Here is a 288,358-nt window from a genome sequence, read left to right as displayed (position 1 = left end):
GCAGAAGGGAAATAAAAGAGCTTGTGTGTTTCAGCTTTAAAAAAACATTGAAAACATACCATCCCAATTTTAAGAGTGCCAATAATAATACAAGTTAGCTATGGATGAAGACAACCACAAGAGACATGAAGTTGCTGATGAGACTCAGCAGTGTGAAAGTCGTTACTTTTCTTTTAGTGCCAGCGCACTATATCATAACTGGGCATTCCAAGAAATAGGGAAGGAGGAGAGAACCATAGAACTCACCACATCTCCCAGGACTGGTGGAAGCAACACTGGTGGCTTATGGCTTTTTGATAAACACTTCTCTCTTTGACTTTCACATTTCTTGTCCAGTTCTGCTCTCCATTGTACAAATGCAAATGTGGATTGGCTCCATTGAAGTATTTATTTGTGTGCCTGTTTTATTTATTTTGTATTCCCATACAGTCTATGAGCTTAAGTAATGGACCCTATTATGCCTGACGTAAAACATAGAGCAAAAAGATAATCCTTCTCCCAAGGAGATCATCAGGGATTGATCTAGCAAAGCACTTCAGTACATGCTTAATTTTAAGCATGTGGGTAATCCCATTTATTTCAGGGGAACTACTGATTTTAAAATGAAGGCCTCATCTACACTTACCTACACCGCCGATCTACTTTAGCAATGCAACTAGCATAGGTGAAGTTAACATGCTTGTTGTGGAGTCTTGCTTACAATAAGGGTGATGGGGACTGCTCTTCCATTGACACTGGCTACTCTTCTTGCCTTGATAGTACCAGCATCGATGGGAGTGCTCTTGGAGATAGATTTATCATGTCCTACAGCTGACATGATAAATCGACAGCCAGTGGATCGATTGCTGCAGTGTCGATCCGCAAAGCTTACACAAAGGCTAAGCACACACTTAAGTGTTTTGCTAGATCAAGGCCATAATTAGGATTTAGACCAGTAAAGCAAAATTTGGCCATTTGTCTTTATATTTAGAACCACGTTATCCTTTAAAGATACATATTCCAGATGGGGGTTTTCAAAAGAATTTATGGGAGTTAGACATCCAGGTCCTACTGCACTGTAAATCCCAGCCACCGTAGCTTTTACTTACTACAGTTACATACTTATCTCCATGACAGAGTATTCTTATTCTTATTTTATTGTTGCAATTAAAGGAACAAAGAAACTCAGCATTATGTGTGTAAATTACATTTTGCCACTGCCTTTTAACCAAACACAGAGGGGTGTAATTCTGACGTCATTGACCCTAGTTTTATAAAAAGGTCAATAGATACATTAACTTCAGTAAAGTTACTCCTGCTTTCATCATAAAAATAACCATCTTGCCTTCAGTGGAATTAACCCATGTTTACACAAACAGAAGAATCAGTCTGTCCACCAGAGATTCCTTTCTTTTACTTTTATTCACTTTATTTTATTAACCAGTCTTTTGCAATACTTACAATTAAAAAAATCCAGGCAACTTACAAAGTAAGAATTTATATGTCATGGTAGTTTGACATGTCATACTCCAACAGAATGAATCTGGAGAGTTATTATCTAGATTGCAATTATCTTTTTTTGATGTTTGAAGACTTACTTTTTGGATCTCAGGCATGCTGATTTTTTTCCTCTAGGGACTGAACAAAAAAAGAAAGAAAATTATTGCCATGAAAAAACAGAATCACCTGCTGTAGTCATCTGAATTCAGTAGGAACTCCCAGGTGCCCTTTCCAACAGATGTCTCTGAAATCTGTAAGAAAAGGGGGTTTCAAAGGATATAATAACAGAAGGTATGAGCACAAAGAAAAGGGAAATTTAGCACTGGAGTTAGAGGCTTTGTCTGCACTTAAAATTTTTTGCTGCTTTAATTATGCTGGCCCAGCTAAAATGACAAAGCCCTCTACTCTAGACACAGTTGTACTGATAAACTACACTTACATAAACAGTCTTATTCTGCTTGAAATGAACCCGTATTAGGGCTTTCCTGGCATAAGACCATTGGCAAACTCCTCCTCCCCAACTTTAACCTTAGTAATAGGTCAAACTATATGATTATAACAGAAGTATGCTAGCATCAAAAAGTAATTTAATTCAATATGGCACGAAAGCTTTAAAATGGTTTAATTACAAGTTGTAAATAATAAACCACAAGTTGCTAAGTTTGAATGCAGATGCCTTACATAAGTGCCATTGGGAGCAGAGAAGACAATATTAAGATGTCTGAATCCAATTTCTCATTTGGTTTTTGCCTCACTTAGACTTTGCAGCAAAATGGAGGAAAGGAATCAGCATGTGATGAAATCTCCTTGGAAATGTGAATGCACCTCTTTCTCTTTCTGTATTTACTTATAGATCAACACACTCCTGAACAACTATATACAGCTGAGAGTAAAAAATAAAGGAACCTCAGAAAAGTTTTACGTCCTCCAAACTGCAAATGTCAAAAAGCAATAGGAAGCAGTTTATTTTTTCCTGTAGAAATATATAAATGTTTCCATAAAAATATTTTTCTGAAAAAGATTCACTGGTTGTTGGCAATTTTTGTGAACTGCATATATAAAAATTACATTTATAAGATATATTTGCTGCAGGTACTGATGAATGTCTTTAATAAGTTAAACTGGCACAATGTTTTCATTCCTAGGCAAAGGAAAATAATACACACATTAAAAAGTGCTGGATTTTTATTATTTTTATTTTCCGTGTGGGATGGATAAAGTAACAATATATTTTAGGCAGTGATGGACCCTATCCTCAAAGCTAATATGTGGATCTACACATTTCCAAAATTTAGCAGGGTGGTTCTGGGCTAAATCCTACAAATTGATCTATTTGGAAAACTCCAGAGGGACTCTGAGTGGGTTGAATCATTTGCATGATCTAGCTCTTGGTTTGTATGCAGGATTTTGGTTTAGGCCAACTACCAGTTTTAAACAGTGTTAATGAATGTGTGCATGTCTGGGGAGGGAGGATACACATTTTTTTTCTGAAGGTGGGTTTCTCACACAGATGCCTTCCCTTCCCAGTTGAGAGCTAAAATGTGCCACTGGAATTTAGTGTATGTCCTGGGGAAATGAATGCATTGGCTTCTTTCTACCTCATATTTCTTTTTGTTTACCTAACAAACAATAAGCTAAGTAGGTCACTGTAGGTACTCCAGAAAAAAGAGTGAAGTATCGATAAGATGAGATTAATTTTTACAAAAAATGTTTATATCAAGTGCATACGCATTGCCTCTTGGCCATTATGGAAATAGTCAGGGGTTAATTGGTAGCTGTGAATAGCAGCACCTGCAAACAGCTCAGGGCTTGTTTCTGTGGTCTGGCAACATTTTTACTGTATGTTTTAAATAAAGGCTTACTCACTGAGACAGAAATAACTGGCAATGGATGATTGATGATTGCCCATCACGCAATGGCTGACGTCTACCATTCACCGAGTCCATTGACAACCTCCCTTCCAGATTTCATTAACAGGGAGCATGACATCAAGGGACAAGACAGATATGGATGCCAACTCAGTTGAGTTCAGGCAATACTGAGTGTATATTAAATAAGGAAAATAGATTACTATGTGGTACAATCTGTCTTCTGTGGTGCATTTTAGAGATCCTCTTTGTTTGTGTAGCAGGGGAGGGGACCACCCCGTCCTCTGCACCCCCATTTGCTCAGTCCCTCACTGTCCGTTCACGGCTCATGCTATCCATCCTCCGTTCGCCGGTCGCTCCGCCGGCCTCTCCTGGGGCTCCCGGGCTCCGCCGCAACCTGCTTCGGGTTCGTCCGGGTTGGGCACCGGTCACCGCACGGCTCCGTCCGTCCCTTCTCCTTTGTCCGCTGCTGGCCGCGGCTTCGCTTTGGTGGGCTGGGGCCTGCCAAGGCATCCCTCCTCCAAGCGTCTCGCCACCACCTGTGGGGTTCAAGAGCACAGGCAGTCCCCGCTCTCTCCCCCCCTCCTGGCTTCCGCGTTCGCCCTTTTGGGCGTCCTGAGTGTCGTCCCGCCCTCCTCCGCCCCTCCCATCCGAGCCTGCCTGCTGGGTCCTAGTGCCCGCCTGCCTGGCCACCCGGCCGTCTACGGCTGCGCAGGCGGTTGGCACGGGGCTGTCCGCGGCGCTCGTGGCGCCCCCGCTCTGAGCGGCCCCCGGAAGGCGGCCGGGTTTGGCTGGGACCCAGCTCTCCCCCGTGGTCCCCCGGGCACTTGTTCTGGCCGCTTCCAGCCCTACCTCCCTGCCGCGCCCGCCCACCAGCCGGACTGCGAGCAGGGATCGGCTTCCCCGTCCCCCAGCCCTTCCTCCCTGCCGGCACCCGCCGGCCCGCCGGGTTGAGTGCGGGGATCGGCTTCCCCGTCACACTCCTCCCCCCTTTTGTTCCTCTCATCTTCTCCCTCTCCTCCTAGCTCACTGCACCGTGACAGAAAGTCCGCCCGGCCTTATGTACCACCCTAAACTTGTATTGTTGTAGGAACAAGTACCACCTCATAATGCGGGGTTTGCCTCCCGCATATTGTGCATCCACTTCAGGGGTGCATGGTCCGTGACCAGCAGAAACGGGTTCCCCCATAGGTAATAGCGCAGGGCTTCCACCGCCCACCGGACAGCCAGCGCCTCTTTTTCGATCATCGAGTAGGCTCATTCCCGGGGCAGCAGCTTGCGACTCATATACAGAATGGGTCGTTCCCCCTCCGCATATTCTTGGGCCAACACTGCGCCCAGGCCTACGTTCGAGGCGTCTGTCTGCACTATGAATGTTCTTGTAAAGTCCGGTTGCGCCAGGAGCAGTGCTTGCGTGAGGTGTTGTTTTAACCGCTGAAAGGCGCTTTCACACTGTGCCGTCCAGTCCACTCGCTGGGGGTAGCTGTTCTTTGTTACCTCTGTCAGTGGTTCGGCCACCGTGGAAAAGTGGGGTATGAACCGCCGGTAGTAGCCTGCGACTCCTAGGAATTGATGCACCTGTTTTTTTGTCCGTGGGGTCTGGAAGTCCCGTACCTCTGTGACTTTATCTACTTGTGGTTTCAGTCCGCCCCGTCCCACGACGTACCCCAGGTAGGTGACCTCTGTCTTACCAAAGACGCACTTACTGGGGTTCGCGGTCAGCCGGGCTGCTTTCAGCACCCCCAGTACTGAATGTATTGGTTGCCTTTAGCTGACTTGTCCAGCAGTCCTACCAGATCCAGCGCCACCCGCTCGAAGGGGACATCCACCACTGGCAGGGGGATTAGTGGGGCTTTCGGCACTCTTCCCTCCCCCCCCCCCACCTTCTGGCAGTCCGGGCAGGACTCACAAAAGTCCTTGGCCTCCTTGTAGACCCTGGGCCAATAAAAACGCTGTAAAATTCTCTGTAGGGTCTTTTCCACCCCCAGGTGGCCTGCCCATGGTCTGGCGTGGGCCAGATCTAACACCCGCCACCGGAACCGTGCTGGCACCAACAGCTCGTGTGTCTCCCCCAGCTCCCCTGGGCGGGCTGCAATCCGATACAACCGGTCGGTTCTTACCTCGAACTGTGGGCCCGCCAGGGTCGTCTGCCCATCTTCAGGGTCTCGGTTGGCTTGTTCCCATGCACGGCTCAGAAAGGGGTCCTCGCCCTGTTCACGTACGAAGTCCGGCTCGTCCCCCACTGGACTCTCGCTTTCTGGTTTGCGCGGGATCTGGGCTGCTTGGGCCTCCATGGGCTTCCGGCTGGTCCCTTGGGTCTGGCCCGCTGTGGGGGTCACCGGTCCGCCGTCTCGCCACCACCGTGCCATCAGGGCCCTAAAGCCCGGCCAATCCCATCCCAGGATCACTGGGTACGCTAATTTCGGGGCCACCGCCACGCGACGCTGGGCTTGCCGTGGCCCCTCCCGGATGCTCACTACCTGCGTAGGGTAGCGTCTCACCTCCCCGTGGATGCACTGCACGGCTATCGGTGGTCCCTGGGCCCCTTTTGGCACCACCAGCTCCCTCCTGACTAGGGTCTGATTACACCCACTGTCCACCAACGCCCAGGCTGTCCGCCCATCCACTCTTACCTGCACCGTCATCCGTGGCAGGCCGCAGCATGGCGGTGGGCTTGGGGAGGTTCGGGCTCGGCCATAGGAGCAGTCCATAAAGGGGCAGTCTCTGCGGAAGTGCCCCTCTTGTCCGCACTCAAAGCAGGCGCCGCGTTTTCCGGGTTCGGCTGCCCGGGCGGGGGCCTCCGCTAGCGGCCCGCTGCTGGCATCCTCGGGGGCTTGGCATTGGTGTTTGGGCCGCCCTCTCTCCCCAGCGCCCCCAGGGAATGGGGGGTGCGGACCACGTCCCCTGTCTGCGCGTCGGTCTCGTCCTACCGGTAGCCGTTGGGGCTCGCCCTGGCATTTTAGCGACTTTCGGGCCACTTTCCTCGCCTTCTGCTGACATGTAGTTTTCCAGGATCGCGATGGCCTCCCCCAGCGTTGTGGGTTGGTGTCACCGTACCCACACCCGGCTGTCTGGCAGCAGGATCTGTAGGAACTGATCTAGCACAACCATGTCCACCACCTGCATTGCGGTTTTGTGCTCCGGGTCAAGCCAGCGGGTGGCGGCTTCCCTCAGCCGCTGCACCACAGCCCTCGGCCGTTCACCTGGCTGGTAGCGCTCGGCCCTGAACCTCTGCCTATGGGCCTCTGGGGTGATGCCGGCTTGGTCCAGAATAGCCTCCTTGACTTTCCTATAGTGCAATGCATCTCTCGTGGACAGACCCCTGTACACCCACTGTGCTGGCCCCGTCAAGTAGGGTGCCAGCAGGGTCGCCCAATGTTCTTCGGGCCATCAGGCAGTGGTGGCGACCCTCTCGAAGGTCACTAAAAAGGCCTCCGGGTCGTTCCCCGCTGTCATTTTTACCAATCTCAGGGGTAGGGCTAAGGCCGAGCCTCCCGTTCCTTCCCCGGGGCCCCCGGCTGGCCCCCCCCCCATACTTTTGTTGGTGCTCCACTAATTCCCGTACCAGTTGCTGCTGGTCAGTCAACTGCTGGAGCAGTTGGGTCTGCTGCTGTTGCTGTTGCTGCTGGTTCTCCGCCAGCCACTCCAGCAACTTACCTATCTCCATTTCCCCGTACCGGGTGTCTACCCTCACCCGCAGTAATAAAAGGTTTTTTTTGTTTTTTTTTGTAGGGTTCACCACCCCACTCCCTTTTCTACACCCACATTCTCCACCAGTGTAAGAGAGGAGGGGACCGCCCCGTCCTCTGCACCCCCACTTGCTCAGTCCCTCACTGTCCATTCACGGCTCACGCTAGCCGTCCTCCATTCGCCGGTCGCTCCGCCGGCCTCTCCTAGGGCTCCCGGGCTCCGCTGCAACCTGCTTCGGGCTCGTCTGGGTTGGGCACCGGTCGCCGCATGGCTCCGTCCATTGCTTCTGCTTTGTCTACTGCTGGCCGCGGCTTCGCTTTGGTGGGCTGAGGCCTGCCAAGCCGTCCCTCCTCCAAGCGTCTCACCGCCGCCTGTGGGGTTCGAGAGCACAGGCAGTCCCCGCTCTCTCCCCCCCTCCTGGCTTCCGCGTTCGCCCTTTTGGGCGTCCTGGGTGTCATCCCACCCTCCTCTGCCCCTCCCGTCCGAGCCTGCCTGCTGGGTCCTAGTGCCCGCCTGCCTGGCATCCCGGCCGTCTACGGCTGCGCAGGCGGTTGGCACGGGGCTGTCCGCAGCGCTCGTGGTGCCCCCGCTCTGAGCGGCCCCCGGAAGGCGGCCGGGTTTGGCTGGGACCCGGCTCTCCTCCGCGGCCCCCCGGGTGCTTGTTCTGGCCGCTTCCGGCCCTTCCTCCCTGCCGGCACCTGCCCACCAGCCGGGCTGCGAGCGGGGATCGGCTTCCCCGTCCCCCAGCCCTTCCCCCCTGCCGGCATCCGCCGGCCCGCCGGGTTGAGTGCGGGGATCGGCTTCCCCGTCCCCCGTCCCTTCCTCCCCGCTGGCACCCGCCAGCCCGCCGGGTTGAGTGCGGGGATCGGCTTCCCCGTCACAGTTTACATCAGATTATTTTTTACAGTTCAATTTAGCCTGCACATTCTGAAACCAGATATTAATTTTTCAATAGTATTTACATTGCTTTTTGTGTTTTTACAATATTCTTATGTCCATGAAGTATTGATACAAGATTTTGGCACCCCACATAGTTCCCTTTCTACTTAAGGAAAAAAGGTGTAAATAAAGCCATGATTTCACAAATATCCTTGTCTGATAAGCACAAATGACTGAACCTCGGATACACCATCAATCCATATCCATCAATCTATAATGGCATATCCATCAATCCATAATGGCCAAATAGGTGGGACAAACAAAGGACATTCTGATATAAATAAGGGTCCAATCACACATTCCGTATTCTCACAAAATTCTCAGTGATCTTTATGCGACAGGGGACTCTGTCCTGCAAACCCTTACTCTTAAAAAGAAAGTCCTTGATTTCAGTACGGAGTATTCCTCACAAAGATTTTGTAAGAATGGGCCCAGGGTTATCCGAATCCAGATTTCAAACACCTCCAAGTTTGAGGATGCTCAGATCCAAGATTATAATTCAGGCTACCACTGATGTAGGAGCCACTTGTAAGATTCAGATCTAGATTCCTGCTTGTATATGTTCAGCTCTAGGTTTTAGCTTTGGGTACCATTTTTGTATTTATAAAGCCTTCAGTATTGGAGCAGTAAAATATGCTTTTCCTGAGCCAGATTTTTATACACTTATATTGAGCAGCACTTCATTGAGAAGTCGAAATTAAATCAGTGAGGCTGTTTGTGAAGTTAAGATACTACTCAATATGAGAAAGTTACCAGAATGTGGTCCTAACAGAAGATAGAAACAGTTTACCAAATAATAAACCATCATGACTTTTCATGAAAGTGATTCAGAGCATTTTTCTTAACCAATCTACACAACTGATTTATGTAGTTCACCTGAAAAATAAAAGTGAAGCGTGTTCTCCTAATTTTTCTTATTCTAGAAGATTTCACAATAAACACCTGCTTTTGTTTTTCACATTCAGAGTGCAGTTCTTTGTTATACTCTCAGAATGGCCTGCGTTTGGACAGATGCTTGTCCTGTATGGAGAAAGAGACACAGTTAACGTCAAGCGTAGCTGGTGTAAATCTGATCGCATCCTACAGTTCCTGGAATTTTGTGTCATTTTGTATTCTGCCACAAGAATTTACCATTCTGTGAAACAGATATCAGGCCAGATTGTCAGCTGGAATAAAATAATTTTGCATCGCTTCCTTGAAGTCAATATAGTTATGCCAATTCATATTGGCAATTAAGAATTTGGCCTGCTTTTATTTTGTTTATTTTTTTTAAGTCTGCATAAGGAGTTCTTTGCACATTCTCTATAGTCAAAAGACAGGTACATGCAGTGGAAATTGGCACTGGTACAGTTCCTTAGCAGGTGCAGGAGACAATTAATTTCCAAACAGACATTCATAAGTATTGCAAAAATAGCTCTGTCCTATCTCAAACGCTCTGGGCCAATTCACTGCTTGTGTACTCCCACTGATTTATTTAACCCATTACATATAACTTTCCATACCTGTTCAACATCTCCTGAGATTTTTTATTGGAAGAGTCCAGTAGGTTTCTGTTCTGTTTTAAAAAAAAAACTGATTTAAGGTGGCTTATAGTGATACCTATAATTGTTTGTGTTCCAGAGGAACATTTCCAGCTGATTATAAAGGTGTATTCCTTCAAAGCACATGGATAACCTTAAGCATTGAATTTGAAATGACAGCAGGCTATATTCAAGATGCTATATCAAACAGTGAGAAACATAAGATTGAATAGAGAGCCCAGGAGAAAAGAGAAATTTTATTTTGGGTCTATTGATTTGAAGCATGTGTTGGAGTCCATCTCAATTCAGCAAAGTATTTATGCATGTATTTTAAACTTTGTTAAATCAGGGCCTTAAAAAAAATTAATCTGCACTTCTACAGTCTGGAAATGGCAAAGTAAAGCCTGTTAGGGCAATCTTAACTATGCCTCTTGTATGTATATTATATGATCACATCCTTTTTTCTGCAGGACACTTTTGCTGACTGGCCACAGAAGAAAAGTTGGCTGTCAAGTGAATAGAGTGTGACATACTTCTGCTCATTTACAGCAGGATGTGTCAAGAAGGAGGATAGTGTTCAGTAGGGTGTAGTGATGGAAGCAAGCTGCTGGAAGAATAATTCTCTAATAAGGGTACATCTACACTTGCTCCCTAGTTCGAGCTAGGGATGCAAATGTAGGCAACTGAAATTGCTAATGAAGCGGGGATTTAAATATCCCGCACTTCATTAGCATGATCCCACCGGCGCATTACTCTGCTCAACAGTTGATTCGAACCAGGAAGTGTGCACCAGGATGCGTTAGTTCGAACCAAACCCCTTGGTTCAAAATAACGTTACTCTTCATTTTTTGAGGGAGCAAGTGTAGACATACCCTTATCGTTGGGGCTCTGGACCTGATGTCCAGATTTGCTCAATGAGACTTAGGTGCCTAAGTAATTTAGAATCTTTTGAAAATCTGTCCCTTGGTACCTCAGTTTCACATCCATTAAATTGTGACAATAATACTTCCCAAGGAAGGATAAATGCATTAATGTTTGTTGGGTATGTAAATACTACATTGATGGGTGGTAAATACTCTGTAAAGAAAAAATGAATTCCTTATTTACAATTGGTTTGGATGATGGGTAATAAACGAGGCATAAGGACACACACTGAATGAAATGAATATAGTGAATCTTGAAGAACTATCTGCTTTGTTCACTGAGCGTCTTAAATCTAATGCATTCCTTCCACTAAACATGCCAAGGACCCAACACAAGAGATGCTTAAGCATGTGATTAAGTGTTTAAGTCCATATGGATTAAGCAGGAGGTCTTGGCTAAAAAAAGTAACTGTTCACATAATAAAAGAATGGATTGTAAATCATATATGTAAGAAGCCTGAGTAAAGGTTATATAGGGAACCTTAACTTTAATTTAACTGGCTGTTTCATTTGCAACCTCAATATTCTTTTCACATGGTGGGGGTAGGGGTTGGCATGTATATTACACAATGTGTTTTAATATTACATAACAGAATACCTTATTTTGAGAGAAAAGCATGCAAAATTTCCACCAGAGTCATTGGGAGATTTAGATACTCACAACTTTTGAAATTCCAGCCAGAAGTTCCTTCTTCATGTTTTCATTTCAGAACTTTATCAACTGTGACTGAAAATAGCGTAACATGTATGTAGTATAAATGGCACTGTAAATCATTGCAAAAATGTGGTAATAGAATTGGCTAAAGTATTACTTGTCATCTGGGATATAGGGCCTCTTATTTCAATCAGAGAGAGTGTTAGGTCCAACTGGCAATTAAATTTGTTTTTACCACCATCTTTTTTTAAAAATAATGATGCATCAAAAATATAACATAAAACATCATGTAATCCCAGGTAAACCCTCGGAAATAAAAATGTGGTTTGGATCTGATCCTGGTTCTTGTATATAACATTTGATCCGTATCGGTTGCACTTGGACAGAAGCACACAGAAGAGTAAGTGTTCTCAGTTGTGCCCTTAGCAGATCTTCACTTATAATTTATAAAGATTATGTTCTCATGCACGATGGCTCAGTGTTGCCTGATAATTGCTACCCTTATGCCACTCTACCAAAATATTTGCCTTTCATATTCTTTTGTCACCATGGCTGAATTCTCCTAGGGTATGTCTACACTTGCACCCTAGTTCGAACTAGGGATGCAAATGTAGGCATTTGAAATAGTCAATGAAGCGGGGATTTAAATATCCCGCTCTTCATTAGCATGATCTCAGCAGTACATTCCCCTTGGTTCGAACTAACATGTCCCGGTGCACTTTCACTTTCGAAACAGCTGTTGATTGGAGTAAAGCACCGGCGAGATCATGCAAACAAAGCGCGGAATATTTAAATCCCCGCTTCATTGCCTATTTCGAATGCCTACATTTGCATCCTTAGTTTGAACTAGAGTGCAAATGTAGACATACCCATACTGGTTAACACTCTTCTTGCTTGGTATTTAATTGTGACTTTGAAATAAGGCAAAAACCACAATGGTTCTTTCTTAGATACCAGTCAATAACAAGGATATTTCAGCAATTTCCTAGAAATATTCTAATGAGTTACTCAGGACACACTTTCTTTATTTAGGATTGCATTCCTATTGTTGAGCACAGGATTGATCCCACAGAGTTTAGTCCACTGGTCCATAGAACTAAATATTCTGATACTTCAGAGGAATTTGAAAGAATCTTATAATGCTAATATAACAAGGCTCGTGGTTCTCAGTATCTCATCTATGGGCCACTGTACACCACAGAGCAATCACTGGTGGTCTGGAGAAGGCAGCTAGTCACATAGTGCTAGCTTTGTTTTCATCTCCTAAACGACATAACAGATAGCTAAAACACATCAACACTTTCCTTAGGTTACTTTTCCACATAAACAATTGCTATAGTTCTCACAGCCCACAAATGGGAGGTAAAGTGATCTGTATAATTGTGAACATAAGAAAAGACATCCATAAATTGTGCATCCCTCTATGAAATGGTGGTGCACACACTATGAAAAGTTCAAGTGCCTCTGATCTAGCCTGTTGTGCAACCTAGTGTAATGGAGAGTTATAGTTGGGGAGGATTTTCTTCCTGAGCCCTGAGATTGATAAATTTAGACTGTGAATCATGACATTTGATTAAACCTAGTCTTGCTTGGATAACACTTAGTTCAGGCGGATTACGTTTTCTGTTCTTCCTCACTGAAGGCAAACATCAGAGTAACAAAATGTATCTCTAAGATAAACAAGGAGATAATCCTTTCAGACACATTTTGCAAAGACACAAGAAACTAAATGCTCCATTTGTATCATTTTCCAATCAGTCTGAACTGGGTCAGTGAAAAACCTGGTAGTTGACTTCCAACCAGGAATTCCCATCTTATAGTAAAGTGGAATAATTGTGGGTTTTTAAAAGTTTTCCCTATCATCAGGGAAACAGGAAGTACTATAGACACCAGATTGTAACAGTATCTTGTGTCTGATGTATGCCAGTACCTGATACATCAGAGATTTGGAAAAACATTCCACAGTAGAAAATTTTGGAATGTACTGCTGAGATCTGTTTTTTCCCCTAATCTCTGTCACTCAGGGTATGTCCACACAGCAGGGCAAAAGTCAAATTAAGCTACGCAACTTCAGCTATGTCAATTATGTAGCTGAAGTCAAAATAGCTTAATTTGGTTTTTGGCGCTGTCTACACAAGCAGGAAGTCAAAGGAAGAACATTCTTCCTCCATCTTCCCTTACTCCTTGTGAAATGAGGAGTAGCCATGGGTTGGAGTAAGAAGTCCTCCAGCTCAAGATTATTTCGAATTAAAGGCTTGTAGTGTAGACACTCATTATGTTATTTCAGAATAACATCAGTTATTCCAAAATAACTCTGCTATGTAGACGTACTCTGAGTGGTTGGCTTATTTCCAGTAGCATGAGTATTTATAGTGCATCTTCAAACAAACAAGACAGCCAACCAACCAACCAATATCCACTCTGGTGCAACTGGTGTAACTGTGGATATTGATCATGATGTTTTAGAGCTCCATCAGTTTCTTTGTCATCCTCTGATATTTTTGAGGAAGGATAAAAAAAAAAGCATTTTTCTCCATTGTCTTCTGATATATAATCATACATGGCCTTTATTTTCAAAGCACCATAGAAATTGTAACTAATCATTCTTTAGAAACTCCTATGAGGCAGAGGAGTAAGTTCTAGTACAGTTGAACCTTTATAGTCCAGTCCTCTGATCCGGCAGAATCTGTGCTCCAGCATGATTTTAGTTAGCCAGTTGTCCACTTATTTTGGGTGTGGCCAAGTTTCTGTCATAGTGCTTTAATAGTTTTATCTTAGTTCACCAATCCAGACCATTGCACACTGTACAAACACCAGAAATTAAAGTGCATTCCAAAGGAGTTCCTGATGCATAGGTTTTTGATGTGAACAAGTCTTGTATATCAACAGCTGCATTGGCTCCCACATTTGGAAAAGTTGGAAATTACCACTGGAGGCATAATTCATGACTTTTTAAAGCTATTTAGCATGACCCAGATAGGTGCATTCATACTCAGCCTATCAAGTGAATTGCCGATACCCATGAGCTTTGGAATTGCTTGTACACCAGAGTTTAAACATCAATAAAGAGTTCATTCTAATAATTTGTAACTGGTTGCAAGCAAAATAATTTGATTATTTTTATTAGGAGGGGGGCTGGAATAATGTAAAAAGCATCAAAACTTTAAAGACAACATAAAATATATTTTGATCTCTTCTCCAAATCAAGATATTGGGGGAGCATCTCTAATGCACAGCTGCAGCAGGAATCTTTTACCCATACTGATTCTGCTTTAGTTAAGGCAGAGGTAGGGAATCTTTTTTGGGTCAGGGGCTGTTAACCCACAGAAAAATCAGTTGGGAGCCGCACACAAGTGAGAAGCCACAAACCAAAAACCTCTCACTGATGTAGCCCCTAGCTGAGAAGAAAGACACTTCCCACATTCCCCTTGCACACCAGAACCTCGGGGGGTGGGAGGGGAGGCAGCCTAGTAGATTTTGTGCTTCCAGACATTTGATGAGGTAGCAGGGGGGTTGAAGTGACAGCACAGGCTACCCAATGCTGGGATGGGCCCTGAGCCTCAGGGGTTGCATCCAGGCAAGAAGGGGGCCACATCTGGCCATCTGGCCTGAAGTTCCCCACCCCTGAGTTAAGGATTTCACACCATTGCTGTTAGATCCCACTATTTTTCCCAGAGGTTCATAAGTCAACCTTAGATTGCTCTAGGCCAGCGGTGAGCAAGATTCGGCCTGGAGGCCGGATCTAACCTGCCAACCCTTTCAATCCATCCCTCACCCCACCCCACTGGACCCACAGTCAGGAAGCAGCCCCAGGGCTCAGAGCAACAGACTGCTCCATCTGCTTCTCTGTGATAGAGGTAGGGTGAACTTTCATGCACTGGAAACTCCCTCCTTCACCCAAACTCCCAGACCCTATTCCCTCTCTTGTACCCCATTCCTTATCCCAACCCCCATCCCAGACCCCACTCCTCCTTCTTAGAAAAGTGTGGCCCTTGACTACTTACAAAATCTTGGAGTGACCCCCATCAAAAATTATTGCCCACCCCTACTCTAGTCTTACTCATGGTTTCAGCTTGGGAGCAAGCATTTCTTTTACAAGTTGCTTTTTCTTTTGTTTTCTTTTGAAATTCTATGGTTGGTTGGTTGTTTTTGGTTTAATGTAGAGAGGGGAGAGCATCGCGCAGCGGCCCCTAGTGGCCGGGCCGCCTCACTGCAAGGAAAGAATTGCCCAAAAGCAAGCTATTCCACTGCATTGGAAAGATAGAAAATATGGCAAAAGACCGCCTTGGCTTAATGATGAGATCTTGCATGATCTAAAAATAAAAAATGGAAAGTAGGACAAATTACAAAGGATGAATATAGGCAAACAACACAGAAATGCAGGGGCAAGATTAGAAAGGCAAAGGCAAAAAATGAGCTCAAACTAGCTATGGGAATAAAGGGAAACAAGAAGACTTTTTATAAATACATTAGAAGCAAGAGGAAGATCAAGGACAGGGTAGGCCCACTGGTCAGTGAGGAGGAAGAAACAGTAACAGGAAAATTGGAAACGGCAGAGATGCTTAATGACTTCTTTGTTTCGGTCTTCACCAAGAAGTCTGAAGGAATGCTAGTGGGAAGTGGGAAGGTTTAGAAGATAAAATAAAAAAAAGAGCAAGTTAAAAATCACCTAGAAAAGTTAAATGTCTGCAAGTCACCAGGGCCTGATGAAATGCATCCTAGAATACTCAAGGAACTGATAGAGGAGGTATCTGAGCCTCTAGCTATCATCTTTGGAAAATCATGGGAGACAGGAGAGATTCCAGAAGACTGGAATAGAGCAAATATAGTGCCCATTTATAAAAAGGGAAATAAGAACAACCCAGGAAACTACAGACCAGTTAGTTTAACTTCTGTGCCAGGGAAGATAATGGAGCAAGTAATTAAGGAAATCATCTGTAAATACTTGGAAGGCGTCAAGGTGATAGGGAACACCCAGCATGGATTTGTAAAGAATAAATCATGTCAAACCAATCTGACAGCTTTCTTTGATAGGATAATGAGTCTTGTGGATAAGGGAGAAGTTGTAGATGTGGTATACTTAGACTTTAGTAAAGCGTTTGATACAGTCTCGCATGATACTCTTATCAATAAACTAGGCAAACACAACTTAGATGGGGCTACTATAAGGTGGGTGCATAACTGGCTGGATAACCATACTCAGAGAGTAGTTATTAATGGTTCACAATCCTGCTGGAAAGGTATAACTAGCAGGGGTTTGTTTTGGGACCGACTCTGTTCCATATCTTCATTAACGATTTAGATATTGGCATAGAAATTACGCTTATTAAGTTTGCAGATGATACCAAGCTGGGAGGGATTGTGACTGCTCTGCAGGATAGGGTCATAATTCAAAATGATCTGGACAAATTGGAGAAATGGTCTGAGGTAAACAGGATGAAGTTTAATAAAGACAAATGCAAAGTGCTTCACTTAGGAAGGAACAATCAGTTTCACACATACAGAATGGGAAGCAACTGTCTAGAAAGGAGTACGGCAGAAAGGGATCTAGGGGTTATAGTGGACCACAAGTTGAATATGAGTCAGCAGTGTGATGCTGTTGCAAAGAAAGCAAACATGATTCTGGGATACATTAACAGGTGTGTTGTGAGCAAGACACGAGAAGTCATTCTTCCGCTCTACTCTGCACTGGTTAGGCCTCAGTTGGAGTACTGTGTTCAGTTCTGGGCACCGCATTTAAAGAAAGATGAGGAGAAATTGGAGAGGGTCCAGAGAAGAGCAACGAGAATGATTAAAGTTCTAGAGAACATGACCTATGAGGGAAGACTGAAGGAATTGGGTTTGTTTAGTTTAGAAAAGAGAAGATTGAGGGGGGACATGATAGCAGTTTTCAGGTATCTAAAAGGGTGTCATAAGGAGGAGGGAGAAAACTTGTTCATCTTGGCCTCTGAGGATAGAACAAGAAGCAATGGGCTTAAACTGCAGCAAGGGAGGTTTAGGTTGGACATCAGGAAAAAGTCCCTAGCTGTCAGGGTAGTCAAACACTGGAATAAATTGCCCAGGGAGGTTGTGGAATCTCCATCTCTGGAGATATTTAAGAGTTGGTTAGATAAATGTCTATCAGAGGTGGTCTAGACAGTATTTGGTTCTGCCATGAGGGCAGGGGACTGGACTCGATTACCTCTCGAGGTCCCTTCCAGTCCTAGTATTCTATAATTCTATGTATGTAAAATAGTTTGTGATGCTTTATGCACTTTGTTACAGTAACTCAAAAGCAGCTTTAATCCTGAATACTGAAATTTGGCAAGTGATCAGGCGAGATGGCCCTCTAATTGCTTTTGAGTGTCTCTTCAAAACTAAAAATGCCATTTAAAATGGCTTAGATATTTCAATTTGAGAAGTGGCTACTGAACAGGCATGATAACGACACCGTTTTTTTAATGTATGCATGTAGTGCACATGTACCACATAATGTGAGCCCTGAAATCTCTAACTCCAGCTTTTGTGGACCAAAATCCACTCTAATATGATTGCACTAAAATCATCACAGTCATCATAAGAGAGACAATGGCTTTTGAAGACTCTTTTCATAGCTAAATTACACTTATTTTAAAAAATTGACTATGAGTCTATTCTCAGTGATGTCATTGACAAAATTCTCTGGATTTCAACTGTAGTTCTCTCTATGTCTACACAGCAGTTGCTAATAAAAGAGGAAGCATTTGTTTGGTTTGGGCAATAACAACAAGAAAGAAAAAAAAAAAGCTAATTCACCATTATAGTGCCCAAGGCATGAGTTTCCTCTCATCAGAAGCTACTGCATCTCAGAAAAAATGGTTCTTCGAAATACAAAGGCACATTTCACACTGACACAGAAAACAAAAGGCATAAAACCCCAGTTTCATAGCTGCATAAAACCCATTTTTGTATTTTAGCTGGTTAATTTATAACCCATTCATAACCATCGTAGAAACGGTTCAAACAGTTTTTAGTAGCAAGTGTAGTACAATTGAGACAGAGTTTCATTAGCAAAAACAAACAAAAAAAAAGATGCATCAGGCATGCAGAGTTGTAGGAATGAGATTGTTATTAAACATGTGGGCTGTGTCTACACTGGCATGAATTTCCGGAAATGCTTAAAACAGAATAGTTTTCGTTATAAGTATTTCCGGAAAAGGAGCATCTACATTGGCAGGCTGCTTTTCCGGAAAAGCCTTTTTTCCGGAATAGCGTCCATGGCCAATGTAGACGCGCTTTTTTAGAAAAGAGCACCGAGCGTCATTTTCGCAATCGGGGCTTTTTTCCAGAAAAGACTACTGGGCTGTCTACACTGGCCCTTTTCCAGAACAGTGTTCCGGAATAAGGACTTATGCCCAAGCAGGAGCAGAATAGTTTTTCCGGAATAGCGGCTGATTTTGTACAGTAGAGCATCGTTGCTTTTCCGGAAATTCAAGGGCCAGTGTAGACAGCTCGCAGCTTATTCCGGAAAAGCGGCTGATTTTCCAGAATAAGTGGCCCAGTGTAGACACAGCCGTGGAGTCTCTGGAGTTTGCATGTTAGCAGGCTGACTCCCCCTGGCATTCCCGACTTGATGGCATCACACTAAACTAGGTCCCCCTGAAACATGACCCTATTTTTCCAGTTTTGCTCATCATGCTACAATCAGAATAATCCAACTGGGATCCCAGAGGTATCTGCCCACTGCAATTTTTTGTCATGATGTTCTGCTTTAGAATTCCTTCTTCATCCCATGGATTAAGTAACAGTAATCTGGCCAAAAGGATTATCAGACTACAGTACTTTTATTAATCTGTCTTTCTTGGTTTCCTGGAGAACACATATTTAGTTGTCAATTCCTATGCACCCAAAGACACCCTCTGTTAGACACAGATCATTCCAATAATACGAATGCTTGGGAAAATGAGGCCTCTCCACTTCCATATGGCAAAACAAAGTTGTGCTATTGAACCACCAACTTGAATGGTGTTCCTAGCCTCTGTTTGTCAGAGGCTGGAAATGGATGACAGAGGAGGGATCACTTGATGATTACCTGTTCTGTTCACTCCATCTGGGGCATCAGGCATTGGTCACTGTTGGAAGATAGGATGCTGGGCTGGATGGACCTTTGGTCTGACCCGGTAGGGCCGTTCTTATGACCCAAAGATGGAGGTAGGCCCCAAAAATCATGAGATTGGTTTATACAGCATAAGATTTTTTATTTTTTTTTAAAGAAAGAACACTTTAAAAAAAATTGCCATCTGGTTCTTGAACCTTTTCAAGTACCCTAAGGCCATATTTTCATGCTTTTTTCTCTGCAACCCTGAGGGCCAGAAATTGGTGGATTTTTTTAATGAAAGCTGAGATTCTCTCATATTCCCATGACTCCAGTGCCTAGGGCTTTATGAAAAGCAACAATTGTCACAAGTATCTCAATAAAATAACGAGAGGCAACAACACGGCAAGTAATAAGTATCAACTTGCTTCATGAAGGTTACCTTTTAATCCCCATTCTGAAATGATCACCATTATTTTTTTCCAAATCGTAGTAACAGTTCAGAGGGAAGAAGTTTAAACAAGTGGGTGTCTCCTTGCCCTTCTCTTTCCATTGTTAATATATACTTTAATGCTAGCGTAGTCAAAGATGTACCTCTTCGATTTATCCACCTTGCCTGAACTGATCCACCACAGTTCTTAGTGGTTTCTAAAGTGTGGCACTAAGTTACTGTGTGCTGTTATGGATCTTTCCTTGGCAGGTAATCCTCAACTTCACTTATCCAGATGGAGTTAATTTGGCTGAACTATGTTGACCTGGGTTAAATGTAAATGGTACAAATGCAGCTTTCCTTGGCAACAAAGTAGTTCTATGTTAAGATTTCCAAAATCTCTCTCCCAAGCATGCCTTATAAGGCATGTGTTCTTTCTAGTGGGATTCCTATGGTCATTAATCTACTACTTCTTTCAACAATAAAAAGAAATATGCAATGAGATTACCAGAATGGATGGCCTGGTGCAGACTAGAGAACACTGCTTTTTAATAGGGGATTTACATTTGACATCAGTTAAACGTCTCATGCCATCATGTTTCAGCTCTGTTATGTGGATTCTGGACCTTGCTTCCTACTTGGATGCCAATGTACTTTACTGATTTAAGTCATCTCTCAACTCATTCATCAGAACTGAAATTTCATACATGATCTTAGGGTTTCTTTGCTTCATCCAGGCTCTGGGGGTCCTGCAGCGGAAAATTCCATGCAGATGTAGGTGCAGCTATGTAAGCCAGCCATGGCTCACAATATTCTGTTGATAAGACTGCTGTCAGCTGATGCAGTAGAAGCAACATACAAGGTCAACAGGTAAGAGGTGTGGACATGTGGAAGATACATTGAGTTGGCATCCCGTGTATGGCTTTCTTTAGAGCCCAGCAAAAATTAAAACCTCTGGTACGACTCATTTGCGCCTGCTGGTAACAATACAGCCTCCTGCTCTCCTTGAATCAGCAGAGATACATTGATCTCTCTCTCCTCTGGGTGTATTTTAAAGCAGTCTTCCCCATTCTCAGCTCTCTCTTCCCCAGAGCAGATGGACTGGACTATGTCCTCACTTTGCTGCTGTGAAATAGAATGAACTCCAATGAAGTCAGATGAGATGCACTGGTGCAAAAAACCTGTTGTGAGATGAGGACAGGCCTAATTAATTTGGAGACAATGGCCTCTTTCTCAATGAATGACTAAATCTTTTTATCCATAACTCATGTCTAATTAAAGGACTAATAAGAAATAATAAAGTAAATCCAATTGCAAAGTGAGTAACCCTAGTCCAGCAGCCTTAATTCAGGACCTGCTTCTGTGAAGTACTAAGCTTCCTCTAAGCTCTGCATTAAAGTTGATGGGAACTGCATGCGCTTTACCCGTCACATGATCCAGGTCTTAATCTTTAGGCAAAACTCCCATTTTCCACCCCCAGATAAGGATTTGAGGATTGGATCCAATGTTTCTCTGACTCTACAAGATAATCACAGATAAAGTATGTTACATATGGTCCCTGATGTACTTACGTCTGAAGAAATTACTCTGGAATTAAAAAGTGTTTTAAAAATAATAAGCCCTACCCTGGTAACAAGTTTGAGACCTATAATGAGATCATGCATTCATTTTCTTCTGCAAAGTAGCTTCCTCATATTGTTGATCAAACCTGTGATTAAAGCAACATTAGCTAACTACCAAGTGTTTGTGACACAAACGAAGGTCAGCAATTGAGTCGAGTTGCTTATGTTCTTGTAATCCTTTGGATTTGTTAAGTGCTTAATAACACCAAATGATACTTGTTTGATGAGTGCATGCACTCTTATTTATCTGATCCTATCTTGCATTAACTGATCACTAGATACCACTGCCTATTTATATAATGTCAGCACCTAGAGAGTTTCATTGTGCTATGGATTGTACAAAGAGAGTAAAAGACACCTTACCCTCTACCCCTAATTGCTGATAGTCTGAATAGACAAAATAGACAAAGGGTGGGGGAAATGAGCATAATGGAGGATATAACATTATATCTGTTGGCCACAATCTGCATTACCTTGAAAGGCTAGATCATCTCCTCCCATTATTTTGTAGTAATTCTTTATTTACTATTTGTGTTACGTTAGTGCCTATTGGCTCAATGAACAGCAGGGTCCCATGTGCTAGGTGTTGTGTATATAAAGAATCACAGGCTATGTCTGCACAGCAGCATTATTTCGGAATAACTGATGTTATTCTGAAATAATATAGTCCGGGTCTGCACAGCATGAAGTTATTTTGACATAATGTCAAAATAATTTCGAGCTCGAGGACTTCTTACTCTGACTCCCATAATCCTCATTTTATGAGGAGTAAGGGAAGCCAGAGGAAGAGTGCTCTTTCTCGGACTTCCTGGTGTGTAGACAGCGCCAAAAACTGTAATAAGCTATTTTGACTTGAGCTATGTTAATTGCATAGCTTAAGTGGCATAGCTTATTTCAGCTTTAGCCCTGCTTTGTAGACATGCCCCTAGATATGCCCTGCCCCAGAGACTTTGCAATCTAAATAGAGAGGACAGGCCAAAGGGATGCAGAAACATAAGATGTGAAGTGACTTGACCAAAATCTCATAGCAGGCCAGTGGCAGAACTTGGGAACAGAACCAAACTCTCAGGTGAGTGTTCTCTTCATAAGACCATACTGCTTTTAATTGTTGCTGCTTTGCACTGGTACACACAATGTGCTGACCATATTTCTAAGGCTTTGTCTACATTACAGCTTTTTCTGGAAGAAGCAATGTAAATGAAATGCTGATTATCATTTTGATGTGCTTCATCTGCATAATCTATTCTGAACCAGTTTTGCACAAGGGGTTTTTGCTGAAAAACAAGCAGTGTGGCCATGGCCGCTTTGCACAAAAAAACCTTTTTTGTGCAAGATTCTTATGTCTCCCAGGTTTTTTGCACAAAATGGCCATGGCCACACTGCTTGTTTTTCAGCAAAAACCCCTTGCGCAAAAACGGCTCAGAATAGATTATGCAAATGAAGCACGACAAAATGCTAATCAGCGCTTCATTTGCATTGCCTCTTCTGGCAAAAGCCGTACTGTAGACATAGCCTAACATACTGGCCAGGTGTGTCTCTACCTTCAGAAGCTCACACTTGTCTAAGGGCAGATGGGCAGATGGGCAGATGGAGATCTGAGAAGCTGAACAACAAAAAAAGAAATGACAAAAAGGATTTTCTATTCCACACAACAGAATTCACTCTAGCATACGAGGTTTGTAAGAGAGTCTTGAAAGAGAAGAGGGTAGGCTATTGAATTAAGGGAGGTCAAATCATGCAGGGTGGCTAGAAGCAAATCATCTAATACTTTGGCCAAAATCTCTTCATAGAGAGGTGAGCTGAGACACAACAGCAGAACTCCACTTACCCTCCACACCACAGCACCACTGTATGCAAACTCAACACCTTCTGGGTGCCCTGATTTATGGCTTCTCCAGATTAGGAGGGATTTCTCTATGCCTTTTGTAATGGCTTTTTGCAGAAAGTGACCCATTTCCCTTTGAGCTTTACTCATTGATGTCGATGGGATAGTAAATAAACAGTGAATAAAGAATTCAAGCTAAGGCCAATTTTGGCTACGGGAGGAGTGACAAAATGCAACTGAAAATCAATATTAATAGTGAGCTGAGTCTTCTGCTTTTCTACCAAACTTTGTCTGATTTTTGGGTCATCCCCTCAACTTCCAGCCCCTTTACTTGTTTCAAGCCATTGCTTATGTCCTGTCTGACACCTAAGCCAATTTTTGGTGCCAACATTAGACATCCTAAAGGGACCTGATTTTCTGAAAGTGCTTACACTAGCTCACTGAAAATGGGAACCTTTTAAGGTGTCTCAAGTCAGGCTTGTGAACTTCTGCGGCCCCAACTGGAAGCTTCACAGTGTGAGGTTTGTTGTCTTTGCTACTTGTCTGTAGAGTGCCTACCATCATGGGCTCTGATCCTAAGAGCTCCCACAATACAAATAATGATAATGATGCTGAGCTCTCTTTCCCTAGTGTTGATTCACACTTGTCTGTCACACATACTATAGTGTACTACCAGAGCTTACAACTTACTGAGTTTGTGCAGGAGGGGGGATATTCTTGCTGGCTCTGCATCTGCCCTCAGTTGCAGTAATCTGGTTGTCTTGTTGGGATAAACCAACTGGTTTACCTTTTGTCCACTCCATATATTCCCTCAGAACCAGATGGTAGAACAGTGTCCTTCTGCTTATTGTTTAAACAGCGCATGGTCAGTCAGCCCTTCTAGCCTGTTGAGCTATTTCTTGACATGTGGGGCCTGATTCTGTGAGACAGTAAAGGACTTTGCTGTCTACTGTATTGAGGGTACTTGGTACATCCTGAGATGCTCTCCGCTGTGCAGTATTCGGCCCAGAAATGCTCCAGTGACTGTTGACGTCAATAGCAACATGCCCATTGTACACAGTGGAGTGGGGCTGGGTTACTGAAGTATTCAGGTTATAATTATTATTGGCTAAATAACCTTTTCCAAACCTCGGCCCCTTTAATTGCTGAAGGCTATAATATGCACAACATACCATGACCTGTTCCTGAATTTATACTGAATGGCTCTGCCCTGAAGCATTCAGAGGCAGCTCTTCGTATGTATCCAGACATGGGACTGTGTTTATGATACTAAATAGTTGCTTCCATTTTATACTCAGCTCATGAATAATTTGGGAAGACTGAGATTTTCTCCTACGTTGGGGGACTTAATTATTTGGCTTCCTTGTGTACCTTTGGCTGGGATGTGTAATTTATGGTTTCACACAGGTTTTGGATATGATAGCGTCTTTTGCCTCTTTCTTAGAACATTTATTCTCTCTCCCCGTTATTATTTATCTCTGCAATGTAAAGCTATATTATTTAATGCTATCAGCTATAAAGTGTTTGGGGATGCCATTTGTACGAAAGATGCCATGCAAAATTAAATTGTATTGCATTACGACTAATTTCTTAGCACATACAGTGCATACCATTTCCACAATCATTAGCACAGTCCTCCAGCCAACAGCAATCTGTTGTTTATTTTTTCAGGATATCAGGCCCTACATTTTTTGAAACCTAGAAAAAGAAGTACTTTTTCTGCTGAAAGGATTGATCTTTACTGTCTTAACAAAGCTATAAGGAAGCAGATAAACCTTTTGCTCAAGTAGCAACAGTGACCTCTAGTGTGTCATTTTAATTTCTTCCATTACATCTGGATCCATTGTTTCTTTAACCTCTAGGGCATTATTTAAGAACAATTTTCTGGATATATTTGGGCTAATTTTCTTATTGATTCTATCAGAAAGTGATTCTTGAGTGATCTTCTTTTATCTTCATAATCTATGGTAAAGTAAGTTTGTCTCCATTAATGACTGTAATTATCATATATAAACTTGTCATTTAAATGAATAATGATTCCCCCCACCAAAATATGTAGCTTTATTTGATCTAGCTTTAATGGAAGAGGAATTGAAATCTGGCTAAATACTTCATTTAGCTTCCAGCAGTAAAAAACATGAGCTCAGACAAATGCTTGGGAGAATATCTGTCAGATATGACCATTGACTCTTCTCTTAAACATACTGCCCTATACCTTGCCCAGATTGTGTTTCAGGCTAGGAATGTTGCAGGAGCACTGCACACAACTGTTAAATCAGGGCTTCCATCATTAAGCTTGTGTTAGCACTTGCAATCTAAGCTGCTATTTTCTGGAGTTTAAAACTCATCTAGGGGATCCGTTATACATTACAACTTCTTCTATATGGTCCCAGCCTAGCAAGAGGTCATTTTAGAAGGGAGAAGGAGGTCCTGGGTTTGGGAGATGGAGGTTAACTTTTGTATGGGTATACTGTAAAAAAATGTAAAATCAAATAATTTTTAAACTTTTAGAAATGCAAATAAAAGATCTGTTCGTGTCAGCTGTTATTTCCACTGCACTTCTGTATGTTAAAACTACTTCTTTCTCTCTCTCTCTCCCCCTCTCCCCCCCTCCCCCAACGTTGCCCTCAGTCCATTGTGTGATTTAGGCTCTGAAACTGAAACAAATAAAAAGTCAAATTATTTATTAAGTTGACTGTTACTAATACACACTCATTAAAAAACAAATGACAGTGTTCAGGAAGAAAATAAAGTAGGCTAAATTTTAAAAAGAATAGTGTGTAGAAAACATGCTTATGCTAGCAAGCAACTGTTCAGTTACCTGTTGTGGTAGTGGGAGATCATACCTGAACACACAGTTACATGTCTGTGACATGGCCACCAATGCTGGAAAATATGACCCATTGTGTTAGCCAGTCCATTCTCATTCTCAGGCCCCAATTCAGACAAGATCATAAGCACACATGGGACTTACTACTTATGTGCTTTAAAATTAGGAATTTTTCTTGAATTGGGGCCCTAGCGCTTTGTTCGATCTTGTATTAAATGTTTCAAGCCCTGGAGCACCTCTCATTTCCTTATTATGCATATTATATAGACCTGACAAAGGGTTACAATATAACTTGATACGGTGCAAAGAACAGTTTCTCTGTTCTACTGTGTCATCAATATCTGTTTTAAAGACATACCATTAGAAATTGGAGCTCCATTCTTCAGCCATACAAGTTATTTTTCTCCTTATGATGATCTGGCTTGGGGCTGGTGGGTGCCTTAATTTACAATTCTCTGGTTCGCCTCAGCATATGAAAGAAACTTAGTGTCGTTCAGGGCATGAGTTGAGGGGAATCCTTGCTCCCCTTATCCAAATATTTAAAGAAATAAAGAAGGCTGATAAATCTGTCAAATGGACAGAATGGAAAGCAATTAATAAACAGGTTCCCTTTGTGTCCAGATTTCATTGTCTTGAGACAGGACACCTATATTTCTAGTTATCTGAGAGTATATTTAGACATGGGGTGGGGCCAAGTTTGAAAAGCAGTAATGCTCACAGAACAATGACGTGCTCGTGTATATTAAACAATGGATGTCAGACAAAGGGTTTGGCCCTACAGTCCTTGCACACCCAGAGTTCCCAGTGAAGCAAACTGGACCTCCGGGGAGAGTCCTACACAATGTACTGTAGTCCTTGATTAACATGAGCACTGTACTGTACCTTCAAGACACAATCCCACATTGGTGGCAGTAGTGAAGTAGAAGTAGTGGAGATGTGTGTTTGAAGCAGACACAGTGACTCTTGGAGCTCTGGGAAGCACAGGTAGAACATGGTTGCGTTCATGCCTGACTAGCTTTGCTGGCTGGTTTAGGGCAGTGAGCTGGGGGACAGAGCCACTAGTGCTACCAGCTGCACAGGGCCCAAGGACTTTCCTGGTTGGTGTGCCTGTCCAGTGGACAGAAGCACAAGAGGGGATAGGTTCAGTGAGTAAACTGCTGGCTCCTTGAAGTCAACCAGATCACTTCAGCAGGGCTAGGATTTCACCCCTTGTGCCTTTTCCCTCCCACTTCCTACCCTAGATACTGATGCAGGCGCCTGTCATGCTATAGAGGCACGAGGACACTTTCTTGCAACCTGGGAGCTTTGCGACTCATTTGAGTCCACGCTCACCCGGGTTGCAGAATCAAGGCTTATTTTACCACCCAATTTTATGTTTTCTGAGTCCTGCCTCTTAAATGAAATAAGACCCCATTGTGCAGGAACGGCAGCCCATTCAACAAATGTCAGTTTGCCCTAATAGCCAGGCACCAATCTTGTTGTTCTTTCTTACCCAGTCTGTAAACAGCATAAATTAGTAATCGAAAAGATACAGCCTCCTGAATCTTTGATGACGCTGTGAGAGGAATGTGCAGGCCAAAGGCTCTAATAGGCACACACATTTGTCAAGCTTTCCTTTGTTGAAGCAGAAGACTGAAAAGGCCCTCCCATCACCTGCTCTTTGTGAGGTAATTATACTCTTAGCAAGCTGGCTGTCTCGGGGCCTTACTTCAGGGCACTTTCTGTACAAGGCCACTGAGCTGCATCAATTACCTAAGTAATCCCTTTTACTATTTGGCGTTCAAATATCCATTCAAATTAGCTCGTGTTGGCTCTTCTTTTTAACTCCCTTCTCAGCGATTGTGTGTGCGTGTGTGTGTCTGTGTATGTAGAACTGATTGTGCTCCTAGTTACAACAGGACAAATGAGGCGTAACGCTACTGAAGTCAATGGAATCATACTTCGGTGAGACCCGGCATGAGAGCAGAATGAGGCCCAGAGAGGAGCCTGCATCTGCTTCTGAACAGTGGTATGGGTAGTGAGGTGGCCATCAGGTTTAACTGGGTTGCTCAGAGTATTATGGGCTGGCAGCATGTGCCATACCCCATCTACTGGGTGGGCGATTTCCCCGCTCTGCTTAAAGCCCCACATTCCCAGCCTGCAGTACTGTGAGCATGGCGTGATCCAGGCTGTCCCTTTCCAAAAGTGTGCAAGAGGGAGAAGGTGGCACAAGGAAGCTTCCCATCCCTTCTCCCTCTTCACAGTGGCCCTGGAGGAGCCCAGTCCTTGCTCCAGCAGTATGAGTCTCTCTCCAGGGCATGGTGGTGGCCCTTTTTGCAACGCCCAGCAAAGAGGAGGGAGCCCCCCACGGTGGTCTGTAAAGTATCGACTGAAGCTGCGCTAGTCCATGCTTTCCCAGAGTCTCAGAAGAACAGAGCTTGTTGCTGCCACTGCTAGGGCACTGCAACCCCTCAATTTCTATGAAGAATTGTGCCGTAGGAGCCCAACCTCTCCTGCAGGGGTGCTGGAATAATTTGCATAGTGGTGGGGGGGAATGAGAAACATTGAGTCAAACTGTAAACAGGGTGTATGATTGAAACCACTTCAAGCCAAGGGGTTCGGCAGCAGCTCTTGCACCTCTAGGGCCAGTCCCTCTGCTTTTCTGATATGCTAAAGAGATATTAACAAGCATGGATTTTAACAAGCAGCAATAAACTGAAGGGTAAAATACATCCAGGTACAGATATTCACAGGGTACATCTACACTACAGGACAAAGTCGAATTGCGATAGGCAATTTCAGGTACGTTAATTGTGTAGCTGAAGTTTAAGTACCATAACTTGACTTTTGGCACTGTCCACACTGCAGAAAGTTGAAGGGAGAACACTCTCCCTTTGACTTCCCTTACTCCTCGCGGAAGCAGGACTCCTGGCATCGACAGGAGTGTCCCTCTCCATTCGAATTAGCTGTTTTCGAACCCTGGAAGATCGACAGTGGCAGCTTCAATCTTCCTCAGTAGTGTAGACATACCCATAGAGTGCTGTGTCCATAGCACAGCAAAGATTAAAAAAACAACAGCTCGGGGCTGCCATCTTCCCTGGCGCTGAGTAATATTTCCTTCTCTGAAGCAGTGCCATGCATTGCAGCAGATCTGTGCTCAAGACAGGATCAGGCCCATTATCAGGGGCTATTTGTTTATTTTGAGACTCAGTGAGCAATGAGAGTCTCTGGGAAGAGTAAGCCTAGCAACACACCCAGCCAGAAGGGAAATCAGCTTCTCTCAGGCAAGTGAGTCGGCGGAGAGGCCAATGCAAAGGACAGATCATTCAAAATGTGATGAGCTATTATTTTTGTCATCGTTGGCATCTATTTCATTAAGGGCTGCGCCCTGTGCCCGAGGAGCAACCCACGCATGGCCAAAGCTGCACCCTTTCCCCAGGGAGCTCACAATCTAAGGTGACAACAACACAGGATTATGACCAGCAACACATTCAAGCACACAAGTGCTTTGTTGATTGTGGATCTACAATGGGGAAAAACAAGAGCAACGGTATGTGGCATTTTCCAATGCAGGTGCCTTAAATTAGCTCCTTAAAATCCATAGTAGAGCACCTAACATGGCTGACTTAGCAAAGATGTGGAACACACACAACTCAGAGCCAGTGATGTCGGGGGAACTGCCAGCACTTAGCACATTTGAAAATAAGGCCAATCTTACTATGATCACAAGCGAGTGGACTATAACAACCCATCAAGACCATAAATACAGATTTGGGTGACTAACTTTACAGCTCAAATTTGAAAACATTTTGGATTTGTCTACACTTGCGGCTTCTTGCGCGAGTAATATGCAAATGAGGATAAGCGTGGAATATCACCAAGCCTCATTTGCATACCTAATGAGCCACCATTTTTTTCAGAAGAAGCTCTTGCGCAAGAAGGAGCGTCTATGCTGCCCCTTCTTGCGCAAGAAAAACCCTCTTGCGCGATGCCACTACACCTATTACTTTTCAGGAAGAACGGCATTGCGCAAGAGGGTTTTTCTTGCACAAGAAGGGGCAATGTAGATGCTCCTTCTTGCGCAAGAGCCTCTTCTGAAAAAAATGGTGGCTCATTAGGTATGCAGTGAGGCTTGGCAATATTCCACGCTTAGCCTCATTTGCATATTACTCGCCCAAGAAGCCACGAGTGTAGACATAGCCTTTGTGACCTGCCAGTGGGTGGAAGGAAGAATACAATGACCCTGCCGTGATGCATGTGATTTAAAAGATAGATACAAAGAAAGTAAGTGGAATGAGGGACAGAAGACTTGGGTTTTAATGCTAGTTCTGACATGGACTTGGCATGTGACCATGGACAAACCTCAAGCCTGCATGTCCCAGTGTCTCCATCTACAACAAGGACCTTGATATTTATCTTCATAACTACAGCGTGTTTGTGAAGTACCACTTATTGCAAGGTGTTCAGTGGTAGGGGTGGCACTAGAATTTAGGTGTTCTTCATACTACTCTGGGGATCAGTTCAGTAGAGCCTCTGGGTCTTATAAAGCACCCTCCACCTGCACTTATGGAGAACGATGGACAATATGACACTGGCAGATGGCCAATGGAAGTAGGAGCTGTGGTTCCAGAACTCAGGATTCTCAATGGGTTACTTTCTGCAGATTAGCTCCTCCCTGTGGCTACCATGAGGGGGTAGCAGGGATTCTGCAGGATACATCTTCTGCTGCACCCAGCATAGCTGCCATCCACTAGCATGGGATTTGAGCAGGAGGCCTTGCACATGGGCAGCATGCTGCACTTTGCTCCTGCTCTAACTGTTTACACTGTGAATACGGGGTGTGGGCTGGCCCTTTCTCCTAGCCTTTCCTTCAGCATTACCTTGTGGTCCTGCCTGTTGCAGGATTCAGTCCTATAAATGAAGCAATTCTACAGGACTTAGATCCCTCTCCTCCAAAAATGACAATCTGATACATGAATACAAAATCAGATTCAGCCTGTATGACACTCCTATAAAATACTACAGCATCTTACTGAACTGGCCTAAAACACTGCGGTGCTGTGATATTTTGGCAGTCTTTCTGCAGTAGTGTTCAGGGGGATGCAGAGCTATCTGCATGGATAGCTACTCTTTCACCCATAGAATGCATCATGTGCCAGTAGCCTTCTCAGGAGTGATTTGGGATGCCAATGGATCCCCTCAGATCCATTACACAATTTAAGTCCAAAGAAATTTCAGGCTTCTTGCTGCCTCGATATTTTGTCCACATTTTAAAATTCTGTCTGGGTGTTCATTAAACATCCAAGTGCACAGTGCGTCAGAGACGAGAGGGACGTGTTCTGAAGTTTTCACAGTTCTACTATCATGTTCCATTATATTCAGATACGTAGCTCAAGTGGAAAGACATCACAGAGAGGAAGACTGAGACAAGAGAAGGGACAAGAGAGTCTTACAGTTAAGGTATTGTCCTGGGGGACTCAGGAGATTTGGGAATCAGTTTCTGACATCACTGACTATCCATGTGACCTCGAGCAAGTGATTTAGGGCCAGACTCTGATACTATTATCCTTTAGTAGTCCCATTGATTTCAGGACCAGTCCCATTGATTTCAATAGGACTGCTCATGCAATAAGGTGCTACTCAGTGTGAATTTTCCTTCTGGGTTCCATATGAAGTATTAGCATAATGATTCTATAACTGCTACATGCCATTTTACAATTGGAAACAGTTTAATTTAGTGGGTCTTTTCCATCTCTTACTTCAAAGATTCAAGGCAATATGTTATCCAGAAATTATTATAGGCCACAAAAGGGCAACTATGTAGAGTTGTATTTATTTACTGATAATTCAGAGCACCATGTAGCATTAATGAACCCATAAAAGACTTACTGACTTTGTTTGTAGCATTTTATTTTCTGAAAGACTGACAGCAGTGAGCCATTTATATTATCTTCTCATGACGGTTCCCTTAGCATTGTCTTTTAAGTAGGTATTTTCTTCAAACAAAGAAGAAAGTGTTTCTTTTAAAAGGGAAAATGATCTATTACTGGACCCAAAGTCTCCTGCTAATAGACAAATGTGAAATTGATGCGTTCAAACCTTAATTGCATTACCTTTTACTTCCTTTTCCAATGGTACAGTTTGCTTCAGCTAGGCTGCTTGCATTACTTTACGTTAGTTAAGTGTGATTTTTGAGAGAGCCTGACTTCAGTCACTTTCCAAGTAAGAAGTAATGGTATTGGCTGCAAAGGTATCAATATTTCATCAGGTCTTTGTTCAGCACTGGTTTTAGCTTTTCTTAATGGTGCACTTTGCCAGGCAGCTTTTTCATACATCATTAAACAGAGCGATAGCACTTGTGCCCTGTTTCTGATTTACCGTAGATAGTAATGTTTAAGATCACATTAAATACCACACATGCTCTCAGCTATCCGAGCAACATCATAGTAATGAACAGTCAATAGTCTTGCTAAATTAGCACCCTTTGGAGCTCTCATTACTGAATCAAGTAAGTATCCTTGGTTCTCCAGTGACAACAATTCTAATGTAAGATAATGCATTTAGTATCTAATCTAAAGGTAGGGATTTTTTTCTTCTATTGACTTCCAAAAGGAAGTTAAGTAGGAATGATATAAAATTGGTTTAACAAATCTAGCAACTACTCTTGCCAAGTGCTGAGTATTTTTTGAGAGGTGCTTTCTCTGATTTTGCTCCCCAAAGTCCTACCCTGTTCCTCAAAAACAAGAAGTAGGACTGAGTGGACTTGTAGGCTCTGACGTTTTACATTGTTTTGTGTCTGAGTTCAGTTATATAACAACAAAAATCTAAGTTTGTAAGTTGTGTTTTCACAATAAAGAGAATGAACGACAGTACTTGTATGAGCTGAATTCAAAAATACTATTTATGTTTATCATTTTTACAGTGCAAATATTTGTTATAAAAATAATACAAAGTGAGAACTGTACAATCTGTATTTTGTGTTGTTATTGAAATAAATATATTTGAAAATGTAGAAAAAATCCAAAATATTTAATAAATTTCCACTGGTATTCTATTACTTAATGGTCAATTAAAACCGCAATTATCTGCGTTTAATTAATTTATTCACAATTAAGTTTTTTAATTAATTTCATGAGTTAATGGTGATTAAATTGACAGACCTGGTCTTAACTGTTACCAGGTGCCCGGTCAGCCATTTCTTGAGACTAAACATGCCCAGCTTTTTACATATCGATTAGGCTTTGTAAACCTTTTATAATTTTTGCTGCTCTCCTTTAGACTCCAATTTGTCTACAGCTTTCTTAAAGTGTCAAAACTGGACATAGGCCTCATCAATGCTGAGCAGAATGAAACAACTACCTTTTCTGTAAAACACTCCTATATAATTCCTTGCAAAATGATATTTGCTTTTTTCACAATTTATTTTGAAACCTAGGGAAAAGTATTTTTTTGTGTTCATTGAAAAACCAATTTTTTTGTATATGGCAATTGAAAACTAAAAAACTTTCAGTTTTAGAACTGAAAGATGATGGTCTCTGGTTGCTGAAACTGAAAAAAAAAATGATGTTTTCATTTTTTGATGAACACCCATGACATTTCTATATGGCAAAAAGTTTTTTTTAATTTTCATTGGAATTTTTTTTTTTTTGAAAAATAAATCATTTCTTAGTCTGCTCTCTGGTCTTCTTAGTCTGCTCTCTGGTTTGCAGGGTTCATCTAGATTGTCCAGATGATGTAAATCACCAAATACTGACCATAACCTCCAGGACAGGTTATTTCTTAGCAGTTACTTCACTACCCATCAAGTAGATAATTAACAGGCTGGTTCTGATGCTTTCTGAGACCCAACCTACACTGAGAATTTTCCCTCTAAATCTAGAGCAGTACTATAGGGAGATGAGGATCAGTAGGAAAAAGGTGATGGATATTGCTACACAATGGAGCATAAATCTAATGCACATTCCATCAAAAACGCTGTTGGGAAAATATTTTTTGAAAGATGGGTGCCAAGAAAATACAGCCACAAACAGCCAAGTGCTGCTGTAGGCTCTTATTCAAAGCCCACTGATGCCAGTAGACAAGACCGTGTTTGAAAACAACACACTTTGGAAAAGCTCATGGATAGGAAATAGATTCCATACATATCAAACATACTTTTTTCCTTCCCTTTAATTTATTTAGTTATTCAGTTCTGACTCCATATTTTCCCCTTTATGAATGTTATCTAGATAATTATAATGATGGTAATTGATCAAGAATTGTGTTTTAATGAAGTTAATTATGTTTTTGTTTTTTAATGGTTGTGCCTGGTTTGAGTTTGGGTTTGTTTTTTTAGTAACAGAATTTTTTAGCTGACTTCTTAGGCCCAAATCCTGCAAGCACTAAACATACCTATATAACTACTCTCGTGAGCTTCAGGGGGGTAGCCGAGTTAGTCTGTAACTGGGAACACTTAAAAAACAATAAATATTCTTGCAGCACCATAGACACTAACAAAACGCGTAGATGGTAAAAGCTCATGATACCATCTACATGTTTTGTTAGTCTCTAGGGTGCTGCAGAACTATTTGTTATTTTTTAAGTTTACTCCCATGAGTGACCCTATTGAATACAGTTGCCTTATTCTTGTTAGTAAAATTACGCATGGACAGCTAGTCTTAGCATGTTTGTGGCCATGGCTAGTAATGACTGTATTTACAGTGATAATTTATATAGGGTGTAAATGACTGAATGCAATTGGCACTAATGACTGAGTGGCACTATATTTCCTTTGGTTTCTAGCTTTAGAATACATTCCGGGAGTTTTGTTTTGAGATTTTTTGTTTTTTGAATTCTATCTGCTGATGATTTAGTAGGTAGGGCATAAGTCTCGATTCTGGGAGTTTCCAGGTTCAATTCCTTGCTCCACCTTGGACTTCTAGGGTGACCCTGACAAGCACACAGCTTCTCTGAACCTCAGTTCCCTTGGGACAATAGTACTTCTCTAACTTGCAGAGTGCTGTGAGGGTAAATACCATTAAGATTGTGGTGCGCTTGAGATGTACTGGTCAGAAGTACTGTATAAGAGCCAGGCATTATGATTTTTAATTTATTAAAATATTATTGACTCTTTACCTCCCAATAATTTAAAATAATCATTTGTGTGAAACTCACCCTGTGCAGAAAGCCATCCTCAATTAAGTAGGTGCATATGGTGCATAGGTTATGTGCTGGCCTTTTGCTGAGGGGTGAATTTCACTCTTGCAGAGTGCCACTAGCCTTTTATAACATGCAGAATGGAAGATACCATTAGTGGTGAAGGTCACTGGTTATTCACCTTTCCAGATGGTAGGACGGCTAGCACAGACTGAACTGTCTGGAAAATGTGTTTGTTCTGTTTACCCAGTATGTGTTAACAAAGACATTTCTTGTTATATTTCCTGAAGAATCACTATTTTTTTTTGTGGCTATTTGGGAATCTCTTCTAACTTTCAGAAAGGTTTGTCTCTAGCATACATAATGCTGGTTCTGAAATCACTGCATTTTCATGAGTATGGAATTGTCCTAGAAAACTTAAAATTTTGCTTAGTCTTCCTTGAACAAGAAGGGGCTAATTTCCTTCATCCTCACCCATAAATTCATAATTTGTTGTTCATTTTGCAGTTCTGTGAAGAGAGTTTATCAACTATTGCCAATTGTAAGGGCATTTCAGATGGGCCAATCAAGGACTTTTGATTTTAACATGGGGATAGATTTTAAATGGGGTTCAGGGTGTGGCTTTGAGGATTAACCTTTGCTATGCTAGAGTTTAGTTTGACTCGTAAGAGTTATTCTTACAAGACTTTGACCCCAAAATGGTGGAAATTTTGTGAGATTAGCCCTGCCATGAAACTTTCGGACGTCTTTAATGGTGGAATCCTCCCAAGACATATGCTGGCATGTAAGGTGGCATCAAAATTGGATCCAGAAGAGAGGCTGATTATGGTGTGGATACCCCCTGGAACCACAAATTGTATGTGCAGGTGTGGAGCTAGGGATTCAAATTCCACAGATCACCTCGAGATATTGAATTGGGGGATATGCTTCAGCCCCACCTCTAGCTGTGAAATATTAATATTTCATTCTAGATTGCTATATACCAACTAGCCAGTTAGCCCGTCATAAGATTTTCAGGTCTCTCCTCCACATCAGTCTTCTCTCCTGAGCCTCCAGTCTCTCGCTCCATCTCTCTCTCCCTCTCTTTCTCTCTCCCCTCCTCCTACTGCCTCCCCCCCATTTCTCTCAGCTCTCCTCCCCCACCTGCCTCTCACTCGGGGGACCGCAAAACCCAAATGGTTGCTTGCACCACTTGCTCCCATGCGGCGGCCTGGCTGAGCGGCGCAGAAGTCAGCTGAGCAACATGGTGGGAGGTGAAGGGGGGAGGCGCGGTGACATTCACGGCCAAGGGGCGGGGCCTGGAGCTGCTGTCACGCTGCACTTGCCTGATCCAACAGGGTATACTGATGTTTATGTGAAGGGTTACACCAAGCTCCTACTGAGCCAATATGGGGAGGCAGCCTTTCTTGACCCATAGCCCTCTGCCACATAACACTGACTGTGTTGTAAAACTTCATATAAAAATGTACAATGGTGAGGATGGAGGCTGTGTTATCCCAATGCAAGAACAAATCAAACAATCCTTTAGCTTCGCAAATACACGTTTATTTCTCATGTTCTGAAACCTCCACAGCAGCCAAGTATTTTTATGGAACTTTCCAAAACAATATTCTTCAGTTTTGCTAGACTAGGCCAGAATCTCTGGTCCAGCCAAGCTGTGCTTAGTACAACATTGGGGCATCAGGGCAAAATTTGGCTCGTTCTGTGCCAGCCAGTCTCCTAGTGCAGGTTAGAACAACCTGCTCTGAATAGTGCTGGCTGTCGATGGCTTCCCGAGGGCTATTCTGGCAGCTGAATATAGGAGACCCCTCCTCTGTAGATGTGCTTCCTGGCTGCTGGAAAGGAACGGCACAAGAGACACTATATGATTATATAGCAACTGATTTGTTTTGTCTGCTGAAAGTTTGCATCCTTCCTTCCTACTCAGATCAATGTCATAACAGAGACCACGTCTAGCAACGAAAATGAAAAAAATGGTTCGCTGTGCTTTAAAAACAGCCTGATGGGATTAACACTAACAACCCCATAATTTCATACTCTCCGCATCATTGCCAAAAAAAATATAAGAGCATCAAGTTCAGCAGCATCTTCTGGGTGAAAAGGAGAGGGGATAAATGAAAGCGGTAATAATTTCACTCATCTGAATCATTCCATAGGCTTAATTTTCAGTAGTCCACATCTCAAGCCATCCAGTGCCAGATTTATGCGCAAACTATGCAAAATGCAGTTTAGGGCCTCAGATTACGAGGGGCCTCTAAATTTAAAAAAAAAAAAGGTTTTTAGTTGCATCCTCACCTATGATCAGGTAGATAGGCATGTATATATGTATATATAGCTTCCTTTCTGGTAGAATAATTAATGTTTGGTAATGCTATGGGGCCTCTTAAACTTGACATATCTTAGGGCTTCAGCATGTCTTAATCCAGCCCTGAATCCATCCTATGGAAAGTAACAGGCAAGCAGCATGTTCTGCAGGTCAGGAGCTCACTTATAGCTGTGAGCAGCTGTTGTATAAATGTTTGATTTTTGCGCTCTAAGCATTCACTTTCAAGCACTGATAAAACCAACCACTGTCATTGTCAAAGACTAATCAAAATGGGAAAAGGGCTCCCAAAATGTGCCTATGGGCCTTTGCTCAAGAAACCAGACTTTTCTAGTTAGATTTCCACTTTCTGTTAGTTTTGATCGGGTCAGAAATAATGTTAGAACAGTGTTCTTTTTCATGGTACCTAATTCATCTTGGCTGCAATATCACTAGCTTCAGTGGTACTACCCAGGGATGAATTCAGTTCACGGTATTTTGTTACCCTTCTGGACACAATATCAAAATGTACAGAGGTACAAGAAGATTTTAAAAAATTAACCATATGGTTCCTCAGAGGGAAAAATGCAGCAGATTTTATTCTTCTGACGATTTGGCCAAGAACTCACTTCATTTTTCCATTTCCATTTTAAAGAAAATGGGACAACTCCATCTCTCTTGTAACACCATGGAAGTTAATGGAATTGCATCACGGATGATTTTGACCCAATGACTTTTTATTAAAAAAAGAAAAACTGTTATGTAAACTTTAGACAAGGTACAATGGTCATCCTGGCATTACTCTATTTCTGTGCTGCTGCTACAGCACTCCAATCAAGTATAAGAACCGGTGTAAGATAGTGCTGCAGCAGGCCCATCATATACAGGACCTTCATTTAATCGGGTAATCAGATCAATCAGGATGCTTCCCAAGGAACCAAATTAAGCCTAATGACATTGAGTTGCAAGGACTGCTGCTTAATTGGGATGGTAATTCTGCTAACAGTAATTGGGATGCTTGCAGCTGATTGAATGGTACTGAACTAGGTGTAGCTAATCTTTGCAATTCTTAGAGATTTGTCTCCCTCAAAGATCCCTGTCAACAATGGTTCACCAAAGAAAAACTTCTTTAATAGCCCTCACAGGCTCTTTCAGACATTATCATAGAATTTTAGTGATATAGGGCTGGAAGGGACCTCAAGAGGTCAACTAGATCACTACCCTGCATTAAGGCAGGATCTAGACCATACTTGACAAGTGTTTGTCTAACTCGTTCGTAAAAACTTCCAGTGATGGAGATTCCACAACTTCTCCATGTAATCTACTCCAGGGTTTAGCTATCCTTATAATTTGAAAGTTTTTCCTAACCAAAATCTCCCTTCTCCAGATTAAGTTCATTACTTCTTGTTCTTCCTCCAGTGAAGAACAATTCATCACTGTTTTCTTTATAACAGCCCTTAACCGTTTTCAGTTTCCCTCTTAGTCTTCTTTTTTCAAGACTAAACATACCTATCCCATTGTGTTATCCTTTTCTCAGGTCAAGGATTTCCAAAGCTTTCATTGTTTTTCGTTGCTCACCTTTGGACTTCCTCCAGTTTATCCAGTTTATTCTTTGAGGCTGTGTCTACATTGGCGTGATCTTGTGCCAAAGCAGCCGCTTTCGTGCAAAAACATGCTGCCTGTCTACACTGGCGCGGAGTTCTTGTGCAAGAACACTGACGTTCCAATGTGTGAAATCAGTGCTTCTTGCGCAAGAACTATGATGGTCCCACTCAGGAATAAGCCCTCTTGCACAACTGTTCTTGCACAAGAGGCCAGTGTAGACAGACAACATGAATTTCTTGCGCAAGAAAGCCCGATGGCTAAAATGGCCATTGAAGCTTTCTTGCACAAGAGAGCGTCTACACAGGCACGGATGCTCTTGCACAAAAGCACATCTCTTGCGCAAAGGCACATGCCAGTGTAGATGCTCTCTTGCACAAATACTTTAATGCAAGAACTCTTGCATTAAAGAGTATTTGCGCAAGATCATGCCAATGTAGACGTAGCCAAAGTGCTGTGCCTAATCTTGGGCATGGTATTCCAGCTGTGCAACACTATTGTTAATATAACCAGAATAATAGTAGTCTTTTTTTTGTACCTGCGTCACATTGTTGTCTTATATTCAATTTGTGACCCACTATAACCCCAGGAACCTCACCGGGAGTACTACTATCTAGCTAGTTATATTTGTGAATTCGATTTTTCCTCCTAAAGTCACTTATTACTGAATTTCATCTTCTTGATTTCAGACCAATTCATAAAGGTTGCTTTCAATTCTAATCCCCTTCGGTGTCATCTGCAAATGTTATGAGCTTACCTTCCAGTCCATTATCCAGCTCATTAATGAAAATATTGAATAGTATCAGATCCAGGTTAGATCCCTGTAGGACTTCCACTAGCTTTGACTTCCCAGAGTGACAGTGACTCAGGGTATGTCTACACTACCCCGCTAGTTCGAACTAGCGGGGTAATGTATGCATACCAAACTTGCTAATGAAGCCCGGGATTTGAATTTCCCGGGCTTCATTAGCATAAAGCCAGCGCCGCCATTTTTAAAAGCCGGCTAGTGCGAACCCCGTGCCGCGCGGCTACACGTGGCACGGGCTAGATAGTTCGAACTAGCTAGCCATTCCGAACTATCTGTACACCTCATTCCACGAGGCGTACAGATAGTTCGGAATAGCTAGCTAGTTCGAACTATCTAGCCCATGCCACGTGTAGCAGCGCGCACGGGGTTCGCACTAGCCGGCTTTTAAAAATGGCGGTGCCGGCTTTATGCTAATGAAGCCCGGAAAATTCAAATCCCGGGCTTCATTAGCAAGTTCGATATGCATACATTACCCCGCTAGTTCGAACTAGCGGGGTAGTGTAGACATACCCTCATTGATCACTACTCTTTGAGTACAGTCTTTCACCTAGTTTCATCTAGAGTTGTTGGAATTTAAAGTTTCAAGGTTCCTTTCATTGGATTCCACAAATTCAACCAGGTTTGGAGCTCATGTTGGCAAAATAAAGGAGACCGATGGCATGTTCATGGGTGGTGGGTATAGGAGGACAGGATGTGATGCACCTCCCTGTGGAGGCACATTGCTGATGAAAGGGTGCCCAGGCCCGACCCGTGCTCCACTCTGCAGCCTTGCCCTGCATCCCATTTTCCTCAGGACCCCTCCTTCTACTGTACTGATGCTGGACTCCGGAGCAACTCAGGTAAGCCGTGCTACAATGGGGCAGGCATAGGGCTTCAGTCCCATCTTTTGGGGGTCTAAACTGGCATAATTAATCACTCAGCTTTCTCTACACTGCCAGCTTGTGCCAGCAGACAGTATGCAAATGAAGCGCTGATTAGCATTTTGTCACACTTCATTTGCATAACCTATTCAAGCCGTTTTTGCGCGAGGAGTTTTTGCGCAAAAACAAACAATGTGGACATTTCCCTTTTTGCGCAAACCCTCCTTTTTTTTCGCAAGATCCTTGTCCCTCTCTGGGATAAGGAACCCCTTGAGCAAAAACGGCTCAAATAGATTATGCAAATGAAGCATGATAAAATGCTAATCAGTGCTTCATTTGCATACTCTCTGCCTACTAAAGCCGGCAGTGTAGACATAGCCTCACTAACAAAAACAAAGGTAACTCAGTTTGTGTAACAAACACAACAAATATAGAAAAACACATCACTCAAATATTATATGCAAATGAAAATATGTAAAGAATTACTAGTTGTTTAAAAAAAATAACAGCCTATCACTTGTATAACATTTTTACAGGCTGCTCCCCTTCTTCTAAGGGCATATTATCTATCATGTTTCATCCACTGCTAATTGCGTTAATATTATTTTGAATTTGTTTAATGGGAATATGTTTTTAAATAAAAAAAGTTTGTTACATTACAAGCACAAGCACAAATTGCCTTTATATTGCTTTGAAATAGTTATATAAAGTGTGAGCCACTCAAGATGTATTCATGAGGAGTCAAAAGAGTGATAATGTAACCCTGTAGCTAAAATGTAGCTCTATGCAATGTAATATGCCTCAGTGTACCTTACCAGCCATCCTTTCTGACTTGCAGAAAGGAACAGCCTAGTGCTGTTGGTTAAAGTGCACCAGACAGAATTTTGTGTCTGAAGCTGATTCCGTGGCAGAAATAGATTCTTACGGGTTTTAAGTTTAAAATTAGTATTGTGAAATAAGTAAAAGGGTATGATGATTGTTTTCCGGGTCCCAACCTGCCAAGACTGGAGCATCAGTCCAGACTGATAGAGCCCTGTTCTTCCCTATCTGTGATGAATCTGGTTGGTCACCAGAGAAATCTGAACCATGGACTGGTAAATATAACATCAATTGGTGAAACAGAGGGGCTGTGTCTACATTAGCATCCCTTTCTGGAAAAGGGATGCTAATGAGACACTTTGGAATAGCAAAATCCACGGGGGATTTAAATATCCCCCGCAGTATTTGCATTAACATGGTTGCCGCTTTTTTCCGGCTTGGGGATAAGCCGGAGAAAAGCGGCAGTCTAGACGTGATTCTCCGGAAAATAAACCCTTTTCCGGAGGATCTTTTATTCCTACTTGAAAGAGAGAGAGAGAGAGTGTGTGTGTGTGTGTGTGTGTGTGTGTGTGTGTGTGTGTGTGTGTAAGCATATGCTAGCTGCTTTACTATTGTATTCTCAGTAAATGAGGAGTACTGCCTTTTTCCCTAAAAAAATCACATGCACTTCTTACAAGAATAAGAACAATTCAGGCACAAATGCTCCCCGCTTCTAGGGAGTAACTAACGTTCACATGTTGAATTTCTTGGGACTACTTGCCTTGTCCTTTACATGGGTGTGTGGGTGGAGAGTGCACTTCTTGTGCAAGCTAGTTAGCGGTCCCTCTGGTCAAGGAAGGTACCTTCCCATACTCACCCTACTTCCCCTGGAGGTGCCTGAGACCCTGCTTGAGATAAGGAGGGACTATGAGAAAAATGTGATGGTGGTATTGCCCTAGCAGTGTTAACCATCCATGCACAGCATTTTTTGTATCACCTCTGCTCAGAACACAGAAACAGGACGAGATGTGCAAAAGAGCATTGCAGGTTCCAGATAAATCCTAGAAAAGACCCTATAACAATTCATCACAGCGAGCAATCACATTTTTTAAAAATTGACTTCTTGTGAATAATGGAACATGTTGCCTATACATCAGAATCTGCATTGTGCATAAGCTTTTGAAAGTTTTTCATTTGCCATGAAAATGTCTTGAAAATACTGAAAGCTTGACTTTTTTTTTAAGTTTGACACCCTTTTCCCCCTCTCTCTCCATTTTTATATTTCCTTACTTTTTTTTCCATTTTGCTATGGGGAAACATGGAGGGAATGGGGAAGAAAGGGAAAGGGAGATCCAAACAATAATTGTAAAAATGTAAAGTAATATATTTTGGGTTTCAATTTTGAAAAATTAAAATGGTAGTTTTGTGAAAACCAAAAATTGTTTGTATTTGTTTTTGGGGGATTATTTAAAAATCCTAACCCCTTTAAAAATAAATGTTGTTCTGAAACTTCTTTTTTGGGGGTGGAGAGAGGAGAGACAAATTTTGGTCAAAAATAAATTTAGAAGGAAAATCTTCAGTCAGCACCAGTAATGTTACACACTCCACTTAATGAAGAATTGTTTTTATCGGGGAAGTTACTTAACTGGAATGTGTCCAGGAATGCATTTAACCAGGTGATACTGAATGGCAATGTCTGCTTCTTTATTTTGATATTAGCAAAAATGTTACTTATTGGGGAGGCATTCAGCTGTAGTTAAGAGGTACTTAATGATGTGGATATCGCTGGTGATGGAGTTGGAGTCTAGGGCCTGGCATATTTTCACACCAAATTTGCCTGCTAAAGATGATTTACAGATGAAATACAGTTAATAACACTATTCTTATATTTTGATTCCATATGAAATTGAATTTTATTTTGAATTAGTTTAAATTGTTAAGTATTTGCAATAGCCTCTTCCCTTGGGGTCTAATAGGCAAAGGACTTCAGTACATATTTAACGTTAAGCACACGAGTAGTCACATTCAAATCAGTGGAACTCCTCATATGTTTAACACTAAGAAGGTGCTTACATGCTTTGCAGACTCAGGTCTTCAGATGGGCCAACAGATGAATCACAGGAGCATCTGATTGAGAGGAATTTATTTGGCATTACATTGCCCTCAACATGTATATTCTTACTTTATTTTAGAGTAAAGAACGATCAGCACATGTTGTTCCAATCATGATGTGGATCCATATATTTCCGGAACATGGGATTTTTTATTATGGGGATTTGGATCCATCAATAGTTTTGAATTCAAACAAATGAAAGTAGCATAGATTCCAATTCAGAAATAACAAAAGCAGCCTCCAGATGGTAAAATGGATGTCATTTGTGCTTCTGAAGGAAACTGCAACCAGAAGCAAACACAATCCCCAAAACACCCTTCATTTTCACAGCTGCGATCTCCTCTCTCCTCCTAACACGACATTTGCTCCACATTTGCCCTTTTTTTTTTGGTTGGTGCATGGAGTTGTGTGTGTTACCTGGTTATCATGGTAACCACAACCACTGCACCTAGTGAATGAAATTCTTTTAGTACATTAATCATATTTGACAGTTGTTTCATTGTTAGTTAAATGTGAACAACCCATATGCATTTAAGCAAAATGGATTTATACAGGCTATTAAGTGCACCTGGATACTTTGACTTACTGTGGGTTTTTTCCTATTGTGCACTATGTACATCATGAATCAGTGTATACCATCCCCACATTTATTTTGTTTGCAGATATTCTGACCTTTACCTTATGCATAACACCATATGCTATGAAGGATAGACTGGAATTACCTCATACCAAGTTTAACCTGTTTATTCCAGATGCATTGCCCCAGTGTGTTATAAGCTTTGCTAGATGCATGAAGAATGTATGTACGTGAGGGGAAGGAGAAATTTTGTCATGGAGTCTACCATCAGGAAAGAAATACCTCATCGTAGAAATGTCCTTGATATGCCGATTGAAATGGTGGTTACAAATGGTAAAACCATAATGGGTAGACTCTAAAATGCTGCAGGATGTAGTAGGTTTTCTATTTTAGGCCTGGCACAGAGCTACACATGGCCAGACCTCTGCCCTTGTGAAACACTCCATTGATTTCAATCTGCCCACAGGATACTCCTTACAGACCTCCTGCAATGAGCAGGCTTGGTCTGTGTCTAAAGCTACAGATGTGGTTCTTCATAGTCCCAATTGTCATCCCCCAACCCACTGCTAGTCCCACTGTGCTGCAGCGAGATGTGACGACAGAATTGCAATAATAACTGCTCCCCACAAATTCCTGTGATCCAGCGAGACATACCCAAACAGCATCACTGCAACAGTGTTTGCTATGCCATGCAACCGGCCATGTGAAATGACCTAGCCAGCTCTCTCGGTCTCTTTCCCCTTAAGCTTGCTGCTGTTTTGCATTATGTAAGGTGGATGCAGCCTTGCACAGCAGTTGCTGGCGAGCGCAACAAGATGATCCCCCTATTACCTGTTACAAAATACGATAAATAAATTCTAATAAATATATGTTCAAATCAAAACCATTTTGAGCTGCTTAACTGAGTGCATATCTAGTCCTTTATACACATATTTGTACAAAGTGTTGCCTGTAATTTTAAAGATGCTTGCCTTAGGGAGGTTTCGTTTTTCCATTGAAGTCCCCTTGATTTACTGTACGCAATATGTTACAGCTTCCTTATTTGCTCCTTTGGGACAGTTACTGACAGTAAATCTCTATTAAAATATTCTTCCATATGGTTGCATGAAAATTTTATTGCAGTGAGCCCGAGGCTGAAGGTCACAGCTGAGTAGCTGCAGTTAAGTATTGCAGTCTATGGACTCTGAGGTACATCTGTTCAGGGAGCTGGAGTAAAATTAGAATTTTACTGTCAATAGCAGTTCTCCAAAACTAGTTCCATTTGTTTACTGTTGCAGGCCCGTACCAAGGCAATACCGTCTATATATGTGTCACTGGGTATTGTGGCTACATGATTTAGTTCTTAAAATCTAATCCAGAAATTACAGAATCTGGAGGTCACTGGAGAGAGTCCCTAATGTATATTTCATTTACGATACATGAAAATTTAATTTTCTCTCACATGATTTGACTCTATTGCTTGCTTACATGGTTTTTGGCATTGACTTCATTGTTCATCGAAATGTTTTCCGGGCAGTATATCATACAAACCTTTGGTATCATTTATAAAGTATTATTTTTAATCAACTAGTTGAACGTGAATAGCCAGAAACGTTATAGCACCATATTATTACCTACATAACTGTGTTGGAAATAATAAAAGGCCATGCCAGCTGATGGTGTGTTTGGATGTTTTTATTCTGCTGGGCAGTAAGCCACTCTCGTGTTGTAAAAACAAGTACTTCTGTGGCACCTTAGAGGCTAACGAAAATATATATAGTATCATGAGCTTTCATGGGCAAAACCCACTTCTTCAGATGAACTTGAGTGATGTAGTGCCCACTACTTCTACACTGTGGAGAGATGTTTGAAAGCAGGTTCCACTGTGGGGGACCAGAGAATCAGGGTGTTATATTGTTGCACTTAGTAACTGGCACTGGGGTCAGCCAAATGTTAATCTACAGCTAGTATTTGCTTGAAATAAAAAAGAAAACATCCAGGCATCTTTCTAAACCCATCTTGTTAGCAACATGGCATCCATCAGAATGGCTCCAAGCCAGGCCAGGGCAGCGTAATTAGGAATTTCTAAAAGAGAAATCAAACCTAAAATGTGCATCTGTGATTTTAACCTACATTAACAACATTTTTTTTAAAGGTCGCAACATCCACTTTGAGGGCCTGGTGGAGTCTTGCCAGCTGAGAGAACGGAGAAGGTCAGAAGCCAACTGAGCTTTTGCAATTCTAAAGCAAGTTATAGAGCTGCAGTAAATTGGAGAACAATCAACACAGCGTCAGTCCCTTAAAGTCCTGTAGGCAGGTGATGCGGGGAATTGCACTGCCTGTGGGACTCTTGGGGCATGTCTATACTTTCGGAATAAGCTATTCTGGAAGAAATACTTTGAACTAGCTTATTTCAAAATAGCGCGTCTACACAGCAAATGCCAGATGAAATAGCGCTGAGCTATTTCGAAATAGAGCGTCCATACTCACTAGACGCTGAATCACATTTAATGCCACCTGGAAGCACTTCAGCCAGGGCATCAGGAGAGCACTCTCTTCTTGGAGCTACTGCTGGAGGCTAGGTGAGCCTCGAGCTTAAAGGGACTTCCCTGTACAGTCGTGTCTCAGGTTCTTCTCCTTTGCCTACCTCTTCTCCTTTGCCTGCTGTGGCTGCCCTTGTGGACATCTCAGCTCTCTAGACATGGAGCTGAATCTGCCCCCCAGCAGTTGATGGCTCTTATATGTCTTAGTGCACCTCCTGCTGCATTTTCTGTAGGCTGCCTTCCAGGCCCTGCAGGAACAGAACTCCCAGCTCATTGTGGGGCAATTCCTCTCCGCTATCTGGGTGCTGTTCATGCAGCTCGACTCCACCCACCCACATTGTGCACTGCTGCTTCTGGCAATTGGACACCAGCTCAACTGATGAGACCAGAGATTGTCCTGGAGTGATGGGATGACCAGGAGTGGCTCCAGAATTTCTGCATGTGGAAGGATGCCTTTCTGGAGTTGTGTGAGTGGCTTTCCCTGCCCTCAGGTGACAGGACAACCAGATGAGAGCTGCCATCCCTCTCTAGAAACTGGTCACCATTGCCATCTGGACATTCTCCATGCCAGACAGCTGCTACCGCTCTGTGGGGAACCAGTTCAGCGTGGGGAGATTGACCATTTGGGCCAGGGTCATGCAGGAATGCTGCTCTTGTGCTGTTGTCCCAGGAGGATGGTGAACTGAACTGCTGGAGTGGGGTTCACTAGGCAAGGAGGGGCAGTGGTTGTGGTGGTGGTAGAAGCCTCCTCCCTGGGAGCTTTTTCAGTTCCGCCTTCACAAAGTCCTGCAGAAGGCAGGGGTAAGTCAGGGTTGCTTCTGGTGGGAAGAGAGGGTTGGGGAGAGGGCATCTCCCAACGGCCATGGCAACTCTGTGATTCCCTGTTTGCTTGTCTCCTTCTGCAGGTGAGGGCCATTAACAACATCCTGCTGCACAGAGTCATAAACCTGGGCAACATAGACCCCATCCTTGCCAACTTTGCCACCATCGATTCCCCCAACTGCAGGGGGGTTATTGATGGCATCCCCATCCCCATCCAGGCCCTCAATCACCAGGCATCTGAGTACATTAACCGGAAGGAGTACTTTTTGATGGTCCTGAAGGCCCTTGTCGATCACCATGGCCAGTTTATCAACATCTACATTGGGTTGTTGGAGAAGGCGCACGACACACGTGCCTTTCAAAACTCCAGGCTGTTCTGGATGATGCACACCGGCACGTTTTCCCCCGACTGCACCATCAGGGTTGGGGATGTAGACATGCTGGTCTGTCTTGTAGGGGATGTAGTCTACCGTCTGCTGCCCTAGCTTATGAAGTTCTACAATGGACACCTTGACCCGACCAAGGAACATTTTAATGCCAGGCTCAGCAAGGCCTGTATTGTTGGCTTTGAGCATCTCAAGGGGAGATTCTGTCGTCTCCTCACCCAGCTGGACCTCAGTGAGCAAAATGTTCCCCAAGTGGTGGCAGAATGCTGTGTCCTCCTCAACCTTTTTGAAATCAAGGGGGAGATATTCCTGCCGAGGGGTCGGGGAAGGGGCAGGGGCCAACGGAATCGACAGGTCCTTTGAGCATCCATGGATGGCTGCTATCCAGAAAGCCCATCAGGGAGCTACACTAATCTGGGAGGCCCTGAGGGAGAATTTCAGACAAGGACCCCAGAGACACTCTCCCTGGGCCTCCCCACAAGGGGCCTGTGCAATGTCCCTCTTTGCCTTTCCTTCCACACCCCTCCCTTCCCCTGCCTTCCCTTTGCCCCTCCCCCCTCCCTCTCTACTCCCCTGCAGAGACAATAAACTTCACTTTTGTTTGGAAACAATCAACTCTCTTTTCTTATTGGGGTAAATGTAACTGGGGAGGGACTGGGGAAAGAACCTGGGGGAGAAGGGGGAAGAGGGATGTGGAAGGGGGAGGAGGAGGAGAGAAGAGAGGCTCAGGGCTGGGGCTGGGGCTGGGAGTGTTGCCTGCATCAGGCAGTGCCACCCCCTCACATGTAGGGCCCTTGGCAGCCATGGGGGGGAGGATTGGGTAGAAGCTGGAGGGGAAGGAGCCGGCACGGGAGAGGCCACAATACGGTCGATGACCATATGGAAGGCCATGCAGATGGATCGGCCCTGCTACAGCAGCTCCTGCCAGGTGTCACGGCACAGCTGGAGGTCCTCCTCCAGTCTCTGGTCCTGCCAGAACATGGAGCAGTGCAGGGCTCACAGAGCAGCGAGATGATCCCTCAGGGGGTCCTCATGAACTCTCCAGCACAGGAGGACCACATGGGGCTGGGAGGATGGCACAGGAGAAGGTGACCGCTCCCCTCTTGCAGCTGGTCCAGCTGTGGAGAACAAAGAGAAGGGCAGTCATCCCGGGAGACACCGTGCATGAAGCCAACCCTCATCTCTGAGCCAAGACCAATAGGCCTCTGGTCAGACAAAAGCAAGGTGCTACGAGCAAGGCTACCCGAGGCCTAGACAGTGGGCCCTTTCTGGCAGGGGCACAGATGTCCAAGGGGGGAGCCTCACTACCTCTATGTCCCAGGGACAAGCAGGCATAGGAAGATGCCAGCCAGACCGAGAGCTCTCAGGTGGAAGGCAGTTACGGGAGGGGGTGGGGAAGAGCTTCCATCTGTGCTGCTCACATGCTGGGTCCAGCAGTGGCAGCATCCCACAGGAAGAGGACTTGTATCCCTGGCCAGAGGAGGAGAGGGGGGCAGGGTGTTGGGGGGAGGTGTGAGCAGCAGATGCTCCTACACCTTGCTGTGCTGTCTCCAGAGGTGGATGATGAGTGTGGGCATGCCCGTGTGCGGCACTCCTGAGTATGTGTGTGTGTCCATGTCCCCAGCCTCCTTCTAGTGGTGGTTTGTGGTGGGAGGGTGACCCGCTTTGGTGTCAGGAGTGAGGCAGGCCTCTCCAGACACGTTGTGAGCCAGAGTCCAAGAGTCCTCTGTTGCTGACTCCTGGGACTGTGTGCCCTGGACAGGTGCTCCTCATGCACCCACAGGCTGCTGCATGATTCCCAGGCTGAGAAGGTCAAGCAAGGAACATGCAGCTGCCCCTCACTGCCCGCCCACCCGTGTGTGTCTAGGGAAAGTAATGGCACTCACCTGAGGGGCCTTCCCCGGTTTTGGAGGATGCCCAGGAGACATCCTGGGAGTGAGGTACCGGCTGCAGGGTGAATCTAATGTCCTGGCTGGCAGGGAGTTGGTACTGGCTTGGTGCAGCTCCTCTGCCGCCTCACTGGCTCTGCCCCCCCAGGAAGGTGATGATGGGCATCACCAGCCCTGAGTCCACAATGAGGGGGGGAAGGGACTGACCTGCCCCACAGGATTTGGTGAAGCTGGGCATAACATGGGCAGGCCTGTGGTGCCACCCTGGAGTGGGAGCTGTGCTCCCTGGCCTTGGCATAGGCCTACCTGAGTTCTTTAACTTTCATGCGCACCTGCTCCTGAGTGCTCATGTGGCACTTGGTGGCCAGGCTATCGGCCATCTGGCCATGGATGTCCACATTCCAGTGTCTGATGTGGAGATCCAGGGGGGTTGCCTCCTCTCCCCAGACCTCAATGAGGTTCAGGATCTCCGCACCAGATCACGAAGGCGCATGCCTCTTCTGTCTTCAGGCAGGCTCCTGGGAGCTGCCTGAGGCTGTGCTGGCTGCTGTGAGGGGCTCGACTGGAGCAGTGGGCTTGGCGATAGCAACAGGGAAGGCTGTGCAGGCTCCTGCTGTGTGGCATGATGCAAGCAGGACCTGCTTTGTGCCACAAGCCCTTCCCTTCTGCCTGCTGCTTTAAGGGCTACTGGGGAAGGAAAGCTATAGAGTTCTGAAGAGTGTGGACAAAGCAGCCAGCAGGGCACCTGTGAGATTTCCTGGAGGCCCCTTATTTTGAAATAACTACAGCTGCTCTGTGTGCACATGCACTGTTCTGAAATAGCTATTTCAGAATAGGCATTATTCCTCGTAGAATGAGGTTAACAGAATTTGGAATAAGGGTACGTCTAAACTACATGCCTCAGTCGACGGAGGCATGTAGATTAGACAGATCGGCAGAGGGAAATGAAGCCACAATTAAAATAATCGCGGCTTCATTTAAATTGAAATGGCTGCCCCGCTCTGCCGATCAGCTGTTTGTCGGCAGATCGGGGCAGTCTGGACGCGCCGATCCGTTGACGGAGGCATGTAGTCTAGACACACCCTAAGATGCCAATTATTTCGAAATAGCGGGATTGCTGTGTAGATGCTTGCGTAGTTATTTTGGAATAACATCCGTTATTCTGGAATAACGCTTCCTTGTAGATGTGCCCTTGTTGTCCTTCTTGGACAGAGTTATGATTTTGGAGTGCAGCCACTTAGACAAGGGGATAACTTTGGCTGGAGGAAGAAAGGGTGGAGAGAATATAATTACTTTGTCCTTCCCACCATGCAAGTTGCATAAACCTTTCAATTAGTGTTTTTAAATATTTTTCTGGGTACTCGGACATGATGTCCTTTTAGGATCATTCTGTTATCCGTGGCTATATTAATGTTATTTCTTGTTCCATTTCAAATTATTTAATAGCTCTTTCATATTGCATTTATCATCTCAGATTTTAGAATGGGGCATGTGTGCTAAAATACTAGATAGTCACAACATGATATTTTTGTTGCAAGGATCACACAGTTATCTTGTGAGTAATGATGGCCATACCTTGTATGTAATATCTCTTGTTAGCTAAATGTATGTACACTGATCTGTTTATATACAGTGCATGAATTTTGCAGTGCATAGTATATATGGGAAACTTTTTATGTGCTGGGATTTGGATTTTCAGATAGGCTAGTATGGTATACAGGCAGTTCCCGGGTTACGTACAAGATAGGGACTGTAGGTTTGTTCTTAAGTTGAATCTGTATGTAAGTCGGAACTGGCGTCCAGATTCAGCCGCTGCTGAAACTAATCAGTTTCAACAGCGGCTGAATCTGGATGCCAGTTCTGACTTACATACAGATTCAACTTAAGAATCCCAGGCATCCCCAAGTCAGCTGCTGCTGAAACTGATCAGCGGCTGATTCCAGGAAGCCCCAGGCAGGGGCTTCCTGTAGTCAGCCACTGGTCAGTTTCAGCAGCAGCTGACTTGGGGACACCTGGGGCAGAGCAGCTGGGGTGCTGCTGGGTTGGTCCAGTAACGCCGCCGCTCCTCGGCGCTACTGGACCAACCCAGCAGCACCCCAGCTGCTCTGCCCCAGGTGTCCTGATTCAGCCGTTGCTGAAACTGATCAGCAGTGGCTGAATCAGGACTCCTGGGGCAGAGCAGCTGGGGTGCTGCCGGGTTGGTCCAGTAGCACCAAGAAGCGGTGCTGCGGGACCAACCGGCAGCGCCCCACCTGCTCTACCACAGGCCTGGGGCTTTGCTCCACATCTCCCTGGTCTGCTGGGGGGGGGCACTAGCTGCGCCCCCTCCCAGCAGACCAGGGACACGGGGAGCAAAGCCGCAGCAGCGGGGTGCCGCGCCTCTGAGGCTTTGCTGTGACAAAGCCTCAGAGGCGCAGGACCCCTCCGCCTCCCCGGCTTTGCTCCAGGTGTCCCTGGTCTGCTGGAGACAGTCCCCAGCAGACCAGAGGCACCGGGAGCAAAGCGGCAGCGGCGGCGGAGTCCCGCGCCTCCCCGGCTTTGCCAGAGCAAAGCCTCAAAGGCGCGGGACCCCTCAGCCTCCCCGGCTTTGCTCCGGGTGTCTCTGGTCTGCTGGAGACGGTCCCCAGCAGACCAGGGGCACCCGGAGCAGCTTTTCTTACCCCGGAGGTCGAGGTGGCGGGACCGCTGCGCTCTGGGCGGTCCCATTGCCTGCGAGCTCCGGGGCGAGAAAGCCCCGTTCGTAAGTGCGGATCCGACGTAAGTCGGATGCACGTAACTCAGGGACTGCCTGTACTTAAGAAGTGTGGCCAAAAAGATCATTGAACAGCAAAGCAATAGTCAAACCATGCATCGCTTATGAGAACACAATGATCTGGAAGCTAAGGAATGAGAATATTGTGTTTCCCCTCTATTTTTGGCAGTTGTGTTTTAAGGTACAAAGAGCTATTTGTCTTAGTCTACATCTACACTGGCAGCTTCTTGAGCAAGAACTCTTTTGCGGAAGAGTTCTTGTGCAAAAACTCTTCCAGAAGAGAGCGTCTACACTGGCATGTGCTTTTGCGCAAGAGATGTGCTTTTGCACAAGAGCATCCATGCCAGTTTAGACGCTCTCTTGCACAAGAAATCTCTGATGGCCATTTTAACCATAGGGCTTTCTTGCACAAGAAATTCATGTTGCCTGTCTACACTGGCCTCTTGCACAAGAACAGTTGCTCAAAAGGGCTTATCCCTGAGCGGGAGCGTCAGAGTTCTGGTGCAAGAAGCCCTGATTTCATACATTAGAATGTCAGTTTACTTGCCCAAGAACACACGGACAGTGTAGACATGCAGCAAGTTTTTGCGCAAGAGCTGCCGCTTTTGCGCAAGATCGCGCCAGTGTAGACACAGGTATGTGTGTGATCAAACAATGCAAGATGCTTGTAGTGCTTGTGATCATTGTCTGATAATACGTGGCAGAACTTGTCATATTGACAAAAATAGAAGGGGACTTATTAAGTAATTGCTCAAGTACAGACAACCTCTGCTATATCAATTAACTTCTGCATTATGCACATTAAACAATGTAGCACAGTATTTTGCACTGAAGGCTGCCACCCTGGTTTTATGTGTTAAGTGTTAATACTAATTGGATGTGTTTTTGTCCCTACTTAAGCCTTAATTAGTTCAGTTGTGTCTTACTTTTCAAAGCAGGGTGAATATAAACTTTCCATAATATTTTACCAAAATAGATTTGCTCTATGTAGACATTAAATGAATTCCCCACCGCTCTCTCCCACATTTTGACAAGCTGATAAAAATGATATTAGGTGATTAAATGTAGAAATAAAGAAGAAGGCAGACATAATGATAAATTGTAATGAAGCTAAACAGCTGGCAGACTCCTTGGTGAATTTGCCACCTGATGACTTGTGCTAAGATCCAGGCAATGCCTCCAGCTTGCCAGTCAGCTGGTAGCCACTGGTATACACACTGAACATTACCTCCCCATCATTAATTGGCTTGATGAAAACTAGTTTTGTTGCCATAAGGACAGAAAACATCTTTTCTCTGTGTGTGTGTGTGAGAGAGAAAAACATCCTGTTTTTTTAGACATAATATAATGCAAGATTAGACCTGCTGAATTAACACTGGCTTAGCTGTAGAGGAGAACTGGTTTACAAACATATTCTGGACTTAAAAGCCACAAAGGCTTGTGCTTTGATTTAACCCTGGGAGCATGGTTAGATTTTGACACAGCAATCAGTTTTGGAAGGAAAGTGCTCTGCTTTTTTAACATCAACACAAGGTAATGAAGCACTGGATTTTAAATCCTCTATATTGGGTAAGGAAGGGATCCTATGACTCAAAACTTCCTGTCCTCCCGCCTCCCCACACATTTTGTTATGAAGAAAATGTGACAGTTAAGCAATTATTTCTTCCCAGCTGTCCTTACATTTGAGAAACATTTACATTTGCTGTTTTATGGGCAATAACAGCAAGGCCAGGTCCATTTTGACACTGATCGGACAGGGCTAAGGACACCTCACCGTATCAATATCAGGATACTCATCAACTTCAGAGAGAGACACCCCCACCCCCAACATCCCTGCTTAAGACCTCGTTTCTGCACAAATGTATTTATATGCTTAACATTAAGCACTTGAATGATCTCCTTGACTTATCTTGTGTTTAATTAAATACGTGATGGATCCGAGCCAAATGCAGGTGACTTTTCTGTTCTTCTCATGCTATTAAAACATGGGGATTATGCACCACAGAAGTGTATGTTCATGCTGCCCATGGCAGCCATGATATGATGAGCTTCCTAATGAATATTGCCATGGTTTTACAAGATAAGACCACTGGTGGGGTTCTGCTGTGGCATAATATATTTCATAACTACTTACCAGATGACAGCAACCCCTCTTCCCTGCTAATGTGTGAATGTACCTCTAGTGTATGGTGTACAAACTACAAAACAACTTGACTATTCAGGGAAGTTTTTAAAAATGGTGTAGTACAAAAGTTAATCTAATTTATCTATCTATCTGTCACCACATATAAATATTCACATAATTATAGCCATATAAACGAGGAAAGATTTGCTCTTAAAGTGACGCTTTCAGAGTTTGGCCTTTTTAACATTTTTGTTAATTTCTTTCAGCTATTCTTTTGGCTAAAATTGCTGTTTTCTGTCTTTAAAAAAATAAGTGTGTTTTGGTTGAGAACAGCACGATTTTTCCTTTCACTTTAATTTTTGCCACACTAAGAAACATGTGCTGTCAGCAGAAGGTGTAGTACCTGAAACAACTTTTAACTTAACAGTAGAAATCAGGCACTAATAACCCTAGACCCCAGTTTCCTTCTTGCAGTTCTTATCAGATGCAGAAACCCCACTGAACGATTCTTACAAAATGTCGTTTGCCATTGTGACAACAAGTTGGGAGAGCTTTGAGATGCATATCGTATGTAAAAAGAATTACTATTATACAAAAGTAGCCATAGGCTCCATCGCTATACTGAAGATGAAGGAAGCTACATTCTCCCTCCTGAAATTGACTTAAGCCTTGGTGGTCTGGCAAATAGCTAATTGAGCCTTTGGTAGGACAGAGTGTGAGCAGTAAAGAGATCCTTGCTCTTGTGTTCCAAAGAAAAGTTTGAGATGATAACAGAATGAAATGATAGAAACTCTCTCACCAAGTAAAATGAAACAAACCAAAGACCAAACAGCAACAAGACCAGCAGGGTCTGATAGCATATTTCCTTTTCAAGCTTCTGCAGAATCGGGTCATGACAGGCAAATTAGTGTAGATATAACATAATTATTGTACTCATTACCATTGCAATGGAAGGGCTAGAGGCACTCTAAGGCCATGTCGACACTAGGAAACTATTTCAAAATTACTAAAATCGACTTAACTCCCAATTTAACAAAATCGAAATAGCGTATCCCCACTATGGGGAAGCCTCAAAATAAGTTAGAATTAGTTGGAACTACCACCTCCACATTGAACAGAGCCTGCCTCAGACATAGAGCCCCCAGAAGCACTCTGAGCAGGGCACCGGAAGGGTGGATACTGCCTTTGGCTGCTTGGTCCAGCAAGCTGCAATGCGTGCATACAGGGGCTCCTCTCTACTGCTGCACCTCATGAGCCACTCCTCCACTCTCTCTCCCCTTGCCGGACACAAAAGGGATGCAGTGGGCACATGCCTTCTTGTGCTCTGGTTGCCCTTGTGGGTGCCACAGCGCTAACAGCATGGAGCCAGAGCTGCTTCAAAGCAGTGCCTCATGGCGTGGTACTTCCAAACTGTCCGCATGTTGCTCCAGCAGGACGAGGACAAGGCCCAGCAGGACAAACCCCAGCGTGGATCACAGGCCCTGCTCACCCAGGTCCTGGTGCTCCTGCTGCTGTGCATGCCCCTCAATCCCCTGGACACCGCGGAATGCCGTTTCTGGTGGCAGGAGATGAGCTGAGACTGGTGGGACCACCTCGTTCTGCAGGGATAAGTTGATTAGCAGTGGCTGCAGAACTTCTGCATGCACAAGGGCCCCTTCCCTAGAACTCTGTGAGTGGCTTGCCACTGCCCTCAGGCTATAGGACACCCACATGAGACCTGGCATCCCCATGCAGAAGGATGTGGCCATCGCTCTGTGAAAGCTCGCCATGCCGGACAGATCCCGCTCAGCTGGGAACTAGTTCAGCGTGGGGAAATCCACAGTTGGGGCTGTGATTGTGCACGTAGCCAAGGCCATCAGCCACATCCTGCTATGGAGGGTCATCACACTGAGTAAAGCGGACACCATCCTCACCGGCTTTGCTGCCATGGGCTTCTGCAACTGAGGGGGAGGGGACTTAGCCAGCACACGCATCCCCATCCTGGCACCTGACCACTGTTCAGCCATTTGAAGAGGGGAGGTCAGGAGTCTCCTCATCCACCTGGATCTCAGTGAGCTTAACATCCACTTTGTGGTGGCACCTGTTGTGTGCTCCATAACCTATGTGAAAGTGAGGGGGAAGCATTTCTGCCATGGTGTGGGGCTGAAGCGGAATGTCTGGTGAGGAAACTTGAGCATCTGGACACCAGTGTCATACAGAGAGCACATCAAGGGGCTGTGCTCATCAGAGAGGGCTTAAGTTTCATGCAAGGCTAGTTCTGAGTCTCCTGCCTGTGCCTCTCTGCAAGGGGCCCATGAATTCCCTGTGTGTGCCTTTCATCCCCCACCCTTCCTTTCCCCTCTCCTCTTCTCTCCTCTCATCCACTTCCTCCTCTTCCCTGCAGAGAAAACAATAAAGCCATCTTTTGTGAAAAAACAGGACTCTTTACTGGGGGTCATACAACAGGGAAGGGAATGGGGAAAGAACCTGGAATGAGGAGGGGTCCTCAGGAATGGGGCTGGGAGTGGAGCCTGCCTCTGAATGGTCTAGAGGCTTTGGCTGCCCTAAAGGACCCAGTGCTCCACGTTCTGGGGCCTCTGCAGCTCCTGGGGAGCCTTAGAAGGGAAGACATGGTGGGGAGCAGGGAGGTGACTGGTGGCCCACTCCATGCACAATGCCATGTGCTCCATCACCAAGGTGAGGGTGGAGAACATGGGGTTGTGCAGGCACACTTGGTGGTCCTAGGCAGCCTTCCTCTGCTCCCAGTCAGCCCAGTGCTCCTCCTGGTCAGCAGCCTGCTCCTTAAGTCCCCAGGCCGTCTGCTCCCACATGAGCTCCTCCTGGGTGCGTTTCTACTGTGGATTTCATGAAGTTGGGTAGATGGCATGGGAGGTGGGGGATGCACCAAGCTCGCAGCTGGCCCAGCCGTGAAGAAAAGTTACAAAGGCAGTCATCACAGGAGACATTGTGGGGAAGCCTAGCCCTAATCTCTGAGCTGCCACCGAAGGTCTCAGTTCAGATGATGGTGAAGTGCTTCGAGCAAGGCCATTTGTTGCATAGACAGTGGGCACTTTCCAGCAGGGGCATAGATGCCTCAGGGGAGCACTGTAACACCCATGGCCCAGGCACAAACAGGGATGGGAAGGTGCCCACCAGGCCACCTATGGGCAGGAGGGGGGGAAAGAGGCAGCTTGGTTTCCTTCTGGGGCACGCGTACACCTTGTCTGGCACTGGTGGCATCCCGCAGAGAGAGAACTTCTATCTCTGTCTGCTGGAAGTGAGGGGAAGGTTGGGGGAGGTGTGTGTGAGTAGCAGACACTGCTTGCCAGTTGTTAATGGCTTCCCCATCTCTTCCTCCCCCAGGCAGGTTCCCATGCATGAGATCAGTCTCCTCTGCATCACCACGCTTGACTGGGAGCGGATGCTGCCCAAGTGCAGGCATGACCCCGTGCCAGGTGCAGCACTGCTGTGTGGTTCCATGACCCCAGATTCCTTAGTGGTGGCTTGTCTTGGGAAGGTGTCCTACTGTGAAGGCCAGTGTAAGGCAGGCCTCTCCAGGAACCTTGTGAGAAGGACTGAGGGGTTCCTGTGTGAGAGTGACATGGAGCTGAGTGCTCTGGATGGGCGCTCCATGTGCACCCATGTGTGGATAAGGAAAATTATAGAACTCACATGAAGTGCCCTTGCCGGGTGCCTCAGAAGCCTGGGAGACATCCTGGGACAGGGGGGACCAGCACCAGAGTAACAGGCTGGCAGCAATCCAGCCATAGTAGTCAGCGTTCCTCATTCTGGTGCAAAAATCCTGGAGGTTCATCTCCTCCCCACACACCTTGATGAGGCCCAGGCTCTCTGCACCACTCCAGGCTGGAGCTCTCCTGAATCCGACACACAAAATTCCACCAGATGAGGGAAGCCCATCATTTATTTGCTCCTTTGTGCATAGCTCCTACTGACGCTTTAAAAAGCTTTTGTTTTTTAATGGTTAAAAAGATATTTGTGCCTTGCCTGTAGAAACATCAGACTTCGTGGTGGTCGGTTCACAATGAAATATCTGTTTCAGTTTGATTTACTGCTCTCAGTTTATGGTGTCTCAAGGTGTCAGAGTTTCCTGGTTTGGATTTTGTTGAGGGTTTTACAGTTCCTTTTTGTTGTATTGCAGCAGTCAGCTTTATATTTGTTATCTCTACTCCACGACTATATATTTTAAATGATTGGGAGTTGTAATGTTCAAAAGGTTGTTATTTATAACAATGCCTGTACGCATAGATGTCTTTCCAGTAGAAAATATTGAGGCGCAGACACACAGATTCAATTGCAGAGAAATCTTTGAAGTGATTTGTCTGAGGAATGAGTGGGTCCTTCTAGCCACTTCAGAGCTTTTGATCAGAAAGTAGTTATGTTTAATTAATAAACAAAAGCCACAAAACCATGTAGGTTTCAAAATGCAACCCCTCCTTCTAACCCATCAGCACACATGCCTGTGTTCTAGACATAGTAGTTTCATTGCAGGCAATAGGAGAAGAGTAATCTTTTAGTTCCAGCAGTTGTGACTCATGCTTTAAGCACTAGGGGCTGTGTCTAGACTGGCAAGTTTTTCCGCAAATTTGCCAGCTGTCTACACTGGCGGCTTGAATTTCTGCAAGAACACTGACTTCATACTGTCTGAAATCAGTGCTTCTTGCGGAAATGCTATGCTGCTCCCGTTCGGGCAAAAGCCCTTTTGCGCAAGAGGGCCAGTGTAGACAACCCGATATTGTTTTGCGCTAAAAAGCCCCAAATGGCGAAAATGGCGATCAGGGCTTTCTTGCGCAAAACCGCGTCTAGATTGACACGGACACTTTTCTGCAAAAAGTGTTTTTGTGGAAAAGTGTCCGTGCCAATCTAGACGCTCTTTTCCGCAAATGCTTTTAACGGAAAACTTTTCTGTTAAAAGTATTTGCGGAAAATCATGCCAGTCTAGATGTAGCCTAGAAGTCCCAGGTTGAGTCCCTACTGATGATGATCCACTCGGAGGTGCTATAGATCATGAACTTAAATGCCTTCCCAGATCAGGGGCTAGGATCCTCACTCAGCTATCTGAAGCTCTGCTCTACTTCAAGATATGCTGGGCAAGTCACTTCACCTACTATGCATTAGTTTTCCATCTGTGAAAGAGGGATAATGATTTTAAGCCACCTTTGAATCCTTGTATATTGATGGATTAGACGTAAGATTTTCAAAGGAGCCCAAGGGAGTTAGGTGTTTAGTTCTATGGCAGTGCTGGGAACAGCAGCTGAGCCAACATTCTGATCTCCGCAATTCCAGTTCATTTCCCCAGACCACATTTGACTGGGAACTATTCCCCACTGATAGATTGGGAGTGGGTGGTGGGATCTAAAAGGAAAATTAATTCATTAGCCCAATTGGTGCAAAAGGAAGTGATTCTGGCCTGCTCTTTTGGCCCAGGAACTGAGCCCTGATATGGTTGATATGTGGCCACATAGTCCATAAATAGGGTTGTCAACTCTTCCAACTAGATGTTATTGCTGTAAATGGCATTCGGCCTGTCCAATTAGGAAAGTGGGCAACTCTATCCATAAAGGTGGTGGAAAATAACTGTGAAAATAAGCCACAAGAGGTGTTTCACCAGAAGCAGGTCTCCTAACCAATAGTGGGCTAGAAAATAGGTAGGAGTAAGTCCTCCCTGGCAAAATTCGTGTTGAAAACTGCAGTCTAAAAGTACTTAAATACCTTGAAAATGCTAAGTATTCTCATTATTTCCTTTATAAATATAAGCCTTTGATGGCATGCTGTAACAATTTGTTTAGGGGCTCAGAGCCTTTGAACCAAATTAATTCCTGTATATAGTGGAAAGGTCTTAAAGCCTGGGAAAATGCAGCAGCATCCCCCTATTAGGTGCATCAGTAATGGAAAATAAAATCCATATAGAAGAGGGCCCTGTTGAGAAAAACAAAAAATTCAAGGAACCAACCAACCATTTTATTGGAGACAGTTTCATCAGCAACACAGCTTATCCAACGTTGGCTGGCCAGCCATAAGAATTTTTCCACACGGTTCTATTCTTCTGGCAGTTCCCATGACTAAGGACTTGACCCAAATCCCATCAAAGGAAGATTCCTAGTGACTTCAGTGGGCTCTGGATCAAATCCTAAGGATCCAGTCCAGCAAGGTGCCTGTTGCTATGGGCTACTCACCCTCCTCTCCTGTCAACGGAAGCTGAGGGTACTCAGCTTCTTATAGGACTGGGCTGGTAAAGAAGGGCTGGTTATTAATAGGAGTATGAAGAGCAAGAGAACTGCGTGTAAAATTCTTAGCGTGGCTTGGCAAACTTGGGAACTCATCATATATACAGTAGCCCAGTGTCTGAGAGTCTGTAACGCCAAAAAGCTGGCTGTTCCCTCTGGGGGGCGCTGTTACCCGAAATGCTGGCTATTCCCTCTGGGTGGCACTGTTGCCTGAAATGCTGGCTGTTCCCTCTGGGCGGCGCTGTTGCCTGAGCCACGTTCTTCGCCTCCCACCTTGGCGCTCGGTTGACTTCTGCGCCACTCAGCCAGGCTGCCATGGGAGAGCAAGCAGCGCAAGTGGCCGTTTGGGTGCCGCGGTCCCCACACAGCACTCCGATGGTGTCAGAGGAGAGCGGCGAGAGAGTGAGAGGCAGGAGGGGGAGAAGAGAAAGAGAGACGGAGAGATAGGCAGAAGGCGGAGGAGAGCTGAGAGAGAGAGAAGGAGGCAGTAGGAGGAGGAAAGAGAGAGAAAGAGATGGAGCGAGAGACCAGAGGCTCAGGAGAGAAGACTGACATGGAGGAGAGACCTGAAAATCCCATCTTATGACGGCTTAACTGGCTAGTGTTACATATAGTAAGCAAATGTTCTAAATCTCCAGAGACATGTAGATTAGATGTGTTATGAGTATCAAACAGGGCCAGGGGCTTGCCCAGCAGGCCAGAGACAGAGCGAGGAAGAGAACCTTGGTCTGCAAACTGCTAGGCCTGTGGTCAGAACAGCCTCTTGCAAGACAGAATTCTAAAAACTTTGCTGCCATTGCCCATTTCCAGCCACATTGCAAATGGATGCTGGAACAACACAAAAGAAGTGGTTTGGCTTTTTTTTCTTTAACACAAGGATGCTTTTAATACCTGCATCTTTTCTTTGTTGAGCCAACAGCCATTTTCCTGGTTGAGATTTTAGCTAGAGAGAAATTCAGAATCATAATGAAGTATCAGCCCTAACTATAAATGACTTTTTTTCTCAGTTGCAGTCAAAGCATTACCATTATTTTAGCTGTATTTCAATGTCCTCTTTTTCTTAATGGTGCAAGAAGTTCTTTAAAGAAAGAATGTACCATGTGAAATGCATGGCCATGTCTATGTAACGCTGACGGGTGGAACAGAATGAGGGACCTCAGTGCAGGAGCCTCCATAGCTTGAGCTAAAGCTGAAGCTGAAGAGCAAATTCATTCTCTCATTGTCTGTAAGTGGTCAAAGAACCACAACATGGGACAGTGAACCACACCCAAAATGTGTGTGGGGTTACATCTACACAACACAGCTTTTAGCAACATGGCTGTGTCGACATAGCCGTGTCACTAAAAGTCAGACAATGTAAACACTGTTTGTCAGCATTTTTTGCTGACTGAAAGTGCCCACCCCCCTATGCGCAGCAGTTTGTTTTGTTGGCAGGAGCACACTCCCAAGCAGCACTGTTTACATTAGAACTTGCTGTGGCAAAGCTTTTGTCATTAGGGGGAATGAAGGATTTAAGCACCTGTGAATGACATAAGCTTTGTCGCTCCATTGCCAGTGTAGCCAAAACCTATGGCACCAGATTGGCTATACAGAACGTGCTGTGGTTCATCTGGAAAACTGGTATTTAGGAACACACAGAATCATGGATTATTTTAATATATACTTAGGAATTTGTAAACTTGTGGATTATTGACTTTGGTGACTGAATCATATCCATAAATACACTGATGGCCTTTGGTCCAAATCTATGCTGAAAACAGGCTACAAGAATGCCTTTGAGCGATTCCATCTATCACGCGCAGTAAATCTTACTGAGCTCACATATCATTGACACAATGGACTATGATAGCTCCTTTGGAGTGCTTACAGTCTATCACTGCCAATGAGGCTTTCCTGAATGCTCAGAAAGTTAATAAGCTGAAAGGCCTTCTGTTGAAAATCTATTCCTATGATCGGCTTTGGAAATGAAATCAACTTGTCCATTGATGACCTTGTCCTCCAAAATCACCTTCAAAGTAACCACCTTTTTCTTCCAAAATAGCTACCTGTGCCAGTCCATATTAGAAACCAAGGTTCATAGACGGGAACTATATTCACTTTTGAGTATTAGCAGGGGACAAAAAGGTGCCTGATTGTTACTCATATTTATACTGTGAAAACAGCAAAGGGACACATTTTTGCTAGGCAATGAACAGAAAAACTATCCTTCCACTGAAAAGTTTCTATCCTATGGTTTTACATTCTATGTTTATGTTTGATTTGAAACCAGAAATGGTCTTCTTATTTCTCTTAGGCTATGTCTAGATTGGCATGATTTTCTGGAAATGCTTTTAATGGAAAAGTTTTCCGTTAAAAGCATTTTTGGAGAAGAGCGTCTAGATTGGCACGGACACTTTTCCGCAAAAGCACTTTTTGCGGAAAAGCGTTTGTGGCCAATCTAGACGTGCTTTTGCGCAAAAAAAGCCCCAATCGCCATTTTCGCGATCGGGGCTTTTTTGCGCAAAACAAATGTCAGCTGTCTACTCTGGCCCTTTTGTGCAAAAGTTTTGCGCAAAAGGGGCTTTTGCCCGAACGGGAGCAGCATAGTATTTCCGCAAAAAAAAGTGCTTTTGCGGAAATTCAAGTGGCCAGTGTAGACAGCTGGCAAGTTTTTCCAGAAAAGTGGCTGATTTTCCAGAAAAACTGGCCAGTCTAGACACAGCCTTAGGGTGTGTCTCCACACTTATCTCAGAATAAGCTATGTCAATATTTATATTTTGAAATAGCTTATTTCGAAATAGCGCGTCTACACAGCAAATGCCAGTCGAAATAGTGATGAGCTATTTTGAAATATATGCGATTCAGTGTCCAATGAGTGGGACGCTCTAAGACCACCCGGAAGCACTTCAGGCAGGACATCAGGACAGCAGTCACTTCCTGAAGCTGCTGCCTGAGGCTGAGGCTCATGCTTCAAGGGAACCCCCTGTACAGTCATGTCTCAGGCTCCTCTCCTTTGCCTACCTCCTTAAGGGACGGCAAATCCTTTTCACTGCCTGCTCTGGTTGCCTTTGTGGACACCACAGCACTCCAGCCATGGAACTGGACCTGACTCCAAGCAGTTGATAGCTCTTAGGTCTCATGCTGCACCTCCTGGTGCAGTTTCTGCAGGCTGCCCTTGTGGCCCTGCAGAAGGAGGACCCCCAGCTCACTGTGGGGCACCTCCTCACCTCTCTCCACATGCTGCTCATGCAGCTCGACCCCACCCTCCCTCTACTGTGCACCGTCTCTTCTGGAGATTGGACACCAGTTCCGACTGGTGCGACTGGATCATCCTGGAGTGGTGGGATGACCAGCAGTGGCTCCAGAATTTCAGTGTGCGGAAGGACACCTTCCTGGAGCTGTGTGAGTGGCTCACCCCTGCCCTCAGGTGACAGGACACCCACATGAGTCCTGGCGTCCCCCTCCAGAAGCAGGTCACCATCGCCTTCTGGAAACTCACCACTCTGGACAGCTACAGTTCTGTGGGGCACTAGTTCAGTGTGGGAGATCAACTGTTGGGGCCGTGCTCATGGAGGTAAGACTCTCATGCCCAAGGTGGTGGTGAACTGCTGGAATTGGATTCTTTAGGCAAGGGGTGGTGATGGTGGTGGTGAAAGCCCCCTCCCTGGGAGGTTTTTCAGACCTGCCTTCCCAAGGCCTTGCTGGGCAATGGGGTAATTAGGGGTTGCTCCTGATGTGTGGGGAGAACTGGGGGGTTGGGCTCGGGGACCTCCTGAGGGCTCTGGCAACCCTTTGATTCTGTTTGTCTCCTTTTACAGATAGTGAGAGCCATCAACACCATCCTGCTGCGCAGGGTCCTCAACCTGGGCAATGTGGACCCCATCGTTGCTGGCTTTGCCACCTGGGGCTCCCCCAACTGTGGGAAGGCTATTGATAGCACCCACATCCCCATCCAGACCCCCAACCACAGAGCATCGAAATACATCAACTGCAAGGAGTATAATTCGTGGATCCTGCAGGCCCTCATGGACCACCACGGCCAGTTCACAGGCATCTGCGCTGGATGGGTGGGGAAGGTGCACAATGCTGACATCTCCCAAAACTCCAGCCTGTCCCAGAAGCTGCATGCCGGCACTTTTTTCCCCAACTGCACCATCAGGGTCGGGGAAGTGGACATGCTGATGTGCATTGTAGGGGATGCAGTCTACTTTCTGCTAATGAAGCCCTACACTGGATACCTTGACCAAAACAGGGAATGCTTTAATTGCAGACTCAGCAGAGCCCGCATTGTTGTGGAGGGCGCCTTTGGTCATCGGAAAGGGAGGTTCCATTGCCTCAGCGAATGGAACATCCCTCAAGTGGTGGCTGTGTGCAGTGTCCTCCACAATCTTTGTGAACATAAGGGGGAGACGCTCCTGTCAGGATGGAGGGCAGAGGCTGAGTGGCTCACCAGGGCCTTCAAGCAAACATGCGCAGCTACCATCTGGCAGGCCCACCAGGAGGCATCCAGGAGGCCCTGAGAGAGAGTTTCAGCCAAGGCCAGCAGTAAGTCTCTTCCCGGGCCTCTTTCTCCTCCTCCTCACCGACTTTGTCCCCTGGGAGGGTGACGTTCAGTGTCTCCTGCCCAGAGTCCACAACAAGGCGGAAGGGAAGGGGCTGACCCCACTTCCCGGGATGCGGTGGAGATGATCATAATAGGGGCAGGAGTGGGGTGCCACCTCAGAGTGGAAGCTGCGCTCCCTGGCCTTGGCGTAGGCCTGCGTGAGCTCCTTGATCTTCAAGTGCACCTGCTCCCGGGTACGCATGTGGCCTTTGTGGCCCAGGCTGTCTGCTAACTGGCCATAGATGTCAGCATTTCTGCACCTCGTCCTGGAGGTTTGCCTCCTCTCTCCAGATCTCAATGAAGTCAAGGCTTTCCACACCAGACCAGGAAGCCATGCACCTCTTTTGTCCGCTGGCAGAGTCCTGGGATCTGGCTGCCTGCTGAGCTGCAGCCGTGAAAGGCTTGGACAGAGCATCGGGGTGGTTTATGGTGGCAGCAAAAGCTGTGAAGGCTGCTGCAGTGTGGCACAGGGCTGGCAGGGCCTGCGTTGTACCACAAGCCCTTTCCCGTGTGGCTGCGGCTTTAAGGGATGCAGGGGAAGAGGAATTACAGTATTCTGGTGGGTGTGGATAGAGTGGCCAGAAGGACACCTGTGGGAAGCCCTGGAGGCCACTTATTTAAAAGTAACTCCAGCTGCCCTATCTGCACGCCCTATTTCAAAATAGCTATTTTGAAATAGACGTTTATTCCTCTCAAAATGAGGGTTACAGATTTCGGAATAAGGCACCTGTTATTTCAATATTATTTTGAAATAATGGGCTTCTGTGTAGATGCTCACTTTGTTATTTTGAAATAACACTCGTTATTTCAAAATTACGCTGCTGTGTAGATGTGCCCTGAGAGAATCAGGGCCAGAGTCTCAGCTGGTAAGTGTTAATGTAAGTCCACTGATGTTAGTAGAAATATGCTGATTTACACCAGCTAAGGTCTCACTCCCTGCTATGGGAAAACAGATATTTCAACTTTTAGGAGGTTGTGAGGGACTGAGAACCAGCCCTTTCAAATTAAGGGTTTATAGTAGAAATAGCAGCACAGCTGCAACTTCAATACTAGCAATAGTGTGATTCATTATGCAAAAATCAATGAAACAGCCCCACAGGGGGAACAAAATTCTGGGGAAATTTTTCAAGCCTGGGTACCTACAGTCAGACACCTAATGGGGCATCTAATTAGAAGAGGCCTAATTTTCAGAGGTTCCGACCTCCTACAAATTTCACTGTTTAAGCAATGGCAACAAGAAGAACTGAAATTGCTCAGCACTAAAGCTGGTCAAAAGTTTTCCACCTAAACATTTTTCTCATATACAATTTTATTTGGAGGCCACAGAAATTTTTAGAGCAAATTTGGCCCCAAATCCATTTTTTTTTTCTGGTTTTGGCAACCAATAACAATAAAAAAAATCCTGGTTTTAAATTGAAATGTTTTCAGCTTACAGTGGACAAAAAATGAAAATTTTCAAAGAAAAATGTTGATGAAAGTGAACATTTTTCATTTTTGTCTAATTGTTTGCATGGAGCAAAATCATTTCCTGCCTTACTTTACTCAGCAGCTCTAAAAATCAGACCACTTCTAGTCAGTATCCTAAATATGGATTTCAGTCTCTAACTCTTAGCTGCTCAAGTTTAACAATATGGGCCTTGGATCTAATTGCCCTGCATGCTGACTTCCTACAGTGTTTGCCAGAGATAACCAAAGAACTATAAGTTTTAGACTATAAATAGAAAATTCTATAATTTTGCCTTCCACGGTCATCAAAACTGAGTACAAGGAAAAAAAGGCCTGCCACATTTAATACTCAACCAATAAGGCATTTATATTAATGGAACAGGAAGCGCCAAGGCACTGTCTTTCTTAAGTAAAAGCTTCATGTCAGCTATCCAGTTTACTCAGTCCAAGACTGCTTTCATTTCTTGCTTGTTGTACTATATATTTATATTGAGAGGACACATTCTCAGGAGCTTTTAGACACTTTTAAAATGTATTTTATGAGGAGACAAAGTCAAATCACTATTACTTAATTAACACAATTGTGAAGACTTCAATCCAGCTACACAATAGCTCTCCTAACCTTGCAGAAGGATGCATGACTTCATTATTGAGTATATTGTTTCCTATAAACATATAAAACCCCTACAATAACAATCCCATCAGCTGAAATGAAGTTATCTGAGAACAGAATTAAACTCTAAATGACCCTTTGCTCTACTCCATAGACCCCTATTAATAATTTCTAATCTAATCAGCGTGGATAAATGTTCTATTGCAGCCCATGCCAGGCATTCTGCCAGGAGCAACTATTGCTGTCCATCTGATTCATTCCAGTCTAGAGGTACTCTAGAGAAGATGCATCTTTCACTGGGCGGCCACTGGCTGACTTCCGCTTTTGTTATCTTTTAGTGGCAAAGTCATGTCCTTGTAACTGATAGACAAATTTCTTTGTACATAACCCTGGAGTGACAGATAGATCTTTTGCCAAACAAAGCCTGTAAATAGCTAGGCATTATTCATGCCAGACTTGAGCGCACAGTGTCACAGCAGACAAATTTATGGCAGATATGAGCTCACCTCTTGCACAAATATATACCATCCTGGCAAATTCATAACGTGTTTTAATGGCCCCATACTAAATTTGTCAGTTGTCTGTCCCTGCACCTTGTTTCCTTTGGATTCCAGTCAGGGATTGTTTGTTGGAGATCATCTCCCATGCCTATCTTTCAGCTGCTAGACCCAGAAAAGATCAATGATGACACATCTATTGATAATATTTTACATTCAGCTATTCAGGCCATAAATCACTTTAACAATGTTGGTCTGTTTATTGAGTATCAGTTGGCACTGCAATTATATGGAAAGTGATGTCAGCCTAAATCGTAGTTCCATTGAATTGCATTTTCTTTCTTCCTTTTTTTGTTTGTTTGTTTTCCCATAGTTAAAATATGCCACAGTGCACATTTGAGTTCCCCATTTAAAAAGCACTGAGATGATGGGAGTCTGAGAAAAGATGCAGATCATTCAGCCTTGTGCTCGTACTCTGTGTGCATTTAAAATATATCATATATATATAGTAGCCCAGTATCTGAGAGTCTGTAATGCTGAAATGCCTGCTGTTCCCTCTGGGGGGGCGCTGTTGCCTGAAATACTGGCTGTTCCCTCTGGGCAGCGCTGTTGCTGAAATGCTGGCTGTTCCCTCTAGGCAGCCCATGCTTCATGAGGAGTGCAGGACCCAAACGGCAGCTTGCGCCGCTTGCTCCCCCGCGGCAGCCCAGCTGAGCGGTGCAGAAGTCAGCCAAGCGCCACAGCGGGAGACAAAGGGCGGGTGGGGCAGTGACGTGCGGCGTGACAGGAGCTCCAGGCCCCTCCCCCTGGCTGTGAACATCACCACCCCACCCTCCTTCGCCTCCCGCCGTGGCGCTCAGCTGACTTCTGCGCTGCTCAGCCAGGCCACTGCGTGGGATCAAGTGGCGCAAGCAACCGTTTGGGCTCCGTGGTCCCCCGAGTGAGAGACAAGCGGGGGAGGAGAAGAGAAAGAGAAAGACAGAGAGAGAGGCAGGAGGTGGAGGAGAGCTGAGGGGGGGGGAGGCAGTAGGAGAAGGAGAGAGAGCGAGTGAGAGACGGAGCGAGAGACCGGAGGCTCAGGAGAGAAGACTGACATGGAGGAGAGACCTGAAAATCCCATCTTATGAGGCTAATTGGCTAGTATTTAAAAGAATTGGTTGTCCACATGTGACTGTGTGAGCCATTTTGAGCTTGCATGGATCATTACCGATATCATTGTTATCCCACCTATCGATATTCTGTGTGCTAGAGGGGAAGAGCAAGGGTTACAAATGTTCCACTTTTGTTCTGGTTTTTCACTTCCAAAACGCTGAGGTATGGGCCCTACACAGGTGCTCTGTGACTGGAACTATGGAAAAAAGGGTAGTCCAGGCTGGGTATATGTGTGAGAAGATATTGAATGGGCAACCAAAGACCATGGAAAATGTTAATGGGGGTTTAGCATCACACCGATATGTATGTGTGTCTTGGTGCATCTACAGCTCCCCTATTTACCCATCCTATCTAGATTATCCTACTCCTGACTCTGTCTTTATTTCAGACAGCCTAGCAAAAGTACCCTGTGAGACTGGAACTCACAATTGTTTCAGTGGCATGTTTCAGTACTGTTTCAGTGGTATGACAGCTCACACAACTGAAGGGAGTCCAAAGGATCTCAGGTTTGGCCCTTTATAATTAAGACCTGAGTTTATCAATCAGCGGAATTTTCAGAGAATGTCATACAAGAACATTACACTGTTGCAGACCTCTTCTGTCAGCATTAGTATTTTGCCATTTGTTTCATTCTGGAGGAATGCTGTGCAAGGAGAGAATGTAAGAACAGGAAATGGGAAAAATCACCGTTCTACCTTGTATGCCATATGTCATTTTTCATTAAAGAACACCGGAAAGCACAGCCCTCTCCCATGAAAGTCACCATGCCACGATTAACACTGGTCATTTCAGTTTAAATAGTTTGCATGTCTATGATCCTGAGGGGGAACATAGAGGAGGAAACATCTTAGTAGGTATGTGAGATTTGCATAAACATGTAGGAAAGAGGCTGAAGAAGCATCTCTTTGGCATGCATCTTTTTCTACATACTGCTTCACGTCAGACTAACATTGTAATTACCAGCAATGTGAAAACTTCACAAAAATGGCCACCCATCCCAGTGCTTTCATGCTTATATAAAGTTTATATGAACTGACCAAACTTCTTGAGCCTCTTAAACTGGACAAGAAGTGAGCATGGACTTCCTGTGAGAATATCAGGTGGACTGAAAATATACATCAAGAACACCACCTATGGAATTTGGCATGTCGGTATCTGAATTTAGATTCCTTCATGGTTTACCAGCACTTAAGCTTCTAAGGCACAATTTAGATTTGTAGTTACACCAGAGTAAGTTCATTTACTCAGAAGATATTACTTTAGATTTACACAGGGGATACGTCTACACTATAGACTTTTTGCGCAAGAACACCTGTTCTTGCACAAAAACTTGCGTAGCATCTACACTGCATGCGCATTCTTGCGCAAGTAAATTTACAGTACAGCATTGGAAAACAGGGCTTCTTCCAGAGGAGTTATTCCTCTCCCCACGAGGAATAAGCCCTCTTGAGCAAGAGCTCTTCCACAAGAAGGTAGTGTAGACAGACAATATGAATTTCTTGCACAAGAAACCCCTATGGCTAAAATGGCTATCAGATCTTTCTTGCGCAAGAGACCGTCCATACATGGACGCTCTTGCGCAAAAGCACATGGCAGTGTGGACGCAACCATGTGGAAGACCTTTTACACAAGAACTCTTGCGCAAAACAGTTCTTGCGCAAGAAGCTGCCAGTATAGACATAGCCTGAGAGGAGAGTCTGGCCATGGTTGCAACTAGAGGTTGGCTCAGGAGAAACCACCAGATTTGAAAGCCTGCCAAAAGCAGAGGTTTTCAAGTTCTGAACTGAAATCTGGATAGAAGGAAGCCTTTATCTCTGTGAGGAACCCAAGGTTTGTTTAAAACAGGGATTTTAAGAAGTGCAAGAAGGAGCTAAGGGCAGAAATCCCACTGAAGCACATTGAGATTTGGAAGATAATGAGACTAGTGCTTTTGAAAATTCCACCCTAGAAAGTTTATCTTGCACACTGAGCAAACCTTTGAATGCATATTAGCTCAATTTCAAAGTTTTACGTCAGCCTAGACCAGTTTCGTGTGGTTTCTGGCTCCTTTCAAACTTTTCACACCATATTGCCCGGGGGTCTTACTTTGAAAGATATTCTACAATTTCCAGCCCTCTCAAGAGGCTGATTTAGTAGCTTAAAGTTCAAAGCTAAACACAAAAGTCTTCACTTCAGTCTGCAGCTGGGTACAGTTCAGACTGCCCTGGTAGGGCCAGATTCTTTCCTGCCTAATGGGCTGCTCCCAGCATTTCCTAGCTGGAGCAATTCTCCTGGTCTTAGGTCTTTCCTGCAGGAGCCCCTCTCACTCACTGCAATCTCACTAACCTCCAGAGCTTCCCTCTTACCAGCTCTCCATGAGCAACTGATTCCAATCAGGTAGGGCTCATTCTGTAATCAGTGTTGGCCTCAGGCTCTGCAGCCCAAGCATAAGTCATCCTGTTACATGAATGTACAAATGCACACTTAGGGCTTGACCTGCTATTCACTGAAAGCATTGGAAACACTCCTTGTGGCTTCACTGGCCTTTGAATAAAGCCCTTCCTTTGTACATTCACTTGCCACAATTGTGTGCACATAATTGTATTTCTAAAGGAATAGTTAGATGCACATGTAGACACATTTGCTTGCAGTTACCTGATTTAGGGGCACAATCTTGGCCACTGAAGTGCAAATAAACCATAAAATGACATGCACACAATTGAGATAATCAACATTCACTAATAGCTGGAATATATATATATGGGTGCTACCATCCCTCCTTAAACTAGGGGTGGGCCCATCATGCAGAATTCTACTCTGCAGGAAAAGGACCAGAGTTGTAAAGGTGTTCTGTGTTTGTACAGCACCTAGCACAGTGACATCTGGGCCTATGATTTAAGCACCACAGTAATAATAATAGTATTGATGTGCCTAGAGGTGTTAGGTGCCTAGTGCAATTTTCAAAATTCCTGACAGTGTGAAGTCACGGAGAGCACCGCTTATCAGCACCATTAAATGCCTAAAATACCTTTATAATCTTATCCCTAAATGTCTTCAAATGTGTTTACATCCAGGCTTTTGATTCTGTTTATTACAGAGACACAGTCTGGATTCTGAGTTGAACTCAACCAAAGTTCTCAGGTGTTTGGATAATGTGTTTTGGTTCAGACTCCTTGCTATACAGGCAGTCCCCGGGTTACGTACAAGATAGGGACTGTAGGTTTGTTCTTAAGTTGAATTTGTATGTAAGTCGGAACTGGTACATATTGTAGGGGAAACTCTAGCCAAACGTTTCTCCAGAGCTAAGTTTTATTCTCCCACACCTCACTTCCCTCACTCCTTTATTCTCAAGCTGAGGTGTCTGCTGAGAAAAGCCGCTCTGTGTCTCCCTGGTCTGCTGGGGAGGGGCGCTAGCTTCGCGTCTCCCTAGTCTGCTGGGGGGAAGCAGCTAGTGCGGGGTTGCCTCACCCCGTTTGTAAGTAGGGATCCGATGTAAGTCGGATCCATGTAACCCGGGGACTGCCTGTATATACATTTATAGGCTGGATTCCAGTCTCATTTACATTGGTGCAAATCAGGAGTAACTCCACTCAAGTTAGTAGAGTCACACCCATATAAAAATGGTACAGATACATTGTTCAAAAGGACAAAGAAGATGGATTCCAAACTGTCATATGTTCTTGCCAGCATTTATCAATATCTATATCTATATCTCTCCCAATTATTGTAGATTCCAGAAGGATGTGGTAGAGGCACAATTGTTTGGTTTTGTGCTTCTTTGGCAGTTTCCTATACGCAAGTCACAGCTAACACAATTCTCTAGAAGATTGTGATAAACTTAATTTACTTTCCTTGGCAATTATTTATATTCTTTTCAGCTTATTGTGTTAAGCTGTTCAGTACCAGTTGTGGTTTTAGACATTGCTAACAATGAAAAGCATTGGAGTGACTGCAAGAGGGGAGGTGGGAGGAGTAGATTAATTCCTGAATTCATATAGCAATAAACTGAAGCCTGTTGACTTGTGTGATACTTTTGCCAGAATGTCATGTTCCAAAGCATTATCATTTCCTTCTTTTCCAGACAGATACTGTGTCACTGTCTGTAACATTCTACTCTGGAAGGATTTACTCATTGATTCTTGGGAGAGGGGGTGGGGTCCCTTCACTTGGAAAATAGTGAAGTTCTCTCACAAAAGTCCAGGCATATAAAAGTGCAAAAGCAGCTTTTGCTTGGATAGTTTAATTACAGTTATACATTCATACATTAATTACCTTTTAGAGGAACTGGCTATCTGTACACACTAATCCACAAAGCAAAGGGGTTCTCATGCATCTCGTGCAACTGCTTCTAAACAGGGTTTTCCCACAGAACACAAGCTGTATTTGATTGAGTTTCACGTATATTTATGTGACAGAATCTAACCAAGCTGGACTTTGTGCCATAATCGTAATGTTTGCACAGTTACACCCGGTAAGAAAGTCCTTCTGTTACAGCACTGATGGGATTATAGGGGCTGGAAAGTTTACATCATAAAATCAGGGTTTAAAGGATTCCGAGATCTGTCAATAGAACAGAGATGACATTCTGTGTTTGAGAGACTGGAAATAAAAGCATAAGGTAAGGGTGATACCAAGCAATAAGCTCCTCCAGAAAAATAAATGTGTATTTCATTCCCTATACCCTCCCACCAAAGATTCAATCAGTTGATTTGTTTATAGTGTGTTTAGTGAACTCAGTGGGTCCCCCACTAAGGGTTAGAAAAGAATGCAGTCTTCTCATTCATACAGAGGCCAAGAGCAGGAGCTTGTGGTTAGGCTCCTATATCTAAACTTATGGGCTTCATTCATTGTAGCCTGATTTTCAAAACCACTGAGCAACTAACAGCCCTGGTGCCAAAGCATAGACAAAGAGGCTCCCTTTGGCTCCCACACAACTCTTCACCATCAGACTACTCCCAGATCCACCCCTGGTGACTAATTAAGGGAGGAGCAAAGATAGCATGTTCAGAACACACAGGTTTTCGACTCTCCCATCTTGCAGGCAAGAGATGCTCAAAATAGGTGGGTCGGGAATAAGGCTGTTCCTTATAGAGCCATCATCTGTAGCCAAGCCCTTCGATACAACCGCATCTGCTCTAATCCCACTGACAGAGACCAGAAACTTCAGGATCTCTACCAAGCATTTATAAACCTCAATTACCCATCAGGAGAAATAAAAAAACAAATTGAAAGAGCCAGGCAAATACCCAGAAACCATCTACTTCAAGACAGACTCAAAAAAACCAACAATAGAACACCACTTGTCATCACCTATAGCCCCCAATTTAAACCTGTCCAACACATTATCAATAAACTACAACCTATACTGGAACAGGATACTACACTCCAGAGGCTCTGGGAGACAGACCCATAGTCTCCTATAGACAACCACCTAACCTCAAGATGATTCTTACCAACAACCACAGGACACACCACACTAATATCAACCCTGGAACTTTCCCTTGCAACAAACCCCGTTGCCAGCTTTGTCCACATATTTACTCTGCTGACACCATTATTGGACCTAACCAATTCAGTTATAAGATCAAGAACACAGATTCCTGCTCATCCAGAAATATAATTTATGCTATCATGTGCCGACAGTGTCCGTCTGCTATGTACATTGGACAAACGTCGCAGACACTTCGCCAAAGAATCAATGCACACAAAACAGATAGGAGACAGTATCACAAAGAAAAAACAGTTTCCTGCCATTTCAACCAGAAAGGGCATTGTCTCAACGACTTGACTACCTGCATCCTGCTTCAAAGACATTTTAACACCAGACTTGAAAGAAAAGCCTCTGAACTGTCATTCATGCTTAAATTTGATACGCCTGGGTCTCAACAAAGATGCTAATTACCTTACCCATTACAAAGATAGCTTCCCCAATTATCACTTCTAATATCATTAGCTCACAGACATTAACCTCCCCCCTTCATCCTCCCTCTGTTCTGAAATTTGATTTGTCTTTTTTATATGTATTCACTTTTTTTGATTGTATCCCTTTGGTATATATGGTCATGCCAATTTTCTTCCACAATTTGATCTGAGGAAGTGGGTATGGCCCATAAAAGCTCATCATCTAATAAACCATCTTGTTAGTCTTTAAAGTGCTACATAGTCCTGTTTTTGGTTTAGCTAGACTAGACTAACACGGCTACCTCTCTATTGCTGTTCAGACTGCGAGTGGGGGAAAGTATCAGCCAATAAAAGAAAGGCGTGGGAAGGCCTTATGACTATCCAGCTCCTCTGAATCACTGCCATGGGGAGGTGAGAATGAGCTTTGCAAGAGCTTGGGGAAAACCCACCTGGAAATCAAGCTTGCTTTGAAAAGAAAAAAAAATCCTGTGATTCCAAATATAAGTCAAGTTTCATGGAAACTGGTGGAGAGATGTAGAGGAAGAGAAAATGAAAGACCCTGAAGGAGGCGAGAGCAAGAGCAAAGTGATGGAAAAGAAGAGTGTTCCTTTCTCTCTAATGGATACGCTCCTCATTTACCCAGAGCAAAGCAGCTGGCACGTGGTGTCTCCTGCAGATGGATTGGCCATATCAGACATACAGCTGTGCATATTTAACACACAGAGATCTGATTATCTATTTGCTGGCTAGCCAGCAGCAAACTGATTTGGGAGGCAATTGCTCACAGTTGCTGAGAGAGAGAAAAAATGAGAGCAATCCACAGTCATTAATCTTATAAAACAGGCTGTGCAGTATTAGAGCCAGAACTACTACTCTCCTGCATCTGTCCCCCGCACTCTCGACCAGCCCTAAATCATGCAACAATTCTCGACTGCTCTCCATCAGACAGGAGAAAATTGCCTAGGTGGGAATTAGGCGCCACAAAAGCACAAAGCCCCACCACTCATTAGACTTGCTACACATTTATACAGGTCTTCGACCTCTCACCAGGTCCTGGTATTTTAGTAGATTGTCCAGTGGAAGATGCAGGCATGTGTGGCGCTTGGTGCTTGTCTCTCTGCTGTGCTCATGTTACAAATCAGCCCCCTTATCATGTTCGTTGCCAGGCCTCGCTTTGCTGAACCATTTTCCAGTGATGCTTGATACAGAGTAACAGCATTAGACTAAGCTGACAAATCATTCATCTTTCTCTCTTTCTCTGAGCAAAGGTGTAAGCGCTAAGGCCCCAACACAACAAGACACTTAAGCACATGCTGAATTTTAATTTTATCCTGATTTAGCAAAGCACTTCAGCACATGATTAACTTTAAGCCCGTGAGCACTCATTCCTATTGAGAGTCAATTAAAGTTAAGCATCTGCTGCAGGACTTTCGTGAATCAAGGTCTAAATGTTCACAAGGCAATGGCAAGAGCCCTGCATGGATACAAAAATGTAGATCCGCCTCCGATCCACATCTGCCAGGCTCAACTCCCCTTCTGAGCCACAATCCAGCTTTTACTTGTATCCACACAAGAAATCTGGGGAAGGGAGGGAGCACAGATGAGCAAGGAGGGGGCAGAGCTGTGCAGGGAAGAGGCAGGCAGCAGCGGGGAGAGTGTGTGTATAAGTTAAGGAGTTGTCACATTTTCTAGTGTATTATTAGTCTCTTTTGAGCACTGCTGTTTCTATTCCTAAATACAGAAAGAGGGTGGGGGGAGGGAGGAATCTAGAGCTACCTGTTTGATTTCCACACTGTGGAGGCTGCTGAACAGTATGCCAGGGGCTTTGCTGGTCAGAGCCCAGTAGTGCGGGCACTCAGCTACTCCTGCAGGGAGATTCAGGATACAGCTTCTTTCATACTTTCCCTGCTGTCAGTGGAGGGAGGTGTGCTGGCACCCCACTCTCCCTTCCTGCCTGGCAGGGGAGGGGAGAGCCCTGCATGGTATCCACAGATATCCATGGATATGCAGGGCTCTAGTAATGGCTGTAGCCTATAACTTTTACCTTATGCTGCAAGGGAGGAGGAAAGGGAGAGCAGGCCATTCTTCACAACAGCAATGTGTTAGGGAGTGGAGACTCACCTTAGCTATGGGACATCATACACAACCACAAACCTTTCTATACGTGCATGTTTTATGGTATGAAAACTGCTGATGGAGAACAGGCATCCAGAACTTGGGCAAAATTCTCCACAGGACTAGCAGCCCAAGGACCCAAACTATTAGAAATCAAGCCAAAGAATGCTGAGTGTAGCATGCCAATGTCAAACACCAATCCACTTCGTTTTAATAGGTGTTAAATGCAGCCAATTCCTAATCAGCCAAGGTTTTTTTCTCAAACGGGAAAATGAATAGTGTTAGAAAATGTGTAAACTATTACAGTTTAATTCATGCATTGGCAAAGATGACATGGCACTCGTGTAGACAAGAGCATCCGTGTTTGAAAGTGTGCAACCTGGCCGTGGTTAATCCCAGGCTTGATTTAGAAAGCAATAATTGTGATCAACTAAGATGTTTTTAAAGATGGCTATTGACACATCTAATCTTCTCAATTTTATACAAAGCCCAGATTTCAATCAGGAAAGTATATACCCAGAAAATATTTGCACCTGCATCTGACATTAGAGATGCACAAATTAAATGACTTTGTGAAACTATAGCAATATTAAAAGCACTCTGAAAGTAAATGCTCTCCTAAAGTTAAAAATTGTCATGTCTAAGAAAATTTGGGTTTTTTTCATTTGACAATGGACTATTTTCAGTAGAAATGGACCTCTTTGAAGCAAAAAAGGCATCATTTAACTCAGAAATATGTGCAATGATCATCAAAACTAAGTCAATTTTCTAGCAAACTGGTGAATACTTTCTACACTTTTGCTTCTCTCTCTCTCTCATTGCATTAAACAATCAATCAGTCAAAGTGATCCTCAGGTGAATGTTTATGGCTAAAACTCCAAAACAGAACCTATATAACATGAAAGCAATTAAGAAAGAGAGAAAGACCGGGGGTAAATTCACCTCTGGTACAACTCCATTTACTTCAACGTATTTGTGATTTCCCTCAGCATCTGGCAAAAGATCAACACAGTTATTCAAGCTCCTAACATCACCAAGGCTGTGTCTAGACTGCATCCCTTTTCCGTAAAAGGGATGCAAATTAGACACATCGCACTTGCAAATGAAGCGGGGATTTAAATCTCCCCCGCTTCATTTGCATAAACATGGCTGCCGCTTTTTTCCAGCTCAGAGCTTTGCCAGAAAAAAGCACCAGTCTAGACGCGGATCTTTCGGAAAAGGCTTATAAGGGATCTTTCGGAAAAGGCTTTATTTTCTGAAAGATCCACGTCTAGACTGGCGTTTTTTTCCGGCAAAGCTCCGAGCCGGAAAAAAGCGGTAGCCATGTTTATGCAAATGAAGCCAGGGGGATTTAAATCCCCGCTTCATTTGCAATTGCGATGTGTCTAATTTGCATCCCTTTTACGGAAAAGGGATGCAGCCAAGACACAGCCCAAGTGAGTAGCTTGACTAGACAGTACTAAAAACTAATGCATGAAAGACAGCATTGAGTAGCTCTGCAAGAACTTGGGGAAAGTCAGGGTGTGTAGACAGCACCCTTCTATCGGAATAAGCTACACAATTTGTACTACCCAAATTGCATAGCTTATTTCGAGTCTAAATTGAAAGAGCTTATTTTGAAATTTGGCACTGTCTTTCAGCACCAAATTTCAAAATAAGGCACTATTCCAACCAATACATTAACCCTCATGGAATGAATGTGATGCCAGAATAGTGCACCTGCTGTTTGGGGAAATAGCTGGCACTTTTAAAGATGCAGCGTTGCTATCTCGGGATACTTCCAGTATCCCAAAAGAACAACACAATCTAGATGTACCCTTAACCAAATAGACAGAAAGGAAGGGCTAGGAGGGTTTGAACCAGCAACTCTGGCTGAAGTCTCCAGTCATCTTTCCATTGACTTCAGTGGGAATTAAGACTGGACCAAGAGCTAGTAGCATGTGATTGAACAAGTCAAAGTTAATGAAAAAGATAGTGCTTGCACAAGAAAGGAGTGAAGCATCTGAAAGACCCCTTTGCACAATGCATAGGGATCAGATTCAAGTGGCAAATGAGTCAAATAGTACCATCTGACCATGTAATCTTAACAAGCTCCCTTTGATGAAGCTCATGGCCAAAAATTACTGGTAAATAAGAGAAGTTTATTTGACAGAGACATGATGTTTACTGCAGCAGCCATCTCTGTTAATTGATTCAAAGGACTGTAAGTGAAGGAATACTCTGAAAAAAAAAGATGCCACCAACAGAATGCTGTATATTAGCTTCAAGTCAGCTGGTTCATAATGAGGTCATTGAGGGAGATGATTGGATCACTGGTGATGGAACAACAGCCATTACCACCAAACATGTCTGCTGTGACAGATGCCCAAGTTACTATTATGTATAAGCACCATGGATGTGAAGGAAGAAAACCTTTCTGTCTATAAATAACCATGGCAGATGAATAATAAATTGGTGAGAACAACATAAAGACATGAACTTATGTGGATCTATACCACGGACGGTGAATAATATCACCAATTGCATTAAAGCAGGACATTTAAAAATAATGCCTACAAACTGGTCAACAGCCTTTTGACTCCCATTTCAGATCTAACTCAGAATGTCACACCTAGATGTAAACAACGGAACAGAAGAACTAGAAAGGCCTAATCAGTACCTATTAAATTAAACCAGAAGAATCTATTCTCTTGCCACAACTACATAATAAATCCATAGGCAGCAATATTTGGTAGATTAGATAATACACAGGAATAACCTGGTGATAGATTCAAAGAGATTGAATGTATTTAGTTTCACAAAGAGAAGACAAAAGAGTGACTTGATTACAGTCATAAGTATTATATGTGGAACAAATATTCTCTTCAATCTATCAGAGAAAAGCAGAACATGATCCAATGGCTGACAGCGGAAGCTACACAAATTCAGATTGGAAATAAGCATTTTAATAGTGAAGGTAATTAACCATTAGAACAATGTACCAATGGTTGTGGTGGATTCTCTGTGACTGTCAATTTTAAAATCAAGATTGAATATGTTTCTAAAAACGTGCTATAGGAATTATTTGGGGGAAGTTTTATGACCTATGTTGTACAGGTCAGACTAGATGATCTCTTCTTGCCATGGAATCTATAAATCGATGAAAATATAGCAAAAGCTACAATTTCAAGTGACACAATGGTAGTTAAATATCTATATGAGTGATGTTGATTTAGCTCCAGCTAAATAAAGCCCTTAACTATTATCTCTGATTAACCACAAAATAAGAAAATTACCAAAACTTTCTATCCAGAATCCCTGAAATTAGAAGGTTCAGATAAAAAAGAGCCCAGAACAAACCATCCCATTTTTTTATTTGATTTTGAAAAACAAAAACCCCACTGATTTTCTCATTAAAGAGCTGAGATCACAGCCCCGCTGCACAAAGCTTGGGTGAAATAGATCCAAGACCACGTCCCTTACACAGTGTCTTCAGCTACCCTTTAAGCAAAAAATTTAACTTTCCAAATTCTGACATGGTCACCCGTCACTGCAACATCTGATAACTCTGATATTGAAAACAAGTAAAATAAAATGCAATAGGCAACCTCCATAGTGAATGAATAATGAGATTATTTTACACACTTGGGAAAATTGTACAACTGGAAACAAAAGTACCAACCCTGCCTAACTGATGCACTGTTTTGTGTCACAGTGGGCAGAAAAGCCCACTGACATCAATGAAAGTCTATCCATTGACTTCAATAGGCTATGGATCAGGCTTCCAATCACTGTATGTGAGAATATAGAGGTCAGTATCCTAGAAATGTGTTGCAAGTAGATGCTAAAGAAACTAGATGGAGGGATGCAAACTTGTTTGGATAAGTGGGGGGGTTTTCATAGCTCTTAGAATATAACCCCGTTTACATTGGTATATTATTTAAAATTAGGCCAGCATTTAACAACTCATTGTAATTTGTCATTTTAATGATTCATTATAATTCTCCTGTGTAATGGGTACATCCCTTATCATGGTTTATGGTGTCTTATCTTCCTTATTGTGTTCTGTTTCCCATCAGCTGTATAAGGTGATGTGAACTTCATGTTATTGACTTTTCTCATTTCTCTGGGGAGGTTGTCATGGAGAATTAAGTTGCTGACACATCAACAACCCCTTAAGAATGTGGGAACCAGCCCAAGTTTCATTTGTGTTGAGAACATAGCTAGATACTTGCTCACTAAACAAAAATCCAAAATCTGTGCATCAGATTTTGTCCTCATTTTCACCAAGTCAAGTCCAAGGTAAAGAGTTATTCCAGATTTGCACTGGTATATATGAAAGAAGAATTTGATGCTGTAACTTGACAAGCTGCTGTCTTCTGTTGTTTAGAAGAAGTTCAGGCAGCAGACTCAAACAAATGAAGTTCAGTTTTCTCCAAATGTTTTTAATTTTCTCAACAGCAATAGCTTACCTTTCAGGAAGTGCTCATCTACATTAGGTGTGACTGAGCAAATGAAACAGGCAGAGTTAATTAATCCAGTGCTATCTGCAAGGAGGTGATTAATAGCAATTATATTTTTCTAAAGCATTTAATGGATGATAATTTGCTCCTTCTCTTTGACAGAAAACAAAACAACAACTGTGGGAACTGTTCTTGTGGTCTGGAGAAGTACTGGGTCAAAATATCTATCTTGTGAGTCAGTTTGGAGTCACTCTTTAATATAATTGCTCTTTAGCATAGTACCTCCCATTCTTATATACAGTGAGACACTTTCTGCATGACTGGAAGGTATCTGAAGGTAAATCATTCATAGATACATTATGGTTACACCTAAAATGGAGATGTATATCGGGATAATTTTTCAAATGTGGGTCTTCCTTTTTGCAAGCACTGCATTTCATTGCGCCCAGTTCAATAACAGATGCAAACTAGATTAGTTGCAGCTTGGATTTGTGTAGGGACAAATTTTACTTATAACCAGACAAGTTAGGCCTTTGTGTGGCTGAAAATATGCCCCAATGCACCCCCAAAGCCCTTTATATATTTTTCCTGGAGTGTTTCCTCTTTGATTTTTAAAATTCTAATTCAAAAGCGTTTCCCCAATCACTGTTCAATTGCCAAATTGTATAAATAAACTCAACACTGTTGTTGTGTCTTGGTTTGTTGTCAAAGCAGTCAGAGATGAGCCAAGCAGCTTGTAGTATGCAATCTGACTTTAGATAAGCCATTCCACCCAAAGTTATGCAGAAAGTGCCAGGAACTGTGTAGGGGACTTACAGGGAGTGTGTGGAAGCACTCAAAGGGTATGTCTACACTACCCTCCTAATTCGAACTAGGAGGGTAATGTAGGCATACCGCACTTGCAAATGAAGCCTGGGATTTGAATTTCCCGGGCTTCATTTGCATGAAGCTGGCCGGCGCCATTTTTAAATGACGGCAGTTCGAACCCCGTGCTGCGCGGCTACACGCGGCACGGAGTAGCTAGTTCAGATTAGGCTTCCTAATCCGAACTAGCTGTACTCCTCGAGGAATGAGGAGTACAGCTAGTTCGGATTAGGAAGCCTAATCCGAACTAGCTATTCCGTGCCGCATGTAGCCGCGCGGCACGGGGTTCGAACTGCTGGCATTTAAAAATGGTGCCGGCCGGCTTCATGCAAATGAAGCCCGGGAAATTCAAATCCCAGGCTTCATTTGCAAGTGCAGTATGCCTACATTACCCTCCTAGTTCGAATTAGGAGGGTAGTGTAGACATACCCTTTGAGTGCTTCCACACACTCCCTGTAAGTCCCCTACACAGGTTTTTAAGGAAAAGCCTCTTTCGAGAGTGAGATCGGAAGAAGATATGCAAATTCCCGCAGAATTTGCACATCCTCTTTCGAAAATTCTACATAATCTAGACATAGCCAAAGACAAATAAACATAAGAAAATGAATACATTTGTAGGAAGAAAAGGGATATATAGCTGATGTGATGTTTGCAGCTCTTCACCCTGCTCTCTTTGTTATGAATCTGTTAGCCTGACATTGAATAGCATCTTACTATACAAGCAGTCCAGAGCTGGTCCTTATGTTTTGTATCTCATTTTATCACCGTTCCTCTCGTTTTTGTCTTTCAGTTTTGTGATCTTGCTCTAGCAATATCTATGTATTCCTGTGTTTGTACTGAGCCTGGCATAATGGTTCTCTGAAAGTAACTTCAATATAAGAAATATAAATTATTTCCCTTGAGAAATGCTGATATTTTTGTATTTGTTTTCATCCTTAGTCAGAACATAAAGTCAATATGTCAAAAAAATTCAGAAGAAAGTATTCAGAAAATTGTTCGTGCGAGTCCCGGATGCAGTGGAAAAGTGCTGCAGAAAGTCATGGTGTCTCAGGCGAGTTATTGTCTGCCTGGGAAGCAAGGGCAATAGGGGAAAATTAGAGAGTAAGGGGCCCACAACCACATCTCCTCTGAGGTCAGGCTAGATGACCTGGTTTTACAGTCTATGAATCTCTGGCACACTGCAAAAGCTCCAGTAAACTCAGAGGGTATGTCTAGACTACATAGCTCCGTCGATGGAGACATGTAGATTAGGTTTGTAGACACAGGAAAATGAAGCAGCCATTTAAATAATCACTGCTTCATTTAAATTAAAATGGCTGCCGCGCTGTGCCGATCAGCTGTTTGTTGGCTCAGCTCGCTAGTCTGGACGCTCCACGGTCGACATCAAAAGCCTTTGTTGACCGCCCCGTTATGCCTCATGGGATGAGGTTTACCAGGGCGGTCGACAAAGGCTTTTGATGTCGACCGCAGAGCATCCAGACTACCGCGCTGAGCCGACAAACAGCTGATCGGCACAGTGCGGCAGCCATTTTAATTTACATGAAGCGGCGATTATTTAAATTGCTGCTTCATTTTCCTATGTCTACAAACCTAATCTACATGACTCCGTCGACGGAGCCATGTAGTCTAGATGTATCAAGAGATTGATATCAAGCTGATCCAAAAATAAACATTTCATTTTGGGTCAAAAAAATGAAATAAACCATTGTGTTTAGCTTTTTCCCAATGGAAACTGCCACTGAAATCCACCTTGTCCTGTGGAAAAATTTCAATGAAACCTCATGTTCCAAGAGAAACAGGTTTCATTTTGAAATTCTGCAGCCAGCCCTAAAAAATAAATACTAACCACCTGCTTTTCAGAAAGTACTATGGTCTCTTTAAAATTTCACATGGACAATGAGGCTACAGCAGACAGGCAGATGCGGCCTCAGTTAATGTTTCGCTTGAAGTGTAGCACCTCCAATGAAGTACGTGTCCCCTAATATTGCACTGAACACAGAATTTTGATGCAGACTGGCAAGATTTCAACTAATTCTTCTTCCATACAACTTCTGATGGCCCACATAATGAATTAGAAACAGGATCAATGATTTAACCACTCTAGCAACAGCCATTGGAAGCGTCAAGTGCATCCATTCACCATCAAGCTGATACAGAGGGTATGAGCTCCTCAAGGACAAGATGAGGAGCTCAAGAAATCCTCAAGAGTAAAGATGTAAGTTAAACTGCCTGTAACCACAACATACCATTGTAATGAAGGAGGATCTTTCAGTCCATATGATTGTTCTGAGGGCACGTGAGGGCTGATCTAGAGACTCTAGGGTATGCAAATCTGAGTTCTCTGTCCACTACGAAATACACCACTGATCTAAAATATAGTCCCATATCACCTGTTATGGATGCATCTTAGAAAGATTGTATCTGATGCACTGCCCAGGATGCTCAATTATTTCAGAAAAGATCTGTCATGACTTTAACTGGCATTTTTTATGTGCTAATTCAAATCAGTGCATACACAAAAAAGAATGCCATTGTGTTCTCCAATGTGAGAAACAATGGAAGGTAAATGAGCACCACTACTGCACTGATTCAAGGATCCCTTTCACTTACCAATCGTTTCAGATTTCGAGCTTTATCTTTACCCTTTTGACTGAATTATGAACCTGGCCCATCACATTGTCAGGAGTGGAAGAGACCACTTTGAGTCCCCAGGGAGTAGAGACCGAAGCCTTGAGCACAGCCTGCTAATGTTAGTGGCAGTTATGGGTAAATAGACAACATTGGAGAATAGACCTCCCCCCTCCTTTAGGGCATTTGCATGATTAATCACATTACACTGCATATTACAATGCATTTGCATGCGTTGGCCTACTCATGGGGTCAGATCAAAAAAGCATCCTATCGACTGTCAAAAAGAAGTCCCAGTTACAATGGCTGGAGGGCAAATGTGTATTGGGAGAGTCAGGAAAAAGTTTCCCTATCTCAGGTCACACTGGCTCTTGGATATAACAAATGTTACTGTTCATTTCTTTCATAAGCTTGACATTCACTAAAAATACTGGGGAAAAAACCCAAAGCAAATTAAAATATTCATAATGTAATCTCTTCTCTGCTCACCCCTCTGCTAAGCAGTTAGCTATGAAAACTGTCCTCTTAGCAAGATAAACTATATATTTTTAAATAAGGTAGATGATACCTTTGTGCATTTTAAAACTTGGGATGGGATATATTTTGTGATTTAATTATGACATCAACTACACATGCTGATGACTGTTAGTTTTTTTAATGTTTTATGTTCATTGATGTGTTACATTAAAACACTTCAATGACATGGTCAGCTGGTTTGCAGGATGCCAGAGAACAGCATAATCAATAATTCCACACCTGATAACAATCTTCTTAGTTTTGTCCTAATGATTCCCTAAGCAATGTCTGGGGAAGGGGGGGCAAGTCTTAGAAATAATTGCAGTTCTATATAGTCAGCTGACTGTTCAGGTCCATATAATCACTTTCTTTAGCTCTTTATTTTGTTTTGTTAGAAGTTAACACAATACCTTACTTTTCATTGGGAACTCAATTGGCTGTTTGCTTTTTCAACCCTACTTTCGCTTTTATGTTTGAACTTTAGCTCTTGAATTCAGAGCCCATGCTGAGCAGAGAAAGTGGTTAGTTAAGTATATGTTCCTTGCCTCTTAATTTATCTTTCTGGAGTGTTACCTTTGGAGACTGAAAATACTCTGGGAGAGCAGAAACATAATAAGCCATGGCATTCCCAACTGAAAATAATTGATCCACTTAGTTGCCTTAATATGCAGAGTAGAAAACATGGACAAGCATTAATGGAATGATATATTCTGTATCCCCTCAGTGCTGAGAAGGGAAGCCAGATTGAATCACATTGTGTTAGGGATGCCGAGTGGATGTAGTTGCTCCAGGCTAGATGCCTCTGAGAAGAGTCACTGAAGCATCCCCCTATCCTGGCCATCCCAGCGCTGGAGGTTGGCTTGTATTGGCCTGGCACCCATAGAAGTTAGGGTGCCAGGAGAATTGGACTATTGTTCTTGCCTAAGAGCTGATTTCCCTCCTCGCAAAACTGCTGCATTGCTCTGCCCAACCTTGATTGAGCAGATCGACTAATTGGAGCCTTAATTGCCATCCAGGGCCACTAACTGTTGATTGCCCCACCCTGATTGAGGGTCCTGGGCAGATAGACTAATTGTGCAAAAGCTTCAGAGGGGAAGCCAAGTCAGTCTGTAATAGGAAAAACTTAAACAACAACAGACAGACTAGTAGCACCTTAAAGACTAACAAAACATGTAGATGGTATCATGAGCTTTTACAGGTGCAACTCACTTCTTCAGATGACTAATTGTGGTTTTAACTGATTGCCAGCTAGGACCATTAACTGTTGGATGCCCAGCCTGGATTGCAGGCTCTGGGGCAGATAATCTAATTGTTGCCCTGAGTCTGTGTGTAAGGGGGGGAGGGAAGAGAAGGAATAATGGGTGACCAGCTGGCCCTGCCTACAGGTCTGGGGCTTATAGGCTCCCTGCAGTCTGGCCTGGCCTCAGATAGAGCCAACAGACATATAGTTAATCCCCCCCCCCCCGACCAAGTTGCTTCCAGAAGGATCATCACAAGGTGCCATGGTCTCCCAGGTGGGGAGAGACCCATGACAGCCTTACAATCACCTTTGAAGTAATGGTAAGATTGGCCTATTTACAAGTCCTTTATGGGTGGAGAGGGAAAGAATCCAGCTTATGTAGAGGTACAGGGTCAATTTTTCAATGGTCCTTGTAAGCAGAAAGCATATCCATTGTAGTTTCAGACAACACAGAACTAATTCCAGTATGTGAAATTAGTTATGTGGCCAGACTTGTGTACGCAGAGAAGTAATCAATCTGAGACTGATAGATCCATTCTTTGTAAACACCACACTTTACAAAGCTATCTGAAAAAAGACACCCAGGAAAGTGTATGGGGAAAGAGCAGACAATGAGGAACAGTAAATATAAATGTCTCTATGGATTTCTGGGCTTGCTCCAGTGAATACAAGTGAAACTGCAACCTCATCTTGAATGCCATATTTGAAAACCAACTCAAAACAAGGTATGGAGTTTGGCTGTGGCTGAACCACATTCTTACCAGGTTTGTTCTGTCACTGCAGATGATAAACCATGATAGTTTGTCAAGGCTCTGGAGTCAAACAGGTTAGAGATCCTGACACAGATTTGGCTCCATTCATATTTGATATCTAACCTGTGTCAGAAATACACTTGCAGCCATGCTGGTTCAAATATTTGAACATGGCTTTGAAAAGCAGCTGCTTTTCCATTGTAGAGGATATCTGAGGAAAGGAGCTGAAATGAGACTCTTACCTCTTCATTTTCAGAGGAATGTAAGATTTACCTGAAGGGAATTACTGTAGTCAGTGGAGAATATGTGGTGAAATTCCATGTAATTTTTGAACAGTTAGAAGTTGGACTCTTTGGCTCAGTTCTACTCTCAGAAAGACTTGAACGACTAGTGACTGGCAATCTCCATCCTTACTCCCCACCTTGGAAAAATAACAAGTCACCTTTACTCTGGGGAGTAAAAAAACCCACAAGTGACATTATTGTGGGTAAATCACTGGAAAGGTGTTTGTAAGTCTTGATTAGCCAAAGAGAAATGCCTATCTGATATAAATGAAGATAGCTGACCTTTCCACTTCCCATATACAGATCATCATTGCTCATAAACGTAAACAGAGAATAAATCTCTGCAGGAATCCCATCTGACTTTCCTGCTGAATATAAAAAAAAGGATTGGTTTTATACGCCTGTGAGGACCTTTAAAAATTAAGTCCCCAGGGAAAAAAAACATTAAATGCCCAGCCTCAATTCAGCATAGCACCTGCTTGCTCAGTCAGGACCTAAGAGAGCAACATCAGCACCTGGATGAGACAAAGCCTTAAAAATAGCTCAGTTATTCATGTGATTTTATGTGCTTGCCCTCCTTTTTTAAGTGTGAGATCAATTACAACATTTTCCCCACACATTCTGCTGCTCAGTCCATGCCTGACCTCTCTTCTCCTTCCCCACAAACTTTTTTGGGGGGAGAGGGGAAAGGCTGGACTTTCAAAGCTAGGTGTGTTGGTACTTGATGTATGGCTAGATGTGGTGCCCACACACAGTCTCTCTGTCCTTGTGTCCAGTTATGCTCCTCTCTGGTTGCTGTTTTTGTTTATTTATTTGTATTACAGTAGCACCCAGAGGCCTCCTCAACTGAAATTTTCTGTCTTTCATGCTGATGCAGGCACCAGCCCACTACTAACCTGGCCCATATAAACACACTAAACATGTCTTCTTAAAATGATACCGTGTTTTTGCTCCAAGTCGCACCTTGTGCAATACCATCAATGTGAAATGAGGGACAATCCCTGCTCTGCAGAGTTTACAATCTAAGCAGACAGAACAGCGACAAGGAAGGATTATTATCTCCTTGCTAAAGGAGAGGAGTGGTGGAACAAAGGGTGATTTACACCAGTACACACAGTGAGCCTAAGGCAAAGCCACGATTAGAACGAATCCTAATTCAGTGTCCTAATTATGACCCACCCTTTGTTTCTCCTGCCTCAAAACCCTCCCAGATTAAACACCACTTTTCTGCCATACATCCACATATCTCCACTACCAGACTGAACAAGCAACATGGAGCCTGAATCCCAACCTTTCATATCACACAGACACACACACACAGACACACACACAGAGTTCATAAAAAAAGGACCAAACCTAGAATAGTTATTACAAACTTAGCCCTTCCAGTCATGTTTTCTGAACACAACAAAAAAAAAAGATGACTTGCTGCTACCGTTTGCAATCTAACACCAAATCTCTCTTACACTCACCAGTACATTCCTATCCCCACCAAGATCTTTGCTGTTCTTATAGATATGCCAGCCCTCTAATAGTAACCAAAATATGTGAACATCTAATCAGTAAACAAGGATGTGCTGTGATTATCTAGGATGTGGGCTCTGGGTGGTAGAAGCAAGACACATATGACTGGCAAGATGAACTGATGAGTGAAGTTCAGATGAGACATTAAATAATTTAAGTGATTATTTTCTTGATTTTTTTCCCCATTGATGAAATATTTAATTTTTTCTCTAAAATAACAGATTAATGTAGATTTCTTAGTACATGTACACACACACAAACCACACAAAACACATACCCAGTACAGATGATCATCCCATGACATTTTATTTCAGACTTGGGAAACTGATAGTACATTGGTTGGCATGTTCTCAGTTCCACTCTGTGGAGGTCTGAACTGAAATTACGACTGAAAAGCAAACGCAGTGACCTTTAAAAGAATCGAGAAGAAGCTATTTCCAGCACGTTACTAAATGCTATATTTTAAAGGTTCTAACCTTATTTGCTACAAGAGTATAATATCAGGAAAACCTTGCTAGTGAAGGTTCTGCATTCATCACATAGCGCAAGTCACTTACAGAAGAGATGTGGAACATTATTACTTTCCCCACTGCAGGCATTAAAGTTCAACCCCCTTTTTCCCGTTGTGTTTTGTGCCATTAAATAAGGTTCAGGGATCACTTTAAGGCTTACAGGCTTCTCATCCTAGCAAAAATATAAAGTTTACTGCTAACAACAACAGCTATATCATCACAGAGAGTAATTTATGATACACACATATCCTACAGGGCTCACACCAATAATTAACCTGACAAGTGTATTGCCATTTGATATCTCCATAGCATAAATTTTATTGAACAAAAGTATTGTTTTATGTGAATTATAATAGAAATTGATTTACAATACACTGTTTAAGAGTAAAAGATGGGCAAACAAAAGACAACCATGCCATAAAGTCCTGTGAGGCCACCCCCTTAGGCTGGAGTTTAATTTTACCAAGTAAGTAATTAGAGGTTTTATAATGCTTTATGGAATGTATGACAGTCCACAGAGACTTCATGCTCTGATGCTTAGAAAAACAAGGTGAAATGTAAACTTTACTTCTTTTATATTATTATTGGTTCACTTCCTTTATTCATTGGTTTATATGGTACTTATGTCTCTAATGAGGGGCTATATGCCAAATGAATCAGATAGTATGAAAACTGAGCTACAGCAAATAAACAACAAAAATGGGCAGAGCAATAAAAGACACTAAAAAGTGGTTAGCAAGCAAGTGTGGTTTGTGGCTAGTTTTTAAAAGCTCAGATGGGATTGGATGGGATCAGAGGCATGGATGTGACATGGTCAAAAATTCCACCAGAACGGCTCCCAATGAGAAAATATACAATATTGGAGGAAAGGCAAGAGGGAGAGGTGGAAAATGAATGTAAGAGATATAAATCAAAGGTGGAGTGTGATTTGCACAATGAATGGCATAAATATGAGCCAGGGTCCAACGATCAGAAATGAGTCAAAGTTTGAAAAGCCTTAAAAGCTGCAATAAAATGTGCAATCAAACAGCGCTTTATTACAGACGTAGGTAGTTACGCTGTACTGTCCACCTATCACTATTGATAGCTATGGCCCCGAAGCTAGCAAAGTCTACACTGGGACGACACATGTACTTAAATCTTTCACTGAATCAAAGCCTGAAAAATGAATTTGAAGAAAAATTGTAAAGAAGTTTCAGAATATTGTGCAAACAATTTTGGGGGGGGGGGTACATAATGACAACTCTGTTGTGTGAGTCAAACCCTGAAGCTAGACAAATTCAGATGGGAAATAAGGCATACATTTTTCACAGTCAGAGAAATGAACACTGGAACAATTTCCAAGGATTGTGATGGATTCATCACTGACAAATTTTAAATCAAGATCCAAATGATCTGCCCAAGCAAATATTTTGGGGAAGTTCTCTGCCCTGCGCTATCCAGGAGGTCAGATTGGATGATCACAGTGGCCCCTTCTAGTCTTTTACTATGTCCTTTAAAGCAATACAGGAAATGAAAAGTACAGCTTTAGTACTCAACCTTTCATGGTGCACTGATAGCACTTAAATATATGTTGGGCTGCAAGATGTTAAGGTTTTCTAAAATGAAACAAAAAACGGATTTTTTTCCCTACACACTTTTTAATATGAGACTAAATCAGACATAGTTGCTGTGGATTATTCTGGTTGACTGAGTGGCCCAGAGCAATGCGATTTTAGTCCCTCAGAATCCTGTTTGTCTGAAAGATGAGTAACCAGACTTTGCTTTAACAGAATGTAGGCTTTGGCCGTGTCTACACTTACCTGCACTATCGATCTACTTCAGCCAAGCAAATAGCATAACTAAAGTCGACATACTTACTGTGGTGTCTTGTGTGTAGTAGGGTTGGTGGGGGCTGCCTTCCGATCGATGCTGGCTACTCTTCTTATATTGAAGTACCACCTTTAACAGGAGTGCTCTCAGAGATAGATTTATCACATCTACAGGAGACATAAGTCAGTGTCCGATGAATCAATTGCTGCAGCATCGACCCACCACTTAGTGGAGACAAGGCCTATGTCTTCCTCTGTTACACTAAATGAAGCCACAGTTCTAGTGAAGCTCTTCTGAACCTCATCTTCAGGCTCCAATGCTACAGTGGTCCTGAGTTCATCAGATAAGCAGTGCAGCCGCTTCTATGATTCATGAATGCTAGAAAACATTTCAAGGAATCTGATCTGAGGTTTGAGTTTGTTAGCAAACAAAAAACCTAAAGTAACACTTTCCCCAATTCCCAAAGTGATTTAAGAGCCTAAGCCTCATCAGACACCGATTGAAAACTTTACTGTAGGAGAATTTCACATGATTTTGCACAAGTTTCAAGGAGGAGTGCTTCTAAACTACTGCACCTTATGACCATGGAATAGAAATTTAGCAATATATTTACGCAATACTTGAGGGTACGTCTAGACTACACCTCTCTGTCGACAGAGAGATATAGATTAGGCACATTAAAATTGCTAATAAAGTAGGGATTTAAATATCCCATGCTTCATTAGCATAAACATGGCTGCCGCTTTTTTCGAAATGGAGCTTTTTCAAAAAACTAGCAATCTAGACGCGGATCTATCAAAAATAAACCCTTTTTCAACAGATCGTGTAAACCTTATTTTTTGAGGAATACAGGATCTGTCAAAAAAGGTTTTATTTTCGACAGATCTGCATTTAGACTACCTTTTTTTTTTGAAAGCTCTGTTTTGAAAAAAGTGGTGGCCATGTTTATGCTAATGAAGCATGGGATATTTAAATACCTGCTTCATTAGCAATTTTGAGGTGCCTAATCTACATCTCTCTGTCGACAGAGAGGTGTAGTCTAGACGTACCCTATGAGTCAACTAACATCTGATGGAAAATGCTGGGAAAACTGTTTTGATTTGAGAGAGTTTTTATAAATGGAACAATTTTTGTATTTTTATAACCTCATTTTTACCTCAGAAAGAGTTCTTTGCTTCTTATGACCTGGGGCCTGACTTCCTCCCACAACTCTTTGGCAGTTGAGGGTTCTCAGCCCTTTAGAGAAGCAAGCAAGTCCTGGAGCAGGTCCTGCTGTTTGCTCACCGTCCAAACCCATAATCCTTAGTTGCCTCACTAATGGTTGCTGTGGAAGTACTTATGAGGTCATAAACAGAGGATTGTGATTTTAGTGAGGCCAGCAGAAGCAGATGGGCTAGAACATTTGTTTCCGTGAAAATGTTCCTAGTAATAAATAGAAAAACATATATGCTATGCATAGACAAAATGGTTCCTAAACAGAAAGATTTTTTTGTGGCAGCACAGTGTACACTTTAAATTAGAGCACTTTAGAATTAACAGCCAGCATGGACAGAGAAGTGAACCAAACAGAAGGTTCCTGTCATGTCAGTGGGATCACCCTTATGAACAACACAGACAGGGCACAATCCTGCGAGCCTTGTATGCTCACATGATGGCTCTTTCAAAAGCACTTAGTATTGACCTAAATCTACTTTCACTGGGGTCAGTGACAGTTTGACTTCAATAGAGCAGTTCAGCCGAACCTGAATGTTATGGAGAATCCCACCTCTGTTTTCCATTTACTTCAATGGGAGATCCACATGAAAGAAGCTTCCAGAACAAACACCACAGCCTGTTGCTTAAGACACACATCCCAAATCTGCATGGCCCACAAACAACCATCATGCTGTGAAAAACAAATATCTTGCCATAGTTTCAATGGCGAGATGCGACTAATTAAACACAGAAGAAAATTTTGTGTGTCTAAGTAGTACAATTCCCTTCAAGTTCATTGGCTTTCTTCATTTTGTTTACAAGAGCAGGTGAAAACTGCTTCAATAAATTGTGATAAAATACTTAGATAATGTGCTGACTAGCAAGGGGAGTTTCCAGTTTCACTGAGCTCCATTATTTTACACCCTGGCAAAGATTTTTTTTTTCTCACGAGAAAGACCTCCCACAGATATAGTAATATCAGCCTGGGAACAGCTGGTGGCTATTTCTGAAGAATGGCAGGTGACAGGGGTTTTTGAACAAAACCAACATGTACATACAAATCTGAGGTTTCCACCCTTGCTCCCACACTTCCTTAGGCTGGGGTTTTCAAAGGAACCTAAAAGAATTGGCTGATAGGATTTGGGCATATAAATCTTTGGATGCCTGTGGAAAATCCAGCATTAATCCTTATATTTTCAGATTGACTATAGAAGTACAAAACCAATGAAGTGGGAGCTCTTTGAATTAGGAACCATGTGTTGTCTATGTTTGCCCAGCACCCTGGCTAACCACAATCATAATTAACATTAATAAAGCACTTTGCATTGTCTTAACTCTGCTCCCACTGAAACAAACATGAGTTTACCATTTACCTCAAAAGGAGCAGTGTTATGCCATTGCCAAGTGCTTCTGAAAATCTTTCCCAGAATTTCATATGTAGACTTTTGACCTAGAAAGAACCTAACAAAAAATGTAAGTGCATCACTGGAGATGTATAATACTGTAAAAGGGCCAAGCCCATTTCTGACCCTCATATGAGTGGTCTGTTCGCATTCTTGTTTTAGAAACCAGTCTGGAGACTTGAATGGTTTACACATTTCAGATTGCCTTGGGTGAAGACTTGGTATGTCACTTTTCACTGACATATGGGAATTGAAAGTACAAACATCTCCGATAGATCCCAAAGGCATTTTAAAAGTTCATCAAAAACATTGGCACATGGTTTTGACTGTTGGAAGGAAGAAAGGTGTGTGAATATTTCCACCCAGTTTCCAGCAATAAATCTGCTTTATTAAACTGATATTTTGAAAATAGTTAGAGCTGAATATTGACTAAGCTCTTCTGAAATTAGGAACAAAAAACATTTTGAAAGCAGTTGAAATGTTAAATGAAACACAAAATACTTAATGGAGTTGCACTTAATTTGAATAATCTCTTCTTTTTCAGAACAATGTTGATGAACCAAGCAAGTCATGAGGTTTCTTGTTTGGAAAAAAAAAAAAAAAAGTGAACTACCTGAAACTTTTGTCAAAATCCAAATGACACCTTATTGAGTTTCTGAAAAGTTAGTTACTTTCATTAATTAATTATAAACATTTTTTTCATGTTGCTACTATAAGTACTCATACCAATTTAGGCTTGGCCAATAGTTGGATGGGGGCCTAAAAGAACAGGTATATGCTACAGGGAATGATGAAGGTGACCCAATAGATGGCATGATGTCCTCTGAGTCAGAGTCAATGTTAGTATTGGCCAGTTTGTGGTAAGTATGCAATGTTTGCCATTCAAAATTCAAGCTCTGTGTTTGGTCACTTAAGTTATACTTTTTTTCTTTTTCCTTGATTAGTTAGCATGTCCCGAGAAATAAATGTCACATGCAAATTTGGAAGCTAACTTTATAGTTAGCTTTCCATGAATATTTTCCAAAGTAAATTTAAAATATATGGTTTGTAGGGATATTCCTGTCAGTAAACTCATTCACTAGAATGTGTGTAGAACACAAAAGCAAAATGGGATAGGAACACAATGCAAACAAAATCATTTAAAAATCAGAAATATTTTTCTCCTGTTCTCTAATTCTATTTGAGAAGCAAACCAGGCAAAAATATGCAGCCGCACATGTAAACAGGGCATGGGGTACTGTTACACTTTCAACTATCTGTGTGCTCTTTGTGTGCATACTGTTTTGTGAATGTAGGTTAGGTACCGTTTTTTGCAAGAATTATTTTTGTCATTACAGTACCCAGAGATAATTCCGGGACAAATGCAGGTGGATTCACAATAATTATTGCATCTGGTGTTCTGTAACTTCTGCCAGACACTCTTTTTCTTTTGTTAAGCTCAAACAAAGATCGATGAGTGAGCTTTTCACTCTGACTTGTTAGGAGGAGATGAGACAACCACTATTAAATCATAATAAAGTGTGGCTCAAAGTAATCTTTTTTACCAACATAAAACAGGCACTCACTACCTGGAATCACATTCTTGGAACAAAGACAGTCCTGGGGCTTGGAAATGGAATAAAATGGAGGTACATAGGTCAATGAAATTTGGAAATAAGAACAAAACCAACCAATTCAAATGATCATTGCTTATTTCCTATTGTCTTCCTTGGATGCTGTATTGTATATACTGTGTTATAAATATTTCATAGCTAAGGCTACATTTGAGGGGAAAACAGTTTGTTTCCTGTCACTACTCCAAGAAAGATTTCATTACCGGCTGCATTGTTCAGCAGTATTAGGAGACATCTACCAGTCAGTGGTTCTAGTAAAGAAAGTTGCACTACAATAGACTGAAGTCATGTTTATGTCTTCTGCCCTTTAAATCACCATAGTTAAGAAAAAAGAAACCGCACACCACATAGCTCTCCAGTCTGGTATAGCGCTGAATCATTAATCTCTCAAAGTAGTTAGCTTAGTCTAGGTTCTATAGTGTCATCATACATTGTAGTCCACATCCAAGAACCAATACTGATCTGGGAACTCTTGATTTTAATACATCCTGCCATGCCGCCTTTGACCTTACACTGGCTTTGAAGTTTGCTGACTGGTTACAGTATGTGTGGCAAGGAGAGGAGCCCTAGAGCCAGGAAGAACTGCTAATGTTAAAATATATTCTCATGGCTCAATTTTTTTAAACCTAACAACTATTTCAAGCATTTCAGTCTAGTTTCTCAGGTTAATTGGACAGTAAATTGAACAGCTAGATAACATCAAGATTTGGGGGTAAATTAATTACAAAATATGGATGCATGATATCCATTTCCCAGCCCTCCATGTCTTGGGGTTTTCTGTTGGCCATGGCCTACAAAGCTTCAATCCCCATATACGTCCTTAGGTTATGTATGGAATTTAGATATAACCTGAGAACGGGCTTTCAGTTTTTGAAGTCACAAGAGGAGACTGGATTCAGATGCCATAGAGTGGTGATGTCACTTTGCATAATGATGAAGAACTTTCAAAAGCAGTTGGGATAATGCGACCAAAGATCTGTGACAAACAGGAGAGATGAAATTGACTAACATTACAGTGCTCAGCACTGCCATATGTTCATGCTTCTTGGGCCTGGAGCACATGTCTGCTGGACCTCTTGTTCATGTCATGAAAAGGCCAGATATAATTAAATCTTAAAAAGGTTTCCCGCTGATAAAAAAAAGAACCACATAAAGAGCACAAAACCGCCAATGAGCTCATCCGATTACATTTTTTCTTCTGTTTATATGCATGGATATACTTTTATGGCAGATCCTTCCCAACCATTCAGTGTGGTGGGGAAAGGTTCAACTTTAGACAAACTCGCAAACATGGTGTGACAAAGCTTCTCCTGTGCCTTGGTAGGTCCTGCATTTTAAGGCAGACTGCTTGCCTCAGAGGCTCATGGCAACCCTCAGTTTAGACTTTGTCTTTAAGGCACAAGCTTGCCAGGTGACTGAGCTACCCTCATCAATGGCCAACATGAGGAAAAGAGCGGAGACCGAACTCCGTAGTCTCCGTTGCTCCTCCAAGTGATTTGGAGCAGGATAGACCCCCTTTACCAAAATTAGTCCTCCTGTACTGAATAAGAAGTAGGGGATGGGGGTGGGGAAGAACCTGGGCCTGCCCTCTCCTCTGGGTCATAGCCCCGGGATTCTGTGAAAGCAGCTGCCTGCAACATCTCCACTCTCACCTGGGTAACAGCTATGATTCCCTGGGCCACTTTAGCCCTCCCTAGCATCTTCTTTACCACAGGCTCTTCCTCCTGGTACCTGCTTGTGCGTATTTCTCCCAGGCCTTCCCCAACACCTTCTTTCCCCCATTCCTTGTGCACAATGAGCTAACTGAAGAGGAGCCCTTTTTTGACCAGTCTCAATTGGCTCTTCATTGGTTCTAGGTTTCCTGATTAATCTGCCTCATTTGAACCTGGGAACTTTCTAATTAACTCCAACTGTCTTAATTGATTTCAGCAAGTTCCTGACTATTCTGTATCAGCCCTTATTTAATCTGGGGCCAATATACTTGCCTTCTATTACTCGCCTTTAGCCATCTAGCTTGACCCTGCCACAGAGGCCTTTTCACAGAAAAGCAGTAAAAGCTCCACTTTTTGACTGTGAAGTTTGACTGTTTGCCCATCAGCCAAAAGCACTTTCAGTCATTGATACTGCATTGCTCTTGGGAAAAAAATAACTTGTACAAGAAGGTAGTGTGGATAGCCAGAACTGCTTTCCAATTTGTGAGGTCTATAATAGTCAGGAATCACTGGTATGGTCTTCTAATAGGTCTCCTGCTCCATCTAACCACTCAGCAGCATGTGTCTCTGCTCAGTCTTGTGTGTTGTGTTGACTTGCATAAGTAGTCAACACAGCAGACTCCAAGAAAGCCCCCAAAGACCACAAAATAAGATAAGAATTGAAGGTGCTCAGCCAGGTTTCTTGTCAAATGAAGTACAGTAATAGGTGTCAGTAGACTCTACTGAACTGCTGTGCATATGGACACGGACATGACTCAGTCAGTGACGTGGGAATCCATCACTGCCCCTACATCAGACAAAGACAGCCCCTCCAACACACCACTTTATATACAGGTACAAACAAGTTTACACATCACTCCTATGATGTCAGGTTGCTACCCTCTGACATTGCCAGATTGCCATTTTCTGATGTTACTTAGATACCAGACATCACACTTCACCTCAAAGGTTGATTAGAATATGTCTAGCCATCATGCTGTCATTTTAGACCCTTTCCTGAACCTGGGTTGGTATCTTTGCGGAGTGTGGGTAGAAAGGTCTTTTTTAATGTGGCATTGTTATCATCCTTTTGAAATGTGCTTTCAACTTATGACCACTAACAATTACTGTTTTATAGTCAATATCTAGCACCAATTACTGCTCTTCACTGGGGCCTATTACCCGTCACAGTTTTACACTATCAGCCCTGTTTGTGCCAAGTTCTGTGGGCAGGGGCCTGTATTTTGCTCACAGCTTAGTTTTCCTTTATATAGCGTAGACTTGACCATTGTTAGCCAGGCCTCAGGCATCAGACCAGGCCTGTGCTACATGGACTTTTGTTTTAGGCCCTCATCTTACTACACGGCCCAAGGAAGAATGAGGCTCAAGGCAGCTGGAGCCCATAAGTTACCACCATCTTAGTCTTGCTACCCAAGAGAAGTCATATAGAGAGCAATTTCCATACCATAGACAGAGGAAGAAAAGGGAACCTTAGGTGTTACGGAGCTTACATAGGGAATGTGGGACACTAAGGAGCCTCTTGCTTTGCTTAAAGGTTGGCTGTTAGGTATGAATTCTAGGCTAAACTCTACCAGCAAAATCAGTAGCTTTCAGGTTCACAAGAGAAGTCCAGATTTATTGGGGATCCAGGATATATTCTAAGGAACATGCTTTTCCGAAACAATCATCCCTATGAAATAGCAAAACAACATGGGTGCATCTAGACTGGCAAGATTTTGTGCAAAAGCGGCTGTCTACACTGGCCGCTTGAATTTGCACAAGAGCACTGACATTCTAATGTAAAGAATTCAGTGCTTGCGCAAATACTTTGACGCTCCTGCTCAGGGATAAGCCCTCTTGCGCAAGAATACTCTGCAGCAGCACACTCCCAAATGTGGTCATCGCATTGTCAGGACTTTGTGACATATACATGCAACCATTGGTAAGCATCAGCTGTATTCATACTTGCAGCTGTTCAAAAAAGGAAGAAAGGATGCCACTGCTAGGAGTTTACACTCAAGTTACAAACTAATTTAAATTTATTTAATTAGCATGAGCCTCTACTTCACTCCCCTGATGTCATTCCATTGAATGGAGTGAAGGGAGAATGAACTCCACCATCATCTTTCAGCAAGATTGCTGCTGATACCCAGCAGCTTAGCACCTCTGGGATTATTTTAAAAACTTTGTCTGATTTTGCAAGGTGAAGGAGAATAATTAACTCCCTATGGCCCTGCATGAGCCCTGCGGTTTGCCTGCGGTACACAACACAGGACTAGCACATTCATCTGGAAATACAATTCTCAAGTTACTCATGGTGAGAACTGCTTCTTATTATTTGATTCAAGGACTGGAAAACAAAACTTACAGTGACAGACTCAAGATGGACTCAAGTCTATCAAACTTGGGAAAAGAGGGATAAGGGGTGACTTGATGACAAGTACCTATATGAGGAATAAGTATTTGATAATGGGCTCTTCAATCTAGCAGAGAGAGGTATAACAAAATTCAATGCCTGGAGGTTGAAGCTCGGGAAATTCAGACTGGGAATAAGATGCACATTTTTGACAGTGAGGGTAATTAACTATTGGAGCCATTTGCAAGGGTTGTGGTAAAAACTCCATCATGGATCACTTTTAAATCAGGATTGGAAGTTTTTCTAAAAGATCTTCCTTAGAATTATCTTGGGGGATTGATTTTATGTCTGGGGTCATACAGAAGATCAGACTAGATGATCACAATGGTCCAGTCTGGCCTTTGGAATCTATTAAACTATTTGAAACTTTTGCCTACATTTTTCATGTGGCTCCAATCCTGCAAACACCTGTGTACTTACCATTATTTGCATTAATAGTCCCATTAAAATGAATGAAGCTACTGATGTCTGATAGTTAAACATATGCACTGGCAATCAGGCACTTGAATATTTCTGTTGAACTGTTCTCTTCACCACAAGGGGACCTGCTAGAGCATTTGATGACTATAGAATTTCACAAGGAAACAAAAAAAAGGAACATTTACCATATGTAAAGAAGAGAGAGAGAGAGAGAGTAGTCTTACTTTCTCCAAAGATGATTTTATTTTGGAGGCTGGATGCTTACTTTCTTCTTCCCATTTCATCTCGTACTAATACTGAGACAGCTTCTAGAACTATTTGAGCAATTTTACATTGCTGGTGAATTGATCATATTTGTCTATTTAATGTAGAAGCAAAAAATGTGGTGTTTTTACCTCATATTTTCTGTTAGAAATGGACATGCAGTGAAATGAAACCACCAATGAAAACACTGAAATGCAAAACAGCACTCAAAACTGGAACCCATCTTTCGAACACAATCAATTTTGGTTTTGGGGTTTTTTTTCAGGATCTAAAGGTCAACCTGATATATTTCACAGGATCATTTATCCTTCAGAACTTTCTGTTAATTCAGTTCTAGTAACAGAGGTGCTAACAAAAGAGCTAAGCTATGTATAGACTACACAATTCTTCCAGAAAAAGATATGCAAATTGTGAACCGCAATTTAAGCATCTTTTTCCACTTCTTTTTTTTGGAAGAGGCTTTTCTAACATTTGGCCTATCTACACTTGGCCAAATATGGGAGAGAAACCTTTTCTGGATTATCCCTTCTTCCTCGTAAAATGAGGTTTGGTGGGATACTGAAAAATGCATCTGCTCTGCCGAAAAAAATTTCGGAAGAGCAAATGCATTCCTTGGATGTAGCAGAGTTTTTCCGGGATACGTTTGGTATCTCAGAAAAACTCTGCAGTCTACATGTACCCCTGTTATTCTAATCAAATGAACCAACTGAAATACAGGATTTGTGAACATTTCATAAGAAACTCCCCAAGGAGAACAAAGATGATTCAGATAAGTATTCGGAAGTTTATCTCTGTGCTGTTTCAGCCTTGTCCATTAACTATTGCTCCTAGGAAATCTTGGTAACTCTTGTGCTATTTAGGCTTTAGTACAACTCCCAAAGCAGGATGTGACATTAAACATTTTTTGCCCTTCAGCTAGGTAACATCTCATCCCCCTAAAGTTCCTTATTTTCCCCTATGGTGCTTTTTTTTTTTTTTTTTTTTTAAACTCAACCAGTGTGGTTTTGGCTGAGCCTCATTTCCAGTCAGGTCATACCACACATAGGACATGACTTTTTGGCATGAAAAAGCACTTCCTGATGTCTGGTTTGAATTTGTTTGTGCTTTTTTTGTAATGTGTCTATCGCCCTTTGTTCTATCATTTGCATTTGGCATTGTCCTGGCTCATATTTGTCTGCAGCCAGAGCTCTATGTAAACTGAAAAAAGCAATGACAAATGTAATGGAGTCGTTATGGTAAAAATGGCAGATTTCACAGTTTGTCTTGTATTAATGGAAAGTGAAAACAAACACGTATGAAGTCATTCTGATTGTTATGAATGGTCCTTTAGTTGCCATCTAACACACGTTAACAATGCAGCATCAGGCATGCCAATGAATAAAGCCAGAGATTTCAGAAGCCATTGCAACATGTTAGAGGTTTGGATTCCCAAAGCAGATTTGAATGTTTCATGTGCCTGGGTGCATGGTGATGAAAGATCTGAAAATATAATTCAGTGATCTTAGTATACCACATTTCATAGCAAAATGCATCAGTGTAATATCTTCATGTTAGACCTGAATATTTATGGTGTGGTTTATGACAACATGATCTATATGCAGTTTTATCTATATTTATTTAAAATTTTACATAGTTCAGTTGAACCACACGGAAAATGCCTTCTGAAGATTAAGATTTTTAGTCAGTCATCATAGTTCATTCTTTTTTGTCCTTTCAGCTCACTCCCCTTCTCAGTTACAAATGCATCTCTTAGAAAATGTAGTGATCCAGCTAAATATAGTATAGCATTCCGAATGGGGTCTTAATAAAGAACTTGGTAACCCATCATCATCTCCTCAAGCTTGCAGGCTCTGAATCCTAACATTCCTGTGGCTTCTCTAAATGCTTCTTCATATTGTCTAAACATTTTCAAGAAGAATTCTCCCATTGTTCCAACATCCTTGGCAAAGTCTTCTCTGGACATGGCAATCCTATGCTTTTGTACTGTATATACAATAATGTGCATTACTATACATTTCTTAATCAACTGTATTTGTTATAGAGTGTCCCAACCTTTCAGGTACAAATTAGATGCAAATTGGCTTGCTGATAAATCTGCTATAGCTGAACATTCCATATCAGCTCCCACAAAGCTTTCTGTATTTCTTTGCTTTCTTGTAGCATTAAAAAAAGCAATTGTACTTTGTATGTCTTTAATAGAATTTATCCAAAGCATTAACCAACTGAGCCATGCAGCAAAATTGGGAGCTACATGTGATTAGTATTATCCACATTCTTACTGCTGGGGAAAAATAATACATAGAAAAGCAAAGAACACAGAGAAATTCAGTATATCAGAGCTAGGAACAGAACCTAGACCAGGTTAGTCTCAGCCCTACTTTTTAACCACTTACCTATGCTTCCTCTCATTTTCTCCTGTAGAATAAAGAGCATTTTTAAGGGTGCTGTTATGCTGATGATTATGTTACTCAGTTCCTTGCTGGATATTCAACTGACACTATTTCTTTCATGTTAGAAAAGGCACTGGGTATTCATCTGTTCAACAGCTTCCTTTCTGAGCTGAAAACTGGACACCAACTCTTAGTTTGTCACATTTGCCTTTCTGAATACAAGTGCAATAAATATAGCAGTGTTCCTACCACATGGCTAATGCCTACTATACACACCAGTTTTGCGTCATCAATGCGCGTCACTAAATTGCAACTCAATCGTCTAAATCCTTGCCAAAGATCAGAGAGATCTAAATTCAAGAAGGTCCTTACTTAAACTTCATTGATCAAAACTGGTGAGATATCCAGTCCAGTTTTGCAGACACAAGCAATTTTGAAAAGCACCCAAATAAAACCATATTTCTGGATCTCTTAGAGTTCAGCCACAGCTTCTTTAGATCATGTTTTGACTTTTGCACTTTCAGCATCTACTGTTTACATTTTAAAAAATATTAGGGCTTTCCAACATTTCTTCAAGTGACTTTGCAACTCTGTTAAAATGTTTTTAACTTAAATGTAAATTGAAAATACCAGCTAGTGACAAGATGTATTAATTCAAGATATACAGATGCAGCACTTTTTCTTTTTCTCTTCATAGATCTTTATTGTTCTACAGATGGTGGCCTTCAGTGTATTATGGAGAGGTGGTAGTTTCTCCATAGATAAAATGGTTCTATTGATCCACCATATAATTCTAAAAGAAAAAAGATCCTCATGCTTTCAAGTTGTTATGGTTAAGTTTCATTGACATTTAGAAAGTTTTCAAACTTTTTGATTATGCTGGAGAGTTTGAAGAGATTTAAATATGTTTCCATTTTGAAAATGATCATGAACTGATGTATTTCTTTGTGCTCTCTGCCCAGTGAAATCATCTTACACTATAAAATTTGAAGTAAGAATCTTTTAATTTATTTTTACCTTTGTTTCTGTGATTTTGAGGGTCAGAAATAGTAAAAAGAAAAATAAGACATGATTCTCTAGAGATAAAAATGAGTGAGACATATACATGGTCAAGGAGAATATTTTCATTATCAGTCGCAAACTTGCCTGTGCTATTTCTCCACTGAAAGAGAAAAAAAAATCTGTCTCTGGCAGAATGACTGTTATTTTGTTTGGAGCTGTTCACAACTGTAAGTGCCTACCTCAGGAAAGACTGTCCAAACCAAGGCAGATACCCTAACCTGAAGGTATTTTCTATCATTAGATTTCACCAAGCCAGCCAAATATGAGAATTCTTGGATTACTGTAACAATCTTACAATGGAGTTATAGATGAGATCCATAGACTCTCCAATCTATCTTACCACCAAGACAAACTCGACTTAGTGATAAATGGTCACATATACCAAAAATCATACCACATTCAAGTTACTTCCAGTTCCAAGAGACCAGTAACTTACCCCAAATCAACTGGTACCTAGATCTTACAGCTAAGACAACACCTCAATATCCAGCCCTATAATAAACTATCTATAAGGTTCATAACTATGAAAAAGGAATAAGTTATTTACAGGCAAAAGCAAAAACAAACATTTTCACACAAATGAGCTACCATCTAACCCTATGGCTGTGTCTACACTGGCAAGTTATTCCGGAAAATCAGCCGCTTTTCCAGAAAAACTTCCCAGCTGTCTACACTGGCCGCTTGAATTTCTGGAAAAGCACTGACGATCTCCTGTAAAATCATCAGTGCTTTTCCGGAAAAACTATCCTGCTCCCTTTTGGGCAAAAGTCTTTTTCCGGAAAACTGTTCCAGAAAAGGGCCAGTGTAGACAGCACAGTAGTGTTTTCCGCAAAAAAGCCCCAATCGCGAAAATGATGATCGGGGTTTTTTCTGCGGAAAAGTGTGTCTAGATTGGCCATGGATGCTTTTCCGGAAAAAGTGCTTTTCCGGAAAAGTGTCCTGCCAATCTAGACGCGCTTTTCCGAAAATGCTTTTAACGGAAAACTTTTCCGTCAAAAGCATTTCCGGAAAATCATGCCAGTGTAGACGTAGCCTATGAGTGACAGAGCTATATTGATCTGTCAATTCAAAATGTCTTTCAGCCAGAAACAGAGGACGGACTTTAGGAATCTTGGTTAAGTTTAGTGTCACTGGTCATTCACAGTTCAAACACCTAAAAAGATGGAAAATTTTCCTGAAGTTTTGTTTTATTTCCTTCAGCTTTCAAGTCTATGGTTCAAGCTTCCTAGTACTTAGCATTTCGCAGGTGCACTAGGGAATCAATCCTTTGTATTGGAATGTTCCTAATGGCACATCTGATTTTGATAATCCTTTTGGATGTGGGAATGAGGAAAATGATTCCCATGCCTGAGTTCACAAGTCCAAAGCAAGCATTTTCAAAGGTATGATGCCAAACTTATAGATTTTCTTAAGAGCATGAAATACTCTATAAGTAAGATTAACGTGGGCTGCAGCTTACAATAATTTCTTATAGAGTCTAAACACAAAATACATTCTCACAAGACTAGTAGCTCTTTTGGGGGTAGGAAGGAGGAACTAATATACAAGACATCTAGTCTGGCCTCCAGCTATAAGTGTCAGTTCTTACCTAATGCCTGCAACCTGGGCAGAGTTGGCATTTGGCCTGCATTTGGAGTATCACAGTGACTCTTCCTCTATTCCTCAACTACAGGTACTTTGATAGGGTATATATCTGATGAGCAGAAAACTTAAGGGACTTGATAAAGGTTGCATAATGGAAGGAACTTGTGGCAGACCCTGGGACTGAACCGTGGTGGTGGTGGTTCATGCAGATTCTATCCACATTACGAGGTGGAACATGCACATTTTCTCCACAAGTAATATCTGTGACTTAGTACATAGTTCTCCCAGATATCAAATCAGGGTACCTGTCTTTGTAAAGCAGCTTGAGCTGTATAGATGGACACTATGGGGACAGTATCATTAATAGCCACATTTTTCAGATGCGATAACTAAAGCTTGTAGCTGTGGGATGAACTGAGCATGTGGTACAGGTGGCTCATTGGGTGCCCATCATCAAAATGCATTTCTTGTTCCAGGCACTTTGACTGTGAGAAGTTTCTGCAGGGACCATTATTAACTTGACTAGTGCTACTGTGCTTAGAATTGCTGTTCACTCCTTTAATTCAATAACCGGATGGCCATTCATTGCAGTTATTTAATCTTGGAAACTGTAGGTCACATCCGCAGCTGGTGTAAATCAGTATTGCGCCACTGAAGGCAATGTAACAAAAATGTAAATGGTATCATGTGCTTTTATGGGCACAGCCAACTTACATTATCAACCAGAGCCTTCTCTAATGTAAAAGAGCACATCCCACGTCTCTCCCTCTACACCTTATTTTGCCCACATAATAAAAAAAATTTACTCATAGCAAGTAAAGGAGATGCATATTTCATCTCAACACAAAATATTTTAATGCTGCATTAAAATACATACTATATTTTCATCAGGAATCTCAAAAAAATAATTACATTTAACACATTTACTTTGTATACGCCTTAATAATACTTATTGAATAAATTCAAATTCAAGCCCATATACATGATTTTACCATCAATCAATATTATACATTTTTCCTTTTAAACTACAGGTTGAACCTCTCTAGTCTGGCACTCTTGGGACCTGACTAGCGCAGAACCAGAGAATTTGCTGGACCACAGGAGGTCAAAGTTGTTTAGCAGCAATACCAACACTTCCACTGCTTCCTGGGCTCCTAGAAGACATTTAGAAGTAATTTAGAGCTAAATAACAGCACAGAACACTGAGAGCCAGGACTGGTGGCAGTAAACAAACTTTATGGGATGGCAGAAAACTTGGCCACACACATGATAAGTGGGTATCTGGCTAACTAAAATCACACTGGACCATGGATGTTGTCAGGCCAGAGAGTGCTAGATTACAGAGGTTCAACCTGTACATATAAAAGGCACAGTAATGTTTTTACCCTATAAAATATTGATTCATTATGTTTTTTATGTATCAGTATCCCTTAAAACAAAATAGTGAGACATCAAAATAAATGTATAAAATAATACATAAAATAATCAAATACAATCCCACTTACACGATTTTATTATCCTTTTTTTCCCTTTTAAACTACACATCAGAATTAGGACTGTTATGTTGTGTCAGTACTTGATAAAAAAATAATACGTGTTTTATTATGTGGACAGTGTGAGGTTTGTGCAGGCTCAGCTGTTCTTTTTCTTGCTCTAAAGTACTTGAATTTCATGTATGTTGTCATAGAGATGTACACTGATGTCACTTTACAACCTGAGCTGGATTTTTTTTTTCAGAAAAAAAAGAAAAACAAAATAAAACTACATTTGGTTTAGTTTGGAATATATTAATTTATGTCTTCTCAAAGGGGCATCTATGTGGGGTCACTGTATCTGTGCACTGCACAGGTCCTACTCACCCCAACTCTGGTGTTTCCTGCTTCACTACACACTCCTATGTAGTCATGCTGGCAGAAATTCCTCCCTTGGCTGCATGTTCCCAGAATCACTTCTTAGCCTAGAGGGAACTCCAGACAGACAGACGCAAGTTAAAACATAATCAGTCATTTTTGCATAACTTCTGCTGAAGTGGGCTTGAAGAGGGATGAGGCTGTGGAGAGCAGTCATTTCTACAGTGCACTTCCTTCTATCCTACACCTATGCGCTCCTTTGATTCACAGATCCCACCTAAAAGAAACACTTGTGAGGAAGTTTCTGTGGGAGGTGGGAAAAGAGAAGAAAAGGAGAATGTATAAAACTTGCACTCCTTTTCCATGTCTCCCCAGGTTCATGGACATGGGGCAGACGTTTGGTCGTTTGGGTAAAATCCTGACCCTATTGATTCAGTGGCAAAATACCCATTGACTTCAGTGTGGCTGGGATTCCATCTTTTGGCATTACAGTTATTACTGCTTTGTTGTCTCAATGGTGTTAAATAGACAAAGAGATAAATATTAAAATCAACCAAAAGTGCAAAACATCTGGCCATAAAAGTGAACCAAAACCAAAAAACCCCACCCATCACTCTGTCTCTGTTAAGGTCAAGGGGACTTTGCTATTTTTTCCACCGAATTAACTCCAATCAATTAACAGAAAGAATATTTCAGTACATTTTTCTGACAGGTAGGAAATTAACTGCATATCAGGAGCTATTGAATTCAACTTTAACAGTATCAATAAACATTTCTGATTAAATTATGAAATTGATTTTATAATTCCTACCATTATGTTTTTACATCAATATCATCATATGACAGTAAATGTAGTTACTGCTTCCTTATTGATCTCAGGCAAGGCACCCCAAAGTACTCATTTGACTATATTACAAAAATCAAACTTGATTTCCTGTAGTCCTGCAGTAGCTTTTGGTCATAACCTGATATGAAGAACAAAGAATAGATGGATTATCAAGTTATTAAAAGGTGCGTTTTCCCTTTGGAAGCCAAGAGACTTTGCTAAGTTGTTTTAACAGTTTCATGGCAAGATCTGACTTGCAAAGGATGTTGTTATTTTTATGTGTCAGACAATAATCCCTCCTCTTTATAGTGATGAACTATCTGTCAAGCTTCTGGTGAGTAATATAAACACTATTTATTAACAAGAAGGAACAAAGTGTTATTTATAATGTTCATTCAGTCAATCTAACAAAAACTCAAAGTTTCAATGGCTCAGGAGCATTATTCTTAGTCTCACCAGTCCACTCTGTCAGGATAATAGTTATGTGTTGGACCATTCCATTTTCCCCATAAGGTTTAATGTTCTGTTAAGAGAATACATAATTCAAAAGCACCAGCGTTGTTCCGATACATGCATAATAGTAAATCAAAGTTGTAATGTGCGGAATATTTATGTCTCAGGGTTAAGAACAAGTCTGATCATATTAGAGAAATTTCAGGACTGGGCTTTTTGACTGTTGTAAATTTTTTCAGGGTCCCTCCCTTGTCTGAACCTTTGTAGGCTGAAGGATAGGAGGAATCTCATTGTTATAAACTGCCACTAACTAAGAGCAGAGCAGCAAGTCGAGTCTTTAAGCTGTTTTGTCAGATTTCGTTTTTTTAATGGGTCTGTGCATCCATCGATATCTTACCCAGAGGTGTCTTTTCAAAATAGTTAGTCATGTTTCTTCCTGTGTAATTATATTGGCATCTGTTTCCAAATGTGACTAATCCTTTGGGGCTTGGGGGTCAGCTAAAACTTGCGCTCTGATCACTGATGCTGGCTTATGCTTTAATATTCACCAAAGTATTTAAAATCATAACAAGCATTTGCCTTGACAAGCCCACAGATAACATGATACACATTCATTCCTCTCAGATAAGCATTCTGTTAAAGAAAACATAAACACAACTTGTATTTATTTGGCCTCGGTTTAGTGAAAAAAATTACAATTGACAAGTCACTTTAGAAATATTGTCAGTGAAACACACAGGGGACAGAGTGGTTTATATAGCATTGGTTAGCAACTGGCAAAGCTCCTCATGCAATAGGCCGAGCTCTTTGGAAAAATTGGCTATAAGGGCTCCCTTGTTTTGCATTTTCTGACCAGCTGAGCTTCCAGGAGCTGCTCTAATCAGGCACAGACATTAAGTACTCAGGGCTTGTCTATGCTATGGAGAAGATTGACTCGCCAGAGGTTGATCTTCTAGCACTCAATTTAGTGAGAGTAGTGTAGACCCCCAAATCAAATGCTGAGGGCATCCCCCACCAGCAACCTGTACTCATCGTTCTGTGAGGAGTAAGGGAACCCGACCAGAGAATGTAGATGCCGCGGCAGCTCAGTTTAAGGTAAACTGAATCCAGCTGTGCGTTTTGTGTAGCTGGATGGCGTACCTTAAGTCGACTTGCCTGGTCTAATGTAGACCCGGCCCAAGAGTTTAACAAATCCCCAGCAGAAGAAAGCAGGCACTGCCACAGCTTGCGTTATGCCTGTTCAGTGATTAAACAATGAGCTTCAGCCTCCAGTTCTGCTAACCCGACACTTTTCACAAGCACTAAATTAATTCTAAAATAAACACAGAAATAAAGCCTAGAAAATAGATCTCTGGGTTTAGTTAACCATGTATTCAACACAGCCTCTGACGGCTTTCATTCCCAGGCTCCACCAACAGTACTGCCTCCATTATGGAGTTTGTGAGCACGTTCCAGCATCTGATGTAAAGAGACATATGCATTCCCCTGGGTTGACTGAGGTTAAACAGGTGCTTTCGGTAAGGATTGTAGTTACATTTTGATTACACCAGCCCAAGTTCTTACATCATATTACGCAATGTGATACACCCAAGTGGACCCGGCAGTGCCAGACTGGGGCCCTGCAGCTTCATGTTGTTATAATTGTGTTTTTCATTAATGTCCATGACCCCAGCAATGCTTCACGCAGGTTTTAAATTGTTCTTTACTTTTGCACATGAACAAAGAGAGAGACAGGCATGAGATCTGTCAAAACACCAATCTGTGGAAGAGGGGAGATTAGTCCAAATGAAAAATGTCCAAGGCACTGTCCCCGCATTTACTTATTTATGTCTCTGGATAATCCCTAAGGGCCTGATTCAGTCTCCCATGGAAGTCAATGGAAACACTCCCACTAACTTCAGTAAGCTCTGGACTGGGCTCAGACACATGAATGAATGTGATTCAACCCACTTCATTGAATACTATACATTGAATGGGAGAGGCTATATCTCAAGACCAATGAGTCAAACCCCACTAATGTTAGTGGAGCCGTAGTGGTGTAAATGGAAACAGAATTTGTCCTGATAGGTCATTTATCCCTTGGTGTAAATCCACAACTTCAGATACTTGTCACCTTCACTGAACCGAGTATCTTGAACTTGCTTGAGAGTCAGTGACTACAGTGGTCTTGGGAACACTGCTCCACAATTCCTAGGGAAATTCCCCTTGTGTTTAGTGCAGGGGAATAATAGATTTTAACAAAAAGCACTGCTTAAAAGCAGTGCCTGCAACTGAGAGATTTTCACTTGGTGAGGTTTTATTAAAGAAATGGAGTTCAGTGTGGCTACTAAATGACTCATCTGCTTCCTAGCTCTGCAGGTGTATTTCTGTGCATGCTGGAAAGTGTTCTCTGACAGATGTACATTATTATGCATAGCAACAAATTGTGTATATTTAAAAGTGAAGCCCAGGAGGGGAGGAGTGAAACCAGCACACCTGTTAATTTACCCTTCCATTTATCCCTGATTATTTGTTTCAAAAAGATCGCTGATTTCTTTGTGTGTCTGGAAGAAGAAACTGAAGCAAGAGATTTGTAATGGCATGAAGGGCCCCTGAGTGCCCATCTTGGTACTGGAAGCCTAACTCCTGCGTACACCTTTGAAAATGTACCTCTTAGTTATTACAAAATGTGTCATAGTCACTACTTTTGTTCACTCCCAGAGCAACAGTACACATGCTCCAGGATGCTAAGATTACTCTTGGCCTCTAGCATTTCCAGTGACTCTCATAAAGTGTTTCAGTCATGCTGGACTATTTTCCCTTTTCAAAGAGTTATAGATGATATTCCATTTCTTCCTCCATGTCTTCCACAGATTTCATCAGATTTGGGCTAGGTCTTCTTTGCTTCCACAGCTCTTCCCCTGAGACTTCTTATTTTCACCCAATACATTTTATTGCTCCATTCTCTCTTTCTTGTTGGAATTTAACATTTGAGATTAAATGAAAGTCTGCAATGAAGGCACTAATTGTCTTCCATTGACTCCAGAGGGGCCACACTTTTTTCCCTCTCCTCCTCTTCCTCCTTCTTCTTCTTCCCAAGTCTTGTTCCAACAGCATCTCCAGATTATAGAAATTGAGAAATTTCTTCCTTGAGAAAAGGTCAGACTCCTTTTGTCAGACCCTGCCATGTTGATCAGTAGATCTATGCTGCTTATTCTTCACCTATTGGGTGACACACCCTGATCTTCCAGGACCATTTGTTTTCACCTGTGGGTCAAACATGACACCATTCCTCCTCCCTTTCCTCCCTTTTGGGACCATTTTGGTTTCATTGAAGTTCTCCTCTTTGCCTCTCAGATGGAGCAAGACTGCTTACTTTGCTTTGTTCTTCCTTCTCCCCTTTATTGCCCAGCATCTTGCTGGCCATGCATTAGGATTCAGTCAGCCATCAGTGACCATGTGCCCTCCTCCTCTGCCTTTTCGGAGTCTTTTCCAGGCTTTGCATCTCTATGGATCAGTGATCGTCTACACTTCATGCCTTAGGTAAAACATTTTATTTCAGATAGGTCAAGCACTACACTCGGGCAGATTCTGTGCCCTACTCTACTGTTCCATGAACCATTCAGGCAATACAAAGTTTCCTTCTTTAGATTTCTCTTTTTAGTGGAGTCCCTAGCAGGAACAAAGCCAGTGTATTCACTCCGGTGCCTCCCACCTCACTGCTCCTGGCATAAAGAAAATGTTGGGGTGTAAAAGGGGGACTGGTGAGCATATCTGGCTGGTGAATGCCTTGAGGACTACAGCACAGGCTGCTCTCACCTGGGCCAAAGCAGAATATCGGGGAGATTGTAAGTGGTAGCTAACACTCAGATTCTGCTCCATTTCCCCTTTGCCCAGTGGTTGTGTGGGACTAGGGTACCATCCTTTGCTATGTGCTTTCCCAGGCCAGGCCAGTGCTTAATTTGGGCAAGGGCTGAGCCCTGGATGCATCTGGCTTAGAAGTTCATAGCCCCTGCACCTTTGGGCTTGGCAGTCCATAGCCCCGGTACCTCTTGACCTGGCAGTTCATAGTCCCAGCACCTCTGGGCCCAGCGTTCCTAGCCCCAGAATTTCTGCCTATGTTCTTTAAGCTTGAAGTAGAAAGTCATCCTTCTACAAGGGCGCCATTTGGGGCACGTAAGGGGGGCAGCAGCCATGCACTCCAAGACGTGGCTAGCTTTTCATCCCATTGCCTGGACGCTAAGGGAGTGAGGGGAAAGTGCTTGCATTCCGTGCATTTCTCTCACAGCTGGCTAGTGAAGGGAGCTCACCAGGGAACAGGATGAAAACATAGCCACGTCCTGGAGTGCGTGGCTGCTGCCCCTCTTATGCATCCAAAATGGTGTCTGCCAACCCTGATTCTAATCAGGGCTAGCCATGATGGGCTTTGTGCTGTGGACAGTTGTCTATTTTGGTAACCACCGAACAGACCTCCCATGGTAACAACCACCATTCTGGGATAAATTTGAACTGACTCTAGAGGTGTACAGCTTCACAAGTCCCCTAATTCATCTAGTCCTCCAGATTTTATTCAGTCTTTACCTATATTTCTACACTAGCTTTTCCTTCCATTATCTCTCAGCCATAGTGTTTTCCTGGATGATACAGTAAAAGGCATCTTTGTTCCCCCAGTTACCATTCAACAGTGCCTGAAATAATGCCAATATTTCCTATTCCAAGCACAAGAGACTAGTGCCTCAACTAGCCAAAGATAGTAAATGCTGACTTGTTAATGGCATTCTGTAAGGAAGTTGCCTGTGTTACTGGAGTCTAGAGTTGCAAATGTTCTTGACAACCTTCCCTGAGTTCTGTTGTGGAGACTTGGACTTCTAAGACAACTCAAATTAAATTCAATAACAGGTTTTCAATGAATTAAACCATACATTTCCATTCTACTATTTTTGACATTTAAAGTTACAATGGAATATTATGAAGTTTTTGTTATTGTTGTTCTTTAGTGTGTCTAATCACAACTGTCACAGCCAGTCCTGTGTCCCAGTGCCAATTCTTCAGATTTTATGATTTATTACACTCTGTCCCCAGAATGTCAAAGGGCTGCCTTCATTTGGAAGGGAAGCTGTAGTGCTCTGAAAAGGGAAAGCAGGTATTGGCCAGGGAAGTGGGGTTTGATACCTAGATTGGGGCACTAGGAAGAGGGTTATTTTTTTTTCTTTTCTTTTCTTTGACAGAGGGAAAATAGAAGAGAGCAAAGTATGTTCCATGCATTCCCTCTAGCTTCGGTCAGTGTCAGAAGTGAGGATACTGGACTAGATGGCGGCATTGGTCTGACACTGTCTGGCCATTCTTAGATTCTAATCTAGGACAGAAATGAAATTCTATGACGAGGTAGCTTTGCCAACCAATTTTGCTGCAGTGGAAACGAAATATGGAGCCTTGCTAATTTCAAGACCACTGCTTCTTTTGTTCTACTCTTTGCATAAGCTGTTATGTGCAGCATGCCATAGAGATGTTATAAGGATAAATTTGTTAAGGTTTGTCAGATACTGAGTAATGTGGGGCATGACAGAGAAAGTGAGAGAGAGAAAGAAAGAGAGAGATCACAACCATAATCCAACACTTCCAGCATTTCACTAATCATACTTTTCTAAGGCTCTATAAATTAGAAATAGATCAGAATCAAAATTGCAGACGTGCACCTTGAATCCGAACCCATTCACTGAAATAGGAGGACTCAGAAAGTTAAGTATTACTCATTGTGTGTATGGGTATCAGTGATTTGGATTTATTATTCTGTAGTCTCTCCAGAAAACTTCTTTTTTTTTTTTCATTTCATCACCAACAAATTATTCTGACACTCTTAGGGGGCCCCATGTCCTTCCACTCATGGGTCTGATCTTTACTTGCAATGAAATTTTGCTTACTAGATGTTTGGAAAGTTAAGAGGACACCTTTTATCCTGGAATTGCTTCTTGGCAAAAATAGTCTCCTGTCAGTATTTTTCATGTGTCCAGCAACATCTGCAGGATGTGGAAAGCACAGAAACAAAACAGATGTTGCAAAAGGTAGCCACACAGAGAAACTTAATTATTACGATCTCTTATTCAACGTTTTGTCCATCTTCTGTCTTCATATGTTAGTGCTCTTTATTGCTGGCACAGTGACTGATTCATCTAAGTTCTTTCTAAATAGATTTACAATTATTTGTAAAAACTGATATATACCCCTATTAAAGCCAAATTTCCTTTGGCAATTTAGGAGGCAAAATAGATTAAGGAAATGCACATATTTATCTCAGCCATCAACATTTATTCATTTAGATAATTATCACTTAATTATACTGTCAAAGAGGGTGTAGGGGAAATTCAACATTGATAAACCAGACACCATAAAAGTTCTCCACTTCTCGTGTGAGATTGCTGGGACAGCTCATTTCTCTGCCAAGCATTCGCAATGATGATTTGACAAGAAGTGCAGATCCAAATTATGCAAGTGAAAGCTATCATTTCCAGTTCATGCTAAAGTGCAGAGTCTGGTACAACAGTGCCCCCAAAAGCAAATCATCAGCAAAAGCCATGCAACAGGACACCCTACTGAGTCACTGCTGTGTGAAGTTCTAGTCTGTATTTTCTAAATGAAGTAGCTATTTAAAGAGCCACCCGTCTGATTAAAATATACATTACAGCCAGTTGAACACCCACTGCAGTCCAAAAAACTAGGAGAGTCTCAGATGGATTCAGAAAAGTTTCCAGTTATTTTAACTCAGACTTTAGGAATTTTGTAGGGGGATCAGAAAACCAGAGAGCACTGCCAAACTCTAAGGGAACAAAATATAACTAGATTAATATATAAATCTTATTAACTAAAATGTAGCTGAATGCAGTCATTTGTTATCAAAGACTTTAAAGCATTTTATAATTTGCAATGTTTTGGTCTCACAGGCACCTCTGCCAAGTTGAAGTCCTAATTAAGGTAGTTGGAATAGAAGTGTGTTCTAATTAGTTTAATTATGATATGATGAATTGTCAAAGTAATTTTTAAAAGCAATGGACAATTGGCCTTTTAGAATTCAATCTTATTTTCTGAAACACAAAATGAAGCGTAACATACTTGTTTTTAAATTGCTAGACTAAAAGTCTGAGACACTCTAATCCAGGGGCAGAGTGAGGATGTAATGAGACATACAACTCCGCCCCTCCACCTCATTTCATTCCTCATGTATTGACTCAACTGACTTTTGGCTTCTCTTGTGGAAAGTGCAATTTTCAAGCCAAGCTTGGACCAATTTTCTCTCAATGTCTCAGTCCCATTCTTTTCTCTTTTCCTTTCCTTACTCAGTTGCACAGCCAAAGATGAAGTATCACAACAGTGAAATATAGGATACTGATGACACATACCACCACATGGGGTGGATATATTAGATAAAGAAAATAGGCTGAAGGTACATATTGTTAGAATATTAGTTCTCCATCACAGATTGAAAAAACACTGTTTTTATTTTCCTTTAATATTGTTTTTGTATTTGTGTTTCTAGGGCCTTTTTTTTTTTTTTTTTTGCCATAGTTACACCCATGCAACCCAAATAAGCGGCTGTGTCCTTCACTTAGTCACCCAACGAGTTATTTCATACCTGTATAACTGCAGCGAGGCTACTGAATTGTAACAAATGGCACAATATGGCCCAGCTACAAAACAGCTCATTGCTGGAAGAGGGGTCAGCGGACACATCTTCTTATTAGCATTGCCTAAGTATAAATGAGGATACAGTCTGGCCTAGATGCAGAATGACTTGATGCTGAGTGAAGAATAAGGCTATAAGAGGATAGAGCATTCAAGGAACGAAATGGAACTTGAGCAGTAAAAGGGGAGAGAAATTTCATTGATCCAAACAAATCCTTTTTTAAAAGACTCAGGATGGAAGTAGATGAACTGAAGTTTGCTCTACTTCTTATTTGCATGAGAACTTATTTTCTCCTCCACCACTGGTAACCTTGAACCCAGTGAGAAATATTGTAGTTAAATACTTTTCAGCATTGCTAACATTATGTGTTTGAGCACACCCTGGCACTACTTGGACTATTCACTTGCTTAAAGATAAGCACATGTTTAAGTGCATCAGTAAATCAGGGTTCAGGTTAAGGCTTAAGCTTATACCCAGTGCAGATGGCACAATGGATACAGGCAAACATGACAATGTTGAATGTACCATCCTCCCAATGAAATGTTATTTCCATCTAGAATCCTACATGGCCCCCATCACAGTACTCTCTGAGCACCCCCATTTTTCCTCTTCCTTGCCAGCAGGTAGGAGGACACTATGCAATTAGATTGTTGAGTTTTGTGGGCATGTCTTTAGGCGAGAAGAATGTATTGAGGGAGCAAGGTCAAAGAAATGAAGTTTGAATGTAATTCTGTCTGTGATGAGGCTATCAGTCATGTTTGTTTTGCTGGAAATGTGTTCCACAATCCCCATCTGGCAGTGGCTGCTGCTTCTCCACTTGTTTGCAGAAATGGCAACAGTTCTGGTGAAATGGCACTGTGGTAGGAAATCATGGCTGCAGAGGGAGATTGAGTCTCTCAGATGGGTATGGTCAATGCCCTGGCAGACTTTGGATAACACAGATGAGACCTTCTTTGCCTTTTGTTCACTAAGGAGCCAATACAAAGAGAAGAGCATAAGGACAATGTGTTACATTCAGTACCAGCTTCAGCTTTTTCAGAGTACGTGGCTTAGTTCCTAGCTCTAATGAGCATCAGTAATCGAGCCTAGAGATCATGAATGAGAAGATCTCTGGGGTCAGATCTTTGTCTGATAGGACAAGGCGCAATCTCTTGAGCAGTCAGAGATGGATTTTTTTTCTTTTTTGTTATAGCAGTATCTCTTTGGGCAGCCAACAGTACTGAGAAGCCCCAAAGGAGTCAGCATTTGTTGACCACTTTAACTATCTGAGGGCAGGTGCCCTCTGCATAGAAGAGAGTTCAGCTTTAGCCTGTGGTTGATGACTTCAGTTAGGCATTGTGAAAGGTGGGAGATGGTTCTGTTTATGTGTGATGTGAGGGAAATGCAAAGTTGGTTTTCATCCAAGTCCATTGGCTCACCCAATGGCTGTGGAACAACATGGAGGAGAGAATGGGTCCTCATGGGACACTGCACAGGAGAACTCAGGAACCATAAAAACAATGGCTTATAACTATCTCTCCAGTTTGGGGCTAGGAGAAAAGACATGGGCCATTTCTGTTTATTCTCACACAATCTGTGATGTGGAGAATTTCACAAGGCATGGTTTGACACAGGTGCAGTACAACACAATATAGTACTTATTAAACTAGCTTATAAAGTCTGAAGAAAACATTTTAAATGTAAAGCAAAAAAATTGTTTGCCCGTGATCAAGCTTAATACAAGGCAGCAGGTACAAAGATAGCTTGAACCCCATCATTAAAGAAATTCAGTTATTTAGTCAATTTTACTTATTTACAGACTAGAAGATTAATGAGTTCAAATACTAACTGAGACAGTAATTAGGTTTCAAAAACATACTATAACACAATCAATCACCGCTTGGGAGCATAATGAAATTAGGGTAGAGCCCTCTTTCAGCTGAAGTTATTAGCATGTGATTGGCGAAGAGTGGACTTGAACAGAGAGTCTACCCCAGGGTCCTGTAATAAAATGAAAGAGGAATCTTAAATAAGGAGAAACTATATCTTTGACCCTTTGTCCTTTGCCTGTAGATGTAGCAATACTGTACTTGGGATTTAGGGCTCTGTAACAGGACTTTGGGGAATGTTGGCATTTCAAAAGACAGTTGGTATTTTACTTTAAACAAGACTTTACTTGAGACCTAATGTGGCATAGGCTGTATATACATATATCCTCTAATATGGTCTTTGGGGCTATTAGCAGCTTCTTCCAAGACATTTCAGCTCTCTTCTTGAAGTCTTTTCAAATAGCATCAACTGACAGGAGGGATTTAAATGTCATTGAAGAAAGAGCCCCAAAGAAAAGGTGGGAAACCCCTCTAAAGTTGAAGGAAAACTATAATCAATTTGAAAACCAATGTTTCCATTTGATCATTGTTTAAAGCACTAATTGCATGGACTTTGCAAATATTGGGTATATTCATCACTATATTCATGTGTTTTATGTAGAGTTGCTGCTGGGATGTGTTCTCATTTCAATGAGCATGGGTAAACTTCCACTCATTCGAATGAAAGTTACGTGCATGCTTCCAGGGAAGATATTGGGAGAAGGGGGTTGAGATTTAGTTTAAATTTAGGAGTGGGGTTTATAAAACACTCTACATTGGTTTAATCCTGCTGTCACTGAAGTCAATGGGACTTTTACCAATGACTTTAAAGAGAGAAAAGTTTGACCAATACTAAGCACTTTTGAAAAATCCAAATCTAGGAGGTAAAATTATGCAAGCAAAGAGAAGATTTTCAAAGGATCCTAAGACAGTTTGTCGTCTAGTTCTTAGCTGGAATTGAGTGCCTAACTAGATACCTTAAAAATCACAACTTAAGTTCCTATTTAGGTACATGCATAAAAAGTAGCCCTGTGTTCAGAGATACCAAACACTCCCAGCTGCTGGGAACTTTCAGTGCTCAACATATTTGAAAACAAGACCACTTTCACTTATGTATCTAAATATGGTTTTGAGTGCCTAACTAGAACCATCCAGGTTTGAAAATGTCTCCTGTGATGGGCTGAATCATAGAAAATCCCTTGGAGTTGTCCCCTGTCTGCTGATCATGCCAATGACGCCGACTGGTCCTGCTGGGAGGTGGTAATCCCAACTCTGTGCCTTGTCTGGGAGAGACCAGAGGCTCTGTCCGAGTAAGCACAAGAAGGTGGGCATCAGAGGTATGATGAGTACACCAGGAGACACCTCCAAGGGGATTTTTATGATTCAACCCATCGCATCAACTTTAAAACTTCTTTCCATGTAACTCACACCAGCTTTTCAAGCAAATATAAACGTATTTAAATAGTCTTTACACCCCAGAAAAGACTGACAGGAGAGCACATTTTAAAAAGGAAAGAATCACCACACCATCGAAAATGAAATAATTGCAGTTTCTTACCCTTTTTAGCTTTGTGATATAGAACCACCAATTTTCAAACCTCACAATTTTGTTCATAGCCTCTCTCCCCACACTTATTTAGCTGCTATTGTCTATTCATTAGGGCATTCCTCGCTGTCACAATTCATTAATGAACAGTTGAAATGGACTGCAATTAGGGTGTTCCACACAGGAGTTCTGGTAGGAAAACGAACCTTATTTCCTGACCTCAGACACCAAACCTGGGTGAAGCTTACAAAGGTTAATATGACTGAGCTCAGTAGTCATTGACTCTGGAGTTTGCTGTTACATAGTTACTATGAATGCTTGTGATAGTACATCAGGGCAGTCAATAATTCAAATATCAAAGCACCCTAATTCCAGACACATTATAAATAAACTCAGAAAGAAAACAACAAAAGACCTATTTCAAAGAAAAAGTGTGACAACAACAGGCAACTCCAGTCAATATAATCAATCCGGATAACAGGGGCAGTCAATGCAATTACGTTTTATAAAATCAATGCATCCTCCTGCTATGAACGCCAGGAAAGGAAGGAAATGCACCAACATCCCCCTCTGCCTCAGCATGTGACAATTACAGTATCACCAAATGCAGCTAAACAAGAACCAGAGCAAACATAAGATTTTGAAGCCTTGACCTAGGAACTACAGGTTGAGCATCTCTAAACTAGGACTCTGGTGGCAACCAGAGCACGGATGTTCCTTGATCAGAGAGTCCCAGTGGAGAACTAAAGGCAGGAGCCCTGCAGGGGTCCAGGAGACCAGCCAGGCTGGCTACAGAGAGGCCAGCAGCCCTGCCATGGAGTCCAGCTGGGAGTCCAGCCCCTAGGACAATAGAGCGGCTGCAGCAGGGCCTGGTGCGAGCTGCCATGGCAGGGCCAGGAGCAGTGGGGTAACTATCAGGGAGGCTGGCAGCCAGGCTGTAAGTCCAGTGGGCCAGAAATGACCTATCCTGGTCTGGCAAAATCCCTTGTCTGGGCCCGGTCAGGTCCCTGGGGAGCCAGACCAAGGAGGTTCAACTTGTAGGTTACGTCTAAATTGCCCAGTCTTGTGCAAGAACATATACAAATGAGGTGTGGCGATGAATATCGCCACACCTCATTTGCATACTTAATGAGCTGCCAATTTTGTGCAAGTGGCTTTTGCACAAGAATGAGCTGTGTAGACTGCTCCTTCCTGCGCAAAAGCCACTTGCACAAAAATGTTGGCTCATTAAGTATGCACATGAAGTGTGGCAATATTCATCTCTGTGCTTCATTTGCATATGTTCTTGCACGAGACTGGGCAATGTAGCCGTAGCTGTAGTGTTATCATGGTTTATGCCAAAATCCACAACTTAGTGCTATCTAGCCCTTGTGCAGCAGATCCTCTGCACAGAGATGAACTTCACTCCCAGATCCTACAGTGCAATTCTCCTCACCACCAAAAACACTTTTCCCAATCTACAGTTACTGCCTCTGGTATGCATCAATTTGGTATGCATTGATTTTTAAATACATGTTGTTTTTACTTGATGGTTTGATCACAAACAGGATACCTGATGTTCAAAACTCAAGTTGTGTTGCTCCGTTGTGGATGCCCCGGTAAGTCACATGGTATTTTTAAGTTCCCTAACTCTTCCACGTATGACTCTGAAATTTGCCCTGGTTGAACATTTTTGCTTCCTCTCAAATATTTGTTAAAAAGGCCTGAGTATATCCATGTAAAGATTCCAGAGAAAACGCAGAAGGCTTAGGGGAGTTGGTATTGACACAGATCACTTTAAAACATTCCAGGCCCCGTTCCGCCGCACTGCATGCATGGAATTTCCATGGAAAACACTCGGAGTTCTGACCACATCGTGGCTATAGGATCAGGCCCCACATATTGTAAATTCCCAAGTGGAGCTTTTATTTTTAGATGTAATTTGACTTTCAGGCCCTGGCTGAAGACAATACCTTCTCACTGGGCCTAAGAGATGTTTTCAGCATAGCAAAAAGCATTAGAGAAGCAGAGTCCCAGTTTAATGCAAAGAAAAAGGGATCCTTCCCAGTTGCCCTCCTCTGTTATGGAGCCAGGTGACGGAGAAACACCAGAGCATAACTACTGCTGGGTGGGAGACAGAGAGAGAGAGAGAGAGAGAGAGAGGTAAGCTGGAGCTGCAGGCACCAGGGTTGGGCAACAGTGCCTCTGCAGAGCAGGAGCTAGGGAAAAGTTCTCTCCCTGCTGGCAGTAGCTGCAGGCTCCATTCTCCAAATCCCCTCAGAAAATTCTTTCTCTTGTCACAGTGTGACTGCGTCAAAAAGTGAATCTGTCCAAAATGGGGTTTCATGCAAGATTAAACAAATACATTTAAATAATCTTTTAAAACAACAAATAGTCTTGCGGCACTTTAAAGACTAACAAAAAATGTCAATGCTGTCATGAGCTTTTGTGGCACAACCCACTTCTTCAGATGAATGGAGTTAAGAAGCCCAGGGGACAAATAAATAGCAGAGAAAGAGAGGAGATGGGGAGCAGTGTTCCCTCTAATCTGCATGGCAGCACAGCTTCCCTGCACTGAGCCCTGAGCCTCTAACTGGGTGTGGCTGATTAATCACCTGTGAAGCTCTGCTGCCCTTGCAGCACAGAGGGAACACTGATAGAGAGGGAAAGAGAAGGAAAAAAATATATTGCCAATTAGACTCCCCATGGTAAATGAGGCTGATAGAGTGGGTTCTAAGTTCTCTAAGTACCCAGTGCTTGGCTTTTTATGTCATTAGGGTGTGGAATGTAGCGGACCATCCAGTTAAGAGCTTTGTTTAAACCTCTATTGCAGGTGTCAAACTTGTAAATGAAATCAAGTTCTGCAGCTTCTCTCTCCAGCTGGTGTTTGAAATTGACTTGTAATAATATTGTCATTTTTAGATCCATTAGTGCGTGCCAGGGCAAGTTAAAATGTTTTCCCCAACAGGTTTCTGTGTTACCATTTCGAATATCTGATTTGTGTCCATTAATCCTTTGATATAGAGACTGTCCAGTTTGCCCAATATACATGGAATAGGGGCATTACTGGCACTTGATGGCATAGATCACATTGGTGGATGTGCAGTTATATGAGTCTCTGATGTGGTGGCTTATGTGGTTAGGTTCTGTGATGGGGCATGTCTACCCAGCAGGGCTAAAGCTGAAATAAGCTACACAACTTCAGCTACATCAATTGCGTAGCTTAAGTCGAAATAGCTTATTTTGCCTTTTGGTGCTGTCTACACAGCAGGAAGTCTGAGGAAGAGCACCCTTTCTCTGACTTTCCTTACTTGTCATAAAATGAAGGTTACAAGAGTTGGAATAAGAAGTCCTCCAGCTCTCCATTATTTTGACTGCTTGTAGTGTAGTGTTGATGTCAGTTATTCCAAAATAACACTGCTGTGTAGGTGTACCCTTACAGACTAACACAGCTATCCCTCTGAAACAAATACATTTAGGCAATGTATTCTCATGTGACAGGTGTATGTGCTACATACTGGCTAATTATTGTCGGTAAATATGAAATAATATAGTGGTTTTATAAAACTAGCAGCAATATATTGTATTCTATTCGGTTGAAACACTGTAGATGCATATACAGTATGTAAGTCACCCTTCATTTTAGGAACTGCAAGGGTACAGATAATTATTAGTCACATGTTGTATATGTGTGTTTGAAAGTCAGACTCCATTTTGAAGAATAATATTTTCTTTTTCAGTGGGCGAGTCCCATCTTTTCCCACTGGGAAAGTTAAAACTGCAATTACATTTCCTGTTCCATGTTCCATGTGGCACTTTCTATCATCAGCATTTACATTTGTATAACTGAAGTCAAGCAGCACCTGGAAGACAGACTATACAGGGATCCCTGGTTTGATATCAGGATCCATTTCATGTAGCATTTTCCTTACTAGTTCTAAAATTAACTCACAGTAACAGGAAATCTCTATGAGATTCAAGGGATCAGATAACACTAAGCATCTAGCTCTGCTAACCTTGCTCATGTTGAGTTATATGTTACTCCACAAATAATCCCACTGAAAGCAAAAAACCTTTCAGAGGGCCTTACTGATCATTCATAAAGCCACATGCTCCATCTCAGAGACATAATTTATTGAGAAAGCAATGGAAGAAAACACTTCCAAATACCAGAGAGAAGAAAACAAAGTCAGAGTAAGCTTTGCCCACCAGCTGAAAAGTACAACAGGAATTCAGAAAATCATGCAAACGTTTAATGAAGGAATGCAGTTTAGCACTATTCAATGCATTTCACAATGAAGAATAAATAATACATATGAATTGTCCTGTGTGTGAGCCTGATCCTGTGAATAACTGAAGGCTTGATCCAACCCCCATAAAATCAATGGAAATCTTTCCATTGACTCCAGTGCAGATGGATCAGGTTGTGTCTTCACCTACCACTATGGCAATGGGAGTTGAGGGCACTCAGCACCTTCCAGTAGGCACTCATCATGACAGGGGATTAGGCCATTAGTCTGTACTGTAGATACATCCTGTCTGGGAACTGACTTAGTCTTGTAAAATCAGATCACATAACCAAGGTAGAATGAAGTTGCTCATCGTCAAGTCTTTTTAAGCAAACAAAGAAACAAATAGCAAGAGAATATCCCAGTAACTCTGGAGCTATTCAAATGCTCAAGGCATGTTCACTACATTTGGATTTAGCTTTGTGGTCTCAGAAAAACTATCAAAATGTATACCTTTAGATAAGATGTCTAGACTGAGCCAAAGTTCTTGTCAGCACTTCATACTCCAAGGCATTCACATTTATAAAGGTCTGTTACTTAACACAACAGATGCTAGCATAAGAAATCCTAGAAGATTACTGGGCTGGGGTCTTCGTTTTCAGGATGTGCATGAGCACGTCGCTTAACAAAATCAGAAAACATTTGTAGGGCACCTCTGTTCGAGTGACTGCTTGATGTTTTAATATTTTAAGTAAAGTTTATGATGACAAGTCAGTGACAGTGCTTTTAGTAGGCCAATAAATCATATCACCAGGTGACAGTTATGCAAAGCACAGGAGGTAATCTGATATTATTTCAACAAAATAGCAACCATAGCCATTCATGGCAAATACACTTTAGGCTGTTGATTTATAATCAGAGGTAAATATTTTTTTTTTATTCACGTACTTTGCCAGTGCTGTGCATTTTGGCATTTCTAAACCTCTCATCTGATGTTTTAAATTTATTCCACCTAAAATGTTACTCCTGATGCTTGTGATGGAACCTTTTCTATAATTACCTAATTTGGGAGGAGGGGCACAAACAGATGAAACAAAGATTAAAAAAAAATTCTGAGAGACTATTTCAGTGTTGGCCTCTTTCCTGCCATAAGGGAACTGAAGAGATGCCAAAAATTTGGAGGCTGGATACATCAGGGCGAGGGTGGAAAGTTTCCCTAGTTATTCCTGTCAGAGAAAAGCCCTTTATATATGAGACTTTAAGTGCATGTCAGATCTGGGTGTCTGACTAATATACAGTTGAAAAAGCAACAATAACTTAAATATACTTTAAATTGGTTACACCTGATCAGATACATATGAAAAGTGCCCCATTCCAACTTTTATATAAGAAGTTTGATACGCTCTGTAGATAAAAGGTGAAAGGCCACTTTTTTGGTCCTATTCCATAACATGTTGCTTTGACATGTCTGACATATGGCACTATGGACAGCTATTGGCCTATGTCTAGTCTAGTTCCTTGACTCCAATGTTGCAGTGGAAAAGATATTGCATCATGGAAGAACAGACCCCTTGAAGGAACAGGGAAAGGATTAATACTGACATCCAAGCATATAATTAAAATTAGACTGGAGGATCTAGTGTCATATTTTTCCACACATAAGGGGCAAAATACCTGCTTTGATTCTGAGAGATTTATTTTCTGATCCAAGCAAGAATGAACAAACGTAATGGTTGGTGAGAAATATGGAGCATTTAGGCCCAGATTTTCAAAGATAGTTAGGTGCCTATTTCCCACAGAAATCTAGGGCTACGTCTACACTGGCATGCTTTTCCGGAAATGCATTTAACGGAAAAGTTTTCCGTTAAAAGCATTTTCGGAAAAGCGCATCTAGATTGGCAGGTCGCTTTTCCGGAAAAGCACTTTTTGCGGAAAAGCGTCCGTGGCCAATCTAGACGCGCTTTTCCGCAAAAAAGCCCCGATCACCATTTTTGCGATCGGGATTTTTTTGCGGAAAACAGTACTATTCTGTCTACACTGGCCCTTTTGGGCAAAAGTCTTTCGGAAAAAGACTTTTGCCAGAATGGGAGCAGCATAGTATTTCCGGAAAATCACTGGCGATCTTACATGAGATCGTCAGTGCTTTTCCGGAAATTCAAGCAGCCAGTGTAGAGAGCTGGCAAGTTTTTCCGGAAAAAGTGGCCAGTCTAGACACAGCCAAAAGGTATAAGGGACCTAAATACTTCTGAGTATCAGGGTCTCAGGCCCTGATCCCAAACTGACTGAAGCCATCAGAGAAACTTCCATCTATTTCAATTGGCTTTGGATTAGGTTCATCCCGTGTCACTTCAACCCCCAAAGTGTTAGCAGACATCAAAGAGAGTCACACCCTTTATATAGCTACATACTTACCAAACTTACAAACCAGATTTTAAACATTTGGAAACCAGTCTATCTGTCCACTTCTATTGCCAGAATCCATCACTGCAATACATGAACCCCTCAGCATCATTAATAGTAGTAAGGATCTTACCAGTGAGGCACTGGGGAGATTAAATGACTCACCCAGTTTCATGAACAAAGTGAACGGGTAAGTTGGGAACTGAACCTAGATCACTTGAAACATAGCCCAGTATCCTATCCATGGGATCATACCTTTTGGGTTGAATATAAAAATCAAAACAATTTAGGGCTGTGTTCTCAGACATTCCACTAATGTGACATGTTGAGATAAACCAGCGTTAGCAGTATAGGGTCATATTGGAAAGATACAGTTGCAAAGCAACACAGAATTAGATTTGCCCCACCTCCATTCCCTCCATCCCCTCTCCCTCGGTCGCTTGATCTCCCCTCCCTCCCTCGCTCATTTGGGGTGTGAGAGGGATTGAAGGCCCCAGCTGGGGGTGTATGTTCCAGAGTGGGGCCAAAAATGAATGATTCAGGGTGCAGGAGAGTGCTTTGGGCTGGGGCTGAGGGGTTTGTAGGGCAGGAGAGGGATCAGTGCTGAGGTAGTGGATTGGGGTGCAGGAATTGTGAGGGCTCTGGCTGTGGGTGCAGACTCTGTGGTGGGGCTAATAATAAGGGGGTCGGGATGCAAGAAGTTACTCCAGGCTTGGACTGGAGGGTTCAGAGATCAGGAGAGGGATCAGGGCTCAGGTAAGAGAGGGACCAGACATCGTTTACCTCAAGCATCCCCTGGAAGCAGTGGCACGTTCCCCCTCTGGCACCTACATGGATTTGCAGCCAACCTATTCTGCACACTGCTCCAACTGCAGGCACCGCCCCCACAGCTCCCATTGGACATGTTTCCCAGCCAATAGGTGCTATAGAGCCAACATGTGGGGCAGGGTCAGCGTGCAGCTCTCCTTGGCTGCCCTTATACTTAAGAGCTGGAGTGGGGACATGCTGCTGCTCCCAGGAGCCGTGTGGAGTCATGGCAGGCAGGGAATCTGCCTTAGCTATGCTGCACCACCGACTGGACTTTTAATGGCCTGGTCGATGGTACTGACTGGTGCCACCAAGGTCCATTTTCAATTAAGCATTCTGGTCAAAATCTGGATACCTGGCAACCCTATACAGAATTGCTCATGTGAGGATTGTGGCATATACCGGGTGGGATCAGAACAGAAGGGGCCTATGCAAATAGAAATTGTCAACACTAGAACAGAAAAGGTACAATGTGAAACTGGATGATGATCTTTACTTATTAGATGGGGGGAATAACCGCATATTGGAGGAATCTATCTAAAAGCCAACAGAGGACGCAGCTCCATTATTGCTCAGAGGGAGTGCAGCTTAGTGATCGGGGCACTGCACAGGAGCCTTGGGTTTTATTCCTGGCTCTGGCCCTGTCATACAGAGTGATCTTGGGCAAATGATTCCAAGTTTCAGTGTCGCTGTTTCCCCTCCAGCCCTTACTAAGTGTTCTCTGTAGCAACTATGAGTTTTTCAAACTCTCTGTTCAAGGTGCCTTGTTATGCTTCTGCAGAACTCAGTGATATTCAGTAATTGACTTCAGTGAATGAAGGAACAACTCTATGATCTTTGTATTATGGCTGCACTTACAGTCCCTGATCAGCGGTCAGAGGCTCATTGTGCTAGGCACTGTATACTTGTACAATAAAAAACAATTTCCCGCTTCAAAAATAAACAAGCTTTGCTTATTTTGAGACACAGAAGAAGAAAGTCTTATCTTGCAAACAATCACTCCCATAGAAAAGTACTTTACTGATGACGAAGAATTTGCAGAATCGGGCTAGGAGATCTGGGAGACTCCAAAGATATAGTAGCTAGGATCTAATTAGGTTTACAATCAAGGACTTAGGAGGAAAATAAACCTGCAGAATTCCCACAAAGAAAATGGCAGAGAGATGAGGATGAGTTTGGGTGGGATAAAATGAAGACGCAAAGAGGGAAGAAGTAGATGGAGCAGGGGATACATTCAGAGACAGGCGTGTGTTTGTTATCTAATAAGAAATACAGAAATATAAAATAAGGCCAGTGTGGATCAACAAGGAAGAGCAGGGTAAGGGTAAAAAAAAAAAGGTGAATACATCAACAATATAAGGGTAAGAAAGGTGCATACATCAATGATATATACAACACTAGCTGAGAAGGGAGACTATAAAGATCACAGAGTAAATTTAGTGCAGTATAAGTTGGTGTAATATATAAGAAAAGTAAAGATGAAGAATTAAAGGGAACAAGATTGCACTAGAGGTTAAAATAAATAAACCATTTTAAAATACATAGGGAAGGAGAAATCAGGGACAGATACAGAAGGGCCTCTGAAAATGGCAAAGTTAATTTATGGATACAGGCAGTAAGGACTTTGTTTAAAGATAAAATATTATATGAATTATTTGCCTGTGTATGCATGAGAGGAAGGAGGATAGATGCCAGAAAGAGACATAAATTTCCCCGAGGAAAAAGAAAAATATCTAAGTAAACCAAGATCATCATACCAGTGAGCACTGAACTGGAATGTTGGAAGACTTTCAGAATTCCATGGACACATGGATTGTATCCCAAAACCCAATAGAGAATGGCAAAAGTTCAGCAAAGATACTTAGAATCTGATACCATGCTACCATATGGTTAATGCTAAATTCAGGTTGTGGCTGCCACCCAGTAAGCTGGTATTTTTACTTCATCAGACTTACGTCAGTAAATTTAATGGCAATTAAAAAGGACAATAATTTCTGCTTCCTTTATTCTTTACAGTGCTGTCTTCCCAGCAAATGGTTTTTGAAACTTATTGGCTGCGTCTAGACTGGCAAGTTTTGCGCAAAAACTTGCCAGCTGTTTACACTGGCCGCTTGATTTTACGCAAAAGCACTGCCATTCTACTGTCTGAAATCAGTGCCTTTTGCGCAAATGCTTTGACATTCCCGTTCAGGCAAAAGCTCTTTTCCGGAAATGTTTTTGCGCAAGAGGGCTAGTGTAGACAGCTAAAAACTGTTTTACGCAAAAAAAGCCCCGATGGCGAAAATGGCGATCGGGGCTTTCTTGCGCAAAATTGCGTCTAGATTGGCATGGACACTTTTCCGCAAAAAGGGCTTTTGCGGAAAAGCGTCCATGCCAATCGATACGCTCTTTTCTGCAAATGCTTTTAACAGAAAAACTTTTAACGGTGCGCCATATCTGGGCAGCCAGGCACAACACAGTGGGGCTGCTCGGTGTGGCCAGGATCATAGCGGGGCTACTCGGCAGGGTGAGAAAGTGAGAGTGCCATGCTGGAGGGGCCAGGAGCCCAGGGACACAAGGAGCTGGGCTGCCTGGCATAGCAGGGAAGGAGGTGGGGGAACTGGCAGGGCAAAGAGACTGGTAGTAAGGGGGAATTGGCCAGAAGGCTGGCAGCTGGTCCAGGGCTGGGGGGAGCCAGATCTGACCTCCCCTGGTCTAGCAAAATCCCTCATCCGGGACTGTACCATAAACTTCAATAGAACTATTCATGGAGATCAATCCAAGCACATACATTAGCAATTCTGTGAAGAAGTTACGAGGGACCTCAGTGCATACCATGTGCATAGAAACAGAGAACAGAATGGAAGCAGAAGTACTGTTTGAGAGAGATTGTGTTGTCAATTACATGCACTAAAGCAAAGCAGGAGTCGTGCCCCAAAGGAATTTGTGCAGAATTTCATTACACGGAAAACAGATAGTACTCAGAGTGGTTCCAAGTACAAACGGGAGGGACACTGACAGAATTGCTGGGCTCCTGGGAAATGTGGGAGAGGGTCAGCTTTGCACACCTGGAAGGGATGGGGCGTCAAGTAGAAGGGGTGGGGCTGGAGCAGCCAGCCCTTAGCACTGCCCAGATAGCACAGTGCAACCCCTCAGCACTCAGAGCCAGTCAGACCATGCGGTGCAATGCTTCCACAGATATTCTAAAGGGCCCAGGCCTTGATCCATCTGCCACTGTTGCCGTAGTAGCAGCAGTGACAACAGCCAGTAGCCCTACGTCCTTTAGAATCACTGGGCCCTGGGGCAATTGCCTCCTCTCCCCCAATAGGCCTGCTAATGGGGGCACCTGGTCTGAATAGTTCTATACCTAGTATCATGAGCATGTGAAGGAGCTAAATATTGCTGGTTAAAAACAGGTGCTACCAGTAAACAAGGGAGCAGACTGAAAAGCATGATTAGTCAGAGAAATCAGCACTGGCTCCTTGAAGGAGCAGTGTGGGTTTGCACCAGCTGAAGATTTGGGCCTTATATGTATCTAGTGGGTGTTAATGGGTATTGAAAGCCATCAGCACTTCCAGAAGTATTCGATACCATGCAAGATCCTGCTCTGGGGGTCTGATCCAAAACCGATTGAAGTCAATGGAGTCTTTTCACCAACACCGATGCACTTTGGAAATGGTCTTTCATAAGTATCCCCAGTTCAAATATCTATTCCTATATTCCTATGCCCATTGAGTAATTAGCTTTATTAATACCACTACTTAGGCGTCAGATGAGCCATGCAAGCAAAGAGGTTCGTCCCAACCGTGTTTGGATTTATGGATGGGTTTTTATGATTTTTATTTCGCAGCCAGTGGGAAAGAACCGGAGAGAGTTTAGATAATCTGCACAAACATGGGTAATCAGAGGCCAGAGTTCATGTACTATGGAATTTGGGTGTAACACTGCGCAGCAGTCACCCAGCTGTCCTTGCAAACGATAATGACGTGCCTAAAATAAATAGAGTGGCTGTTAAAAATTTAGGACAAGACAGAGATAAGAGCAGAAGCTGTTCCTCTTTGGGAGATTTATAATTTATGTGTGTTCAGTGGCATGAGTTCAACAGCGACCTCTTCGCTGGCAGCTGTCTCACACTGCTTTCTCCTTCCACCTGCCTCACGAGCAAACAGCCACCGACTCTGTGAGCATGGATAAATCTGTCATACTGACTTCCACAATGAACTCTCGGGAGAAAGACTGAAGTAGTCCAGAAAATAAATCTAACCCTCAGAAACAGCAGCAGCAAGGTTGTCCAAGTTTACAACATCTCCCTTTAACCCCTTTGGTGTAGACCTTATTGACTATAATTATAACTGGCATTATCTGACATACTGAAGCTGGGAGCCCTCTGCAGTATGATGAATGTTTGACTCAGTACAAATCTGAGCTGGAAGCATCAGGGACAGGCCAATGATGCAATAATAAGCTCTCATCTGACGTGGCAGCAGCAAGTTTTACAGCTTTTACAAGGACATCCAGGTGGCTGCAAGGTTTTATAAGTGAAAAACTATATACTGAAGGATTAGGACCACAAGGTTATAGCACTAGATTAGATTTTAAAGCCAAATGGGACTCTGAGGTTAACGGGTCCTTCCCAGCCCCCAGCTACCTCAATGGATCATGGCTGATATTAAATCGACACTACACTTGATCTTAACCAAAAGGATACCATTCCTCCAATAATGTAACAGGCAGGCTGTTGGGGTGCTTTTATAAATGAGAGCCAACAAGTTTGAGAAAATATCACAGATATTCCTAAAAAAGAATAGGCTTTTCAGTCATTTAAGATGCCAATTTTTGGTCATGTGTTTAACAAAGGTTCCATTTCTAGCTAATTTACACAGGGCTAATAAAGTATTCATAGATGTTTTAATAAAGGGTGAAACGAGTGTTATGGGGGCCAGCAGGTCCATAGATTGTTTATAACAGTGATTCTCAAACCCAATCAGCACAAGCCTGCGGCCTATGTGACGTCCACAGGTAATATATATATTATGTGGATGCAGCCCTCATGACACATAGAGAGCTGCATATGCAGCCCACAGTGAATACACAGGTGGGGGGGAGGGGCAAAGAACAGTTGCCCCAAGGCCCAGCAATTAAAAGAGGCCTGGGTCTCTGGCCGCCTCTACTGTCACAGTAGTTGCTGCAGCAGTGGCTGCGGGCAGAGCCCCAGGCCCTGTAAATGGTTGAGGGACCACTGCACCATGTACTCTGCAGCTCTGAGGGCTGGAGGAAGGGCATGCCACACTCCGGGTGGCAATGAGGGCTGGCTACCTCCAGCCCTGCCCCTTCTGGGAGTGCGTGTGTGCGCGCGCGCGTGCACACACACACACACACACACACACACACACCCCTTGCGCAAGGGAGCATGGAAGCTGTCGACTCCCCTGCCCACAGTGGTAAATAAGTAGAGAACCATTAGCCTGTAACCACCTACAATTCCTTCTACCTGTGCTTATAACTCTCTCTGACACATGCCACTCATGTGGGTAACATGCTTATAATATTCATTAACCCTTTATAAAATCTTATAAAGCATTTATAAATGGAAACTTAATATAAAGTACAACCCCCCCCACACACTTTCCCACAGCCCTTTTCAAGAGCTCAGTGTACTACCCCCACACTTAGCCAGCTGAACCTCAGTATTTACCCCATGAAGCAAGTGGATGGAACCATCGCTTCCTCTCCTCCACTTGCAAGCTGGCTGGGTATGGGGGGGAGGAGTATACTGAGCTCTTGAAAAGGGCTGAAGGAAATATTCTTCCCACTTCCCCCACCCCAAATCTGGAGCAAAGTAGAGCAGAAGAGGAATCGTGTTTCCTCTCGTGACAGTACAGCTACATGTTGCCCCTTTTCCAGAGTTAAACTTTTAGAGCTAAGGTTGAATCCAGTTGCAAATATTAGCTTCCTCTCTGTTCCTTCTCATGATCTGGTTAATTGGTGTAATTTCCTCCTCTCCTTCAGTTCCTTCAGGGGCAGCTTTCCTTGAGCTCCCTGACTCACTGAGACACTTCACAGGTCACAGTAAGATATACCTGTTCTCCCTCTACTGCACCTAACTTCTCTCTTCACTATTGGCCTGGAAAATACTTCACAACTGTTCTGAAATATCAGATATTGCACATATATTTTTATGAGTAAATTTGTTCCATAATTTTGCAATGAGAACTGTGGACAGTTCATTTCTACTTACAAGAAATATGCAAAACATGGCATGTGCCTCATAATCTTCTGTGATTAATGTATGAAAATATAGTCAGCATATATTTAACTGATGAATTTTAGAATGATAGAGATTGATCTTGCTTTCACTCATGGCCAATGGTGAAAGAGCACTTTAATCTGCTACATGTTAAAAGGTAATGCTAACACTCTGATGTTTATTTAGAACAGCAATTGGGAATATTTCATGCCATATTTAAAATATAAATACTCTTTGACTGTCTCTGGGTCAAGGAAATTTAAAGTCATTAGTACATGCTTTTCTACAATCTATTGTAAATATTAAAATTACACAGGTCATTTGACACAAATTGAGATTTCTGCGTAGTTTTTTTTTTCACAGTCTTGGATTTTTTTTTCACAGTCTTGAGATAGGAAAAACAATCTCATTGTGGCATTATGTCCCTTCTGTTGTGAAGCAGAAATGGCATTTTAGGATATTCTTGGCAAATATTGAAAGCTTCTTTATGCCTTAGGACATGATCCTGCTGCCATTGATGTCAAAGGCATATTTGCCATTAACTTCAATGGAGGGACTAGTTATGTGACTAGTTTTTCATAAACTGCTCATAACATTTGTTTTGACATACAGGGTCAGCCCCTTAGTTGCTGTAAATAAGAATAGTCCCATTGACTTCAATATAGGAACCTTGACTAATAGTCTCCAAGGATAAATGGGTATGGTCACACTTTGCTCAGAAGGTTAGTTCAAGCAATTATACAAACTTGGACTGGTCTACATGGCTGCATGAAATTTCCCAGAAAACCTCAGGCTTAGAAGGACCATCCAAGCCCCACTGCTTGGTTAGAACCTGCCCAGGACCTATGAAAGTTGCAGGAACATATCAGCTCAAAATAATGTTATGAGAAAGGCATTGAATTTCTTGGTATTTCTGCAATTTGACCCTCTAAATCTTTTAATTCACCTACCAGTAATGTTCAGTGCCCAAAGTGATGACCCCCAAATGGCTACTGAGGGTTTATTCATTTATTAATTATTGAAAGCATCAAAAAAGACAGCTGTCCAAGGCTCCAAGTACCCTAACATGATTAATAACACAGTGACATTCCAGCAGCATTACAGGAATCATTTCAACAAGCACTCAGCCATCCATCCAGACTACATCTAGACTACAGGGTTTTTGCAGGATACCAGAGGTCCCCCGCCACATCCCAGGAATGCATTTGATCTTCTGTTTTTTTCATGGAAGAGCAAACGTGCTCTTTCAGGGAGACCTCCACTGAAAGAGGAGGCTTTTCCGCCACTTGGACCCATCTAGATGGAGCCAAATGGTGGAAAAGCCTCTTCCGAGAAAAAAAAGCGGAAAAAGCTACACAAAGTGTGGAGCTCATTTTGCGTAGCTTTTCCCACAAAAACGTTGCCGTCTAGCCCTAGCCCTACAGAAATTAGTTTCAACTCTTTCTCATTATGGTTAGCAAATACCAGCCTTTTCCAAAAGTCCTGTCACTCTTTTGCAGCATGCCCAGAAGGTCTAAGGGTTGTATTGTGTTGGCTTTTCACTTTTATTCTATACTTTAAACATGAGGAAAGGAGGGGAGATGGCAGGAAGGAAGTATGAGAGACAGGAAAAAAACCTGATACAGGAGAATAGTGATAGAAATGTAGCCGTGTTAGTCTGGTGTAGCTGAAACAAAATACAGCACTATGTAGCTCTTTAAAGACTAACAAGATGGTTTATTAGGTGATGAGCTTTCGTGGGCCAGACCCACTTCCTCAGATCAAATAGTGGAAGAAAATAGTCACAACCATATATACCAAAGGATACAATTTAAAAAAATGAACACATATGAAAAGGACAAATCACATTTCAGAACAGAAGGGGGAGATGCGGGGGGAGGGGGTGGAAGGAAGGTGAATGCCAGTGAGTTAATGATATTAGAGGTGGGGAAGGGTAGATGTCTGTGAGATAATAGTATTAGAGGTGATAATTGGGGAAGCTATCTTTGTAATGGCTAAGATAGTTGGAGTCTTTGTTAAGTCCCCTGCGGAGAGTGTCGAATTTTAGCATGACTTAACAAAGACTCCAACTATCTTAGCCATTACAAAGATAGCTTCCCCAATTATCACCTCTAATACTATTATCTCACAGACATCTACCCTTCCCCACCTCTAATATCATTAACTCACTGGCATTCATCTTCCTTTCCCCCCCCCCCCCCCCCCGCATCTCCCCCTTCTGTTCTGAAATGTGATTTGTCCTTTTCATATGTGTTCATTTTTTTAAATTGTATCCTTTGGTATATATGGTTGTGACTATTTTCTTCCACTATTTGATCTGAGGAAGTGGGTCTGGCCCACGAAAGCTCATCATCTAATAAACCATCTTGTTAGTCTTTAAAGTGCTACATAGTCCTGTATTTTGTTTCAGATACAGGAGGGCATACTAAATCACATTCTGGGCCAAATAGACCTCTGGCATATGGAGCTGCAACTTCAATCAGTCAATGGTTATATTTTTCCGCTTGCTCTTGCCATAGGTGAATTTGGCCCTCTGTATATTTACTCAGAGGGGTAGTTCTGTTAGTCTGTAGCTGCAAAAACAGCAAAGAGTCTTGTGGCACCTTAAAGACTATGGGCACATCTGTACTGCATCCCTAGTTCAGACTAGGGAGGCAAATGGAGATGACTGAAGTAGTTAATGAAGCGGGGATTTAAATATCCCACGCTTCATTAACATGATCTTGCCGGCGCGCTAGTTCGAATCACAGCTGATTCGAACCTGGAAGTGCGCGCCGGGACGCATTAGTTTGGACTAAAGCCCTTAGTCTGAACTAACGTTACTCCTCATTTTTTGGCCAAATCTGATAAACCCTATCAGATTTATTTGGTCATTAGCTTTCATGCATCTGATGAAGTGATTTTTTACCCACAAAGGCTTATGCCCAGATAAATTTGTCAGGATTCATGTACACAGCAGCGCTAGCTCTAAATAAGATGCACAATTTGAACTACACAAATTGCGTAGATTATTGCGAGTTTATTCTGAGCTAGCTTCAAATTTCGAAATAGACTGCTTTTCAGAAAAGTCCCTTAATCCTTGTGGTATGAGGTTTACCAGGATGTTGGAATAGCAAACCCGTTATTTCAATTGCATTTCAAAATAGCGGGTGTGCTTTTAAGATGTGGAAAACGCTATTTCGGGATATCGGATGTATCCTGAAATAGCACCTCTGTCTAGACATAGCCTTAGTCTTTAAAGTGCCTCAAGACTCCTCTTTGTTTTTATATCTCTACCGATCTGGAAATAACTTAAGGCTGGTAGCCCAATGTTCCTTAAGTCATCTTTCGACTGAGGTTGGAACTGGGAATAAGTACAGTGCCAATCCTAAAATATACAGAATATTTAGATCATTGTGGCAGAATATCATAGATGAAAGCTGTAAGCAGTGTACAAAGCACGGTGTATAGTGCAGCACAACTGTTGTTACGTTTCACTCTTCTACACTGACTATACTGTATAGCATTAACAACAGCATTACACAGGCAAGGATTAGCTTGAAACATGAACACACTAGCTACAGAGTAGAGAACCATTCAGATAACTAATCATTACACTCTATCTTTATTATAGATGGAGAGGAGACATGGTCTTCACTTGAGGCACTAAATTTGGACTAAGGAGATCTGGATTCATTTCCCAATTTTGTCTCACTTCCTGTGTGGACTGTGATCAGTGGACCTAGAATCAAAGGACTGATGCTTCCTAGGACTGTTATTGATGGAAAAGCGGGTATGTAGGAAGTTAGGCTAGAAGCATCTCAGCCACATGTACAGTGCAGTGTACAGGGCTTAATGAAGTTTCTCTTGTTCAACTTAACCTGCATTCAACTTCACTCTCTGCAAGTAAAACCCTGTGTCACAGGGTCTCTGTGCCTCGATGCCTTTCTCCCACTTTTTGTCTATTGAGATTATGCTCTTCAGCACAGGGACGGATTCCTACTTTGGGTGTAAGTGTTTGCGTGTGTACATCACCCAGTGCAATGCAGCCCTCATCCTAGCAGACACTGTGATAGTACACTATTAAAATACAAATGACTGCTAATAATAAATAACTTTTCCAAGAGGTTGTTAACTGAGCACCAAGTTTTACTGCCCATAAGTTCTTGCTACTTAATGACTATTAGCTGATTTTGGTCCAGTTCTTGCTGAACAGGAAACGGCTGTTATAACTGGCACTAATCACCACTGTCTCTCATTCAATTCACATATGCCCCTGCCATTCTGGTACCTTTGCACAGTTTTAGCAGAAAGAGCAAGGACGTGGAGTATCTTTGAGGCTTCTCTGAAGCCTAGAGGGTGGCCAGCTGTAGGACAGCACTGTAATGTCACTGCCTCTAGCAAAGCACCATCTTTCACAAATTCAAAATTCTTATTTTTTTAAAAAAAAATGCTACTGAACACTATTCACATATGTGGCAACTTAGCTCCACAATCTACAGTCCCTTCCAATCATGTCTTGAACAGAGCACATCCATGATATGCCAAGGATGGTATGATATGGAGGTTAGAGTGTACAAAACCAGATCAAAATATCAGTTTATCCCTTGGGACCAGGAACCACTGACTGTGAATGTAAAGGAATTACTGCACGTCGCTGTGTTTCTACAGGCAGCCTGGCATGACGTATTCCCACTCCGTTAAAGACCCTTCACAGGGAGCAATTGAAATGTTCTGTTCCTTTAGTATCTTTCCCTTCCTTTTCAACCATTTACACAATATTCACGGGCTTAACCAGAAATGAAAGTAATTCATTTCAGGTTATGGGCATTAAGAGGCTCTGGGGTTCCTCTGATTGACTGACTGCACTAAAGATTTTTTTAGCTAACTCTTTTCACCTCTGGAAACCATGGCTAAATCCCAGGACTGGATTATGCTGCCTACCTGAAACTAATTCTCTCTCCACCTTAAGAAGTATTTAAAGTGTCCAAAGATATGTGTGGGATTTAGTCGGCATATTTACTGAAGAATTTCATTTTAAGCTCTTGGAAACATCTGTTGCATTTCAGCCCAGTAAGTGTAAATCACAGAAATACAGTGGCATCTGCATGCTTAATGTGAAAAGTTTGACTTTTGCAAAGAAAAAAAAGTTACATTTTTCATAGGGGGTACTTGATCTCCAAAAAAATCACGTACAACATGCTGCCGAGGGAACTTGGACTGATTAATGGACTAGCTTGCTAAACCATATGCTCTTGAGGGCCCAGCTTTAAATCTCAGTGCCCCTAGCTAGGTCAGCAATTTTCATTCCTGGTGCTGAGAAGTGACTTTCTAAATGTTTAACTTCACCGGTATTTGCTTCTAGGAAGGAAGGAAGGAAGGAAGGAAGGAAGGAAGGAAGGAAGGAAGGAAGAAATGGCCCATGAAGTTTCGCTTGGCTTGAAGGGGGGAAAAAAAGGAAATATCTTCCAAGATTACGAGCAACTTGTTGGAGGCGTTCTGCAAAGCAGGAAGCCTGCATTTGATCAGCTTTTCCTAGAAGATCAGGCATCATAACAGCTTGATGAGAATGAGAACAGAAAGTCTTGGAGGAGATGAGAATGCTCTGACAATTCAGAGTCAGGAGTTAGAAATTTAAAAGAGTAAACTATACCAGGGAGTGTGTCTTCCCCATTATGTGGGGATTGAATGCATTTCCTGATATTGTGTTTGATATGGCTCATAGCAGGTCATCAAATAGGCAAAAGTGAATGTCAGCCTGGCAGTAAATGCAGTAATAATGTTTCAAACCCTTTGAACTAGATACCACAAAGGCTTGGTGCAGCCTAAATGCTGAACAAAGTTAACTAAGCACCAGAGTGGAGGCACAGAGACAGATGCTGCTGTTAGCTGAAATGTCAGATCAAGGGATGAGAGCAACAAGGTGCTGCAAGAAGGCATTTCCTGGTTCACTCAGGAATCTCCAGCAACCTTTTTAGTCTTTCATCCAAGCCAAGTTAAAAGAACAGAGTGAGGTTTTATAAGGGATATGGGGATTCAGATTGATGCTCAGATCTAATTGGAACCGTTCTGGGCAGCTGTTCTCTAGAGAGCACTATTTCAGTTAGGGTAATCACAATTATTGTATGTGATGAAATTATAGGACTCATCTCTGCAAGTATTGGTAAGGACTATTTGTCACAAAATGATCAAACTTTTGTATTACTTATAGACTGTTTTTCCTGTGTGTCATTTTACTCTGTGCAACCAAGTGCCTCAGTGCTTAGATACTGCCAACCCCTCCGCTCTTCTTTCTATATAACTTACTTGTTATGGGAAGCTTTTTCAATAGCAATAATAATTAACAGTTAATAGTTTACAGTCTTTCTGTATCAGAGTTCAAAGTGCATGGGGAAGGAAATTATAATCATATAAAATTATACTAAATCTAATTAGAAGGCACACATGTCATTAAAAATTATGACTAATGTGGAACAATAGACATACAGAATTGGACTGTGGTGTTAATCCTCAACACATGTTCTGGGGGTGGGGAGTGGGGGCTTAAGGCAACATAGTGCAGTAGGATCCCTGGAAAAAGACATGCTTAAAGTCAGAAAAAGTCTTCCTGGGTCAGCAGGAGAGCACAGGGAACATCAACAGCTCTGCTACTTACTGTCTAGGACATTCTGAGGTACCAATCACATTTAATCCATTCTAAACGTGCTCATCTTTCAGTTCAGTTTCATTGATTGTCCCTCTTGTATTATGAGAAAGGGGGAAGAGAACAGAAATATTTGCCTTGTGGTTAAAGCCCTGACCTAGGACTCTAGAGAACGGCATTCAGTCCTTGGCTCTGCCACAAACTCCCGTGGACAAGTCACTTAATCTCTCCGGGCCTAGATTCTCTATTTGGAAAAGTGGGAGATATTGCTTCCTTTTGTCTTCTTTGCCTAATTTGATGGTAAACTCTCTGGGACACTGTGCATCTTTTCCTATGTGTATGCACACAGCCCAGCACAAGAGGACAAGCCCTAGGCGGGAGGTTGCCTGTGATCTTTGAATAAATGTTCCTTTACAACTTGTGTGTGGATGTGCATATGTGCATACTTCCTTCTTTGGAAGAACTGAACATGTCAACATGGTTACAACACTCCAAGATCCTATAAACAAGCCATATAGTGATGAAACTCCTTTTCTTAGCATGAAAACCATGATAGGGCATAGTCTTTTTAAATTGGGAGGTTAGAACTGAGTACTTTTGTACTCTAGATAAAACAAAATTTCAAGTAAATGAGATGGGAGAATAGGATTAGCATTACATGTATTGAACACAATGTGCCAAATTCTGAAACAGATGTTAATAGATTTGCTTCAGTGTAACTCAGGGTATGTCTACACTTGCAGCCTATTTCGGAATAGGGCTGCAAACATAGGCATTCAGAATTGCAAATCAAGCACGGGATTTAAATATCTACACGCGGCAGTGAAACGGCCATTCGAAATAAGGCCCTATTTCAAACTACCTGTTAAACCTCATTGCAGGAGGAATAACAGGTAGTTCGAAATAGGGCTTTATTTCGAACGGCCATTTCACTGTTGCGTGTCGATGCGGGCAGTTATTCCGGGCTTGTAAATTTAAAAAATGGCACCCAGACGGGAAGATGCAAATGAAGCGCGGGATATTTAAGTCCCAGGCTTGATTTGCAATTCCAAATGCCTACATTTGCAGCCCTATTCCGAAATAGGCTGCAAGTGTAGACATACCCTTAGAATAGAATTTGACCCTAGTTCTGTTGACGGACGTGATGTCATTTTCTTGTAATTAATTGATAGCATTCCTGCGTGTATGCGTGGGTGTGATATCTCCTCAAATTGTTTCTTTTATCCTTGAAATGAATATACAAAATTAAATGGAAATGAAATTATATAAAACGTAGCACTTTTCTTTCATCTCTCTGTTCAGATGCATGCTTATTTGAATGGTCCATATGACATATGCTGCCTGCAGTTATCTTGTATTAAAGATACATTCTACTTATTATTATGATATTACAATAAATATCAAGGCCCTATTGTGCTGATTTCTGTGAAAACATATTGCAAGAGACATCTCTACCCAAAAGTACCTACAATCTAAATAGACAAGACAGAAAATGTGGAAGGAGAAAAGGCACTTTTGATTTGTGTCAGGTCACCCAGCAGGAATAAAACTCTGATCTCCGGGGCCTAGTCCTGTGCTCAGCCAATAGACCACATGGCCTCTCCACTTAAAAGGAACAATCGCAAAAGTGAAAAGCTTGCAAGCTGCGTGGAAACTTTGTAAGAATCACCATAATAGAAGCTCAAACTTAGTCTATGCATGCCAGACAGTTTTGTGAGATGACTTTATAATGTTTTGCAGTCTGCTTTGAATTTCATTATCTAGAGTAATATTGTATGATCTTCAAAAATTGCCCCCATTATTTACTCCTTTCCCCAGATCATTTATGAATGTGTTGAATAGTATTGGTCCCAGTACAGACCCCCGGAGGACTCTACTAAGTACCTTACTAGACTATGAAAACTGACCATCCATTCCTACTCTTTTCATTTAACCAGTTACTGACACAGGTTGAACCTCTTAAATCTGGGACTCCCTGGTCCAGCAACATCTGTGGTCTGGCAGGATCATGAATGTTTCTGGACCACAGAGCCCCGGTGCCTGTGAATGTGAGCCAATCAGGGAATCCAGCAGAGGGGAGCCTCACCATCAGACCGGTGAGCCACATCCCTGAGAGCCCCAGACAGTCAGGGCAGCAGCAGGACCAGTGAGCCCCATCTCTGTGGAGCCCCATCCTGGTGTGGCAGCAGCGGGGCAGCCACTGAGCCCCGTCCCCAGAAAGCCATAGTGGGGCACGGCAGCAGTGGGGCAGGCACAGAACCTAGTCCCTGGGAAGCCCCAGGCAGGACAGAAGCAGGGCAGCCGCACAGCTCTGTCCCTGAGAAGCCTATTTTCTTAAGTGGGATTTTACTTCCAATTTTTTAAAAGATGTCTTTTTCTCTCTAGCTGCCACTTTTTTACCCTGTTGTTTGGGTATGGTGGCATTTTTGGTCCTATTATTGGTTGTTTTTTTAAAATTTGGACTATGCTAATATTGTGTGTGGGGGGGGGAGGCTGTTCTGCTTAGAAAAGATACAACTAAGGGATGATACCACAGAGGGCTATAAAACTATGAATGGCATAAAAAACACTTTCTCTATCCCTTCACATAACACAGGAACCAGATGTCATGCAATGGAATTAATAGGGAGCAGATTTAAAACAAACATACAGAAATAATTCTTCCCACAATATACAGTGAACATGCAGAACTCATTGCCAGAGCCTGCTATGAAGGCCAAAAGTTCATGGAGGATAGATCCATCAATGGCTACTAGCCAAAAGAGTCAGGGTTGCATCCCTTTCCTCTAGGGGTACGTCTACACTACATGTCTCTGTCGGCAGCGGCATGTAGATTTGTTTGTTCAGCAAAGGTAAATGAAGCCGCGATTTAAATGATCGCGGCTTCATTTACATTTACATTTACATGGCTGCCGTGCTGAGCCAACAAACAGCTGATCAGCTGTTTGTCGGCTCGCCGCTAGTCTGGACGTTCCCCCTGTCGACATCAAGCCCTTTGTCGGCAGCCCCGGTAAACCTCATTCCATGAGGAATAACGGGGCTGCCGACAAAGGGCTTTGATGTCGACAGGGGGAACGTCCAGACTAGCGGTGAGCCGACAAACAGCTGATCAGCTGTTTGTCGGCTCAGCGCGGCAGCCATGTAAATGTAAATGAAGCCGCGATCATTTAAATCACGGCTTCATTTACCTTTGCCTAGAACCCTAATCTACATGCCTCTGCCGACAGAGGCATGTAGTGTAGACACAGCCTAGGTGTCCCTAAACCTCTGACTGACAGAAACTGGGACTGGACAACAGGAGTGGATCGCTCAATGAATAGAACAGGGCAATGTATTCCTTTTGAAGCACCTTGCACTGGCCACAGTTGGAAGACATTGGTAGACCATTGGTCAGAGCGAGTATGGTCATTCTTATGTTCACTCAGAGTGCCTTCCTCTCCTATGACATTGTGGAATGGCATGTTATTTCATGCAGGAAGCATACAAAAAGTAAGAAAACAGAATTAAATTGTTTCCTCCTCCTGAAATGGGATTTCCCCTATCTAAATATACAAGCTAGGAAAAAGGACTGGAGGGAAAACAGGCACAGGGAAAGTGAAGCATAGGGTTATGGAAGAAGTGGGACTAGCACACAAGTTATTTCCATTTCTGTCTAGCATCCTACCCAGCATTAATCTTTTGAGACTGGAACGACATGGGAGCCAGAGCGACATATGGTTTCACACTGGAAGCACAGAAAATGTAAGCAAACAGTACTAAAGAGCAGCATACTATTGAAATGATCTCGACATAGCGAACATTGTAGAACATTAAAGTAACATCAATATTTATTATGAAGATATGTGTATTGATTGTGCAGTAAAAAGATTCAAAGTCATATATGCCATAACAATAATTGAACTCCATTTAGAAAGTGCATTGACACGCAGACAATGAAAGTAACAAAAGACGATACTGATTTATAAAATTTATTATGCAGACGTCTGAACTGAGCAAAGAGGAAAGGTTAATACAAAACTTGAGATATCCTTCTCAAGTGAAGGAACTAGAATCCAAGGTCTGGAAACTTGGCTGGTATAAACCGGCATAGATCTAATGGAGATACATCAATTTACACTTGCAGAAGATCAAGCCCCACAAGTCTAATCTTCTAACCCAGCTAAAGGTCATTTATATTAACACATGGGCCTTTCCCACTCCTTTTCCTTTACTAGTGAATGATACTGAGTTATCAGGATCATGTATGTTATAAATCTCTCTATTCAACAGTCCCCCTGAGTTGTCTCTAAGCAAATATTGCTTGTCACATTTTTTTGTTTACAGAAGTTATCAGTAGTTGAAGAACAGCAATTGTCATTCCAGATGGGAGAACTGACCTGGGTAAAATAAGACCATCCTGATTCTTTGCCCCAAATTCAAAATGAAGTTGTACCTATTTTTGAAGATGAGGCTGGGGGGGAAAAAGTTCTGTCTTTTCGGATCTTCTGTTGGTTTTCATTGTCTACATTGTATTTACTTAAAAGTATGATCACATTTAAACCTTTACCTGATTCACAAATCATTTGCAAACTAATTTCAGCAAATAGTCATTCTCTGTTTCTATTCCTCAAATTACTTTGACATGTAATTTCCATCTGATTTTTTTTTAACTATTCACATGCTGCTCCTTTAGATTATGTGCTATTTACTGTCTCTGGCATATGAATCATCACATGGCACATTGTACTGGATGGCTGAAACTTTGTCAAAGAATGACTATCAAACAAGTAATGAATTGGACTCATTAATATGTTCATGAATTCCAGCGGTTATATGAATAACATATTGTACCATCCAAACAACAGCAACAAACTGAATTTAAGTTGTCTAAGTGCAAATCTAATGTTCATTATTCCATCAGCTCTAATTATGCTGCAACTCTGTTCTTCCTTGACCTTGCTGCAGAAGTAATGATGTGCCATGAGGACCTGGGATTGGACCAGAAAGCTACAAAAATTTCTCCTGAGAAATGCTATTGCAAGATCTCCAGTCTGGTTGGAACCAAAGAGGTCTTGATAAGTTCCTGATAAACCTCTGCTCATATGGCATTCTTCCAAACACTTTCCAATGCTTCACCTGGTGGCAAAGTGTCTCTGTACTGCCCTTCTCACAGGCCTGTGCATTACAGGCACAATTGAGCCCTGAGTACCTTGCCAGTGTGTAAGCATTACAGAAGAGGCAGGGTGGCAACATGGAACTTCCTATACCCCGGTGTAGACGGAGGTGTTCTAGACATTCAGTGTCAGAAGTGATGCAAAGAAATGACCACAATGCTAGACCCCTGAAAGTTGCCAACTTCTAAGAACGCTAGTTCCTGCATGTGATCCCGTTGATCGGAGTGGAACTATCTAAGGGTATGTCTACACTAGAAAGTTAGTTCGAACTAACGGACGTTAGTTCGAACTAACTTTCCTATGCGCTACACTAGCGCTCCGCTAGTTCGAATTTGAATCGAACTAGCGGAGCGCTTAGTTCGAACTAGGTAAACCTCATTTTACGAGGACTAACGCCTAGTTCGAACTAGCTAGTTCGAACTAAGGGCTGTGTAGCCCTTTAGTTCGAACTAGTGGGAGGCTAGCCCTCCCCAGGTTTCCCTGGTGGCCACTCTGGCCAACACCAGGGAAACTCTATGCCCCCATCCCGGCCCCGGACCCCTTAAAGGGGCACGGGCTGGCTACGGTGCCCGTGCCAGGTGCAAGCCTGCCAGCACCCAGCTAGCAGACCCTGCACCTGGCACGGCACAGAGCCACCCACCCGATGCCCCCCAGCCCACCCCCTCTTGCCGGGACCAGGCTGGCGGCTCCCGGGAGCTTGCCCTGGACCGCAAGAGGCGGGCACCTTCCTGGGCTAGTGCGGACATCGTGGACCTCGTCCACGATCTCCGCACTAGGCACAGGAAAGTGGCCGGCTAGGTCAGGAGAGCTGCCAGCCTGGCCACCCAGGACCAGGTGTGCATGAAAATCAAGGGGGTCCACTGAGACCCCCGACACTGAGCCCTGAGCTTACAATGGCCGTACTGGGTCAGACCAAAGGTCCATCTAGCCCAGTAGCCTGTCTGCCAACAGCGGCCAACCCTAGGGACCCTGGAGGGGATGGACCGAAGACAATGACCAAGCCATTTGTCTCGTGCCATCCCTCTCCAGCCTTCCACAAACTTTGGGCAGGGACACCACTCCTACCCTCTGGCTAATAGGACTCCATGGACCCAACCTCCATGACTTGATCTCACTTCCCTTTAAACTCTGTTCTAGTTGTAGCCTTCACAGCCTCCTGCAGCAAGGAGTTCCACAGGTTAACTATTTGCTTTGTGAAGAACAACTTTCTCTTACTAGTTTGAAGCCTGCTACCCATTCCTTTCCTTTGGTGTCCTCTAGTCCTTCTTTATGGGAACTCATGAAGAACTTTTCTGAATGCACCCTCTCCACCCAACCCCTGCTTTTAGAGACCTCTATCCTGTCCCCCCTCCGTCTCCTCTTTTCTAAGCTGAACAGTCCCAGTCTCTGTAGCCTCTCTTCATCTGGGACCTGTTCCCAACCCCTGATCATGTTAGTTGCCCTCCCCTCTCCCAGCCTTTCTCTTCCCCTCTCCCACCTCCTTTTCCCAGTCTCCCCCAGTTTTTTTCAATAAAGACAGAGTCAATGTTGGAAGAAACGTTATCTTTATTTTGTACATCAATAAGAAGGGGGGCTAGGGAAGGGCAAGTGGAAGAAGGTGAGGGAGGAATGGGGTACGAGCCCCCGATGGGGAGGACTGGGCTGGCTCTGCGGGCTTCTGGGGGTGGAAGCTCTCCTGCAGCCCCCCAATTACTCCCTCTCCCCAGATGGCAGCCTGCGGCAAGTGCAGCCGGGCTGATGGCCGAGTGGTGTGATGTGCCCAGTGTGGGCACTCAGGGCACTCCAAGCCAGAACTTCTTTGCAAGCGGGGCACCCCTTAGAACTGTGTGTCCGGGGTGGGGGTCGGGACCCTTTAAGCGCAGCCCTCGGCTAGCCTGAGACAGTATCTCCATGCTCTAAGTCCTCCTTTTATGCCCTGCCGGCACTGCTTCCGGCCATCATTAAGCCCTGTTCAGAGTCCACTCAATGTGGACTTACTAGTTCGAACTAGCAAAACGCTAGTTCGAACTAGTTTTTAGTTCTAGATGCGTTAGTTCGAACTATCTTAGTTCGAATTAACTAATTCGAACTAAGTTAGTTCGAACTAGCGCTGTAGTGTAGACGTACCCTAAGGTAGTAAGAGTTTGCTGATTCTGGCCTGTGTAAGGCCTAATCCTTGAAGTCCTTAATTATTTATTGCTCCTATTGATTGCCATGTGCATTTTGTACATACTTATACATCAGTGGTTTAGAAACATTAGAGGAGAACGCTACTGAGTTTACTGAACTTCAGGATCAGGCCAACAGAGAGCTTAGTTTTTCAGATATTGGCTAAAAGAGAGGCAGAATAAAATGGAGAATTAGAACAAAGTCCTTTAAAAAAATACAGCTTTTCTGGACTAAAGCTGGTTGTGTGTCGCTTGCAGCCTTGTTTGTATAGTACAGATACACTAATGATTAATGATGTGCCAAATGGTTCAGAGAAATTCAATTCAAACCCAGCGATACTTGTCAGTCCCCAAGGAATGAGAGCTTTTTTATACCTGACTTACTCATTGCCCACGAAAAGGTTCAGGTAGTACCACATGCTTGACTTTAATCTCATTGCAGGTACCAAGTCTGATTTCAAAAGTGTTTCTTGTATTTATTTTCTCCCTGAAACCTTAAAACACCACGTCACAATGTGGGCTTCTGTAAGTTTCCTAAATTTTCCAGATGATATTTTGCATGATAATGTGTCATTCCATGTTGTATCAATCACAGGACAGTATGTCACTTAATGTAACATAACGCAATATGATTGACACAATCTGAGATGACTTGTCACAACACGGCATATCAGCTGGGATGTCTGTATGATTTCGGTTGGTTTTTATACATATATATCAGTTAACTTCACAAACCTTCACATTTGGGAGTGGGGGAAGGAAAAGGCCTCTCTTTTAAAGATTTTACAACATTACTGATTATAGTGATCAATAAGAATCTGCTAAATATATTTGAATTTTTGACAGTTTTGCCTCCTAGCTGCCCCTAATAAAAAGCTGCCACTCTTTTGAAGTTTGTTACAAACTCCTGATTTGCTCTCAAGAACAGCCTTATGCTGAATACAGAAACTCTTTATGGTTATCATCTGGCTCTATCCGACTCCAACAAAACTCTGAGAACAGTCAGCTCCCAACAAGTAATTTGGAATGACTTCATGAGGCAATCCCTACAGCAACAACAATATCCATCAAATTCCACTACATATTACACGTTAAGACAGCTTTGAACCATGCTGTCATCCCCAATCCTTGCTGTAATCAGGGTGATCAGCAGGATGAGTGACTGTACCTGGGATCACTGGTAACCTGTTGGTTTAAAGATCACTCTTTCCAGAAGGACTGGTAAGGTTACACAGAGACACAATTCTTGTATGGGTCAGTTACCAATCCAGCACTGAGAAGGTTGCAGCATGATGATGAAGGACCAAACTTTCCCTGCCATTCATACTATACGGCTATGTCTACACTGGCATGATTTTCCTAAAATGCTTTTAACAGAAAAGTTTCCCGTTAAAAGCATTTTCGGAAAAGCGCGTCTAGATTGGCAGAATGCTTTTCCACACAAGCACATTTTCGCGATCGGGGCTTTTTTGCGGAAAACAGTACTATGCTGTCTACACTGGCCCTTTTGCGCAAAAGTCTTTCGGAAAAAGACTTTTGCCCGAACGGGAGCAGCATAGTATTTCCGGAAAAGCACTGATGATTTTACAGGAGATCGTCAGTGCTTTTCCGGAAATTCAAGCGGCCAGTGTAGACAGCTGGCAAGTTTTTCCGCAAAAGCACATGATTTTGTGGAAAAACTTACCAGTCTAGACACAGCCACCATGTCATTCTGTGAGGACTGGACTGTCAAGGTGGGAAAACATGCTGAACTCAACCTTATTTTTACATTTGTTGTACCAGTTCTGAAAATCTTCCCACTCACCTCTGGATTCCCCATAAGATTCCAACCTTTAGGATCTCTCTAAAATTTCCTGGTAGGCTCTTAACAGATCACACAGTCTGGCCATGCTACTGTCACATAGTCTGCATTTTTCTTGGAATCTTTGGCACGTTTGTCTATTGATAAATCACTGAGCTTATCAAACATAAGCAGAGAAGCCAACCTATTCCCCGGCAGACTGCCAGTCCCACTGAGAACTACTGATTGGAACAGCAACAAAAGAAGACCAGAAGGAATGATAGGGTTGGACTAAGAATGTGAAGGCCATTTCCTCCTACATACTGGAAAGCATTTGGAAATGGGGATTAACCCCCATCTGGAGTAAAATAGCATAGCTCCACCACTCTTCACACTGTCCCCATAAGAGAGTAGGCATCCTAGGAATTCATTCTTTCAGCAATAGCTGCTACTTTTGCCATTGTAGCCTCTTCTCTACTTTATTATGCAACCACATCATAAAATGACCTGTAAGTCTATCCCCAAAAGATTTCTAGATTAATTTTCAGGAGCAAGGGAAATGGGTAGTTTGGACAATATTCAGAAAAACAGCCCAACTTGGGGGTCCTATCTAAAGCTCCAGACATTTGGAGTTGTACCCATCATTACAAAAGCAGAGAAAAAAAATGAAGAAAGGTTACATAGAAAGGAGCTAACAAAGTAAAGAGGTGACACGTGGGTTTAGCTGAGCAACAGAAAGAGTGAGAAAGTTAGTGAGGGAAACAAGAGGGGAGCAGAACAAGGACAGAGGAAGAATGGGTAACAGACTGGAAGAGACGTGTACATGTATGTATATGTGTGTGTGTGTGTGTGTGTGTGTGTGTGTGTGTGTGTGTGTGTGCGTGCACAAAGGGAGAGTGCTAAAGGGGGGGGTGACGGACCGGGCTGGTCTGGGCACAGCTGAGGGCGTCCGCTCAGGGTGAATTGCTCAAATTCGGGGCTCCTTACAGCCCCCAGACTGGTAACCTTTCCAATCAGGCCACAAACCAGTCCCACAGAGCACTTCAGCAGCCTGCCTGAATCCTCACGAGCAAAACCCCTCCGACACCCCAGCAATATCCGTGCCCCAGATGGCCCCGGGCCTCATACACAGGTGAGGGGTCTTAGAACCCAATCCCACCTACCCCGAACAAGTTCTGTCCAGTTCCAAGAAACCAGCAACAGATTCCAAGTCAATTTACCCTCCAGATCTTACCCACAAATCACGCTGCACCAATCCTTTAGCATCTAACATCTAAAGGTTTATTGCTACCAGAAAGAAAAGCATGAGAGTAAGGTTGTTAACGGATAATACTTTACATGCATCGAATCTCCCAGTTCTCGATGCAGGCTCTAGGAGAGATGTTATAGCTGCTGGCTTAGAAGTCTTTAGTTGCACATCCTAGGTTAGGATGGGTCCACAGTTCTTTCCAGCCCTTCGATCCCTGCACTGCTGCCTCTGGGATGAAGTGTTGAGCTGAGTACCACATGGAGATGGCCACATGACAAATTTATACCTCTTCCTCGTTTCTTCCAGGCTGGCTAGAATCACATGGCCAGTGGCCAGGTGTGTCTTTGGCCTTCAGAGGGCCATTGTTTCCTGGAGCTTCGCTCATTAGCATGTCCATAGGCCAACATTCCTAGCCCATTACTCAAGCACATTCAGACAGACTTCCAGTCTCCATACAGAGTACAGATCCCTAACTCCACACACGGACATTATACAGATATATAAAGAGCAGATACAGAATCAGAAGACAGGAAGCTTTTATTTGACCCCTCACATGGCCCCCTTTGTATCACTTTTGGGGCAAACACCCCCCCCCCCATTGGTGCAGCAGTGGCTGCTCTCCCTCACAATCCAATAACGTGACAGGGGGTATATAAGTCATAGTCTAATTAAGGTGGGGTTCTCCGTAGACTAGTACTACAGGCCAATTGAAGCACCTGTAGCCAATAAAGGGCCTAATAGGAACCTCATAACCCTTCTCCTTCCCCCACTTCAGAGAGACAGGGCTGAATGAAGAAGGAGAGAGGACTGGAGTTTGGAGGTATGTTGCTGAGATTTGAGAGACCAGTAAATTAGAGGAAGGGAGAACCTGTACCAGCTCAAAGAGGAAAAGGGTAAGAAACCTACAGAATCAGAGAGGGGCTAGAGCTCAGACCCCTTCCTTGCTTCCTTTTCCTTCCACCTTTCTGGGCCACTAGTGGGGCCCTTGGTGCCCCAAGAGTCGGGGAAAATGGTCATGTCCTAGCTCTGCTAAGAAAAGCGTGGAACTCATCATTCTAACACTGGACATTGTGTACAGTTGTCTGAAAGGCTTGCACTCAGGACTATAGCCAAGCAAAAAATTTTAACACTTTCTGTGCGTCAGTGTCTCCAGGTATGAATTTGTGGATAAAGCTAGCATTCAATACCAGAGCCAAGAAACTACTTCATGTAGAACCATTGTTGTGCTTTTGGAACATCCACAAGCAAACTGAAATGTACTCTAATGTATTCTTATTTTCATTTATTTTTTACACTATGGACTGATTGACACTTGAAATTCAGTAATGATTGCTTAGATCAATCACATGGAATTCTCTCTCATCGCTGAATGAGTGAGCAAACAAATACTTGGAGACTGCTGGGGGGGAAATTAGTGTCTGTCAGACACTTGATACCTTGAACATGGCTATACAGTGAACAGAGAACTAGCATCACTGTGGACAAAGCAAATTCATTTACAAATTCCAAGGAATAGCCACAGAAAATGTCCAGCTCTAAATGCCCAAATCTATATTTAGCCCTGGAGAGGACATTCATCATCACAAAATTAAGACTATTTCAATTTTTCAGTTCAACCCTGATTAATCGTGAAACAGATGCATTTTCCTCCATCTTATTCAGTCAGACTGGAACTGTTGATGGTATTCTTAACACAAACTTAAAGTAATTGTTTCAGTGTCAATAATTGTTACATTATGTTGCTATTCACTATGAGAATCAAACACTTTCTTCTGAATACACTTGAACCTCTTTAATCTGACAATCCTGGGAAACAGAGTATGCCAGATTAAAGAATTTGCCAGGCCCAGGAGGGTGCTGCAGGACCTCAGTATGAGGGGATGGAGTGGAGCACTAATCTGGCACCCCACTCCCAGGGGCATACATGGCTTTGTGCTCCCAGGCATCACTCCCTGTTGCTTATGAAAGCCTCAGGGGAAGCACGTTGCATCACTGCAATTTCCCCAGCTGGGGCAGAGGCAGGGAGTGGCTGCATGCAGAGTCGCTTCCTCCTTCATCAGCCAGTGTCCATCCATGGTATTCCTGGATTGGGACGCCTGGAGTACGGAGGTTATGTACTAAAAAATATATAAAGCAATTATCATAAAGTATTTTTATTAAGTAACAGCATAGTTACTATTTTCCTTGGCAGTGCTGTCAAAGAATTTTTGTCCCTGCTATGGCACTCATGCTGTCCATATAGTCAGGTGTCATCTGCAACTTGCACCTACAGTGTAAATTAACCATTAATATCTGAGTATCTATGCATAAACTAATCAGTGGTTAGTAATCATTATTTCTTCCAAGTGCTGCAACATTAATAGCCTCTATTTATGAAGATCCTGGGACAGATCCTCCGCTAGTATAAAGTGAGGTTTTTTCGCTTAAGGCGTAAGTATAGGATCTGGCCCTGGTTTTCCGCTCCCACTCTGAGGCTATGTCTAGACTGCAGGCTTCTTTCGAAAGAGGCTCTTTCGAAAGCATCTTTCGAAAGAGCCTCTTTCGAAAGATCGCGTCTAGACAGCAGGCGGATCTTTCGATAGAGGAAATCCGCTTTTTCGAAAGAGAGCACCCAGCGAGTCTGGATGCTCTCTTTCGAAGACGGCCTCTTTACATTGAAGAACGCCTTCCTTCGAAAGAGGAACTTTCGAAGGAAGGCGTTCTTCCTCGTGAAACGAGGTTTACCGCCATCGAAAGAAAAGCCGCGTTCTAATTCGAAAGGCTACTTTTCCCGAAAAAACCCCTGAGTCTGGACACGGCCTGAGTTAGCAGCTGTTGAGGAGATAAGCCCAGCACATCAGGATAAGATTTTTTTTAAAGAAACTCTGGATCCAAACATTCCTCTGAGAAGAACAGGACTAATGTTCAGCTGTACACCTACATTTCCCCCACTGCCCTATTAAAAAGCTGAGATCCAGGACTTCTCCTACAATACATTTTTTAAAAGTAGCTAATTATTTCACCTGAGGAGAAGAAAGTGACAAGCAGAATGAAATGGAAAGACAGTGGAAATTAAACCTGAATGATGGAGGTGAGAGTACAATAAATCTAAGGCCCAAATTCCAGAGAGAGGCAGTTACATAAAGGCCTCAAAGACAGAGACTGAAGCAAATACAATCATTTGAGATAACAGGCCTGATGCACAGCTGACATAGCTCTGCTGAAGGCAGTGTAGTTATAGCTGTGTTGAGCCCAGCATTTCAGGAACACACAAGACAAGCTGGGTGAGGTAATGTCTAAAGAAGGGCTCTGTGTGGCTGGAAAGCTTCTCTATCACAAGCAGAAGTTGGTCCAGTAAAAGATATTCCCTCACCCACCTTGTTTCTCTATAGCTCTATTCAAGCCACTTTACAGCAGCTGAGGATCTGCCCCGATATATTTAATAAATGGTAAATACAAGTTACAAAAAAACATGTGGAGGAGGAGGAGGGCAACATACATTCCCTTGCTGAGAAGTTATTGAAAGTTCAAAGCCAGGAAACAGTTTAGCAGTAGGAATTTTCCTGGCTTCCCCTTTATAAATTAATCAAAGGGATTTTTCCTGTGCTGCAGTGCTCACCCCTGCTTTTGCTGCCTTCCCAACATTCTGTTTCCTGGCTCAGAACTGTGTGGCACCAGCAGGAGAATCCCAGGGCAAGTAAGATTTGCACCCAGAAGCTCACCAAAGGCCCTGGAGAAATGAGAAAATCAGGAGGGCAGAGATCCAATTGCCACTCTCCCTGCTGCTTCCACCAGAGAAAAGCTGCTGCTGCCAAGTAATTTTCTGCAGCTGCCCTTTCCCTGGTTTGGCTTCAGTTGTCGCAGCTCCTTCTTAAGTGATCTGCTTCTGGGCTCTTTTTATAAAACAAACCAAAGAAAAAACTGAAAGCACAAAAGGGAAGAAAATAAGAACAAAAGCAAAACAAAAAAAATCCCCAAAACGATTGGTGCAGGCAGCTGGAGAGATCTAAAAGACGCTGCCTATGAACTTAGCCCCAGATTGTGATGCTTCAGACCCAATGATGAGGCATGGTTCACATGTGCTGTCCATTTGTCAGACTTTTTGGTTGTGCCTCGTATTTATGTTTATGGGATTCATCCATGAAGTTTGAAATAAAATGCAGAAAACCAGGAGAGTTCCAACACAGACCAGGTCTCTGCTATGAACGTGTATTTGTATAACTACATCACTGAGGCTGTGTCTAGACTGCAGGCTTCTTTCGGAAGAAGTGTTTCTGGAAGAGATCTTCTGAAAAAACTTCTTCTGAAAGAGAGTATCCACACTGCCAACACACATAAAAAAATGATCTGCTTTTTCGAAAGGTAGCATCCACATTGAATGGACACTATCTCGTATTTCAGCTGTGATTACAATGGACAAAGTGGTCACCAGGGCACGTGTGCTTTTTCCTCTTTCCTCTTCTTTTAAAAGAACTCCCTCTTCTCCGTCCACACACACCTTTTTCCGAAAGAGTTCTTTCAGAAGAAGGCTCCTTCCTTGTAGAAAGAGATTTACCAATGTCGAAAAAAACCCCTCTGTTCTTTCGATTTTTTTTCGAAAGAATGCAATTGCAGTGTGGACGTTAAGTGAAGATTTTTCAGAAAAACTCTGCAGTGTAGACATAGCCTCAGTGGCAGAGGTGATGGGTCAGGAACACACATGGGGTCAACTACCCCCCCAGCAGTTGCCGGGGTGGTGGGGCGGGGATGAAAGAAGAGGGGTCAGTGCCTCTTCTGGATGCTAGGACACTGCCCAGTGTAATGAAGCAGCTGCGTGGGACAGCACCTGGCTATGGTGGGGGTAGGCTGCCTCTTGCGCAGGTTCAGCTTCCAGGAACAGTGGCTGAGTGAGCCAGAGCCCCCTCTCCGGCATGCTTGGAGTCAGCACTAGTCCTGGAAGCCCAGCCCTGGTAGGGAGCAGGCTGCTAATGCCTCCCAACAAGACTCTCTCCCATGTAGCTGGCTCTGCTGCACAAAGCAGGGACTGGGAACAGCTCCATTCTGCTCCCTGCCCGGGTCTGGTTGACAGGGAAAGCAAATGAATATGATGGGTCGGGGAGCCTCTCCCTCCCACCCGTGAAGTGGGTGGGGAAGGACGAGGGGAGTGCAGGGCCCTAGACTGGTGGCAGGGAAGGGAGGACATACAGGGGGAGACCACATGTCTTTAGCTGCAGTTTGGGGAAGCCAAACTGTGCTTGTGTGAAAAGTCAGGTGTCTGTGTGAAAAATCCACACTCTGAGTGATGTTATACTGATTGAGCTCCCCAGGGTAGACAGCACTATGTTGACAGGACTTCTCCTATCAACTAGCTACTGCCTCTCAGGGAGGCAGAGTAACAACTCAAAGAAGAGAAGCTCTCCCCTCGGCTAGTAGCATCTTCACTGGCGCTCGACAGCGCCCACCTGCACTGCTGCAGCACTGCACATGCAGACAAGCCCACAGAGAATGTTTAAGACCCTGATACTGAAAGGCACAGAGAAAACACTGGCTCCTATTCTTTTAATGAGAAATGAGAGTGCGTAACACCTTGCAGACGTGGGTCCCATGGCCCACCCGACCACTGAAGCCTGCCCATCCAGGACTTGCTCCTGTGAAATGCTGAGTGGCTTGCGAGTCATGCCCTCTGTCTCCAGTGAAGTTAATGGAAGTTGAGTGCTCTGCCTTTGGCAAGACGTGTTCAGCACTTCAGAGGATCAGACTGAAATTCATCCTCCATACAGGCTTTTCCGTACTTCTAGAGCTGTGCCAGTCTTCTATAGGAGGCCATGTTGTGTCACACACACACACACACACACACACACCACTTTTCTACTACTATTCCGAAGCTTCCACTTCCAAAAACACAAGGAAAATCAACAAGTGAAAATGATCCCAAAGTTTTCCCTGCCTCAGATGCTTCTATAAAAGCATCTGGCACTCAAATGGCATGGTAACAAGCATCATGGAAGGAGGCCATGAAAATTATTAAATCTAGGTTCCAAGCAAAGTTTGAATTCCATGCTAAATAAGGCATGGGGCCACATATAGATCAATGACGATACAGCAAATTATTGAATAGCTGCTGCTTAAGAGAGCACCATCCCTTATCTAGCCAGTTGCTATAATTACAAAGGGAGATATTCTGTACTCGATCCTTGTACAAAATACACATCGAATACAGGATAAAAGATAGATATGGGCTGTTAAAATTAGAGACCAATTCTAATTCATTTACAATCATTGGCAAAAATTCATTCCTGCCAATGGGAAGCAAGACTGGGATTTGTATTTCAAATATGTTGCATAGCATTTCATTCTCATGGTGGATGAGATTTGATTCAGTACAGAGGCCAAACACAAAAGTTAATAAACACTTAGGTCCTACTTAAGCCATCAGAACAGGCTTTCATGGTTCATAAACCTCAAGATGGCTTTTTGCACAAGGGAAATTTTACTCAGTGAGAATTATTTTATTATTGTCACAAATTGTCAAAAATTGTCACAAAATGGAACTCTCATTCCCTATCCTGCCCCAATTCCAATTTAAGGCTGCAGATCCATGACTAACTCACTCCACTCGTGCTACGTATTAGAACACTTATGGTGAATCCAACCTTAAAATCCATACCTACAGTATAGGCTTAACTCAGACCTTAAATATCATAATGTGTATCATAGAATCATAGAATACTAGAACTGGAAAGGATCTTGAGAGGTCAGCAAGTCCAGTCTGCTGTACTCACAGCAGGACCAAGCACTACCTAGATCATCCTTGACAGATATTTATCTAATCTACTCTTAAATTTCTCCAGTGATGGAGATTCCACAACCTCCATAATTTATTCCAGTGCTTGTACTATGGCAGATGTGATGACTTTGCTTTAAAAAAAAAACCTCATAATACTGTTATGTTTTCCTACTCTAGTAGCCCAGTGGAAACAAATCAAATAGGTTCTAGACTTATGACACCTATACCCATGCAAAGGGTGCACAATCACATGAGCAATACTCCTTTCAGAAGAATCCGTTGGGAGACAAAGGGTTTATCAAGACTGCAGAGCTTTTCCAGGATACCAGAGGTATCGCGGAAATGCTCTGCTGCGTTCAAGGAATGCATCTCCTTTACCAAGAAAAAGTCAGACAAGCGGATGCATTTTGTTAGCATTCCTGTAAACCTCCTTTTATGAGGAAGAAGGGATGTTCTGAACGAGGAGGTTTTTTTCTGAAATTTGGTCCCATGTAGACCAGCCAAATTTTGGGAAAGCCTCTTTCAGAAGTAAATCAGAAAAAGATAAGCAATTTGCATACTGCAAATTGCGTTTCTTTTTCTGATATATCTTTGCAGTCTAGATATAGTCAAAAAGAGAAAGGAAAATGATTATGTGGTGAGATGGGGTGAAAATTTTGAATAAGGAGCATAGCTACCATGTCCGGAGCTCTTGGGTTTTTAACTAGTGCTATTTTAAGAATCTTCTTTAAGTGATAATTGACACAATGGACCCTGAAGGTCTAACACTGAAATAAATACCCCACATATTTTTCCTAAAAGAAAGTCTTTTCTTCACTAATGTTGCAGTAAACTTTGCCTTTACTAAGACCTTTAAGGACCCTTCCAAGCTAGTTGTTGGGGTATCATTTCCAGAAAGTTGTTTTTCCTTCAACTTCCTCACCACTTGGATGTTCCCTTATGCTGTTCTGGACCTGTCGTAGGAGTTCTTCAGTCCCCTGGCACCTCCTGTATGAACTTTCTAATATTACCCCAGCTGTCTCTGATGTTCAGCTTTCAGGAGTCACTGCTCCAGGTGACCCAGCTCTTGTACAGGCAGTGAAAGTGCGTAGTGTTATCAGCCACATTACTGCACGATAGGAAAAAAAGTAACCCTGAATGTATACTGAAAGACTCAGGCACCCTGCATCACCAAAGCGAAAGCAAGAATGTATAAGCATAACAAGGCCTGGCTATCAACTCCCTGCTCAAGAACAGAACCCCCAAATTATTAGGAATCAAACTAGATAAATTTCAAAATGATGACCAAAGTAATAAACCAGGCACTTTTGTTCATTATACCTGGGCCATTTCAGGTGGCTGGAGAGAGCATATTCCAGAGGCACATACCGTCCTTTACTGAGAATGCCATGTTGTTGAGTACAAAGAGTAATTCTAGGAACCCAGGTGACTGTAACTTGCATGATGTGACATGGGTGGAAGCAATTTCTCAGATCTTGTCTCAGGCCACCGAGATTTTAATAAGACTACAACCAACACCTCGAGCTAATGCACAGGCAGGCAGTGCAGAGCATGCAGTAGTTGGGCCCACAGTGGGTCACCTTCCAGAAAGGAATTGTTACATTCTGTATAAGCTGCAAGTTCTGAGATCTTTACAAGAGCACCTCCAAGGGCTGCATACTCCAAGAGTCTAGCTTTCAGGTCACAAAGGCCTAGATCACCGTGTTCACATCTGCAACCCAGAGCCAGCCCTCTCAGGTTCTAGACCTACCGAAAATGAAAAAAGGGATTGGGCCAAATGAGGACCCATTGTCACAATGGATATAAGAACATAAGAACGGCCATACTGGGTCAGACCACAGGTCCATCCGGCTCAGTATCCTGTCTTCCAACAGTGGCCAATGCCAGGTGTCCCAGAGGGAGTGAACAGAACAGGTAATGATCAAGTGATCCCTTTCTGGTCACCCATTTCTAGCCTCTGACAAACAGAGGCTAGGGACTCCATTCCTACCCATCCTGGCTAATAAGTATTGATGGACACAACCTAACCTAACAACTGTTGTTCACTCACAATGCCCCCCCTTATGTGAACAGGACTACTCAGGTGTGTGACTGCTGACCAGAAAGAGCAAGGAGGTCACAGCTGGGCCCACTGTGAGTGATGATGAGATACCATAGCTGCAAATCATTACCAGTGGAAATACAGTAATACTTCAAATAAAGGCACCGAGTGAAAACATGTTACCAGGCAGCTGCTCGGCTGGCTATGAAAGCATTATCTCAGTCCAGTTCCTAGTAAGCAAGTGAACCGATTGTAAAATTTCACTGTGACAACTGGCAATGGATGTTAGCCTCAGCAGAGGCCCAGGAGTGAATCTACATGGAGTCTAACAGATCTGACCTCTTCCTTTTTATGGTTCAAATGGCTCCTCCAAGCCAGGTACAAGCTGAGGTACAATGAATGACAGGGCAGGGTGGAGAATTCCATTGCCACTGACAGTTCTGCAGATAACTGAACACCTTTGGTTTCCAGGATCATCCATCTGGCCCAGTAAGTGAACATGCTTTATGGAAGAGGAGGCGAGGTGAGGAAACCAGGTAGGACATGAATCCAAAATAGAAAGCTCTGGGTTGTACTCTGACCCCACCACTTATGCTGACTAACAAGTCACTGGGGTGCTCTTTTTTAAAGCAGGAACCTTTTCCTGAGTTCTGAGGAACTCTGTTCATTAGTGTTTATAAAACTTTTGATTACCCAGGGGATAAGCCTGCCTCTCCTGCCAAAAATAATCTTTTGTCTATACATTTATTGCTCATGGTTTTATTATTTAGGTTTGCCAGGAAGGCTTTGGGGAAAGGACAAAACTCCGTGATTAGCACCGTCTTTCAGGAAATGCTGGGAGTCTCCCAGAAAAGCTCAGCAGTGACACAAGCAGGGCTGGTTTGACTTTGTAATCCCACGCCCGGGTTATAAGGAAAGATGAACCACAATCCATTTGATTTTGCCACGAATCCTGAAGATTAATTTTGTTGCGAGCACATTGTAAACAAAGGGGATATTTATTTCAGCGTGGAGGTAACTTCACAATGGAGGGAAGCCAAAGGGAAGGGCAGTCAGTGCCGAGGATTAAAGAGAGGCTGCAAGACCCCGCGGAATCCAGTGCTGACAGATTTGCTTATTAAAAAGGGTAACCTTGTGGAAGGCCTGACATTGATGGCTCTGAAGGGCACAATTGGAAGACTGTGGTGTGGTTGGGACAGTGAGGTAAGGGGGCAGCTCTAATTTGTCCAAGTTGTATCTAATTCCACAGAACAAAGTTAGCAAAGAGAGATGAGCAGAATCCACAAATGATTGCTCATTCACCAAGCTCCGATGGAGTGATAGGCCAACATACAACTTGGGCTTTGTAGAGTAACCTGAGCTCTCCTGATCAGCTCTGGATAATTCTGCCTTGTGGGCATAACAGTTTTCCTTGTTTCTTCTTTAATAGGATTATTCCTGACAATATTAAAAAGATAACATCAGTGTCTTTCAGTGTCCCTATAAACTATTTCTAGAGATATGAATGGAGACTTCAGATGGTTTTGTAACTTGCTCTGATGGAACTTAACTTCATGTAAGATACAGAAGAAAAGAAATCTAATGCAATTCTCAACTTTATCCTTTGCATAAGCCAGAATCTCAGCAATTCTATTAGAGAGAGATGGGATAACTGAAATTGACAAAAAGTGAATCAAAATACTATCTTATTTCAATGTCTTAAAAAAAAGCACACGGGCCAGTTTTTCAGCTGGATTAATTTTATTGTCTTCCGCTAAAGAATCTGGCCCTATGCATTCTGGGTAGGATCCAATTCCTTGAAACAAATGGAAACATTCCTGTGGATTATAATGAGTCCTCAAACAGATAATTATCAGAATGTACAGATATTCGAAAGAAACCTGTTCAAAAATCAAATTAGGAGACATGACATATTCAGCCTCAGCTGAGGTTAGAGGAAGATGGTAAAAAGGCAAATATCTTTTCCCCTCCCAACAAAGAACTTGTAATAAAAAGCATAGCGTGACATCATAAAGTGTGAAAAAGCATATCTGGCCAATTTCTGTCCTCATACCCTAGTGATTTCAATGGTGCTGCCCTAGGTGACACTGCTTGAAGTTTAAACAAGGTAGAGTTTCAGCAGAGGGCCCTTATTCAGCAGAGCATGTGCTTTAAGTTACGCACATGTTTAAGTTCCACTGAAGTCAATGAGACCTAATTGCACACCTAAAATTCATCATGTGTACATCCTTGAGATCTGAAACCTGAAGTGTCAAGTAAGGTAACCAAAATTAGTGGCCACTTTTGAAAATATTAGCCTATGTGTTTTGTGGCTAACATATACTTTCCTCAAAAGCTGACCTCAGAATAAATGCTTAAGAATAAAGGATTTGCCTCGAAAGGCTTTCTAAGCAGGTTTAAACTCAAAAGGTCATTCGTCAGGCTGAGCTAATGTGTTATTCTTCAATCTGTTTAAAACTCAGTAGCTGTGAGACATTCAAACAATTTTGGATTCATCCATACATGGATCTCAGACCTGTTTAATCTAACACACGTTTGGGGATAGAAAACAACTGGGTAGAGTTGGAGGAACAAGTCTGCTTTGAAAATATGTTCCAGACCCTAACACCATTTAAAAGTTTTAAGCAATGGCAGTGGGCATGTATTCTACCTCCAGCAAACAAACCAAGGAGCGGCTTTCAAGGATGTTAATCCCATAACAAAGACATAACAGCAACTGCCTGATACTGTCACTACACTTTAACACTGACTACTGATCCTGATGGCCTCCAGTTTTGAGTATCTGACATAAGGCACCTTAAAGAAGTCTGATTTTCAGAAAGGGTGCTGAGCACCACAACTGACCTGAAGTGTTTACTTCATAGCAGATCTTCCTTATTTATAGAAAAGCTTCCATCCCCAGTCAGTTTCTGTGCATGGGACAAATCATCCCGTCTTCTGAAGAGCAAAGACCACCTTTCTCTCCCTCGCCCAATGCACGTATCATGCAGATGGTTCTCTCCAGCAGTGGGAAAAGCAGGGATTGTGGAATAGTAAATATTTTGTCATATATACATAGATTTTAAAGTCACAAGGGATTATTATGATCATCTGCCTGACCTGCACAAAATAGGCTTTAGAACCTCCATGATTTATTGCTGCATCAAACACTTAATTTCTTCTTGTCTCTTCTGGACAGAGATCCAGTATTGATTTAAGACTGAACGTGTTGAAAAGTCTACTACTTTGCATGGGAAGTTGTTCCAGTGGTTAATTACCTCATTTGCATCTTATTGCCAATCTAAATTTGTGCAGTTTCAGCTTCTAAACTTGTATCTTTTTCTGCTAGATTAAAGAGCCATCTATTGACAGAAATCTCTTCCCCGAGTAGATACTTGCAGGCTGATCGAGTTAGTTCTTAACTGTCTCTCAAACTAGTTTAGTCCTTGGATCCTTCTCATCCCATAACAATATTAACAGCAGCCACCTCGGAGGAAGATGCTGGATCCACTGCCTCCCAGGTGGAAGATAAGCAGCATTTCTGATGATGGATGAAGGAGGATGAGGTAGAATCAGAGGATGGACCCTATGAAAGGAAAACTGGGTGACAATAATGCACATTAGGAAGATCCAGGACATAGCCCTAACATTTGATTAAGGTTAACCTTCATCAGGGACTTTTTTAGTAAGTCAGGGACAGGTCACAGGCATTAAACATTCACAGAACCTGCCACTGTGGAGTCTCCTGCCATTGTGTCAAATGGGAGCTCTGGGGTCCCCTGACCAGGGGAGCTAGGCTGCTGTGAGGTCCCCTCAGTCTCTCTGGTGGCTGGGAGCTCAGGGAGTCCCTCCCCTGCCACCCGCCACAAGCAGGGGCAAAGGGGGCATTTGTCCCAGGGCCCAGTGATTCAAAGGAGCCTGGAGCTCTCGCCAACTCTGAGGCTGCCTCCCTGGAGATAGCAGGGCCCAAGCCCTTTAAATTGCTGCCGGAGTGTGTCATGCAATGCATTCTGGGCAGCTCTTAGGAATGCCTAGGGAGATGGGAGTGCTGTGTGGTGAGCTCCAGGAAGCGCTGGAGTGGGGGGCCTGGTCCGGGAGGCACTGAGGGCCAGCTGCCCTCAGCCCCACGCCTTCCAGGTGAGTCCCTGCCCCTTCCAGGAGCAGGAAGCTGCTCCCTCACCCGTGACATAATGGTAGCCCTACATGTGGCTGTTCATCTGTGCAGCCTCTTCTCCCACCTCCAACTTACCCTCACTAGTTTGTCTAACAAAACCTCCTGTGTGTTTTGAAAATGCCCCAGCTCCCATTTGACACGCTGGCCCGTCTGTGCTCTCTGATATATCACAAGAAGAGATGGCAATACAAAACTAGGTTTGAGTCTCAAGTTCAACGGATTGTCAATAAGCAGGGCTGCAATGAAGTCAATGGCGTGACACTGATTTCTGCCAGCTGAGGAGCCATTGCTTGGTATTGCTCAACACACTTTGCATGTGTTCGCAGTGTGACTGGTGCAACCCAGTACTGAGTGTCAAATGCCAGTATCCTCAAACCTAACATGAGGGAAGCAAATAATTTGCCTTTTGAGATTGAGCCACCAGCTACAATAGAGACATAAACCTCCAGCTGTTTGCTTCTGTACCTAGTAAACCTCCAGCTGTTTGCTGCTGTACCTAGTCATTGGAGAGTGGCTGATGTATTGAGTTCTCCCACAAAGAAAAGCCAATATTTTTTCACCACTTACAAATGCAGACAGGTGGCAAGTCTGCTGTACGTATTGGGTTTCTTGTAAAGAACCTTTCATGGTGGGACTATGCCATTAAGGCCCACCTACACTATGAACAGAGCTGTGATTGAAAACATGTACAAAACCAGCTCAAACATCACCAGTGGAGCTGTTCTTTAACACAGTTTGGCCAGTTGGTGTAGAAGAGGCTGAGCAATGTTAGAAGAATGTTTGGGACAATCCTTGGCTGTTCTGGAATGAGCCAGCTCAGAAACTCCAGCAGGAGCCTGATTTGAACTATGTTTTAACAGCTATCAGAAATGGCTGGGATCTTAGCACAGATGGGGTCTGATTGGTTATGTATACTTGGATTACAGGCAGTCACTTCTTGTGTGAGGACTTGTCTGAGTTTAAATACAATACCTTTTGTTGGTTCACCCTGAATATGGTCAGCCAGTTTTACTCAGAATAATCCATCATGTACTGCCCTCCCCCCATCTCTTATTAAAATCCCTTTCCTGTGCATCCTCTCATAGAAGCGCACTTACAGTAGGCTGAAATGTGATAGGGCTTGTGTTCAAAGAGGTGCTTTCTGGTTAAAAATAAGTATTTTTGTAAAAAAATAAAAAATCTTTCGCTAACATCTTAACTTATTTATTCTTCACATTCAACTACATATGCTGTTTGCTTGTTACATTTTTTTTTCCAGCCTGGATAATAAAAATAAACAAAAAGTGACAATGGCTAGTCTATAATAAGTATCTGGTCAACTTCATTGCCTCCTCCCCAGCTATGGGCACAATGTTGCCTTGTTTGCCTTTCAACACAGCAAGGAGGAGTTTTGTTTTCTGTATGGGAAGGAGGTTATAATGAAAGCTTTCCCCATTTTTCCTAGTCTATCTTGCAAAACCTTATTTTCACAGCAGCTAAGTTTCAAGACAAAATTGACCAAATGGTTCTTTGAATTCTATAATTTCTACATCGTGGCTAAGCCTATAAAATTCCTTGAAAATCCATCTGGAGATATGAAGTTCTATTGCTCACACTCACAAGTCTCCCCCTGTTTCTCAAAGAGTTTTTCACAGCTGGAACATAAGGGAGAGATGATTTGTTTGGTAGGCAGAGCCATTGCCTTCTGTAGGATTGAATATCAGGAGTGAGTCTTTGAACCTGACTCTGTATTCAGCGCAGAGCCTGTGCAGAGAGCAGAGCTCCAGGGTAACATGGTAATGGTGGCCTGCCTTGGTAAGATATGATCCTGCCCTGTGGACCATCGGTGTTAAGGTTTGGGTTGCAAAGGGTGCTACCACGCCTGTATCTCAAAGTTTCCTATACACAGTTTACAGTGAGGCTCAATGGCTCTCAGCATTCCCACTATAAAAATTGTTCTAGCATCCCTCTTGTGTTCTAGTTGGACCATTTTCAGGATGTGGGTGGCTTCATGAATTTACCTACCTACTATTCTAACTTCTTTCTCTGTTTCCATTCCCCCTCAAGTATCTAAAGAGAAAAGAAGCAAAATAGTGTCAGAGTTCCCTTGTTAAAAAGCATACTTTCCACTCTACTTTTTCCAGTTAAACTAAGACTAGATTCTGCAGACAGTAAAATACAGGTAGGAAAGAAAGGTTTGAAAGGTGAAGGGACATACTTAACATAAATAAATACAAAAAGAGTTAGTCTTACTGGCTACGTCTAGACTGGCATGATTTTCCGGAAATGCTTTTAACAGAAAAGTTTTCCATTAAAAGCATTTTCGGAAAAGAGTGTCTAGATTGGCACGGACGCTTTTCCACAAAAGCACTTTTTGCAGAAAAGTGTCCGTGCCAATCTAGAAGCGCTTTTCCACAAAAAAGCCCCAATCGCCATTTTTGCGATCGGGGCTTTTTTGCGGAAAACAAAGCTGAGCTGTCTACACTGGCCCTTTTGCGCAAAAGCTTTGCGCAAAAGGACTTTTGCCTGAATGGGAGCAGCATAGAGATCGTCAGTGCTTTTGCAGAAATTCAAGCAGCCAGTGTAGACAGCTGGAAAGTTTTTACGGAAAAGCGGTTGATTTTCTGGAAAAACTGGCCAGTCTAGACCCAGTCAATCAATTGAGCCATCTGCATTAACAGTTCTTCTTGCAGGGTAGTGGTTTTGGGTCCTTTATCTGGCAAGCTTTTCATACAAGTGTAATGTGATTGAAGTCAGTGGGATGGCTCACCCAAGTAACATTAAGCACAAAGTGTTTCAGAGGCAGGGCTTTATGCTGCAATATTGTCATGATGGAGAATATGTCTAATATATGCTGTAAAGGATAGAATGCACACAGTCTCAGGCTCTGAGAGACATGTCAAGAATAATAATGAATGAATTCATATTAAAGTTGTTAAAAATTTATCCTTTAAAAGACAATGTTCTCGTGTTGTATCCTTAAAGTCACATGAAGGGCAGAGGGGGAGAAGAATCTATGTTCTGAGCATAAATACACAGATGTCTTTGTTCTTTTAATTTTGTCCCTTTAAAAAGGTAAACAAGACCTTTTGTAATTCCTAGAAGGCTCAGCAGCACCAGAAAACACAGCGATATAGAAAGTCATATGAAGAAATCACTGGTATGGTGGTAATTTCCTGACGTGGTATGAAAAAAGCTCTTTTTCAGGAGACTTACAAAGCCCATTGAGTCCCTTTAAAAGGTTTTGTAGAAAGAAACTGATCGGTTTTCCTAATACTGCAATGAAACCAGAGGCCATGCTGCTTTTCCAGAAATTCTTTATACACAGTAGCGAGCCAGACTTTATTTATGGACCTACTGTAATTGTCTTGGGAAATATGGAATCTCTAGAGTACTTAAAATGAGGCTGAAAGGTCACATGAAAGTATGGAGGCTTTAACATGATTTGCAATAATTTATTGATTTGCAAAGAACATTGTGACTTTATGAGGGCCAGACCTGTTTTTCACACACCAAGTAAAGCCATTCCATGGGGGGATGTCTTTTTCCCCTTCTTCCTTTACTTAATATGCAGTAAACACCATTGTAGTCTATGCTTTCCGATGAGTATATCACTGGTTATTATCTTAGCACCTCATAACTGTTACAGCTCCCAGTGAGACTGAGGCTTAATCTAAGTAATTTTTACTTAGCATTTAGAAACTCTCATGACATCTGAGAGCGCAACATCTCCTTGGTTTCCCTCAGACTATTTGCATGGTCAAAGCCCAGGATGAGTTTCTGGTGAAAGAATGGAATCGGGGGAGGGATTTTCAAAGGCACAAAATGGCAGTTAACTGTTAATCTCTGGGTCAGTCTACACTGGAGCAGGGAGTGTGGTTTCTACTGCGGGCAAGCATAGTCACACCAGCTCTGACTGACCTAGTGCACGAGAAGTAGCAGTGTAGCTGTGGCAGCATTTTCAGGAAGACAAGTTAGTCACCCAGGTGTGCACTGAGACACCCAGTCTGGATTGTATTCAGGGCCGCTGGCCCTGTGGCTACCCACACCATGACCACGTTCCTAATTTTAGTACTCTAGGGCTGTGTCTACACTGGCATGAATTTCCGGAAATGCTTAAAACAGAATAGTTTTCGTTATAAGTATTTCCGGAAAAAGAGCGTCTACATTGGCAGGATGCTTTTCCAGAAAAAGCCCTTTTTCCGGAAAAGCGTCTGTGGCCAATGTAGACGCACTTTTCCGGAAAAGAGCCCCGATCGTCATTTCCGCTATTGGGGCTTTTTTCCGGAAAAGACTACTGGGCTGTCTACACTGGCCCTTTTCTGGAACAGTGTTCCAGAATAAGGACTTATGCCCAAGCGGGAGCAGAATAGTTTTTCCGGAATAGCGGCTGATTTTGTACAGTAGAGCGTCGTTGCTTTTCCGGAAATTCAAGGGCCAGTGTAGACAGCTCGCAGCTTATTCCGGAAAATCGGCTCATTTTCCAGAATAAGTGGCCCAGTGTAGACACAGCCTTGCTTAGTGAACCAAGCATATATGTGTCAACTCACACTGGAAGTACACCTGCGGCAGGAAGCATAGAAATAAAGCAGAGATTAATCCCAGACTCTGCCACATACTTCCTGTGAGAGCCCAGGCAATTATTTGGCACCAGATCCAAAGTTCACTAAAACTAATGGAAATTTTTCCGTGACTTTAGTGGTCTCTGGATCAGATTGTACTCTCTCGGGGGTCTGATTTCCCAAACTGTACAGTGGGGATAACAATCCTGCCTTTTTCCCACCCTTTGTCCATCTTGTCTATTTAAACTGTAAAAAAATAAAATAGGAAAAAAACAAGTAAATGATTAGATGTCTTTAAGTCACCTCCTGATTAAATGCATCCTATACAATTAAGGATCTGATTGAGGAGGTATCAGAGCCATTAGCTATCATCTTTGAAAAGTCATGAAAGATAGGAGAGATTCCAGAAGACTAGAAAAGCACCAATATTGTATCCATCTATAAAAAGAGAAATAATGGCAACCCAGAAAACTACAGACCAGTCACCTTAACTTCTGTGTCAGGAAAAATACTGGAGCAAATAATTAAGGAATCCATCTGCAAACATCTGGAAGATAAGGAACAGTTAGCATGGATTTGTAAAGCAAAAATCATGTCAAACCAATATAATCGCTTTCTTCAATAGGATCACAAGACTTGTGGATAAAGAGGAATCAGTAGACTTTAGTAAAGAATATGTTACGTCTTGCATGACCTTCTTATAAATAAACTGGGGAAATTCAATGTAGATGGGGTGGATGTGTAACTGGTTAGATAACCATTCTCAGAGAGTAGTTAACAATTGTTCACAGTCATGCTGGAAGGGCATAACAAGTGGGGTTCCACAGAGATCAGTTTGAGGACTGGTTCTATTCAATAGCTTCAACACTTTAGATAATGGAAGAAAGATTATAAAGTTTGCAGATGATACCAAGCTGGGAGGAGTTGCAACTGCTTTGGAGGATAGGGTCATAATTCAAAATTATCTGGACAAACTGGAGAAATGGTCTGAGGTAAATAGGATGAAGTTTAAGAAGGACAAATAAAAAGTACTCCACTTAGGGAGGAACAATGAGTTTCACACATACCAAATGGGAAGCAACTGTCTAGGAGTATTGCAGAAAGGGATCCAGGAGTCATAGTGGATGACAAGCTAAATAGGAGTCAACAGTATGCAGGGAGGAGAAAAAGCAAATATGATTCTGGGATGTAATAAAAGAAGTGTCTTGCTCACAACACAAGTATTAATTCATCTGCTCTACTCTGTGCTGATTAGGCCTCCAATAGAGTATTTTGTCCAGTTCTGGGCACCACATTTCAGGAAAGATATGAAGAAATTGGAGAAGGTCCTGAGAAGAATAAAAATTATTAAAGTTCCAGAAAACCTGACCTATGAGGGAAGACTGAAAAAACTGGGTTTGTTTAGTTTGGAAAAGAGAAGACTGAGAAGGGACATAATGACAGCTTTCAAGTACCTAAAAGGGTGTTGCAAGGAACAGAGAGAAAAAGTATTCTCCTTAATGTCTGAGAATAGGACAAGAAGCAAAGGGCTTCAACTGCAGCAAGGGAGGTTTAGGATGGACATTAGGAAAAACTTCTTAACTGTCAGGGGGTATGTCTACACTACAAAGTTAGTTCGAACTAACGGACGTTAGTTCGAACTAACTTTCATAGGCGCTACACTAGCGCTCCGTTACTTCGAACTTAATTCGAACTAACGGAGCGCTTAGTTCGAACTAGGTAAACCTCATTCCACGAGGATTAAGCCTAGTTCAAACTAGCTAGTTCGAATTAAGGGCTGTGTAGACCCTTAATTCAAACTAGTGGGAGGCTAGCCCTCCCCAGGTTTCCCTGGTGGCCACTCTGGCCAACACCAGGGAAACTCTACTGCCCCCCTCCCGGCCCTGGAGCCCTTAAAGGGCCACGGGCTGGCTACGGTGCCCGTGCCAGGTGCAAGCCTGCCAGCACCCAGCCAGCAGACCCTGCACCTGGCACGGATCGAGCCACCCACCCGATGCCCCCCAGCCCTCCCTCTCTTCCTGAGACCAGGCTGGCGGCTCCCGGGAGCTTGCCCGGGACCGCAAGAGGCGGGCACCCGCCTGGGCTAGTGCGGACATCGTGGACCTCGTCCACGATCTCGGCACTAGGCACAGGAAAGTGGCCAGCTAGGGCAGGAGAGCTGCCAGCGTGGCCACCCAGGAGCAGGTGTGCATGAAAATCAAGGGGGTCCACTGAGACCCCCGACTCTGAGCCCTGAGCTTACAATGGCCATCCTGGGTCAGACGAAAGGTCCATCTAGCCTAGTAGCCTGTCTGCCGACAGCGGCCAACCCTAGGGACCCTGGAGGGGATGGACTGAAGATAGTGACCAAGCCATTTGTCTCGTGTCATCCCTCTCCAGCCTTCCACAAACCTTGGGCAGGGACACCACTCCTACCCCCTGGCTAATAGCACTCCATGGACCCAACCTCCATGACTTGATCTCACGTCCCTTGAAACTCTGTTCTAGTTCTAGCCTTCACAGCCTCCTGCAGCAAGGAGTTCCACAGGTTGACTCTTTGCTTTGTGAAGAACAACTTTCTGTTACTAGTTTGAAGCCTGATACCCATTCCTTTCCTTTGGTGTCCTCTAGTCCTTCTTTATGGGAACTAATGAAGAACTTTTCTGTATGCACCCTCTCCACCCAACTCCTGCTTTTAGAGACCTCTATCCTGTCCCCCCTCCGTCTCCTCTTTTCTAAGCTGAAAAGTCCCAGTCTCTTTAGCCTCTCTTCATATGGGACCTGTTCCCAACCCCTGATCATTGTAGTTGCCCTCCCCTCTCCCACCCTCTCTCTTCCCCTCTCCCACCTCCTTTTCCCAGTCTCCCCCAGTTTTGTTCAATAAAGACAGATTCCATTTTGGAACACAATTGTCCTTTATTTTGTACATCAAGAAAAGGGGCTAGGGAAGGGTAAGTGGAAGGAGGTGAGGGACAAATGGGGTACGAGCCCCCGATGGGGAGGACTGGGCTGGCTCTGCGGGCTTCTGGGTGTGGAAGCTCTCCTGCAGCCCCCCAATTGCCCCCTCTCCCCAGATGGCAGACTGCGGCAAGTGCAGCCGGACTGATGGCCGAGTGGTGTGATGTGCCCAGTGTGGGTACTCAGGGCACTCGAAGTCAGGACTGCTTTGCAAGCGGGGCACCCCTGAGAACTGTCTGTCCGGGGTGGGGGTCGGGACCCTTTAAGCGCAGCCCTCGGCTAGCCCGAGACAGCATCTCTACGCTCTAAGTTCTCCTCTGATACCCTGTCAGCACTGCTTCCGGCCATCCTTAACCTCGGTTCAGGGTCCACTTAATGTGGACATGCTAGTTTGAATTAGCAAAACGCTAATTCGAACTAGTTTTTAGTTCTAGACGCGTTAGTTCGAATTAGCGCTGTAGTGTAGACATACCCAGGGTGGTAAACACTGGAATAAATTGCCTAGGGAGGTTGTGGAATCTCCATCATTGGAGAGATTTCAGAGCAGAATAGATAAACATCTATCAGGGATGATGGTTCTTGGTCCTGCCATGAGGACAGGAGACTGGACTTGATGACCTCTTGAGGTTCCTTCCAGTGTTATGATTCTATGATTCTTCAGTTTAAAACCTGTCTCTTCCTATGTATTTGTACAACAGTCAAGGCTCTGATCTCTACTGAGATCACCACTCGCTTTTGTAATACAAATAAGAAATTAAAAAATTGTGTGAAACTTTGTACTTTTTAAAATACATAACCCCACAGAGATGAATTAGGCTTAATACCATTTTGGACATATTACCATACATATAAATGTGTCGTTTCATCATGCAGCTACACTGTAACTATTCAGCTCAGCTGTTGCCAACATTTCCTATTGCCTTGTAGTAAATCAATGTAACTTGCATTACAGTACATGGTTTTACTGCAACCTCAAGAAATGTTTCAATTGCCTCCCTTGCATCTAAATTGAGATCATTTAGCTGAAATTATGAAATACACATTAGCGATTAATGCCACCAAGATTCCACATTAGTGCCAAAGCACTAATACATCACCTTTCATAATCTAACTTGTGCACACACTAAAATACACAGGACATACAGAGCTTAGCAATTGACCTTCTGAAATGCAATATTTTTGTCAGAACTCTTTCTTTAAACAAGCAAACATCTAAAAGTTGTGGCAAAGCTCTGGCCATTCCTCAAAGGTCCTGCACTTCCTGGCAGTTTGTGTTTGTCTCAGAAGCTCGCTGTAACCTTCCACACAGCCTCTGGCACTTTACTAGAGCCAAAGGTCACAGACTACAGACACATACTCATCATAGGCTAGTCCATATTTGGGGGGGACTAGCCCTTCACAGTCCTTGTCCCCCTTCTCAGGGGCAGACTCTGTAATAACATGGGGGAAAACCCAGGCCTGCCTACCACTCTGAGTTCTGGCCTCAGGATTCTATGGCAGTGAAAAATTGCAGCATTTCATAGAATCATAGAATCATAGGACTGGAAGGGACCTCAAGAGGTCATCGAGTCCAGCCCCCCACCCTCAAGGCAGGACCAAGCTCCACCTACACCATCCCTGACAGATGCCCTCCACTCCAAGTCTTGCAGCCTTTCCCTGAACCACTTCCCCAAACAACCCCTTCCAATACCTTCTCCCTAGCACCCAAGCACTCACTTCTTCACAGCCCTCTTCCATACTCCCAGTCCTTCACACTCTGTGTGCCTCCTCATTCTCAGTCCTTGGCCTTCTCCCCTGCCCTACCTGTGGGGAAGCCTTTTAAATTGGACCCAAAAGGCCTTCATTGCCTGCAGATGCCCTGATTAGCCTGCTGCTTCAGGCAAGCTCTTAATTGGCCCCAGGTGTCTGCCTGCCTGCCTGCCTAGATTACATGGCAGCAGTGCCCGGCCAGTTCACTCAGGAAACAGAAAACTATTTACCCAGTTTCCTGTATATTTGCCCTCCACCAAGCTACTGTTTCTAGGGCTCTCTGCTCAGTGTCCCTAGTCAATTCCCTCATTTTGGCCCTTTGTCCACCACACCCATCCCTGTTTTATCTTTATTTGTCCCCCGGAATCACTTGACTTCTAGGGCTCTGTGGATATTCCCTCTAGGCTGGGGGAGGATCCTTTGGATGTGGGTGGGCTTACGTCCATCCACCTCCCAGATCCCAATAGGACCAAGCTACTGTGGCAAGCTGCCCTGGGTCTGTCACAAATTTTCTTTTCCTTAGCTTATTTTTTTCATCAGCATTTTGGCCTCACCATGAGATCCTGGCACCCAGTGATGAGAAGCAAACACCACAAGTAATTGCTGCCTTTTGGAAGGGGGTGCTACTCAGTGGAAGGGTACCTCAAGCCAGCCCTAACTTTTCTTTTGCACTTGCCAGTACCTAGCACTGGGGCATCTGTTTACACATTGATCTTTGGTAGCCAGGCAATGCCCTGAGTTGGATTTAATTGTTGTTTTTCTTTAAAAAGGGAGAGCAGCAGAGAACTATTGCTGTTTAAGAAAAAAAAAACACCTGAGAAACTGAAGAGTTCCACAAAAAGGAAGCCCAGATAAGTATTAGCTGGTATGAAATAAATGTGGGAATTGGGGGTGAATCCTGCCCTCAATGAAGTCCATGGGAGTTTTGCCATTGGCTTCAGCACATCCCAGCTTTTACCCTTGAGGCACATCTAAACTACATGGCTCTGTCGATGGAGCCATGTAGATTAGGGTTGTAGGCAAAGGGAAATGAAGCAGCGATTTAAATAATCGCCGCTTCATTTAAATTAAAATGGCTGCCACGTTGTGCTGATCAACTGTTTAGCGGCACAGCACTATAGTCTGGACACTCCGCAGTCGACATTAAAGGCATTTGTTGACCTCCCTGGTAAACCTTCTCCCACGAGGCATAACGGGGAGGTCAACAAATGCCTTTGATGTCAACCGCGGAGCGTCCAGACTACAGCGCTGTGCTACCAAACAGCTGATCAGCACAGCACCACAGCCATTTTAATTTAAATGAAGCAGCGATTATTTAAATTGCTGCTTCATTTCCCTTTGCCTACAACCCTAATCTACATGGTCCCATCGACAGAGCCATGTAGTCTAGACGTGCCCTTGGTGTCTGAATCCATTTGTACAATAAGGATTTGGTGACTGCATAATAAATGAAAAGGATTTATAACATTAGCTTGAGGGCGGGGGCATGACTGACCATTCATTTCAGATGACCTCCCCTCCTCTCCACCCAACCAGCTTTCAGAGACCTGGGATGCTGTCAGCCGATGGTCAGGGCAGTGTGTGTGTGTGTGTGTGTGTGTGTGTGTGTGTGTGTGTGTGTGTGTGTGTGTGTGTGTTACACCTGAGTCTTCAACTGCTGGGACACAAGGCCCCGTCACAGTGGGCAGTCTAGGAGAGACTGATGGGCACCCTGAGGAGTTTAACGTCCGTGTCTTTGTCCACTAGGATCGGGATCCCTTCGCAGAGGGCAGCCAACACACCGACAGACACCCCAAAGTTTATAGGAAGAGCTTACTATATCTCAGATTTTAACTGCTGGGATACAGGATCCCTTCGCAGCGGGCAGCCTAGGGAAGACTGAGGGTATGTCTACACTACCCTCCTAGTTCGAACTAGGAGGGTAATGTAGGCATACCGCACTTGCAAATGAATCCTGGGATTTGAATTTCCTGGGCTTCATTTGCATAAGCGGGGAGCCACCATTTTTAAAACCCCGCTGGTTCGACCCCCGTGCAACGCGGCTACACGGGGCACGAACTAGGTAGTTCGAACTAGGCTTCCTAGTTCGAACTACCGTTACTCCTCATTTCACGAGGAGTAACGGTAGTTCGAACTAGGAAGCCTAGTTCAAACTACCTAGTTCGTGCCCCGTGTAGCCGCGCTGCACGGGGTTCGAACCAGCGGGGTTTTAAAAATGGCGGCTCCCCGCTTATGCAAATGAAGCCCGGGAAATTCAAATCCCGGGCTTCATTTGCAAGTGCGGTATGCCTACATTACCCTCCTAGTTCAAACTAGCGGGGTAGTGTAGACATACCCTGAAAGATGCCCCTACGGATCTGTCCTCTGGAAGCGACACGATCCAAATGCCCAAGCTCTCCCTATACCTGTCCTTTATGACCGGCTGGAGTTCTTTTAAATTGTGCTTGGTTCTGTTACAGCAACTGAAGGAGTCAGGTTAAAACTTAAACAGTTACAGGTTTATTAAAGAAGCTTATAAATCAGGGATATTGTATGGATTTAGCTCTACCTTAGCAGAAGGGAGATCTGCAACAATGTTAGGTGTTTCCAAATGTGTAAAAGAAAGGTACTCACAAGATACAGATACTTAGTGGGCTACAGAAAAGATATTTGGGGAAAGATGGAGGTGTGGAGGAGGGGCAGGAGAAATCCAGAGGGATCTGGTAGTTGAGAGGGAGATTGTAGAGTGTCAGAGATACAATGGCTATTGCTCTATTTCTTAACTGCTAGCAAATATAGATCTTAAAAATGGTTACAAAGACAATAAAGATAGAAAATAGAAATAATGGTACCAAGTGACAGCTTAATCTTTAAAGAGCTCTAAGTCTATGTGTACACTTAAGACAAAGGACACATCCAGGTACAATTTTTACCCCCTTCTGTGCCTCTCAACTCCAGTGTATCAGGCCAGGGCCAGTCCCTCCATTCCTAGGAAAGACGAATACGAGGTGGGCGTCCCCATGGAACCTCAGGAGGCCAATCACCTAACCCGACCAGCAGATAGATGGTAGATTGACGCTCAGAGTAAGTGTGCTGCTGGACCCATCTTTATACCCATAGGGGCCCATATCCTCTTTCTTATCTAAGATGCCAAATTATGTTAGTCCGTCTTTGTGACGCCAGTTCTAACAAGGGAATTTCAACTTAATTTACACTTGCAAGAGAGAGAACTAAATTGTGAGTACTGGACATTTTTTTACTGGGTAGGAGATTCCTTCCCCCGGACAGTATGTGTTCGTATCAATATAGGTTTCAGTCAAGAGCACTCCTTGGCAGCCTCGAAGTCAACAATTGGCGTATCTCTGTTTACAGCCATCCAGGGTCACAGCATCCAGCATATCTGGGCCTTCTGTCAAGGATCTTACTGCTCTGTGTGCCCTGTATGCTTCCAGGCAAGCAAAGATGGATGCTACAGGGGGGTTCCTGTCTGGCTACAGATGCCAAGAACCAAGGACAGGGATATTGTATGGATTTAGCTCTACCTTAGCAGAAGGGAGATCTGCAACAATGTTAGGTGTTTCCAAATGTGTAAAAGAAAGGTACTCACAAGATACAGATACTTAGTGGGCTACAGAAAAGATATTTGGGGAAAGATGGAGGTGTGGAGGAGGGGCAGGAGAAATCCAGAGGGATCTGGTAGTTGAGAGGGAGATTGTAGAGTGTCAGAGATACAAGCAAAAATATATAATAGAAACCTAGTTGGGGAGGTGGCCTTGGAATTCTTGGGCCCTCAGGACTAAAACGACGCAAAAAGTGTATTTGTTTAGCCAGAAGAGTTGCAATTCTGATGTACCTGTTTCCTCAGGCATGCTACAAGATGGGAACCACCCTCTCTAGTCAGAAAAATATAAAGAATCACTTGTTTAAATTTTCTACAGCTACAGCTACACTGCACGATTATTTCGGAATAAGTTACTCCAGAAGAAATACTCCAAAATAGCTTGTTTTGAAATAGCGCTTCTACACTACAGGGAAGCCTGGAATTCAGTCTGAGGCAGGGTCCCCTAATGTGGATGTGCTACCTCTATTTAGAGCCTCAGGAAGCACTGGGGAGTAATTACTTTGAATGGCCTGGGGGAAGAGTTATCATATATATAGTAGCCCATTGTCTGTGAGTCTGTAATGCTGACGTACATGGCCACGCCCCCTGGCCATGTACGTCAGTGCCCCACTCCCCTTCCCCTCCCTCCATGGCAGTTCGGCCAAGCTCTGCGCCGCTCAGCTGGGCCCCGGCGGAGAAGCAAGCAGCGGCAAGCGGCCGTTTGGGGTCCGCACTCCCCATGGGAGCTTTCCGCTGCTTGCTTCCCCGTCGGGGCCCAGATGAGCCCTGCTCAGCTGGACCCCTGGCAGCAAGAGGCCATTTGGGGTCCGCACTCCCCACACATGGGGAATGCGGACCCCAAACAGCCACTTGCTGCCGCTTGCTCCCCCACCAGGGCCCAGCTGAGCATTGCTCAGCTGGGCCCAGCAGGAGCGCCGCTCAGCTGGGCCCAGGGCAGCAAGCGGGCACTGCTCAGCTGGGCCTGGTAGGAGCGCCGCTCAGCTGGGCCCAGCTGAGCAGCGCAGCGCACCACGGAGGGAGGGGAAGGGGGGTGGGGCACCACACAGGGAGGGGAAGGGGGGCGGAGCTGGCCAGAAGGGGGGCAGGAAGCAGAGCTGGAGAGGATCGGGGGCTGTGGGGCTGGAGGGGAGGATGGGGGGAGCTGGAGGAAGGGGAGAGGGAAGCAGCACTGGCGGAGGGGAGTGTCTGGGGGGCCGTGGGGCTGGCTGGCAGGAAGAGGGGATGGGAAGCAGAGCTGGGAGGTGATCGGGGGCTGTGGGGCGGAAAGCAGACCTGGCGAGGAAGGAGGGTGCAGCCACTGGCCGCAGCTGGACCCCAAACGGCCGCTTGCCACTGCTTGCTCCCTGTCCGCGGCCCAGCTGACTGGCATTGGCGCTGCACCGCTCAGCTGAGCCCCGGTGGGACAGGAAGGGAGGTGGGGCAGTGATGTACATGGCCAGGCAGTGGGGCCGTGTACGTCACCGCCCCCCCTTCCTCCTCCCGCCGTGGTGCAGAGTGGTGCGTCCCTCAACCAGGCGGCTGCAGGAGAGGGGTTGGGGGGGCGGTGACATAGACAGCCCTGCCCCCTGGCCATGTACATCACCGGCCCACCCCTCCTCCCCCGCGGCAGCCCGGCTGAGCTTGCAACACTCAGCCAAGCCGCGACAGAGGGAGAGAAAGGGTGCAGGGAAGTAACATACACAGCCAGGGGGCAGAGCCGTGTACATCACCGCCCCCCTTCCCCTCCTGCTGTAGCACTCAGCTGAGTGCTGCTCCTCTCAGCCAGGACACCAGAGGAGCCAGCAGCAAAAGGGGCTGTTTGGGCTCCCCCGGGGTGGGAGGGGAAGGGACGGCAGTGACGTACATGGCCCTGCCCCCTGGCTGTGTACGTCACCACCCTGCCCCCTCCCTCGCGGCAGCCCGACTGAGCAGGCAGCACTCAGCCAAGCGCCACGGCGGGACGAAAGGCGAAGGGGAAGGGAGCGGGGAGAGACAGAGGGGAGAGAGAGGCAGGAGGAGGAGGAGAAGAGAAAGGGAGAGTGAGAGGCAGGAGAGGGAGAAGAGAAAGAAAGAGACGGAGAGAGAGGCAGGAGGCGGAGGAGAGCTGAGAGAGAGGGGGGGAGGCAGTAGGAGGAGAGAGAGAGAAAGAGACAGATCTAGATTGCTCAGGAGAGAAGACCTGACAATCCCATCTTATGACGGGCTAATTGGCTAGTTTCAAAATAACAGCAGTAGAGCAGCCACACTACAGCTATTCCAAAATCGCTATTTCAGAAGAGGTATTATTCCTGCTTTGTTTATGATCATAGCACCTTTATTTCCAGTTTGCGGATAATGGCTGGCCGTCAACCAGCTTGTGATTGTACAGGGTGAACCTCTCTAGTTCAGAACCCTGGGGAACTGACCAGTTCTGAACCAGAGAATTTTCTGGACCACGGGAGGTTAATATTTTCTAGCAGCATTATCAACACTGCCACCGCTTACTGTGCAGTTAGAGGACATTTAGGGGTAAATTAAGCTAAGAGCTAGGACTGGTAACTGTAAACATATTTTATGGGACCATGGGAATCTTGGCCACACCCATGTTAAGTGGACATCTGGCTAACTAAAATCATTCCAGATGACAGTTGTTTCCAGACCACAGAGTTCTGGACTAGAGAGGTTCAACCTGTATTCAACTCCTCTCATAACCTTTGCATACTGACGTTCTCTCTAACCTATACCATTGAAAGCCCCCTCACCAACATATTTTTATCTAACAAGACAAAAAAAGCATCTGCATGCTCAAACACCCCTGGTTCTACCAGCTCTGCATAGTCCTGTCATCTCTCACTCTAGTTTTGTGTGATGGGTACTATCAAGAATCTTAAAAGGAGGAGAACACAAAGCATCATGGAAATATGGAGCAGAATGTCCACTGAAATGAAAGGGATTCTAGTCCTATGTCCCTGTTTTAGGCCCTGATCCTAGCATTCACTGATGCAGGGGCAATACTGAGCATACGTCAGAATTTCATTAAAGATTGTAAATACTTTGCTGGACTGATAAAACAGGGATGCACACTGCTGAGAGGCAGGAGTAACACATGGCAGTTTATAGAATATAGGCATTAATTGTAGGCAATCACATAGTTACATTTTTTTAAAGTTCATATTTACTTGATCTTAAAGGAGGCATCAAAAGCTGGAACCGGCCATGTCATGCCGCAATCACATACATTCCAAGGGTGGGGGAAGCAAAAAGCTCTTTCCTGCAGTGGGAAGAAGGCTGGTTGAATATATACCCAGCCTTTTATTATGAATCATCCCTGCTTCAACTGGCAACCATCCACTGACCTAGGAATTTTTGTACCTAACATTTTTTAAGAAGATAATTTTCACAGCATACTTCAGCTTCTTAGAATGCTCTTTTTTTCAGAGCAAAGTCAATCCTAGGTCACTATTCCAATGTAGTTTCCTTTGTACTAAATCCTGCTTTCAAGAAAATTCTTGCCACGGTTCACTGGTGTTTAACCTATCATATAATATCCAGGTTTACTGTGTTAGAAGAAGCAGAACAGTATTAAGCTTTTCCCACAAGCCTGTGATTGCATTTGACCCAGTAACCTGTATTAGATTAACATTTATTCTACAACTGCACAGCCAGTCTTGGACCTCGGCGAGCTGCAGTTTATAGAGGACACTAACCATTTTTACAAGTGGAGCAGGAAAAGGGAATTGAATCTGAGGGAGTAATTCCAAGCAAGTATGTTGCTGCCGCAGTTAAATTGTTTATACGAGGAGTAGGGGAATTACATCTGACTGACCTCTCTTTTTATCTGCTTAAAAGACAAAGTGCAGGTCTCCATGGCAAATGCTAACTCCTGGGGAATGCAATTGAAAAATGCAGAGAAGCTATAATGCCTGGCTGTCCACCAATAAGGGAAAGCTTCAGAGGCAGTGAAGGAGAGTATGCAAGGTGAAAATCGCCAGGATTAGAAATGGTTTAATGTAGGCAAGGCTACAAATAGGTTCCTAAGTATTCTCGTTTGCAAAACAGTCACTTTTTTTAGACAAATTGGGAGTACAAACTGAAAAGGAAAAGAAAGGGTTGCTGGCTTTATTGCCATTAAGTTTAACCCCATGCTGGTTTGGGAAGAGAGGGATTGTCATTATCAGCATGTAGGATAATATAGGACAAGATCCTCTGCTAGTGTAAATCACTGTTTCATTGACTAATTTATATCATTGATCTCAGCAGCTACTGTAGCCTACATGTTGTACATTAAAAGAGATTGACAAAGAAAGGTACTAAGGAGTTTTAGGAGGTAGCATGCAGAGCTAATCCCTGTACAGTGACTATTATGTCACAAGCAGAGCAAATGCAGCCAAGGGGCAGAATTTCATTTCAGATGAAATTTCTACCAAAATTAAAACAAATGTATTTTACTTAATTTTCTCTTTGACTCTCATCCCCCAGCATTTCACATGCAGGCAAAGTTAATCTCTTTAAAGGAGATGTGAATACAATGAATGCTGCTAGATGAAGAATTAAACCAACTTCTAGATCTCAAATGCTTTTCCGAATAAAAAAATCAAGTCCCTTGCAAACCCAAATGTCCTATCTAAATATTGGAGTGACTCTAGTTATAAACAAACATTGTAGTGAATACTTACCACAGTTCAGCTTCCATTGGGAATCAGGAATATCCACCAAAGCTAATAGAGGATTCATCCAAATACTCTGACCAAAAATGGCAATGAATTCATCCTTGAGCTATTATCTGATTAAGCTACAAGAGGTGAGGAGTCATTCCTGTTCCTGTTCTAGACCCCACCCAATCCACAAGCCAGGAGCTGGTCTAGTGAATTTTAGGCGGGTATTTAAGCCTTACGGGAGATACAGCAGTTTTGAGTCTGCCCAGTATCACTTCAAGGCTTGGAAGTCTCCCCTGCCTGACAGTGGTAATAGATTTTAAGGGACTTGGCCAGCTTCAACCCTTCTCTGACTCCAGCCTTGTTTCCAGCCCTGCTCCACTCTAGCTTCCAGCCCTACTTTTACTTTGTCCCACATGACTCCTGTGGTGATCTTTGGTCCAAATGTCACTGCTCCAGCCACTATGTCTGACTCTCCATGATGTGGTTTCTGGCCATTGCTGAATGCAAATTAAATTATTCCACTGCTAAACAAAGGTTCAACCTCTCTAGACCAGCACTCTCAGGACCTGACTGGTGCTAAACTAGAAAATTTGCCAAACCATGGGAGGTCAGTATGGTCTAGCAACAATACCAACACTTTCACTGCTCTCTGGGCTCATAGAAGATATTTGGGGTAAACTGGAGCTAAACAACAGCACAGAACACTGAGGCTATGTCTACATTGCCCTCTCTTGTGCAAAAGAATACGCAAATGAGGCAAAGCGTGGACTATCGCCAAACCTCATTTGCATAATTAATGAAGTTCCTTTTTTGTGCAAGAAGCTTTTGCACAAAAAGGAGCAGTTTACATGGTCCCTTTTTGCACAAAAGCCTCTTGCACAAAAACAGAGCCCCATTAATTATGCAAATGAGGTTCGGCGATAGTCCACGTTTTACCTCATTTGCATATTTTTTTGTGCAACAGGGGGAAGTGTAGACATAGCCTGAGAGCCTGGACTGATGGTTGTAAACAATCTTTATGGGATCACGGGAAATTTGGCAACATCCATCATAAGTGGACATCCAGCTAACTAAAATCATGCCGGACCACAGATGTTGCTGGACCAGAAAATGCTAGGCTAGAGAGGTTCAACCTATAACCAAAGCCAAATATTCAAAATCTCCTTGGAACTGGACAAGAACAGAATGCTCCAAATTCAGGGAGCAAGTTTGGCTCCACTGGCATTGATCTACACTAGCTGAGAATCTGGCCCAAGAAAACTAGGGAGGTTAGGGACTTTTGTGGGAGTTTATTTAGGATTAAATTTTGTGGAATGTTGTGACATCAGCTGTTCTTTATATCACAGATGCAAAGTTGCAGATTGCTATCTTTTAAAATATTTTCTCTCTCTCTCAAAATAAATAAAATAATTGCTGGAGGAGGGATCGCATGGGAGAGCCTCGAAGTAGCAGGGGTGGAAAGGGATTGTGGTAAAAGGCTCTCTCTCTTTCATAAACATTGTAAATTCTGGAACTTGTGAACTTCTAAAAGGATCTAAACTGTGGTTTGTTTATGAGGTGTTTACCTCTCCTTTGTGAGGCTATTTAGACTCAGCAGCACACCCAACCCTGACCCTATTCCATTTAGGAATTGGCTCAATTAAAGGTTGATGAAACATTCTCCCTTACACTATAATCAATAGGTGCAATTCTGCAGTTGTCAATGCTGTGCTGGAACTTGGCACTGGAGCTGCCATCCCTACTGTGAATTTTCATACCCATATTATTACATCCAGGGCAGGTGGAACCTGGAGGCTAATCCTGTAAAGCTGTTACTTCTTGCCCAAAAGTAATTGAGGATTTGGACTCCGCTTTTCAAGCAGGTTGATTCAAAACAAGCAGGGGAAGGGTGGGGAGGGGAGGAAGAAAGACAAGGGAAGTCTAAGTGCACCTGGGAGATGTTTTAACAACAGTAATGGAATAAGGCTTCGGTCTCGGATAAGAGCGGAATCTGCCCTCAGGATGCCACCTACAAACAGGCCTGAGCACATTGATGAAACTGTTCATCTGAGGCGATTCCTGTCAATATGATGAGCACTGGCTGGAAAAAACAGTGTGTACAAATGCCCTACTTTAAACCTACTGCTCTAGCAGGGAAGAGAAACATGTCTAGCAGCAAAACCAGTCACTCTCATGCAGCCTCTCTCCTTCCTTAAAACAACCAAGACTTGTCATTCCCACTCCCCCCTTGGCGCTTTGTATAATCTGGGTCTTTAGCAGCCAAGGCAAATGAAGGAAGCTGATTTACCTCTTGTTTTAGTGAACTGTGCTGAGACTGCGTTCCTTTGCTTTCAGGTCCTTCCCTCCCTCCCCCCCTTTGTGTTCTGCTCACTCAGGAGCAATATTTGAGTGGAACTACAGCTCCAGACCCCTTAATGACGTTAGGTAGGAAATGACCTTTGAGAAGGAGAAGGAAGAGAGAATTAGGAAGATGGGAATGGGGACAGTGTTTCCAGAGAGGGATGGGGTTTTGCATCAGACCGTCTTCCATAGACACGTTTTCTAAGTGGTAAAGGTGTCATAATTCTTTCGTCATGTGCATTCAGGTCTGCTCTTTCGTCCACTGAAGTCAATGGCAAAGCTCCCGGGGTAGCATGGGACTCTATATGATGAATGCATTGTGGTTATGATGGATGCAAATCACCATTCTGGAAATGACTTGGAAGAAATTGGTTCTGATTTAGCAGGTTCAGCATTAGTGGGAGTCGTAAAGCATCAGGACAAAGTTCCTCTATATGGTGCGTGGGATTTAAAGTTTCTCTCAGAGAAAATGTGCTCAGGTAGAGTCATTTAGCATTTAGTATTAATTACCGATGTAAGGCACAATATGGCATCGTGCAGTCTTTGGATTTTGTACTCTTCATTAACTATTTCCCCATTAACCTTGAATGGAATCACATTCTAAGTGGCAACATTTTTTTTCTTTTTATTTGTGAGCATTCCCATTTCATCCTTGAAACCTCTCGCATGTTCTTATTTCATTGTAAATGGTCCAGCTTGTAATGAAGTGCCATTGAAGGTATTTACTGTTTGCTGCTTAATTTTGTCCTCATGGAAGTCATCTAATGCCAGCTCCAACAGTAGTTAATATACTTTTGAGCACATGCTGTGACCTTTCTCCAACTCATGCCTGACTTCATTCTCAGATCTCATTAAACAGGAGAAATTATCCTCTGAAAGAGCAAAACCAGAAATGTGATGGTTTTCCACAGAGTTACAGAGGACAGTTTGATTTAAAATGCACTACAGCAAAGGAGGGGAGGGGAAGTAGGATCCATCTTGCACTCATACTACATGTCATATAATATAAAACTCTAATAAAAAGACGCAGATCAGAAAACCACAGTGCTTTTGTCCCATCCCCCCACCAGAGTGTTGTTTCTTGTGTGTTTTTTGTTCGCTTGCTCTTGCTGCTGTCAGCAGCCAAAGTCCTACAGTTAGATCATCTAAGATGCCAGGGTTTAGCTGTTCTCTCTGGATCAAAGACTGCACTGATTGGACTTACCTATTAATACCGTAGGGCCCAATTCGTCCACTTTTATTCATGCTGAGTCGTATCTGATACCATGACTGGTACCACTGATCTCACATAACATACTACAACTTAGAGGATATCACCAGCTATCCCTCTCCTGGCTGTAATGAATACAGTGATAGTGCTCTTGCAGAGAAACAAGGTGGGTGCAGGGCTGGATTAACTCTTCTGGGTGCACAGGGCTATTAGATTTTGTGGGGTCTCCTAGGTTCTGAGGTGGGGCAAATATGAGGAGTTTAGTGTGCAGGAGGAGGCTACAGGTTGAAGCAGTATGGTGGGAGGGAGGGAGGGCTCTGAATGGGTTTCAGACCCTGCGATGGGGATGGGGGTGAGGCATTGGAGGTTCAGGGAGGACTCCAGGTTGGGCTAAGGTGTTTGGAGTGCAGGAGCAGGCTCGGGACAGGAGGTTGGGGTGGGGGTGCAGCTGGGTCAGATTGGGGGTATGAGGTTAGAGAAGGAATTAGGGTGCAGGAAGGACTCAGGGTTGAAGTTGGGGTCCAGTCAGGAGCAGCTCAAGGAGAGCTGTCGGCAACTGGCGCCCTAGGTAAATGCGTGATCGGTGCCCCCCTCTCCATAGCCCTCAATGGCGTGATGTCATCATTGGGCGCCACATTCAACGCGGCGCCCTAGGCAACTGCCGAGGTTGCCCGCATCCACGGGCCGCCCCTGGGTCTAGGAAGGAGCTAAGTTGATGGAGTGGTCTCAAGGCTGAGGCAGGGGATTGGGGTGTGGGACTCTTACCTGGGGGAACTGCAGGAATGGAGCCTCCAGGTGAAAGTTAACTTGGCACCCACAGGCTCCAGCAGGAGGAGGGAGGAGAAATGGCAGTGCATGAAGCCGCCGCCCACCCCCACACCAGGAAGGGCTGGCCCCTAAAGCCCTTTTCTTAATCTAGTCCTGGTGGGGGAAGTAATATCTTTTATTGGACCAATTTACATTGGTGGAAGGCACATGTTTTCCAGCTCCACAGAGCTCTTCTTCAGACCAGGGGAAGGAAACAGAGTGTCTGAGCTAAACCCAAACTGGGACAGACGGCTAAGCAGAGGGGGTAACACATGTTGGAGACAGTCACTTGAAATGAAGGGGGCACTTGGGGTTAGATTGTTATACATAAATCATTTGAAGTGGGCAATTAAGGGTAGCCGACAGTGTGGAGTGTTACAAATGGTTGTAATGAACCATAAAGCCAGTGTCCTGGGACACTCAGACAACACAGCTACAACCCGGTGAACAACCACTCTCCCAACAAGGTCTAACGTACTGAAAATAAGGATGGCAGCAGAAGTGACGTGGGGGGGGAGGGGCACATGCCTCCCCCTGGATTTGCAGCTTGGCGTGTGCTGAGCATGTTCACATGGACTGAGCATGTTCATTAACCTCTATTAAAGCCTCTGCCCTCACTTTGCTCCCCATTATCAGTAGAGTTGAGAGCAACTGACTCTGTGTGGATTGATCTATGCACTGGGCCCTGCCCCTCCACACACACACACCCGAACCATATCGAAGACAGCGTGCAGGGCTCTGCTTTCTCCAACTCTCCTGTATTTGGTATTGCCATGAAATATCAGTCAAACTGGCTAACCTAAAATCAAATTAGTAACCACCAGGAAGCAATCCCCCCTTTTCCTGTCCCTGGAAGGCATACCACAGGCAAAGGCGGCAAGACACAGTAATTATGCATTGTCACCTTCAAGCCCTCTGAGGTGCCAAAATTATGGCTTAGCCCCTGGAAGTGCAGCTACTTGGACTGAAGAGAACAAGTCATTCCATGGTAGAACTCTTGCTGTACCAGTATTGCTATGCAGCATCTTGATGCACAGAATTCTATTAAGACAGTGATGTAAGATACCTTCACATTTGGAAACTTATTAAAACCATGGACATGGCAAATTTCTTGTACAGGTATCCACCACAGAGCACATTTGGCACATCCTATTTTCTTGGCACTACCGCTTTAAGTTGGGGGTGGGGAACCTAAGGCCCAAGGGCCAGATGCAACCCTCAGCTTGCCTGGATCTGGCCCTCAAGGTTCGGGAATCACCCCCATCCCCCCAGCATTGGGGACCTCACACTGGCACTTCAGCCTCCCTGCCTCTGTGGGGCTGGAGCACACAAAATCTACTAGCCTGGCCCCCCAAGGCTCTGATGTGCGAGAGAAATGTGAGGAATTATTTTCTCCTCGATCGGTGGCCATGTCAGAAAGGGCGTGTGTGTGTGTGTGTGTGTGTGTGTGTGTGTGTGTGTGTGTGTGTGTGTGTGTGTTTCTTAGTTGTGTGCAGCCCCCAACTGATTTTTCTGTGGGTCAGTAGCCCACAACCCAAAAAAGGTTCCCACCCCTGCTTTAAGTTATGATCTGAAGAAGCTATATACTGAATTTCGTGTTCCTCCCTCTTACTGTTTAGGAGCTCTTGAACAGACAGACTAGACCAGTGTTTCTCAATCTTTTTTTATAAAGTACCCCCTTTTTCAAAAAAAAAATTGTAAGTACTCCCAGTACCTACAGTTTTCAGACACAAAACATTTTTTTCTACCATTGCAACACATTTGTTTAAACAACTTAATTGTAGCCGGGAGGGCGATGAAATTTTCGGTGTAAAAAGTACAAAAATAATAAAGAGCTGTAAAACTTAAAACAAAAATTCAGTTTTCTCCACATTTTGGTTGTGTCAATTTATCCCCCAGACTTCTCTCAACTACCCCTAAGGGTACTTGGACCACTGGTTGAGTCAAAATCATAGACTCTCAGACAAACTTCCTCAAATATATAGTAGATCAATTTTTGCTCTCTTTTTAAAATATGGCTCTGTGTGGCTTTATTTTTTGTCTTAATTCAGCCTCCTCCCCATTTTACTTCTCTGAACAGTGACAGCTGTATTTTTTGTATAATCTAAACATATATTTATGGTGACAATGCTACTCCTTGGAGCAACAATCTGCAGCTAGTTACATGAAAGGGAGTTTTACTATTGACTTAGGCTGGGCCATTAGTCCCAATAGAATACTTGTAGGCTGTGTCTAGACTGGCAAGTTTTTCCGCAAAATCATCTGATTTTGCGGAAAAACTTGCCAGCTGTCTACACGGGCCGCTTGAATTTCCGCAAGAACACTGATGATCTCATGTAAGATCGTCAGTGTTCTTGCGGAAATACTGTGCTGCTCCCGTTCGGGCAAAAGCCCTCTTGTGCAAATCATTTGTGCAAGAGGGCCAGTGTAAACAACACTGTACTATTTTCCTCAAAAAAGCCCCGATCGCGAAAATGCTTTTAACGGAAAAGTTTTCCATTAAAAGCATTTTCGGAAAATCATGCCAGTGTAGACGTAGCCATAAAGTGTACCCACTCCCCAGCGACCCTTCACTTGAGATAAGGTGAGAACGTTAAAGCCCAGAATACACAGGGAATTCTTCAGTGTGTGGGCAGTTAAATCAAGCCTAAAACACCTGACCTGGCTTGTGCCACACAAAAGGCAGGGACAGATCATAAGTGAAGGGTGGTCAAACCACTGCACTTTTACAGTTAAAGTGTGGCTCACGCTCTCCCCTCCCCTCCCCTCCCCTCCTCTCCCCTCCACACACACACACACACACCCTTCACAGCATTCTCCAACTACCAGACTGGAAGGAGGGCATAGTGGTGAGTCGTGGGTTTCAGCCAGAGCAGGATTAAAGCCCCACGGCCAGCCTGTCCTGCAGGGCGGAAGCCCTGATTCCCGACAGACAAGCCCAACTCTCGAATTGCTCAAGATTACTGTATGTGGTTTAGAGGGTCAGTAAATTTGGCTGACCCTACTATGTGTTCCTTTCTAGGAAACAAACAAAATGACTTCACTTGCTGCATTATACACACTACCAATTGATCTACATGGTTGCATCTAGACTGGCAAGTTTTTCCGCAAAAGCACCTGCTTTTGCGCAAAAACTTGCCAGCTGTCTACACTGGCCACTTGATTTTGCACAAAAGCACTGATGTTCTACTGTCCGAAATCAGTGCTTCTTGCGCAAATGCTTTGACGTTCTCGTTCGGGCAAAAGCCCTTTTCCGGAAATGTTTTTGCGCAAGAGGGCCAGTGTAGACAGCTAAAAACTGTTTTGCGCAAAAAAGCCCCGATGGCGAAAATGGCGATCGGGGCTTTCTTGCGCAAAATCATGTCTAGATTGGCACGGACGCTTTTCCGCAAAAAGTGCTTTTGTGGAAAAACATCCATGCCAATCTAGACGCTCTTTTCTGCAAATGCTTTTAAAGGAAAAACTTTTCCGTTAAAAGCATTTGCGGAAAATCATGCCAGTCTAGACGTAGCCCATATGTATGGGTTTTGCAGATGAGTACAAGAGATGGGTACAGTTACTAGAAGTATAACGGTCAGTTCCATTATTAGCGTAGTCAGAGTTAAATTCCAGTGATACCCTTCTCCTTACTGCTTACAAAATTGTGCTTAAAAATTATTATTACTGAGAAGTTCCCTCGTGCCCCCAATGAAAAGAGAGACACGATGGTGGGAAATCACTCAAAAAAGAGAATAGGAAGAGAGAGACAGGAGGTGGGAAATACACCTACAGCTGACCTTTGCCAAGATATCTATATAAGAGCTGTTAGCCACTAGAAAGATGCATTGTTAACTGTATTGCTGGGATCTAGCCGCTCTATCCAGGGGTCACTGTCACAAACTGATAGTATGGTATCCCAAAAGACATGCTGATTTTTAATAGGAGACTTCCAGAATGAATGGGGGGATCCATTCTCACCATACCAAACACCTCAGCTGATGCATTCAAGTTATAATGAATGACTGTCATGGACAACAGGTTTGCCCCAGGTCAGCCCATTTCAGAAGAAATTGACCACAATTTGAATGGCCTCGTGGAACACCAAAACATCATTTTATTTGTTTTATAAAAATGCAAAATCTACAAAACGCTCTTTGGTAAGTCCAGTGCTGTGTGTATTTGCTGCATCCATTCAGCTGCACTGTGGGAATATCATCCACATGTGAAACTTCCAACAGTTGAAATACCCAAGAGGAAACAATTTCTCTCTATTCAATAGAGATGGGCTGAAACCAAATTTTCCATCTAAATTTAGGAGAGTTTGGCTAGGCCACCAAGCTTCACAGTGTAGATCCAGCTCTCTTGAATGGGGGGTCATAGGTGTGGGAAGTAGAGATGCAGCAGTCCCCTCAGGTTTTTAACCAGTTTTCCCCACATCCAGGCACCAGCCCCACCGCAAGCTCCACCAGTCCCATGTCCTGGCCTGTGGACGGCCCCTCCAAGGTCTCACCAGCCCCGTGTCCCAGCTTCCAGGAAGCCCCTCCAGGGTCCCGCTGACTCCTCCAGTTTCAGCACTTCCTGGGGTTTTGCCACCCACTATCCCCATAGGTTCTGTAGCCCGCTGTCTGAGCTGGCTCTGCAGCTGCCTCCAGTTGTGGCTAGGTTGCCAATTCTTCTGGTGGATGAACCAGATACCATTAGCAATGATGGCATTCTGTCCGGAAGTGCCTGGGGCAGTGAGGGGTGCAAAAATGTTGGAAGGGCAAAGCTCAGACCCCCCACCCTAAAAATAGTTCCAGCACCACTGATGGGAGCTGAGTCAGACAAATGCTGAGGGCTTTTGAAAACCCACATCTGTCAGCATCTGCTGGAGGTAAAACAAAGCATGTGAGAAAGGATGTGGGAAAGGTGGTGCACATGATATACCTTGACTTTAGCAAGGCTTTTGATACGGTCTCCCACAATATCCTTGCAAGCAAGTTAAGGAAGTATGGATTGGATAAATGGACTGGAAGGGGGGTAGAAAGCTGGCTGGATTATTGGGCTCAGTGGGTAGTGATCAATGGCTCAACATCTGGTTGTCAGTCGGTATCAAGCAGAGTGCCCCAAGGATCAGTTCTAGGGCCGGTTTTGTTCGACATTTTTTATTAATGACCTGGGTGAGGGGATGGATTGCACCCTCAGCAAGTTTGCAGTTGACACTAAGCTAGGGGGAGAGGCAGATATGTTGGAAGGTATGGATAGGGACCAGAGTGATTTAGACAAATTGGAGGATTAGACCAAAAGAAATCTGATGAGATTCAACAAGGACAAGTGCAGAGTCCTGCACTTGGAACAGCAGAATCCCAAGCACTGTTACAGGCTGGGGACTGACTGGCTAAGCAGCAGTTCAGCAGGAAAGGCCCTGGGGATTACAGTGGATGAGAAGCTGGAGATGAGTCAACAGTGCGTCCTTGTAGCCAAGAAGGCTAAATGGCATATTAAGGTGCATTAGGAGGAGCATTGCCAGTAGATCTAGGGAAGTGATTATTCCCCTTTAATTGGCACTGGTGAGGCCACATCTGGAGTATTGCAGCCAGTTCTGGGGACTCCACTACAGAAAGGATGTGGACACATTGAAGAAAGTCCAGCGCAGGGCAACAAAAATGATTATGGGGCTTGAACACATGATTTACAAGGAGAGGCTGAGGGATTTGGGCTTGTTTTGCCTACAGAAGAGAAGAGTGAGGGGGGATTTGATAGCAGCCTTTAACTACCTAAAGGGGGGTTCTAAATAGAATGAAGAGAAGCTATTCTCAGTAGTGACAGATGACAGAACGAGGAGCAATGGTCTCAAGTTGCAGTAGGGAAGGCCTAGGTTGGATATTAGGAAAAACTATTTCACTAGGAGGGTGGTGAAGTACTCCATCCCTAGAGGTTTTTAAGTCCCAGCTTGACAAAGCCCTGGCTGGGTTGAGTTAGTTGGGGTTGGCCTTGCTTTGGGTAGGGGTTGGACTCGATGACCTCCTGGGGTCTCTTCCAATCTTGTGATCCTATGAATTGTATAAAGGTTTCCTCACTGTTACACTGCATAAGACTAATCCATAAAGTATGGGGCATATTTAGTATTGATGACCATGCTCCTAGGAGCAGAGAGTGATAGGTTATATCCTGTTTTGTCACATTTCTGTGCCCATCTTTTTCTCTCACATGCTTTCATGCACAAGGAAGGTCAAATAAGCCCCCCGGCTACAAAGACAGTTTACTAATTAACTCTCAGAGTGTCATCAACAACAAAGCTTTTTCTACACTATTGCCTGCATGCTCTGAAGTCGGGGGTGGAGGGGAGCAAATCAATGGAAAAGCCATTGGGGAAAGTGGATATGCAGGATGCTCACCCTTCTTATGTAGTCACCTCTCCTAGTGCTACAAAACATCCATGTGACTGGTGGGCTTTCAAGAAAAAGTGGGTATGCCAAAGGGGAAGGAGCTAGAAGCAGCCAGAGTATTTGGCATGGTCCCTGTGCTGAAAGTGCAGAAAAACATTCAGAAAGTTAATGCTGTGGCTCAGAGGTATTGCCTTTGATTTCAGTGGAGTTATTCCTGATTCATAGTATGTGTCTCAAGCCCCTAAGGTTCACACTATGATTGTGAAGTGCTCAAATGTGCTCTTTATTTATCCTCACAACCCCCTGTGAGGTAGACACTTGAACTGAGACACTGAGACTACGTCTAGACTAAGCCTCTTTTGAAAGAGAGCCTCTAGACTACAAGCAGATTTTTCAAAAAAGCAAGCCGCTTTTTCGAAAGAGAGTCCAGATGGTATCTTTCAAAAAAGCACAGTTTGCATTCAATAGCAGCTTTTTCGAAAGAGTATTTTTGAAAAAAGGCGTTATTCTTCGTAAAATGAGGTTTACCGCGATCGAAAAAACTGCCGCGTTCTTTCAATTGACTTTCAAAAGAACGAGGCTGCAGTCTATACGCAGGTGAAGTTTTTTGGAAAAAAGGCTACTTTTTTCAGAAAAAGCCCTGTAGTCTATACACACCCAGAGAGAATAGGGGTACACTACAGCGCTAATTCGAACTAATTTAGTTCGAATTAGTTAATTCAAACTAAGCTAATTCGAACTAACGCATCTAGAACTAAAAACTAGTTCAAATTAGCGTTTTGCTAATTCGAACTAGCACGTCCACACTGATTGGACGCAGGGGCGCATTTAAGGGCGGCTGAAACTGGTTCTGGCAGGGCATCAGGTCAGTAGTTGCGTTGTGTGGCTGCTGTCTGAGGCTATCTGAGGCTCGTGCTTAAAGGGACCCCCCCTGGACAGCTGGTTCTCAGCTTTTCCTGCTTGCTTGCCAACCTCGCCGAGGGACAGCAAAGCGTTGGTCTCTGCGCCCGTGTGTGTCGGTGCTTCCCTTCGGGGACGCCGCCGCAGGTGGCAACATGGAGCCAGAGCTCGCCCTGCACCTTCTGGTGCACTTTCTGGACTTGCTGCTGCAAGCCTGCCAGCAATGGCTTGAGGCTGCCTGGCACCTCCTGGTGCATGTCAGCCCACTGCCTCTCCGCTTGGCCGCCCTGGGGGCCATGGAGGAGCCGCGGTGGCGCCCCGGCACCGGCGTGCCCCGCCGCATCTGGCGTCTGGACACCAGCAGCGACTGGTGGGACCGCATCGTCCTGGAGCGCTGGGAAGACCGACAGTGGACCCAGAACTTCAGGATGAGGAGGGACACCTTCCTGGAGCTCTGCGAGTGGCTCGCCCCTGCTCTGCGCAGAAGGGACACTCGCATGAGGCCCGCCATCCCCCTCCAGAAGTGGGTGGCCATCGCCCTCTGGAAGCTGTCCACGCCGGACAGCTACCGATCTGTCGGGAACCAGTTCGGCGTGGGGAGATCCACCGTCGGAGCAGTGCTCATGCAGGTATGGCTGTCGTCGGCCACTGCGCCGGGGGGGAGGAAGGCTGCAAGGAGGGGATGGGCCGCCCCAGGGACAAGGGGGGGCGGGAGGAGGCGAAAGCGCCCCGCACCGGAGGGGTCGGTCTGTCCCGGCCGTACTACACGCCGCCAGGAGGGTTGCTTCCAGGAGTGGGGCGCGGGGCACTGCCAGGGCACGAATGCTCCCAGCCACTCGGGTGCCCCACTGATTGGCGCTTTGCTGTGTCTCTCTCCGCAGGTGGTCAAGGCCATCAACCGGGTGCTGCTCCGCAGGGTGGTCCACCTCACCAACCCGGACGCCGTCATCCGGGGATTCGGCGCCCTCGGCTTCCCCAACTGCGGGGGGGCCATCGATGGGACGCACATCCCCATCCGTGCCCCGGAACACCAGGCGTCCTGTTACGTGAACCACAAGGGGTACTTCTCCATCCTCCTTCAGGTCGTGTGTGACCACCGAGGACAGTTCACGGACATTAATGTGGGCTGGTCCAGTAAAGCACACAACGCCCGGGTGTACCGCAACTCCTCCGTGTGCCAGCGGCTGCAGGACGGGACCTTCTTCCCCGACTGCCACATCAGGATCGGGGACATGGACATGCCCATGTGCCTGGTGGGGGATGCCGCCTACCCACTGCAGCCGTGGCTGATGAAGCCCTACACGGGGCACCTCAATCCCTCCCGCCAGGCCTTCAATGCCAGGCTGACCAGGGCCCGCATCGTGGTGGAGGGGGCCTTCGGGCGACTGAAAGCCCGCTTTCGATGCCTCCTCACCCGTCTGGACCTGGCTGAGCACAACATCCCTCCCGTGGTGGCAGCATGTTGTGTGCTCCACAATTTATGTGAGAGAAAGGGGGAGGCTTTCCTGCCAGCCTGGATGGCTGAGGCTGACCGCATGGCTGGCCACTACAGTCAGCCCCGCACCTCCACCATCCAGGAAGCCCAGCGGGGGGCCGTCCGGATCCGGGAAGCCCTGCGGGAGAGCTTCCTGGTGGAGGAGGAGGACTGACCTCTCCCTTGCATGCCCCACTGGGGCCTTCTTCCACCCTACTCCCCTTCCCCTTTCCCCTCCCTACCTACTGTCAAATAAAGACACCTGTTTTTCAAACAAAAACGTCTTTTTATTTTACATAACTGGGGTGGGGGGAAGGAGGGAGGGAGGAGGGTGGGAGAGGGGAGGGGGAAACCTGGGACGAGGGAGCTGGAAGGGGAGGGAAGGGAGGAAGGGAAAGGAAAGCTCAGGGGTGGGGGTCCGGCTGCCTCTCCTGTCTCGCAACACTGTGGGTCCGGGGGCGTTGGTGCGGAATGGTTGTGGAGGGTGGGGCAGGAGGGACGGGGGGTGTGGAGGAAGCAGGAGCGGGAGCAGGAGGGGGAGCAGGGGGAACAGGGGGAGCAGGAGGAGCAGGGGGAGCAGGAGGAATTGGGAAGCGGTTGAGCAGGCTCTGGAGGTGGCCTCGCAGGGCACGGCCCTGCTCCTCTAGTGCCTCAAAGCTCCTCCGGCGCAGCCTCAGGTCCTCCTGGACCCAGTGGTCCTGAAGACGAAGCTGTTGCTCCAGGAACCAAAGGTGCCGCCTCTGGTACTCCTCCTGGATCCTGGCTCTCCTGCTTGCCCGGGCGCGGGCGGCTGCTGCAGGCGGGGTGGTGCGCCCTGCAGTCCCAGGTGCTGCGGCTGTGGTGAAACAAGAACAGCGGTCAATTACCCCAGGGGCCTAGGTGTGTGAAACCCAGCTCCCCTCTGCAAGGCCAGGCCCCCTGCAGGATCCCCAGCTGCTGCTCCGTGGTGGGCAAGGCCCAGGTGCATGGTCCCGAGGCTCCCTCTCACCCCAGCCTCCCGTATACATAAGGGGAGCATGATGGTACTCACAGGTGGACGCCTCCCCGGCCTCGGACGACACAGGCGAGCGGCTCTGTGGGGTGCCTCGGGGGTCCCGGGTCCTGGGCAGGCTGCCGGCAGGCTCCTGACTCTCGGAGCCCTCCTCCTCCCCCTCCTCATCCATCTCTTGGAGCGGTCCCTCTGCCCCAGGGTCTATCACGTCCCGGGGTGCAGGGACGGCATGAGCCCCCAGGAGGCGGTCCAGAGCCTGGAAGTGGGGGCACGCCTCCGGGTCGGCCCCTGGCAGGCAGGCCCGGGAGTAGGACTGCTGCAGGTCCTTTATTTTCCAGCGCACCTGCTCCCGGCTGCGCTGGTGGCCCCTGGCGGCCAGGCTGGCAGCCATGCGGCCATAGACTGCCGCGTTCCTGTGGCTAGTGCGGAGATCGTGGACATTGGAGGCTTCCCCCCAAACCTCGATGAGGTCCACAATCTCCACACTAGACCATGCGGGCGCCTCTTGCGGCCCCGGGCAGGCTCCTGGGAGCCGCCAGGCTGGTCCCGGGAAGAGGGGGAGGGCTGGGTGTCATCGGGTGGCTGGCTCATGGGTGTCAGCTGCTGGGTGTGCTGGCACGGGTGCTGGCAGCCTTGCAACTGGCACAAACAGTGTAGCCAGCCCGTGGCCCTTTAAGGGCTCCGGGGCCGGGAGGGGGGCAGTAGAGTTTGCCTGGTGTTAGCCAGAATGGCCACCAGGGCAAGCTGGGAAGGGCTAGCCTCCCACTAGTTCGAATTAAGGGTCTACACAGCCCTTAATTCGAACTAGTAAGTTCGAACTAGGCTTAATCCTTGTGGAATGAGGATTACCTAGTTCGAACTAAGCGCTCCGTTAGTTCGAATTAAATTCGAACTAACAGAGCGCTAGTGTAGTGCCTATCAAAGTTAGTTCAAACTAACGTCTGTTAGTTCGAACTAACTTTGTAGTGTAGACATACCCTTCGTGATTTGCTGAGTGTCACCCAGGAGGTTGGTGGCAGAGCAGAAAATTGAGACTAGGTTTTATGTGTCCCATGGTAGCACCCTAACCACTGGAACGTCCTTCCCCTCTGTGGTGACTGAGAGGAGAGTCAGGCCCACCCAGTGTCACCTGAGGGCTGCCAACCAATGGCTGAGGAGGAGTACCTGGAGGTAGTCCCCCTCCACACAGCTGAACAGAATCTGTTGTATCCCGTAGACTTGGGGGGCAGATTTGCTCAGATCCCTAGGCCATCTTTCTCCCTGTCATTGCACCCTTCAAACCATGGAGGAGGATGCTCAACTTTCACAGCTTCATTGGAGCCTGGGAATTTGTCATGTGTTGGGCCTGCTTCACACACTTGCATGGGAGGTATGGGTCTGCCTCAGGACTGTCTGTGCCAGTAGCTCAGCAGGAGTAGTATGGCCTGTAGCGATTGCTTTGTATTCTGTGCACACGGAACCACTCGGTGAGGAAATGGGGTTGAATTAGGTGCAGGTCGGTGAAAGAAGAAACACATTTCACAGCATGTGTCCTAGAGCCACCCGGCTGCTGCTTCCCAGCCCATTCACTGGATTAGCTCAGGTATTTAACACAGATCTTTGCAGTGCCAGAAATGCAGCGGCACAAGGAAGAAGGCAAATGCAATTCTTGGGAAGTGGATAAGAAAGGCCTGGTTATTGCATTCCTTGACAGTCACTGGATACTGGCTATGAAAACATCTATGTCACATAATACTGCTACCTGCTTGCTGCTCAGGGATATCGCCTGCTTTTGAGGCATTAAATCAAGCATACATGTTACAATACGTGGGTTTCTGCATTGCCTTCAGGGGTTTTTTTAGAATACAAATCAGACAGTGACCAAGACCCGGATCATCTCCAGGGTTGACAAATCTCCCTTTCCACCAAAAGGCCCTTGTGGCACCTCTACCTCCCCTGTGTCACAGAGATTCCCCTCCACGGACACACCTTTTAGAAGAGTTGAGCAAACTTCTGAGGCTCCAGCAAAAAGGGGCAGAGCAGGGGTGATGCCCTGCCGGGATTTGTGTGTGGAAATTCATGTGGGATATAATATAGTTGTGAACTATATTATCTCCCTCTACTGAGCAGCAGCATAGGAAATAGCCAATGGAAGCACTAAAGCTGCTAGGCTGATGTGGGCCAATGGGAATCCCTAGGAAGGTTCTTTAAGAACCCATCTTTGTCCTCATCTCTGAGATCCATAGGACTGGGCTTGGCATGGACTCCAAATTCCACAGCTCCAAGCGACCCTCCCACCAGAGTGCACAACAAGAAGCAAATTCTGCTAAGGGGAGGAGGGTTATTTTCCCCACTTATTCCGTTTCTTACACTGAAGGGGAATATGTGGCCCCACATTTTTTGCTGTCATCGGGTTTTATTCACCCATTCAGGAATACTTGTAAATCTGAAGAACAAAGCAAAAATTGTGTTGATGACAGTGTCATTGGTGCTGTTCGAATCTTAAAAGGTTTCAAAATATCCACAATACCAACAAGCAAAAACATTTAAGAAATCTAAATAAGCCTCCCTTGGCTCCTGAGATCAGCTTTGCAGTTGTGCCAGCAACAATCTGCCCACAAAGCCACACTTCATCAAAATCAACACGTGCTGTGATACACATACACACACAGGGCATGAGATGGTGCAGCAGGGGGAAGCTCAGGGCAAGGGTGGTGCAGAAGTGCAGAAGGCCAGGTGGTGCATGGTGCAGAAGTCAGGCCAGGTGGTGAGGGGCCCAAGGCAGGGGTCTGGGAGGTGTGGATGGGCTGCCCAGTTCCCTATGGCTGCCCATTGCTGCAGGGGCAGTGCTGCCTTACTAGTGGCCGCTCCTTGAGGTAGTGAGGGCCATGCTGGACAGCTGGCAGCTACTACCCAGGGCTGGCAGAAGTAGTGGGGGCTGCACTGCCTACCCGGACTCCCCCTTTCCCCTGGTGTCCACTGCTGGGGTAGAGGGATGTGGGGGAGTGGTTTGGGCTCTAGTTGTGAGGCAATGGGGCCAGCATGGGAAGGGAGAGCCAACCATGCCCACCACCAACAGAGGAACTCACTCGTGGATGGTGGATGGTAACATCCTGAGCCCCTCCCCCAGCCAGCCAATTTCTTACTTCTGCACCCACCCCCCTGTGATCATTTTGCAGTCTAACTGTGCCAGCTAACAGATCTCTCCCTTAGAATTTTATGAGAAACAATCTCATCTTACCATTTCACATCTCACCAGTTCACAATCACATCTCACACAGCTCTTCCAATTCAGGCGGAATTCTTGAACAAATGGACTCACAGACAGACAGCTACACAAACATGCAGATGGACATACAGACAAACAGCTGCACAAACTCTCTCAAATACATAGTAGATATATATATTACAGAATGTGTCTGTTTGATCAAGGACACTTCCCAATTGGTAAGAGCTAGGACCACCAAATTCAGTATACAGCTTCCTCTTATTATAACTTAAAGCAAAGTAAATGTTTGTTTGTGCCAGAAAAAAGAGACATGCCAGGAATAGAATTGTTTCTCATAAAACCTAGAAGAAAAGAGACAGAATCACCAAATCCAGTAAAGTCCTCAAAATTGACATAACTATGCCAATATTGAAAGAGATCGAAACAAGATGAGTTAGAAAAAGTTAAGCCCTGCTGTGTAGACGCACTCTAATACCATTTTTGCCTATCTAAATGTCTCATTGTCATGTAAATTATCCTTTTTCCTCTCCTGGGTTTCAAGGATATCATCTCTCAGTGCGAGATTTTTGTAAAAAGCTAAGAAACTGCATAATGAATCTTTTCTAACTATGCTCATAAAGGCACAATGGGTTTGAGCAGGGTCTAAACATTTTGAAAAAGTTTGCTTTGATTTTAGGTGACTAAATGGGAACTGAATTTTTTTTTTTAAATCCAGACTTGAGATAAGAGCAGTCTTAAAACTTGAAAAGCTGGCTCTCAGTGAAAAAAGCACATCTCTCATTCATATTAATGACATGACAATACACAATCATCAAATGCACATTTATCAACAAAATAGAGATTTAAGTGTTTCATTGGTACTCAAAGTTCTAATGATCTGTAGTTTTTAGTGGAAGGTATTTTAAAATTCTGTCTTGGAGGCTAAGCTACTTTGTGATTAATAACTTTATTATGCTGTTAAATAGCAAGATACATGATGAATTAAACTAAAATAAATAAATGTTCTGGAGGGAGAAGGCTAGCCTGGGGGTTAAGAAACCTGCCTCGGAGGCGAGATGTTTATTCCCATCTTTTACACCGATTTCCAATGTGACTTTGTATAAGTCCTTTAATATACATTTTTGGTTCTGGGTGCCTCCGGAAGGTACTTAAGCACCTGTATAACCTTACATATGTGAATGCTCTCACTGAAGCCGCTATGGAGCCGAATCCTGTGTTCCAAAACTCCCACTGACTTCAGTGTTAACAACCCTGGGAGAGATGGATTAGAGAGCAGAATGCAAACAATGAGGTCAAATGTGAAAAGTATATGCTGTAGGCCCTTTGAAGTCACACACATGTTTAAATACTTTGCTGAATTGGGGCCTACACAGTCTACTCTTCACGAGCACCAAGCATCCTAAGCTCCCCGTGAAATCAATGGATGTTTTCACTGAGTAAGAAATGGCATATTCGGTTTAGCACAAGATTATCCAGTCCATTCAGTGCACCAGGGTAGAACAAGAATATGTATCTGCTGGATGAATATCCCATGGGTGGCTGAGAAATTAAGATGAGTCTTTTCCTTTTCCTCCTCACAAGAGGAACTGAATTGGGGCTCTCCACATATAAGCAGCTACAGCTTGAGACAAAGCTCCCTTGCTCGGGATCAAACAGACTCCTCTCCTCAGTAGATCAGGCACAGGGGGATGCCTGTAACACACTCGCACCAGTAGGTTACACGATTCCTTCAGTCAAAAGAAGCTTATCCTGTAGTCCACAGTAGTTCAAATTCCAGACGAGCCTACACTTATCAGGTGACTGCTACTGTGGTTGAAGAGTTACAAATAAATAGATCTTCGTGGGATCCAGAGTCAGGGGGCTGCAGGAGTGGATGATCCTACAGATGATAAGGGAAAGATCTAAATGCAGAAATTGCTTTCCGTTCATGCCGGGTCCCAGACAGAATTCTTCCTATAGTCTTTGGGCACAGCCCAGCTCCAGTGCGGCCAGCTCTCAAGATTCTATTGTGAGTCTCACAATATTTGTCATTTTATTTAAAGCCCCTGCTTCTGGATCAGGTGATTACTGAAGAATTTCACTTTTTTTGTTGTTGTTATTTGTTTCTAGCCTGGTTGTGGAGAGAATCTTGAAAATGTGATTCATACTGACTCAGTTATTAGAAGACAAATACAAAGAAACCAAACAGTGTGAGATGTAACATCTCATGGTTTTAACTCCAATTCATGATTTCTGAGATCTGACTCATGATTTTCCCAAGTTTGGGGCTGGCAGTAATGGGGCATTTCCCTCATGGTGTCCCATGGCTAAAAGCAAGTACTTGGCCCGTCTTGAGCAGTATAGATCTAGCAAGATGCAGCCAGCCCTTTCCTTTAAAAATGCCGCCATTGAATTAGACCTGTTCAGCCATGTGCTACAGAGCATTTACTTTGTATCTTTGACTTCATTATTTGCACTCTGCTCGTCTCTTCCAAGGTGACTGCTAACATTCCTTACCTCTGTTTTGAGCAGCTTCTCACCATTCAGAATCAATGCAAGGTTGGGGTGAGTAAAGGGTGCATGTTTGGGGTCCAAATGTGGATCAAATAAAGTCAGGAGCTTAAAATTAACCTGGCCTAACCCCCAGAATGATCAATTTAATTCATTACAAGTTATAAAAGGATGGTTTTATTGCTAGCAACTGTGGACTAGAACCCAAGAGCTCTGGGTACAGCTCTTCTCTGTGTCAGTCTTCATGTGTAGTCTTAGGCAAATCACACAAATCGTTGTGTCCCAGTTCCCTGTCTCTAAAATGAGGATATATCCTTTGTCTGCCTTGTCCATTTGGATTGTCAGCTTTCCATTGCAGGGACTAATTCTTACTATACGTGCATGCAGATCCTAGCCCAAGCCTGAGCAAAATGCGCCTGTGAGTTGAATCCGGCCCACCAAGCAACTGGATCTGGCTAGCAGGTACAGCTGGGAGCCCCAGGCAGGCTTGCCCCACAGCCCCACATATCACTCAGAAAAGTGGCTGCAGGGCTATTTCTTTTTAAAAACTGTGATCCCGGGGAAGGGGAGGGGAAACGAAGGCTCCAGGCATAACTCCTGCCCTCAGCACAGTCCTGTTGGTCGGCTTCTGGCCAGAAATTGGCCAATGGGAGCTGTCTTTGAATAACAGGCAGCACACAAAGCTCCCCGCCCCTCTTCTCTGGCTCAGTTGTTCACACAAGCACATGGCCATGTAGCTTGTGCAGGCACAGGGCAGGCAGGCTGGCTGAGAAAATTTTGTAAGTGCTGCAAACATTTAGCTCTGTGAGCAGGCAGGTTGCTTGGGCTGCTGCCTGCTAAGTCTCCTGGCAAGAGCCTGCTTCTGGCACCCTAGCCCCTTTTCTCCCCCCCCCCCACTCAACATACCCAAACCCTCTGCCCCCCTCCTACACCCACAACCCTTCCAGATCTGAACCACTAATTCCCTGTCCCAGATCCCCTCCTACCCTAGGTTACAATCCAAACTCCGGCACCGTAATCCCCTCTCCTAGGTCACAAACCAAACTCCTGCCCCTCAGTCTCCTGCCTTAGCTCACAGCTTCCTCCTTCACCCAAACTCCCTCTCAGACCCCACTCTCCTCCCGAACACCAATCCCTTGCCCCAAGCTTCCTTCTGCACTCAACCTCCACCCCAGACACTGCACCTCCTCCATGAATATCATGAGAGAGTGCAGCACTCGATGACTTTCAAAAATCTTGGAGTGCCCCCCCCCATCAAAAAGGAATTGCCCATCCCTATCCTAGCCTGATAGTGCCCCAAGCTAGTGTCCCTCTAAATGACACTAGAATATTATAGTTATACATGCACACACGCATGCACTACTCTATCGTATTGGAAAGTATCAAATTCATCGACTTTCTCAAAAAGTTTGTGTTACAGCTCTGACTGAGCTTCTCTTTGTAGTCAGACAACAGACTGTTTATGGGACCTAATCTCTGGATTCCAAGTCTACTGGTTCTGAGTGGCATGCAGCCACTGTCTCAGTCTAAGCTTTTCTGGCACATTCTCAGGGAAGAGACCCTTTAGGATGTGGGGCTCTTTGGCCTGAAGCCTAATGATCAGTGCTGGCTCCCTAAGTAGATTAATCATTCTCTCTCCAGAGTTCCACCCATGTGGGTATCTTGGTTTATTGTTTGACCCCTTTTAACAGTTACAGAAAATGGAACCCACACAGACTTTGCAAAGGAACTTCTAAATCACACTTGCTGTACTCATAGACAAAAAGAAGGGTATTACAGATCTAAGCACAAATAACACCTGCTTGCATCCCTCCAGTGTCCTCAAAACTCTGAGAGCTGTTTTGGTTAGTGACCGCTCAGGGTTTCAGAGAATCTCCTGCTCAGCCTGCTCAGTTTTATTTTGTCAGCCAATGGATGGCCAGTGAGAGAGTCTCTGGCCAGAAAATCAGCCTTAAGTAGCGCTCTGGTCCCTCTGTCAGGTCACAATCCCTCACACACACACACATACACCCCACAGCAGCTTCAAAAACACCAGTAGCTGATTAATTGCTTAATTCTACACTCTCCCCAGCTCTAAACAGGAAAAAAGTAGCTCCCTTACACTGGAGCCAACCAATAGTTCAAGGGCAGACCTAAATGAGTAGAATTCCATCAAGGCTGAAGCTAGACACAGACAGGAGAAAAGACACATATTTTAATAGTAAGGTTAATTAACAATGGGAATAATTTACCCAGACTTGTGATGGATTCTTTATTACTGTCAATTTTTAAATCAAGATTGGATATATTTTTAGATGATATGCTTGAGTTCAAATAGGAATTAATTCAGGGATTAATTACAACTCCTGGTCAGACTAGATCAGTGGTTCTCAACAAGGGGTGCAAGTACTCCTGAAGTTATGCAGAGGTCTCCTGGGATACATTAGCTCATCTAACTAGTTGCCTAGTTTTACCACAACTATATGAAAAGCATTAGCAAAGTAAGTACAAACTAAAATTGCATGCAACTTATTTACACTGCTCTATCTACTATTCACTGAAATGCAAGTTCAATATTTCCATTCCTGGTGATTTATGTTATCATTATATAATAACGAGATCATAAGCAATTTTTCAGTGATAGTATGGCTGAGACAAAGGTGATGTGAAACTTAGGGATATGCAAGCCAAATCAGACTCCTGAAAGAGGTACAATAGTCTGGAAAGGTTGAGAGCCACTGGACTAGATGATCACAGTGGTCCCTTTTGGTTTATAAACTATGAAATCTGTTAAAGGCCCTTTGGGGATGGTTACGCTGTAGCCGGGAACACGCTTTCCAGCAAGCCCCACTGGAGTTAGAGCACTACAGATAGCATTGTGCGTGTTGTGGCACTGGCAATGGCACTGAGTCCAAACCCACCTGACCACCTGGGTTAGTGCTCAGGTAGTTACCCTGTGCCACCCAACGTTTCCTCTAGGCTGCATGGCAGGAAGCTGCTTAATGAGCCCCACCCAAGGGCTCAGAGCTGCCACGCAAGGAACTGCCTGGCTGGGGTAGTGGCACTTCTCCCTCAGCTACAGCAGCAGCTCCCTGCTGAGGACAGAGCAGTGAGTCTCTCCCAACTGGAAGGGATGCTCAGCTATTCCCATCAGGGACTCTCAGGGATTCCTAGCAATCTCTCCCAGCTGCTCTGTCCTCAGCAGGGAGCTGCTATTGTAGCTGAGGGAGAAGTGCCCCTCCCCCAGCCAGGCAGCTCCATGCATAGCAGTCTTGAGCCTTGGGTGGGGCTCATTAAGCAGCTGCAGACCATGCTGCTGCGCAGGTTAGAGGGAACCTTGGCCAGTACCCATGTTAAAATATTCACATTGCTATTGTCAGTGTACTAGCAGAAACTGAGCTGCTAGGAGTTTTTCCACCCAGGCTGGAAGAGAGACTGCTTTGATGGTATTCCCATTGTTATGCCCCTCTCCTTGGTAGAAGGATTTCTCCTAATCTCCTGGAAGTCCCAGCTCAGGGTGGAGGCGACAGTGCAAAGGTGAAGTTTACAATTAAAATAGCATCCAAAAAAATAGAAGAGTATTTGCAGATTGCTATAAGCCAATATAGACATACTAATCTGTCACAGTTTGTAACACAAAACTGTGAAGCTCCAGATTTTTATTATCATGAGCTATATGCTCCCCCAGTGCTTGTAACTCTCATTAAAGATAATGGGAACTGTCTGCCTATAGTGAGGGGAATATAAACCCCTGACAGTGAAATGCACCATATGTTTCCCTGATATCCACATCACAAAAAAACACACCCACTATTACTGCTGGCATTAATCGGGACCTTTCTTGGAAACCACAGAAGAAAGGAGAAGAATTGAATGAGCATGGAGCCCAAATTACCCTCTCGGACAGGTGTGATGGGGCATGGGAAGCATCCACTATTTTTAGAGGTAGTGAGGAATGTGTTTTCCTCACAAAAATCATAAAACCAAAAAGGTTCTGATTTTTGTCAAAAAATAGTTTTATCCAAAACCTGCCAAACTGAGTTATTTTCATCAAGACACCCCCACCACCACCACCACCAAAATGAGAAAATGCATATTTCCCATAGAAACATCCATTTTCATGGGGGGGAATTTTTTCACTAAATATATCAAGTTCTAACTGCTGTTTTCCAGGCTATCGCTATTCTGCAACTGAGGGGAGCATTTCTGTTTTCAGAATTATCTGCCAGTATAGTGCCTGGGCCCTAAAACTAGAAAAAGTGGTTGTTAGCAGTGCAACATTTGTTTTTATTATTAATTATTATTATAGTTTTAAACGGCCAATTTTAAAATGCAGCATCACAGAATTAGAGTTGCTGACTCAGCAGTAGCCAGACAATATTAAACCAAGATGTCAGCTGATAAAATGTTGATTAATTCCAGAATCTGTGATCCATATCCTAGCTGAATCTTCAGACTCTAAAATGCTCTGTAAATATTTTTAATTAACAAATAGGAGCCCTGCCTACTTTGGCATGGATTCTCATCTCTGTGCGGTTTTATATCACGTGAAGTAAGCAGAAATTCTGTGGTTCATCTTTATTCTCCCTTCCCCCCGTAATGTTAGCTGGACACCAATTCCTGCGTCATACAGAACATTCCTGTTGTGTCGCAGCCCATTTGTTTCAGCGTGCTCTCTGTAGCTGCAGCCATCAGTATGGCCAACTGGTATTAAATAAGGATGTGAGAAACTGGCCACATGCCAGGTTCAGAGCAGAACTCAAAGTTGTCTTGCAGCATTTTAGAATAACTCTGTCAATTGCTCCTTAATAGCGGGCTGGGCATTTCCAAAGCGTGTAGTTATTATTTTCAGGTTTGTCAATCATACCATTCAACACTTTGTTCCCTCATCAAATAAGTGAAAAGTAGGTAAATGAACAATAACAACCTCACAAATAACCATTTTCCTTCCCTCCAAAAAAACAAAACAAAAAAAACCAGCGTGATTGGGCCTCAGGCCCACCACTGACATTGATAAATAGCCTTCCCAGTTGCATCCTGGCAACCAGACATATTGATCTTGAACTAATCAAGTAGAAAGAGTTATTGGAAACTTGCAACTTTCGCAGTCTGATCCTGTGAAATGAGCTGAGCCATGGGTGAAGCATTCTGAGAGGAAAGCAGACCATTTTTTCCTCCTCACATGCCCCCCAGTAAAGTGGAACCATGAATTTATTCCACAGGAAATGTGGGAAGAACCTTATTTTTGTGCCTGCGCTCACAGCATACAGGGTCTTCTGTATAACATCTGGATTTGGTGCAGCCCTTATTTAATAACGTATTGGCTGGACACATTTGCTGTATTCCCACACCAGCAATAAATAGTGGCACAGAAGAAATCTGGCAAATTGAATTTCCCCCATTTTCCCCATTTATAAGAATGCATGAATATGTAATGGAGAAAAAGAAGTCAAGGGCACGCAGTCACACACACAAAGGATCAATGGAAACCAATGCAAAAAAAATTGGCGAAAGGGAAAGATCTCTTTATTTGTTACACATGGCTTTCCCCTTCAGCTTAATCAGATCAATGATTTATTTGTATGAGGAAAAAACAGAGAAATTTCCTTGCTAAATTATCTATTATCTAGGTCTAAATATAAAGTTTCTTCCCAGCCATGGAACAACTTTCCTTGCTCCTCCCCCGGGCATGAGAAGTCTCACACTGAAATCTTTGGGAGTCTTTCTATCAACTTCAGTAAAAGCTGGATCAAGACCAATGGCGCGATGCAATAAAGCACTTACGTTCATATTTAAGTTCAACTGAAGTCACTATTGCACATGCCTTTAAGTGCTTTGCTGGACATGAACTATGGGCCCAATTGTAATGTGAATGTGGAGTCTCCCGTGATTTCTGGGGGCTTGGCTCTCTGTTTTGTGTTTCTCTGGTTTGGATTTTCACCTAATAAAAAGCACTGGAAGTTGCCTAACTGCAGTGACGGAAAAGCAGCACCCTACTTTCCCAGTAAATTCAAAAGAGGAAGATGATGTGCATTGGTGGCCTCCCCTGTATATTACAAAGCACTACTAATATCAGTCCATCTACAGCAGTGGTCTCCAATCTTTTTAAGCATGAGATAACTTTTTGAATTCCAATGTAAGCTCAAACCCAAATACCCTTGCTCTGCCTCTTTTGTGCCCCTTCACTGAGGCCATGCCCCTGCTCACTGCATTCTCCCTCCCTCCCTCCCTTTCATGAGGCAGGGGCAGTGGGTTGGGATGCAGGCTCTGGTCTTGGATTAAGGGATTTGACGTGCAAGAGGGGCTCTGAGCTTGGGGCAGGCAGTTGAGGTGTTGGAGGGGGTTCTCGGTGCAGGCTCTGGAAAGGTCTTTGGATGCAGGTGTGCTTGGGATCCAGGAGGGGGTTCGTGACTGAGGTAGGCATTTGGGATGTAGGCTCTGATTAGGCACCACTTACCTCAGGTGGCTCCTAGGTGATGGTGCAGTGGGGCTAAGACAGGCTCACCTCGGCCCTGGTCCTGCATCACTCCCAAAAGTAGCCAGCAAACTCCATCCCAAGTCCTGTTGTGTCCCCCAATCCTCCCCTCCTCCTCCCTACCACCCCCCCCCCGCCCCGCTCTGTGGACATAGGGAACAGGTTGGCAGAGGGAGCACCTTGACATTAACGCCCCTTCCTCTCCTCTCCCTGCTCTGTACAGCAAGCAGGAGGCTCCAGAGGGGTGGGGATCAGCTTCAAGGCAAAGGGCGATGCGCAGCAATAGGGGGAGGGGCAGCTGATGTGGTGGCACTTGATAGCCTCTTGGCCAAACCAGTCAGGATCACCTGTCAGAGGCTCCAAGATCGACCAGTAGGTGACCATTGATCTACATCTTTCAAATGTTCATGTGGCTTCCACCCCACCCAAGGATCTACTAAAAATAAATCACTGAGTAAAATACAGAGAACATCACACACCTTATGGAGGCTTAATCATGCATTCCTCATGCAGGAGCATAGCGGGAGTCTGGAGAGAGCAGGACACACAGCAAAGGGGCGTGTCCTAGATTCCTTAAGAGGATGTGTTGTGTTTCAGAAGGGGCTTGCAAAAGGTTCCAAAAGTGGATGGGCAATCTGCACTGTCATAGGCAGGCAGGTAAAACCAACAAACCAACCTAGTGATTGTTTTCATTTCATTTCATTTTGATTTCATTTTGATTATTAACATCATCATCCTTGTAGCTGCAAGTGACTGCCCCTGCTGGGGGGGGGGCATGTCCCCTCTAGGGAACGTAACTGAGACAAGTCCACTTAAGTGTGGGCAAGAGCAGTTTCATAAATTTAAGACCGACACACTTCTATGGTCAACATGAGACCACACTTTTCCCATGTAAATAATGTCATATTTATATGGAAAGGGTCCCCAGTGATATTTTCATGAATAGGCCCATTATGTTGTTCCAGACTTATAATGATTTCAGTGGCTTTTTGTTTCCCCTTGCCCTGTTATTTCTACGTAACCCAATGTTTTATAGTGCTAAATCACATTAAGATAATTCATTCTGCAGCGATCAACAAGTTTAGTCAATTTATGTTGATTCTATAGGAAAACCCCTTTGTAAAGATTTAAACATCCAGAGTTTGTTTTTTTTTGGCGAGGGGGAAGGGCATCTGTACAAAAATGTTTTCAGAATCCCTCAGAGTTTTAGTCTCTAAAACAAAGATTATTTAGGGTTTTCTTTATTGTTTTTTTTTCTACAAACAGGAAAGAAAGAATCCCATTAGCAAAGGCAGGCTAGATTCCAGCTAGGCCCTTTGGAACAATTTGCAGGGAGTCTAGGTTAGCTCAGATCCATATTTGCCTCCAAGAAAAATACTCAGGAGAAACTTTAAATCCTCTGTGGGGAAATATTAGCAGATACTCATGAATGGAAACTGAGTATTAATTATTTCTCTTGCCCTCTCTTTTATATTTTTAGTTTAAAATGTCATGTAGAGGCAGACATTGATAAAAATGACAGGAAATGTTCCTGCTCAATTAAATTACCACAAAGACCAACATAACATCAGCTTGGCAAATTCTTCAGAAACGTGTGGCATTAATATTTAATACAAACATCTAGAGATTGGGTTGGTACTGAAGATAATTTCACACTCTGTTCACATGTGGTATTTCATACAATTGCTCTCTGAAGGCTATTGCTTTGGACCTTTAGAAAAATAAAAGTGTCTTACTGGGGCTTAAATATATAAAAATTATCTTCTAGAAGCATTGTCTTCCTAAGGGAAATAATTTCTACTGACTCTTGTGCAAAGATAGGACACTTTGGCAAAAAGTGCTTTTAGAAAACTTGAAGAAAGGCAATATGAAGATTTCATTGTGGGCTATAATACTGGAATAGACTCAGACTTTAAACCAGAAGGGACCATTCTGATCATCTACTCTGCCACTTGCACATTACAGGCCACAGTATCTCACCCATCCACTCCTGTAGGAAGCCCACGATCTCTGGATGAGTTACTGAAGTCCTCAAAACTTCATTTAAAGACTTCATGTTACAGAGAATCAACCATTAATTCCAGCTCAAGCCAGCAACTGATCTCTATCTCATGCTGCAGAGGAAGGGGAGAACAAGGTCTGTGCCAATTTGACCTGAGGTAAAATTCCTTTCTGATCCCAAATATGGCAATCATTTAGATCCTCAGCATGTGGGCAAGACCCACCTGCCAAACACCTGAGAAAGAATTCTCTGATAACTCAGAGTTCTCCCCATATAATGTCCCATTTCTGGTCACTGGAGTTATTTCCAGGTACAGATTGGCCATAAATTATGGCAGGCAATCGCATTATACCATCCCTTCCATAAACTTACTGAGCTCAGTCTTAAAAAACAGCAGAGTTTTGTCCCTTCTAGTTTCTTTGGAAATCTATTCCAGAACTCGGTCAAAAACCTTCATTTAATTTCAATCCTAAACCTTTTGGTGGCCAATTTATATCCATTTGTTTCTTGTGCCAACAGTGGCCCTTACTTTAAATAACTCCTCTCTGTCCCTGTGTTTATCCCTCTGAAATATTTACAGAGAACAATCACATCTCCTCTGAGATTTCATTTTCTTAGGCTAAACAAACCAAGCTTCTTAAGTCTACTCTCATAAGGTAGGTTCTACATTCCTGTGATCACCCTAGTAGTCCTTTGCTACACCTGCTCCAGTTTGAATTAATCTTTTTTTTAAAAATTGGAGGTCCGAACTGCACATGGTGTTCCAGATGAGGTCTCAGGAGTGCCTTGTAGAATGATAATGTCACTTATCTATCTCAGTTGGGAATACCTTGTCTGATGCTTCCTTGGAGAGCTTTGGTCTTTTCCACGATCACATCTCAGTGGTCTCTCATAATTCATCCTGTGATTGACTAAATACACCAAGGTCTTTCTTCTCTCTCTTCTGTCACTTCCAACTGATACATCCCCAGCTTATAACAAAAAATCTTGCTGTGAGTCCCTATATGTATGATCTTAAACTTTGCACTATGAAATTGCATCCCTTTTCTATTACTCCAATTTTCAAGGTCCTCCAGATTTTCTTACATGATATTCCAGTTGTCCTCCATATTGGCAATACCTCTCAACTTTGTGTCATGTGTAAATGTTATTAGTACATGCCCAGTAGGAGTTAATAGGTTCAATGTGTACTCTACAACACCAGTGGGAGATAGAGAAGGAGCCAAAATAAGTTAAGAGAATAAAGACAAAATGCTATTTGCTCAGTTAGGCTATATCTACACTGCAACACTATTTCAGGATACTGGCATATCCTGAAATAGCTATCCCATGTCTTAAAAACAAGCCCATTATTTCGGGCTTGCTATTCCAACGTCCCTGTAAACCTCATTCTATAAGGAGTAAGGGATGTTTCAGAATAGCAGGTTATTTCAAAATTTGGCACTGTGTAGACAACACCAAATTACAAAACAAGCTATTTCAAAATAACATTGAAATAAGATATGAAATATGTGTAGCTCAAATTGTTTATCTTATTTCGAGCTATAGTGCAGTGCAGACACACCCTTACTTCCATCAAAATGCAGCACACTTCTAGTCAGTTAGGGTGTGTCTAGACTACATGGCTCCATCGACGGAGCCATATAGATGAGTTTACTAGACATAGCAAAATGAAGCGGCGATTTAAATAATCGCGCTTCATTTAAATCAAAATGGCTGCTGTGCTGTGCCGACGATCAGCTGATCTGGCACAGCAGGGCAGTCTAGACCCACCACAGTCGACAAGGGAAGTCTTTGTCGACTACTCCGGTAAACCTCGTTTCACGAGGCATACCGGAGTGGTCAACAAAGGCTTCCCTTGTCGACCGCGGTGCGTCTAGACTGCCCCGCTGTGCCGATGATTAGCTGATAATCGGCACAGCACCGTAGCCATTTTGATGCAAATGAAGCGCGATTATTTAAATCGCTGCTTCATTTTGCTATGTCTAGTAAACTCATCTACATGGCTTCATCGACGGAGCCATGTAGTCTAGACACACCCTAAGATTTCTGCTCTTTTTTAGCCTTTCCAGACTCCCTCCATTGTACAACTAAGGAAGAATTAAACAGAACTATATGGTTTGAAATGGATTGGTATATTCTGTGTCAGACGTTGTTCATGGGAGGTTGTGGAACCTGAAGTTTAAAAAGGTTCTGACAAATGTGTTTTTCACATAATCAAAAAATCTTCTGCATTCCCAGGAAAGTTTTGGATCAATGAATTTGTGCACTTTCACAGAGGCCTGCCAGAATGAGAAATAAAAACTTGTGTCCCTGTTAGAAAATACCATGGGACCCACCCAAATAGATCTCAGATGCAAAATAGAGGAGGCACAGCTGCTTTATAAAGTTTTTCATCATGCAGAGAACAGAACAAAACTTTACAAGCACACATCATTCACAGGCAAAAAGTAAATTCTAAAATTGCAATTGGTTCTTGAATATATCTCAGACTTCAGCCCAGGCTTGGAGTAGATTAGTTTTCCTGAGTCTGCAAGCTGTTTGGGGAAAGAGTGGTCTTTTATTCAGCATTTATACGGCACCTAGCACAAAAGGGATCTGGTCAACAACAGGGGCATTTAGGTACATAAATAATAAATGCATAATAATCTTGTTTTCAGTATATTAGCATCTCTCCTTTTGCAGAGCTCCAGCCATCAACATTTCTCACATCATTTCACATAAGGAGAAGGAGATGGAGGAGTTTCCTCAGTTGTTAAGACACTAGTAGTGACAGATGGCAGAACAAGGAGCAATGGTCTCAAATTGTGGTGGGAGAGGTCCAGGTTGGATATTAGGAAAAAACTATTTCACTTGGAGGGTAGTGAAGCACTGGAATGGGTTACCTAGGGAAACAGTGGAGTCTCCATTCCTAGAGGCGTTTAAGTCTTGGCTTGACAAAGCCCTGGTCGGGTTGATTTAGTTGGGATTGGTGCTGCCTAGAGCAGGGGGCTGGACTTGATGACCTTCTGAGGTCTCTTCCAGCTCTATGGTTCTATGATTCTAGTGTAGAAGGAGCCTGATTTTCATTCCGTATACCATTAGTCTCCAGTTTAAATCCTGTATGAGATTTCCAAGGGAGAAGGTTTTCTTCTGCCTTTACTGGCAATGTGGAGGTGGAGACATTGAGCACAGAAAAAAAATAAGGTGGATATCTGGAAACATTTACTAAAGTGGGCTGTGACATAATCTTTCCAGGGAAGCAGTTAAAGCCCTACTGATTGAATCTTTTTAAAAACTACCAAGTCACACACACACAGAAACAAAAAGAAATTGCTATAAGGAACAGTCCTGAATTTGCAGGAGGATAGAAAAGATGTTAAGATTTTTCCCACTTCTCTAATTTCTGTGGCCATATGATGTCATCAGCTTTTATGCAGCAATACCTGTTCAGATCACTGAGCAGTTCTGCGTCACAGCTAGTGACTGGGAGGGGAATCTGATGAATCCGAGAATTACTGCATGACAGAACACTCTCCAGAGAGAACCCAGTGATCTGTCGTTATTCTGCCCTCCCCACACCCCACTACTGCAGCACAGATGTGAGGACAAACTGTGTGCTGTGAGGATTTTTTGGAAAATAAACATCAATGCAGTATTTTGTATCAATGTGCCATACTTAGGAGACAGAATCAGGTAAAGAAAAATATGACTGAATAACAGATCATAAAATGTTGATATGACTTTTGAGCAATTCAGTTGCCATTTGTTATTAAACATGCTTTGCAACAAAACTTTCTTCAGCAAAATTTAAGAAGGAACACAGGAGGAGGAAGGATTTAAAATCCAATCAAAGGGCATTCTGGATAGGAAGCATCATCCCAAGAATTTGTGTAGTTATCGGAAAAATGAGTAGTCAAAAACTTGATATAAAAAAGAGGGAACAGATTCTGAGCTGTTGTGGATCAGCATCGCTCCACTGAAGCCAATGGAACTACTGTGCTCTACGTCATCTGAAGATTTCATCCTAGCTTTTTAGTTGTCTGCATTGCAAAGACTGTCTTCATGATGAAAACCTATGTTAACCCATCCTTGCCGAAAGGTCTCCAGCTAAGCAAAAATGACAACTGTTAAACTGTAAAAATCTACAACACGCTTTTTGTCTTGGTGGGTTATGGTATGAAAAGCCCAGTTAGGATCACTGAGGTGATTAACATGATGTGAAAGATTATTTAGAAAAGTTTGATGTATTCAAGTTAGTAGGGCCTTCTAAAATTTATTCTGAGGTACTTAAGGAACTAGGTGAAGCAATCTCTTCAGAACAATTTGCAATTATCTTTGAGAACACACAGAGGACAAGTGGGGTCCCAGAGGACTGGACAAATGTAAACATAGTACCTGTCTTTAAAAAGGGGAACAAAGGCTTAGACCAGTCATCCTAACTTTAAGACACAGAAAAATACTGGAACACATTATTAAACTCTAAATGTGCAAACCCCCTGACGATAATAGTGTGGCATAAGGATTGTCGACATGGATTTGTCACAAACAATTATATGAACCAACCTAATTTCCTTCTTTAATAGTGTAACTGGCTTAGTGGATTGGGAGAAGCAGTATATGAGCTATATCTTGACTTCAATAAGGCTTTTGACATGACATGACAGTGCCACATGACATTCTCATAAACAAATTAGGGTAATGTGGTATAGATGAAATTGCTATAAGGTGGGTGCACAGCTGGTGAAAAACTATACTCAGTGTTTATCAATAGATCACCATCAACCTTGAAGGGCATGTATTGTGAGATACCACAGGGATCAGTCCTGGGTCCAGCACCATTTAATTACCAACTTGGAAAATTGAGTGGACACTATACTTATAAAATGTGTAGATGACACCAAGCTCAGAGCGGTTGCAAGCACTTTGTAGGACAGGATGAGAGTTCAAAAAGATTCTGACAAATTGGAGAATTCTACAGAATTCAGCAAGATATGAAATAAAGATAAGTAAAGTACGTTGCTCTTGGGAGAGAAAAATCAAACACACCACTCTTACATGGGCAATAACTGGGTAGGTGGTAGTACTGCTGCAAAGGTTTGTGGGGTTATAATGGATCACAAATTGAATAGGAGCCAACAATGTGATACAGCTGCACAAAAGGCTTGGGTGTAGTAACAAGAACCTGGCATGAAAGACACAAGAGGTAACTGGTCTATTATACATTGTAATGGTGTAACCTCAATTGTACTACCATGTTCAATTCTGGGTGCTACACTTTAGGAAAGATGTAGACAAACTGGAGATATAAACCAGGGGAAGGCAAAATAAATGATAAAACCAGAACTATGGGGAAATATAAAAATAGATAAGTTTAGTCTTGAGAAAAGAAGACTGTGGGGGAAACCTGATAAATGTCTTCAAATATGGTAAGAGCCATTATAAAGAGGAATGTGATCAATTGTTCTCCATGTCTAGTGGAGGTAGGACAAGAAGTAATGTCTTTAATCTGCATCAAAGGAGGTATTAGATAATACCTTCTAACAATAAGGGCTGTTAAAATCCAGAATAAACTGCCCAAGGAAGTTGTGGAATCCCCTTCACTGGAAATGTTTAAGAACAAGTTAGACGACCACCTGTCATGGATAGTCTAGGTTTACTCATCAGTGTTGGAGCCTGGACTTGATGACTCCTCAAGGTTCCTTCCAACCCAACTCTTCTATGATTCTACGTTAGTCTAGTTGCAACAAAAAGCTAACTTGTGGCAGGATTTCCATACAGGTCTGCAATGAAAAAAAAAAGGGAAGTGCATTAGTGAAAGCTAGTGAAAATTCTCTCTGCTGTCCTAAATCTGCCTTCTAGACGAAAACACGTATGAATGCTCTTCATATTAAGGTACAGAAGAGAACAAAGATGTGTGCTTTGATGGAAAGTGGGCAGGGTCATGCAATCATACAATAGCAGATCCTTGTACCATCAAATTTAGATTATAATCTTCATTTTGTATCGCCCACCTTGCTTTGAAATATTTACATCATATGAACAGCCGCATAAACAGTGAAGAATCATAATTATTCAAAGCCACCGATCCACAATGTCTAATGCCCTCATTTACTAATATGCCTGCAAAGCGCCTGAAAATATAAAACTACCCTATTGCTTAAAGGTTGTCATATAAGCTAACAATCTGCAGGTTAAAATTTTCCTACATGTTTCTGTTTGACCTATCCCAAGTAGCAGCACAAATGAGAGAGCAGCCTCTGTAGACCTGCTACTTACTTTCCCACATGTTCGGAGAGAAAAGGACAGAAGAGGACATAGCTTTGGCTCTTTCCCCCATGCACCAACCAATACAGCCGAGCTGACACAGCATGGGAAAGTTCCAGGCAGGACTTCTCTTAAATCTGCATGTTTACTCAGATTGCCTTGAAATTTGCAGTACTCCATGGAAGTGCTTTGTTGCATTGTTGAACTATATTTGGGATCATTTAAGTAAGAGGTCTCCAGACACAGACATCCCCTCAAAAAACAATATTGTACTTGGTCTTCCAACATTTATTTGTCCTCACCGGGAGCTCTAATTATGCACAAATTGATCTCAGTCATTGCTCCTTTGGGGTGAGGGTTGTATTGAAGAAGCTCCAGAAATGGGAGAGTTAAGGGTGAGATATGGAGGTAGCACGCACTTAACTCTGTATTTCTTGTTTAAAGCTTTTAATTTGTGTTACCTTATCTCTTCTTTTCAGGGGTTTAAATTACCTACATTTTGGAGGGGACAAGGCACCATTAGGCTGACTTCACTTTCAGTTAATGAAGTTTTGGGGCATTTAATATAGAATTATTCAGGAGGAAGTCAATCCATAGAATATCTTATGTTCCATATGGGGCCACAAAAATGGATACACTTTCCACATTTGTTTTCCACTTTAAGAATGGCAGTACTTTTCATCGCTTTTACCATTCCCCCTTTGCAATTTTTCATTGGTCTTGGATAAGAGCTGCTTTGCAGGGCTATTGCTACGGCGCACACAGAGACAGAAATAAGCGGTATTCTCTTTACAATTTATTAAGGTTTTGGGAAAAATAAATCAGAAATCATTGGCCTCTTCTCCTGAAAAACAATGGGAGATTCAACTGGATAATGTCAATGTATTTCTAATAGACCAAAGGTTCTCAAAGTAGGGGACACAGAATATATTCTGGGAGGGGGAACCGTGGGAACTCAGAGCAGAGAACAGCAGCTTCTGTCTGGGGGGGCCTAGCTCTGAAGACAGCACTGTTACCAGGAGTGTAAGCAGGGGCTGAACTACTGCTTGCTATCAGCCAGCTAAAAGGAGAGAGCTGCCTTGGGGGTGGGTGTGCTCACTCAAATTGTTTCGCTCTGCAAGATAATTAACTGTTAACTGTTGATATGTAAATACAGCTCATGCTGGGATGGGGAAGGAATCCAAGGTGTGGTTATGTAAATCCAATTCAGGCAAGGCTGATGGAAGATCAGTTGTTGGAATGGAATGTGATGTATTGTAACTAATTTGGGCTGGTGTTGGGTCTCAAATCATGCTCCCCCTAAATGTGGGAACTGTAAAATATGACACCAGTGCTTGCAGTAGAGACACCATCATTGTAAGCGGTCTCAGATGAACAAGCCTTCCCCTTCCAGAGCTGAGTGAACTGACTTGGGGGGAAAGGGCTTGAGTCAGCTTGCTTTATGCCTGACAGGTGTAAGCTATAAGACTGGCTCAACCTGTCTTTCCCCCCTTGCTTTAAGGCTAGACCTAAAGCAGACTCCATCGAGAGTCTTCTTTGCTAGCCCAGTGGAAGCAGGAATCTTTAGCCAGCCTAAGTGGTGGCTAAAGAGTTGAAATCACCTTGAGGTTAGGTGGTTGTCTATAGGAGACTATAGGTCTATCTCCCAGAGCCTCTTGGAGACAGACCCATAGTCTCGAAGGGTATGTCTACACTACAGCGCTAATTTGAACTAAGCTAATTCAAACTAACGCATCCAGACTAAAAAACTAGTTCAAATTAGCGTTTTGCTAATTCGAACTAGCATGTCCACATTAAGGCGACCCTGAACCAGGGTTAAGGATGGCCGGAAGCAGTGCCGGCAGGGCATCAGATGAGGACTTAGAGCGTGGAGCTGCTGCCTCAGGCTAGCTGAGGGCTGTGCTTAAAAGGACCCAACCCCCACCCCGGACAGACAGTTCTCAGGGGTGCCCCACTTGCAAAGCAGTCCTGGCTTGGAGTGCCCTGAGTGCCCACACTGGGCACATCTCAGCACTTGGCCATCAGTCCGGCTGCACTTGCCGCAGGCTGCCATCTGGGGAAAGGGAGCAATTGGGGGGCTGCAGGAGAGCTTCCACCCCCAGAAGCCCGCAGAGCCAGCCCAGTCCTCCCCATCAGGGGCTCGTACCCCATTCCTCCCTCGCCTCCTTCCACTTACCCTTCCCTAGCCCCCCTTCCTGATGTACAAAATAAAGAAAACGTGTGGTCAAAAATAGAATCTCTCTTTATTGAACAAAACTCGGGGAGACTGGGAAAAGGAGGTGGGAGAGGGGATGAGAGAGGGTGGGAGAGGGGAGGGCAACTAAAATGATTAGAGGTTTGGAACAGGTCCCATATGAAGGAGAGGCTAAAGAGACTGGGACTTTTCAGTTCAGAAAAGAGGAGACTGAGGGGGGATAGGATAGAGGTCTATAAAAGCATGAGTGGGGTGGAGAGCGTGAATAAAGAAAAGTTCTCCATTAGTTCCCATAATAGAAGGACTAGAGGACACCAAAGGAAAGGAATGGGTAGCAGGCTTCAAACTAGTAACAGAAAGCTGTTCTTCACAAAGCAAAGAGTCAACCTGTGGAACTCCTTGCTGCAGGAGGCTGTGAAGGCTACAACTAGAACAGAGTTTAAAGAGAAGTGAGATAAAGTGATGGAGGTTGGGTCCATGTAGTGCTATTAGCCAGGGGGTAAGAGTGGTGTCCCTGCCCAAAGTTTGTGGACCGCTGGAGAGGGATGGCACGAGACAAATGGCTTGGTCATTGTCTTCGGTCCATCCCCTCCAGGGTCCCTAGGGTTGGCCACTGTCGGCAGACAGGCTACTGGGCTAGATGGAACTTTGGTCTGACCCAGGACGGCCATTGTAAGCTCAGGGCTCAGGGTTGGGGGTCTCAGTGGACCACCTTGATTTTCATGCACACCTGTTCCTGGGTGGCCAGGTTGGCAGCTCTCCTGCCCTAGACGGCCGCTTTCCTGTGCCTAGTGCGGAGGTCATGGACGAAGTCCACGATGTCCGCACTAGACCAGGCGGGTGCCCGCCTCTTGCGGTCCCGGGCAAGCTCCCGGGAGCCGCCAGCCTGGTCCCGGGAAGAGGGGGAGGACTGGGGGGCATCGGGTGGCTGGCTCGAGCTGTGCCAGGTGCAGGGTCTGCTAGCTAGGTGCTGGCAGGCTTGCACCTGGCATGGGCACTGTAGCCAGCCTGTGCCCCTTTAACAGGTCCGGGGCCGGAAGGGGGGCAATAGAGTTTCCCTGGTGTTGGCCACAGTGTCCACCAGGGAAAGCTGGGGAGGGCTAGCCTCCCACTTGTTCGAATTAAGGGGCTACACACCCCTTAATTTGAACTAGTAAGTTCGAACTAGGCTTAGTCCTCATACAATGAGGTTTACCTAGTTCGAACTAAGTGCTCTGCTAGTTCAAATTAAGTTCTAACTAGCGGAGCGCTAGTGTAGCGCCTATCAAAGTTAATTCGAACTAACGTCTGTTAGTTCGAATTAACTTTGTAGTGTAGACATACCCCTATAGACAACCACCTAACCTCAAGATGATTCTTACCAACAACCAGAGGACATACCACACTAATACCAACCGTACCTTCCCTTGCAACAAACCCCGTTGCCAGCTTTGTTCACATATTCACTCTGCTGATACCATTATTGGACCTAACCAAGGGTATGTCTACACTAGAAAGTTAGTTCGAACTAACGGACGTTAGTTCGAACTAACTTTCCTATGCGCTACACTAGCGCTCCGTTAGTTCGAACTTAATTCGAACTAACGGAGCGCTTAGTTCGAACTAGGTAAACCTCATTTTACGAGGACTAACGCCTAGTTCGAACTAGCTAGTTCGAACTAAGGGCTGTGTAGCCCTTTAGTTCGAACTAGTGGGAGGCTAAGGCTTCCCAGGTTTCCCTGGTGGCCACTCTGGCCAACACCAGGGAAACTCTATTGCCCCCCTCCCGGCCCCGGAGCCCTTAAAGGGCCACGGGCTGGCTACTCACTTTGTGCCAGTTGCAAGGCTGCCAGCACCCGTGCCTGCACAGCCTGCACCTGCCACAGGATGAGCCAGCCATCCGAGGGCTCCCAGCCCTCCACTGCTCCCCACGACCAGCCTGGCGGCTCCCGGGAGCCTGCCCGGGGGCGCAAAAGGCGGGCGCCCGCCTGGTCAAGTGCGGAGATCGTGGACCTCATCGAGGTTTGGGGGGAAGCCTCCAATGTCCACGATCTCCGCACTAGCCACCGGAACGCGGCCGTCTATGGACGCATGGCTGCCAGCCTGGCCGCCAGGGGCCACCAGCGCAGCCGGGAGCAGGTGCGCTGCAAGATTAAAGACTTGCGGCAGTCCTACTCCCGGGCCTGCCTGCCAGAGGCTGACCCGGAGGCCTGCCCCCACTTCCATGCCCTGGACCGCATCCTGGGGCCTCATGCCGTCCCTGCCCCCCGGGACGTGATTGACCCCGGGGCAGAGGGACCGCTCCTGGACACCGAGGAGGAGGAAGAGGGCTCTGAGAGCCAGGAGCCTGCCGCCAGCCTTCCCAGGACCCGGGACCCCCGAGGCACCCCACAGAGCCGCTCGCCTGCATCATCAGAGGCCGGGGAGGCGTCCACCTGTGAGTACCCTCGTGTTCCCCTTATGTGTACGGGGGCTGGGGCGAGAGGGAGCCCCGGGACCGTGCGCCTGGGCCTTGCCCACTACGGAGCAGCAGCTGGGGATCCTGCAGGGGCCCTGGCCTTGCAGAGGGGAGCTGGGTTTCACACACCTGGGCCCCTGGGGTAATTGACCGCTGGTCTTCTTGCACCACAGCTGCAGCACCGGGGACTGCAGGGCGCACCACACCGCCTGCAGCAGCCGCCCGCGCCCGGGCAAGCAGGACAGTCAGGAACCAGGAGGACTACCAGAGGCGGCATCTCCGGTTCCTGGACCGACAGCTCCGTCTCCAGGACCACTGGGTCCAGGAGGACCTCAGGCTGCGCCAGAGGAGTCTGGAGGCCCTGGAGGAGCAGGGCCGTGCCCTGCGAGGCCACCTCCAGAGCCTGCTAGACCGCTTTCCATTTCCTCCTCCCCCTGCTCCCCCTCTTGCTCCCCCTCTTGCTCCCCCTGCTCCCCCTCTTGCTCCCCCTGCTCCCCCTCTTGCTCCTCCTGCTCCCCCTCTTGCTCCCCCTCTTGCTCCCCCTGCTCCCCCTGCTCCTCCTGTTCCTCCTGCTTCCGCTCCTGCTTCCTCCACACCCCCTGTCCTCTCTGCCCCCCCCTCCACAACCATTCCCCACCGACGCCCCCGGACCCGCAGTGTGGCGAGACGGGAGAGGCACCCAGACTCCCACCCCTGAGCTTTCCTTTCCCTTCCTCCCTTCCCTCCCCTCCCCTTCCAGCTCCCTCGTCCCAGGTTTCCCCCTCCCTTCTCCCACCTTCATTCCTCCCTCCCCCACCCCAGTTCTCTGAAATAAACAGACGTTTTTGTTTGAAAAACAGGTGTCTTTATTGTACAGTAGATAGGGAGGGGAAAGGGGAAGGGGGGGGGTAGGGTGGAAGAAGGCCCCGGTGGGGCATGCAGGGAGAGGTCAGTCCTCCTCCTCCTCCACCTGGAAGCTCTCCCGCAGGGCTTCCCGGATCCGGATGGCCCCCCGCTGGGCTTCCCGGACGGCGGCGGTGCGGGGCTGACCGTAGTGTCCAGCCATGCGGTCAGCCTCAGCCATCCAGGCTGGCAAGAAAGCCTCCCCCTTCCGCTCACACAAATTGTGGAGCACACAACATGCCGCCACCACGGGAGGGATGTTGTGCTCGGCCAGGTCCAGACGGGTGAGGAGGCATCGAAAGCGGGCTTTCAGTCGCCCGAAGGCCCCCTCCACCACGATGCGGGCCCTGCTCAGCCTGTTATTGAAGGCCTGGCGGGAGGGATTGAGGTGCCCCGTGTAGGGCTTCATGAGCCAGGGCTGCAGTGGGTAGGCGGCATCCCCCACCAGGCAGACGGGCATGTCCACGTCCCCGACCCTGATGTGGCGGTCGGGGAAGAAGGTCCCGTCCTGCAGCCGCTGGCACACGGAGGAGTTCCGGTACACCCGGGCGTCGTGTGCTTTGCCGGACCAGCCCACATTTATGTCCGTGAACTGGCCCCGGTGGTCACACACGGCCTGCAGGATGACGGAGAAGTACCCCTTGCGGTTCACGTACCGGGACGCCTGGTGTTCCGGGGCACGGATGGGGATGTGCGTCCCGTCGATGGCCCCCCCGCAGTTGGGGAAGCCGAGGGCGCCGAATCCCCGGATGACGGCATCCGGGTCGGCGAGGCGGACCACCCTGCGGAGCAGCACCCGGTTGATGGCCTTGACCACCTGCGGAGAGAGACACAGCAAAGCGTCAATCAGTGGGGCGCCCGGGTGGCTGGGAGCATTCATGCCCTGGCAGTGCCCCGCGCCCCACTCCCGGAAGCAACCCCCCTGGCGGCGTGTAGTACGGCCGGGACAGCCCGACCCCTCCGGTGCGGGGCGCCTTCGCCTCCTCCCGCCCCCCCCCTTTGTCCCTGGGGCGGCCCATCCCCTCCTCGCAGCCCCCCTCCCCCCCGGCTCGGTGGCCGACGAGCGCCGTACCTGCATGAGCACCGCTCCGACAGTGGATCTCCCCACGCCGAACTGGTTCCCGACGGATCGGTAGCTGTCCGGCGTGGAGAGCTTCCAGAGGGCGATGGCCACCCGCTTCTGGAGGGGGATGGCGGGCCTCATGCGAGTGTCCCTTCTTTGCAGGGCAGGGGCGAGCCACTCGCAGAGCTCCAGGAAGGTGTCCCTCCTCATCCTAAAGTTCTGGGTCCACTGTCGGTCGTCCCAGCGCTCCAGGACGATGCGGTCCCACCAGTCGCTGCTGGTGTCCAGACGCCAGATGCGGCGGGGCACGCCGGTGCCGGGGCGCCGCCGCGGCTCCTCCACGGCCCCCAGGGTGGCCAGGCGGAGAGGCAGGGGGCTGACGTTCCCCAGGTGGTGCCAGGCAGCCTCGAGCCATTGCTGGCAGGCTTGCAGTAGCAAGTCCAGAACGTGCACCAGAAGGTGCAGGGCGAGCCGTGGCTCCATGTTGCCACCTGCGGCAGTCCCCCCCGAAGGGAAGCACCGACACAGACGGGCACAGAGACCGACGCTTTGCTGTCCCTCGGCGAGGTTGGCAAGCAAGCAGGAAAAGCTGAGAACCGGCTGTCCAGGGGGGGTCCCTTTAAGCACGAGCCTCAGATAGCCTCAGACAGCAGCCACACAAAGCAACTGCTGACCTGATGCCCTGCCAGAACCGGTTTCAGCTGCCCTTAAATGCCCCCCTGCGTCCAATCAGTGTGGACGCGCTAGTTCGAACTAGCAAAACGCTAGTTCGACTAGTTTTTAGTTCTAGATGCGCTAGTTCGAACTAGCTTAGTTCGAATTAACTAATTCGAACTAAGTTAGTTCGAACTAGCGCTGTAGTGTAGACGTACCCCAAGTGAGTTATAAGATCAAGAATACATATTCCTGTTCATCCAGAAATATAATTTATGCTATCATGTGCCAAAAGTGTCCATCTGCTATGTACATTGGACAAACGTCTCAGACACTTCGCCAAAGAATCAATGCCCACAAAACAGATATTAGACAGGATCACAAAGAAAAAACAGTTTCTTGCCATTTCAACCAGAAAGGACATTGTCTCAATGACTTAATTACCTGCATCCTGCTTCAAAGACCTTTTAAGACTCCACTTGAAAGAGAATCCTCTGAACTGTCATTCATGCTTAAATTTGACACTTTACACCGAAGCTTAAACAAAGACATTAATTACCTTACCCATTACAAAGATAGCTTCCCCAATTATCACTTCTAATATCCTTAGCTCACAGACATTTACCTCACCCCTTCCCATCCTCCTCCTGTTCTGAAATTTTATTTGTCCTTTTCATATGTGTTTGGTTTTTTTAATTGGATCCTTTGGTATATATGGTTGTGACAGTTTTCTTCCACTTTTGATCTGAGGAAGTGGGTCTGGCCCACGAAAGCTCATCACCTAATAAACCATCTTGTTAGTCTTTAAAGTGCTACATAGTCCTGTTTATTGTTGGACTAGTGAGCCTGAGGGCAAAGGACATTGCTCAATCCATTTGAGCTGGGACGGTTACTCGTGGGGGGTTAGGAGCTATGTTTGTGGTATTTTTCCGAGCTAATGCCATGTCACTTCTCTCCCTCTTTCATTAAAAGTTTCTTTTCTACACTCGGACTCTGTGTTTGCAAGTGGGGAAGCATTGCCTCTCTGAGGTGCCCAGGAGTATGTGAATTTCCCAGGCTACTGGGTGGGGCCTTGACCTGGTTCTGTGTGAGATGGATGAAAAGGGACCCCTAGATATTGAACCTTGCCCTGGCTGCTGCTGGCACTACCTGGCGGAAGGGTTACAGGAGCAATGCTGAAATAAGGGTGGCATGGTATGGTATTGCCACCCTTACGTCTCTGCTACTGCTAGTTGTAGTGCTGCCTTCAGAGCTGGGAGGCGAGAGAGCTAAATAGCATGTACATTTGAATGTACATTTCTGTTTTTAATATTTAGTCAGAGTTGCATGGTGATTGTTTTTACTGGCGTATGTACTTGTGTAGTGGTGGGTGGTAAACTAGTACAGACACAAAGAAGGGGGGGTACAATTAATAAGTTGAGGAACCATTGTACTAGACATAGCAATGTCTAATTACAGCCAACAACACATCAAGCAATGTCCTTATGTATTCTTGGCTCTTCACACAAACAGGAAATCTCTACTGCACTGGGATGTGAAAAGACAAGTCACAGAGCAGGGCGAAAGATGAAAATGTGAAGAGATGTAAGGACTATACATGGGCTGAATGGATCAGGTTTATATTTCAGTGCCTCATTATTATAATATGCTGCCAGACACCACTCTACTACAGGTTGGACCTCCCTCCTCTGGCATGGTTGGGATCTGGCTGGTCCCAAACAACAGAATTTGCCGGACCAGGAGAAGTGTCCCCTGCAATGGACCCTGAGTCAGCTGGCCTCCTGCCTCTGGCCCCCTATCAGGGCCTACCTGAGCCATTCTTGCACCCTGGGCAGCGGGCACATGGCGCATGCGTGGCCCCGCCCCAGGTGTATGGCACCTGATTGATGTGTATGGGGCGCTGCACCCCTGGGCGGGTGGCACATGTGCAGCTCCGCTCCCGGGCAGCAACCTATTGGGGGTGCCTGATGCAGTGCCCTTCACCACTTCAATCAGGCACCCCCCATAGGCTGGCACCCCGGGCAGCTGCCTGGCTAGCCCCCCCTTAATCCGGCCCTGCTCCCTCTCTTCTGCTCCACTACTGCTGGCCCTGGGCTGCCTTTGGCATCCAGGGGCTGCAGCGTGCAGTCGGATTTCCCCAGGCTTGCACTGCTGTGAGCGACCAAGCTGCTGGCTATCTGGGCTCTCTGATTCCACACTGCCGCAGGCTGTCACTGGTGGCCTTGCTTCTCAGATCTCCGACCCTGCGCTGCCACGGGCACCCGGGCTTGTACCACTGCTGGCCCCATGCTGCTGCAGGCACCTGGGGTTCCTCAGTGTCCAGCTCCACACTGCCAGGCAACACGGCTGCCCCAGCCCCACTGCCATTATGGCTGCCCAAGCCCCACTGTTGGCTCAGCAGCACAGAGCCCTGGCCCCACTGCTGCAGCTCTGCTACTGACCAGCTCACAGCCCCGATAGGGCTGCTGACCTATTGCGGCTCCAGATGGGCTTTCCCTGCCAGCCAGGCTGCCACGGCTCTGTCCCTACTGCTGGGCCGGCATGCAGCCCCCCCCTTAGGCGGCAGCAGCACAACACTGCTGTCAGGCCAGCGCGCACGAGTTGCTCCTGGCCCATTACCACAGCCCTGCTACTACCACTGGGCTGCTGCCCACCTGCCTATGGGCTTTCTCTTTCAGCAACATCCATGGTACTGTTGGACCACGGATATTGACGGATGAGAGTCTCAGTTTAGGGAGGTGCAAACTGCACAACTTTGTCCTCCAAGGACCTGATCCAAACCCTACTGAAGTTCATGGAAAGATTCCTTTCAACTTGAATGTCTTTGGATCAGGCCCTTCAACACCAAATTCCATTTTATATCATCTTTTTCATAGCTTAAGAGCAATGCTTGGATTGACGCCCAAGATAATGTTATTCAAATTAGGGATAAGCATATTTGCAGAGCTTCTCAGGTGAAATTTTTAATGAAGGAGCTAATAGTCTTAGTAACGTATGCTGATTAATATTTTAGATGGTAAATATTTTGACCTCCACTTGTATAAATTGAAGTTAATCAAACCACACTGATTTACACCCGTCAAGTATCTGACCCATTGTTGGGAGGAGCCCTTGATTTAATAGAAACGATATAAAAATCCCAATTCAAAGATATATTTGCCTGCAAGTGTAACAGAGAATAAAACCTCAGTTGAGCAATAAGATACAATGATAGTTTTCCTTTTGCTCCTTATTGCAGAATGTGATGCAGAGAAAACAGGCCGAATTTCAGAGCATGATGAAATCCTTCAGGGTAAAGCTACATAACATGGGCAGATGTATTCAAACAAAACCTGTTAACATGTAAGAGCAGAATGTAAATGCAGGATTAGGACTGTCTGAGTCATTGTGATTGTTTTCTAATGGTTATGGATTCTGTGGAAATGCTAATGCTCAGGCTAAAGCCCCTCTCAGCAATTTTTTGCAGCATGAATAACTATTTATTTGTAATTGTTTAATTAGTTAATGATGTTGGGGAAAGTTCTTCTTAGGGATCATTAGTTACCACTTTAAAAATGGAGACTGGTAATAATTACCATCTGAGACAGCAAAAGTTCGTCATTTTCTGACCAAACACAAATAATTAGACTGAGCTTATGATCTGCACCAGAAATCAGCTCATAAGATCTTGGAGGTCTGATTCCTGAGCCAGCCCTATCCAGAGGCAGTTGTTTGTGTCTCCTTCTATGCACTCACATACACAAAGTGTACGTCTAGACACCTCGTGTTTTTTAAACACACCCATTATTTCAAAATATTTTTTGAAATAATGGTAGTGCTATTTTGACATCCCTGCTCCATGAGGGTTAAGGGATTTTTTGAAATAGTGTGTTATTTCAAAATGTTGCAGTGTGTAGCAATGCCAAATTTCAAAATAAGCTATTTCAAAAATACAATTGAAATAAGATACACAATTTTTGTAGCACAAATGGGTGCTGTGTAGACGCACCCAAAGCAATGTAAACTTGCATTAAATGAGTATATATATTTGTTAGTCTCTAAGGGTGTGTCTACATAGCACCCTAAACGCTAAATAAGATACGCAATTTGTACCATGCAAATTGTGTATCTCATTTCGATTGTATTTTGAAATAGCTTATTTTGAAATTTGGTGCATCTACACAGAACCAAATTTTAAAACAACACACTATTTCGACACATTCCTTAACCCTCAGGGAATAAGGATTACAGGGATGCTGATATAACGCATTTTTGAAATAACGGGTGTGTTTAAAAGACGAGGGGTAGCTATTTCAGGATAGCTACCTCGTGTTTTTTAAACGTGCCCATTATTTAAAAATATGTTTTGGTATCCCGAAATAGCCCCTCTGTCTAGACATACCCTAAGGTGCCACAGGACTACTCAATGTTTTTAAAGTCAGAGACGAACATAGTTAACACTCTGAGACTTTTTGCACTGAAACATCACACATGAGTGAGTTGATGCGATGAGTTCTTTTTGGCTTTTCAATGTCCCCCCAAAAGTCCATATCCATAAAGATATCCAGGTACTGTAATGCGTATGACAAGAATAAGATTAGGGGATGTTTTTAACTTAAGGACATGTCATGTTCAAAGGGTGAGAGATTCTCAGATCTATTGAAGTTCAGAATGTAGCCACTCTCGATTGCCATGCCTAACTCATGAAATTGAAGAGGAAATTTTCTGTTGAATCTTGGAATAACTTAGAGGAGTATTTTCTCCTTGTGGCAATAGATTGACCTTGCCACATAATGAGAGAGACTAGTCAAAGGCATGATGGAGTAAGCTGTGAGATTGCCAGGTTGGTCACAAGAGAAACTTAATTAAAGGTTAATACGTGATTAATACCTGCTTTAGAAATGGTTAATCAATTGCTATAGAGCAGCAGTTCTCAAACTGTGCATCAGGACCTCAACATGGGTTGTGATTGACCCATTTTTAATGGGCTTGTCAGGGCTAGTGTTAGACTTGCTGGGCCTAGGGTCAAAGCCAAAGCCCAATCCTCCGCCCACCCACCCACCCACCCACCGAAGGCTTCAGCCCTGGCTGGTGAGGTTCAGGTTACAAGGCTCCCACCTGGGGCTAAAGATCTTGGGCTTCAGCTCCACCCCACTACAACAGTGGAACCCAGCATTTGGCCCTGTGGTCATGTAGAAATGTTCATTGTCAGAAGTTGGTCACAGTGCAATGAAGTTTGAGATCCTCTGTAATAGTGTCCAACAGGTTGTTTATAATCAGGCCTTATAACTACTCTAACACCTTCTGTTGATGGGATTATGACTATCTATAGCACATGCTACTTGTATCTGTAATACCTCTTCATCATTTATTGACTCTTTATAAACTATTTATAAATGGAAGCTTAATACAAAATATGATCCTAAATTTCAGTATAGAAACAAACACTCTGGTTCAGCAACTTAATTTTTAAAATAACAAGAAGATTTTGTAAAGCATTTACAAGTACAATATTACTTTTAATCCCTGCTGCATGCACAAAAATGCCAATGGAATTGCAAACCTACACTTACGTACACAATTATCACTACAATTAAAACTACTGCTCAGACACCAGCACACTAAAAGGACTTCTATGTAGCTAGTGGCATAAACAAACATGGAATCTGTGTTTCAGTCATTGCATATACACATGCAGGCAAACCCAGTAGCATGCACAAATGTGGATGCATAAATGGGCCTCTTTAAAGAAGAACTGACCCCAAATATTTTGTATTCTGATTAGCATGACTAGCAGACCAAGGAGCAAAAGTTAATTAAATGGTACCACTAATGTCAATGGAAAGACTCTCTTTGAATGCAAATAATGTGCACGAACATACACAGGTCTCATATATCCACTGTAGGGGAATACCCAACATAGTATTGGGTACAGTATGATCATACCCCACTTTCCTGATCATACCTAACATAGTATGATCAGAAAGACTGATGAGGAAACCACAATAAACAGTTATAAATCACAAGCACATTTTTAATTTTAAAAATATTTAATGTAATACTACTTTTCTATTCAAATCAACCATTACAATCTTGTTTTATTTTTATTTACAGAATTTCCAGTTGAGCAAATACTTAAAACGAAGGATATGTCCTAATTCCATGAACCTCACTGAAATATAAGTGCATGGTTAGGTACTTTACTGAATAGAAATAGGATTGTGAATATTCCCAAAGTTAGGCTTATGCTTAAAACCCTGATTCTGAAAAGCATCCCTCTTCAGAATATCTAAACACAATGCTTAAATTTAAGATTTCAGCATCTGTTTAAAATTAAGTATATTCTTAGGTGCTCTCCTGAATGTAAATGGTCTGAAACAGGTACTCAAATATTTTACTGAATCAGAGGCATAGTGATTTTGAGGTCATAGAATTTAACCTTTGACAGTTTTGATCTTATTTCAACAACACTTTCTTATATGTATGCCCTATTGGCTTTTGTTAAGACTTACCACTGTGACCAGAATGTCTAAAATTTTGTCTTTTAATGTTTTTAAAACACTCAGATGTGTTGCTGTGGAAATACACCAATAAAGCCTGTTGGATTTTCTGTAACAGCAAACATCTCAAAAGCAATATGCCAGACTACTCAGATGATCTATTCAGAGCAATCTGATGAGCCAAAAAGTTTCAGGTACTTTGTAATGAAAAAAGTCTGTTTGTACTTTAAACCACATATTTTCATGGCATTTGAGTTCAATATTTACTTCTACACCTCTTCAGTGAACTGATTTTGAAGGATGAGTAGCTGAACTTGCCTAATCCAAAACTCATTTGAAATCAATGGGAATCTTTCTATAGATTTCAATGACCTGTGGATAAGGCCTTTTGCCTTATATGAAGCCAGACAGGATTTTTTGTAAGCAATTTGTCTGAAGGATCTTTCTTCAAAGAGCTTTCAAGCAAACTAATTATCTGAACAAAAAACTCATAGGTGAATGGAATAAGCATTCAATTAATAATGGATCCAGTGTTCACAATGTTCCTATTTGATCTTCTTCACACTCACAAACAAAACTTAACCCATGTCCCATTTTGCACGCTGTTTCTACATTATATCAAGGCAGTTATATTGCAAATACAGGCACTCATGGTGTAATTTTCCAAGGTAGTGACAAGATACAATGGGCCACATTTATTCCCAGTGAAAACAAGTAGTCATAGACTGAGCATAGTTGGAAAAAAGAATCATTGACACTATTGGAAATTAAGTTATTGTTCTATAGTGTAATATTGTAAAGAAAAGCATGAACAAATTATTATTCTGCAGTAATTGCATTCAGCTGAGCCTCTCTCAAGAGTTACACCCTACTGATTAGGTAAATAGAAAGGTAAAAAGGTGGCAACAGGCCAATTGCTACTAGATATGTGGATGGAAATGCACCAAGAGGATTGTCATAATGCTTGAAACGTGCCAATATATAATATGCATCCTAACCCAATTTCCCCCCGCTCTTAAACCCAGGGAATAAACTTAATGAAAAGCACTGGGAGAAGAGCAGTCGCATATGATGCTTTCTCTCCTTGGCATGAAGTTCTCAAGGGCCAGCAAAGTTCCATTTAGTAATTCACAGAAATCTGGCAACACCCTGAAATCCAGTGGGCCAAAGTACAGTTCTGATGTAAACAGATGCAACTCTGTTAATTCAATGTCATTGCACCCACCTACACCAGATCAAAATGTGGCCCAGAAATATCAGAGCTAAAGCGGTATGGATTTGCGAGGGCCTACATGTGCAGAGCAGGGAAGGGGAAGATCTGCACTAGTACATATGAATCATCAGGCAAACGACTCTGTGGTTTACTTAGCTGGCATGAGGTGCCTTTCATCTATTATTTTCACCAACTGAGAGAGTGCTTTGAAATGGCTGATTAGAAGTTCCAGGAAGCCCAGGAGTTGATGAGTTGATAAACTAAACTCTTCTCACCTTTCACACCACCATCTGGTGTCTACATCGAGATGTGCAAACATAAGGCATATTTCTCCTTTTGTAAATACATCCCGCAGCGCTGAATGGAGTTGCAGGAAAATATGACTTGGCTTGGTAAGTGGCTGAGTTTAAGGGGAGCTCAGATGTATCTAAATGCTGAAGGTTCCCATTGACAAAGAGAGACTGTTGAGGGCATGCAGCTGAAGTCAAGACTGCTATTAAATGTGATGCAATGCAGATAACCACACAGAATTGAAAGCACAGAAAACATGTATATCTGTTATATTTTACCTACATCAAATATAAAATGGAGATTCACTGAAGGCCAAAAGGAATCATCATAATCATCTAGTCGGATATTCTGCATAACACAGGGGTGTTCTATAAGGCGACTTCTTTATGCAAGGCAATTTTAACAGCACAGGAATAGTCTAGTCTGGCCTCATGACATAATGGCAACACATGACACTGCTCTCTGGAGGTAGGATCCTAGCTCATCGCTGTGCTAACCCAAGGCACTGGAGATTCTGGGAGATCTACAGACGGTGCTTGGGCACTGGGTAGGGGATTGCTCCAGTTCACCCCTCTGGCTGAAACTCGCTCAAACACTGATGGATTCTGTGAAGGGAGGCCATACTGAACCACCTTTCTCAGGGTGAGGAATGTCACTGAGATGCAGAAGGAAGGGATAAAATGAAGCAAACGGGGGGAAAAGAGGAAATTTGAGTGTTTAAAGAGCCAGCAGCATCACCATACTATGGGCTTGACTGCAGCTAACTGCACAAGGTAGGGGAAAGTGTAGGTTGACTTTTTGCCTTCTGGAATGTAAGATTTTAGAATCATAGAGCTAGAAGAGATCTCGGGAGGTCATCAAGTCCAGCCCCCTGCCCAAGGCAGGACCGATCCCAACTAAATTAACACAGACAGGGCTTTGTCAAGCCGAGACTTAAACACCTTTAGGGATGGAGATTCCACCATCTCCCTAGGTAACCCATTCCAGTGCTTCACTACCCTCCTAGTGAAATAGTTTTTCCAAATATCCAACCTAGACCTCCCCCACTGTAACTTGAGACCATTGCTCCTTGTTCTGCCATCCATCACTACTATGAACAGCCTTTCTCTGTCCTTTTTGGAACCTTCCTTCAGGAAGTTGAAGGCTGCTATCAAATCCCCCTCACTCTTCTCTTCTGCAGACTAAACAAACCCAAATCCCTCAGTCTCTCCTCATAGGTCATGCACTCCAGTCCCCTAATCATTTTGGTCGCCCTCAGCTGGACCAAATGTCTCCAGTGCGTCCACATCCTTTCTATAGTGGGGGGCCCAGAACTGGACACAATACTCCAGATGTGGCCTCACCAGAGCCAAATAAAGGGGAATAATCACTTCTCTGGATCTGTTGGCAATGCTCCTCCTAATGCACCCCAATATACCATTAGCCCTCTTGGCTACAAGGGCACACTGTTGACTCATATCCAGCTTCTCATCCATTGTAGTCTCCGGGTCCTTTTCTGCAGAACTGCTACTTAGCCATTCGGTCCCCAGCTTGTAACAATGCTTGGGATTCTTCCGTCCCAAGTGCAGGGCTCTACATTTGTCCTTGTTGAACCTCGTCAGATTTCTTTTGGCCCAATCCTCTAATCTGTCCAGGTCACTCTGGACCCTATCCCTGCCCTCCAGCGTATCTACCTCTCCCCCTAGCTTAGTGTCATCCGCAAACTTGCTGAGGGTGCAATCCATCCCCTCATCCAGGTCATTAATAAAGATGTTGAACAAAACTGATCCTAGAACAGATCCTTGGGACTAGAAACCGACTGCCAACCTGACATCAAGCCATTGCTCACTACCCATTGGACCCAACAATCTAGCCAGCTTTCTATCCATCTTACAGTCCATTTATCCAATCCATATTACCTTAACTTGCTGGCAAAAATATTGTGGGAGACCATATCAAAAGCTTTGCTAAAGTCAAGGTATATCACATCCACTGACTTTCCCATATCCACAGAGCCAGTTACCTCATCATAGAAACTAATCAGATTGGTCAGGCATGACTTATCCTTTGTGAATCTATGTTGATTATTCCTGATCACTTTCCCCTCTTCCAAGTGCTTCAAAATGGATTCCTTGAGGATCCCCTCCATTATTTTTCCGGGGACTGAGGTAAGGCTGACTGGTCTATAGTTTCCTGGATTGTCCTTCTTCCCTTTTTTAAAGATGGGCACATTTGCCTTTTTCCAATCATCCGGGATCTCTCACGATCTCCATGAGTTTTCAAAGATAATGGCCAAAATCTCCGCAATGACATTTGCAAACTCCCTCAGTACCCTTGGATGCATTAAATCCGGGCTCATGGATTTGTGTATGTTTAGCTTTTCTAAATAGTTCCTAACTTGTTCTTTCCCCACCAAGGACTGTCCATTTCCTTCCCATACTGCATTCCCTATTGCATTTGTCTGGGAGCTGACAATGTCCGTGAAGACAGAGGCAAAGAAATCATTGAGTACTTCAGCCTTTCCCACATCATCTGTCACTAGGTTACCTCCCTCATCTAGTAAAGGCCCCACACCCCTCTCTGATCACCCTCTTATTGCTAACATGCCCATAGAAACCTTTCTTGTTATCCTTCACATCTCTTGGTAGCTGCAATTCCAATTGCGCTTTCGCCTTCTTGATAACTTCTCTGCATTCTCGAGCAAATTGCAATATATAAAGGAGCAATATATTTATATTCCTCCCTAGTCATTTGTCCAAGTTTCCACTTCTTGTAAGCTTCCTTTTTGTGTTTAAGCTCACCAAGGATGTCCCCGGTAAGCTCATCTGGTCACCTACCATATTTGCTTTTCTTGCTGTGCATCATGATGGTTTCTTCCTGTGCCTTTAATAAGGCTTCTTTAAAATACTGCCAGCTCTCCTGGACTTCTTTCCCCTTCATGTAAGCATCCCAGGGAATCCTGCCCATCAGTTCTCTGAGGGAGTCAAAGTCCACTTTTCTGAAGTCCAGGGTGTGTATTTTGCTACTCTCCTTTCTTCCTTTGGTCAGGATCCTGAAATCTACCATCTCATGATCACTGCTTCCCATGTTGTCACCCACCTCTATTTCCCCTACTAGTTCCTCCCTGTCTGTGAGCAGCAGGTCAAGCTGTGCATGGCCCCTGGTCAGTTCCTTCAGCACTTGTACCAAGAAGTTATCCCCAACATTTTCCAAAAACTTCCTGAATTATCTGTGTACTGCTGTATTGGTCTCCCAACAGATGTCAGGGTGATTAAAGTCTCCCATGAGAACCAGAGCCTGTGATCTGGAAGCTTCTCTCAGCTGTCTGAAGAAAGCCTCATCTACCTTATCCACCTGATCTGGTGGTCTATAGCAGACACCAACCACAACATCACCCCTGTTGCTTCCACCTCTAATCTTAACCTATAGACTCTCAACAGTCTTTTCTCCCTCTAAATACTGGAGCTCCGAGCAATCGTACTGCTCTCTTTTATACAAATGCAACTCCTCCTTGTCTCCCCCCGCCTGTTCTTCCTGAACAGTTTATACCCTTCCATGACAATGCTCCAGTCATGCGAGTCATCCCACCAAATCTCCGTTACTCCTATCAAATCATAGTTCTTTGACTGGGCCAGGGCTTCTAATTCTTCCTGTTTGTTTCCCAGGCTTCTTGCATTTGTGTACAAACACCTTAGACAGCCAGTTGATTGCCCTACCTTCTTCATTCAAGTCAGGGGTCCTCCTTTGTTACTCCTTCCTCCTTGTGTTTCTTCCCTGTATCTGACTTCCTCACTTACTTCAGGGCTTTTTAGCCAAGGGTGGGTAAACTTTTTGGCCCAAGGGTCACGTTAGGGTTTAAAAATTGTATGGAGTGATATGAATGCTCACAAAACTAAATTTGGGATGTGGGAAGGGGTGAGGGCTCAAGCTGTGGGACGGGCTCTGGGATGGAGCCAGAAATGAGTAGTTTAGAGTGCAGGAGGGGGCTCCAGGCTGAGGAAAGGGGTGGAGTGTGGGGAGAAGGTGGGAGGGCTCTGGAATGGGGCTGGGAATGAGGGATTTGGGGTGCAGAAGGGGACTTCAGACATGGACCAATGGGTTCAGAGGGTGAGAGGGGGGTTAGGGCTGGAGAAGGAAGTTGGGGGATGGCTCAGGGGTACAAACTCTGGGCTACAGTTACCTCCTCAAGCAGTTCCTAGAAGCAATGCCATGTCTCTCTTCTGGTTGGCTCCTATGCAGAGACATGACCAGGCAGCTGTGAGCACTGCCATCAGCCAGGTGGCTGTGAGCACTGCCATATCTCCTCTCTGCGGGTGCCACACCTGCACTCCCGTTGGCTGCAGTTCCCAGCCAATGGAAGATGTAGGGGTGGTGCTTGGGGTAGGAGCAGTGTACGGAACCTTCTGGCTGCCCCGATGTGTAGGAGCTGAAGACAGGATATGCTATGGCATGCATGGCACAAGGCAAGACCTACACCCCACTTTAATCCAGAAGGAGCTTGAGGGCTGGATTAGAATGGCTGATGAGCCAGAGGTGGCTCACAGGCTGTAGTTTGCCCACCTCTGCTTTAAGCACAGTGCCAGCCCTTCTGTTCCCAGCTTGCAATGAGAGGAAAGTCTAGCACCCCGGCAATGCTATATGTCAGAAAAAATATTTTGTAGTGGAGGTGATCCATGAGCATGTGCTCCTCTCCACACCAGTCAACTAAGCTCAGGTGATGCAAAGGGGGACTGGATGCATTCTTATTCTGACAATGAGGGTCTTATTTGCTGCCAATGTGTGCGCTACCCCAGCATTCCCTCAGGTGCTATGTCTGCCTCCGGTGTTTTGTCTCTGGGAGTGGCCACTAGTGTGTACACTCCCTGCCGTGTACCACAAGACAAAACCAACAATGATTTAATGCCACAATTTTGCCTCCTGTCTTTAAAAGACAGTCACCAAACAGAGACACTGAACAACCAGCAGTTAACAACCAGCTTGTCAGTGAATGGCCTGGGGGAATCCGAGGGTGTTTTACGCTCTAACACTCTGTTCATTAACTGTAGTAACAACCAATTTCGAGGTGATTATTGCTATTATAAGCTATGATCAATTTTTTAAAACATGCTTCCATTTTTTGCCAACCTAAAACTGGAGCTCTAGAGCCAGGGGAGCAGCTGTGTTGAGAATTAGACGTCTCCCCAGATTAATATCTGATTTTCCATCAAAGAGACTGCAGGACACATTCTGTGAAGTTTCTTATTGTTTCTACCATAAACCTCCACCACTCTGAAATATGAGCTCTAATAATTTTTAGTTTGAACTTCCTATATATAATCTATCTGACTAGATGGTCCTCAGCGAAAGCCGTTAAAGCAATTTGTTTCACTTACGTTGAGAAATAAATCAGTGGTTAATTATCTGTGGTTTATTATTAGCAGCACTAGTGAGCTGACCATAGGCCATGACTTCATCTTTTCATGCAGAAAAATAAGAGTATACTGATTGTTTTTATTAGGCCTTTCTATGCTCACAAAGGGTTACAATGAAGAAGAGAAAAGAGCTTTATGATGTTATTCAAAGATAAAAAATAATTTTCCATACTCCTCTGTCCGCGCTTTAAGAGGCACTTTTTAGCATTTTATATAACAAAAGTATACCTGATATTGTTTCCAGGAGATCTATTTATGTACCCTATACATATCTTAGAGGAGCTTCAAATATACTAGCTTCAAAAAGTGGCCTATGTTCAAATCCAGAATACTTGAGATGCTGTGTACATAGAATGTGAAGAACAGAAAGACACGCCCCCCTGATTTTTACACTTAATTGAGACCATGCTGCAAAATCCTATGAAGTCATGACAGTCCCAAATAATACAGGTTTTGATCATTTGCTAGGGTAACCTTAAACTCTTTAGTAAATGCTGAAGCAAAATAAATCTTTCTTGAAAACATTAGGGTTGATGAACTACTTTGAAACAATTCCATCTGCCCAGTCTTTCTTCACTCCAGGTAAAACTGAAATAGAACATAAAAACATAAGAATGGACATATTGGGTCAGACCAAACATCCATTTAGTCCAGTATCCTGACATCCAACATTGGCTAATGTCAGGTGATTTAGAGGGAGCAAACAGAACAGATAATCATTAAGTGATGCATCCACTGTTGGTCATTCCCCACTTCTGACAAACCCCTACCCATCTTGGCTAATGGCCATTAATGGAGCTATCGTCCATGAACTTAACTAGTTCTTTTTTGAACCCTGTTATACTCTTGGCCTTCACAACTTCCTTTAGCAAGGAGTTCCACCGATTGACTGTGCACTGTGCAAAGAAATACTTCCTTTTGTTTTAAACCTGATGCCAATGTAATTCAATTTCTTCGAAACAAAGGGCTGTGAGTTGTAGTGCTGCAAATTCAGTTTAGCTCATGATAGATGCTTTACCTCTTTCAAGACACAAGTGGGGAAGTTTACAAAGTCAGACAGTGAGGGAGTCATTACTGTCTGGGAACAGGTACTGAGCACCCAAAATCACATACTCTCCTGTGACTATCTTGTGCCTTATTCACCAGGCTGAGTAAGAGGAGAGGTACATACATTGTACTAACCTAAGATCAGACTCAAGAGGTACGAGGACAGATTTTCAATAGTGTTTAGGCAAAAATGCAGATAGGCACCTTGTAGAATTTTCAAAACCACTCAAGCACATCTGTCAGATTAGAGGAGTTAGGTGGCTAATTGGCATGAGTGATCTTAAACTACCATCAGGTACCCATATGCAGCTTTGGATACTGAAACACATGAAAATCTGGCCCATTGTGTCCTAGTGACAAACCTCTGGGACAGAATTCTCCAGAAGGTAAAAGGAGTTCTTGTTCTCTGTATTCTCCTGAGTACCTGCAGCTCATGTCACAATCTAAATGTTTACTTTGACATTTCTAAGCATTTGCAAAAGACATCAGCTTGACAACCGTGGAGACTGCAGTTCTGCAGATGACAGTGTATCTGTATAGCACCTAGCATAATGGGGCCACGGGCTAAACTAGGCCTTCTGAGAGTCACAATGGTATAAATGTTACACTCTACTAAGAATACTAGAGACACAACATGGGTGAGATAATATTTTTTATTAGACCCACTTATATGAGTGAGAGACAAGCTTTTGAGCCACACAGAGCACTTCTTCAGGTCTGAGCTTGTTTCACCAAGAGAAGCGGGTCCAATAAAAGACATTACCTCACCCATGTTGCCTGTCTAATGCCCTGGGACTGATAACAAAACTCTATTAAAACTAGTTTGCCAGGTTAAGCCCCAGTTTTATAACAGCCATGTTAGGGTGGAGGGTGGGGGAAGAAACAAAACCTTCCTAAACTCACTGTTTCATGCATATTCAGGCTTATCTGCATGTGTTGAGAGTGAGAACGGATCACATTCCCACAGGAGACTGGCCTCAACCCTGCTACAGCAAAATCACCTTCAGATCAAAATACGGAGTTGGGGGCATAGAGCCGCATGGCTTCAGGAGCATCAGAGAGATTGTTCCCCCCGAGGTACTGTTTCTGTCTGAACTGCTTCTTATACATACCGTGGGAGTAACCTGCACTATCCCTCCAGATGGTTCCCCTCAGACCACCTGCTCCACTCTAGGGGCCAATGGAGAGAATAAATTGGATCAAAGTATCTCCTCCTCTTCTTGCAAACCCCTTTTTATCTTCCTCCCCCAGAACGAAGAGACCAATGTGGTAAGCAGGAAAGGGGAGGTTTCTTGCTAACCCATTGGCCCCTTATAATGCTCCATAGAGGCTTTTTGCATCCTAGCCCTTAGTCTCTCCTACTGTGTTAACACTTTTTTGTGACATCTCCTGTGCACTTGGAATTGCTTCCAGACATTGGGCTCTTTTCTCACAGACCACCAAACACTGCGTGGAGAGTAACCACTCTGGCCTCATTCTGATCAAAGAGTTTTTCTCTCTCTTTGTTAAGGCAGGTGTGGTGGAGGAAATCATAGGTCCAATATCAGAAAGCTTGGGGGGGATTCAAATCTATGCACTCAGGTGGCCTCCTATCTGATAATTTATTACAGCGAATACTGAAAATATCTTTAATTTCCTGGAGAAATGTCAATTTGTGCCTTCCCCCACCATATTCATGCTCTTGTTGTTCACCCTCACTTCTTTTTGGTTCTCCAAAGAAAGGATGTCAGTTTAGCTTTCTTGATTGTTTCCATGCTTCAAATGATCAGGTTAATTCACAGTAATAGTCCCATGATTGCCAGATTCTGTTGGGGGCAGGTATATTCACAGCCTAAATTTCATGTTACATTCTCAGGGCCTGATTCCACAAGTCTTCATTGTCAGCATGCTTTACTATTCCCTGTGAGTATTCCCAATCTGTGAGGGTTAGAATCCATGCACAGACACATCCTGCACAGAGACACCTACCCTATGTGTTACAGGCCTGATTGTTTTCACAAATGACTGACTTGTGGCTGCTATGGAGGATTAAAGAGACATCAAATTGCTTTTTTCCATCTGCAAGTAGTTTGGCTCTAGCTACACCAGCCTCTGTTTGCTACACAATCCCAGTTTAGGGCTGGGTGGAGCAAACTAACCTCATTGCCTAACATTTTGTTTTGTTTTGCAAAAGAAAGGAATGATGTTGCACATATTGAGGACACAGGATCGGAGGGGTGGAAGCCTGAATTTGGAATGAGACAGTTTCTGGAGTGATCCATCTGCCTGCTGTTCAGTAGTATATATTCCAGAAAAGGTGCAAACAATAATGATCCTTGAAGTTTGTGGAAAGGACTTAAAAAAAAGAACCCCATAAATCTATTCTGGTAAAAGATGACATTATCAAAATGCATCTCTCTCCTGGATCCCAGAGCACCTTGTAATGCTTAATTCTTTTACATTTGCAGAGGCACAACCTTCAGGAGAGGCACCTGAGTGTGATTAATACCCCTGCGTAAACTGAGGCATGGAGCAGTTAAATGACTTGCCCCAGTGCATGGTGCCATCAAGAATGTCAGTGACTTATCCCATGTCTGTTGCAGAGCCAGTAACATAATCTAAAACTCTGATCCAGAATAGAACACAAATACATGTCTTTAAATACAAGAGGAAACTCACCAGCCTAAGTGAGACTACTCCTGAGCTTAAAGTGACACACCTGCTTAAGCGCTTTGCTGGGTTAGCATTTAAGAGGCCAAACTCTCAGCTTCAATTTAAGCACGTTTCCTCTCAAAATATGTGTAGCAAATGAGATCTAGAAATAGCAATTTGCTTGGGAGGGGGGCTCTGTTTGGCACAATATGATCTCTTTCCTGTCGTAACTATTTTTTAAAGTACCCACTGAAATGCAAGGGAAGATTTTTTTCCCCCAGAACCGTCCAAGACCCATTATTGTAAAATTGTTCAATGATATTATAATCATCACTCAGCGGCTGCTGGTTACAACTCACATTTTCCATGGCTCTTGGCATCTCTGTGTGGTACTACCGATTAATGGTAGCAACATGTTGCTCTTTAACTGCCAACTCCTGCTGGCCAGCACCCTAAGCTGTTGGGTGGGTTCTTAACTCAGGCAAACAGAATTGTTTCCAGCTGTAATCAGGTCATCAGTGAACCAGAGAAGGAGAAGAGACATGGAGAATTCATAAATGCAGCTATTTATATAATAGATAGATATATATTAAATATAATATCTCACAATTTTCTGTTGACTTTTTCCATATTACACATGCATATATATTATATATATTGCACACACTTATGTTATACACACATGCACATATATACACACACGCACATACACAAATGCACACATCAACAGAGGGCTACTAAAAAACGGTCTAATGCATACAGCTCAGGCAGATTTTTCTATGTATCAGTGTATCTCCATTGAAGTCAAGGAAGCGCTGTTGATTTACAGCAGTTTAGGCCCTGGCTCTCTGGACCTGATTTTCCTCCATCTTGCACTGTGTACCATGTGCAAGAATCTCCTTCTTCTACATTTGCCTCCCATCAAATGACCCCTTGAGAGATTGTGCCCTCCAGATAGTGTCACTCCACACCATCACTCATGCAAAGGTGTGTGCAAATCTCACCCTTGAGCCTGCCATATGTTGCCTAATAGGGCAAATAGAGTTTATAGAGTTTTGCCTAAATATACAGGGCCAAATCTTGCTGTCGATTACACTGGTGTAAACCCTCTGCAGTCACAATTTGCCTCTCTCTGCAAATGTAAACTCCAGCACTGAGCCTACTTGTAATACATCACTGTAACTGTGCATGTGATGCAGGAGTGGGAAGGGTGGCCATTTCTCAACTGAAAACCTCTTCTCCCGTGTTGAAACAAGAGCATACATGCCAAATCCCCACCTGATGTAAATCACCATGATTTCCACTGTAGTCAATAAAGCTACACCCATTTACACCACGTACAATTGGTACAGATTTAACTAGCACATGACTGGTTTCCACTAACTCCTCTCCTTTTTTGTAACTGAATTCTGATCAGCTAGCTTGGTGCTTTTAGTCATACTACAGTAAAGCTTGCTAAAACTGCCTCTGTTCCAAGGCACATGCTCTCAAATATGTCTTGGCTTCCAAGGATAATGAACTCTTTTATAATAAACACCTAGCTATAATGTGAACAATACTTGGCTTCCAGGAACTGCCTTATAATTACGCAGCTTGGTATTGCATGTCAGAGGTTTGCTTCACCTTTAATGTTTTATGAAGAAAATCAAATTCTGACAGTAAAAGTATTTAACCCAGAGGACCTAGAACCAAGACTATTATTTTGTAAAGTAGCCATCCAGCTACACATTTGTGCACCACCATTATCCCTAGTGCATACTCACATACTTTGATACTCTCTACGTAGACACAGCCACATGCTGTCCAGATGGAAACCTGGCTGCATCATTACATTATATTGAAATAACCCAATACCACCTGTTTCTGTTGGGGATCCTGCCAACGTTTTTCCCATAAAACATTTATTTTGCTAATATTTTAGTTGGTCACCACAGAAGGACACTTGAAGTTAAAGATTTACCATGTGTGCAGCCACTCTGAGCTGAGCAAGGAAAATCCTTTGAAAAAAGCAACACTGCTCAAGAGTAGCAAATGCCTATTGTTTAAAACTTGGATGTTCACCTAGCATTATGCAATAGCATTCTACAGGGACTGAAAACCAAACACAGGTTTTTGGCAGCTTGCATCACGTGAATTATCCTTATTGTGATATTGCTCACCATGCAAAGAATTAAAAAAAGAAACCTTTAAGGTGTGAATGAGGAGGATGATACAGTAATACAAAGTAAAACAATGTTTTTTCTTGTTTCAGATTAACTGATATAATCTGCGATGTTGTAAAAGCACACAAAAAAAGGGCTCATCTAGACTACGGGGAATGGTCGAAAGAAGATATGCGAATTCCCGCGGAATTCCCTACATTCCCTGTAGTCTATGGCTATGTCTACACTACGAGTTTTCTTGGCAAAAAATATGCAAATGAGGGACTCATTTGCATGAGTTGCGATCTTATTTGCATATTTTCTGCGGATCCATTTTTGCCTAGGGGTTTTTGCACAAAAACAAGCAGTGTGAACGTTTTCTTTTTGCGCAAAAAAACCTTTTTTCTGCAAGATCAGTAAACCTCCTTTTTTGGGGCATAAGGATCGTGCAGAAAAAGGGGATTTTGCACAAAAAGAAAACGCCCACACTGCTTGCTTTTGCGCAAAAACCCGTAGGCAAAAACGGATTGGCAGAAAATATGCAAATGAGATTGCAACTCCTGCAAATGAGTCCCTCATTTGCATATTTTTTGCTGAGAAAACTTGTAGTGTAGACGTAGCCTTGAGGAGCCCAAAACCCCCACACAATTATTTTCAGCTAGGCAAGGGAAAGTGCAAGAGTATAACCCCTTCCAATGGTGCCTGTGATATTCAAAATATTTATTAGATTCCCTCTGGAAGCAGTAAGCACATATTTATAATTGGAAATTCTATTCAGCTGGAATCATTTTGTGAAAACACTAGAACTGGTTGACTTTTGCAAAAGTAGTGTTTGGAGAAAAATCCTTCCATCTCTTAATGGTCATGGAGCTCATCTAAGTTTGCACCGTTTATTGATCCTTATTAGTTGCATTTGTATGAATACCACATCCCTATCATGCACAAAGAAAATTGTGTATGCAAACAAACACAGTTGCTGCTTGTGGTTAGTTATTCACAGTTTATTTGCTATGCATCATTTATTACTGTCCTGCTTACAAAGTTTCTATCATCTAATCGGGGGCAGAACTAATACCAGATAACTAAGCAGAAACAATCACTCATCCCAAATAATAAACTGCAAACTATGAAAGGAAGAAGTTTGTGAACACTGAAATGGACTGTATTTTAAGTGTTTATGAAATTCCAAACGTATTTGTAATTCTCAGGATCAGCTCAAACACTGTTTGCAAATGGAAAAAAAAAGGATACATGTTCATCTGGTAATTAATATTCAGAGTGGAAAATTTAACTCAGCTCTGAAAAAGTTATACTGTAGACTTGATATTTCAGTATTGGGAGGGATCTGGGAGCAGATGGCAATAAATATGAAAACTTCAAAAAAATGTGATTTTGTTTAAAAAAATTGCAGAATATACATAACATTTTTTTTCTACTTCTAATTGTTATATTTAGTTGTGAAGCAAGTGAGTTCAACTCCATTAGCAGCAGCCTGTGCCTACTTACATCAATTCACAATTTGGCCCATCGCCATTTTTCATTTATACTCAATCAATAGAATATTTTTAGGGAGGATAATGAATGACATAAAAATTAGAGGGGAGAAAAAGGCAACATCCATAAAGTGGGACTCTTTCTTTGCAATGTGTTCTACTTTTCAGTTTAAGTACAATAACCTCTTTGCAACAACAGTAAAAAAAACTGCTCAATGTGGTTAACGTAATTTCTATGTTTTTTGTGTGTGTTTTTTCAAGTCAGCTTGTAACCTGTAGTCATTATAGTAATTGATTAAGAATCACAAGCAAAGCAAAGTACCTATTTGACAGCGTCTGTTCATGGTCAGACATCTTCCCTGAAGACAGATAATTATATAATTAAGCAATCCATTCCTCTGCATCTATGCTATATACAAAAGAAACTGACACACAATGAATCCCGCTAAGCTTTTGTTCAACAGATGAAATACTGAATAATCACCTTTTTTATGAAAGCACTTGACCTTTAAATTGATATTCCCCCTTCCAACAGATTATAATCACTGTTCAAAGAGGTACTGAATGCACTGCTGCTAATTCACAAGAGCATTACCCATTAGTCACTATTAGATTTTCCTATCCAAAGTGAGTATTTGGATATAACAAAGAGAAAGGAAATATTTAGCTCTGGTGAATGCCTTTGCTTTCCTTTTTTGTAAAGCATTGTGGGAATCAAAGTTATAGGACTGACTGTAACAGGAATAGCATTTATTAATTTAATCCCTGCTCAGAGGGAGAAGCTTTAAACCTCTGAATGACATAAAGCAAGATTATCAGTGACAGAGATTTAAAATATTGAATATGTTGCCTGGATCACAAGTGTTTCTCTTTAGCAGTTGATGAGCGTTATATTCTTTTGTACAATACTTTGGAAATATATTTCCTTTCCCCTGCTAGGGAGGAATGTATAAAATGAGGTTAGATGTTAAGGACAAATTGTCTCACCTTCTGGCAAATTGGATATGAAAAGCTATTCTTCCTTTTTCTTATTCATATATTAAATGTTTCCTTGTTTACTTTTTACACCACTTTTTCAATCATGATCTGGGCTTCTTGAATTCAATTTCAACAGTGTTGACCACATTTTGCAACACAGCTGCCTAAAGTTTGGGTTTTAAAACATATGTTGCTCCAGAGGATATTCTGAGCCAAAAAATAAAAAATAAAATTCTGCACACAATTATTTTTAAAACTGAAAAAAATATTTTTGCCAGCTAAACAAGCAGATTCCAGCATGGCAGTGGGGAGCACAGGCCACAGGATACACAGAGGTGGAAGATCACTGTACAGCTCCCCTCCCCATCCCCCGGGACATGGGTGAGGCTGCACCAAACCCTGAGACAACACAAGAATTAGGTTGGCCCCAGAAACAGTCCAGGGCCTGGCCCCTCTATGCCAGATCCACCAGGTGTGGGCACGCAGGATCCAAGGGTGAAGGGGCGTACTGTGGGGAGACTCTGGTGTGGGTTGAGAGGGTTCTATGTGGGGAAATCCGGGTGCGAGTGGCTCGGTGAGGGATCAGGATTCAAAGGGGCTTGTTAGGGGTTCTGTGTGGAATGGTAATGGGACTCTGCATGGGGGTCCAACAAAAGGCGGTTGAGTCTCAGCATGACGTGAATCTGGTGTGAAGGAGACAGAGCTCAGTGGGGGGGTCTAGGTGGTGGCAACTCAGTGAAGGGGTCAGATGCTAGAGTGAGGCTCAGTGGGATGGGGAATCTGAGGGTGGGTGATTCATTAGAGTGGTCAGGATGGAGGGAGAGTGGACCTCATCAGGGGATTCTGAGTGTGGGTTTGAGGGTGGGTGGAGGGTCTGGGTACGAATGGGTCAGGATTCATGGGGGTTGGATGGATGGGGGACCTGCTCCCCATACAGGGATATCTCTCCCTGCAGCTGCAGGTGCATGAAGGGGGGCAATTTGCAGAACTTCTTGCAGCCAGAGGAGAAATCTGAGTGTGGGTCCGTCACAACCATGGATGTTATGCAGGAGAGGAAAAAATCCTGTCATTGTCAGCTGTGACTAGCAGCTGAACCCAGTGCAGAGTAAGAGCACTAGCCAAACGTTCCCCAGTCCTGCTTCCTGGCCTAAAGTGACTTATCTCTCTGCCATGTTCCCCAGTCATCCAAAGCATCCTGTGAGAGAGAGCTGTGTGACCATTTTTGTGGCTTTCCTTTGCTTCCCACCCAAAAAGTAATTTTTATGTGGGGAAGCAAAAAAAAAAAAAACCCCACAGGGAAATGAATTCTGTATATGTCAGTGGCTCCGACTTCTCCCTTGGAGTAATATTTTGGATCCTAATTTACAGGGCCTTATTTTCAGAGGCTCTGAGGAAACCTGAGTTGTGAATGTCAAACATTTTTCAAAATTATTCAATTTCTGTCTAGTGCCAAAGCTCTGATTCTAGACAGACATACTTCCATATAGGTTTACCTTACAGATTTTCCATTTTAACCCATGTGGCTCTCATAGCAGGACTTAGACCTAAATAATTGAGATCCTAAATTTAAGTACCTAAATTTGAGAATGTTGGCCAGTGACAATTGTGACTGACGTGCTATGGTGACATGTATGCTTATTTTAAAATAGTCTTGCTTATAGTATCAATTACTATTATGCACAATGTCTTATATTCATTTAGCAGCAGTTGGCTAAACAAATGTAGTGTTTTTGACAAAGTTTACATGACCCAGATACAAACCGGAAATAGCCTTTTTATGTTAATAATAACTTCTTTTCAGAGTACAAAAGTTGAAAATCCAGAAAAAATCACGGTGCATTTTTCAAAAGAGTAATTAACTATTGGAACATCTGACCACAGGATGTGATAAATTCTATCACCTAGAGTCTTTAAGTTGAAATTAAGCATCTTTGTTAGAGATTTATTCTAATTCAGTGGTTTTCCACCGGTGGTCCATGGGGGCCCCCAAACTAAGTCTAAGATTTCCAGAGTGTTCTACACCTCCCTTGGAAATTTTTCAGGGGCTACAGATGAAAAAAGGTTTAAAATTACTGCTCTAATTCAAGCACAAATCATTTTGGGTTTGATACAAAAATTAGTGGCCTGACTTACAGAGGAGTACAAACTAGATGATCATAAGGTGGTCCCTTCTGATCTTATACAAATCACCTAAACTTATATGTAAGTTTTGCCTTTAAACCAAAGGATCCCAGCATTCTGTATGAACCTTGTGCCATATGCAACACTACGATGCATGTATGCAGTGCCAGCTGGGTTCAAGGGGAATTACACATGCAATTCTGTGGGTAGAATTGGGATCTACATGTTGTTTACAAAATGTAATACAGCACATACCATGTTCTCATTTGCACAGTTATATTTTGCTTATATAAATTTCCCTGCGTAGTTTCTGTAGGAATATTTTTCTTCACTTCTTGTCCTAAACTCTTGTGTTGTGCTGCTATGGAATACTGGACAGCTGCCACGTTCCACTCCTGAGTTCTCTGCATTTCAGAATTATGTAAAATCATTCATGTATTGGGAAACATGCTGCCACAACAAGAGCAGTGCTTCAGGATCAGCATGAGTTGCAGCAGCCGCGTTCTGGATAGAAGTTAATACAACTGATTGAAGTCAGGCACACTGAAGTCTGGTGTTTGCTTTATGTTTGATTGTAATCAGTACTATTAGTCTCTCACTTTCACAAGGACGGGCATTCTCTGCATGAACAAACAAACACATGAATTGTAGTCAATGTGGAACTCATTAGGGCGTAACTGATCAGTTTCTCCTTTTTCTATACTATATTTGTCAGTGCCGCTAACACGACTGACAAAGAAACAACTAGGCTGATTTTAAATGACCTGCTTTATACAAAACCGGAACAGTTCATGTAACTATTTCAGTGGAGCTATACCTATGTATGCCAGAAGGGAATTTGTCCAAGGCGGTTCACAGCAATATAACATTCTAACACAGGCCTTTTCCTCTGAGTCAGCTCACCTACAGCACTCTGCTAAACCCAACAGAAGTGAGTCTATCCATGCATGAACTTAAAAGGTAAGCAGACTTACTTTAACGGATGCACTGAAAAAAATATCCAATATGTTTTCCTAGCTATTAGATGACAATTTGCTGAATTAAAGAAACCAGTGTCCAGAAAAACATTAGTCAACACTAGCCAAAAGCAACTTCTGCTGGAGATGGCATCAGGGTGTGTCTAAACTACATGGCTCCATCGATGGAGCCATGTAGATTAGGCTGATCGGCAAAGGGAAATAAAGCTGTGATTCAAATAATCGCAGCTTCATTTAAATTTAAATGGCTGCCATGCTGAGCCGACAAACAGCTGATGAGTTGTTTGTTGGCTCAGCGCGCTAGTCTGGACGCTCCTGCGCCGACCTGAAAGCCCTTTATTGACCTCCCCGTTATGCCTCGTAGGATGAGGTTTACTGGGGAGGTCAATAAAGGGTTTTCATGTTGGCAGGGGAGCGTCCAGACTAGTGCGCTGAGCCGAAAAACAGACAGCTGTTTGTTGGCTCAGCGCGGCAGCCATTTAAATTTAAATGAAGCCGCGATTATTTAAATCGCGGCTTCATTTCCCTTTGCCGAACAAACAAATCTACATGGTTCCGTTGACGGAGCCATGTAGTTTTGACGTACCCTCATGGATAAAACCTAAAATCCAGGATCTGACAGTCATATGACAATGATAAATAATTTCTGTGTTGCTTTATTGTAAAGCTAAAGAAGGATGTTTATTAGAACTAACACAGCATTATCCCTAAAATCTCTCTGTATATATGCTTTACTGTGTAAAGCATCTGCCTAAAACCTTCCTAGGTCCCCACCCTCCTGTGTAGTGTTCTGCTTCTGAGCTAAAGACACAAGACATGTATCTACACATTGATTATTAGTAATCATTCAAGATCTCCATTCCACTTCATATAGAGAGGAGAAATTAACCTATGTTGCTGACCACGTTGCAGTTGATTCTTTGCATTTCACCCACCTAAATTCCCCTTTCGTTTACACTGGGTCTGGCTTTTTTCTTCACTTCCTGTACATAACTTTGTGTGATGTTTCCATGGCAAACAGCTGCCATGTGGAATCCCAAGCAGTTTTTGCACCATATATAAATAAAGCACTGATCCCATTTCACCCCCATGAACCCAGAGTTCTGTGGGGAAACCTCTGCTCTAATAAACTGTACTGGTGTGTATCTGTATAACACAGGCTTTACCCTTCCCCAGGCATACAAATACCTTTCTTGTGATCATTTATTGTGGCAGTGCCTACAAACCAAGGCTCAATTGTGCTAAAAATATGTGACAAAAGGGTAGTCGCTGCCAGTGTTGCCTGTAAGCTGAGTGCTTGGGCACCCACCCACAAGACCTTCAAATGCCACCCAGATGATTAGTAAAGCACCCACAGTGCCAACAGTCAGCAGCATGTATTTCTACATGCGATGCACATCCACATATGCACATAACAAAATTCATTCTGCACATGGATGGAAACAAATAGAGCAAACACTGCCCAAAAGAGGAATAGAACTTCTTTTTTCCATTTGTGTAATATGGATAGACCCCAGATAGTTAGAGTTGATCAGAACCTTTTTCACTGAGAAAGCAAGAAAATCAAATTTAGATTGTAAACAGAATTTTCATTCATATGTCCCTGCAATAAAATATGATGACTCTCACTATCACTTTTTTCAACATTTTGTTAGTTTACCTCTGCCAGACTCTTTCACCCAAAGATTTAGTCAACTTAGAACCCATCTGAATTCCCTGGGGTCATATCTTTTCCAAATCAGATCCACAAATTTTAATTAAATTACTCAGGATGAAAAGCAAGAACTGCTAGAGTGCAAATAGTGATAGTAACGAGCACTCATTAAACTCTTCCGACTGAGCAGCTCAGACTTTCAAAGCAGCACTTACAAATATGTTTTTATTTGAAGAAAACAGACTGTGCTGCAAGACAACACAGATGCTTTAAACAGAGCCAGGTATATTCTGCTGATTTCGTTTCTTTGATGAATTACGCCTCATCCTACAGAAATGTACAACTATATTCCTATTGTAGGCTGTGATATAAAAATTCAGTCATTTCCTGTCAAAATCCCAACAGAGTTCTTTTGCATTTAAAAGCACTGAAACCACTTTACCTTGGTAATGTATTATTTCCGCTGGTTGTTCAAATATTTGTCTGCCGAAAAATTAAATTTAATTGAAACTTGGATTTATTTCATATCAAAACACTTATCAAAATTTAATTGAGATTACTACACTGATAGACTCAGATGTAATAAAAACCTGGCCCAAACTCTGATATCAGCATACTGCCAGTTTGAAACCAGCCATGTCTTCCTACTGCACTTGCAAAAGGACTGAATCTGACCCTAAGGGGAGAGATGGGAATTTAAAGACAAAACTGCGTACTTTGCCCTCTGGATGTGAAAAGCTGTTGGATCTCTTTCCAAGCTTCATTTACAGGGCCTAAAGAAATAACTTCCATTGAAGGCAACAATTGTGACAAAAAAGCCAAATGAAGTAACAACCAAATTATATCTATTACTGGTAAAAAGCACCCAAATGGGCTATATCCATGTTTCTCAAACTGTGGGTCCCAATCTCCTGGGGGGTCATGAACAACTTAGAGGGGGGTCATGGTAGCATAAAGTTTGAGAACCCCTGGGCTATATGATTAAATATCCACATATTATATAGCCCACATCACTGCAATATCTGAGCACCTAGCAAACAGCAATGTATTTATAAAGAGGAGATGGAATTATAATTATATCAGAACTTTGATCCAGAGGAGGACATTTTCAAAGGCAGAAATGTCTGTTGGGTGACCTGTCTCCCGTTGACTTTCAAAAGGAGTAAGGCACATAACTGACATTTGTGCCTTTGAACATCTTCCCCTAAGCAACTTGCCCAAGATCACATAGAAAGTCTGTGGCAGAGCCACAAAATAAACCTATATCTTGAATCCCAGACCAATGCCCTAACTACACGACCCATCTTCCACCCTGTGTCTCACCTGAATTACATTATTGATCTGTTGTGGCAGAATTTTTTTAACAGAAGGGGTTAGAATAAAGAAACAATGACAATATATAAGAAAGCAGCCAGTGCTATCCCAGAATACACTGAGTCAAAGACAGAGTCTGCTCCAACATTCAAAAATGGTGATGCTGTGGGCTCTCAGCTACATGCCCCACTGATGAAAATCAGCATCACTCCATTGATCTGGCCCCACTGTCTCTTTAAAGCCAATGGCAAGAGAGAAACAGAAAGAGGAAAAAAATCCTTAAAGAGATTTTAGAAGAGCCTGAAAGAAATATCAGCGGCAACAACAAACTTCTCCCTCTCTCCCCATAAAAACCCAAACATACATATTAAGAAGATGACCCAAAGTTGACAGTAATCATGAGGCATTAAAACAGAATCTTGGCCAAAGAGAATCAGCCATAGAGCAGAAACTTCCTGGCAAAATGGCAAAATATATTGAAAGAAAATACATTTGCTGCCCTACATAGTGAGAAGACCATAGCAACAGTGTTTTTATGTATTAATTAGTTTATTAATTATTATTATTATATACTGGCTGCACAGAATAACAGCAGAACTACCTACAGTTTTGCTGAGGTCACTGTCAGTAGTAGGCATCTTGGGACTTCCGATTCAATATGCCACTTGGAGCTGACATATGCTCAGGGACACTGGGAAAGGTTAATACAGCAAATGGGAGGGAAAGGATAGTCTGATGGTAGAGAAGTACTCTAGGAAGCAGAGCAGGAAACAGGACGATCATAGGAAATGCTTTGAATATAATATGAAATATTAATCTTCCTAGTCCTTCTCATGTTTCCATATAGCCTCAGTAATTCAGTCAGGTACCCTTGGGTTTAGAATTTTTTTAGCACATGATGGTGAAACTATTTATGTAAAACTCTTCTTATATTCTTAAAATGCATTTATCATAAGAACAGGGCTAAAACTGTTGCACTAAAAAAGAAGCACAATATAACTCTAAAGACACCTAGACAACTAATCGTGGACTAAAAATCACTCATGCATGGGATAATATTCCAGTATCCTTAAGGATGGACTCATTAAGAATTCCTTCCTGGAAAGGAAACACACTGCTGTGCACAACACTGTGCCTCTTTAGCCATCCCTCATTAAAAAGGGTGCTTCACTTCTACATAGACAGCACCTGTCCGGGAATGATGAAAAATGGGCCAGAGAGAATCTAGCTTTTGACATACTTTACACTCTTAGGTCTCAGCATCCAGTCCAAAATCCATTGAACTCAATGATTTAATTTAATTATGAACTCAATTTAATTTCAATGGACTTTGCATCAGGCTCTTATTTACTGACATTCTGTTCCCAAAAAATTGGGAAGCAGAGCCCATTACATGTATTCATAAATTAATTTTAGTAAATGAATTTATAGCAGGAGGCCAGTACTATTAAATTCCTTGTTCTACAGAGGGTTTGACACTCTTCATATTTATACCAGTGCATTCCCATTGTCTTCACAGTGTTTCACTGGAGTAATTGAGAAGAGAATTTGGCCTCCATGCTATGCACATATGAACACAAACAGGAGCCATTTTCAATTCCATATATAATTGGGCTGATGTAACTCAAGTAACTCCATTGACTTCACAGGTGATACTCTGCTCTCATTATTAGTGTAACTCAGGGGTGTGGCAGGGTGAGGCAATCCTGTCACTATCCCCAGCAGGGGGATCAGAACACGGTCGAGGGAGACGCGGACCTGCCGCAAGCGGTGGCGGGCCGAACATCGCCGGACACCCTCGGGACAGGGGCAAATCCACACGGCATGGCAGCGCGGCAGCTGGGGAGCACGGAGGTGTGCATACAGCCACCCCACCAGTTGCTGTCACCTGACGTCACCATCGCGACGGGAGGGGGCGGGACGCTGAAACCGGCGGGGCAGCGGGGGTGGGGGACGTCACTCACGGAGGTGGGGAAGGCGGTGCGTGTAAAAGCGGGAGGGGGAGAGAAGACAGGGGAAGGAGCAAGGGCGGCAGGTAATGGGGGCTCGGGGGAAGTGGCGTGGTAGAAGGTTTCCCTAGGGGAAGGCCGGAAGGAACTCCGGTGGCAGAGTTGAATGTGGCCCAGGGTGGGGTCGTGTAGACCGTGAACAGGCGAGTTTAGGGGTAATCCCCCATCTGTTGCCACTGGGAATGTTGTTCCTGGTGTTAGGGCCCTGGGCCGGGGTCTGGGAGTGAGGGTGGGCCCGGACCCCCCTCCCTGCCACCGGTCCACGTGTGCAGTACCGCAAACGGAGGCAGCGCTTTGTCTCGCTGAGGCCGCTTTACGGATAGGTCCAGGTGGGGAGGGTAGCCTGGAGTAATCAGGTTGTGATAAACGTATGAACAATCTGGTGTAACAACCGAATAAAATAATGGACACGTAACATGGGGCATAGCTTAATTTTATTCTTCATTCACATTTAAGTGATACTTTGGAGAATATGTCACTCCTGGTTGCCATTCATATTGCAAAGCCAGGATCATTGTGAATATTTGCATGAAATTCACCTTTTTACAACAGCAAGGTGAAGCAGGAAATTCCAATTCAGCATAGAACAGTGTTTCTCAAAGAGGGCCATGGACCTGCTTTGGGAAAGCCACCAACAGGTCTGCATCACTGTGTTTATCTAGAGCAGGGGTTCTTAACCTTTTTACTTTCACACCTCCCCTGAAAGTGAACTTCATGTTCACCCCCCTCTTCCTAGGAGCCATTTTATGCACAGCCTAGCCCCGCCCCTTCACCTGTCAGGAAGCTAAGGGGCGTGGCTAGGACTATAAGAACTCTTCCAGGAAGCTCATTCGGGGCCCAGCCTCTGAGGGAGACAGAGGCCTGCCCAGAGCTCCTGGCTGACGAGGCTGAGACCTGGTCCGGGCCTCCCACAGCCACCTTCCCTCAGGCCAGCGAATACTTTGCTGCGATAAATTTTCTGGGAGGCACCTCACACCTCCCCTGTATCCCCTTCACACCTTCCCTAGGGAGGCGCACCTCACTGGTTAAGAACCCCTGATCTAGAGGGTCTGTAGCCACTTATCATGGGAGTGGCCAAGTTTCCCATGGTCCCATAAAGTTTGTTTACAGCCACCAGTCCTAGCTCTCAGTGTTCTGTGCTGTTATTGAGATCTAATTTACCCCTAAATGTCTTCTAAGAGCCCAGTTAGCAGCGGAAGTGTTGGTAATGCTGCTAGACAATATTGACCTCCCATGGTCCAGTTTTATGCTCTTGTTTAGCATCAGTCAGGTTTCCTGAGGATGCCCAACTAGAGAGGATCAACCTACATATGAATCATTTATCTTCACTCTCCAAACACAAAAGGCCAGACCCTACTTTCATTTATGCTACTGTTAATCCAAAATAATGCCATTGAAAGCATCAGAGTTACTCCATTGATGCAAGTGAAAGCATTTGGGACAAAATTCCTGTGGTGTACTGCACTATAGTTCCCTTGACTTCAAGTCAAGATCCCTGAAATTAATAGAAATATACTGATTTACACTAGCTAAGGATCTGGTTGCTTATCCAGAATTCAGGTCTTAAGTTCTTTTCCTGTCAGTCATTTCATTCCAAAATGGTTTCAATACAGAATTTCTAGATAGAATTTATCATTTGGATCAAATGAATTTATGAGATTGTCTCAACAGTTCTAACCATAACTCCTGGATTTTTGTCTTCCTATCATAGTTCCATTCCATGAGTATTTGACAGCCAAAATGTTCACATATACTCTGTTTTCCCCCATCTTTGGTGGTAATTTGAAGGGGGAAACCTTTCTCATGGCCAGAACTTCAGCTGTGTACATTAGCATGGCTGCACTGTAGTCCGTGATTTACACCAGCTGAGAATCTGGTCCTCAGAAATTTATCTTTAATAAAAGGGAGAGAGAAAAAAAGAGCAAGAAAGAAAAAGGGGTCACATTTTTACCAATGCCGTTTAAAATTAGTAACAGTACTTTATAAAAATGTTGGAAGAATTTTAAAATGTAACCCATATGTACACCTTTGATGTCTGTTTTACTGGCTTAGCTAGGCATCATTTCCAGCTTGGAATGACAAAGCTTCTCACTGTTTTGTTTAATGAAATCCACAGTGGTTCTACCCCTAAATAATCCATGTTAATTAAATACTTTTTCACCCCAACATACTTAAGATACGAGATCTCTCACAGAGAAAACTATTCTGTAGATTTCACATTTCCTTTTCGTCCAACAAAACAATAAATTCAACCTGTGGAAACAGATTACATCCTAGCTTAGTAGAAGTTAAACATGCTAGAGCAAAGACCCAAAAAAGAAGCTATCATTTTTTCATTCACACTCCAGAAATCTAATAGTAAAAAATGTATCATACAATTTCATATTGATCCATGTAGCTTCAGTCATATCTGTGATTTCCTAATATCGTTGTCCATTTGTAAATGTTTATATTCCTCTATTATATAATGAAGTTTCTTCTCTATTGAGAGCAAGTCCTTGTAAATGAACAGCTATCTGCTAAACTCTGATACCGTACTTAGAAATCTTCATTTATAAAACAACCCAGATCAGAAGAAAGCTGTACATACTGTGGAGAGAGTTGAAAAGTAGAATTCCCTGCAGGTATGGGCTCAGAGTCTGTGAAATTCTTTAGAGAATCAAAGAAAATCTGCATCACACAAACATTGTTCCTTGTACAGAGGGGCATGCGGAATCCCACAGATTCTGTGAGTATATAAGGCAGAAACAAGAGAGTTAAAGCAGACTGTTATGACTGGCAGTTGTTGAACAACACATTTGAGCAGACATAACCTATTAGAGAGACCTATCAACCAGTGACTGGGACATACTTACATAAGAGATTCTGAATATTACCAACGACAATATTTGACTAGAATCCTTGTATCTAGCTTTATCGGGCCAGCAAAATAATAGCCTCCCCTGCCCAAATCAATAGGACTAATGTGAAGCTCTTCTGACCTACAAATTAATCCTGGCATATTTTTCACATATGAAGAGATTTCATTTCATATATTCATGGTTCCTCCTTTCATTTCCCATCTATTTGAGATAGCTACCTAAGAAATCGGTGTCCACAGCACAGCTTAAAACCTTAATTTTGTAGAGTTTATACTAGTAGAAATCAGGTTATTGCTTCATTTTTAAATCCAAATTGAAAACAGAAAGAATGCCACTAGAGTAACTGTGAGGATGCCAGAATAGCTGCAGCCGGTATTTAAGGAGAAGAGTGTGTGTTTGCACTCTTATGTTTCTTATTTAAAGGACTGGAGATTCAATTCATGGAGAACCTCAGCTAGACTGACAATTAATCACTGGGTATGTTCTTGTAAAGAAAGTAACTCAGATCATGTGTGTTCCTCCTCGTGGATAAATTAGGTCATATGGAAAATGAGCCTTCTTTTCAGTTATGGGGTCAAAGTCATTCCTGGTATAATTCTGCTGACTTGCAGTACCATTTCAAGGGTGTATTACTTTTGGCAATAATAAATTTAAACTAAAGCTATTGAACATCCTTACAAAAAGACAAACAGCAGAGCACAATGTGCAATAGTCATAAACACTTCAGACAGGGACAGAGAAATGACAGACAACAGTGTACAGGACATAAATGCTATGAAAGCTCTGAAATGACTGAGACCAAAAGGGACCATTTGAGCATGCTGTCTGACCTCCTGCCCATCAGAGGCCATTACATTTCATCCATACACCTCCATATTGAGCCCGGTGACTTTAGTCAGATCAAAGCATTTCAGTCCTCAGGAGTGGGAACAGTGGTGTGCCACAGGCAGAGAACAGGAAAGACACAAAGGCCACCAGCACTCAAAGCCTCTGCAAGGGCAGGGAGTGTATTAGGTGAGACATGGCTATATGATCTCAAGAAGTGAACAATGCCCCATTGTGCAGAGGAAGGTGAGGTACCTGCCAATATGTCCTCACCCAAAGCTGGGTGATCTGTTGGACCACTAGCTGGGCTCCTAGAAAGAGGAGTCTCTGTACTACCTCAGAGAATCTCCATCCACTTTATTGTCCCCTCTCCCACTATGGCTTATCTCTGATACCCTCCACTCCTGAGAATACTCCTGGACAATTGTGCATCATTGTGGCCCTCTACATATAACCATTTGAAATCCTGGTGCATGAGAGTTGATTATAGTCATTGTCTTAAGGCAGAGCTGCCCATGTTTGTGGTCCAACAGAGCAGGAGGACTCTCCATCAGGCTTCCCAAGCCAGGAAGACAATTAAATATTCCACCATGGCTTCCTTGTATAGAGTTAGACGTTTCTTGCTCATCACAAACCTGAATTTTTTTTCCAGAGAAACAATTACATTAATGACTACAATAGCGTAACATCCCAAGAAAAGAAATTTTGGAGAAGTAGAGCTGAGTGAAATTTTTCAATTGATGAAAAGTGAAATTTCAAGGGATCCAAAACTATTCACAAATTTGAAAAGAACAGTTTTGGTCAGTAACAAAATGGCCAGAGGAAGAGGGGATGATGGTGGTAGCTGGGCTGTGGATGGAGAGCAACTGCTGCCACTCCCCCTTATAATCTGTAACTCATTGGTTTGACACTCACCTGGGATTTGGAAGACCCAGACACTGGAACAGATCTAAAATGGCCTTTTTCTGGTTCACCAAAAATTCCACAAATTTTCAGATTCAGTTTGATCCAAATGATTTTTTCCCCCTATGGCACCAATCTAAAAAGTCAATTATTGTCCCAGCTGTACAGATAAGTGACTTTACCTATTAACAAACAGGATGGGAAACTTTCAATTAACAAGTTCAAATGACAGGTTGCAACCTCAAAAAAGGATGTGTCCAGGAGGGTGTTCTTTAATGTCTTTAATAGGATGATCTCCAGAAGAAGGAAAAGTCGAGTGAAACTAGAATGAATGCAGTTTGTTATGCACCTAGAAGTTAAGACCAAAAAAAGAGATACTGATAAGAACAAATTGCAGAATCAGACACATACTCCTACTAAAGTTGTTGCAGACCTCAAAAAGAAAGGATGCCCAGGACTAATACAATAAATGCTAAGGAGAAAAAGAAAAGGTTACACAGAACAGGACTGCGAAGATGCACAAAAGGATAAAAGAGCACAAAGAGCTATTCACCCAGGCTTTGCACTGCAATCAGGACTAATTCTACTCCCTGAGTGCAAGATCTTTGAATCTGTAATGCTACAGCCAACAGTGTCCAAAGGGATGGAACAATGGCCCAGACTTCTCCACATTGGCTAGTACAGATGACCTAGCATGGATGTCATCTCTATTCATGAAACACTTACAGAATTTCCTATTTGTTGATCCAAATTAATCTTGAATTTCTTTGTGATTTTTTTTTCTGGACAGCTCACCATGAAATATCTAATATGGCAATTTAATGGTAGGGACACAGGTTGCATGGTATAATTCTGTGTGTAAACTGCTTCACAAAGCAGTTTAGATCAATGCAAGCCTTTCTTCAACTGCAACATCTAAGTTTAAAAATGGATTTTAATTACTATTTGGGCAAATAAACCTCAAGCCATCACATTTTATGACAAAGGGTCATTTTCTCAACTACTGTAAATCAAGTCAATGGCTCTACACCAGTTTACAAGACAAGAATCTGGGTTGAAAGTTGAATCAGAAGTGAATATGATTGAATAAAAGTGTGTTGTCAAATTCAAACAGCTATTCACAGAAAAAGATTCTTCCCTTTGATAATTTCTAATACTTCTGCTCTAACATTTAGTTCTTTGGCCCAAAACGTTGTAATTGAAATGGTACAGGTGTGGCTATTTGAGTTGAAATTCTCACTGTTTGGATTTCTAACTCAAAAGTGGCTATTTCACCTTTAATCATTTAATATGCTGTCGAGTTGTCACTTCAAAAGCACTTATTACTCCTGCACAATGTAACCAGAATATAAACATAAACTTTGGCTGAAACAAAAGGCAGTTAAAACACTCTCTCCTCAGTTCTTCATGTTAGTGGGCTGGTCAGGAAATGAAACTATTGACATAGGAATTTGAAGTGGCTTTCCAGACCTGGCTACATAGGCAAGAAGGTTAACCTTTGGGATAGCTTCCTCCCACTTCCCTTTTGGGAGTTGAAAACCAGAAGAAGCAAATTAAGAACAACCTTGTACCACTGACTCAGCTCAGGATGCTGGGTAAGTGGCTGGTAATGGATGGAAATACAGAGAGAACAGTACTTCCTGTAGAATTGCTAGTGAAAATACCACAAGAACATTGCTTCTGACAGGGCTCTGCAGCTGTATTTTGAGGGAAAATATCTGAGTGAAGGAAAGGGGCCTCCTTAGATTCCATGTTTTAAACCACATGTAAACATATACAAGACTGAAAAGCCTCTGGGAGGGTTATTATTAGTCAGCTGCACAAGCATTCATTTACATGCATATTAATAAGATACACACATACAGAATATATATTCACAAATCTATGTTTATGTATGTATCGAGCTACATATCTAGACAGACAGACAGAAGCACCATTTCAGGATTTTTTCAAAAAATTATAGGAATTAAAGGATCATTTTGGTCATGTCTGGGAGCTGGGTCAGGGATCTCACACTTTCTGGTGTGTCCCCTGCAGGCTGTGTAGCACCACACACACATACACCCTCAGCATGGGTTGGAGGATAGCCAACATAATCCAACCCTTGCAAAAATTAAATTAAATTAAAGAATAGAAAAATGAACTGAAAGTGCAATGTGTTGCATTTGTGCTATGAAAGTACCACAGCTTTCCAGTTGCTTCCCAAGGCACTCCAGATAAATCGCATCATCAGCCATAGACTCTCTTGTGGCTGGGGTCCTGCCTGTATTTTAAAAGTCTGCTCCTGTCAGATGCATTTGTCGCTGGAAGGTCTGTGAAATACATCAATGCTACAGAAACATATCACTTTCAGATTAGGAACGAAATGTGAAATCTTCCTATTTATCACCTTGAGGTAGCATATTCCATCTTCAGAAACTGTCCATATTGTTCAGGAACTGTGATCCATTAGTCCTTCTAATAATTTCTCTTGAACAACAGCAAACAAACATATGGTAAGTCAGACCAGAATGACATTTCAAGGGCTTCACGCAGAACAGTGGAAGGTTGTTTTAATATTATATCATAAATGGTCATATAGGGTACATCTACACAGCAGCGTTATTACGGAATAACGGACGTTATCCCAAAATAACGTCGTGTGCATCTACACAGCAAGCCCATTATTTTGAAATAAATTCCAAATAATGGGCTTCTTACTCTGACTTCTGTAAACCTCATTGTATGAGGAGTAAAGGAAGTCAGAGGAAGAGTGTTCCATTTTGAAATAAGTTCTGTGCAGACGTGTCCAATTTCAGAATAAGCTATTTCAATGTAAGCTACGCAATTAGCATAACTCAAGTTGTGTAGCTTATTTCGAGGTTAGCCTGATGTGTAGACGTACCCATAGATAGATGAAAGCAGAGAGACAAGTCACTCCTTGATTTTGAAACAGGAGGAAAGATGATCTTGTGACTAAGAAACTGAATTTGAGGGAGGTATCTGGGTTCAAATCCCTGCTCTGTCTCGAATGCATTGTGTCTTTGGGCAAACCATTCTCTCTCCCCTTTCCCCTGCTGTTAAATGTGGCTAAGAACAATTTTTCTGTTTGTCTTGTTTATTTAGATTGTAAGATCTTCTGGGCAGGGATTGAACCTTACTATGATCTGGACAAATTGGAAAAATAATCCAAAGTAAATTGGATGAAATTCAGTAAGGACAAATGCAAAGTACTCTAATTAGGAAGAAAAACAATCAAATGAACATATATAAAATAGGAAATGATTGCCTAGCAAGCAAAAAGGGATCTGGGGGTTATACCAGATCACATGCTAAATATGAATCAACAGTGTAACACTTGCAAAGAAAAGTCAACATCATTCTGGGACGTATTAGCAGTAGTATTGTAAGCAAGATACAAGTAATTTTTCTGTTCCACTCCATGCTGTTAAGTCCTCATCTGGAGTACTGTGTCCCATTGTGAGCATCACATTTCAGAGCAGATGTGGACAAATTGGAGAAAGACCAGAGGAGAGCAACAAAAATAATAGGAACGATGAGGGTCCAGAGAAGAGCAACAAGAATGATTAAAGGTCTATAGAACATGACCTATGGAGGAGGCTGAAAGAATTGGGTTTGTTTAGTTTAGAAAAGAGAAGATTGAGTGATAGCAGTTTTCAGGTATCTAAAAGGGTGTCATAAGGAGGAGGGAGAAAACTTGTTCATCTTGGCCTCTGAGGATAGAACAAGAAGCAATGGGCTTAAACTGCAACAAGGGAGGTTTAGGTTGGACATCAGGAAAAAGTTCCTAACTCTCAGGGTAGTCAAACACTGGAATAAATTGTCCAGGAAGGTTGTGGAATCCCCATCTCTGGAGATATTTAAGAGTAGATTAGATAAATGTCTATCAGGGATGGTCTAGACAGTATTTGGTCCTGCCATGGGGGCAGGGGACTGGACTCGATGACCTCTCAAGGTCCCTTCCAGTCCTAGTATTCTAGGATTCTATGATCTATGAGGAGAGATTGAAAAAAATGAGTTTGTTTAGTTTGAAGAAGAGAAGACTGAGAGAGGACATGACAACATTTCAAGTACACAAAGGCTGTGTCTACATTGACAAGATTTTGTGCAAAATCTTGCCGCCTGTCTACACTGGCCGGGAGTATTCACGCAAGAACACTGACATTCTACTGTATGAAATCAGTGCTTCTTGCACAAATACTCCAACGCTCCCGCTCAGGGATAAGTCCTCTTGCGCGAGTGTTCTTTCACAAGAGGCCAGTGTAGACAGGTAACATCAATTTCTTTCGCAAGAAAGCCCGATGGCTAAAATGGCCATTGGAGCTTTCTTGCGCAAGAAAGCGTCTACACTAGCACGGATGTTTTTGCGCAAAAGCAAATCTTTTGCACAAAGGCACATGCCAGTATAGACGCTCTCTTGCACAAATACTTTTAACGGAAAAACTTTTCGGTTAAAAGTATTTGCACAAAATCATGCCAGTGTAGACGCAGCCAAACAGTTGTTACAAGGAGGATGGTGAAAAAATTATTTACTTCAACTTCTGAGGACAGAACAAGAAACAACGAGTTCAAATTGCAGCAAGGGGTGGTTTAGGACATTGGGGAAAACTTACTCAATGATAAGTGGTTAAGCACTGAAACAAATTACATAGGGAGGTTATGGATCTCTGTCATTGGTTTTTAAGAACAGGTTAGACAAACGTGTGTCAGGAGTGGTCTAGTTATTACGTAGTCCTGCCTTTGAGTGCTAGGGAATGGACTCAATGACATATTAAGGTCCTTGCTAGTCCTACATTTCTCTGATTCTATATGTCAGATCACAGCTGGGGCCTCTAAATCACAGAATCCTAGGACTGGAAGGGACCTTGAGAAATCACCTAGTCCAGTTCCTTGCACTTGTGGCAGGATTAGATATTATCTTGATCATCCCTGATAGGTGTTTGTCTAACCTGCTCTCAAAAATCTCCACTGATGGAGATTCCACATTGTCCATCTACACCATAAACAAACACCTGTTGCTGGCCCAGGTCAGCTGAGTCAGGCTTGTGAGCTATGGAATTGCTGTATAGACTCAGGCTGGAGTCTGCGAGGGGGAGGTTCCCAGAGCCCAGGCTCCACCCCAGACCTAAGCATCTCCACAAGTTTCAGCCCTACAGCCTGAGTTCAAGTTATCTGATCCTGGCCTGCTGCAGCCACGCCAGAGGTCTTTTTTTCCAGCATTCACGTGGCCTAAGAGCGAACGTAGTACAAAGATCTGAGACCCAGCCTGAGTGTCTTGGCTGCTGTTCAAAAAAACCGAATCTGTTTTCCTGAAAATAAGTCTCAATGCTCTGGCTCTTCCCTCCTGCTAGGCTTGAAGTGCTCTCCTCCCCGGCCCTGGCCAAAATGCCAGCAAGCAGTATCTCTGGGTTATGGAGCAAGGGCTCCAACTGCACTGCCTTGTGGGAAGGATGTTTAGTTCTGAACATACTCAGCGAAAACTCATGTCTCATTGGCAGCAATCTCACTGAGGAATTCCTCTACCACCACAGGAAACCTGCACCTCTAGATTTTATTGGCTGTAAAAATGTAGCAAAAATAAATGTAGTTTGCTCTATTTTCTGAAGGTATCTCTCTCTCTCTCTCTCTCTCTCTCTCTCTCTCTCTCTCTCTGCACTGTTATTCTGAGGAAAAGTGATTACAGAGTGCAAGTCTCACTGATGATTTTGACTGATCAACTGGAGAAATTTAGATAAATTTGGCTTTTCATGAACTGCAGCTGTTGTTCTTTTTGGTGCCTTCATGCAATTTATCATTCGAATGTGTTGGCTGAGGAATGCTGTTCTAGTTTTCCTCTCCCTTCTATCATTAATCCTAACAGTATGAATCCAATTTCAATTGTTAGCCTCTTTTGTATTGTCCCACTTTTTTCTCCTTCGGCGTCTGCTATGCTAGAAAGTTATGCTTTGGAATCAGATGCCCTCTCCCTGCAGCCCTGAAACACCTCCTCCTACTTCTGTAAAACAAAAGACAATTTTTTCAAGCTTTCTGCCAAAAAATTTCTTTTTAAATGAACAATGCCAACACAGGATAGTGAAAGCTAGACAGTTGTGTTGGCTATAGACTACATATGGCCTATGACATAAGACAGACAAAAGCCAAACACAGCAAAACGAAGTAAAAAAAAAAACAATAAAAATCTCATATCCTGAAATTAGTATGAGACGGGCTAGAAATTGAAAAGAGAAGAAGATAAAGTTATATAATTCTGCATGACTTCTCCATGAACAAGGGTTATGGGAAGATAAATGATTGTTGAACGACGCTGGCTGATTTAAATTAAATAATAATTCATTTGTTCAGGATGAAGGCTCACGATTATCTGAACAAGAAAAAAAAATGAGAGAGGCAAAGAAACCCTTCAGAACCTGTTTCCTGTTAGCATTCCAATTGCCTTAATATGATGCAGGTCATTATGTGGCTTCACATCATTCTTAGAACTTTAGTTACATTCTAATTACTGTATTGCTTTTTTTTCCCTGAGAAGCAGACAGACTGAATTTTCTTTTCTCCATATCATGATGGATTAAATGTCTACAATAATTAAATACAAGGGTGTTGTAATCGAACATTTGTGTCTTTTAGGAAACTTTATCCAGAGAGGCAGGGAATAGAGATATCTTTATTTCTTTTCTTTTTTTTTTTTTTTTTTTTTTGTTTCCTCTCCCTCTTCTGTATTGTTTTTAAACTTAGGTAGAAATCTTGTCATCTCAAAGTAAAATTAAGCAACTGTTGCATTGAACTTGATTCTCTTTTTCTTAGATTATGTCTATACAGTAAAAGCTAGGCACAGTAAGCCTACTTCATCTGGCTTGACTCTAGCTAACACAGTAGGTAAAAGTTGCAGTGAAGACAGCACAGTGTGGACCTAAGAGGAAACTAGAAAATTCAGTACCTACCAGATTATGTGCCAGGTTGATTTATGCATGTTGAAGTCAATACAGGCAGTCCCCGGGTTACGTACAAGATAGGGACTGTAGGTTTGTTCTTAAGTTGAATTTGTATGTAAGTCGGAACTGGTACATATTGTAGGGGAAACTCTAGCCAAACATTTCTCCAGAGCTCAGTTTTATTCTCCCACACCTCACTTCCCTCAGTCCTTTATTCTCAAGCTGAGGTGTCTGCTGAGAAAAGCTGCTCCGCGTCTCCCTGGTCTGCTGGGGGGGGGGAGGGGGCGCTAGCTTCGCGTCTCCCTGGTCTGCTGGGGGGAAGCAGCTAGTGCGGGGTTGCTTTACCCCGTTTGTAAGTAGGGATCCGATGTAAGTCGGATCCATGTAACCCGGGGACTGCCTGTACTGTCTTCATTACTATTGCTACCTATACTAACTGGATTAAAGCTAGCCCATGCCCAGCTTTTGCTGTGTAGACATTCTCTTTATACAGGTAAAAAAAAATCAGGAGTAATTCTACTGAAGTCAATAGCACCATTGAATCACTGCAGATTTACACAAGTGTATTTTAATGGACAATCAGACCCATTCTTTTCACTTTATATATAGTTCCTCCTTCAATGTGAGGGCTTCATAGGGAATGTAGCATTTTGGACCTATTTTCAGAAGTTGTAATGTAACGCAGACAGGGGGAACCAAATCTGGGACCTCTGGAGCTTACTACATCAGCCTCTACTGCTTGAGCTATAAAACCAACTAGCTCTCAGCTAAGGCTGTAGAGCAAAGTCATTCCCTCTCTCTGTAAGTGGTCAAAGTGCTACTACATGGGACAGTGAACCACACCCAGAAGGTGTGTGAGTTACACTAAGAAGCCACAACTCTATCTGAAATTAATGAGAGCTGCAGGTTCTCTGCCTCTCTGAAAAACAAGCCCATAATTGCATAATTAAGCATGGGCTGATTCTGCAACATTCAGGGTTGGATCCAGATTTGGATCCCAAAGATCAGGGCTGTTCAGATCAGGGAGTCTGGTTCAAGCCCATCTCATAGATTCCATACCAGAAAAATCAGACTTTATTTCAGTTTTCAGACTAAAAACAAGGCAAACAACACACACACCAACCAGCAGAGTACGTGAGCATGACAGAGATATCTGAGATCACATTCCATGCTTCTGAGATTACCACATTTTCGTCAGAGATGGTAGACAATAACTTTGGACAAAATTGACCCAGACTTTCAACTCAGAGCTTAGAATGACATTTATGTGGGTTCAAATTCATCCTAATGCCTTTTTATAATTTTTCACTTCCCCGTACCCAAGAGCTAATCAACCTGAAGCAAAACCATTGGCATGCTGTCGGAAAGACAGTTGTTGGGGTACCCCTGATCCAACTGGGAGCAAGAACAATGAGACATCTCCTAAGAAATTCTGAGCTTTCCAGTGCAGTTGTAAAAGCAGAAAACACTCAGAAATTTTGGGTCAGCTTCAGGTAAACAGCAGTTACGTGGGGCAGCTCTCCCTCTGACTTAAGCAGAGGAGGGGAACTATGCTCCTTCCTCTCTGCTCTGTCTTCCATTGGAAAGGGTACAGAGAAGAGCGACAAGAATGATTAAAGGTTTAGAGAACATGACCTATGAAGCCAGGCTTCATGAACTGGGCTTGTTTAGTTTGGAAAAAAGAAGATTAAGGGGGGACATGATAGCGGTTTTCAAATATCTAAAAGGGTGTCACAAGGAGGAAGGCGAAAATTTTTTCCTCTTGGTTTCTGAGGACAGGACAAGGAGTAATGGGCTTAAAGTGCAGCAGGGGAGGTTTAGATTGGACATTAGGAAAAAATTCCTAACTGTCAGGGTGGTCAAATATTGGAATAAATTGCCAAGGGAGGTGGTGGAATCTCCCTCTCTGGAGATATTTAAGAACAGGTTAGATAGACATCTGTCAGGGATGGTGTAGACGGAGCTTGATCCTGCCTTGAGGGCGGGGGGCTGGACTCGATGACCTCTCGAGGTCCCTTCCAGTCCTATTATTCTATGATTCTATGATTCTATCCCTGCAGCTAATTTCTAAGTGGTCAGGCAAAAGTGAAGCATTGAACCTTTGGAGGGTTCTTACGGTTCTAATCAGTGCTTACTAGTTCTAGAGACAACACCTGGCCTGACCACTGCTGTCAGCAGTAAAAGTATTATTTGGTGATAGGCCAATGCTAGGAAATCAAAATCCACTCTTCCCAACATCTGTAGGGTATTTTTATATGGACTTTCAATCTTGATCCATTTCTAGTACCATCAATGAGCTACACCAGTGGTGAGTAACCTGCTGCCCACAAGCAACATGCAGCCCATCGGGCTTCTATGAGTGGCTCACAAAATATTTTATTTACCCTTGCCAATGCACAGGGTTGCCAGATTCTGCTGGTTTCTATCAGTGTAGTTTTTCTCCTACCGATATTGCTAAAGTGACAAACGTAAAGCAAGGGCATGTGAAGTGAAGTAGTGCTGACTGCACACAACAATGACTGTGAGAGCCATGTGTTCCCTCTACATCCAATCAAAGTGCTGCTAGGGTGCAATCAGCATGCCCTGAAAATTCTACATGTGCAAACACTGTTAGAAAAAACTACTTATCCCTGGAGAGCATCTTGGTTATGGAAACCTTGCAACCCGCCAAGATGAAGGAGGGCCACTCATGCAGCCCACTTCTCGACGCTCGGTTGTCCATTGCTGGGCTGCTTCCTACCCCCACTTTTCTTAAAATACTAGATTACTAGAACTAGAAGGGATCTTGACAAGTCATCAAGTCCAGTCCCCTGCCCTCATGGCAGGACCAAGCACCATCTAAATCAGGCCTGGGCAAAATATGGCTTGTGGGCTGGATCTGGCCCACCAAGCCACCCAGATCCAGCTCATGGACACATTGGGGAGACTTTGTCAGGCTTCCTGCCTGCTCCCCACATGCCACTGAGAAAAGCAGCTTCTACGGGACTCTGTTTGAACAGCTGGGAGCCCTGGGGAAGTGGAGAGAGGCTTTACGTGCTACCCATGCCTCCAGCACAATCCCATTGGCTGGTTTCTGGCCAATGGGAACTGCCTGTTATAATCCCTCTCCCTTAGGATCCTAGCTCTTCAAAGATCACATGGCCCCTGAAGCCAGTATAGGGACAGGACAGGCAGAGATTCTGCCAGAGAAGGCAGCTGGCGAAGAGTCAACAGGTAAGTCTCCTGGTCAGAGCCTGCCTCTGGCACCTCTTCTGCCCCCCTCCTGCACCCCATCTCCTCCCACGTCCTGCACCCCAGTCTCCTGCCCTAGGTCACAGTCAAAACCCCTGCACCTCCTCCTGCACCTTAGTTCCCTGCCCCAGGTCACAACCCCCTCTTGACCAAGGTCACAACCCAAACCTCTGAAATGTGGTGCCCAGAACTGGACACAATACTCCAGCTGAGTCCTGACCAGTATAAATTAGAGCGGAAGACCTCTTATGTCTTGCATACAACACTCCTGTGACTGCATCCTAGAATCCTGTTTACTTTTTTTTGCAACAGTGTCACACGGTTGACTCATATTTAGCTTGTGGCTCACTATGACCCCTAGATCCCTTTTGGCAGTACTCCTTCCTAGACAGTCATTACCCATTCTGCATGTGCGAAACTGATTGTTCCCCCCTAAGTGGAATACTTTGCATTTGTCCTTATTGAACTTCATCCTATTTATCTCAGACCATTTCTCCAGTTTGTCCAGGTCATTTTGAATTATGACCCTATCGTCTAACACACTGGCAACCCCTCCCCATCTGCAAACTTTCTTGCTCAGTCATTAGACAGACAATTCTTCCACTGAATGAATAAGCCAAATTCTGAGGTCATCAGGCTTGTTGTTACTGCCTCTGAAATAAAGAGTGAGGACTAGCCTATGCTGAGCCTCTCACAGACCTGCAAGGGACATCCCCCATTGCACTGTGCACAAGGCTGCCACCGTTGCTTTTCTAGCACCCAGTTGAGCACAGGGACAGCTTCTGGCTAGCAACACTTGCTCAGTCCTAAAGAAGCAAGATCCAGGGCCCTGCTCCTCTCCACTCAGCCAACACAGCAAGAGGGCTGGTGAGGGGGTTATGCTGTTATACATTCAGAACAAAACAGGTCAGAATAGCCCATGCGACTGTAAATCCCAGAGTAGATGGTGTATTCTAATCCATCAGTATTGCCAAAAAAAGATTTTAACAGGTACCCTCCTGGAGGGTGGGGGAAAGAATCAGAATGACCTCTTCTTTTGGTCAGAGATACAGGCAGACAGAGCTTTTCTGCATCTGCATGGAAAATCCCTCATCTCTCATTGATCTTAAGGGATCCAGAAGGTTTGGTGACAGGCTGGCAGCAGGGACATGCACACACACCCTCCCCGACCCCCAATGAAACAATCATGGAGAAATCTCTGGAAGGAGAATTCCACAACAGGTTAGCCCCCGAGGGGCACAAGATGACCCACTGCTTGGCAGGCTAATCCTACAGTGCTTCAGAGAGAAGTCTGAGCAAGGGTTGCAGGACTGGGCCCTAACTTTACATTTTTGAGGTGCCTGTGTCTACTGCAACCCTTCCCCAGAATCTCTTCCAAGTGCTTTTAAAGAAGCACAGGGTACGAAGTGTAAAAACAAACCCCTTGCAGCTGCTCTCTGAGTTTTCACATTCTCACTGCAGCTGTAGGGAGCGGGGGTTTTTTAGATCTGTGTCTCTCTAAAAGCACTTCAAAAGGAGGCCAAAACCAACTATATGCACTTTTGTTAATTTAAAGCTATTTCAGGCTCACTATCCATCATCAGCTAAGGATGTGAGTACATATTGTAGGTCAAATTGTACATTGACTTACAACCTGTGTGATTATAGTGCATGGGTAAGTATGCACAGAATGTGTTGTGGAGTATATTCTTGATATGCTTAAATACTAGTCTCCAAAGAGTGAAATCTTATTTTTCCTGTTGAATTAACATGAAATATTTCTACCTATTGGTAGTTTTGCTGGTATGGGTTATACAAATGAAAAGCCTGGTTCCCAGTTACACATAGAAAGGGGCCTTAAAATTGGTTTATTTTTACATCTGCTATTGCACTATATCAGGGTCTTAATGTAAACAAGAATCAGGCCTGTGAAGTTCTTACTGTAAAGTTTTTGACTGATGGATACTCTTATTGAAACACATGGGATAAAGACACTGTTTATTGAATGAGAGTTAGAGTCAACCCATTTCTTCTTCCCGTACAAAGTCTGTCAAGAGAAACTAGTTACCAAGAGAGTAAGATTTCTTTAGCAACAAAGGAGAGGCTCAGTTTTAACATGGTTTCCCTGTTTAGGTACAAATGGTCACTTAGAACTGATACATAACAACATGCAGGAAAGCTTCTTGCAAGTTAATACCAATTGACCCTATCACAATGGTTTTCCATCATGATGCCTTTACCAAAACTTTGCCAAATTCCAGAATGTTTTTCACCAGGGAGGTGGCAGGGCATCTCTGCAACAATGCATAGCTGAAAACATCCCCACTTCAGGGTGCAGTAATAATTTGGAGGAGAAATCTTCATCAGCGGTACGTTTTAGTATTCATTCCATATATAGTAAAGGAACTGCCCCAAAATGAGGTCAGAAAAGGATGTTGGATCAGAACTAAGAATTCCTTCCCTTCTCTACAACCATCTAGGGAGAAGGCGTATTCTAACTCAAATTAGCTAATGTGGTAACTAATACAAGGTGAAGACAAAGCCATTTGTAGTTTTCACACAGGTCAAGTTAGAAACAATGGGGGAACCTAAAGTTTATTTTGACCTATTGACTCATATGAAAACTGAAAATAGCCTTATCTTTACTAGATTTTACTTCATGTTAATTACCACGTCAGCATGTTAAGTTAAGAGCATACTTTTTCATGGGGCAGACCAGGATTTAAAATTGAAGTGAAGTAAGCAGACTGGCATTAGGGTTGGTCAGCCACATTATTGCAAGAACAAGAAATGGCTGTTCTTCATATGAATACCCAAACTTCAAGCAAACAAGAGTACTCCCTCATCGTTCATTGTTCTGTGCTATGTGTCATTAACTTATCTTTTAAATGTTTCAGTCAGCCCATCCTGTGTACAAGACAACCCAATCACACCTCATGACTCACAAACAGCAAGTAGCCAAAGGGAACAGTTCATGCACCTCCCAAAAGCTGACATTTGTTCACATAAACAATGCCACCAGTCAGGGCCGAATTAAGATCTTTAGAGGCACTAAGCACTGAAAAGATTATGGTTCCCCCCCCATATGTAATTCAAAATAAAAACAATACTATACCATAAAATCTCACTTTTTTGGTGCCCCTGCTTTACTGGTGCCCTAAGCATGTGCTTAGTCTGCCTATTGGGTAATCCAGCCCTGCCACCAGTACTTGTAGTCAAGGAATATATTCACAAGTATCAGGGATGGTTCAGAAACAGGAAAAAGAGCTATATTGTATTGAATAATTTGTTCTCAATGAATCATTCAACCAGCTGCAATGGCCACTGTCATGGAGATGAACTTTGTCAGTTCTTGGATGAATGTAAAAGAAATGGTCATCTCCACACTGAGATTTTTAAGTTCTATCCATTAGAAAACAGTAGAAAAAATCAGAATTCCTGCTTTGAAGCCACATGTGCTCTGTGTGATTCTGGTAAATTCAACAAAACCTATCTGTGCTTCAAAGTAGCCCTATAAAATACATCTTGCCTAACTCACAGGCATGGTCTGAGGCTTAGCTCATTAATGTACAGAAACACTTCAGCCTTGCACCTAATAGGATACATAGTTACAGTATTTTCCAGTGTGGCTTTGGTGGTCTCTGAAAAGGATTTTGTACAATAAGATTATTACTGTGTCACCCAGCCCTTGTCATCGGAAAGAGAGGAATCTCCACAAGCAATTTATTAGGAACAGAACTGGTTGAATTATTTGTTGTGAATAAAATGTCTGACATACTTAATGTTCTTTTTTCTGTTCACAGACTAATTCTGATTTCAACAAATGCATTTGTCAACCTCCAAAGAGATTATGTGGATGCATTTCAGCCTATGGAGTCTTGTAATCTGTTTTCTTTGAGTGTTCACAGTTCATTATTTGCGGTATATGGTTGTTCACTCAAGTCACATGGTGCTGTTTCGACTCTCTGACTGGCTGACAAACTTTTTGAACAGGACAGCAATGACAAGCAAACAACAAGTGACAAACACTCTAACAGTTACTAGCATTTCTATGATGAATGGCCATCCTCCAGCCATTGGTATGAGAAAAAAGATATAACACAAATGTTTGCAAACAGCAAGGGAAAGGGAGCCACAAGTGTGACTCAAACCAAACAGCTCTTCAGAATTCAAATGAATATTCACAGTCATTGTTTGTGCAGTGTTTGATCAGATCTCCTTAGAAATACACTCTAAGTAAATTATGTATTCTCTTTGAGATCATTCTTGTGGTTCTGCAAAATCCAAACTCACATAAATTAATTTCCTTTCATTTGTTTTTTCCTCCCAAAAAAAGAACTCAAGGCTTATCTGTTGTAATAAGATCAGCCTCTTTCTCTCTTTCCCCCTCACTTTTCTGCAAGAATATGGGATATGTAAGGTATGACTTGTGGGCTGGTGCAAAGCTTTACAAATCTGAAATCCATAGACTTAAAATCCTTGCTTCAGGCAGAACTCTGTTTTTTTTTAATAAGATAAGACCTTACAGAGCTAGGTGAGCCAGGTCTGGGCAGCTCACAATGTCAAACTCAGAGATTTCACTAGTCTGCTTCCTCCTCCTCCAGAAAGCAGGAGTGTGGCTTTTCAGAATTCAGAGCTAAATGGAATGGATGCATGATCTTACTCATGCTATTAACACACAGCCATGTTTTGTATCAACTCAGCTTACCTCATGTTGAAAAACAGGCCTTTTTTGACCCGATATAAAAAAAAAGCATGTTGCCAAAGGCAGAAAATTCCTTTTTCCATGGGAAATGCATTGTTGATGTTGGCAACTTGCTGAGACTTAAGGCCAGGGCTATAATATGGCAGCGTACTTTTGCTGTAAGTGGATTCTTGGATCCTTACCCTATAGCAAAAGTAGTCTGTGTGATACATTTACTCTCCAGCCTAAAGAAAGAACCTGCCTCCTCATAAAGTGGCAGCATTAACTCTTGCTTGGCTTGTCTACCAGCCATGACATGCCCCCTACCAGCTTTTTGATCAGCTGCAAGAAAGGTGTTAACATACACTTGGAAGCGATGCTGGCATTTTGTTATCTTTTTGCAAAGTGAATTCTTTTAGTTCAGAACATAAGGCAATAAAAGAAAAGAAAGGCTACTTGGTTTCATAATCTTGGCCCCTTTGGGGGTTAGCTGAACACTATTTTTCCTTCGGTCCCCCTCTCTTTCTGCCAGAATAAGATGCATCTAATTTCCTCATGGACTCACTTGAGAGCTTAGCTTGGCAACTAGTTCCATATATCTCCTATGCTAGATGTTCGCAGGCAAAGGGCCAAACCCAGGCCCAGTACAATGGTCCCACCAATTGCAATAGAAGTGGTACCCACCTTGGCCTGAGATGAATTTGATCCAAGATATCTATGGTTAGAGAAGAGCACTGTCAATGAGATCAGGTAAATACTAGTCCTAGCTGCCACTTACATGCTAGGAGAGCTTTGAAAATTCATTTTACTTTGCTCTACCTCATAGGCCTAATACTACATACCTACTTTGCAGACAATGTGTAAAGACCATGGCAGCCATCAGAAGACAAACTCTATTATTAATTATATTTTATGAGTAGAGCAATACAGGGGACACTGAGGGAACAGCATTATAAAAGACTTGTAGACACTCCCATATTCTTTACCTCATTACATGTTCTTGTTGAATCACGGAAAACCATTAAAATAAAATGTCGTAACGATGGGCCTAATTACGTCAACCTTTCAGCCCACAAGTAGCTTTACCCATACAAATAATACCATCAAAATCAATTGGAATATTATCACAAATCAAGATATTCCCAGGCCAGACTGTTCATAGGACCCTCACAGCTCAGCCCTCATTAAGCTAAAGAATAAGCACCAGAGTAAAGGCTTGTCAGGCTTAACAGGAAACTCAGACAGCAGCATGCGTGCTAGCCACTTTTAATTACTAATGTTAGTGCAGAAAACCTACAATGACTAAAAAACCCTCCTGGCCTGAATTTCAGCATCAGAGAATTGGACAGGATGAAGCAATTTTGGTGGTGTCCTTTTAAAAATGATTTCATCCAGGAAAGCGAAACTGATCTGAAGGTGCTGGAAATATGCCAGAGAGGACTCCCTTTTCCCAGGCAAAGCCAGAAACTAAACATTGCAACTTCCCTCCCAGCCCAAATGGCTACCAGAAAGATCAGTGCACTCTAAGGACTCCAAACAACCCTGCTCCCCCTTACTACTTATCACTCCTGCCTCTGAAGTACTGCCACTTTACAAGGAACTGCCACACACTGAACCTTTGTTACTGCAACACTGGGCTCCCAAGTACTTTATATATCCCATCCCACTGCTGAGGTTGCCAGGGCAGGACACTGTTTGGGAAAGCAAAACACAGGGGTCAGCTTGTAAAATGTATGCTTTCAACTGGCAGAAGGGGTGAGACGGCAAATGGCCTCATTAGGCAGTACATACACTCATACCCTGTCATGCAGAGAACACTAGGACATTTGCTCATGTCCCATATTCCTCTGCTTCACTTCCAGTTGTGGAAGATGTTCATAGAATCCTAGATTTCAAGCCAGAAGAAACCATCATGGCCTTCTAGTCTGACCTCGTGTGCCCGGCAGGCCACAGAACTTCACCCACCCACTCCTGTCATGGGCCCCAAACCACTGGCTGCATTACTGAAGTCCTCACATTTGATTTAAAGACTTCAAGTTGCAGAGAACCCACCATGTACTCTAGTTTAAACTTACAAGTGAGCCCTGTCATGCTGCAGAGAATGATGAAAATCCTTTAGTGTCTTTTGGCAATCTGACCTGGGGAGAAATTCCTTCCTGACCCCCAACTATGGCAGTAAGTTAGACCCTGAATATGTGGGCAAAACACACCAGTCAGAACCCTGGGAAACAATTCTCTATAGTCACTCAAAGCCCTCCCCCTCTGGTCTCACATTTCCAGCCACTGGAGATATTTGCTAAGGGGGCTGCGTTCTTTGGCAGCACCACCGACTGGGGCTCTCTGCTCCCCATCTACCTTGCTGTGCTTGAGAGCAGTAGGCAGCATTTTCTGAACACCAACTTGCTGCTGTCACATTCATTCACAAGGCAATAAGTTCAAATCCATTGTGAACAGACTAAAAATCATCTTGACTGTCAGCAGAAGGATTTACACAACTTGCTTCTCTCCCCTGAAGAGTGATTGCAGTGTGGAAACATGCTGTTCAGCGGTAGTAGCACTAGTTGTTTTCAAACTGGAAGAGAAAGAAAGGGGGAAGAGGGGCGGAAAGCTTTCTGTAAAGAATTTCTTTTAGGTGAAGCCAAATAGACATTTACTGTAAATCCAACAGGCCAGTTTTCCCATATAACTTTTGAAACACCCTTGGAACTCCCTACAGGTGGCATATATTAAGAACAGCACACCTCCTGAAGACATAGCAGCAGGCATCACCAGTGGTCTCATGCTGCCCTCTACAGTCTCCTAACACATCTGTACCAGCTTTAAAACATATTCCATCTAAGGACCTGCCAAATATGACAGAACTTGTGACATATTAGAGATACCGCAGGGTCACATCTCAGGCAGCTAAACCAGTAAACATGAGCCATCGGCTATTGTAAATGGATGGCTCGGAGACAACCCCTTCACTTGGACTTTCCAGGGTGGGCGATAGTGTATGTCACTATTTGTTACTCTTTCTTCTGCAGACACTGAAAATGAAATCACCCAGGCAGGAGGTGTAAGAGAGTTTAGATAGGTTCATAGTTTAGGAAGGGAAAATTGGTCCAGATCAAATTAGTAACCTGCCCCCTCAACGCACACAGGTCCTGGCCTGGGCCTCTCCTCCTTTACAGAGCCTACTACAATGTGCATTTTTCCAGGCACGTGTGTTTCTGGCTTCTGTTTTCTGTCCTGAAACAGAACCCACAGCACCAAACCACCAGGAGAAAGACTATTGGAATATTTCCTGCTGAGATCAAAGCAAGAAGCCCACAGATCACCAATTCCCAGCCAACCTTGGCAATGTTAGCACGTTCATCTAAACCAAAACCAAACCTTTGTGTGCCATAGAATCATAGAATACTAGAACTGGAAGAGACCATCCCTAATTATATCTCTTCGGATCTTTGGGTTAATGTCTGTGTTTGGAGACGAGTACAATTTAATCTGTCTTCTGTTTGAATGGTTGTGACTTTCAAAGATACAAGCGTGGCTTAAAAGACAATGCAGCTTCTCTGATGTTCCCTAGCCCACATGTCTTCCCATGTTATCTGATTTGCTGTTGGGTTAGGAAGAAAGCTGGCGTATAGGACAGGAAATCTGTCCAATATAGAGGAATACAAAAGGCCAAGTGTCCTTTAGCACAATCATATCTAAACTGTGCTCATGGGAATGAAGTAAGAGGCAAAGTATCTAAATCAGCCCCACTTACTGCATGCCTCAAAGCAAATCTCTCCCCATAGTCTCCCCCCACCCACACACACTCACACAAAAACACCACTTGCATTAACCCCAAAAAAGAAATTTGCACACTTTCCCTGTGGTGGCTGGCAAATGCTTGTGTTGTGTTCCCAAGTGCCCTGTCCCAGGAGATAGGCATTAATCTCATTTCAGATCTGATAATACAGTGCCAGATGTTCTTGGAAATCTATTTTACCCCTGTACATTGCACAATTAACCTTTTGGTTTCCCAGAGATCCAATTAGAGCTGTGATTAGAAATGTTTCCAAACCTCTCTAAAACAGAGAGCGTATAGCATCTGAACCAATTGCTGACTCATTCTCCCAGCCGCTTCGTACAGAGTTCTCACACTTTTGTACTGGTGACCCCTTTCACATAGTAAGCCTCGGAGTGTAACCCCCTCCTTACAAATTTAAGAACACGTCTTTATATATTTAACACCATTATAAATGGTGGTGGCAAAGCAGTGGTTGGGGTGGAGGTGGACGGTGACCCCCCACCAATGAGATCTTGGAAGTCCTGACCCCTAGTTTGAGACCCACTGCCTTAAAACTTTCAAAAACACTGGGAAGAATGTCCTGCGAGAGACAGACTCCATCTTTTCAGTTTTGTAGTGGAAAATATAAATAGCCCTGGTTAAAATTTCAGAGTTGGAGTGATAGTGTTGTCAGTTGGTCTTGGTCAGGCGCTAAGTTCTTTGTGTCCTTCCCGATCCTCCTCCATTGCACATGTAATATTCAAGCACACTATGGTCCTAAGAAAATACTGTGAAGTTTTTCCAGGTGGGATTTTTAAAAGTGCTCAACTTTTGAGCTTTCATTGGCACAGTTCACTTCTTCATCTCCGGTCATCTAAAGAAGCAATTCATTTGAAGAAGCGGGCTGTGCCCACGAAAGCTCATGATACCATCTACATGTTTTGTTAGTCTATAAAGTGTAGCAGACCATTTGTTGTTTTTTTCAGGTTGAGCAGTAACTTTCACTCAGTGGGATTATTCCAGGAGAGAAAGGCACTATTCATTGTGATATCTGGCTTTAAACATTGTAAGCCTTCTTAGCCATAAACACCCATCTATACCTATTTGATTTAAATAGCATCTCACAGCCTTGTCACCTGCATTTTGCAGCTAACTGTAGAAATGAGCAGAGAACAAATGAAAACACTAGCAATGGCTCAAGTGCATACAAATGATATGTGTTGATTTAAGGCTTTGTTTTACTTGTATACAATGACAGAACATTATCTCAGCAGCCTTATACAGAACAACATTTATTTAATACCTGTCAGGCTATATGATATTGACAAGGGAGAATGTCAATACTTCTATTCAAAATTTCCAGCATTAGGTATATCAGAGTTTGATCAAAGGTAGGGCTTTAAATTATGTCCCAAATCAAAGACAGGGAGATAACTAATAAAATAAGAGAGATTTTATGACTTAGAGTTATGAGAAAATCCTTTACTTTTCATTTAAATGATGGTTTCCAGGCATTGCCTCTAATTTATTTATTTATGGAGTCAGTCCTATTGTTTTAATGTACACAGAGTCACAGTCCATTGACAGCTGGAAGAGGCCAATAGAAATTATTTCAAAGAAAGCTTCATAGAAAAGTGCTGTTCAATTCAGTGAAGTTATTCCTGATCATGACTGCAGTGCTGGTCCACAATAAGCAAAATATTTTATTACAAAAGAACAGAAGGGCTTCAGTAGAAATTTGGTCAGATATGAAAACAAACTTTCACGTAGAAGGGATTTTGATACATAGGGATTTACTCCAGCGACAACACTCGGCACTGAGGAGTGCTGAAAGCTTATTAATATAATACAAAAGACTTCTGTTTAAAACTTTGCTGGACTGCACGAGAGTTGCATTAAGCACGCAGCAACACGGCAGGTGTCCTGTCTTTATATCAGTGTAACATGTGGAGATTTAGAAAATAGTTCTGAGCCACTGAAATAAAACAGCCTTTCCAAATCCCAAGAAGATAAAACCCTGTAAGTTGGGGAAAGCAACCTATTTATTTGGCAATTCACACCCAAAGAATCTGTTACTTTTTTTCTGGTGTTGGATTCTGTGCAGAGAAATTCTGTTTGCCGTCCCAGGGAGATAGAGTGTAACATTGCAACCTGCATTGAAGAAGGGGTGACGTGAAGATTGGAGAATGAATTGTGACTGAAATAGTCATGACTCCTCCCTTGCTCTGTTACTTGACTCCTTTTCCTGGAGTTGTTAGTTCCCCTCTGTGTCTCCACCCAGATAGGCTATGTCTACACTGGCATGAATTTCCGGAACTGCTTAAAACGGAATACTATTCTGTTTTCAGTTTTTCCGGAAAAGGAGCATCTACATTGGCAGGCTGCTTTTCCGGAAAAGCCCTTTTTCCGGAAAAGCGTCTGTGGCCAATGTAGATGCGCTTTTCCGGAAAAGAGCTCCGATCGCCATTTTCGCGATTGGGGCTTTTTTCCGGAAAAGACTACTGGGCTGTCTACCCTGGCCCTTTTCTGGAACAGTGTTCCGGAATAAGGACTTATGCCCGAGCGGGAGCAGAATAGTTTTTCCGGAATAGCGGCTGATTTTGTACAGTAGAGCGTCGTTGCTTTTCCGGAAATTCAAGGGCCAGTGTAGACAGCTCGCAGCTTATTCCAGAAAAGCGGCTGATTTTCCGGAATAAGTGGCCCAGTGTAGACACAGCCATAGTGTCCAGCATGTGGTGGGATGTGGTCAGGGCATCTGAGATACTTTGCATGGAGTATCTATGATCCGCATGAATATGATCACCTGGATTTTAAACTCCTGGGTAAGCTAAAGAAAATCTGCAGAACAAGTCTTCCCATGAATCCATTTCAAACAGTTAATGCTCTCCCATGGGAAGCAGAAACTGGTGTTCAAGACCTCATTGCCTCTCCTGGCATATTCTTCTATGAGTTCATTATGGACTGGAATTCTAAATGGCCACACAGAAAATGGGTCTATTAACCTACACCAGTCTGGCCCCCTTGGATCCACTAACCTCTTATCCATGACAGTTGGCGGAAAGGATCATAGTAAGTGCTTAGTAGAGGAATATTCAATTTCTAAGATCAAAGGACCATTGTTTTCATTTAAATTACATAACATTAAAAACAAAAGTTCTGCTAACTCCTTCATTCCTAAGGATGAATAAGCCCTGACTGTAACACCGAAATTTCACAGCAAAACTCAAAGCCACTGAAACTCACCTACTTTCAGATTTTCTGAAAAGCTTGAGATTAAAGATCACGTTTCATTAAATACATTTTAAGAACCTTTCACAAGAACATGGGCCCTGTTTTGTATTGTCACAAGCTGATTTGTAGCTTTGCAACTAAACCATGATAAAATGTTGAACTTTGCATAGTTTCCACATGAAACCAGATCAATAACTTAGCCATTTTGACCAGGTCTTACACAGAGATGTTGGATTCATTTGAAGCTTGAATTGCCAACCTAAACCCAACCAAACTAAATGCTCACGTAATACTCTGCAAAGAGCATTCGGTTAGTTTTGCACAACTCAAGTTAGATCCTCTAAAGCAGTGTTAACAATTTTTAATGACATCTCTTCAAGAAATAACCCTACAAGAACAAAAACTATTTTCCAAAATGATATCACAGCATTGACCAAACAGCAAGGCCCGCTGTGGTGACATATCGTAACCTCCCTGTGTACCAAATATTTCCTGTAGAAATGTCACTAAAAATGGCAAAACAGGTTGGACCTCTATAGTCCAGAATTCCACAGTCCAGCAACATCTGTGGCTCAGCATCTCTGTGGGTGCTCCCAGGCTGGAGTACTTGCAGGGAAAAGCCAGGCCCTCTGCTCAGCAACTCCCCGCAACTTGCCCTCCCAGAGCTTCCAGAGTGCCGCAAAAAGTAGAGGGGCTGGCATTGGCTGAGTGGGGACTGGGGGGGGGCATTTGGGAGAAGAGGCAGAGTGGCTGCCCCATGGCCAGGAGTGCAGCCCCATGGCTGGCGACAGGAACAGGAAGCACAGCCCGGGGGTCAGGGTTCGGGGCTCAGTGTTCTCCCCTGGCACCACACTCTTGGCTGTGGGGCTCCGTAGCCACCCTGCCCCTCACTCTGAATGTCTGCCAGTTCCCACTCTATCAATTCCAGCCCCTCTGCTGATGCCAGAGTGCAGCCAGTGGCAGCAAAAGGGCCAGCATTGACCTCCCTGATTTGGGACCTGTCAGATGCTGGACCAGGGAGGTACAACCTGTATTTGAAATACTCACAAGCAAGTTAGGTACTTGTAGACATGGGCAAGCAAGTAGGATATCCTCATTCCCCTGCTGTGTCTGTTTATAAGAGCACTTTCCCTGAGCTGACAGACTCCGACGTTTAGTCACAGAAAATTAGCTGCAGCAACAATTTAGTGACAGATTATTTCTTTTCCTGACAGACAAAGTCATATTGTGCTGAGCCTTAAAGGCAAAAAGATTTAGCAAGTCAAGGAAAGTGCTGAACTTTACACATTCACTGATTTCATGATCTATTTAGCATAACAAAGAAAAGGTTAAGCGGTGACTTGATCACTGTCTGTAAGTACGTACACATGGCACAGAAATTTGATAATGGGCTCATTAATCTATCAGAGAAATATATAACTAGATCCAAAGGTCGGAAGGGGAAGCTAGAGAAATTTGGACTGGAAATAAGGTGCACAAGTTTAAGAATGAGGGTAACTAACCATTGGAACAGTTTGTCATGGGCTATGGTGGATTCTCCCTCCCTGGCTATTTTTAAACAAAGATTGGATCTTTTTTCTCAAAGATCTGCTTTAGCTCAACCACACCTACTGGACTTCAAGCAGGAATTAATTGAGGGCTTGATCTATATAGCTTGAACTATATAGTTCAAACTAGGCGATCACATGGATCCCTTCTGACCTTAGTATCTATTAGAAACCACAAGTTCTGGTTTTCATCAAATCTTCAAAAAAATCACCTAACACAAAACAACAGTTCCCACAACAAGGCATCACCACCTGCATCTATTGTCAGAAGCAGTACTAGAAATTTGTTGGTCCTTTCACGATAGATCCTAGTTGACAATTACTCATTCACCAGCTCTAATCAGCAGAGGCCAAGGAACTCATCAGCCTGAAGAGTAAGCTGCCCCTCTTCAAAACAGAATTGAGTTCCACAGATCGAGACATAGTAGGAGGGTTTTTACTTTGCTGTTTACATGGCCCCTGTATTTATTCTGTCTGGGGCTAAAGGAGATTCCATCTCCAGGGCTGTCCATTTAGAAACTTTCAAGAATACTGAAATCATTTCAAAGTAAACAACCATACTGAAGAAAGACAGGAAAATACTCAATTCTAACTAAAAATGGAAATGATCTTGTATAACCTCATGGATAATGCTACACACTGTAAGAAGCCAGTTTGAGTCCCAGGTCTGGTGTTTCCTTCCCCAACCCAACAGCTGTGTCTACACTGGCGCAATCTTGCACAAAAACTCTTTAGCACAGGAGTTCTTGCATTAAAGTAGTTGCGCAAGAAAGCGTCTACACTGGCATGTGCTTTTGCGTAAGAGATGTGCTTTTGCGCAAGAGCATCCTTGTCAGTGTAGACGCTCTCTTGTGCAAAAAAGCTCCCATGGCCATTTTAACCATAGGGCTTTCTTGCACAAGAAATTCATGTTGCATGTCTACACTGGCCTCTTGTGCAAGAACAGTTGCGCAAAAGGGCTTATTCCTGAGTGGGAGCGTCAGAGTTCTGGTGCAAGAAGCCCTGATTTCATACATTAGAACGTCAGTTTACTTGAGCAAGAACACGCTTCCAGTGTAGACAGGCAGCAAGTTTTTGCACAACAATGGCCACTTTTGTGCGAGATCGCGCCAGTGTAGACACAACCAACCAGTGCTGGGTTTTCCACACCAGGAGGGAAAGAAGTGGCTTATCTTAACTGCTATGTTAGTCCTTTCTGTGGCCCAGAAGTCACAAGGATGAACTCTGAAGGAAATCATGTCCTGCCTCTCTCATCTAAAAGGAAAAGTTTACACCACATAGGGCCATGCTAGAAGTGTAGATGCAAACTGGGGATACAATGCTGGGATCATCAAGGCTCCCAGATTTATGTGAGCAATTACCAGAAAACTACCACCGAAAGGCAACCATTAACTTCAGTGAATCAGGCTGTAACAGACTATTCATTTACAAATAGGTACAGTTATTTTAACTACAGGGTCCCACTTAACTGATGCAAATGTATCAGGCACTTCTGATCACTGGTCCAAAATGATTCCCTTTAAGACTGTATAGTGGCTCTTTCAGACTCTGACTCATTGGAAATGGGCAGCACGGCATGGGGGCTTTCGGCCCACAGAATTTAGAAGCTCATGTCCCGTTGACTTTTGATATGACTCATACTAATCTTCTGTGAAACTTTTGAAAATGCCACCTATAATGGGCCAAACTGAGCCTTGGAGTATCGCTGTACACCTCAACAAAGATATAGCAGGGATACATTCAGCACAGTGTTATCACAAATGGAAAAAGAACTAACAAATACATTCACTTTCTCTTTTATGACTTTTCAGAACACAATCAAAGCTTTGTTATCCAGCGTCGTGACAGGCCAGGAGGTTCCAGTTAGTCAAATATTCCAGAAACGACTAGATAAGAAGACAGAAAATATCATATTGCCTGAATTACATATTACATGAATCCATGGTATGGCCTCATCTTCAATCCTGCACGAAGTTGTGGTTGCCTCTCAAAAAAGATATATTTGAACTTGAAAGGTTCAGAAAAGGGGAAAAATTATGAGGGGTATGGAATGGCTGCCCTATGAAGAGAGGTGAATAAAACTGGGACTTTTCAGCTTAGGGAAGAGATAACTAAAGGGAAATAGGATAAATGTCTATAAAATCGTAACTATTGTGGAGAAGTAGAGAAGGAAGTGTTATTTACTCTTCATCATACAAGGAATAGAAGTTACCAACTAAAATTAATAGGCAGCTGGTTTAAAACAAACAAAATGAAGTATTTTTTTCAAACAATGCACAATCGACTTGTGGAACTCCTTGCCAGAGGATAGCGAGAAGGCCAGGACTAAAACATCACTTGGTAATTACCTGTTTTGTTCATTCCCTCTGGGGCACGTGGCATTGACCACTGTCAGAAGACAGGATACTGGGCTAGCTGGACTTTTGGTCTGACTCGGTATGGCCATTCTTATGTTCTGAGAGTTAAGTGCAAGGGGGGGTGAGGGCTACAGTTGGGCACAGGCTCTAGCATGGGGCCAAGGATGTAGGGTTTGGAGTTCAGGAGGGGGCTCTGGGATGGGGCACAAGATTTGATTTGAGGTCCCAGATCCAGGTGATTCTCACCTCAGGTGGTGCTCACTTCAGGTGGCTCTCTACATGTTTCTGCTGCTCTTGATGGAGGCCCAGCTATGTGGCTCTGTGCAATGCATCTGCCCACAGATGCCACCCCCACAGTTCCGATTGGCTGCAATTCCCAGCCATTGGGAGCTGCAGAGCCCACACTTTGGGTGGGGCAGAAGTAGTACACAGAGTCCCTGTGGCTGTTCCTCTGCGTAGGAACAGCAAGCACATATCACTGCTTCCACAGAGACAATCAGAGCTAGGTAGGGAGCCTGCTGACCCCACACCAACTGGATTTTAAACTGGACTTTCCAAGAAGATCAGAAATGCTGGTTTATAGAGCTTTTTTGGTTGGTGAAGTGCTGGATAAAACAGCTTTTATTATGAGTGTTATTAAACAAAATTTGGGAAGGGTTTATTAATGCCACTACTTTAAACCTATTCTAAAGAGTAGTTTGGACAGCTAGAGGAGGAAAAAGGATGATAATTTACAAATGTCCCAGTCATCTGGCTGCTAGGAGACGTGTAGAGTTAGAGTCACATGTACAAGAAGGAGGAATAGATCATTGTTCCATATTTCATAGGGTCTTCAGGTTCTACTTCATGATTTCTAGACTCAGTGGGGTTTTATTGCATCTGAGCTGAATAGTGCAGCCATGAAGATCACTATAGTCTGTGCATTCGATCATCTACATTTGTGCTGTGTACAAGGCTGGAATAGTTCCTATCACATACCATGTAAAAATGGTTGCAGGAATTCCATACACAGAGTCAGTAATTTTCCTTCGGCAGCACTGAACAGATGATTCAAAATCAGTTCTATTCACTGAATTATGCCTTTTTTGATTTGTGAATTTTCCACTAAAAGGTTATGTGTTTTTTTCCAATTTATTCAGATTCAGTATTTATTACTATTGGGGTTTTTCTGACAGTACAAACAATGTGGCAAATCTTGCTTCCATAAACACAAGACAAATTATTCCCTCAATAATTCCTGTGAATAAACATCGCATTGTAATTTGCCACTGAGCAGATTATTGTGGGTGCAAAAATCTGAGCACACAGGTTACCTGGTATCGTTACTGTTCCTTCTTGGTTACAATTGTTAGATTCAAAATTTTAGTACCACTACTCATCATATATATAGTAGCCCAGTGTCTGAGAGTCTGTAACGCCGAAATACTGGCTGTTCCCTCTGGACAGCCCGTGCTGCATGGGGAGTGCTAGGCAAATGGCCGCTTGCGCCGCTTGCTCTCCCACGGCGGCCCAGCTGAGCGGCGCAGAAGTCAGCCAAGTACCACGGTGGGAGGGGAAGGGGGCAGGGTGGTGACGTGCCACGTGACAGCGGCTCCAGGCCCCGCTCCCAGCCGTGAACATCATCGCCCCACCTCCCTTCGCCTCCTGCCGTGGCTCTCGGCTGACTTCTGCGTCGCTCAGCCAGGCCGCCGCATGGGAGCAAGTAGCGTAAGAGACCATTTGAGCTCATCCTGGCTCCGCCCTTTGGCCATGTACATCACCGCCCCGCCCCCCTTCATCTCCCGCCATGGTGCTCAGCTGACTTCTGGCTGGTCAGCCAAGCCGCCTCAGGGGAGCAAGCCATGCAAGTGGCTGTTTGGGCGCTGTGGTCCCCATGCAGCACCTCTGTGCTGCATGGGGAGCGTGGGGCGCAAACGATCGCTTGCACCACTTGCTCTCCCACGGTGCACCGGCTGAGCAATACGGAAGTCAGCCGAGCATGGGGAGTGCGGGGCCCAAACGGCCGCTTGCTCTGCTTGCTCCCCTGAGGCAGCTTGGCTGATGGTGACGTACATGGCCAAGGGGTGGAGCCTGGATGAGCGTGCATCCCCGATGGAGACAGAAGAAAGCGGAGAGATAGTGACAGGCAGGAAGGGGAGAAGAGAAAGAGAGAGATGGAGATAGAGGCAGGAGGTGGAGGAGAGCTGGGGGGGGAGGAAGCAGTAGGAGGAGGAGAGAGAAAAAGACACTGAGTGAGAGACTGGAGGCTGAGAGAAGACCGATGTGGAGGAGAGTCCTGAAAATCTCGTCTTATGACGGGCTAATTGGCTAGTTATTAAGAATTTGAAATTCGCTTTCCTTAAATATTCTTTAATACTCCCTTGCAGATTCTGCAAATTTTTAACCAAATGAATTTACTGGCACCTAAAGTGAATACAAAAAAAGCCCAAAGAAACAAATTCATTTTAAAAATTCAAATAAATATTTGTAGAAGTCTTCTTCTGCAGTTTTCAGTTTGTTCTATTCTTCAGTAGAGATTTTGGTGCCCTGGCTTCTCTGAGGTCAGAAAAATCCTGTGACCTCAATGCAAAAAGGAAACACTACCTACTTACAAATCAACTGCACACTGAAAAACTCAGTGGGCACATTTGGTTTTAATTTTATTGCCCAGTAATTTTTGAACTGAATCAGTTGAAAGCAAACCTTATCCCTTTTTTACCCAAGACTATGTGAGGAAGAAATATAAAAGCATTACTGAGGTGCTCAGTACACTTGAATTTTGACTCAATTATCACGTCACAAGTAGAGCTGCCAGTTCACTTAAGCGATTAAATGAAAACAAATTAACTAGATTAAAAAAACAGTCATAATTAATCACAATTTTAACTGCACAGTTAAACAGTAATAGAATACCAATTTACATTTATTATAAAGATTGTGGATGCTTTTCTATATTTTCAAATAATTGGATATAAATTACAACAAAGAATACAAAGTGTTTACTTTATATTATTTATATAGAAAGGCTCACTTTCCATTATTTTTATTACAAATATTTGCAATGTAAAAAGGTAAACAAAAGAATTAGCACTATAAGTTTACATAACTGCTTTCAAAAACAGAACAGTGTAAAAACATCAGAGCCTACAAGTACACCCAGTCCTACTTCTCATTCAGCTAACTGCAAAGACAAACAAGTTGGTTGGCATTTACAGGAGATAGTGCTGCTTGCTTCTTATTTACAATGTCACCTGAAAGTGAGAACAGGCATTTGCATGGCACTACTATAGCCAGCATTGCAAGGGTTTTAGGTACCAGATATTCTAAGCATTTGTATGCCCCTTCATGCTTCGACCACCATTCCAGAGTACATGCATCCATGCTGAATTTAAATCACTTTGCAAAAATAAAATAATAAATAAAAAATAATATAAAGTGAGCCCTGTATTCACTTTATCTCCTGCAAGAGATAAAATATTCCCAGTGAGCCAAATCCATCCACTGAGGTCAATTGAATCACAGAATAAATTAATTTGGGTCACTGCATTTAGGAAAGTACCGATACTGCTTAAATCAACTCAAATCCTACTTTAAGACAGAGAGACCTACCCTCCCTAAGGTCAATAACAACAATCAGAGAACTCCTTTATTCCTTAACTCCTTTAAACAAAGTGTTATTTGGGCCTAATAAATGTGGAAGGCTGATTATTCAACATGAAACGTTTTCAACAAGCACTAAGCTAGAATTCCATTTGCTTGTGACTTTAGACAGTTGTACGACACTGGGACAAATTTAATCCTGGCACAAGCAGGTGCAATTACATTTTAATTGAGTTCCAGCCACTCCTTCCAGCAGTGAGTTTGACTCAGGTGTCTTCTGGACCCATTGAATGTAGTCAAAAGCCCGTCTTTTTGTTATATTTTGTTATAGATGCTTAACAATTATTCTTAACAATTTCTCTGTCTTTGATCTTGAACTACAACTTACTGTATGCTTATCCATTTCACATACAGTGGGCATACCAATGACTATTCTCAGCAACATAGCCACAGTTCACAAGACAAAAGTAACATACAAGTTATTTCGTTATATTATACCAGAGGAGCCACAGTCTGATCTCACTTACACCAGTGCAAATCTGAAGCAGCGCTATTGTATATAGTGGAGTTGCAGATTTATCTCTACAGTAACTGATGAACAGTGTCATTCATTACGAGTAAGGAATTGGACCAAACCCACAGCTGGTGTTAATGGATATAGCTCCTCTGATTTCAAAGGAGTGCTGCCAATTTACACCAGTTGTGAATCTGACCCAGGATCCTACACAATAAGAACAGTACAGTGACATAGGAGGTTTACTGCATATTCATCCCTTCTACCTGATTGTAGGTGCTACTTTCGTTTAACCTCTGCAAGGTCACCCATAATATTAATTATTATGTCCTCCCATAAATGAAAAACAGCAAACAAGAGATGACATGATGAAATCCCAATTTTAATTTTTAGGAATAGAATTATATTTACAATCAAAACAGCTCAAAGTTTTCTACCAAATTCCTCTAGTTTTATTAGCTCAGACTTTCAAAAGTAACCAGTGATTCAAGGGGGTATCCATGTTTGGTTGCCTAACTTGAGATAAGGATGAGTCAAAAAAGAGTTGAGTGCTTAACCTTTGAAAGGACCCGTTAAGGTAGGACCCCCCAGAAACAGAAATCTGTGTAACTAGTCACTGCTTAAAATTTAAAGCATGATACTGAGCTGCATGTTTAGGGAGTTCCTGTTTCTTGGCAGAGCAGAATGCAACCTTCTTTGTGGTGTGACACAGAGCCTAACCTTCTTCAACATGCCAACCTAGCAGTAGCCAAGCAAAACACAAAGCATCTGTGTTCTGAGAAACCCCTGCATCTCAACATTCTTCCAGGTGTGAACAAACAATTAAGCTTGTAGCAAGATTTCAACTGTAAAGTGTTAACTACCTACTCAAAGATTATATAATTATTAGGATGGTAGGGTGCTAAATTATCTGCTGCTTCTTTCTTTTTAATGGCATTACACTATGATTGGCAACACACACTTCCCTACTGGCTACACTGGTTGCATTTATGCCACATGAAAACCAGAAAATTTGTAACATCAAACCTGGCCCTCTGCCAGATATCTACAGGGCATTAGTAACAAACTGGTGAAGCTCATTAAAAAAAAGAGAGAGAGAAACCTATAACCATTAAAAGTCCATTAAGCAGCATGTCATTTTGTAGAGCTAAATAGCCCACAGTAATCAAAACCATATGAACCCCAGCTGGGTTACCCAGTGAATTGTTTCGATTTAGGGGGAGAATTCATCAAGAAAGATTGTTCTTAGGATTGGGTTGATTTTTCTCCTTCAGTTGCTGGCTCCATGTTCCATTATAATTAAAGTGATTGATGCACATAGCAGACAGAGGTGAGGAGTGACCAAAATAGCCAGAACATCTGCACAATCCAAGCAGCAGCTAATGTGGAACTTCTGCAGAAAGTCACGTAACTTAAGGTTATCCCAACCATTGCCAATTAGGTATGGCAGAGGCTACTTTTTCTTTCTCATCTAAGTTACTCATGGGCTATGCATTAACATTTTCCATTATTGCCCCCTTTTCATAGCAGAGGAATCACTGATATCAAAGCATGAAGACTTGTGCAAAGAAATCTCTCACAAACTGAATAAACTAGTAAAGAAAAAAATATAGAGGATAATTCACCAATGCTGATAAATAACATGTACTGTGTCTTCCATTTAGTAAAGGATACCATCACTTTCTTCCTGACTATGCAAGCAATGCAAACAAAGAACTGCTTCAAGTTAGCCAGCATCTATAATGT

At 43.6% G+C, this 288,358-nt stretch overlaps 1 protein-coding gene and 2 long non-coding RNA genes across 3 annotated transcripts; 1 reads left to right on the top strand and 2 right to left on the bottom strand.

Moving 5' to 3' along the window:
- Positions 1–36,485: 36,485 nt before the first annotated feature.
- On the bottom strand, positions 36,486–92,876 carry LOC112544281 (uncharacterized). The gene is made up of 3 exons (XR_003087607.2): positions 92,744–92,876; positions 91,636–91,754; positions 36,486–36,783 (listed from the first exon to the last, which is right to left on the bottom strand). It is a non-coding gene; the product is annotated as an uncharacterized LOC112544281 (long non-coding RNA).
- Positions 92,877–106,565: 13,689 nt separating this feature from the next.
- Positions 106,566–255,121, bottom strand: LOC142827693 (uncharacterized). The gene is made up of 3 exons (XR_012902405.1): positions 254,806–255,121; positions 107,484–107,591; positions 106,566–107,343 (listed from the first exon to the last, which is right to left on the bottom strand). It is a non-coding gene; the product is annotated as an uncharacterized LOC142827693 (long non-coding RNA).
- On the top strand, positions 219,243–229,247 carry LOC142827532 (uncharacterized). The gene is made up of 4 exons (XM_075923135.1): positions 219,243–219,857; positions 220,052–220,440; positions 225,716–225,769; positions 229,023–229,247. The coding sequence occupies exons 1-4, from the start codon at positions 219,308–219,310 to the stop codon at positions 229,245–229,247; spliced, it is 1,218 nt and encodes a 405-aa protein (XP_075779250.1). The 5' UTR covers positions 219,243–219,307.
- Positions 255,122–288,358: the final 33,237 nt, after the last annotated feature.

Source organism: Pelodiscus sinensis, chromosome 3 (assembly GCF_049634645.1).
Source record: "Pelodiscus sinensis isolate JC-2024 chromosome 3, ASM4963464v1, whole genome shotgun sequence".
NCBI classification, from domain to species: Eukaryota; Metazoa; Chordata; order Testudines; family Trionychidae; genus Pelodiscus; species Pelodiscus sinensis.
Note: the sequence above shows the minus strand (reverse complement) of the source record. Positions and strands in the feature narration are given on the sequence as shown.

Coding starts and splice junctions, on each gene's coding strand:
- LOC142827532 (XM_075923135.1), top strand. CDS start 219,308: ATGAGCCAGCCATCCGAGGGCTCCCAGCCCTCCACTGCTCCCCACGAC. Junction 219,858..220,051: donor GGCCGGGGAGGCGTCCACCT/GTGAGTACCCTC, acceptor CTTGCACCACAG/CTGCAGCACCGGGGACTGCA. Junction 220,441..225,715: donor CTGCTCCCCCTGCTCCTCCT/GTTCCTCCTGCT, acceptor TCCTTATTGCAG/AATGTGATGCAGAGAAAACA.